Raw genomic sequence first — 209,151 nt, 5'->3', positions numbered from 1 at the left:
TAACAGTCTGATAATAAACTAATAAACACCAAACAGAACTGAAAACAGCAGATTTACAGTGTAATAACACTTTGAATACAAATAGTTTTTAAAAAAAGATATGTAAACATCTTCACTATCATCACCATCACGTCACACTGTTAAAATAATCGCCGAAGTCATTTTTTGTCATCTCCTCATAACGCCGGCCACCTCTGGTATCGCCTACATCCTCAGTTGATCAGATCATGTGATTTTACCCCTTTAAGATAATGGCCTATGTCAAGTGTGTGACTTAAGTGGATTTATTATGCCTAAGTCAAAATAAAATGTGAAGCATGATATGGTAACACTTTATTTTGAAGGTGTCTGCATAAGAGTGACATGAGTGTGTCATAAACATGACATGGGATGTGTCATGAACATTAATGACACTTTGAACTTCAACATGACAAGTATCATGAGCATTAATGTTACTTCAAAGTCTGAAGTAACATTAATGCTAATGTCATGTTTCTGACAGGCTTGTGTGACTCTTATGTAGACACCTTCAAAATAAAGTGTTACCATATCTTGCTTAAGTCACAAAAGCATGTTAAAAAATGGCCTAAATCATTTATTTCTCTTAAATTACATAATTTACACACAGTGTTATTACTATGCCAATAGCCATCCTTCGTTACATCCTTTTTTGAGTGAAATGACCAATAAATGTCATATGTTACACTTTTGTTGAAGTTGTTTGTGTTTCCTGCAAAACTTAGTTAGGCGATTATTTTAACAGGGTGACGATCATCAACAATAACAACAACAACAACAACTACGTCACGTATCGAGGACGCGCTCGAGCCAACACCACGCGACAGGGACTGACAAGATGGCGATCATTTTAGAAACAGAGGAGTTACTGCCGTGAAGGAGAGGCTCGGTATGCTGCTTTTCTTTTTTCTATCACTTAAACGTTCATTATAAATGTGTAACAGTATAGCCGATTGTGCGTTTATTGTTGTTCAAACACGTCCAGCTGGTCGGTTTTCAAGCCGAGGCTGCCGTTAGGAGCTGACCTCCGGCTAACGCATGAACTTGTTAGGATTATCGCAGTTAGCCTGGAAGGCTAATGCTAGTTAGCATGCTAGGCTAAATTTAGCAATGCTAATCTCTTTAATAAATACAAGAAACACGGCAGAGCTGGTCTAAGTGGCGCCTGTTGGTGTCCGTGTGTGCTTTACTAGTATTTTTAGCTATTTTAGACGTGCATTCTGTGCGTTTTTCCCCAGTGGTTTAGCTGTTCTTTAGGTATGATTTCAGTATTTTGTAATAGCTGTATCAATTAGACGCTAGCGGTGGCTAGCTAACCTTAGCCGGAGAGGTAACGTTACTTTAAAATTGGGCTGTTTCAAGTGTACTTTCTACGCGTCTGGTGTTGCTGTTATATCGTACAGTTTGCTTAAAGGTTAAACAAGCTTGTAATGTTTTGTTGTGGCTTGTAACCCGTGTTAAAACAAGGCTGTGAGGTGTTCAGCCACTTAAAACCATGCAGTCACAAGGACAAACCAGGCAAAGCGCGCTAACTTGGTGATAAAACTTCGGTGTCATTAGAAACTCTGCAGCAACTCACCGAGGAGTCTTCGCAATGTTTGTTCTAGTAGATAACATTCCTTTCTACACACAAAGTCTATTAGTTTATTCTTAAAACTCTGTTGATTACTATAACTTACAATGTAGATAATCCTTAGCGAGGTTCAGATGTGGACCTTGTAATTAGTGATTACAGTGACAACCACGTTATTCTGCACCTTTATCACTTCTAATTACACCACCTGGAGAATCGACCTGCGAGGACTGCATGCTCTGTGATTAAGCAATCTTTTACTTTAGGTTGGCTCAACAGGCTCTGTCTTGGATCCCTGACAGCTATGAGATTTTATTTATATCCCAGCGGCTGCACACACTCATGACAACACAATCTGATGAACATTTACTGAATAAATACACCCACTCCCATAATATAACGGGTAAACAAACGCCTACGCTGAATTGAATGCTCTCAATCATGCTTGTTTTGCATTTTTAAAGTCTTTGATGGATTTAAGAGGCAATACAGTAGATGGAGACCACACATATCAGGACTTAACTAAACCTAATTTTCCTTTCCCTCCCATCTTTTCTGTCTCTCTCTATCACTTTCCCACTCAGTCTCTTACGCCATATAATTTCCCCAGCTAAGGTTGTCCTGTACCCAGACAAAGGCTTGGTCCACTTTGCAAGCTCAGTTCCCCCTTTTGTTGGATAATATTACTTCTTTGACCTCAGTGGGGGAGTTGATAGGGCTCAGCCCACTCAAGGATCCCCACTTTCCCAGCTGAGGTACACCAACCCCCAGAGATGTGAAAAGAAGCCGGGAGAGGTTGAGTGGAGACTTGATTGTTGGGTTTTGGTTAGGGCTGAGTAATATGCCCAACATCTTCTGTCCCAATATAAGTTCTTTAATATCTTGATAACTATATATATATATATATATATATATCACAGTTTAGCATGCTTTCTGGTAAGTTAATCAATAAATAGTAAATATGAAATAACCAAATGGTGAAGCCTGATTTTGTAAACTGCATACTCCTTTGATGCGCTCCAGTTTTGCTCCCATGTAGAAGGATCTGATGTAAAGGGCCCTCCAAATCACATAGACTGGCTGCTGTTTTTTTTTTTTTTTGGGCATCGCAATAGAAAAGATATATACAAACATATATATCACAGACATTTTTATATTGTTTGACAGTATAAATCCTCACATTGCCTAGCCCTATTTTTGAGTTGATTGTCTTTACACCACAACATATTGTTCAATCAGTGTTTTTGGACAACTCTCCCACAGTTGAAAGCTGAAAAAAAAAACAGACTTGGATTAAATCTGGACTTTTTTTTACGGTTTATCAGCTCATTAGAAAGTTTGTTGGACAAAAATATGTTCATATCCCTGTGAAGTTACCCCGGCTGCTGTCACTGTGCTGGCTGAGTTTCTATTTCCTTGTCACACTATCTCTGGAAAAGCTCAGACATTTGTCTTGTTGATATTTTCATATCCAGGTTCAAGAGCCCATATTCACACGCACACCTTTCTGTGTTTCAGTGGATGTGCCTGGCTACACTCAGTGCAGTCATGTTTATCACCCAGTTGTTTTACTGTTGGCCCTGTGTTTCTGTTAGGAAATGCTGAAGCCTGCTTGCCACCTGGCAGTTTGCCGCAGTTTACTATGTGTAGCTATTGCCTCATAAAACAGAGTCACTTGAGGTTTGATGAAGTGACTTTGAGATTATAATCTTATTGTGTGTTTTCCAGGAAATGGACCGGATGTCATTATGATATAAACATAAATCAAATGTGTTTTTTTTTTTAATAAACTAAATGTTTGGTCTGCAAGTGTAGATTGTGAAACAATATAGATATTAAAAGAACATAAGTATTTAAAAATTCTAGCTCTAACCTGTTCTAAATTTCCCTGTATCTGCTTTCTTCTTCCTTCTTCCTTCTTCATCCTGACTGAACACATCTGTTCTCTCTTCCCTCTAGAAGCCACCATGCCCTGGGAGGGTCCCTTTTCTCAGCTCACCATGGTCACCATGGTGATATGAAGCCAGTGTGAAACGTCGACACACAGACTCACACACAGACAGTCAGTTATTGACTGACACAGCCAGCCAGCCAGCTCGGCAGGCAGGCGTGTGTAATGGACAGGTGTAAGCATGTGGGACGGCTGCGGCTGGCCCCAGACCACTCCATCCTCAACCCCCAGAAGTGGCACTGCGTGGACTGCAACACCAGCGAGTCGATATGGGCCTGCCTGGGTTGCGCTCATGTGGCGTGCGGGCGCTACATCGAGGAACACGCTCTGCAGCACTTCCAGCAGCAGCACCACCCGTTGGCTATGGAGATTAATGAACTTTACGTTTTTTGTTATTTGTGTGACGACTATGTCCTGAATGATAACACCACCGGAGACCTGAAGCTGCTTCGTAGTACGCTCAGTGCCATCCAGAGCCAGCGATATGAGGTCACCACACGTAGCGGGCGAACCCTCCGCTCTGCAAGCGCCGCCCATGATGCCCTCATGCCATCCGGTGCCCGCGAGCTGCAGCTGAGGGACGAGGACAGGATGTTTACTGCGTTGTGGCACCGCCGCAGGGCGCTTATGGGACGTGTTTTCCGCTTCTGGTTTGCTCTGACTGAATGCGGAAAGAAGAGGGAGGAAGAGGAGAGAAAGAGGGAGGAGGAGGAGGAGCAGAAAAGGGAGGCGAGGGAGAGGAGGCGGGCCGCAAAGAGGCAGCTACAGGAGGAGCTGGAGAATGCCCCTCTCAGGAAGAGTCGCCGGTTACGCGTAAAGAGGCAGAAAGTTGCAGATGCTGCAGCCACAGCGCCGTCTCGGAGTGTACGCAACAAGACGAAAACCCCCGTGACCCCGTCTCTCACCCGCAGGACAAGGACTCAGAGCCCTGCCGCTCCAACCCCCAGGAAAAGCGAACGGATTAAAAAGGTCCAACAAACCCCCAAACCCCCGAGCCGCTCTTCTACCACCAAATCTAAACCCAAAACGCCCTCAGCGACCCCCCGTTCTGCCCAAACACCTGCTCGCCGCAAGCAGAGTACCAAACAGGGTGGCTCACCCTTTAAACGGCGCCCCACGGTTACTCCCGGGGTGACAGGCCTGAGGAATTTAGGCAACACCTGTTATATGAACTCCATCCTGCAAGTGCTGAGCCACCTTCACTTCTTCAGGGAGTGCTTTCTGCGCCTGGATCTGACCCAGGCGCTGGAGCTACTGGCATCTGCCGTCCACGGCCAGCTGACGGGAAAGGCCGTGTCCCAGTCCCCCCTAAGCCAAAGGAAGGGATTCCAGGGCAGTTCTGTCTCTGGGGCGGGGCTGAGCGGCGGGGCCTCACGGGCCCGCAGCATGGAGCTGATACAACCCAAAGAGCCCAGCTCGAAGCACATCTCTCTCTGCCACGAGCTGCACACCTTGTTCCAGGTCATGTGGTCTGGCAAGTGGGCGCTAGTATCGCCTTTTGCCATGCTCCACTCGGTGTGGCAGCTGATCCCGGCGTTCAGGGGCTACGCTCAGCAGGACGCTCAGGAGTTCCTGTGCGAGCTGCTAGACAAGGTGCAGCACGAGCTGGAGAGCACCGGCAAGCACACGACCACTGCAGGAGTCCCGCAGAAGAGACTCATCAAGCAGGTGCTCAGTGTGGTCAACACCATCTTTCATGGCCAGCTCCTTAGCCAGGTACGACACACATACACACGCACACACACACACACACCATTGACTAACAGAGCTTCACCTGACTCACTCGTTGTGATGCCTGCTCTCAGATCTGCCCACACACTCCATTGATAATTCAACAGCCATCATCAGCTCTGACTGAACTGTATGACTTCATTCATTCATAATTCAGATTAAATTGGCCTTTATGGATTAAACCATCACTTTAAATCTTTTAAGTGGAGGTTAAGCTACCAGCTCAAACATTAATCACACAGTATATAGTGTTTAGTATATATTTAAGGTTGAGTTGCTGATATTTTAGTTGTTGTTGTTAAAATAGCAATTTAAATTAGTGCTGTATCCAAATCACAATGCATTATCGTTCAAAACGATTGCAATTAGATATTTTTTTCCAAATCATAGGGCCCTGTTTCCTAATCTGTATTTTGTTAACACAGTATTACACTTTAGTACAACCCTGAGAGCCACTTTTAAATTTGGCAATTACCGGTAGTCAAAAAGCTGGGGCAAATTGCTTGAAAGTGTCTGGTTTCTAGTTCTCGACTGTGAGGACTTACTGCATGTCTTTGTCATTTATTATACCTAACCTTTTAGTTTTGGACTGTCAGTTGGATAAAACAAGACATTTGAAGAAATCATTATGTGCTTCTGAAACTTGTAATAGTAACTTTTAAAAATGTTTTTGACATTTTAAAGACTCATCACTTTATTGGAATTTAATGTAGTTAGTAGTTACCAGCCCTAATCCATTCATGATTATAACAACCATTATTTAAAAAAAATGTAGGACGCTGTGTAAAACTTGAATTCATGAAGTTTAGATTGGGGATTTGTAAGGATTTGCAAATTATTGCATTTTTTCACAGCATCTACATTTTTCTGAATTGTATTAATAATTTTAATGAATTGCTGTTTTTTCATCTATTTTCTGTAATTGATCAGCAAAACAGCCCTCAAAATCTCAACCAACGCATTTTTTAAATAAATATCGCATGAATATTTTCATGAATATCCTTATATTCTAAAGAACAAGTACAAAAGACTTGCTTCTAGATGTAAAAATTCTACCTTGTTGTTTTTTATGTGCTTAGGGTGTGGTTGTGAGACCTGGCTTAGCACTCGCAGACCTGTGAGCAGCTGAGGACAACAGTTGGATATATAAAGTTCAGGATCACTTCAATGGAGGAGAGATGTAGGGAGTGTGAAGAGTTGGTGTGAGGACAAGAGATTAGTGTCTACTTGTGGAGGCTGAGCACACACTGGGACACCTGCTCCTGCTGAATAGAGGGCTGTGTGTCTTTAAAAGGTTTTGGGGTGTCTCGGCGCTGCGGCCATTCACCACTTTTTATGAATTTGAAGTATAAAAAGAAAGAAAAACAGCACTCTTGATGGCCAGGATAGTCTTAAGTAGGGTAATATTAGATTCTATATAAAATACACCACTACATCCACTCATGTCCTCATTTCTCTCCCTCTTGTGTGCCGTCAGGTGACGTGCCTGGCCTGCGACCATCGCTCCAACACTGTGGAGCCTTTCTGGGATCTGTCTCTGGAGTTCCCTGAGCGCTATCACAGTAATAGCAGGGAGTCGGCAGCTCAGGCTTCGTGCCATCTGACGGAAATGCTGGCCAAGTTTACAGAGACTGAAGCGCTGGAGGGAAACATCTACGCCTGTGAGCAGTGTAACTGTGAGTTTAAATAACATAAACACACACACTCTCTCTCTTTATCTGTTGCATCAGTGGCTTGACACGGACATTAACACATTTACACCTTTTAATATGATTCTCAAACTCTGACTGAGGCTCAGTGTGTCTTTTTCTGCTCCTGCCACAATCCCACATGTTTTATTTAACCAGTCCAAACATGTCCAGGATCTGTTTTACCTGCGATGAGAGGTTATCTAAGTCTCTTGACATAACAAACTATGCTGTGTGTACCCAAGATGATAGATGTTAATTTAAGCCATTTAAAGTAAGACTTATTACTAATACTTATCTAGAATCCTGAAAGTGTCCTTATTGAGTTTTGTTGTGACCGTTCTACTTCATTTTTCTACTTAATAGTTTTAAATGTTAAAGATGGAAAAGAAAGATTAGAGCACCAAGGGATAAAATTGTGGCACTAATGTTTTCAAGTTACCAGTCAACTTGCTTTCACCAAATTAATTCCCACTTTTCTTTATCGGTAAGCCTAGATTGATAGGAAGAGTAGAGACATGAAACAAAGGGAGAGAAAGGTTCAATTTGAGGTTTGTGCTGCATGGCAATCAGATCGTATATCAGCAATAGAAGCCGGTGATAAAGTGATTTTAACTGATTTGCTATCAGAACCAAGATGTTCTAAAAATAATGTCTTGTATCTGCACCCTGCTGTGCATTTTAGAGTTGCTCTTTTGTGGAGCGGCATGTCTTCCTGAGCCTCGGTAATCAGCACAAGTGACAAATAATTTTAAATCCTTGATTACAAACCACTTGGCCGTCTCTTACACCAAGCCTCCCTGTCTTCCCAGGCTCTCAGGAGCTGCTGGGAGAAGGCTAAAATGAGCTAAATAAAGCAGCCAACGTCCATAGTGCACTTCCAGTTCACAAAGCCTTAAACACTACAGTCATTTAAGGGTTGTAATGAGACATTGATTTGTAGCAATTTATTGATTCACTTCACATCAATCCAAATTCACTTTATATTCATTTCTTTTAATTAAAAAAAAAATCTATATATATATATTAATTTAAATGTCTGAAAATCTCATTAATAAAAAATGTGACATACTGTTTTAGTTGCTTTTGAAATATTTAACATATGCCTTCCTTATTTTTGAAATCACACTTGAAAAAATGTATTGTAATGTAATTTTTTTTTTCATATTTAAGATATGCCTTTATTTTAAAAATTACCACTTTACATGTATTCTTTTATATACAATTTTTTTTATTTAAATGTATGGAAAAGCTCAGTTATAAAGTTGTGAAATCCTATTTTTGTTTCTTTTAAAAATTATATAATATTTCCAAATAAATATATTTTGTTCATAGGATGGTGAGTGGCTAGCTAGGGAGTAGTTGGTAGGAAATTTAAATTGGTTTTAGCAATTAAAATGAATAGCTTGAAGCCCTGTTAAATAGATTTACATCTAAAGCTGCATTTCTACTGTGCAGCTCGACTCGATTCACTAACTCCACTTTCTGGTATCAGCTCAGCTCGCTTTAAACCTCGATCAAGGTGGTATTAAAAAAGCACTAAGAACTATCAACAGCTTTAGCTCCTAAAGAAAAAAGTGTTGAGTTGGGTGGAGCCGTTCTGTGCCATGCAGTGGAAATAAAGAAAAAAAAACGCCCATATGTACCTAGAATACATACCAATGGCCACAAGAGATGTATGAGGATAATACTGTTGGAAAATCTCCATGTTGGAAACTTACTGCCATAGGAAAATATTTACACAGTCATCCTAAATTAGACTTCACAGCTGTGCAAGTCATAATCTGAACGAGTGGAGCAGAATCAAAGTTATTGCATATTTAGAGATATACCGAGCGTTCATAGATTTCTCTCTGCTGTAATGTTTGTGTTGCAAGTTACCTCTCTGCTCCTGTTTGCAGCTGCTCGACGGCGATCCTCCTCCAAACCAGTCCTCCTGACCGAAGCACAAAAACAGCTGATGGTCCACAAACTGCCTCAGGTGCTGCGGCTTCACCTCAAACGCTTCAGGTAGGAAGATGTGACACCAGAGTTAATCAATCTCTGAAGCATATTCAGTCATCCCTGCCAAGAAATTGTGTGTAACATTGTACTCAGGTCAACAAATACAGACATCTGGAGCCATTTTTTAATGAAACATAATGCTGAGTGAGAAAAGCTTGACTTCCATGTTATGAGCAGAAAAAAACAACATAAATTGTGTGATAATACTTAATATTTTTGTTTTATTTGAGATCTATCTGTCCTACAACTACATCATTGTCAGTAACAGTCAGGATTCAGGAATATAAACAATCAAGAATTATTGCCAAATAGCCAATCAAACAGGAGAAGATTTATTTAAAAATTGGCAAGTTATGCTAGTTAAAGGTTCATATAAATGGTTTAGTGGTACCCCATTAGCTGACTGGCTTCCCGTCCTGTGATTGGTCCTCAGGTGGTCGGGGCGGAACCACCGGGAGAAGATCGGAGTCCACGTCAGCTTCGACCAGCTCCTCAACATGGAGCCGTACTGCTGCAGGGAGCCCTCGCCCAAAGGCGTGTCCTGCTCCAGTCCCAGCAGCCCCAGCTCCACGGGCTCGCCACGGCCCAAGCACTTCCTTTACGACCTCTCCGCTGTGGTGATGCATCATGGGAAGGGCTTCGGCTCCGGCCACTACACCTCATACTGCTACAACACAGAAGGAGGTGAGTGGAGGGCACGGCGAGAATTAACAGCGGCCTGAACTAGTTCAAAACAGCCTAATTAATATGACAACCTGATAATCAGATCTAAGAAGTCAATTCATCCTGAAGGGTATTTTTTGTGCCAAATATAAAAAATATAAAGATAGCAGTAGAAGAAATTATATCAGATCTATACTTGTTGAAAAGCGGTTTTGTGAAATTATTTTATTCATGCAAATATTTTACTGCATTTATATGATTTATAATTTAAACCTGGATAATTGGGCAGGGAAATTTTTTTATTGGAATTGCATAGAAGTTGCAATGTGGTCTTGTGCAGTATCCAAACCACAGGAGGCGCCATATTAGTTGAAGGCAAAATGTGTCAAAATACCAATCAGAAGGAAGTGAGGTTGCTCACCAGGCAGAGCAGCATACCACTAAGACTGAGTCCTCACCGCAGAGACCTGGTCTGAGTCTGGCCAAGGGCCCTTTGCTGCATGTCCTGTCTGCTTCTCTCCTTATCAAATGGAACTGAAATGCCAAAAAAAACTTGGGAAGCTTGAAAAACAGCAACAAATCATTATAAACTTAGTGTTGTGGTAGTGCAGAAATATCCTGGCCTACAAATTGTATTCAACAGACTTTTAAAAAATCTTTGTACAGAATTGGGGAAAAAATCAAATTTAACTTTGTGCTAGACCCATCTCTGTCTCAGCAAGATCTGCGTAAGCGCTACCCAATATCTAACAAGAAAAGTTCCCCAAATTGTGTCAAAATTGTGTCAAAATTGTTTACGAAACATCCTAACTCACTAAAGTTAACAAATTATTCTTGACATTCACAATACTTCCAAACATGTGGCGGGAAGAGGCGACCACACTCGCAAAGGTGGGTAGAGTAACCAAAAACTGTACTCAAGTAAAAGCATTGTTACTTTAGAATAATATGACTCAAGTACAAGTAAAAAGAAGTCAGTCAAGTAGCCAAATAATTGCTTGGGTGAAAATCTGAATGGATATAGTTAAAAAAAACTAAAATACTGAGTAACTTCTGATTTGTTGATTCAATAATAGAGTATGAATGTAATAAAGACAAATCAAATATTTACAAAATAACAGAAATTAAGGCAAATTCAGCCACCAGAAACGAATAAATCCTCAACTTGCTTAATTGATTATAATTCATCAACATTCTCCTTTTGAATCACACAGTTGTTTTCAGCTTCCCACCTCAGAAATAAACAGATTATACATTGAATAAAAAATGGGTAAAAATAAAAGTAAAAAGCAGGACGTAGCATAATGTAAGGGAGTAAAAGTAGCGTTTCTTCTTCACAAATACACTCAAGTAAAAGTAAAAAGTATGTTGCATTGAAACTACTCTTACAAGTACAATTTATCCAAAAAGTTCCTTCAGTAAATGTAACAGAGTAAGGAAGTGTATATGATTTGATACCATTGGCGAAGCTTGTAATGAGCCATCTTCCTTCTATCCAGTATCTTTGGTATGTAAAGTTAATTGTTTGAGCCCTATATGATTAAATAAATATATCTGGCTAATATTTGAGGATTCCCGTTCATTCAGTCTGACTTTTTGCTTCTTTTAATACTCCGACTTCTTTCTTATTAACCAGTGTGTCGTTTGCTCCTGCAGGCTTCTGGGTTCACTGTAATGACTCTAAGCTGAACGTGTGTTCGGTGGAGGAGGTCTGTCGCGCTCAGGCTTACATCCTCTTCTACACACAGCGAGTAACTCAGGACAAAGACCGGCCGCTATAGGACCACAATCCCCCTCTTCATCCTCCTCCTCCTTCCTCCGCTGCAGCCTGACCACTCAGCGAGAAGATATCAGCACAGCCCCACCTATCGCTCTTTCTCTCTTTCTTTGGGCATTTTATATCCTGGGAGGACGGGTCTTTTTAAAGTCTATTTTTCTAAATAAGGAAAAAAAAAAGAGAGGAAGGACTCCTTTTTAAAACCTGGTTCTGCTTTGTGAACTTCTTGTATATGGTGTTTATATGTAGGTATTTTTTTTTTAAAAAGAAATGGTGATTTGTTTGTGATTTTGTGTACAGTTTGTATTTTATAAAGAAGAGTATCAGCCAAGATGTGTCTCAGTAGCAGCCAACAGACTCAAGTGTCCTCTACAGGTGTCTTCACGTACCTGCGTTTGGTGGCTTGTTGATTGTAAATGCTGTTCGTTTTTGTTCAAAATCAACTGAAACGTCTCTCGGTCACTTTAGATAGTCGTCACAGAACTGGATGTTTGATTACAAAATGTCACTCACTCTCTAAAAATGGCCTCCCTGTGTTGTGGACAGGTACATTTTTGATTGATATTAACAAAGACGGATGCCAGAAATGCACTAATTTCTACAAAAAAAAGGCCGTCTTGCATTGTTTTTATCGTTAAAGATCTGTACACAAGCAGGGCAGGAAGTTTGTTTTTCACTCTGAAGTTCTCCTGGGTCTGTCAGGAAACATTGGCAGACCTCAAGCCAAAGCCTTTGGGGGAAGTGTATGGAAAAACCTCTCAGCATTTCCAAAACGGTTCAACATTTGCTGTGTTTTTTTTGTTTTTTCTCTCCTCTTTCACTGCGAGGGGGGAAAAAAGTTTCCAAAGTTGTTTTTCTGGCTAAATGCTGCCACCTCTCTTCTCCAGAATGTAACTAAACCATCTCTGAACCATACTAGTGTACTAGAAAAAGTGCCCTTTTTTTTGATGAGAATATATTTTCATATCAATTCAGCAAAGTGGAACCTGCACAGCTGCAGACCCACACAGACCAGCATTTAGATTATGAATGTATTTTTTTATACAATCCTTCTCAGAGGTTTTAAAAGAGGCCATTGACTGTTTTAAAAAAGTGTTTTATACAACTGCTGATTGTTCAACACCACCAGCAGGTGTGACTGTTCTCAAACTGTGTTTTATTCACCATCTTACCATTCAGTAAAATATCCAATTTAACAGGATTTCTGCAGTGTATACAGATTGTGATATTTATCTCCATACTGGAGAAAATTGTACAAAAAGATAAAATAAGGTATTCTCCACCTCAACCAAGAATTCAAAGCACACTTGATGTTTTTTTCTTCATTGTCAGATGTGACACTTTTTTTTTTTGGTTACTACTCCAAGGACGTGTGTATGTGTGTGTGTAAATTTATGGAAGTTATACTATGCAAATTGTTACCTCAATTTTTTTTCTAGAGAAAATTACCTCAATAAATGAGAATATTTTTTCATTTTTCTACAAAAGATGTCAAGTGTCTTGCTTGTTCTCATTTTGTCAAGTCAACTTGTAGCTCAAAATCCCAAATTTAAAAATATTTTTGGTATCAAACCACAAAAAAAGAAGCTTCAATACAAGGAAAGTGAATCAATTTGTTTCTTTTGAAAATCTAGATTAGTATTTAGGAAATGACTAAAAATCTCACAGGATATGGGCACGACCTGAACATAAACTATATTCATCGTAAACAAACTTTTAATGTTCAAAACTAAAATATTTTCTTAACCTAATATTTTGGTAAAGTTTTACATTCATAAATATACATTTACCAAAGTAAAATCTTACATTCATTTATGGAAAAAAAACAGCTATAAGGAGAATAACTGAAAACTAAAGTTTAAGTATTAAAACAGTTGAACTGTGTCCTTTTGTGGCGCATTTACTCAAGTACTTGAGTATTTTAATGTAATGCTCTTATACTATATTTAAACTTAACTACATCTTACTGACAAATCTTTTTAATACTTTTGCTTTTCCAGATTTAAAAAATCACAGAAAAACAAGTTTAATTGAAATCCATTTTTTCACTTAAATTTCTTATAACTATGGTGTGCCCTGACTTATTTTTTCCAATTTATTTTATTGATTGTGTTTTTTGGTTTCCAATTTTAATGACAAATTGGAGTGGGAATATTGGTACGTTCTTTGCTATTTTCTGACAGTTCAAACACATTATTTCAAGAAAATTAAAAAAAGATTAATCGATAATACAATCACTTGTTGCAGCCCAAATATGCTTAACTATAACAATATACTATCTATACTACTGTCTTTATTAAGTCTAATATAAATATTTAGTCTAAATTCATAAAATAAAGTTTAAGTTTGATTTAACACAAAAGCTGCATTAACACAAATTGTTAGGTTTGTTTAATGGACAGATGTGTAATAAGCTTTGTTATGTAACTCAATGAAGTGAATAACCCCTTTGTTTCTAAAAAAAAGAAAAATGTTAAACTGTTGCTAAAAATTGTGTGTAAATGTATTAAACTAGTCGTTTCAGCTCTACCTTAAATAATAAATCTCAATTTACTCTTCTACCTGTGATGTTAGACACACCAGAAGATGACAGGCCTGCAATGAGCAAAATCATTTTAATCAACTTTTTTTTTCTTACAAAAAACATTTTCAGGGAGTTCAAAATGAAGCATTCTTTAATCAGGGAACATATAGTGGCAGCAACCGTTTCAGCGACATTTTACAAATATCGGAGAAACGACGACTCTAAAAGGGCCAGAGTGCAGAGTTCCCTCCTGATGCGACAGAAGCCAAACGTACAGCTGCAGATGCACGGCGTCGGAATAAAGATTTATTACTGCGACACCCGAGCTTTAAATGAGAAAGGAAGTTGTCTGTTTGCAGAGATTTCTCGGCCATGCATCGGCCTAACCACTTCTTAAACCCGTCAGTAGCGTTTGTGCTTAATTTAACTCGAGCACTAAAGCACTGCAGGCTCAGAGTGGAGCCATAGAAAACTTTGAAAATGAAAGGGAGGCGTGTCCCACGCTCGCCGGCTCTTTGAATACTGGGGGTGCACTAGATTCAGCAGCAGCTTAAATACACTGTTTTTTTTGTAAAATGAGGTCCGCGGGAAACTACGTAGCTTCCTCCGACAGAAACATGATGGGTTCTTTAGCTGTGGTTGATGAGTGGAAACTCAGAAAGCCGGTCCTTCTTCCTTGCAAGCTGTGAGTGGTGCATTGTGGGTAGAATACAGTAGCATTTGGCATCCCTCAAATCCCTCGCCGTCCTTTGGCTGCTCTGAGACGACAACGTCTTGTTTGTAGAAGCTCTTCTCTTGTTTCTAACGGGGTCTGGAGGTGCTGTGTGGTGGAGCTGACGGGGTTGTGTGTGTGTGTGTGTGTGTGTGGTGTCGTTGGGGGGGTTGGGGGTGTCAGTAGTCGTCTCCCCGGCTCACCACCTCCTTGCAGGTGGGCCTGAGCAGGATGGTGTGCTCAAACTGAGCGGTGTAGCAGCCCTTGGTGTCGCAGAGTGGAGGGTAGGGGTCCACGATGCCCAGGTCGCACAGGTTCTTCAGCGCCATCAGGTACTTGCTCTCGCCCAGGCGGTCCAGCCAGCGCCGGCAGAACGCCAACGTGCCGAAGTTCTCGTTGATGACGTTCAGAAGGTGCTTCGCTCGGGGCAGCCTGGAGAGAGGGGGGGCGAGAAACGGGTTATTGTAGAAGAAAATGTAAATATTCACAAAAGGGATGTTAGGCGACTTTGAGTATCTTTTAAAGCGATTGATAAACCTGAACAATTATTAATGATAATAATTAAACATTTAATCAAAATTAATATCAGATCACTTAAAAAAATAAAATAAAAATCCATTAAAAAAATAAGATATATAAAATAAAAATATATATACATTTTTAAAATATGTGTATAGGAACAATATATATATAAACAATTTAAAAAAAACATGTGGTTGCACGTGTTCCGTAAATGATTTGTATTTACTTAATTTATTTATTTTTTTAAAATAAAAAGTATACACATATACACACATATATATATATACACACATATATATATATATACACACATATATATATATACACACACACACATATATATACACACACACATATATATACACACACATATATATACATATACACATATACACACATATATATACATACACACATATATATACACATATATATACATACACACATATATATACATATATATATACATACACACATATATATACATATATATACATAAACACATATATATACATATATATATACATATATATATATACATACACACATATATATACATATATATATACATATATATATATGCATATACACACACACATATATATACACACATATATATATATACACACACACACATATATACATATACACATATATATATATACATACACACATATATATACATATATATACATACACACATATATACATACACATATATATACATATATATATATACACACACATATATATACACAAATATATACACATATATATATACACATATACACATATATATATACATATATATGTATATATACACATATATATATACATATATACATATATATATACATATATACACATATATATACACACACACATATATATATACATATATATACATATGTATGTATATATATGTATATATATATACGTATATATATATACACATATATACACATATATATACACATATATATACATACACATATATATATACATATACACATATATACATACATATATATATACACACATATACACATATATATATATATATATATATATATTTTGCTTTGTAACAATAAAATAACATGAAGACGGACAAACTCTCACCTGATGGGGACGTGGCCGACGTCAAAGTTCTTCATGTAGTGAGAGCACTCCATGTCGTCGTGGACCATTCCTTTACCTGTGCTACCAAACGTCTCGATCGCATAAACTTCTCCCTCCTGCAGAGAGAAAACAATCATCCACAGTGAGTCGACAGCTGAATCAAAACTTAAAGGCCGTAAAAGACTTCATACACATCTCAATTTTTTTTCTATATATACTGTTATCATTAGCACAACTTGTACTTGAACTTTCTGTACTATTTTTAAATATTTATCTGCAATGCCTATTATGTTCTCCTCTATATTTAGTGTATATTTTAGTGTATTCCACATTCTGTTTTTTCTGTAAATTATTGACATTAATATGCATTTTACTGCTTTATTGTACTTCTGGTTGGATGCTAAAATGCATTTGGTTGTCTCAGTACCAACCATTTCTCTGTGCAGTGACTATAAAGTTCAAATCTAATCTCACTCTCACAGACAGAGATCATAAAGATTGTTGATAATGCAAAAATCCAAGCCATAATATTCCAAACAGTGAGAGTCATGGTGAGAATAATGAAGGTAATGATGAACTCGCCTCCATTCTCGTTGCTTCTCCTCCTTTAACGATGGGAACAGTCTTGCCAGCGTGTATTCTGTACTGACCGATTGAATGACCGTTCAGGTTTCGGATTGGCTTCACTGGAGAAACAAGAAACAAGGTTCAGGAATCAACAGGCAACAAGACAGTTATTTCTTTATTGATTTTCATAATTTAATAAACATTCATAGGGCAGAGTACAGAGAAAAAAAAAGAGGTTAGAAGAAATAACGAGTGAAATAAAATACAAAATGAATAGGAGTATATATATATATATATATATATATATATATATTCAGAATCTATTTTTTGGGGTGTCTGCTAGTTCCAGTGCAACAAAATATTTTGAAAAGTATTAAATTATAATGTATGAACTGACCAGTGATTGTCAGTCATGAAAGTCAGATACAATTACCATGACAAAGTAAAATAAAGGAATTTTATCCTGCATAAACCCTACAGTGTGTCTTGGATAGTTTTGGAAAGAGAATAACCTATCACAAGATGAACTAAGCAAGATCCAGGTCTTTTTTTATCTTCTCTCTAGCTGATTGCATCGCTACAACTTTTATCCATATCATATCAATTTTTCAAAGACAAGCTAAATCTCCAAACCACTTTTTCAGCTGAAAACCAATTATATTATATTTAGTAGTGTTGTTGAACGATGAAGGTCTAGATGTTGACATTTTCATGCAAAGTATTTAATTGTAAGTTAGCATTGAGTTAACGGATGAGGCGCTGCTCATTTATTACATGGTTGTAGCAGTATGCAAAATCATGACAAAGTATCATGTTACAATGTGTGGTTGATTGAACATTTGTCTGTAACTTGGGATGTAATTCAAATTGTGTGTGTGTGTGTGTGTGTGTGTCTGAGTGACGTGTTAAACCAGGACCTTCAGTATTTGGATCAATTAGCTTATGAGCTTAATTAAGACCAAAAGAACTTAATCAGGACGTGAATGTGCAGTCAGAAGAACTCACCTTGGTATGTTTTGCCGTCCAGCTCGACCTCGTAGGACTCCATCACTTCCTGAATCGCCTCTCCAACATCACACAGACGCACGTCGATGCCGGCGTTCTGCAACAAACAGACAGACAAGAACTGATGAGCTCCAGGTGGCGTGCGAGATAAAACACATCAGAGTGGGTCGTGTGTGTGTTCGTAGTACTTTGATTCCAGTGTTGGTGGCGTCTCTCACAGCCTCCAGCAGCTTGTCGTACTTTGGATTAAATGTGACAGTGAAGGCACAGTCAATGATTCGCCCTGAAAACAGACAGCAAGAAGAAAATCCTTTAGCTGATGTAGGAAGAGCTCAATTTTGAGGAAACTGTTTGTTGAACGTCCAGCAGCAGAATATCAGAAGAGCAATTTTGTAATCTCTCATATCCTTTTTGCTTTTGCAACCTAGGAAAAAAGTAAGCTCTCTTGATTTACTTTCCTTTATTTTCCAAGGAGTCTTTGTCCTTTTTGTTAAATTATTATTATTACTACATAATTACATTATTTTATTACAACTATTATACAAAGCTATTATTTTTAAAATGTGTATTTTATCTATTAAATTAGTTTATTATTATACAATACTATTATTTTGTTTAAATATTTATTTTATTATTTATTGTTAAATAAAATAAATATTTAAACAAAATAGTAATATAAATATGTGCAGTAATAATAAAAAACAATGTAACAAATTATTATTTATTGTTAAATTATTATTTAACATTGTTTTTATTATTATTACTACACAAAACGATTTTATTTAAATATTTATTTTATTATTGTTAAATAAATATTGTACTGTATTGTGTGTTTGTGTTCTCTCTTGTTCTGTCACAAAAAAAATAATTTAATTAAAAATTTAAAAAATAATCTCTGAAAAAGGTGCCAGAAAATTGATCTAATTTTAAACGGCATGTTTTCTAAAGTTGACATAAGATCAACATTTGCAGAACATTTGATTATTTTTGTTTTCTGCATTTCCTTTTATGTTTGGGCATTTGTTGTTTCCATTTAGATCTGAATAGTAAAAAAAAAAGGTTGTGTCATCAATCACACTTAGCTTCTTAAGGTGTAAAAAGCAGCTCAGACTGGAATCAATCTGCCCTTACAACAAATACGCATCTTCTTTGAAACATTATAAGCGACTCTAACTGTTGTGATGAATTACCTCTCAGCGCCGAGTTTAAAGAGTCTGACGATTGATTTTCATTTCGGACGGTAATGAATGTGAAGCATTAGCTGCCTGAAGTGTAACTCTTCAGAGGCAGCTGCTCCGTCTATCCATTATGGAAACAGAGTGTTCCCTGAACGCATCGCTTCTCAACATCAGCACAAAGAGTAGTTTGAAGCAGCGCTCTGAATTCCTGCCGTACCGTTGATGTGCGTGCCGAAGTCGATCTTGCAGACGTCGTCGTACTGCAGGACGGTGGTGTCTCCGGCGTTGGGAGTGTAGTGGGCAGCACAATGGTTCAGGGAGCAGCCGGTGGGGAAGGCCAGGCCCGCGTTCAGCCGGTCCTCTTTTATCAGCTTACGAGAGCAGTCCTCCAACCGCTCACTGGGGGGGACGGAGGAGAGATGAGATGAGAAGTTAGAATAAGCTGCGACATCCTGATCTGAAAAACAACTCCCAGTACTGAGCACAAAAGCAACTGCAAACAGTCTGTGGAGGCTCCCGTCAGACACCGAGCGTCGACCATTACCGTTTTTCTCATTTCGATTCGGTTGAACTACAGTTGAGGTACTTGTTCTTTACATCGATTAATGTAACTTCATACTTCAATCCACTACATTTTAGAGGCAAATGCTGTACTTTTCATTCCACTACATTTAGCTGCCAGCTTTAGTTACTTTTCAGGTCAAGATTTAAAATGAAAAACATTATTAAATGGAAAAACCTATGCATTTTTTTAAAGAAATTAAACCACAAAATAGTCAAAAAAAGTAGTTTAAATTAGCCCTACCTAACAGGAAAATGCTGCTTGCATGAATGCAACAACAATAATAATACGTCAATAAAATATTTGGTATATAGAAAACAATGAGTGAGCCATTCTGCATAACGAGTACTTTCACTTTTGATAATTTAAGTACATTTTGATGGCGATATCTATATTAAGTAAGTTTTGAATGCAGGACTTTTACTTGTAGTGGAGTAATTTCACAGTGTGGCATTAGTACTTTTACTTAAGTAAAGGATCTGAATACTTCTTCCATCACTGCTTTCGGGGATGTAAACTGGAAGTATAATGAAGACAGTAAGTTAGCTGAAGGGCTACAGCTTGAACCCCATTTTTTTGCATATATTTCTTAATTTTTTTGGAAATTAGCAACACTAAAAGTATGCCGAATTAGCTGTTAGCAGCTCCTGTTGGCAGTGTACCCACGGATGTAAAGATGAATATCACGGGATAAATTTGACGCTGAAGAAAACTAAAAAAAACGTGATGTTTCTTAGGTTCTGCAGCTTTAAGGAGCGTCTTTTTTCTTATGAAGTGTGTCGCAGTGGTAAATGTATCCTCACCAGATTTCAATCATGGTCATGCCGGGCTTCATGAAGCCGCGGACGTGCTGGCGGACCTGTCTGTGGGCCTCGGCAGCCTGTCTGAAGTCATTCCACACCTCCTCGTTGGCTTTATCCATCACACGCTTCTCCTCGCTGGTCGTACGCCAAGCTGCACTGCGACTGGGAGGAGAACACAACAACAACAGCATGCATTTTTGATTAATGATAAGAATACTGGTTTATTAGAGGTGGGGCAAATCTGGAAAGTAAACATGAAAACACTGAAGGAAGTTACTGGTTATACAACATAACAACTACATTCCTGGACTAAGCAGTAGTAGCAGAAGTTAAGCAGAATGAAGAGAAGAGAATTATACATTATTTTTAGTTAACCCTCAGGTTTGAAAGGTGTGATTTATCACAGACGGAACGTGTAAAAGCTGAAATTATTGGCAGATTTTCACATTTCCAACGGTCCTTTAACAGTTCATAAGTAAGGGAAAAACCAAACCAAATCTAAACTAAAAATTGGCAGTTCATCAAAAAGACAGCTTGAGTGAAAAATGCTTTACAGGAGCAAAAAAACAACAATAGAAATCAGCAAGCAGAATTGCGTACAACTGCAAAACAATGTTTCAAAATCATGAAAAATCCAAGACAAAAGAAATGTTTTTAAGAGGCAGATAATTTGGTTCCAGAGTTGAGAAGCTACAGCAGTAGAAGCCCAGTTTTTTTTTAGTTCCAACAGGATTGATGAACCATGCAGGAAACTAGCTTTTCAGAATGGTAACAGATCTGTAGGTGTGTGTGTGCTCTTCTTACCCATCCTGTAAGGTGGGGTATTCACACTCCTGTCCGATGGGGAACACTCCACCTGGATGCAACTCGCAGATTGGCACCGATGGAGGATCGGTCTGAGATTTGGCTGGAAGGGGAGAAAAATAAAACCAAACTGAATTCAGGACAGTGCAGTAAATATGACGCAGTGGAACTCCAGCTGTGAACAGAGATGTTCTCTTTTCAACCGTACTGTGATTATAAAACAGTCAGGATTATTCTTCACAGCACTGCAGCATGAAACAGAGCTTCACTCCAAACACATTTGTTTTTTGCAGAACTGAAGAATTAAATATAAACAACTCACGTCCTTTCTTCTTCTTTTTCTTCTTCTTCTTTTTCCCTGCCGAGTTTTCTCCGTCATCTCCATCTGTGTGAGTGAAGTCATTACTGTTACACCAATTAACAAGTGTGAACTTTACACTTGAAGATGACGTGTGTTTTATCAGGTTTAAAGACAATCACCTTCCTCGCCATCCTCCTCTTTCTCTTTGTCCTCAATCGCCTGCTTCTCCAGCTGTTTGGTCACATCAGCCACTCCGTCAGCCTCTGCCTCAGTGCCTGCAGCAACCAGAAGATCATCAACAACAACGTAAACATAAACAGTCTGATGAACAATCAACTAGCAGCCGTCACAAAGCTGTTGCATCAGCACAAGCAGCAGAAAGCAGAGGGTGATGTGAGAAAACAAACAGTGGGACAAAAAGAAACACAAACATTATATCAGCATCATCCTTTAGAGCAGATCGATTAAATACGTGCTCAGAGTAGAGAACCAGCACTGAATATCAATCCGATACCAGCACTAGGGATGGGTGTTTGGACCGATTCACAGTTGTAGATAAAAGTCAAATGAAAAATTACACAGATTGATTAAAAATTCCACCTGATCGACCAAATTCTTAACGACCATCGATTAATTATTCCAATCCCTAACAGCACTGTGTCTTTCTCAAATTTAAAACTATATGGAACTCATTGGTGTAGTTTTAAAGTTAGTAAGATATTGCTTTTTTTCTCTCAAAACAAAGTCAGCAGCCAGCTCTCGCTTTAAGATATATTATTTAATTTATCAACATTAAATTCTCTAAAATGTTATATATTGTGTTGTGGTGTCTGCTTGCATTAATTCAAATGATTCCAACGATTTTCAAACTGAGAGAAATCTGAAATTTTAATTTGTTTGCCTGTCAATGGCATCATATCTATATCCTCTGTGCATGCATTAGCATTTTAATTGTCTGCCAGAAGCTGTCATAAATTAACTTTTTATCTAGTTTAAAAACACATCTGTATGATAAACCTTTTCAGTCTTATCTACATATTTTAACAGGATGAAAGACTACTGGATCTTTAGTTATCGGAGTCAAAAGCTGAGTAAAATTCAGCTGCAGCTTGATTCGCAGAGTATCCTGTGCTGACCAAACAGCCTACTTGTCTGATTTAAAATGTCTCTAAAAATAAATCATTTGAACAAACAAGATCCTGTAAAACACATTAAATCCTGCACTGCTCAGTGACACTGGGAAGCCATTTATAACTTGACTGAGAATGATAGTCATGTGACAAAAATTCAGTGAAACTTGGACTGCACTGCAGGCTGTTTACACAGAGAACAGAGAGAACAGGAGGGGTTGTAAAAATGCAAATAGCAAAATATGTACAACAAGTCTAGGCTCAGTTTTTTTCTATTATTGGTAACACTTGTGGGCACTTAGAAATATGTTGAAATTATAGATTCTATTTTTTCCAATTTTTGTAAAATAAATTATCAAAGAAACTCAACTCGTTTTGCTTTTTTATTAAAGGACTTATGTCATTATAACTTTTGAGTTCTCCCTACTACTAGCCATGATTGTGCTGTTTCCTTAGAGGTGCAGGCCTTATATGCTGCAGTGAAAAACGAGGCCACAGTGGGTAAATAATGCCCTGAAACTGCTCAGGATTCAGTGCGTAGAAAAGAAAAACCTTTAGGAAAATAAAAAACAAATAAAAAGGGACAACATTGAGCCTATTGTGAAGGATCTGCTCATGTTTGAGAGTTAATTACTGCTTATTCAAAGTGGCAGCTGCTGTAAATAACCATTATTGATGTAAAGTGGGCCTTAAAAAATGAGTCAACATCAGCAAAAATAATGTGAGCGAGTCAGCTGCAGAAAGTGGAGTTTATATAATTAGGTGACACTGCTTGTTTTCCCACAATTCTGCAGAAAACACTTATTATTTCAACCCAAACAGCATGTCTATCTCTGTTTTTTTTTGTTAAGGGCACTCACTTCCTAAAATGGTTTGTTTCTCCACAATAAGCAGGTATTAGGATATGTAACATTTAAAAGTTGCTGTAAAAGCATTTGCATGAATTGATTAAACACTGTTGTCATGAATGCACCTTTTTAAAATGCTGCTGTGTTTGTTCTGTGAGCTATGAACAGCTGACATATTGTAAAATGTTTCTATAAACTGCAGGTAATTAAATGGAGTTTGGTCTGAAAGTTTATGAGGATCAGAGGAGGTTCGTGTTGTTTTTCGTTGTGTATTTATTATAATAAATCATCCTTTGGGTGTTCTTTCCTTACATAACAACTCTGGCAAAGGGGGAATTACGAAACAGGAAAACTTGGCTGAGGCTCAGTGCAGTCGACAAGCAGAACAGTCACTGAAAGGAGCAGTTAGATCAGCAGATTCAGGTGTTTCCTCTCAAAATGAACAGTACATTAGTTTCAGTTTCAGCTGTGTTAAATGTCACAGTTCCTGGATGAGGCTCTGACTGCAGCCCAGCGTGTTTTTTAAGGCCTGACAGGCGCTACACAGCAACACCACCCACACTGCCCTCAGCCCGCATGGCTAATGAGGATCAGCAGAAAGACACACGTGCTGCAGCACAACACTTCCGGCCTGACTTTCAAAATATAAACCAGAATGTCATTAAATGTCTAAAAAATACTCCAAATAAATGTAGGAATTAATTAAATGATAACTTCACTTAAATAATGGAAAGGAAAGGAAATAATTTTATGAATGTATCAAGGAAAATAATCCAACTAAATAAATGTTTAAATACATTTTAAAATGAAGAGAAACGTTAAAAATAAATGAGAAATAAATGTAATAATATATGAATACGTTTAACATTACAAAGTTATTAAATAGGATAATACAAAAGGTAAATAAATTGAGAAGCTAATAACACAAATATTAATGTCAGAATTTATCAATTAATTAATCCTATAATGCTGCTTTTTTTTTGTTTGTTTATCTTATAGTGGGACTGCTTCCTCTGTGTTATGTGTATGCCTTTGTTGTCTTGTTATTTTTTGTAATTGACTCGATGTCATAGTAAATGGGTCAAATTAATACATATAAAGTTGAATGTTATAAGAAAATGAAACTATTTAGCAAATACTCCACATGAAATTAATTATTTTTGAAATGGCATGGTGCTTACAGTTTAAATACTGATCAATAAATTGTTCAAAAGGGAATTCAAACATTTTTCTCCACCTTTATTTTGAAGGCCTCACCCGTCATTTCCGAGTCCGTCGCGGCTAACTGCTGCTAACATTAGCTCTGCTAGCCTGTTAGCAACAAACCGCTCGAGCCGGCCTCACCTGTCGTTGCGGACTTGTTCTTCTTCTTCTTTTTCTTCTTCTTCTTGGCCGTCTCCTCCACAGGGTCTGCCTCCTCTCTGTCCTCCGCCTCTCCGTTCAGCTCCCGGTCCGGGACTGCTGCCTTCTGCTCCGCTACCTGCTCCGCAACCACGTCCGCCATGATCGCAGGCGCTGCTGGAAAAGGAAGCGCGAGGGACTGTGGGAGTGCTGTCTCTGGCGCTGCCTTCAGGGACACTCCGGGTTTTTATTATTGTTATCATAAAACACTTCTTCTTCTTTTTATTATTATTTATTTTATTCGTACTAGTTTTTAGTATTGTTTTTGTACTAGTACTACTACTACTAGTTGTATTATTATTGTTATTACTGTTTTTATAAGAAATAGAAAATGGATGGATGGATAGTTATTATTATTATTAATATTATTATTATTATTATTATTATCAATACTATTATTGTTTTATTAGTACTAATTATAATTATTTTTGTTGTTGTTTTTATAAATACTAGTTATCATAATAATATTAATACTTATAATTACTATCATTATTATCATTATCAATACTATTATTGTTTTATTAGTACTAGTTATAATTATTTATTTTTGTTTGTTGTTTTTATAAGTACTAGTTATTATAATAATATTAATACTTATTATTATTATTGTTATTATATTACTGTTTTTATCAGAACTAGTTATTATTATCATCATCATCATTCTCAATACTATTATTGTTTTATTAGGACTAGTTATAATTATGTATTTTTGTTTGTTGTTTTTATAAGTACTAGTTATTATAATAATATTATGATATTATATATCACTATTACTATTTTTGTTTTTATTAGTACTAATTATTATTATTGTTATAATTATTCTTTTCATCGTTTGTAAAAGTACTAGTTATTCATGTTATTATTCATATTCATGTTATTATTGTTATTATTGTTATTATTATGCACTATTTATAGGAATAGAAAAAATAGAAAAAATGCAACACATTTAAAAACCAGGACCATAAGACAATAAAATTAGATAATAAAATAAAGTAATTATATAGTAGATATAGAAGTTCATATATATATGTTCTGATTCTATTTGTCTATATATTTTAGCCCTTTATTTAAACCTGTATCATTTAATGTCTTAACTTCGGTTGGATTTTTTTAAACTTGTGATTTAAAGTGATTTTCTTTTTTATATCGACATTTTATTAGCCTTCAAAAGATTTTCTATGAACTTTAGCGCAATATAGAAAACGGTAATTAGGCCTCACATTGCTATTAGTGATGCATACAGAATGACTTTCAGACCTCTTGAAGTTTTAAGGTGCAATTTCACAGTTTATAATCTAGCTTTTTTGGGCTGCTATATTTTTCTGTTTAACCATTTGTTTAATAGTTTACTTATGCTGTGTCAAAGTTTGTGTTATCTTCTTCATTCTCCTCTAATTAATAAAATACCATTGATTTTACTTTCCCGCGACCCGAGTGCGGATAAGCGGTTAAGGATAATGAATGAATGAATGAATGAATGAATGATTTTACTTTTGATAACTTCTATAACTGGGTTTTTAAACATGGATTTCAGAATTCTGAGCTTAATTTGAGCACCCTGAAGGCAGCACAAAGTAAAACATGCCGAATCAGCTGAAGTGGAGCTCATGCGGTGAGGAGTGAACCCTAATGAGGAAATGACCCGTGGAGAGGTATAAATACACTGACAAACTGCACTGATTACAATATTATAATTATGAATTATCATTATCATAATTATCATGTACACATCAGAAATGTCACATTAACTATGGGCTGAAATTGCGCAAAAAAATAAAGCTCGGACCTGTAAACAAAATAGATAAAACATTTTCAAATATAAAGTTCATTTTGACGCAAATATATGCTGCAAAAATCCTGCATTTTTTGCTAAAATCACCTGTTGCAGTTACAGAATTGACCACTAGGGGGCAAACCTATAACAGTTAATCTATTAAAATAATAGTGTCATGTGGTGTTTTATATTTAGAGGCATTTATGCCACTTGATGCACATTTGCACAGGAAGAGAGTATGGGTGGCTTTAGCTGGAGTTAGATGTGTTTAATGCCAAACTAAATCAAAAGAGGTAGAGTTACTGAAATATGGTGTTTCCCTTCTTAAGTGTATTAAATCCAAAGACAGGGGCACTTAAATGTTAAGTCTTTAGTCCACTGCATCAGGTCTGTGTGTGAGTCTCCAAAGGCTGGAGCGGCTTTAAAGTGGAGCAGCAGCTGTTGTGGGTGAGACAAATGCAAAATCCCACAAAACATATCGAGTGACTCACCAAACCTGTTTCTCTACCCGGACCGTGAGAGCCTCTGAAACGCGAGCGTCACAAAAGACTTCAGGATACATTGAACACTTCCAGAATGGTATTTTATTTCACGTTGGAAAATGCAGGAGGAGGGAGGGGAGGAGGGAGGGCTCACCCTGAGGGGTTAGGGTGCAGGAGGGGGTCAGGACAAGGCAGACATGGTGACAAGAAAGACAGGGAAGGTGGAGGAGAGGGTGGGGGGCATACACCAGGGCTGTCAGACTCTTATGGCAACTTCATATGAAACATAAAGTTATAGATTGCCCTCACATGAGAGAAAACCAACTTTTTTTTTATTACTATACCCGTACAGGTATTTTAAACCTCACAGAAGCACACAAGTCAGTCCATAAAGTGTCAAGTCATTAACAAGTCTTCCTCCAAGTGTGCCCCTGTAAACACAGACGCTGGGACCGTTTCAGTCTTCATGAATTGTTCTTAAATACAATAGTGTTTTATTCCAAATGTGTGGTTGGCCCTCATTGTGTCCAGTCCAGACAGCAGAGAGAGATGGATCGCAGAAAGGGCCGGACTAAAATAAAACGCTGACAGTAAAAATAGCATCCTGCTTCCTCTTCTTTCAGAGCTCCCCTCTCACACTGTGTGTGTGTGTTCATACAGAACTGTTATTAATTAAAGGGATAGTGTAGATTTTTGTTAAAGTGAGGTTTTATGAGATACTGATGAATGGTCAGTGTATTACCTACAGTAGATGCCAGTCAGCATGCAGGAGTACTGACACAGAAGATAAGTAATGTACTGCTGTGGACGAGGGGCAGCAGCTAAATTAATTTTGTCACCAAATCTGGGATTTTGGTGATTAAAATTGTTTGTTTTGGTTCATTAAAGTCACACAATAACACAAACAAACTAACAGATTGAGGCAGCGGTAGACAAACAAGTCCAGTGTTCTGAGAGGTAAAATTACTGGTTTTGTCAATGGAGTCTGGTGGCCTTTAAGACACACAGAGGGATTCATTTCCACCGCTCAAAACGCCTTCAGGCTGCTCTGCTTAACATAGCTCCATGCTCAACTCATATTTCACCCGGTTCTACTCAAATCCGCTTGCTCCAAAAAAGAAAAATCTTTTTTAACTCCATTATTGAGCTTGCAACAGCCGATTTTTGCTGGAGAACAGCGTGGGAACGCAATACACAGATGCACTCTGGGTGGACATGCTTCACACTAATGGTGTGAGAAGGGACGGAGCTGGAGAGAAGGCGACACTCAAACTTTTTATAAAATCTGCTCTGTGTTCCATCCAAAGTCCTCCAGTTCGCTCAAATGCTCAGATATACACAGCTTTAGTTCTCCAATGGAAAGGGCAGTCCGATGGCAAGGCAAAGCGGTGAAAATATTCCAAATATAGCACTTAAACTGATAACTTTAAAAAAATATATATGTTTAGCTGCTGCCCCCTTCCACAGCAGTACATTGCTTAGCATCTTTTTATTTTTTTTCTCCTGCCTGCTTCTCCAAAGTGGGGAGTGCCAACCACCATCTACTGTACACTGACTATGGACAAGTACCTTAAACAAGCACACTTAAAAAAATCGGAACTGTTCCTTTAAGGCTAATTTAACCTGCTGCTTTAATTTTTTAATTTGGTCACTCCGGGCTTATTTCACTTAGTCTGACTCATTAAAATCCTTTAAATGGGAGCCGTTTGGTGTCCAGATCTATCGTTTGAATTCTATTTGATATTTCTTTGATCTTGCACCCATCCTGTTAGGTCTATCATTTTTATTTTTTGTTTTAATGAAACAGAAAAGTTCCTTTGTATCTCAGGATATTGCTCTGAAACATTCAACTTCTGCAGCCCAAAGCTTCCTGACAGTAACTCAGATTGTAGTGTTTTAAAAACTGAAATGAAAACCATTATCTCTTCAAATAATCTCATTACACATGAATACACTTTTTTCTTCACGTATGGACTGATCACGTTTCCTACAATCTCTCCACACCTACTGAACGACTGTGAACAATATACAGTGTGTGGATGTCACCGAGTAAACTGCAGACATTCTGGTCTTCTGACCCGAACACTGTAAGGTCATGTTTTGTTTTAGTGGTTCTGGTACCTGAGTTTTAAACAGCAAAAGAGCAGTAAGAATTGTGGGTAATGTACAGTAAAATGGACGGACGTGTAATAGGCGTCAATTTGAAAACGCTTCCACAGCAGTAACAGTTGAATGTAACACAGACCCATCGATTGAAGACACCCAGACAATCAGACATAAATACAGTCTCTGCTCAGAGCTCGGTTAAAGCAGCGGGGTTTTAATTTAAGTCCTTCTTGGGGGTTCGTCTGTCGCTCTCCTCTTCTTCATCCTCCTCCTCCTCCTCGTCATCGCCGAACGTCTGCTCCTCCATCTTGATGAGCGACTGTGAGCGCGCCGCCACCTGAGCGGCGAGGGCGGAGCTGAAGCTCAGAGCCTGCGAGCCGTGGATCTCCGTCAGTCTGTCCATCACGGAGACAGCGGGGACTTTCGGCTTGAGGAAGCAGTCCAGCCCGTTTTGACCCTCCCCCTCATCCAGGACACCGTCGTATTGGTGCAGCTCGGCCGCTCCTCCTCCTCCTCTTGCACACACCGAAGTTCCTCCCAAATCCACTTCCTTCTCCTCCTCACCGCAGCTGAACTCCGTCACCGGCTCTGCGGAGGGGTCAGGCCTCACCCTGCCGTCTTTTCCTTCCCCTTCCTCCCCTTCGCTTCCTGCAGAGCCCTCTGAAAGGTGGTTTCCTTCTTCATCGCCACTTTCTACAGATCCCAGAGAGGTGGGAGCGTCTGACGGCTTCGTGGTAGGATCTGAAGAGGCGATGTGAGCTGAAGCAGCTGCAAGGAAGAAGAAGAAATAAATCATAAACTGATCTCCAATTTTTTATCTCAGGGATACATTTTTCACATATTAATGATAATAATAATCATAATATCATAATGATATTCATATTCAATAATCATAATAATGATAAAAATAATCTGCTGATTAACGCATAATAAAATGAATCATTAGTTGCAGTTGTAGTCTAAAGAAGGGAATGAAAATTTACAATCATGTATTAACCTTTTTATCGTTTTATCGTATATATATATATATATATATATATATATATATAAAAAAATACTTCTTCTCGACTTGTTATTTTGAGAATATTCTAGGACACAATCATGACAATAAGCCTTGATAAAATATTTTGTAAAGGTTGCTGTGAAGTTTTGTCTTTGACTTTTACAATTAGCTTTTGTCCATTTTAATTAAATAACAGCTAATGAACAAGATAGACATTGAGATGTTCTTTGACTTAGGTTAGGTAATTAAAAATACTTTTTTTTAATCTGTCGCCAGAGTAGTAAGTTGTCCTGAATAATTTTTCCTTAACCCAAAATCAAAGAAAAAAGTAATTTCCTTCATCATTTAGTGGGATTTCTTAATGTATAAGGATCAAATGAATGTTCGTTGTATACTAATTGTGAATATAATCCTATTAATTCCTATAATAATAATCATATTAATTAATTTCCATATATTTATTTAGTGTATACTCTGCATTAACACCTTATTTTGAAAAGTGGACGTCGTCACGTGTGTATCCTGGGCCGTTTCAATGTATTTACCGTAAGGATCAGAATATGAGGCCACTCCAAGTGTTTGCATTGCCTTGATGCTGTTTGTCTCTTTCAAAGTACTTAAATATATTTGAAAGGTTCTTTGAAGTGCATCTTGTCACAACTCTGAAAAGTAGGCTACAACTGAAGCGACTTAGGTGCCACCTTTGACAGATAAACAACTATGAAAAAATAAACGATCTGATAAAATAATAACACCACAACATTCAGAAACGCAATGATTCCTCATCCATCAGGCCACTCCCCCAATATATATAGGTCAGGGAAACACTGTTAATAATAGCAGCAAAATCACCACCAATCAGTCTCTCATGTCCTCTTCGTCCCAGGACAGAGGTGACATGGATCAGTGCAGACCTTGGTCGTTGAAGAGCAGCTGCTTCCTCTTCATCCTCTCCCCCTCTGACGCACGGAAGCCCAGCACAGCTTTGAGCTCGGACAGGACGCGACGGGACTCCTCCCTCTCCCTGCGCTGACGCTCCCGCTCCTCCGGTGACAAGATGTCTGACCAGGACCCTCTGCCTTCACCATCGGAGTCCGAGTCGGACACATAGGCCTCCCACTCCTGGTGGAATTAAACAGTGGTGGAGGTTGAGAACAGGGAAACATATCAGGAGGACACAAGGGATGCAGAATGCCTGGTTAATGCCAGTTTTAAAGGCCTTGAATCTTGGTGTAAATAGATGCACATAATGTCAGGTTGATCTTACCAGCTCTTCTGGCACAGGGTCTCTGTCCAGGATCAGCGGGAAGGATGGAGGAGGATCAGGAATCTCTGGCACAGGGAGACCACACTGCTCCAGACCCTCAGCGTTACCTGCGGAGATGGTGTGTGGAGTCACTGACGTTATTGGAACGAAAACCAGATGAGCTCAACAGCTTGGTATTGGAGCCTGTTCCTGCTCTGGTTGGTCTGTTTCTTGTCCCACATTGTGAAGGAGCTACTTCCTCCGTGACTGTAAATAGTCTCGAGTCATGGTAAAGGAAGGAGGAAGTATGTGATAAAAATAGGAGCTGCGTAAATATGGAAACTAATATACTACTAAAGGGGGTGTCACCGTTCTGCTTCATATTTAATGTTTGGGCCGGCTCACCTGTGCAGGCATTGACCCGTCTCAGCATGCGCTCCACCTGGCTGATGGTGTCCTCCCAGCAGCCGGTGCTGGCCTGCATGTGAGGCTGCAGCTGGTGCAGCCGGTCGCTGAGGTCCTGGTAGCCCTCGAATGTCAACTCTGAGGGTTCCTTGGACACCATCAGCTTCTCCAGGTCGTCCTCCAGGATGATCATCCTGACGATATCATGAAGAGAAGAAGAGGAGGAGGAATGTTGACAATGCCAGTGAGGGAAGGTGACTTCAGTCATCATTCAGACATCACTTTCATTACATTATGTTGAATCACCATGACATGAATGGGAAAAGAAGCTCAAGCACTCTCACTTTCTGTGTCAGTGCTCGTCTAGAAATGTCACTGTTTTTGTATGTGTGAATAATTTGCACTCAAGGGAGCCAGAGTGTGCAGATGTTTATTCATATTTTCATTCATGTTTATTATCTTGATGAAATTCAGACAGAAATTTCAGACATGTCAAAATGTAAGCTGTCATTTACAAATGCAAATTTGATTACCTATAGTAGAGGGAAGCTGCCATTATTGAAATAAAACAAATAAATGACGCTGAGAAATAAATAAATATGCCATTAAATGTACCAAAAATTATTAAAAACTAAGGGAGGCATTCACTAATTGATGAAATTTGACATAATTTAAAACTTCTGTTTTTATTTGCTTCCTTATTTATTAAAATTTGTATTAATTCCCATATTTGATTTTCCCATTATTTATTTATTATACACATTTTTATATATTTATTTAAGTTTGCATTTATGTTTTAAATGTATTTATCGCATTCATAATAAAAAAATACATATATTTTTAGATAAGTAATGTAAGTATGTAAAAAAAATGTTTTAAATTCAGTGAATAGTAAAGCCTTATTTTCAAATTTCAATGTATGTATTTTTTACCTAAATTTACATTACACTTGTGTACATTATACTCTATATTTACTTTTTCATTTTTTATTATCTTATTACAGTGTAGCACTACTATGCACACTGTGGATATGGTGTAATCCACATTTCTTCCTTTTTTATATATTTCTAGTTCATCCCTGCAACACCACTGTCTTTACCCATATGCTTTTATTTATTTACTCTGTATTATTACTGCCTTGCTGCTGCAATGACCCAGTTTCCTGACACTGATCATTAAACTCTCATCTCCTGTTATGGGAGGTGTAGAATGAGGGCAGTCGGGATTGTGTAAGTTTGTGTGTGTGTGTTTCTCACTCGCTGAGCAGGGCCTTGAGGTGCAGCTGCAGGCTTCGGATGGAGGTGTGCAGGGTGTTGAGCTCTCGGCATTTCTCCCTGGCCCTCCCTGTCCTGTCGGAGGAGCCCGTCGTCCTCAGCTGGGTCTCAAAGTGTCGGTGGAAGTCATAGCTGCGCTGCACCTCGCAGAGGCAGCTGGCCAGAGCGTGATGGAGGGGCTGGGTCACAGCATGGATGGAGCGGTGCAGCAGGGGAGGAGGAGAAGAAGAAGAAGGAGGAGGAGGGGAAGGAAGAAGAGGAGAGGTTTCTCCTTGGGGTCCGCTCTCTTCTGGCTCCTCTATTCTTCGGGGTGACAGGAGAAGAGCCAGTCGACGGAAACATTCAGAGCTTTGTCCCACCCACAGCTGGAAGAGCATCTACAGGAGGATAAAACAACAGTTGAAAAACTTTTTTGCACGTAAGCTACTTCATTATAGAACCAGTACAACTCTTTTTTTTGGCTTTTTTAGTTTAATTTGTTGCTTGCTTCAGCACTTTACTTCAGAGCCAAAATGAGTTAATGAACACACTGGACAGGCTATGTGACAAAACTGCAAGATACTGAGCCTACAAGATAGACAGCAGAAAAGAGGATGAAGTGGATTAAGATTAAGATTTTTCCCTTTCTTGCAGAAAAGTACGATGAGAAGATCATTACCGCTTTCATGTCTGTGCAGTAAGCCGAGGCTACAGCCAGCAGCCGGTTTGCTGGGTTTAGCCTGGAAAAAAAAAGAGGGCAAAACAGCAGTTTTACCTTCAGGGCAGGCAGGCTGTAGTCGTCTGTCAGCTCCTGAGCCTGCTCGTCACCCAGGTGCTCGATCCCCAGGCCGAGGCCCAGCTCCTTCAGAGGCACCGCGGACACATAGTTGGTCACATTATCGATCTCAGAGTTCAGAGGGAACGTAGGGAGGGGTTAAGGACACTTCTATAAAAATGATGTTTTCACCTATTTGTGCATAATAAAAACGATAAAACAACTCCTTTTTGATGTCTTTAAACACATGTATCCTTCTGAAAGTTTAAAACAACAAGTATAAGTCAAAAAAGGGTATTTGTGCAGTCTGCTCTTCACTTATAATGCCAAATCAAGGCCAGTTACCTTCCCAGCCACCCATTAAAATAACACGAAGACACTTATTTGAGTTATTACATTTTTTTTAGGTAAAGGATATGCCTTGAGCATGTGACAGGTGGCCCGTCGCGACGCTCTGAAGGCCGTGCGGAGCGCCCGGTACAGGGCCTTCCTCAGTCCGATCAGCTGCTGGCCCCGCGGCACCGCCCCCGGTCCCGCCCTGCTAAAGGAGCTGGCGGCACTCACCCTGTCGAGCAAACTTGACAAGTGAAATGTGATACAACTGTGGAGACGTCCCAAAGAGGCAGGGGGTACACACAACACTGAACACCACATCACTAAAGACGACACGCGAGACGAAACCAACAAACTGAGACAATGAGAACTACACAGAGAGTGTTAAAAACAAAGACAATGTGACATGCTATTAAAGGAACTGATCAACTTTTGGGGAAAATATGCTTAATCGCTTTCTTACAAGTAGTCACATGAGATCAATAGCACTCTCATATTTTTGAGGTAAATATGATGCTGCAGTTGCAGCTGGTTAGCTTCGCACAAAGACTGGGAACAGGGTCAAAGAGCTGGTCCGGATCTGTCTTATCTCACTATTAACAGGTTATTTCTTGTTTGTTAAATTTGTAAAACTGAAGTGTAAAAAAAATGTGCTGGATGGACTTTAGACAGAACCTGGCTAGTTGTTTCCTAATTTCCTGCCTTTATGCGAAGATAAGCTAAATTAAGCTAAATTAAGCTAATCGGCAGCTGGCTATGGCCTCATATTACCAAACTCGATAGATGCAAGAGGGCACTTAACAAGTTTCTTCACCAATGCTATGAAATTGTATGCACTTCCGGTCTCCTAAGTGGGCTTGGTTGCCTCTCTCGTCAATAATCATTTATTCATATTTACTTTTCTGTTGCTAACAGTAGATATTTACACAGCTAAAAGTCACATTTAGCAGTACCAAAATATTTGTAAACCGATCTAGCACCACTTGGCTTATGCTATCTGTTCTTGCAAGGTTTTGGATAATGCTAACCTTAGACATAAGTTGCCAGATCTGGTGAGAGTGAGTTGCTGAGACAGAGACAGGTCTCAAACAAGGTTAATTTCCTCCTGATATGTCTGTCTAAAAATTGCCTTTTTTGTGTAATCATATTCAGAAAACATGTGGCTTGTAAAAAAATGGTTCCAATATTTTTTTGGTGACTCTGGGACAAAAGACTCGGCCATAATCTGTGCTAACTTTCATTTCACCCATTGGAATCAATAGTATGTTTTATAGACAAAGCTGAAGCTACACACAGAGACAGAGACAGTGTTTAAAACAAGTGCTAACATAAATAATGAAACAGCTACAGACACACTACCCGAGGAGGTAAGTTAACTAAGACACCACTAGCACTAAAAGAGTGAATTAACTGAACAGGTTTGAACCAAGCGGTGACAGTTGGTATCATGACAGGGAATGCACATGAGCATTATGTGATTGGATGATTGGATGTAGGAGGATATAAAATAAACACACTTACAGGGTGAACCCTCTGGAGATGACCTCCGTCTCCTGCACCAGGCGCAGGGCTTTCCGAGACAGCCCGGTCAGAGTCTTGCTGTTGTGGACCAGAGTCTGGAGCTGCGCAACCTGTGTGTGGACGGATCTCTGCATGCGGCCCTGTCTCCATAGCGTGACCCCCCTCAGTCCCACCCAGCCCAGAAGGGCCAGGCCCCACGGGTACGCAGCCAGCGACCACAGACCCTCAGACACGGAGCAGAGACCCAGCAGCACCGCGGCCAGGCCGACCAGCCCCGCCATGTCCCTGAGAGAAGAAGAAGACAACAGGAGGGAAAGGTGTTTAGGGCTGGAGCACACTGACTTTCTTGGAGAAAGAACAGTGACAATTACATATTCTGTATGAAAAACACAAGAGGAGAAAGACAGCCTGATTTATGTTTCTAATTGTTTTTACATTTAATTACAATTAATTTGTGTTTCCCAAGAATTATTTTCTATATTAAACATCGATTTACCTCTGACCCCACAATTTTATATCATAGGAGCACTCCCTAAGGGAAGATGGGGAAAAAAGGAAGCTGTTTCTATTACATGTCCTATTATTAATAGCTAGGAAGATGATAACTGTCTTGTGGTTAAAACCACTCCCTCCTACTATACCCCAGTGGCAGGAGAGAGTGAAGAAGGTATACGTGACGGAGAAGATAACGGCTCACCTTCATCTTAAGATGGACATTTTCACAACAAGATGGGGTCCTGTGAGCAAATACTTAAATCTACCAATGTGAAACCTTGTCAAACTATGCTACCTCAGAACTGTCCAAATGTATGTGTGATGTAGAAGTAAGTCAGAAACAGACCATTGAGCCTAAGTTGTTTGCCAAACTGTTATTTGTTTGACTGTTCAGTCCATACATTTCATGAATAACTTTGTATAGTTGTTTATTTGCATGTATGTAACAGAAAGAAAAATCGGATGTAAACTAAAAGATGTGTAAATGCATATGAACACCAATAAATACTTGGTTCAAAAAAAAATGTGTGTTTCCCACGTTTTTGTTAGGCTATACAACTCATGAAACATTCCTTTCAATAAGAAGGTTGTTGTATAGCAGGGAAAAAGACTATTGAAGTATGTTATTATTATTATTATTATTATTATTTTTTATTTTTTTTATTTGAAAGATTATATTAAAAAGTTTGTCTCATTCATAGATGTGTACAATTTGTGTTCATTCAAAAAAATGTAATGAAATTCTAAATGACTTCAAAACAGTTACGTTTTTTTTAAATATGAAAATGTCTTTGTTTTCGTGGAACAATAACAACAAAAGCATTAAATTAAATGCCCAGAATTTCACATTCAGCACATCCATATTATAATTTATTTTTATCATTTTGTTCCACAACATCTCCAACCTACAAATACAAGTAAAATGTAATTATGTTTTTGCCTTATTAAAAAATGGGCTATTTCTGCAGGTAGTTGATGAAAATGTCATCTTAGATTCAGGGTTAACCTTAATCAATAAAGTTAGTCAAAAATATTTTACATATTAAGAGGGACACCTCACAATATAAAGCAATCTAATACTTTGTCCTTGCAATACATATTTCCTTAGAAATGTTTTTGCTTCTGAAAAAAAGTATTATAAGTTTCACTTTTACTACAGTTTCAGTTTGTGCCTGCTGGTGTTGTATAGGAATGCATTGAAATTCTCTGGTGAACCCATTATGTTTCCCATTCACTGTTTTGTCTTTGAGTGTTTGTTTTCGGACAATGTACCATAGGGAGGGCCTGGCTATGAGGCTTGGTCTGGGCAGGGTGCTCGCTCGGCTGGATGAGCCGGAGGCAGACGAGCTGAGGGTGAGCAGACTCGGGTCCAACAGCTCGATCAGCTCTACATCCTCCTGCAGCAGCACATCTTGGTCCAGAATGCATTTCACTGAGTACTGGCCGAACACACAGTCCTGCAAGAGAAAGAGAAAAAAAAATAATGTAAAAAAAAAAAAAAAAAATACAGCAGAGTGAAGTTGCTGCCAGCATTCCTTTCTGTTTCCCATTCTACCTACCAGCTGCTGGCCCAGCTTACGAGAAGCAGCCGCCTGGTGAAGCGGGCTCCATCTCCACAAGGCTTCAGCCAGTCTCCATAAGCGCCCTCCCTGAAATCACACACAGGGGAAAGGTTATAAATCAGTCAACAAAGAAAGTAACAGCTCCGATCCAGTTTTATGTTTTATGCCCCAGTGGATCAGTAAATTATATTCCAGATTAAAATACTAAATGATTCACCTGCAAGTATTTCAGTCGTTTTTGTTTGATTTCCTTCAGCTCAGACGAATCACACATCCATTAAATAACAAGTGTGTGCACATAAAACACACCCTCACAACGAAAAAGGAGTATCCCAGGAGACAAACTCTTTCAGGCAACAACAATAAGTGCAATGTGTGTTTGTAGAAACACTCACTCCCAGGTCTTATATAGCTCTGCTGTAGGAAGAAAAACCACATAACTGTTTCGGTTTGTTGAATTTCCATTTGGTGTTATAACTGAATGTTTACATTTTCGGCACCAATAAAACTCAAGCTTTTATCCTTTCGAAATGGTTGACAGATGGAAAGGAAGGATTGTTTTAGTCCTAGGAAAGGAGTTTGAGTCTTTCATTGGAGCCACTACAAAGAAAAGCACACACACTTCTGTTTTATTTCATGCTTCCTAGGAGTCTCTGCACCGTGGACTCGCAGTGTAAACAGTCTGAGGCGTCCAATCACAACCAGAGTGACAGAGCGCCTCACATCTTAAAGCGCGTTGATGTTTCGATGCATAACAAACCTCAGGCGGCTCCAAATGGTGCAATTTTTTCTTGCAACAAACTGTGTAATCCCTAATCACAAATAGGATCTAATCACTAATCTCCTTAGCAGCTCTGAGAAATGCTTTGTTTGAAAGTGGGACTCATTTTGAAAGATGCTTTGTTGAAGTTAAAAACCTGTAAAAACTAGCATCATAACTATGTGCGCTCCAGGGGTTATTGATTCAGACTGGACAGACCGCTAGCTGACCCCCCCTCTCTGGGGGGCAAAGCACAATTGTTATTAGTCTAAAGGCCACAGCAGTATTGATTACTGATTTGAGACCGAGTTTCAGGACTGGGCAGTCACACAACACTTCATATCATCGGCCTCAAAGTAGGGCACAACCCTCGTTCCGTCTTCTCTGTAGCAGCAAAGCGGCTAATCCCGCCAGATACTGACACAGAGATGATGTAAACCATGTACAGATTAACTCACAGATGCCTCCACTCACTACTGTAGAACATCCTGTCACAGTCAGTTCCTGCTCATCAGTATTCTCCTGGTGTCACACAGGAAACACTCCAGCTTCCAGACACTGGACTGATCGCTACTACGTGAGCGAATGGACACACAGCACAGACAGCTATATGATAGCAAGTCTGTAGCCTGTTACACACATATCGTGGTTCCGAGTAAATTACTAGAACAACCTTTCAGGCAGTTAGTGATTTTCACAGTTCATATATGCACTAAATTGGTGAACACTTCTTGCTTCCACCTTTTCATGCATGTCACAGCAATGTCAGAATAGATATTCCTATCTGAATAGAGACTTTTTAACTTAAGCATTGGGTCTTCTTCCTCATTATGCCAAACTCACATGAAATACACTACACATATAACACACTATAGCATCTGTATCTATTTCTGAGCAATTTCACCCTGTGTGGACAGAGAGGAGGTCCCTTATTAAAGAATCTGTCCTCTTTCAGAACTTGTATTTCTTGTTAGTTTTCAAATCAACCGCAAAAGCATTATTGTAAAATGCTAAACCATAAACAAGTGACTGAATTGCTTGTTCCACATAAAAGCTTAACCCTTTGCATGCTTTTCCCTGCAGTGTTACTACTTTCATTCACATCACAGACGTACCAACATTTACCTTAAAATGTTACAAGGTCTTGAAGTGGAAATTTGGCAGCACAGATTTCCCTGAATATCGATCACTTCAGATCTTATTCACATTGTAAGAAAATGTTCCTTAACATTTCAGGGAGAGACTGCATGTATAAAAAGGAGCTTATATGTTAGGCGCATAGTGCCTTGAAGATATATTTGGACATTTTTGGGGAAATATGCTTTCTTGGGGGGCTCTCTTCCTGAGCATTATACAAGATTAATACCACTGTCATATCTGTCCATTCAGTATAAAGCTAGAAAATGGAAATGGTTAGCTTACTTTAGTACAAAGTCTTTTCTGAAGCAAACGTTCCCAAAAATAACTGGTTTCAAATCTCAAATGTGAATATTTTTCTAAGTGAGTATCTTTTTAATACTTCCATAATGTTAGAAGCCTTTGCGATTACCAACCCATGTGCAAAATTGTCGGGTTGATCCTGCTTCAACTGCTTCTAATTTATCGCCTCAAAAATATCAGCACATCCCGTCATGGACATTCATACGTACTGCACATACCACAAATTGTGTACGTGAGCTGTGTTCAGTAAGATATTTTACTGGCAACGAACTGATTAACTGTCTATGTGGATGAGGTGTTTTGACTCGGCTCCGACTTTATCTGAGCGGCAGGAAACTGGTCACACAGGGACGAACCGAAAGCTTTCCTGCCTCATCCGAATCCCTCATCCTCCTTAACTCCTTGGAACAACAGCGTACCGGAGAGGAAGCATGACACGTACGGAAAGTTCCTGAATGAAACAAACACAAAACTGTTTCCCGTCGTGAGAGGAGGAGGGGAGGCAGAGGCATGTGATACAGAGCTTCCCAGGACGCATCACTCGCCCGTGTGAATCACGGGTCGACTCAAACCACAGCCATTGAAGGTGAAATTAATGCAAGTGCTATTTCAAGTTCAGGAGTTCCTTTGAATGCAGAGTTGATGTGTGCAGACAGATCCATTAAAAGCAGCCTTACACATGTAAACATCAACAAGACACACACACACTTTGTAAGAGGATGCTCAGAGGCAGGAATGTCAGAGAGACAGAGGAAAGTGCGGTTGCAGTAATCACATTTGGCCAATCTCTTCTAAAATCAGAACAGCAGGAGGAGAGTTGCTGCTGTGTGTGAATACAGAGTAAAGAGCATGCAACCATAATACCTGAATCTGTGTGTAGGAAGCCCTTGTTGCCATGTCTTGTCCGATTGAAGCAAAGAATATAAACCAGCGCATGTCTGTTAGTGACCTATGTGTCGCTGTCCGGAGTCAATAGTCAAATTAATTACTTTCTGTGACAAACACGTGCACAGACACACACTGCCCCAGGTCAGAGATGCAGACAGTTTGAACAGTGATAGTTATTTGACTGATCGTGACTTGATTAATCTCAAGCTGAACCATACCCTAACATTCATTACTGATTAATCTGCAGACCATTTTATTGATTAAAGTACTTGTTGACATCTTGTTTTGTCCAACCAACGGGCCAAAACCAATGAATAATTAGAAACAAAGAGAGCAAATCTTCACATTACAGTATAAGGTTAAAATGGTATAAGATTTTCATGATAACATCTCAGAAAATATCGCAGTATACAGTATTACGACTGAATAAAGACTGATCTAAGCTTTTCGCTTACACAATTATTGTAACTACTATTAGTGTTATTGATATTATTGTCAGTTACAATGACAATAAAAAAAGGAAAACTGAGGGAAACTCGAAACCATTTAAATGAAAGTATGTTGAAAAAGTCTCCATTTTGAGCAAATTGGTCAGTATTTTTTCAATACTGTAAATAAGTAAATGCCTGTGGTATGATGAACCTAAAACCACATGCTTTTCTACATTTTTGCTTTAAAAAAATTAATAATTACTTAAATTAAAAATGAATCAACAAATCAGTTCAGCTGCAGATTAATCAACCAACAGAAGATTTAGCTGCAATAATTTTTTAAAAGTTGACCAATTGTTTAGTCATTTTTAACACAGATATTTCCACAAGTCACCCTGTCCACTGTCTCAGAAGTTCATATTTGCTTGTTTGCTTCCATGTAAATATTATTAGGTTTTATGGGTTTTGTGTTCCCCTTCAGGTCAGTGAAATCAAGATTAAATTAAATCAACTAGTTTATTTTTGGTGGAAATAAGAGGACAGGTATATGATGTTCGATTTTCAGATGGGAAGAACTCACTTTAGTTTTCTGTGCATCTTCGTCGGGTGAGTTGAGGTCTCCCTCTTGTCCGGCATATTCGTCCTCCTGTGTTGCCGTTGGACATGCCTCAAAGTCTGTGTGCCCTAGATCGTGCAGGTACTGGAAAAGAGGGGAGTTCTGCAACGAGAAAGAGGAACACATTGAGCAGTAGTTGAAGTTGTAGTTGAATTATGGATGAAAAGGAGGGTTGGGGTGGAGAGTGAGAGATATAAAATAGAGCCAGATGGAAGAAAATGTGGTGGTTAGGTTATCACTGTGGTACAGTTTGAGCTGATTTTGCCCTAGTTTTCCCCCAGTGGAAATTCAAAGGTGTCCTGACTCTGATAAGCGAGGGAACTGATTCGTCAAGCCAGTCTACTTTCCCTCAGGATTCATCAGCTGAAGTTGAGGCACCACCCTCATCCACCACTGACAGCCCGCATCCCTCCTCCATGCAGCTTACTGTTCTCTTCTGGCAGGAATGCTGTAAACCCTAAATGCCTACACATGTGAATCTGTAAATCACTCATCCAGACATCTTTTGAGCCTCTCTGTGCACCTCGAAAACTGTAAGCACAAGTCATCATGTACATAATCCCGTCTACTCATAGAGGGATAAACACAGGCGATGCTGTTTTCTTCTCACCCTGAACAAAGCAAGCTCAGAATTAAAATCAGCCATGAAATAAGCAGAGGAGAAAAAACATCCCATGCTCGAATGTGGCCAAAAGATGTCTGACCCAGATCTCCTCCAGCTGCTGGGAAAATATCACTCTTAACATGTCTGCTTTGTTTTGGTGCTTCTGGACAGCTGCACAGGAGCATCTCAGTTTAATGTAATTAACCCATGATAACATGCCTAGACAGCAGTCAAACAATTAAATGCTACTCACATGCATTGTCAAACGAAGTCGCAGCTCATGTTGTCACCATGCAGAGGTAGCTGCGTGAGTGTCAGGGTTTTTGTTTTTTTTCCTCCCCCAGAACCGACGCATTGGATCTGGTCATCTCCACCCCACCTCTCAACTACCAGTCTAGTAATGATCAAACACCCACAACAATGCGCACACACACTCCCGCACAGCTCAGCTCCCTCTCATGACCACCAAAGCTCCTTGGCAGAAACAAGATTGGCAGCCAAGCCAAATATGTGGATTTGTTTCGGGTTGTCAATGAATGGCAACAGGGCAAACGGCTGCTTATGTGAAGCTAGCTAGCTACTAGCTTGCCGAGCTAGCTGCCGTTAATGAATCCAACGTCTATTTACCTCAGAACTCGGGAGGTATGACAAAGCATCCGTTACAAGTTTCGATGTTAAAAAGCTGCGGTTGTAATACAAACCTCAAATACCACATCTTCATCAAACTCCTCAGTCATTGCTCTCCGCCATCTATACACAGCCCGTTTTGCATTCTGAAGTTGTAGGCGACAGTAGTCAGGAAACAGCCGTTGAGAAGTTGGTAGTTAGCCGGTTGCTAAACTTCGCATAGAAACTACAACTCCCATAATGCTCTGCCTCTCAACCGCCGCTTGTTCGCGAGCAACGAACGAAATTTGCGCTCGTGCCAGTTTTAGAGCGCCTCAAGTGGGCGCGAGAGGCAGTGGGCCAGTCGTTTGGGAAAGCTCGAGAGGGAGTATAAAGTTAGCGAAGAACAGCCAGTACATAACCGGAAATTGCTTTTAAAATCAAATCTACATTTTTACCATTTATTGTGAATTCTAATCACAGCAAATCAGCAGCTACTTTTAGCTTGTGTATTTGTGATTTAGAAGAATGTCAGAAACAGACCATTGAGCCTAAATTTTTTGCCATACTGTTATTTGTTTGAAAGTTCAGTCTATACATTTCATGAATAACTTTGTTTAGTTGTTTATTTGTGTGTATGTAACAGACAGAAAAATCTGATATAAACTAAAAGATGTGTAAATACATATGAACAGCAATAAATACTTGGTTAAAAATAAATAAATATATAAACAGTTTAACATATTTTCATGCTTACTACTACGATTCTAGTCGCATTAGAGCGACTGCGCCATATTCTCTCCAGTGGTAGTTTTATTTTGAAGGGGATAAGCGGAACTGTGTTTTCTTGTTGTGTCGTACTTGACGTTGTTGGGAAAAGCACCGTGGCTGAAAAACTTCGGGAAAAATGGAAAAACTAACAGACGTAAAGAGTTTATCCGTGCATCCGCTGGCGAGATAAGGAGCAACAGCGATGGATAATATGCATGTTTTCTCCCTGAAGCGGCGTTCAAACTGACAATGGTGTCGAAGGAGGCTAAAACGCAGATTTTCTCGCAATTCCATTGAAAGTAAATTTACTCATGGAGAAAGGAGCAAGTCGGGAGTCATGAGCACAGGTTTGTTTCGTGGGGGAGCTATAACTTAACTTAGCAGAAATCCTGCTGTGCAAGCGCCTTTTGAAAACTAAACACAGATACTTATTTAGTTTTTTGGCAGACAGTAGTTAAACTGTGTGATTTTGAACGTTATAGCGGACGGTAGCATCCACTCTATTTTTACTCAGCCACAGTTAATTACAGTTTTTCTTAATAACAGCTTTCAAAAAGATATAAAAGAAGACAGGCTCGACCTCAGTTTGAGTACTTTCTAAAAGCAACCCATCATAACTCACAATCAAAAATGTCTCGTTCCGTTTGAAATCACAGCTACTGTTGCAGCTGGAGGGGGTTAAATCCTTTGTCTTAAAACATCTGTCCTGCTGTTGATGCAACAAGTCGGACTCAATATTAACCCTCTGGAGTCCATCTATTTATTGAAAATACACGTTTTATTTACAGTAATAACTTTATTTATATATGATATGTAGACAAGCTGAGAAAGCCAGTTGAAACTGCAATCATAGGAGCTTTCGCAGTGTGCCATTTATGTTTCTAGACCATTTTTAAAATGTGAATTTTCTTTCTACAATGGAAACTATTACTATTTTTATTTTACATGTAAATAGACTGTTTTGTAGTTTTTATTTTTTATTTATTTTTCTGCTGTTATAATGGTACATTTCCACAGACCCATGTGTCTTTTGTTTGTATTTTGGGTTCCTGGCAGCTTTATACTTTATTTGAAATAAAAAGAAAAATCTGACTGATAGCGACATATCCAAGTTTGTGTGGAGAAAAAAGGAGCCATACATATGATGTAAGGACAGACTGAAAGATGCTAAACAGAGACAGAAATGAGTGCATAGGAAGTTGACAAATTTGAACCAAAATCTCCTGGACTTCTGAGGTTTAAGCTGCAGTGTTAACATCTCATAAAAAACAGTTAACATTTACCTGGATAAAGAGGAAGTGGCACAGGAAATGTACGTTAGAGTTATTATGATTGTTTGTCTTTCCTTGAGATGAGCAGTTTGAGTCCAGATACCTGGCGTTGCGTTTTATAGTGAAAACATAAGACCAGACTCCGGCCAAAACTCAGACCGTTTATTGTTACTTCGCTTATTCTGAGGTTGATATCGCTTGGGACATATTTTATGAAATGTTATGGTATCATTAGCATGTGCTGGCAAATTCGGCTCATAGATAAAGAGACCAAGTAACTTTTTGGTAAAGTTTTACATTGATTCTCATTGCTTATTAGCGCTATCCATGTGATTTTTTTATATAGATCAGGGTAAACTACTTCATAAAGTTGAACTTTTCTTATACAAGATGTATGCCGAATTGAAAAATGGTTCTCAATTATAATATCCACTGTTAATTACTATCCGATACTCTAAGTACTTTTGTTTTAAAGCCCAATTACTTTATACCTAATGGTTTTTTAACAGAGTTTGGAACCAGGCGCTTTCTGCAACGGCAGAGCAGCATGTATTGGGGGCAGAGCGGTTTTTGGTCGTTGGCCTTTTCGGAAACATCCGCTCGATGACTCCACTTCTCGTGGTGTCTGCCAGCCAAGAGTTTCAGCCAGTAGAGCGGAAAATATCGCCTACAATCTCAATTCACAGCTTTTTATTAGTGTAGAGACTTTTTTTTAATTTAAACTTTATTACACCAGGCTAATCAGGGATATCCTGTCTGTCTAATTAACTTCAAATATTAGGAAAGTATTAGTATTTACAGTAGATAACTAAAAATATTAGTATTTATAGTAGATAACTAGTTCCATGTTGGGAAAGGAAGAATACATACAATACAATCCACTATGTGTGTAACTCAGTTCTGACAACAACACATGGCTCCAAAACAAGAAAGCAAACTGTCAGATGACACAACAGAGATATACCCATTATTTTTCTAACATTGTTTGCTGCTGCTGTAGTTTATACAATTTAATTTAGAGGAGAAGTAAAGCCATGCCAAGCTCTTTCATAAACAGGAAAGAGGGGACAAATTTAATTTTGAACCTGAAGTGAATAATCTTGTTTCACTTTGTTTTTGCCGCCACATGTGAAATGTGAGCTTTCAGTGCTCATTTATCAGATAATTACTTCGTAAAAAAATCAGCATGGTTAAGCAGATGTAACAAGAGTTTCTTCAGTCTGTTTTTAAACAAAGTCATTTTGATCCCTCAATTTATTTCACACGTAACTTCAACCCAACTTCTTCCCCTCTGACCCTAAGAGTGACCCTTTGACCTGAGCTTTAACCGCAGTGTGCAGCTGTCCAGGCTTTTATTCTTGGTGGTGTGGATGAAGCATGCTTTTAAGTGCTGTGCTGATGCTGCATGATTCATTTGAAAGGAAGTGTGAGTAAATGCTGTTTGACTTTTCAGTAAAATTCCTCTCTTTTACGTGCAGGTGTGAAGAAGCCTCCATTAGCTCCCAAACCTAAACTCCCTGCTACCACCAAACCCTCTCCCCCGCCCATCGCCCCCAAACCAGGTCTCCTCTCCCAGTCTTCAGCCGTCTCCCAACCTTCCCCTGCGACTCTGAAGAGGACAAAACCGGCTGTTGCCCCCAAACCATGCATTCCCAAAGCCTCGTCTCCCCCTGTTTCACCCCCGCCACCCAAACCCAGCGACCCCCTTATCCTATCTCAGGAACAGCAGGAAGCTTTGGGCGATAGCCTCTCACTTCTTAACTCCAGGAATGGGATTTTATCAGAGACCAGCAAACGTGACTCGGATTACATCATTCCCACCTGCTCCTGTGGGCTCCAGGACTGTTCCCAGTGCCAGCATCTGGGAAACGGAGATACAACTGAGATTGTGAGCGATTTGCACAAAGAGCTGTTGCAGAATGGGATTTCTACAGATGGACACACAGGGACAGGGCCACAGGGGAAAGCAGAGAACCACCGGGAGGAGGGAGTAGCTGCAGAGAGGGGTGAAGGTGGAGGGATTAGCAAAAAGCCCAGGGATAAACCTCAAAGACAGAGACACCTGGAGAGGGGATTGATTAACAAAGAGGCACAAAGGACTGAGGAGCAGAAAGCTTCAGAGCCTGTAAAACATCAGGAAAGTGCTGTTGCTGAGCCTGATGATTCAAAAGCAGATGTACAGACTGAAAACACAGATTCAACAGACTTCACGTCAGCCTGTGATGTTGCAGGCAGCATCATTTTCTCCCAAAGTATCCTTCCTCACGAGTCCTCTGCTGAATCCTTTCAGTTAGAACCCAGTGAGCCTATCAGCATAGCACCTCCAACCAGGTTACACCCCGATCTACAGGTCCCTGCTGCCCCCAGTAAGCCTCTCCCGGTCCCTCACCCACGCAAATTTAAAAAGCCGGCCCTGGTGAGGCAGGATGGCGTGGAGGGTAGTGCCCAGGATCAGCTGGTGGAGGAACAAAAACAGGGGCTTGAGATGCGAGAGGAGGAGGGGAAACTGAGTCTAGCTGGTCTGTCTCTAAGTTCAGATGGCGAGGAGCTTAAACAGGACACATGTGATGACCTTTTAGCCCAAAAAGACTCAGGTTTGGGAGATGATGAGACTAACGCACCCGTCCCACCGCCTCGGCAGACCTCCCTTTCCCCTCGCCTTCACAGAACAATCCACATGCCTCCCTCTCTTGACAAAAACTACTCCCACTCCTTAGTCCAGCTCTCACATGCTGACTCAATGAGCCACAATAAAGAAGGCGAGTACCACAGAGTGGAGGAGGATGAAGAAGACGGCTACGGCGACTTTGAGCGCTACCCGATCACTCACAGCCTCCCCAAGCAGATAAAACTGGGCTGTCACCCTGCTCTGGCTAACTCGAGGAAATCGTTTTCTGCCGAGGATCAGCAGTCACCGAGAGCACCTCCCAGGAAACCCCAAAGACACAGCCTGCCAGCACCCCCTCCACCCTCCATCTGCCCTCCTGCACCTCCACATGCCAACACCCCGATGAGAGAGCTGCCCGCGCCTCCTCAGGAGAAAACATCCTGGCGCTTCTCCCGACCCTGCGTGACCTTCTTCAGCCGGCAGATGCCCACCAGAAGCAGCGTGCCGCCGAAGAGCCGAGCTCCAGCACTGGGGGGCAAGCAGAGGGCGCAGTCCTTCTCTGCAGCCGACCTGGCGACCCGGGGCGACTCCCACAAGAGGAGCCTCTCTTTCCGGAAGCTGCTGGAGCTCCGGCTGTCTGTCAAGATGCTGCCAAAGCTGCTGGCCAAAGGAGGGCAGTCATTGGACTGTACCAGCGTGGACTCACACCGGGGGGAGAGGAGCCTGGAGCGGCCCACCAGCTGCATAGTGGAGTCTGATCTGTGCGGAGAAAATGAAGAGGAGTCAGTGGAGTACGAGAACGTTCCTCTGTATGAGGAGATCCCAGAGTACATGAACCTGCCGTTTCACAGTGCGAGGCTGGGCTGGTCACATGACTCTGATGGAGCCGATTCAGACATCTATGAAGTGCAGGATCCATATCACAGGTGCAACGAACATGAATATGAGAGGTACAGTATTTTGCATATTTAGAAGTTTGTGAACAAATAATGATTATTTCTATTACTGACGTTGAGATGTCTTTCTGTCAGTCTGAAAAATCAAACCAACTAGAAGAGTACAGACCTTTGCCAAGGCCATGCCCTATATTGCTTTGTGAACAAAAGTGAAAGATAATTTGTGATTGAAATCCATTCTGAATTTTCTTGGGTTCCTCCTTGGCCCATACCTTTTCCTTCCACCAAGTTTCATAAAAATTGCGCCTGTAGTTTTTCTGTAATCCTGCTGACACAAACTTCCCAAAAGGGGCGTGTTTTTTCCCTCCCAAATGACTTAAATCACTCATCAGATAACAAAGGTTGATTTCTTATTGACCAACTTATAGATGAACCAATTGTTATAGCACTTAAATGGTTTATACTCAAGTTGATCCAGTTGAACAGTAGGGATGGGAACTGATCAAATTTTATTGTTACCGAAAATATTATTAATCCTGTTTGTTGGTCAGTTTTTTTTATAGATTCCCTTATTAATTCCTAAACAGTCATAAACAGACATACCATTAGGCAGTCACACTTGTGCATAGAGTGTCAAATACATGGAATCCTGGGAACTTAAGCCCATGTTGAATAGAAAGATCTTTCAGCATATTGCTGCTGATTCCACCCTTACATGAAATTATCATTTTATGGACAATAAGCACGCTTTGAACCATTTCTTCCTCTCCTCTATGGCGGTTGTCATGGTGGTTGTTGCAAGTTGCCAACAGCGTAGAAACAGGAGTTTGATGCAATGCACGACTTTCAGAAGAACATGCCGGTATCAATAATAAGAATTGATGAGCTCTCAGAACAATTGGACAACTTGGAACCAGTTCTCAACCGGAATCGGTTCTTGATTTCCAGATCTTTTATCGAAATAGTATTCAACATCTGAGTCAGAATAATCTCATTATATTTTAAATGTAAAACATCGTTTTAGCAGCAGTTATCAATGAATTTCCCAGTTGAGTTGAAGAAAAGAGCCATTTTTATGCTGTGAACAATGGCAGCTTGTGTTTGTGAGAACAGGAGTTGATGTAGGCCGAGTTCCAGAGCTGCTCTACTACACTTGCTGCCTCCCTGTAATTTCAGGTGACCCGTAGCTTCAGTGTGGGAACCGCTGCGTGCGACAGGTTGAACAGGTGACATTAGCGGTTTGCATTTACAACAGTGTGAAAGTCAGCCTTTGAGCCAGTGGCATTGAATTTGAATGGAGCATTGATGTGCTGCAGGTCGGCCTGTTTTCCTGTGGGTTATTTTCAGTGGCCAGGGCAGGAAATGTCTGAGAATCGCAGAAACGCCACACAGCTCTCTAGAACAGGGAAAATAAACCTCCAGCAACCACCAGCCTCCTCCTCCTCGGCCTGCACGCCCTCGCACTGTGTTTAGCCTCTTCCTAACCTCATCACTCCATTTTTCTCCTCTGTGTCTCTGAAGTGAGTTTTGTTCTCAAGTAAATCATCTCTTAAATCACGTGAGGAAAAGCAGCAGTTTGCAGGGGGTTAGACATAGAGGGCGTTTTTTCATGTAAAACAAAGTATTCCAGTTGAAGATAAAGATGGGGACACAGTCTTGACGTACAATGAACAAAACATTATCTTTTAAAATAAACAGCACATGATTTATCGTGGGAAAATCAGCAACAAACGCATAAAAACAGTTATTACTACAAAACCTCCTCCAGCGATGAACAGCTTTATAACTTGTTGTTTCATGATCCAGTTTGTTTCTTTTCCTGAGACAAAGAGTCTAAGTTCACCAAAGTTCACCAAGAAATGTACTCATTCATTATTTATTATGTTTTTTTTTCCACAGATATTGAAATGGCAGTCACACAATTTGGCAAAAGAATAAGCTCTTTATTAAAGAGAAACTGGGCTCCAACAAGGGCTATGCAATATGCTGTAGATAATATAAATTATATTGATATTGAGATATGAGATTAGATTTTGGATAGTATGGCATAAATGCAAAAAAAATGTAAGTGTGTTTTAAAGGCACCAGTACAGTAAAGTGATGCAATTTTTTGAACTTACAGACTCTTAAGCTGTTCTGTTGTTATCTGCCTTTACTGACATACAGCTTGTTCACACTACCTGACTTTGCCGTCTTGCAGCTAGGGTTGTCACGATACTAAAATTTTCAACTTGATACCGATACTCAGAAAAATATTCGATACTCGATACCATTTTCGATACCACAAGGATAAAAACAAAGACCCCAAAATTTAACAGAAAAATTTTTATTAACAAGAAAAATGTAAACATGTAAAAATGAACAGAACCACTGGTTAAATATTTATAGTAAAATTGTGCAAAAGTTGTGCAAAAAGAAACTGCAACTATGATAACAAGCTTCAGATACTTGATACTTTTGAAAATGAGTATTGTATCCGGATGCAACGTTTTAGTATCGATACTTTTTTGAGTATCGCTACTTTTGACAACCCTACTTGCAGCTCAATTCTGTGAGCAACAATCCCCATTTTAGCTGGGGGCCTCGCAGATTCATCAGTGACATATTCCAGATAACTAGCAGGCAAAATATTTTTATCTGTCATGGAGCTACAGCCAAGGCAATGTAATATTCAACATTGTTTTGGTGTCTTTGGGTGTGTTGGGAGAAAACTGTTTCTCTAGTCATTTTTAATTTATTCACAACTTATTGACCCAATGGCCTGAACAAGTGTTATTTTCTAGTAAGTTTGAACCATAGACAGTATAAAACTTGAATCCAATTAATTTATTCACAACTTATTGACCCAATGGCCTGAACAAGTGTTATTTTCTAGTAAGTTTGAACCATAGACAGTATAAAACTTGAATCCAATTAATTTATTCACAACTTATTGACCCAATGGCCTGAACAAGTGTTATTTTCTCGTAAGTTTGAACCATAGACAGTATAAAACTTGAATCCACCCGACCCACGTCAGATTGACCCGCTCATCAACATAAATACTCATCAGTGATTCCTCCTGGTGAAACATCTTGTAGTGTGACCTCCATCGCTGGTCAGTCATGTGGTGTGAAAACCAAAACCAAAAAGACTCCCATACAAGACAACAAGTTGTGTAGTGTGAAGAGTACAGCCATCGGACCACTTCAGAGTCATGTAATGTGAATAAGGCAGTAGTCATTATATTAACAAGAGGATTATTTATCAAATAAAATAATCCAACAATACCTGCGCAATATTTACATAGCTCAAAATATAGAAAAAAAAAACAAAAGCTTCAGTTTGAGCATTAGATATCTTGTTTTTTCTTATGTATTCAATTGAATGTAGGTAATATTGATACAGATCAAAAATTAACCGCCAACTACTGAAGGTACAACCCAGATAACAAAAAAGTTGGGACACTGTGTTCAATGTGAATAAAAACAGAATGCAACACATTCAGAATGCACATATTATATTATTTACAAAAAAACGAAAGTTTCTCAGTTTGAGCTTTAGATATCTTGGCTTTGTAATGTATCCAACTAATTGTAGGTTGTAAAGGATTTCTGTTTTTTATTATGCTTTTCAAGGAGTCCCGGCTTTTTTTTGGAATAGGGGCTGTAATACATTGTGTATGGATATGTATCTCATACAACGCCTTTAAAAAAAAACTATAATATTATCGCAATATTGACACAGGCCAAAAATCAACCGCCATCCACTGTAAGTAAAACCCAGTTTCTAAAACAGTTGGGACACTGTTAAATGTGAATAAAAACAGAATGCATCAAATTCAGAATGAACATATATATTTACAAAAAAACAAAAGTTTATCTGTTTGAGCATTAGATATCTTGGCTTAGTAATGTATTAAAATTAATGTAGGTGGCAAAGGATATGCAAATTATTGCAATTTTTCCGTGGCATCTAAACTTTTTAGGAATCAGGGTTGTAATACACCCGTTCCTTATAAAAAACCCTACTTGAAAAAAAAATCTGAACTATTCCTTTAAGATCCCATTGAGCCACTGTGTTCTTGATATGAGGCCCAGACTGTTGTGATGAGTAATGATGAGACTGTTGTTTCCTCTGTCAGCCCGTGGCACTACGAGTGATGAAGTCGAGGCCACGTTAGGTGACGATGAGGCACACTGGCGTGAAATCAGCCGTTAAAAACAATTAAGATGTACCCTGCTTCTTAATTCTGTCTGGTATGCGGAGTGGTTAGCAGGCTGTTTCAGTGCCGGAGAGGAGAAAGAGGGAAGCGAGGGAATCTGTAGTGTTTCCCAGGCATCTGAGCCTGTTAAGTTTATGTAAGTAGCCTCAGGCTGTAAACAAGTGGCGCTCTGTGCCTGATCCAGTGTGTTGGAATGCTCCGCTATAGAAAAAGCATAAGGGAGAAAGAAGTTGGGGGGGGAAAGGGGAGGACGAGGGAGTGTGTGTTACGATTTAGGTAAAAGAAACTGTCGGGAGGCACGTAAGAAAAACAAGGAAGTGGAGAGAGTGGGCTATTGCTGATGAGAGTGAAAGGAAATGTGAGAATTTTTGGAGTCCCACAGTCTTTCCTATCTAATATTTATTCTGAGCCATCACTCTTTTTGCCAACATCTACAAGCGTCTTCACAGAGAGTAGTGGAGAAAAGGGAAAGACAAGGCTAAAGGAGGCAAAATGAAAACACATTAACTCCCACTCTTTGAAATCAGACAGCTTAATTGTTGAGAAAAGATCAAAACATTGGTGACACACAAACACATGTTGCTGCTTGTACTAACCTGGCACACAACACTTTCTGTGGGTAGAGCAGAGCCGGCATGTTGTCCCGCTGCCAGCAGCAGCAGCGGGTTTAGAAAGATGCAGGGTTTAGTGCTAAGTAAGGAAAAGTATCGGGGATGTAGGCCCACCTAAAACATAATAACAATATTTAGGACTGGACAGAAGGCTGAAATCAACAGTACAATCAAAACACATCACTATATATCATGAAATGTTCTTTGTTGCATGGCACATCCTGTTTTTCTTTGATAAGTTTGTTTGAAATAGGGCTGTCACAATATTAGATTTTCAGTACATGATTATTGTGGCCAAAAGAATTCACAATAATGATATTATCTTGATTCAATGTTTTAAAATTGCCATCAGTAAAATTAATCTTTGTTTATTGTGCGTTTTGTCTCTTTTTCTTGCAAATGAATTACACCCAAAATATGAGTGAAGCAAGGTAGAGAAATAGTCTGTAACAATAATCGTACAAAAGTATGAAATAAATAGTAAATTATCTGGATTATTTCTACAATAATATGTATTATTACCTGACATTAATTCCAATATTTCATCATATCCCTATTCTGGTATATCTTGACACCCCTAGTTTGAAATGAGTCAAAACAAATTATTGTAAAATTATATTATCATATCAACCTCAGTACGGAAAGTCAGTGTATGATATAATGCTGGATTGCCATAATTCATGTTTTTACAATTAATAGCTTTAATGGTGTGATTTTATGAAAAAAAATGTAATGATAAAAACTGCAGATTGTGGGGTTCAGGGGGCATAATAGTCCCAACTGTTTGAGCTTTATTAGTAATAACAATAGCAAACATCAGATATGTTTTTAGCATATTTAAGGGGGTGTTTGTAACCCAATCCTCTATCTGTGACTAAATCCCTTTATTAATCAGTCAATCTAGTCTTTTCTTTGTTTTATCTCACATCTTAAAATTCTGCTCAACCTGTTTGCATTTTCTTTAAACCCCTGGAGTGAAAATGTTGAAATGATTCCTATTGTCACACTGCAGATGTTGTCATAATGTAATCAATATTTTCCATTATTGTACAAGACCTCTGAAGGCGTCTCGCCCTTCTACTGACTCATATTCTTGTAAGTAAAGATTAAGTGTGCTCAGTTTAACATCAAGTCCACCTCTTGCACAAAATCATAATCTGTATTTGTCCAGGGAGGGTTTTTCTGAACTCACACACTTAAAAACATTCCCTCTAAAGCAAAGGTAAATTCTGTTACGTGTGTCATTTAATCTGTGTTTGTTGTGTTGAATGTGTGGTGTCTGCAGCGGCTGGCTGGGGCAGGACGTCCACTCTGAGGAGGAGGAGATCCACAGTTCGGACGAAGAGGACAACAGCTCCACCTCCAGCAAGGAGCAGCTGGACGTGGCAGACAAACAGGTAATCACCTCGCTCTTTACACAGCACCGGCTATAAAGTGATAAACTAATCAGGTATGAATAAAATTGAAACTGAAACGTTTGCCAGCATCTGATGACGGATCAGTTCTATACTTGTTTAGGCCAGCAGTTAAACCATTGAAATGTAACCCATAAGAACCCAGAGCTAGTAATCCGTAAAAGGGAAAATTAAGGGGGATATACCACACACCAAGTGGACCTTATGATATATCTTATTTTAAAATGAATAAACTGGACACCTTTTCTGCTTACAGAAACACAAATCTGCCTTTTTCTTTGCATCTCCACAACATTCATCAAAATTGTGTCATAAATAGTGCTGTTTAACAATAAATTATTTTTTAGATTTGTTTTTAAGTAACAAAATAATATTAAATCAACAATAAATAAAAACAAATAACCATCTGCCTTTTTTTTGTTTTCATCTCCATAACATATATCCAAATTGTGACTTTAATAGTGCTGTTAGACAACAAAATCCATTTCAGATTTGTTTAAGTAACAAAATAATAATAAATGGAGAATAAATAAATATAAATAACACTGCCTCATTGGACGGCTTCTCAACAAGCTACTGTAGCTGTAGAACACTAAAAAACACACTTATGTACTTGAGAAAACATACATGAACATTACTAGAACATACAATGTTTGTGACACCCGTGTCACCGTGGGTTCTTATGGGTTAAGTTTTCCTGTACCGACAACCTCTAGTTTCCACCAGTGCTTGGATTTTGCATAAAGTGCTTGAAACTGCTTGAAACATAGGTTCTCTATGATGCAAAGTCTACTTGCAGAACAGGTTACACATTTAAAAACATGAGACTGTTGTTTTTTCATTTGTCACACTTCTGTGTGCTGTCAGGAAACATGATTTTGCTTTTTTAAAGCAATTAAAGCATTAATTAATTTTTAATTAAACAATTAATTGTGATCTATTAATTGTGATGAAGAAGTCAAATTCCCCAAGCTTTGTAGAAGACTTAGGTGCATGTATTTGACCAAGAGTGTAGTTTTGGAGTTCTTCCAGGAAAATATTATGTTTTTCAAGAAACAAAAAGAGAGAAAACTACTGAACACTGTCAATTTCTTGCATTACATTTTATTGTTTACGAGGTTTCGGTCATTAGACCATTATCAGGTTAAAAAAAAAGGAGAAAGAAAAGATTTGTACCTGATTTTCTCACACAATAATGCGTTTATATTATCCAAGTGATTCCAGTTAGGGCTGCAAATAATGATTCTTTTTAATGATTGATTAATCTGACCGTTGTGTTGTTGGGGAATCAATTCTTTGCTTTGTTTATGAAATTACATACATATTTTTAAATGTCCATTTTAGTGACCGAACCATATTACATTTGCAATTATATAAAACATTCTTCACAATTATTTGTCTTTTTTGGTCAAAAAGTCACACAAATGTACTCTTAGAAGCAAATGTTTGCTAGGAGTAAAAAAACAAGCAAACTAGAGCTGTACTCTACTAAAGAATTTCTTAGTTGACTTATGATTGGATTGTGTTGACTAATCAATTAGTTAATTTAATAGACAGATGTGTAAAACATACAAAGAATTATGCAAAAGCAGCACTTTAAACCTAGTGTTTACCAGAGATGTGCTGATAAGTTTATTGGAAATAAGTAATTCAGGATGGAAGAAAGCATTAAAAAAACAAGAAATGGACTTAATAAATCTTAGTCGACAAAGAGGAGGCAGCCTTAAAAATAAAGAATTAAAATTCTGCTTGTGTAACAGACATGGTTTGACCCCTCAGATTCATCATGTGACCCCTTTGAGGTTCCTGAACTCCATGTTGGAAACCACTGCTTTAATGTGGCTGCTTTTATCCACACTTTAGAGACGAGGAAAATGCTACAGAAATGTTACTAGTTCCTAAAAAAGTGGAACACCAGAGTAACTTTTATGGAAAAAAAGAGCTGATGCCAGCGTGTGAAACTGGCAGAGCGTTTCACGGATTACAATGAATGTCTCATATCGCCGCCGGTGACTAAACTGTCACTGCAGCCACTGGAGATTGTGTGCATGTTGGCTGCCAAGTGTGTTCGTTACAGCTCTCCAGAAGTGTGTGTGTGTGTGTGTGTGTGTGTGTGTGTGTGTAGAAGGGGGGGGGGGGGGAGCAAACACAGAAGGGCTACAGGTTCAGGAATAGCTCTCTCAATGAGCTTTTTTTTTTTTCTTTCTTTGTCCTGCGTGACCCGCTCTGTGATACTGTCAGCACCTGTGTCTGATGCCCCACAAACCTCCAGGGTATCACAAATACAGGCTCCGATAGGACCAGTAGGACATTTCAGTCAAGCCAGGGGGCCAAGGCCGCTGTCCAAATTAAGTCATTGAAAGACCGCCCCATTACCATTCAACAACACACACCAAGAGAAAGACACAGGGAGAGGAGAAGGAGACGGAGAAGGGAAAGGTTGCTGCTCTACTTTTCGGCCTGATTGAGCTGTTGTTTGGACGGCTGTAAACTCAATCCTGATGGTCTTACAGAGCGAAACAGGATCCGAGTGATCATGGTGATCTGCAGCGAGCCTGTGGGTGACCAGTGATGTGTTTTGGTAAAAGTACAGTCGCTGTTGGCATTTCTGTAGCCTTGCTGAACTGTTTGTGTTCCTCTTCTTGCAGCAGGAGGACGAGATGAAGAGGAAGAAGGTGGTGCACATCGCCCAGGAGATCATGAGCTCCGAGAAAGTGTGAGTGGTTTTATAATGAACCTGAAATGCTGAATATTATCTGTGCTTGAAAAGTGCAAATGTGCTGTATTTTAACGGACATATTTTTGCTTGTGTTTCAGGTTTGTGGATGTCCTGAAGCTTCTTCACATAGTAAGTTATTTACTCAAGAGTTATATTAACTTTCTTATCCCCAGGCAGTTTCAGGGGGTTTTTATGTGTTTTTTTTTGCTCCTGTCACATTTTACTCACTCCAGTCTTGTATTTCACTGCAATATGTAAGTCCTGCACCTCCTACGGAAACAACACAATCATGGCTAAAGTAGGAAGAACTCAAAAATGTATTATTCGCAGCACACCTCAGTTATAATGCTATAGATCATAAAAAAGAAAAATAACTAGTTGAATTTCTTTCAGAATTTAAACAAAATGAATAAAATGTAATCTATATATGCAACATTTTTCCAAGTGCTTGCAAGTTTAAGCAAAATTGTCAAAAATGTGTGCTTCTCATGCTATACATATTGAACTACAAATGTACAACCTCTCTTGTCCTCTCCTCTCTGCTCTGTGTAAACAGCCTGCAGCTAAGTCCAAGTTTCACTGCATTTTTGTCACGTGATTTTTGGTCTCAGCTGAGTGATCCATGGCTTCACAGTTGCACTGAAGAGCATAGGATTTTCTGTTTTAAAAAAAATAATATCCTAGTAGTGCAAACAGTTTATTGTTGGCAACATTTTAAATGAGACCTGTAAAATGAAGTGATTTTCATAAAAAATTAATATTTCAATCTTAAATTGGAAATTTTTCCTGATGAAAACATTCATCACCCATGTACCTTTTAAGGACTGTAGAAACAATCCGGCAACAATGTCTGTTTATGCAGTTTTTGTCTGTGATAAATGCTGAAAGAAAGCATGCTTTTCAAGCCCCCCAGTGGGTCCTAATGACTAATTTCCCTTTAAACTGAAGTTTAAACTTCAGTTTAAACTGAGACTAGTCGACTAGTCTTACAGTAAGAAAACACTCAGCAAACAGTCAAAAATAAGAACAATATGAAGAAAACTTCTCGACTAGTTGACTTATCGCACACATTCGTAGTACAGAGAGTTAAAGAAACAGATATTTCAGCAGCTGAGAAAGGAAGAGTGCCCAACACAATAAATCTCACTGTATGTTTTGTTACCCGCACTGACGCTGTGATGGTTTTGAATGGTGTTCAAAGGTTTTTTCCCGGGGATGGACATGAATTAATGAGGTCTCGGCTGATGTTGTCTTTGCTCAAGTGCCTGTACGGATTTGAATAATGCAGTTATTTCACAGCTGAGGCTTTTAAAGTTGCTGTGTTGGAGGGTTTTGGTTTCCCGTGGGCGGCTGTGGGCAGGTAAACGCACGGCCACAAGCAGGGAGGAGGTGCTTTGATCAGTCCCATTACAGGGGAACACTGTCAGGCAACAGTGCTTGTTTTTGTGAGAGAAAAAGAGAGCGTGAGTGAGTCAGTTAAGGTTTGGTTTGGCTCTATTGAGACGAGCTGCATAGCTTGTCTGGTGAGTTTAGAAGCGAAAAAGTCAGTTTCTCCATCTTTATTTTTATTGATGATTTTTGGTTTGATAAGTGGGTTTAAATAGGCAAAATACAGGGTTCCAATGGGTAATGGAAAATCCTTGAAAACTAATTTTAATGTGGTGTTTTTAAGGCTTCCAAAATTATAGGACAGGAAGTAAACTTACAAACAGGTGACTTATTCTGAAGCATGAAACTTTTGGTTGTTCATAGCACAATATCATCTATGGGATGAAGAAGTGAAATAATCAGTATCCTGTACTATATGTACTGTATATAGATATGTAAATTACCACAGCTGTGATGTGCTTGTAAAGCTTGAAAATGCTTAAAAAAAGTGCTAGAATTTGAACTTGAAAAGGGTGTTGGGAGCCTGAAAACAACACTTTCACGAATGTATGTCTATTGCTGCATTTTATTGTCTCACACACACCTGCCATATCCTTCAAATATTTTACATACTCTTGATATCATAGTTGTCTTCTCTTGACAAGTATATTTTATAGTTTTAGTCCATCCGTTCTTTGTTTCGCAGACATTTCCATGTTTTAATTCTGTGCCAGAAGTTTATCTTGGAGTTTCCTGAGTTGTAATGTAACACAAGCGCCATTTGTTATCAAATGTTATCATTACGTCTTTATTAATCTGAGTATGATAAAAAAGAAGTGGAAACTGTTAGCCATGACAAAGAAATATATTAAACAGGACTTTTACTGCACTGAAAATATATATTGTGTATATCGTCATTGAAAATCATCATTGTGATGTCAACTTGCACAATAAACACATTGTGAAAGTATCAGTAGAAAAGTGCACTTTAAAATGTAACAATCAGTTTTTTATACAGTAGGTGCCTTTTTGTCTTTAGTTCAGTGTTCAATTTGATCAATAAAACAATTTTCAAAATCATTTTTTAAAATTCAACAAGCAATTTGTTGGATCTTAGCAGTATACCGAAACCAGCAGAACTGTTCTGTTTAGTTATTACCAATAATATCCTTATGGCATTATTTAACAATGTAAATATTGCATATTTTTGTCATTGTGCAGCCCTGTCAGCGTCCTAATCACAATCGTGATTGATTATACTTTTCTGAAACAAACTTATTGTTGTCAGGGTTCCCTGAGTCTGCAATATTTGCGCTGCTGAAAGATAAAGTTTCAAAGACATAATGCTAAAATGCTGTTTTGTTGCTCCTCATGTTGCATGTTTCTCTGTTTTGAAAGAAGTGTAACAGGAGCCATGTGACTGCATGACGCCTGGTTGTTGTCGGGATGTTTTAGGGGAACTTTGCAGGTAATGCCCTCAATATATCAGAAAGTTGGTTAGCTGTAACATTTGACAGGGAACATGCCAAGGACAGACAGTGTGTCTGTCCTGAGGGGAATCCCAGGTGAGAGGGGTCAAGCGTCCACCTGTCTGGCCGCCTCAGACTTGGCTTTAGTGAAACCCACCGCAGGATTAGTAGAAAACGCCGTCCTGTGGCTGGTGGGGGAGGGCGAGGCGCGGCGCTCTGTCCAAGAAAAGAGGTCAGAATGCATTCTTCTGTCTCCGTGGACGGCCCGGCCGCGCAGCAGCTGCTTCCTCAGGCCACAGAGACGACCTCCAGACACACACATACCTTAGATAATCCTCTGTGTGTGTGTGTGTGGTGTGTGCAGTGTGTGTGCGCAGGTGGGTGCGTGGGTTGGTGAGTATGCGTGTGCATACTTGTGGCAAGTTGTCCGGCCGATGTGTTTACATTTTTTTTTAAGTTGGTGGTTTATTTGGAGCCAACGTTCAAGTGTGTTTTGTGAATATTAAGATGGCGACTTTGTGTCACAGTTTACATACACAAAAAAACAACACATACGTGTACAAATAAGTGTTTTAGAGAGACTGATAATAGTTAGGGCTCCACAATCTGGAAAAATATCAAAGTTTGAGTTGCAATATGATATCTGCAATATTGGATGGAATTATTATTTTAACATTATTCTCATTTGAATATATTGAAATCATCATGGTTTGATTTGTTGTTGGATTTCTTATGTTGTTGTTTTTTGCGAGGATCTGAAACAAAGATTTTTTTTAGAAGTCTTGTTTTAAAAAAAACCTGATTACAAAAGTTCAGCATGACATGATAAAAACAATCTGCAAAAATGTTCTGTTGTTTGGATCTGCTCCAAATTTTAATGTTTTCATCCTTTACCCTTGCCTTACCTTTACACCAAGTTGAATGAAAATCAGGTCAGTAGTTTTTCTGTAATCCTGCTGACTAACAGAATTTAAAAAAAAAGCCGAAAAAATGACAGTGGTAAAGATTTACTGACACGTGTCATAGTGTGATATTGAGTGTGACTGTTGTCTTTCATCACATGTTTTTTTTACTACTAAATGATCTGTGCTTGCCAAATGAAAGTTAATGTTTCAGTGTTTCAGTGGTTGATATACTTTTACAAGTGTGCGTGCTCGTGTGTGTGTGTGTGTGTGTGTGAGAGAGAGAGAGAGAGAGAGAGAGAGAGAGAGAGAGAGAGCGAGCACATATTAACCAGGACACTGGGATCCTGCGTGGCCTCCCTGCTTCCTTCCAGGTGGATGTATGTTTTGGCTCACTAGACAAAGTCAAGAGTGCTGTGTCAGCTCTGTGTGTATGTGTGTGTGTGTGTGTGTGTGTGTGTGTGTGTGTGTGTGTGTGTGTGTGTGTGTGTGTGTGTGTGTGTGTGAGATACGTGCAGAGTTGTGGCGGTAGGGTGGAGGAGGGTGCCCTTTATGAGGTGATAACCAGGTGTTCCTCTTCAGCTGAATGTTGTCATGTGTCACCCCACCCTGTACAGCTGTGTGTGTATGTGTGTGTGAAACAGTGATAACATTCCCGTCTCCATGTGTCTTTTTCAGGACTTTCGGGATGCTGTTGCCAAAGCAACCCGTCAGAATGGGAAGCCGGTGGTGGATGAGCGGATCCTCAGCCAGATCCTGTACTACCTGCCACAGCTCTACCAGCTCAACAGAGACCTGCTGAGGGAGCTGGAGGACAGAGTGGCGCACTGGTAAACACACAACACACACACACACACACACACACACACACACACACATGTTTTTGGAGCTCCCATAATGCTCAGTTGTGTTTTAAAGGTTAGGAATATGCTTGATTTTGAATATACTCCTTGAAAATATGCTTAATTTTCAACATAATTTGGTGTTTTTATCTACATAATCACTCATACTTTATATGCAAACATGTCAACTGTTTAGGCAACCATTAAAGATTAAATCATCACTCAGCCATTCATAGCTAAATATGTCCTCTTTTGATCCTTTACTCTGGAAATAGGCAACCATTAAAGTTCACCTCCACTCAAAATTATGTTTTTTTCTTCTTCTTCCTACAGTTGCACATTAGCTTTTCTGTGCAGAATGATGTATGTGCACAGTGTGGATTGACAATGAAAGACTGTTTTCACGTTCATCTGCAGAAAGTGGAAGGTTTAAAAGAAAAACACAAAATTTGCATGTTCATAGATTTTGGTATTTTTAATGTGAAAGAAGAAGAAAATATTGTATATATGTCTCAATTGGACTGGAGCTGATCGTTAATCATGATCAAAACATACAATACAAGTTCAAATAAATAAATAAAAGTTAAGAATAAATAAAACAGGAGGTCAGTATACATTGATTGCCGTGGGTGTAAATAAAGTCATTAAACTTTATTTTTCACATTTGCATTTACAGTAACAATTTAGCTTCGAAAGTCTGGAAGGTTTTGGTTTAGGTACCTTGAAAGTGCTTGGAAAGTGATTGATTTTTACTCTTAAATAGCTGTAAAAACCCTGTTAAAGTATGCTCATGTTTGCATTGCACCCACGGATGTACAGACAACTATCTTTGGATTAATTTGACACTGAAGAAAACCTAAAATTGCTATGATTCTCAAGCAGGTCTTGCAGTTATTTGTTTTATGATTTCAGGGCAGATTTATAGATGTGTTTTTGAGATGGATATCTGAGAGAGAGCTGACCTTGAGTCAGGAAATGGAAGTTACTCTAAATCTAAAAGATGTGTTTCATGTCTGTGTTTTCAGAATTGACTGAGGTATGACTCAGGAGTACAATTTAAAAAGAAACCCTTATTACCACTTACCTCTTTTAGAGCAGTTTAAACAAAATGAATGGTAAAGTTATCATTCAAACTGTCTGTTGTCTGAGCCACGTTAGATTTTCCTGTTTCCTGTTTCAATACTGACTTACAGTAATTGCTGTGCTTGTGTAGTTTTAATGGACAGTTTGGGTACTTTCATCATATTTTTTTCTTCCAAATCGGTGTTTTACCTGCTTTGTAAACAAATCTCCAGTTAAACACAGCCTCTCAGATGCATTCAGTCCTCATGCTGCTGCTCTACTTGACTCAGTTTTACCAATGTTACTGTGTCCCAAAGCTCAGCAGTTAAGTATGTGAGTGAAATATCAGGATGTCCAACTACAACAATAATATGCAGGGTTGGGAGGGTTACTTTAAAAATGTATCTTATACAATTACCATTTACCTGTCAAATCAAATCAGTCACCTAAGTCACCTAATCCAGTTATCACAATCCTGAAGCAAAGTTTCCTGATTGTTATTCAGTGTTTCCTCTAGGATTATTTTTCAGCAGCGGAGTTGAAGGGTTATTTGCCCCATGGATGGTGTGTTAATATCAATCAGCAATTTAGAAAGTATGAAAAATGACACTGAACTGCAAGACAAGCTTTAGAACCAGTGTTTCCCACAGGATTTTCTGAAACTATGATGGGGGGTACCCAAACAAAGTAGGGACATGCTCCCTTGTAGAACATTTTGTAAATTTGGTGGCCTCTTGCACATTCTAATACCACTAATCCATCTTATTCATTGCATATTTTAATTAATTATTGTAAAGGAGAATAAGGGTTCTTCTCTGGTTTATTTAAGGCATCATATTATGTCTTCTTGTAAATTCTTGTGGACTGTGCACATCCATGTGCTCTTATTTTGGAAGCTTCATGTGTTCGCTTTTGTTTTGAAGGTGGGTCTAACACTTTCTATCATAATACTAAACAAAATAAATGTAGCAGAAATCCTGTATATTTTATATTACCTAAGGCATTACTTAATTGACTATTAACTATTCACCTATATTTAAGAATTAGGTGCCAGGTTAGAATTACAATAAATTATCAATTAATTTAACACAGTACAGTCACCTTTTTGTATTCTAATTTCCTGGAAATATGATCATTTAGTCCCAAAAATCAAGTTATTTTTCAGTAATGAGTCAGTTACATAAAGCTTTTTAACAAAAGTATGAATAATTTAACACTTGCAATAATCACCCACTGGAATTTTTTCTCGTTTTATCTTTTATTCATAGTCATAATTCATTACCTGTTAATTGACTATTACCTGTTCAGCTGTATTCAAGAATGAGGTGCCAGGTTATAATAATAAAAATAAAAGTAAAGTATCAGTAATTAAACCCATTAAAGTTAACTTTTTTATATCCTAATTAACCTGAAAATATGATCATGAAGTTCCAAAACCAATTTTATTTGAAGGGAGTAAAGTAGCACTTGCAAATATCACCAGCAGCAGTTTTCATTGCCTTTTTACCTATTATTCTCATACTGAATAACTTGTTTTCCACTGACTGACTGAAGGGAACTGTTTACGTCTGTATGTTTCAGGAGCGATCACCAGAGACTGTCGGACATCTTCGTCCAGAAGGGTCCGTACCTGAAGATGTACTCCACCTACATCCGCCAGTTTGACAACAACGTGGCTCTGCTGGACGAGCAGTGCAGGAAAAACACTGCGTTCGCTGCTGTTGTCAGAGAGTTTGAGGTAAAGCTGGAAATACAGTTTGTTTATATTGAGACTTATGTGTTTTCCTACAGTGAGAGCTGGAATATCATTATTCTTGTCATTATTATTGCATTATGTATTAATCAGGGCTCCAGCTAACAAGTGTTTCCTCTGTTGAATCATCTATTTTTTTAACCCTCGTATTTCCATCCCCTTGATCATGCAAATTATGTTTCAGAACTGTTTATAAAGCATAAAATATAAATTATCACAAAATTTTGCCATTGCACCACTGAGTCATTTTTGCCATACATTTGAATAAAACGAAAAGCAGTGATCATTAACTTTTTTCTGTCAAGAGCATGGAAAAGAGCTATCCATCTTATTTCAAGCCAGTAGGATGAGAAGAAACACCTTATTTTTTAAATGAAAACACTTGAAAAATGGTTCAAATTAACCCAAAGACAAAGGAAGGTTAACAGTAATTTATTAATCTATTTAGTAATTTAATAATTTATTACCTTCATTTTATTAATCCATAACAAGCTAATTTGGGGTTTTGGGGGGCTTGAATTTGAGTTATTTTAAATAACTAATCACTTAGTAGACTTTATCACACTACCACTGTTTTTAAGCATGATTTTTTATTTATGTTACATGCTGTGAAAGACACTCTTTAAGATGCGTTTACACCTCCACACTACAGACATTTAAAGATAATGTGGTTTATCTGCCTGCAGCTTCAGTCCGCCATGTCTGTTATCAGTAGCAGCCATGGAAACCCTCTACATGTGTCTAAAACCGTTAACTGGAAGCTTCAGTATCTGTGTTTGTTTTGTCTCAGATGAGTCCAAGATGTGCCAGTCTGGCTCTGAAACACTACCTGCTGAAACCTGTGCAGAGGATCCCTCAGTACCAGCTGCTGCTCACAGGTACACACACACACTCACACACACACACACACACTCACACTCACTCTCTCTCACTCAGTCCCTCCTCTGGTCTGTGCTGCAGTCGTCTGCGAGCTGAAGGTCAAGCGGTTTATTGAATCATGGCGCTCCTTTATTGACAGCACATGAATGAAGTCTGGTCTTCTTCTGTTTTGGTGCAATACTGACACCCAGTGGACCGTAATGGTAATACAGCAAAAACTGCTGATATGCATCAAATACTCACAATAAATCACAGAATCATTCCCGTACAAATGCTGTTCAAAGAATTTGCTTGTATTAATCAAGTGTTCATTTTGTTTGTATTCATACATGACAATAATAATGATAATAATTTATTTATATAGCACCTTTCAAAACTTCTGTTACAAGTGTTTTACAAACAGAAAAAAATAAATACAGGAGAACAAATAAAAACAAGTTCAGAGTACACAATATATAAAATACAAATGCAACATCTTACATCAGGTAATAATAAATAAATAAAAATTGAATAAAAGTGGACTTTAAAGACGCACATAAAATTAATAAGACATGAAATAATTAATAAAAAGGCAGTTGGATACGGATGCATTGTGCAATCAAACCATTAAAAACAGGGTTGATACAAAGTATTTAAAATTTGAAAAAGACTAAATTTTAACCATTATTTTGTCATGGTTAGGAATATGCTTGAATTTGAATATACTCATTGAAAGCCAAACAAGCCGATTTGAAAAAGTCCCTTCGAGATGATTTGACAGTGAATTTTCTCATCTGAGTTTTCCAGGTAAGAGTTGAGCTCTTCGTGTACGGGAAACAAATAAAAACTAGATTAATTCTACTTCTTTGTTACTTAACTCCCATGATACTTTGTGTTGGGGTATTTTCAGGTCTGATAATAATTTAGGAAAGAAAATGTAGCACAATATTGTTTTAGACTTTATCCTAATAACTATTTAAACAGCAGTAAATTATATTTCACATACAGTAGGCCTAATGTACTATATTATTTGGAGTTTTATTTATATAGTACGATATTTTGAGACGTGTATGAAACAGCTGTTGTGTATTTTGCAATGGTCGAAAAAATTAAACTTGTTGCTGGTTTTATTCCTGCTCCAGCTGCTGCACATTATCCACCTTTTGTTAAGAAATAAAACTGAAAAATAGAAATTGATTGAAACCTTTTTTTCCCCAGATTATCTGAAGAACCTCCCAGAGGACTCTGAGGATTATAAAGACACACAAGGTTAGACAATACTCATAATTATTGTATTGTGTACAGAAAGAATGTCTGTTGAAATACTAATGTTTTATCCTTTCTATCCGTGCAGCCGCCCTCAGCATCGTGAAAGAAGTGGCCAATCACGCTAATGATATTATGAAACAAGGGGTGAGGCATTATACCACACAGAGCTTTGAATGTTGCCGACTTTAGCCTCATGTTTCTCTTCAACTCTCTGATTTTGTTGTTTCAGGATAACTTTCAGAAGCTGATGCAGATTCAGTACAGTCTCAACGGTCACCATGAGATCGTTCAGCCGGGCAGGGTGAGTCTCAAAGGTTTTTTGCTAAATCAACAAAACCAAAGTTAAATTTCACACACATGTTGTATTTGTTTTTAAGATAATTTACACCTAACATTCCAATTTTATGATTTTATGCAGTAATTTATTTTTGTCATGCATGAAACAGAACATGCATTTCTTTGATAATTTATTCAACCAAAATAATAATAATAATAATAAAAATAAATCTATTAAATACAAATTAAAAAAGTCATTATTTAGCCACTGGACCTTACATATGGTAGCTGTTTTTTTTAATTTAGCCCATATAAGAAATAGAAAATAAACTCTTGTGTGTGTGTGTGTGTGGCAGAGGATAGATACAGGTTAAGTATTAAAAAAAAAGGGAGTAACAATTAAAAAAAAAAAGTTTTATTTTTTTTAAATTTATATTACTGACTGGAAATGTAGAGATGGATATATGTGTTTTTATTTGTACGTGTTTATATATAGAGACAGACAGAAGTAGACAGAGAGGTAGATTTATATTTATCATCCTTCTTTTGTCATATTTGTTGTTTAAAAAAAGGAAAAGTTATAATAAAATGTGTGTGAATATTTGGTTATATATCGATATATTAGATAATTTTTAAATGTAATTAATCTAGCCTATTTAGACTAAACCTGTCCATATTTGCAGGTGTTTCTGAAGGAGGGCACTCTCATGAAGCTGTCCAGGAAAGTGATGCAGCCTCGGGTGTTCTTTCTGGTGAGTGATAAATAAAAATCATGTGCTTTTACATTTCTCTTTCCCCTTCAAAATGGAGTTAATTTGAATATATGTTTCCATTTGTTGTGCCTCTATGCATCTGTTTTCTGAAGTTTCACTGTTTCTGTTTTTCTTCAGTTTAATGATGCGCTCATGTACACCACTCCGGTCCAGTCTGGCCAGTATAAACTCAACAGTGTCCTCTCTCTGGCTGGGATGAAGGTAAGAGACACAAAGTCATTTTTTTATTCTAATCCTTTACTTTCAATTTGTTTTAGATACTCACTTAGTATTTTCTCCATGTGCATTGGTTATTTCTATTCTTAATCACTATATTTCTTTTGTGTCTCATGTTAGAGGTTGTTCTTTATTTATTTTTAATATTTGAGTCCATATTGCCTTTTTTAATGGTTGTTTTTTGCTGTTTTTTATTCCCACTCCTATACATGTAGAAGTGTTCATCTGCACCAAAACAAGCAGTCCTGTGAATAATTGACTGAGTTTGCAGCAACAGTGTGAACATTGCTCATGCATTTTAAATGGTGCACAGTCTCTGGAGTTAATCTGTTATTTATTGGCTTCTGTGTGTGTTTTTTAGGTGAGTAAACCCAGCCAGGAGGCCTATCAGAATGAGCTGAACATCGAAAGCATTGAACGCTCGTTTATCCTGTCTGCCAGGTTAGCGCTCAGTCTTCATAACTCACAGTTACATTAAATATATTGTATGTTGAGCTGCAGACATTTATGCTTTTATTGTAGTTGGGAGTTTTGATGTATTTTGTGTTTGCAGCTCAGCTACAGAGAGAGACGAGTGGCTGGAGGCCATCGCGAAGGCCATCGACGATTACACAAAGAAGAAAATAACCTTCATATCAAGTCGGAGTCAGGAGGAGGTAAAACTATAAACCTGTGTGGTCGGGCTGCTCGATTGTGGCAAAAATCATAATTATTAATGATTATTTTGGTCAATATTAAGATTAGAATTACTTACTCTTAGAATCATGAATACTTTATTGATCTCTAGATGCAAATTTGGTTTCGCTTTTGGAAACATTGTGAATATTTTTTTTTTTTAAATACATGCAAAAAATAATTGAAAAAATTTAAAAATTTAAAATAAAATAACAATAATTACAATTAATATTAAGTAATTCAAAATAATATATAAAATATGCTTATATTATAAATAATAAAATAATCATAAATAGAATAAAAATAATTAACATCAACTATATTATTAATGTACTACCACAAGCTACTGAAACCTGAAAAAACCTATATAAGAAATATAAAAACATACACTCAACATCTTGGTAAACTATATTCAACATATTCCAGTCAATAACTCAACGAAGATTAGCAAAATTTATAGCCAAAATCTTAATTGAACCTTCAGTTCCCCCAGCTTTACTTTGTGAGTTTTTGGGGATAATTTCACCTTAACCCTCTGAATCTTGGGCTTTTATGTCTGTTAAAAAATCTGTTAAAAAATGTTTACCGTAGCATGTTGGTATCAGTTTTTTCAGTGCAACCTCACCTATATGTCCTGATAATTATTTTTTAACTTTGACTTACTTCATCCAAATTTTGAACCCAAAAGAAACTAAGGAAAACATAAAATCTGATGTTGAAAAATTATGTTTCGCACACAGAAATGTACATGTTGCAAACATGAACACAGGTTGCAAACATAACATATAACAGGTAAAATGAGGATCATATCTATTTATACTAAATATATTTGACATTATCTCTGGTTGTACTTGGCCGAATATCATCAAAAAAAAATCTCATATGGAGTTTCAAGCCAGAAATTTAGAGGGAAACTGATGGCAAGGCTCGACGTTGCTTCATTTTTATGTCTTCACATCATGAAGAAGTCATGTGCAGGTGGTTTCATGGACTCCAGAGGGTTAAATGCATCAATCTTAACCCTCTAATATGTCTCGACTCAGGCGGAGGGAGTTGTCGACACCGGTGCCCCGTTAGGTTCAAAGGCTCCCATCTGGATCCCGGACCTGAGGGCCACCATGTGCATGATCTGCACCTGCGAGTTCACTCTCACCTGGAGGAGGCATCACTGTCGCGCCTGTGGCAGGGTCAGTACCTCTGTGACCACCTCTACCCTACAACAACACACTGTTTAATGATGAAAGCTCTTCTCATCACAGCTATGTGTCTGTGTGTGTCTCTGACAGGTGGTGTGTCAGGCGTGCTCTGCCAATAAGTACTACCTGGAGTACTTGAAGAACCAGCCGGCACGAGTGTGTGATCACTGCTTTGCTAAACTGCAGGAGAACAGTAAGTAAACATTTCAGCCTCAGCATGTTTATAAAAACTAACAATAATTTATCCCACTAACGAGCATTTTCCGTGATATGTTATTTACTCCCGTGACATAGAGCTCAATATTCTAATTGGTATGTTGTGAGCAAGGTTATAGTTAATAGCAGGTTAATAGTGTGGGTTTTCTCATAAGTTTTTATTTTGTTCTGAATTTTTGTTTTCAAATTCAGTTAGTCAGTCAGTTAGTTTTAATTAGTTTTTAGAGTCAGTCTGCTATTTGTTGGGTATGAGATTCAAAAAGGTCACAATAAATTTTTTTCCTTTTATTATCCATCTCAGCCCCAATAAGGTTATTTACTCTTGCAGCTCAGGGTGTTCTGAATTTTGGTTTGAGTGAAGTCTCAATAAACATAATCACCAATGTGTTCCTGCATGTTCACTAACCAGCAATTGTTTGGTCGGAGCTAAAGTAATAGATTTCATATCAACCAAAAAGGATTATGTTTGGAAAAAAGTTGACATCAAGTTTTTATTTTTATTTCAGTTAACAAAAATGTTTTTTCAATTCTAGTTTTCATTATTTCGTTAGTTTTCGTAAATTATAATAACCTTGATTGTGAGCTGCCAATGGACAGAAAAATAATCAAAGCCTCTAAAATTTAGAGATTCACTGCTTTAATATCATATTAAACTGAATATATTTGTGGTTTGGGACTGACAAAACAAGACATTTTGGGACAATTTATAGACCGAGATTAATCGATTTTATCTAGAAAAGAAACTGTTGATGATTCAACAATATAAATAATGATGAGTTGCAGCTGTTACATGTTCATTCATTGCCATAAATACACACAATGCAGTTTATGTATTTATTTTAAGGTCTTTTAATTGCTATTTCAAGTCAAATAATCACACATAAAGTTGGATAGACACAATATAACCTCCAACTGAGCCATATCCTCATTATAGTATTATTGTACCTTTTTGTAATCAACAGAATGTATAAGGTCTTTAATCCATAACTTTAAGATTGGAGGAAACCTTTTCTCCTGGTTAAAAAAGATGCTCATTAGAGCACCAAATGTAGATTAATCCGCCACTGAGAATAGTCCCCAACAAATGCATTATTTCCTCCTATTTAAGAATTGTTTGTTTAAAAGCTTCAACTGTTAAAGCTTTAGTTATTGAGCCTTTTGTAAATAAGAAACAACATATTTGTGACCTGTTTGTAGATTTCAAGACAGAATGTATACAGAGATCGACTAATGCATGGTTGTTTTAACCTTTTTATGGAATTTGTTCAATATACTGACAATAACACAAATACAGAATATAATCAGACCTCTCCTTTAACATGAAATAGAGTATTTACTTGTGGCACAACCATTTGATTTTGGTCTATTTATTGATTTATTTTGTTTTTTTACAGGTGACCGCTGTGCCTCAACGTCAGTTTCTCCAATCAAGTCTGGAGCTTTCTCCTTCACCAGAAAACAGAAGAAGATTCCTGCTGCACTAAAAGAGGCAAGATACTTCATTTCAACACTTTATTTAAGTACATTTTGATGTATTTTTTTTGCAGTGAGTGTTATATTCCTCATGCTGTTTTTCCAGGTGTCCGCCAACACTGAGAACTCCTCCATGAGCGGCTACTTAAACAGGTCAAAGGGCAACAAGAAGCAGTGGAAGAGGCTGTGGTTCGTCATCAAGAATAAAGTCCTGTACACCTATGCTGCCAGCGAGGTACTCACACTGTTTTATTTGGTTGTTTTACTGAACTCTGTGTATCTTCTCATCCTTTTTGTGATTGAGTAATGATTCCTCCCTGCAGGACGTTGCAGCATTGGAGAGTCAGCCCCTGCTGGGTTTCTTCCTGAGGGAGGAGAAGAACGGGCCGGCTCAGAAGCTGCAGTTCAAGCTGTATCACAAAAACACGCTGTTCTACATCTTTAAAGCTGACGACATCCCCACCGCACAGAGGTATCTGCATTGAAAAGGCCTTTAAACGTGCATTATCTAATTTTCTGACACTAGGATTCGAATAACAAAAGACACAGCTTCTCCCGGTTAACATTGTCTTCAGTGTTCATGGTCAGGAGGTTTTTACCAAGAGACAAATTATCTGCAGACATCTCCTCTTCTCCAAAACAAACCGACCAGTTTATTCAAACCAGTAAAAACACCTAATAAAGAATTTTCAAGATAGAAATCATTGTTTCTCTGGTGCGGTTTAGTACACCAGTGGAGGGCTTGGAGCTGAGCTGCCACTAATGTTTACTCAGCTTGTTTCTCTAAAAACTAAAGATTCAGATGTCCATTGACTAAAATCCTTCATACGGTTCAACTTTTTAGTGAAAAAACAACCATGTTCTTTACAGTGTTGCAATGTGGCATAAAACTGGATAAAATGTCAATTTATGAAAACTTTTAGCAGACAACCACAACTCTGACACATGTGCAAAGAAGATAAGCATGTCTTTGATTAAAATTACAGTTTTCTCTGGTTGAAAATGGTTAGAAAAATTACATTTTCAGTTAGTTATTGTTTTTTTAAAAACTCTTGTTTTTATTTTTATTTCAGTTAACAAAAATGTTTTTTCAATTCTAGTTTTCGTTATTTCATTAGTTTTCGTTAACTATAATAATCTTGGTTGCAGTGCATCATCTATTTATGAGTGGTGATTTGCAGCCACAGTTCATTAATAATCATTTATTTGATTTCATGGACCTCATTTTAATGTATTAAGCTAAAAGCTACTTCTCTGTTTGTGTCTTTGTCTTCAGATGGATCGAAGCCTTCCAGGAGGCGATGATTCTCGAGCAGTGATTTGGTTTTGCAGCAGTGAAGTGACATGGCAGCCCCGGAGCCAGTTGATAGACAACTAACGACCGCTGCCTGACGTCAGGTCAGAGGTCACCAGCTCAGGAAGGACTCCGGACGGACTGTTTACTTCAAACGCCACGTTACTGTACGTGGAGGAAAACCAGACCGCTTTCCCCTTGAATAACTGGATTCTGTTTCTCTAAACATATTTTCTGCCGTCAGAAGCTCCTGATGCTCAACTGAGCTCAGAGTTTGTTGCAGCTGAGGGTCAAAGGTCAAGTCCAGAAGCATGTGTGTGGAAGTGAGGCAGAACAGTTGTGGGGAATTTTTAAAGCCCTCGGAAACCCTAGGAAGTCTGGGAATTTTTTTAACCTGCAAACGGATGAAGGAATTTATTTTTACCTGAAACAGACTATAAATAGTTCTCCACCTTCGTTCAAGCATGTCGATATTGGCGACACTTAGTAGTTTAAATCTACGGTGTCGATTTGTCAAAGCAAAATCTAAAGATGGATTTTTTTAAAAACACACACATATTCAAATTTTAAGATGTTTCACCTGAATCATGGATGCAAAGTTTCGCCAACGTCTTGTCCAAGAGTTTAATGATGCAACAAGGTGGGATTTTACTGTGAAAATCCAGCTTCTACAAAGAAACAGGAAGTTGATATTCTGCTCTTTAGGTTTATCTCTCTGGTTAAGAGATTTTACTTTTTGAAATTTAACACAAAACTTATAAACGATGGGTTAAAGAAACAACATCCTGGAGAAAACTGGAAATGTCATGAATAATGTAGATATTTTTCACACAAATGAAAGTGTATTTTTTTGCCTGTTTAGCCACATTAGAAATGGTTAATGGGTAAAACTGTGTATATGGACGTGAAAGAGCAACATTGACCTTTTTTATATCGAAAGCCAAGAGCTAATATTTATAAAAATAGGAAGATTTATTGTTTGAAAAAAGCACAGGCTGCCGCTTATTTTGGGAGTCAGGGTTTGTTATGAAATCAGTTATTCTTTTAAATTAAAAAGATAACTTCTTACAGAAAAGGGGATTTTTTTTATGGGCAAATACTGTGGAAAGTATACATGTACTATATTTCTAAGGAAATGCTCAAAAGAAAGAAGACATTTTTAATTTTGATGCTTGTATTTGCAGACATTGTGCCTTATATCTCCTGTCTTGAGATGAATAGCAATAATATAGGTGCTCTGTTTGATATTATATCATGAAATAAGGACAGATTTAAAGGGATAGTTTGGATTTTTGAAGTGGTGTTGTATGATGTACATATCCACAGTAAATGTGATCTATTTTTCTGTAAAAAAAATGTATTTTTACCGTTTTATACACAGCTCTTTCCAACAGGGAACTGAAGCTGTTATGTCCATCTTTTCTCTCTTCAAAGCCACCATACTCCTTTGACAAAAACACTAATTTTATCTTGTCTAATTATTCATCTAAGTTAATTAAACCACTAAAGTCACACAATTACACAAACAAACTAAATTATCGGTAGACAAGTGGTACGTTCTATTTAAATTTTTGTCTGGAATTTCAGAGTTTCCTATCTGCTGAAGACGAAAAATTTTCAGACAGAAAAATCAGGAGAAAATGAACTTTGTTCGAGGCCTGTCTCTAGCTGTTTTTCAAAAAAAGTAGAAGCAAAATTTTGACGTGTCATAAAAGAAAATGTGATTTAGAAATGCTTCCATCAACTGGTTTAGAGCAAATAAACAAAGCTGCATTAACGTGCTTTGGTCAGAAGATGGCAGTGTGATGTATTGCTAAAGGGCTAATCAGTCAATAAACAGTAGAAGAAGAAGAAGAGAAAAACAACAACAACAAGAAAAGAGGTTGTGATCTGAAAACTTTAGCCACCCACAAGAGAAAATGAAGTCTGTTGGAACAACAGAAACAGCTTTTTCTTCTTCTTTTTGGGATTTTCAAGCAGAACTTATCCGATAAAAAACATTTTTATCTCCAGTTTAGTTTAACCATTTCCCTAAAGGAGGAAAAACACCTCAAGTGAGCGTAAAAACTTTTATACCCTTTTTCTAAAAAGAAAATTCCTGCAAATCTTCAAAATTAGCATAGAAATTTGTTGATGGAAAGACTACTTCTGTCTCAGCAACTCGCTCTCGCCAGATCTCGCGAGAAAACATTGTTATCCAAACTTTGTCTAAAATCTTTAACGAAAGTCCGAGCTAACTGATTTAAATGTGACTTTTAGTTGCGTAATTATCTAATATCTGAAAAGAAAATATAAATAAATATAAATATTTTTGACTTTCACAATACTTTCAAACAAGTGGCAGGAGAAATGACTGCAGCAGTTATTTAATTTATGTTTCAGCTAAACAAAAGTCTGTTTAAATGTGCAGTAGCACTTTAAATATGACATCTACTGTCAGTAAAACACTGACTGTGGATAAGTACCTCATACAACCCTACTTTAAAAAATTCAAACTATCTCTTTAAGCAGCCGGTTTGTAGACTACTCACTTTTTAGCCAGGGAACACGAGGTTTGTAGTTTTAAAAACAGTAATTTTTCAGGTCTTCTCGGTTAGGTTGCCATATGTTGCACTACCCCGTTTCACAGTGGGAGAAACCCCAAATCCTGCTTCTTCTTCTTTTTTTTATTTTAGTGAAGGAATAAAACTGTTAATTCTGTCATAGCTCTTCGGCTGCTGTCGTCGTACAACATTTCATGTGTGCCTCATTCACTTTTGTGTTAGTGAGTTTATAAATCTGCTCGTCAGGAGCGGTCGTTTCTTCATGATTGTACATTAACAGTGTCCATTTGTAAACATTTGCTCTATCAGAGTTAGAGTCTCCTGTAAACAATGATTCTAAACTGTCAGGCAACAGTTTTTAATAAAATATATATAAATATATATCTCGTCCTCCTGTATTAATTTCCTGTTCTGCTTCAAAGGATGAAAAGCAGCGAGCTGCACAATCCACCGTCACAACTTTAATTACAGAGTGCAGACAGATACATGTGGTTAACAAACGTTTAACCCTCTGACCCCAACAAGCCGTTTCAGGGCTTTTTTTTTTGCTCTTTTTACATTTTACTCACTATATTTTTACTCACTTGTATTTTCCTGCAATATATAAGTCCTGCAGCTCTGTGGAAGCAGCACAATCATGTCTAGAAGTGTGAACCACTCAAAAATGTATTTTGTGCAGAATAACACAGTTCTAATGACATATATTATAAAAATGCTAAAAATGAAAGTTGAATTTCTATGATAAATTCTTTTTTTTAAATTGGATTAAAATGGAATTTATATGTACAACACTTTCCCAAGTGCCTACAAGTGTCATGAATATTTAAAAAAAATGGGTCTACACATGCTATAAATATTGAACTATTTTCATTTTTACAGCCTCTCCTGTCCTCTCCTCTCAGCTCTGTGTAAACAGATTTTTTTTTGTGTGAATATTTGTCACATGGTCGTTCGTCTCAGCAGAATCTGTCATGGCTTCACAGTGTTGCTGAGGAGCAGAATTTAATGTTTTCAACAGGATCTAGTTATTCCAAACGTTTTAGTTTTTGCATACATTTTAAATGAGACATGTAGAATAAAGTGATTTTAACAGAAATATCACAATTTTAAGCTTTGTTTTGATTATTTTTCTACCAGAAATCTTAACAACCTAATCATAACCATTAAAGGACATTCGCAAAGTTCCAATTCCGAGGAAAATGCCTGTTTTTACATTTTCTTTCTACTACAAACTGTATTTTTGGCGATCTTTCAAAGAAAATATGTGTTTAAATCTTGCCGGGATTGTGGGGGTTCAGAGGGTCATTTGCATTTGTGTGCATCTACTGTCTGGATCTTTCTTTGAGGAGGTGATTAAAGCTGTGGTTTGAGAGACGAGGCATTTTTAATGACTGACTCATCAAAGCTGGAGCTCTTAAATTTTACTTTATGCTCTATTTCCTCTTGTATCTCCCTGAGCTGCGACACTAGACCATAACATCCAGCCTCTCGGACAGAGGAGGGGTGTAGCCTGTTGACAAACTGTCCTTTAATTAAAAACAGAGTTCAAGTCTGTCCCGGTGGCACATCTGGTAGAGTGTGCACCATAGAGGCATTGTTCTGGTAAGCGGGCGGCCCGGGTTCAAATCCAATGCAGAGCCCTTTCCCATGTCTTCCCCTCTGTCTCCCCTTTCACTCTGCCTCTATCAATAAAGCCGAAAAATGGGGAAAAAAATAAAAAAAGATATTGCATTTAAGTTGCTGCAATCACAAAATTTAGACTTGCTTTTACTTCCAAATGTACTTTAACCAATGAATCAATTTTTAAAATAGTTGGCAATTAATCTAGTAGTTGACAACAGTTAGTTTCAGTTGAAAACTGTAAAATGACAACATATTCAGTGTTCAAACTTAAAAACTTTTGTACATCCTGAATTTTAAACATTCTGTTTCTGCAGGAAAAAATCAACTGAAATTGAGGCAGTCCGAAATATCTCTTCCCCGCACGCTAAAAAATCAATTAAAAAAACATTTTCAAATACATTTCTTTTGCACATTTTTCATATGAAAATCTGTACTTGGCATGAAGAGTAAATGGTCATGTTTAGGACAAAAAATACTAGGTTATGTTGAGAAAATATGTTTTTTTTTTAAAAGTACGTTACGACGGAAGTTATCGTAGTGACGTTGGCGTGGCTTATTTTGAAGTGGGCGTGTCACGTAGCGCGCGAAACTGCAGTTTAACTGTTTTCAGTTAGTCAGACAAACAATATTATATTAGTGACGTAGCTAGCTCTTAACCGTTACATTTTATTTCTGTTTATTTTTTGCATGAGTCAGTGTGTTTAATCCTGTACTGCTGTCTGTTGCTACAACAGTTCAGGGAAACTTATAGACGTTTTGTGTAAAACTTCAACAACCATGTACCTACGTGCCCTACGCCGTACGTGATGCCCTATACAGCCTATGGTGATGCACTCGTTGCCTGGTAACGAGGATAGGAAAGCACCGTGGCTTGTGGCCTTCAGGCTGGAACGTCCTGCTAACGAGTGTTCGATTACAAGAAGCCCACAAAACTGCACCCAGACCCGGAGCTCTCTCTGGGTCTTGACCGGGGAAAACCACCTTTAATGGTCCGTGATACGATGACCGAACCGGCTGATACCAGCAGCCACGTTAACCGTAATGAAGCCGTTAAAGATGGACCTCGTAAGTTAAACCACTTTTTCAGCATTTACCATTATTAGCTTCATGTTAAAACAACCGTAACGTTATCTTTATCATTCATGTGTCTTGTAAAATTCGTTTTACATGTTACTTTTATTAATCTTGCTTGCGTCATAAATATACAATTCATACAGATATTATCCCGTTAAAAATACATATAATACTAACAGAAACTGATATTTTACTTATCTGGAATAGTTCTAATTTCACAATGGATAATCTAATATAATAGCAAAATATTATATCCATAAAATAATTTGGCTAAAAATAGTGCATTCATTTATAATGTTGAAAGATACTGATTTAAAGATGTATTTAAATATTACTGGAAAAGCATGTTAGCATAAACAGCTGGTAAAACAAAAGGAGACAATATGCATTGATTGCTGTGGCTATAAGGGAATACTGTAAACCTTGGTGTTAAAATTGCATTCATAGCAACAATTTAGATGTGATGATAAAGGCTTGAAGAGCCTGGACATTTTTGGTTTAGGTACCTCGAAAAGTGCTTGTATTATACTCTTAAATAGCAGTATGAACCTTGTACAGTGCCATTTTAACCTACAGTCTATACTCTTCTTGTGTGTAACTCTGGCTGTTATGTTTGTCAGACTGCCTGGTGGTCTCCACTGCGACTGTCTCGGACGCAGACGCCACCTCAAGTGTTGCGCGCCCCCCTGACCCACAGCGGGAGCACCCTGTAGCACACGATCACGATTACTGCAGGATGGACGTCAGAATAGCTGTGTGTGAGGAGAAACGGCACTTCACACTTCGGACTGACTCGGACGCTTTGTTCTACACCGGCATGGCTCTAGAAACATTCAACATCCTTGTGTCGACACTGGAAGGACACGGTAGCTGTGCGTTTACTCTGCCTGTGCGTACTCAAGTTCTCATGACGCTCATGAAGCTAAAGACAAACTGTACGATGGGAGATCTCAGCAGACGGTTTATTACACCACGGAGCACGGCGATCAAGATAATCTCATACTGGATCGACAAACTGGAGGAAGTTTTGCGGCCTTTAATCCTGTGGCTTCCAAAAGAAACCATTCATGCAACCATGCCTGGCGCATTTAAAAAGGACTTTCCTAACACGACATGTATGGTAGACTTCAGCGAGAGCCGGTTAGAAAACCCCAAACACTCAGATTCACATCACACGGTGAAGTACCAGGTGGCTGTTGCCCCATGTGGACTCATCATGTTCATCTCTGCAGCATACGGAGGCCGATGTAGTGACAAACTCATAACGGAGGACTCTGGAATATTAGACTACTTAACTCCCAGAGATGAAGTCATGTTAGTTCAAGGCTCCAGCATCAAAGATTTGCTGCTAGAGAGAGACGTTATCCTGGTCATGCCCTCTTTCACAGAAAATCAGCGACAGCTAACGGAGGAACAGGTGACATGCAAGAGAAAAACTACCCAAGTAGGAGTTCATGTTAAAAGAGCAATCAGACGTTTGAAAACGTACAAAATATTATCGCAGGGTGTTTCCGTTACAATGGCTCCGAAAATCAACAAGATTCTGACTATATGTGCGGCTCTCGTCAATTTAAAGGAGGATCTCGTTCGTGATTCTCGTTAATTTATCATGTGATGACCACTGACAAGAACTTTATACAGAAGCATCAAAAGAAATGACATTCAAATCTACAATGGCTGTAAAATGAATGGGAACAAAACAGGTCGGGAGTTGTGGATATTATGTCAACAGTCTTTGTTGTTGATGATTTAATTTATTTTCTTACCTTTTTTTAAGTGATTGAAGTATGATGAAGGCACACCCCAACATTCTGGCTTTATTTATTTTTTCTATTTTGTATTTCAGTTTCTGTTTTTAATACCTCTGTTGTTGTTTTTTACTTTATTGGTCCTTATTTGCTTCTTCATTATCTCAGGTATTTCTACAACTGTGTTTTTTTATACCAGAAGGCTCTGATTGATATGAGAATGAGGACATTGTTTCTATGGACCTTGGTACTCAATAAACTCAATAAAAAGAGAATTAAAAAAAAGAAAATAAATTGTAATCACCTGTCATATTTACACAACATATTTTACATTTCATATACATTTACATTTGGATTTATTTAAACTCTTAAGAAGTTTTGTTGGGTGGATAAAGAAAATTATGTAACTAAACATTGTGAAGGTGTAAACCAACTAATTGTTTAATGGAGAAAATAATTTTAAGTTGCAGTAACTAGCTTGTAGAAATGCTGGGTTTCTACTCTAAATTCTCATGAATCTTTAGCAATAAAGCAATAAAAAAATAGATGTAAATACTTGTGTATTTTTTCTTCTTTTCATTCAGTGCACTGTGAATCTGAACATGAGAAACTACCTAATAGTTGATATAATGATAATTATGAGACCTACTTCAACCATAAAAGGGGTCAATTCAGAAATGAATAAAGTGATGCTTTTTTCAAATATATTATGCAAAATGTCAACAAACTGGGAGGTTGTAAACTAACAATTAAAAACAGAACTACATGTAAGAAAGCAGAAAAATATGAATGTTTTATTTGGGGGTGAACTGTCCCTTCAAGAGTGTCTCAATCACATAAATAACATTGGCTGGTATATATGATCAAGTTTTGAACTTTAAATGTATATGAGCAGTAGTTTAATACTATTTATATCATCCATATTATCAGTAATTCTGATACATACACATTTTTTCTATATCGTCACACTGTTAAAATAATTGCAAGTCATTTTTTGTCAAAATGTTACCGCTTTAAGATAATGGCCTATGTCAAGTATGTGACTTAAGTGGATTTATTATGCCTAAGTCAAAATAAAATGTGACTTAAGCAATTCTTGAACATGCCTTTGTGACTTAAGCAAGATATGGTAACACTTTATTTTGAAGGTGTCTACATAAGAGTGACACGAGCGTGTCATAAACATGACATAGGATGTGCCATGAACATTAATGACACTTTGAAGTAACATTAATGCTCATGATACTTGTCATGTCATGTTTCTGACAGGCTTTTGTGACTCTTATGTAGACACCTTCAAAATAAAGTGTTACCATATCTTGCTAAAGTCATTTATTTCTCTTAAGTTACATAATTTACAAACAGTGTTATTACTTTGCCAATAGCCATCTTTTGTTACGTCCTTTTTGAGTGAAATGATCAATAAATGTCATATGTTACACTTTTGGTAAAGTTTTTTTTTTGTGTGTGTTTCCTGCAAAACTTGAAAAAATGAGTTTGGCGATTATTTTAACAGTGTGACGATATGTGGAACTGAAGGTATACAGGGTGATTTGTGTTACTCGGACCTGTTTTTAAGGCACAACAGTCCGTCCCGGTAAGTCTTCCGTCGAAAGATGGCGGAGTATGTGAACATCGTCCGAAGGGCTTTGGGGCAGTTAGGAGGTCATGGAGGAGTTCGGGGTTTACTTGTGCAGTTTTTCAGGTGAGTTTAATCTCAAATCTTGTTTTGTTAAAGACGAACCACTGTTGATGACTGTGAGAGGTTCAGAAAGACGTTTGACCCGGCATTTATTATCCGGAGCCGAGTTAGCATGTTGACAGCTAACTTTAAAGAGTCTGGATCCAAAGCAAACGTTATGTTATGTCAGTCATGTAAATGAGTGTGATTTAAATGTCACGCCAGACTCCATTAAAAAATATCGTAATTTTAGATTAAGAGTTCAGCGGGCGCAGGTGTGTCGCTTTCAACCGACTGACGAAAACAACAACAAGGACATGCATGTCCGCTTCAGAAAACTGTCATTAAATTATAGATTTTTATAATTTTCCTCTTCACTGAGTTTCAAGCTTTAAACCAACTTCAGTCCTGATCATTGGTAGCAAGTTTTAAGATTTATTTACGCATTAAATGGCAGTTTATTTAAATAATGCTACTGTTGTGTGTTTTTGTATACTAAATGTTAGAGGGATGCCAATGATAAGGATAAACACTGGTTTGAATAAATCATTTAAAAATATATAAAGCTTCGATTATTATTTGAATAAGTAAATGCAGTGTCAGATTAAATATATGAACAACATCCTGAGAGGAAAAATGTAGCTAATAAACAAGCTATATTGAAATTATTTTCCTCTGAACTTATTTCAGTCCTGATCATAGCTACCTACTATTTATTAATTTCTGATTTATTTTCAGAATTTTAGCCCTTTACATACCAGGTTTATTTTTTTTTTAATTTGTTTATTGTTTATTGTCATTTAGCTCACAAGTTAATATAAATTCAGTGACAGCTGAGCTTCTATGATTAGTTCACAGTGTTTGTTTTCATAAAGGGAAACGGTAGAAAAATGGACTGTATGTCTTGGCTCAGACAATCTGACTGTCATGATTTTATTGGCAGAGCGAATGATGTGAAGACCGGAGCCCTGATTGGTGTCGATAAATATGGGAACAAATACTATGAGGACAATAAGCACTACTTCTTTGGTGAGTCATATTTTAAGATTTTAAGTCGCTTGCACAAAAAATATTGATTTCAAGAGGATTTTTCAAAATATGTTCATATTCAGGTACTTTTTTGTACTTGATCTATTGAAGAAAAAAACATGTGATTTTTTTTGGTTAATGAAACTTTTTTTCTATGTCAAAAACGTGTTCAGGACGTCACCGCTGGGTGATCTACACCACAGAGATGAATGGAAAGGACACCATGTGGGAGGTGGACGGCAGCATGGTTCCAGCTGAATGGTACGACCTATATAGTGTCAGCTGATGTTAGCACCACATATTTTGTTTTAAAAGTTGTTTTGAAACTTTATTGGCTGTATTGACTTTATAGTTTTATAACTTTATTTATACAACTCTTAGCTTTATGACTTTATTTATAGTATTTATCTGTGCAATCTGGAATTTCTGTATGAATCGTGTGCAATATTTCAATTTGTTACACTGTTGTTAGATATATACATATTTGTACATATCTATATTTTCATATTTCTATTCTATTCTGTTGTTCATATCTGTATTTTATTTTCCTCCAAATATTCTATTTGTACATATCTTTATTTACATAAGACTGGCATTTGTATTTATATTTATGTGAATTCTGTGTAGAGTAGGCCTGTCACAATAACACATTTTGTTAGGATGATATATTTTACCAGAAACTATCACCATAAACGATAATATCGTTGATGTCATTTTCCGACCATTTTACTGATATAATGATATTAGAGCATAATAATCCTTGTCAAGAGCAATTCATTTTTAAACCTGAAGAATATTAAACATTGGAATTGAATTGTGGAAAAGAAATATTAAAATATCCTAAGTAAATAAAACACATGAACTACAATTAAAACAAATAAAATAGACTTTCAGGTTTCGGTAAACAAAAAGTTTCAGTGAAATAAATATTTTCAATTATTTTATTTTATATTATAAATAACATAAAAAGCTAGAATTGCTGATTGGGAAATATAGTTTTCATTTCGGTCTGCATTACAACAAAAAACACGCATTTAAATGAAAATATACAAGTCCTATCGTGTCAATTTTATAGATTGAACGATAAGTCTATATAGAAATGATCATGACAGGCCTAGTGTAGAGCGTTTTTGAATTTTTTTCTGTATTATTTACAGAAGTACTTCTTTCTATTCCTTTACAGCAACAACTGTAACAAAAAGCAATTTCCCCCCAGGGATAAATTAAGTATTTCTGATTCTGATTTTGAGTGTATAGAATAGATAGATTAAGGCTTTTTTTTTGCATAAATTGCAAAATAGGTGCACAATATGACCAGAGATGTGATTTAAAAGGGTTAGAAGGTAATTTTTCATTTGATCTTAACTTTAATAAACAAGCTACCTTTTCCCTCTTTGCTCCCCAGGCATCGCTGGCTGCACTGTATGACAGACGACCCCCCCACCACACATCCCCCAGAGCCAAAGAAGTTCCTGGCTGAGGTCCACCAGTTCAATGTCAGCGGCAGCTCACAGCAGTACGTGCCGTACTCCACCACCCGCAAGAAGATCGAAGAGTGGGTTCCACCCAAAGCCGGGGCTCAGTGAACTCTGACTGCATATTTTGTAAATTATGGTTTCCTGCCAACATGTCCTGAATAAAATCTCTATACAGATGTTTGTGATGGGAGTGGTGGTCTCTACACTTAACATTTTTCTGACATCAATTTTCCTCACATGTTAAGAATTGATTTTTGGTGGTTTAAGCTCCAATATCTGATATATTTAGTTTCTGCACAGTTTCTAGCCCTGCAGGCAAACTTTTAATTTATCCACTTCATTTTCAAGGTAAAAAATATATATAGAATATATCAGGTTGAATTTGGGGGAAATTTGTCCAAAATGATGTAGAAAACATCTAAAAAATATCTATTTGATGGAATGGAACAACCATAAAAACACTTATTCACTGACAATTTCAATAAAGAACTGGTGTTTTTTTATAGAAGTTACTTTTATAGTTAAAGTATAAACAGATGTATATTATTGTTAATTTTGTCCCGTTCCTATCCATTGAAAACTGTATATCTTTGTGATAAACCACACAAAACAACCACAAAGCGATGCAGCATTTCACACTGAGGTGTGCAGAGATTCTCCAGAGCTGACGGGTCACACTGTGTGAGAATGACTGGACACTAGGGGTGCACCGATTGCAATTTTCTGGCCGATCACCGATTTTTAAAAAGCCTGACCTGCCGATTCCGATTTTGGCCGATACCGATTTTTTTATAACTCACAGCATACACCTTCAATGTTCAATGCATACATGCTTCAATCTTATTATATTGAAAAACAATAACACAGCAGTATTTTTCTTTAACAAATAAAGGAAATCACAATGTCTGAGGTAGTTAATAAAATATTGAACTTAAAATAAATAGCAACAATTTACAGGACAAACTAACAAAAGAACTGCAACCATAAATAAAGTGTTTTTTGTTCTGTACAACATACAGACAACTAGGGAGGGCATCGATTTCAGAATATTCAAATAGCCATTAAATCATAAAAAATCGAATAGTTCATCATATCTGGAAGAAAAAAAAGTTGTATTACTGGTGCCTCCCACACGGAGGCAGCGTAGCTGATGCAGTGAGGCGGCTAGATATCTTTAGCTATTAAATTATTAAGATAAAGCTATTATTTTGACTAATACTGCAACTGTGATATGATTTGAAATATTAGAGGGACTAATATTTTTTGCATAATTTTCATTTTCATAAAAAAAGAATAGCTATAGAATAGAAATAGAATAGCTGGGACATCTCTACAACATGACAATGAAATATTTAGAATTGTATTTCAAAACACATTTCTCCTTTAACAGATATTACAACCTCCGATGAAACATGGACTATGACAGATTTCTATAACATAAACTCACCTCTTCTGCAATCCTTTGACGTTCCTCTGAACTGAGTACCCGACGCCTCTTTGCTGGCAGAGAGCCACTGCTTTGCTCACCCATGGAATGGAGAGAATTTCTGTGAAAGGACAAGGAGAATTCATAATAACAATTAAAAAGGGGGAAGAGAGATTATCATTTTTTAAAAAGTAAATAATGATCATATTAATAACTGGAATCCTTATTACCTGATCTTTTGTATGTCCTGTTCGAACTGCTGGATGCTCCCTTTGATGTGGACTGAGTCTATGTTCTTCTCGAGATTGGCATAGAGAAGGTCCACATGTGGCATAATGTGGTGAAAAAGTTCCAGAAAGAACTTAAAGTCCTGATGATCCAGCAGCATGGCCAAGGCTCCTGCCTCTCTGATGGTATTGGGGTCAAAGTCACCTGAGTCTCCTATGTCCTCAAAACAGTGAATGAGATCCTCCCTGTGCTCAAACACAGTGTTGATGGCTCGGCTGTGAAAGTTCCATCTGATGTTGCTGGATGTTGGCAGTCTACAGGCCACCATTTTATCACGAACACATGTACGCTTGGGTGATTTTGAAAAAAAACTGGCAAATCCACTGTTAGAATAAATTGATTATTTTCTATTTTGTTAACTGATTTGATTGCTTGATTATTCTGCTTCTTTTTGTGACTCCCTGGTGTCTGTCTCTGTTCTCTGTCTCTGTGCGTGACTCAGGTCACGATCAAAGGTCAACCTTGGTACTATTAATCAGGCAACATGATTATGATACAATGATTATGTTTGTGTGTTAATGTTGATTTTGAAACTGTGATTACTTTGATTACATATATTTCATTTGCTTAAACTGATTAAGATTCTATGATCACAAAGAATATATTTTATGTTTCATATTTTTTAGACTTTAGAATCCATGTAAGACAGTATCTCTGTAAGACATAACAAGGCAGAATGTTTGTCCTAACAAGTTTTGATAGCAGGTCAGAACATTGTGAAGGGCAGAAATGATTATTGCCCAGTGACATGATGTTTCCCTGTATTGATTAAAACTGACGAATCAACGGATCAAGGAGGCGGAACTTCCTGGAAGAAATCTACCTTCATGTTTAGTAAACAATTGTTAGGATAAATAATGGGTCTGAGGGCAAGAGACGGGGTTCAGACTTCACGAACTGAAACCCGTTTGTGTGTATCAGGGACATGGAGTTTTGGACCCGGAGATCTCTGTATTGCACATTTTTTGACGTATTGTAATAAAATGATGTTAAACTGAGAACTTGGACGTCCTCCTGCTCATCATTCCCCATCAACGATCTGCGCAGAAAAATGGTGAGGATTTTCAGTTGGTGTCAGATTATTCAATTTTCAAGGTTTCCTCAAGCTTTTTTTCTAACAGTACCTAGGTCAGAAAAAAAAATTCTCACCTTGCATGATCAGGTTGAGCTGATGTGCGTAGCAGTGGATATAGTGGGCATTTGGGTACACATCTTTCATTTTCCTCTGAACACCTGCAGTGGAACCCCTCATCACACTGGCTCCATCATACGCCTAGCAGATGAGCTTGCTTTTCTGATCCTCAGGAACAATGACAGCAAGAGACTCTTTTAATGCAGTAGCAATGGACTCGGATGTAGCTGACCTAAGAGGAATGAACTCAAAAAATCTTTCTTGCACGCTGTGTTTGTCATCAATGTAGCGTAGCACAAGCACAAGTTGGGACTGTGTGGAAATATCTGTTGTCTCATCTGCCTGGATTGATAAAAAATCACTGCTTTGAGCTTCTCTGATTATTTGTTCCCTTGCTACAGACAACATACAGTCCAGGAGCTCATTTTGTACAGTTTTTGAAGTACCCTGAAAATAAATCCAGGAACACTAAACAAACACTTGGTGCAAATTCCATTATGGAAACGTATAGGCTCACGAATGCTACTGAAGAAGTACAGATCAAATCTTTCGGCACATGTGTGTCTTCTAACATACAGATAATTAAATTCTAAATATAATGAAACAGGACAGTGTTCCAGTGAAAAACAGTGGCTGTCAGAAGTCGGATTCAAACCCAGGCTTCCAGTTGAGACTGCGACCTGAATGAAGCACCTTGGACCGCTCGGTCATCCTGACTGAAGACAGCCCATTTTTTTTTTCCCCAATATATTTATTGTCTTTTTCTCATAGTACAATGTCCCATCAATAAAACATTCAATAACAACTTAACAGTTTGGGACTGGAAATACTTATATTGCATAAACACACATACATACATACACACGCGCACACACACACGACTTGCACCAATATCAGACAAGATTAACATAAAATAAAAATAAAACTGTTCACCCCTTCATTGTTCACAGTCGCCTCTCAGGTAAAGCCTACTATTCCAGCTTTCATGATAATCATGTATGGTTCCCAAAGCTGATCAAAGTCTTTCTGTTTGCCCTTAGCAATGTAAGTTAGTCTTTCGAGTCCAATGCAGTCCAAAAGCTCCCTCATCCACATTCTCAATGATGGAGCGTCCATACTCTTCCAACATAATGCAATAGCCCTCCTGGCTTGAAGTAGTCCAAAGTCCAGAAGTTTAGTCTGTTTCCGTGTTTGTATGAAGTCCTTCGGATATATTCCGAGCACGTAAAGTTTAACATTTAAAGGAATCGTGGTATTAAACATCTTTGACAAAAAATGTATAACAGTCTTCCAGAAGTTATGGATCTTTGGACATTCCCATAGACAGTGGAGTAAAGTACCTTTCTCATTTAAACATTTAGTACAGACATCTGGAGTATTAGCAGACATATGATGGAGCTTGACAGGAGTTATGTACATTCTCATTAACCACTTATATTGAAGTAATTTAAACCTTGTGTTTATTGTCTGTTTTTGCGCTTTTAAATAAGCATCGTTCCAATCCGTCTCATCTATGTCTTCTTGTATATCTGATTTCCAGGCGTTTAACTTATCTAATGTTGATTCAGTGCTATATGTAACCAATAAGTTGTAATATAGATACATGTCCCCTCCCTTCTAAATTCACCAATGTTGTTTGTTCAAGTTTTGATAAAGGTGTTGATGCGTGTTTTCTGTTTATATTTCGATGACATATAGCTTTTTAATTGTAAATATTTGAACAGGTGCTTTTTGGGGATTTGGTATCTCTGGCATAGTTGATCAAAAGAAAGCAAAACTCCGTCTTTGTAAAGATCCATCATTTTCTGAATACCCTTCATGTTCCATGACCGAAACCCTCCATCCTTTTTACCAGGTGCAAACTGTTCATTACCCCAAATAGGAGTATATTGAGACAATGCAGGCATATCACCTATATGTTTATGTGCAGCATGCCAGACCAAAATCGTGTTTTTGAGAAAGGGATTTTTCATATGCTTTTTTAACTTCTTAATATCCGAAGAGTAAAAATACAGATTTAATGGTAGATCTGGTATAGACTCCTGTTCAATGCTTACCCAGGCTGGGGGGGCTGCTGTACATAAATAGTATGACGCTGAGGTCAGTTGGATAGCCATATAATACCACTTAAGATTGGGGAGTCGAAGCCCCCCTCTCTCATAAGGCAGATATAAAAGCTTGAGGCGGAGCCTGGCCTTCCTGTCGTTCCATATGAATCGTGAAAACAGTTTATCAATTTTATTGCAAAACAAGCTTGGTAATGGTAATGGGAGTGTTTGGAAATAATATAAACATTTTGGTAAAATAGTCGTTTTTATTAAATTTATTCGTCCGACCATAGATATAGGTAAGGTGGACCAGCGATTCAGTGTTTCAGTTATTCCGTCTAACAAGGGATCATAATTTGCTGGGATTATTTTACTGAGTTCAGGAGTAATTTTAACGCCCAAGTACTTAAATCCTTCAGTGGTTGTTACAAATTGAGTATTTATGATGGGATTATGTCTTTCATCCTCATTAAGAAACATTAATACTGATTTAGAAATATTAATTTTATAACCAGAGAACCCTCCAAAATTTTCAATTAATCTCATCAAGTTGGGAATACTATTTTCTAACTTTGTCAAAAAAAATATGATGTCATCCGCATATAAAGAGATGCAATGGTCTATCCCCCCAATTGTAATGCCTGTTATACCCGTATGTTCTCTCACAGCTATGGCTAGAGGTTCAATTGCCAGCGTGAATAACTGTGGAGACAAAGGGCAGCCCTGTCGTGTGGATCTCTGTAAACTAAAGGGTTTTGAAATGGTATTATTGGTTAGGATCTCAACAGTTGGACTTGTGTACAATAGTTGAATCCATTTGAGAAAAGTTCCGCCCAGCCCAAATCTTGGAAGTATTTCAAAAAGGTAGCCCCATTCTATCCTATCAAATGCTTGAGATGCATCTACTGACAGCATTGCCGTGTCTTTTGCATTATGTTTCTCATGTAGTATATTCAAGACTCTTCTAATATTATGATAATCTTGCCTTTTTTGCACAAAACCTTGTTGGTCATCAACAACCAGCTGAGGGAGATATTCATCTAATCTTCTAGAAAGTGCCTTACAAAGTATCTTTGTGTCACAACCCATTAAACTAATTGGTCTGTAAGACGAGCATTCAGCTGGGGGTTTATTTGGTTTTAATATTAGGGTTATTATTGCTAATCTTAGTGAATCTGGAAGCACTCCTACAGTAAGTGATTCTTCATACATGTCTAAAAGTGGCTTTATTAGTTGTTTTTTAAATATTTTATAAAACTCTATTGGTAACCCGTCCGGTCCAGGTGCCTTACCGATATTCTTTTGTTGTTAATGGAAGATCTAGCGTTATCTTTTAATTGTCTGATATAGTCCGAAATGGCAACTGATTAAGAAATGCATTCTGAGCCTTTTTATTTTCTGTATATTCTGATTTGTATAGCAATTTGTAAAAGTCCCTAAAATTATTATTTATCTCTAATGGATCCATGGTCATGTCACCAGATACTGACTTTATACAGTTAATCGTTCTTTCAGCTTGCATTTTCTTGATTCTCCAGGCCAATAATTTACCTGCTTTTTCCCCTTGGTCATAATACTTTTGTTTAGTCCACATTAAACTTTTAGCCACTCTATCAGTTGTTAATTTGTCATAATTAGCTCTCAAAATGGATAGATTATGTAATTTTTCATGGTCATTATTCTTATAAATCTCAGTCTCTGCTTCTTTAATTTGGTTTTCTAGTGTTCATAATTCTTGGTTTTGCTGTTTGGTTTTAGAACTTGTGTAACTAATAATTTCTCCCCTTATATAGGCTTTGAATGCCTCCCATCTAATACTGGCCGTAGTTTCATCTGTATTAAGTTCAAAATAATTAGTAATACATCTTTCCACATATTTAACAAAAGCTGGATCCTGTAGTAGATGGACTTGTAACCTCCATCTTGGGCAATGCTCAAACCTCCCTAGGTAGATCTCCATAGATACTGCTGCATGGTCACTGATTACGATACTATTGTACCAACATTTTTTAACCTTAGACAATAGTTCCACTGAAATTAAAAAGTAATCGATGCGTGAGTGAGTTTTATATGTGCTTGAGTAGCAAGAATATTCCCTTTTGTCTGGGTTTTGTGACCTCCAAATTTCGACTAATCTTAAATCGTTCATATGATTAATCAGTGTTTTTCTAGTTTGTACATGTGTTGTGTCAGTTTGGGTGGATCTATCCAACACTGGGTCGAGTGCACAGTTAAAATCTCCTCCAATAATATAAAATCCCTCCAAGGCAGACACAGTAAGAAATAATCTTTCAAAAAATGATGAATTGCCCTCGTTTGGCCCATAGATATTTATGAGATTTAGTTTTTGTGACAAAATATTGCCTTGAATAATAATGTATCTTCCAGATGCATCTTGGGTCGTTTTTGTAACTTGAAATGGTATTGATCTGTGTATGAGAATAACTACACCCCTAGCATGACTATTATAGGGAGCGTGAAACACTTGACCTGACCACCGTTTGTTCAGGTAGTGTATGTCTGAGGCAGTCAAGTGTGATTCTTGTAGGAAGACTATTTCAGATTTAAGATATTTTATCCTGCTCAGTACTTGTTTCAATTTGGCCAGTTTTGTCATTCCCCGAACATTCCAGCTTGTGATTTTAATATCCAAATTATTTACTTGTTTTGTTCTCTCCATATATGATTATCTCGGCATAGTGTATGCTAATGAAAATGTAAAATCCCAAATAGAAATAAAAATGATGCAAGCACGCATGCACACATACACACACCCCACCTCCCTCCCGTCCACCCCCCCATCCACACGCACAACACACACGCACACACACAGTAGTTCGAACAGTCCCACCCTCAACCCCAGCATTTCCCCAACTGAAATGCAACCTTCCCCTTGAGTAGAAATGTTGAGAGACGCTGATCCTCAATACTTGAGGAGCAACAAATCAGCGTAAGGTAACCTAAGTCCTCGACAAAAACAATCAATGCCCCTAAACCGTGCACTTTAAACTTGGAATAGTAATTTTCCCTTTTTGGTATGTAAGATTCGACCATGTTAAAAAAATATCTATTGGTCCAGAACAATATCCACTGGTCTTATAAAACATAAACTGCAAAAAAAAAAAAAAAAAGTAGGTAGTCAACCCAAAATAAGTGTGTACACACTGAACAAAATTACATTTCAATTTTAAAGATGAAAATCATGTAACGTTATTCATAACTTAACTCACAATAACAACAGCTTACTTCAGAATTATTTGGGCTCTCTTCTGTTGTATATCCTGATGATCAGCTGTAGCCTACGGCTGATCAGCTGTTTTCTCCGGTGGAGTCCCAGGTTTGTGTGGCTGTGGAAACACCTGTCAGCAGCTCGTCATGTGTAAATTACTTGATGCTTTCGTAAAATTGTTCAGCTTTTTCTTCCCTGGTTCTCTAAGTCATCCACTTTGGATTCCAGGTAAGTGATCCGCTTGGTGGCAGAGTGTAGTGTGGCGCCTGTTTTGTCAAGTGTATCTTCTGCATCACGTATGCGGCGTTCAGATTCGTCGATACGCGATGCATTGGAGGAAACATCTGGCGTCACTTCTGTCACCCTGCACTCCAATGCTGCCATTGAGTTCGCCATGCCAGTCAGACGGGTGTCAATATTGTCCAACTTTGCACCGAAGTCTGCCCGGAGCGCTTTTAGCTCGCTCAAAACTTCAGCTATATTAGCCATATGGCTAGCTTTAGCTTCTGTGTCGCTCGTTGGATCTGGCGGAGTTGTTTTAGTACCAGTTTTGCGTCCCCGAGTGAAAATATCACACTGTGCAGTTGCAGTAGTTTTTGACATGTCAACGAGGTTCTATTTTAAGAAGTTAGCAGTTTATATTAGGGTTTTAAACTAAACCGTGCACGGTTGTTTGGAGCGTTCTTGCTAAGCTGCCATTTTGGTTCCACCCACGTGACCTCTCCCCAGACAGCCCATATTTATTGAAAATTTTGAAAATATATGACTTTCTAAATTGGGCATGCTGGTATGTGCTTTGACTATAAGCACAGTTGAAAAAAACAACAGGATGACACCTCAATGTAATCTGAAAAGTCTGTAAATACTAGGCAGTTCTCCCTAAGACTAACTGGAACACTGCCCTCTTCAGGTGATTTGAACAATGTTGACAAGGTTAAGACCATAGTTGGGGATAACCAAGTAAGGTTCCACCGAGATTTGAACTCGGATCACTGGATTCAGAGTCCAGAGTGCTCACCATTACACCATGGAACCTCAAAAGTTAAAAAAAACCTCTTCCTGACGGAATCGAATCCATCAACAGATAAGCCTACTGCATTCAAAGACTTGGTGCAAATTCAAAAATGGAAATGTGTAGGCTCACAAATGCTACTGAAGAAGTACAAATCAAATATTTCGTCACATGTGTGTCTTCTAACATACAGATAATTCAATTCTAAATATCTTGAAAAAGCAAAGAGTTCCAGTATACAAAGGCTGTCAGAAGTGGGATTCGAACCCACGCCTCCAGTGGAGACTGCGACCTGAACGCAGCGCCTTGGACCGCTCGGCCATCCTGACTGAAAACAGCCCATTTTTATTAAAAATTTTAAAAAAATATCATGATATACTAAATTCAGCAAGATGGTATATCTGCATACAGATAATTCAATTCTAAATATCTTGAAACAGCAAAGAGTTCCAGTATACAAAGGTTGTCAGAAGTGGGGTTCGAACCCATGCCTCCAGTGGAGTCTGCGACCTGAATGCAGCGCCTTGGACCACTCAGCCATCCTGACTGAAAACAGCCCATTTTTATTGAAAATGTTGAAAAAATATCATGATATACTAAATTCGGCATGATGGTGTGTGATTTGACTATGAGGACAGTTGAAAAAGTTTAACAGGATGACACCGCAAGGTAATCTGACATGTCTGTAAATACTGGGTCGTTCCCTCTAACACGACTTGAAAAGCTGCACGTTGTTTGGGATAACGATACAGAATGCAGCACCTTGGACCGCTCGGTCATCCTGACTGAAGACAGCCCATATTTATTGAAAATGTTGAAAAAATATCATGATTTTCTAAATTGGGCATGCTGGTATGTGCTTTGACTATAAGCACAGTTGAAAAAGCTTAACAGGATGACACCTCAAGGTAATCTGACATGTCTGTAAATACTGGGTAGTTCCCTCTAACACGACTTGAAAAGCTGCACGTTGTTTGGGATAACCATACAGAATGCAGCACCTTGGACCGCTCGGTCATCCTGACTGAAGACAGCCCATATTTATTGAAAATGTTGAAAAAATATCATGATTTTCTAAATTGGGCATGCTGGTATGTGCTTTGACTATAAGCACAGTTGAAAAAAAACAACAGGATGACACCTCAATGTAATCTGACAAGTCTGTAAATACTGGGCAGTTCTCCCTAAGACAAATTGGAACACTGCCCTCTTCAGGTGATTTGAACAATGTTAGCAGGGTTAAGACCATAGTTTGGGATAGCCACGTGAGGTTCCACCGAGATTTGAACTCGGATCACTGGATTCAAAGTCCAGAGTGCTCACCATTACACCATGGAACCGCAAAAGTAAAAAAAAAACCTCTTCCTGACGGAATCGAATCCATCAACAGATAAGCCTACTGCATTCAAAGACTTGGTGCAAATTCAAAAATGGAAATGTGTAGGCTCACGAATGCTACTGAAGAAGTACAAATAAAATATTTCGTCACGTGTGTCTTCTAACATACAGATAATTCAATTCTAAATATCTTGAAACAGCAAAGAGTTCCAGTATACGAAGGCTGTCAGAAGTGGGATTCGAACCCACGCCTCCAGTGGAGACTGCGACCTGAACGCAGCGCCTTGGACCGCTCGGCCATCCTGACTGAAAACAGCCCATTTTTATTGAAAATTTTGAAAAAATATCATGATATACTAAATTCAGCATGATGGTGTGTGATTTGACTATAAGGACAGTTGAAAAAGTTTAACAGGATGACACCTCAAGGTAATCTGACATGTCTGTAAATACTGGGTAGTTCCATCTAACACGACTTGAAAAGCTGCACGTTGTTTGGGATAACCATACAGATAATTTATTTCCAAATATCTTGAAACAGCAAAGAGTTCCAGTATACAAAGGCTGTCAGAAGTGGGATTCGAACCCACACCTCCAGTGGAGACTGCGACCTGAACGCAGCGCCTTGGACCGCTCGGCCATCCTGACTGAAAACAGCCCATTTTTATTGAAAATTTTGAAAAAATATCATGATATACTAAATTCAGCATGATGGTGTGTGATTTGACTATAAGGACAGTTGAAAAAGCTTAACAGGATGACACCTCAAGGTAATCTGACATGTCTGTAAATACTGGGTAGTTCCCTCTAACACGACTTGAAAAGCTGCACGTTGTTTGGGATAACCATACAGAATGCAGCACCTTGGACCGCTCGGTCATCCTGACTGAAGACAGCCCATATTTATTGAAAATGTTGAAAAAATATCATGATTTTCTAAATTGGGCATGCTGGTATGTGCTTTGAGTATAAGCACAGTTGAAAAAAAACAACAGGATGACACCTCAATGTAATCTGACAAGTCTGTAAATACTGGGCAGTTCTCCCTAAGACAAATTGGAACACTGCCCTCTTCAGGTGATTTGAACAATGTTAGCAGGGTTAAGACCATAGTTTGGGATAGCCACGTGAGGTTCCACCGAGATTTGAACTCGGATCACTGGATTCAAAGTCCAGAGTGCTCACCATTACACCATGGAACCGCAAAAGTAAAAAAAAACCTCTTCCTGACGGAATCGAATCCATCAACAGATAAGCCTACTGCATTCAAAGACTTGGTGCAAATTCAAAAATGGAAATGTGTAGGCTCACGAATGCTACTGAAGAAGTACAAATAAAATATTTCGTCACGTGTGTCTTCTAACATACAGATAATTCAATTCTAAATATCTTGAAACAGCAAAGAGTTCCAGTATACAAAGGCTGTCAGAAGTGGGATTCGAACCCACGCCTCCAGTGGAGACTGCGACCTGAACGCAGCGCCTTGGACCGCTCGGCCATCCTGACTGAAAACAGCCCATTTTTATTGAAAATTTTGAAAAAATATCATGATATACTAAATTCAGCATGATGGTGTGTGATTTGACTATAAGGACAGTTGAAAAAGTTTAACAGGATGACACCTCAAGGTAATCTGACATGTCTGTAAATACTGGGTAGTTCCATCTAACACGACTTGAAAAGCTGCACGTTGTTTGGGATAACCATACAGATAATTTATTTCCAAATATCTTGAAACAGCAAAGAGTTCCAGTATACAAAGGCTGTCAGAAGTGGGATTCGAACCCACACCTCCAGTGGAGACTGCGACCTGAACGCAGCGCCTTGGACCGCTCGGCCATCCTGACTGAAAACAGCCCATTTTTATTGAAAATTTTGAAAAAATATTATGATAAATTCTTGGTGCAAATTCAAAAATGGAAATGTGTAGGCTCACGAATGCTACTGAAGAAGTACAAATCAAATATTTCGTCACATGTGTGTCTTCTAACATACAGATAATTCAATTCTAAATATCTTGAAACAGCAAAGAGTTCCAGTATACAAAGGCTGTCAGAAGTGGGATTTGAACACACGCCTCCATGGGAGACTGCGACCTGAACGCAGCGCCTTGGACCGCTCGGCCATCCTGACTGAAAACAGCCCATTTTTATTGAAAATTTTGAAAAAATATCTTGATATACTAAATTCAGCATGATGGTGTGTGATTTGACTATAAGCACAGTTGAAAAAGTTTAACAGGATGACACCTCAAGGTAATCTGACATGTCTGTAAATACTGGGTAGTTCCCTCTCACACGACTTGAAAAGCTGCACGTTGTTTGGGATAACCATACAGAATGCAGCACCTTGGACCGCTCGGTCATCCTGACTGAAGACAGCCCATATTTATTGAAAATGTTGAAAAAATATCATGATTTTCTAAATTGGGCATGCTGGTATGTGCTTTGACTATAAGCACAGTTGAAAAAAAACCACAGGATGACACCTCAATGTAATCTGACAAGTCTGTAAATACTGGGCAGTTCTCCCTAAGACAAATTGGAACACTGCCCTCTACAGGTGATTTGAACAATGTTAGCAGGGTTAAGACCATAGTTTGGGATAGCCATAGGGCTGCACGATAAATCGTTAAAAAATCGCGATCTCGATTCGCACATACACGTGATCTAATTTCTACACACGTCGATTCTGAAGCATTTTATACCTGGAGCTGCATCAGAAAAAAATGCTCCTATTATCTCCCGGATTTTTTCAAGCGCCCCCAAACGCAGCACTGCTGCTGCCTCCTCCCTCAACCAATGGTAAAGCATCTTTACGTTAACACGTGATTCAGTGGAGGACGCCCGCCTGCAGTTGAGCGTTTTGGAAAGAGTGAGCTAAAGCGGAGGAAAGTCGCCGGTAAGGAGGGTTGAATGGATGCCGAAGAAAACCAAAATTGTAGTGGCGAGAGTCACCCACCGCCCCGAACCGACCTCGTGCCCAAAAAAGGTTCACATTCGGCGGTGTGGAAGTATTTCGGATTACAGCCAGACGATGACAAACAGTGTGAGGTGCATTGTAGCGTGTGTTTTGCCCTCATTGCGGCGCCGCAAGGCAACACTACAAATCTCTACAATCACCTTAAACGTCACCACAAAGTACAGCATGATGAAGTCGTACAAGGCAAGAAACAAACACAGACGTCAATAACCGGAACCTTGTACAATGCGACGGCATACCCACTAAACTCCAGTAGACATAAGGAGATCACAGCAGCTATCACATATCACCTAGACAAAGATATGGCCCCAATAAACACTGTACAACATACTACGCTCTATGTTCTAAAGAAATCAGACTGTTTGATGTGCATATGATGATAGGGGGAAGTTGTTGTCACCTGCATGTCTCAATTTTTATTTTTTATTTTTGTTAAAGTAATTTATCTTCCAATGATTTAACTACTAATATGCCCTTGCCAAACACTGTTTTTTTGTTTTGTCAAAGTTCATCAGTGCAACAAACATTTTGTGAAAAAAATCGTGCCAGAGAATCGTGATCTCAATTCTAAGCAGAAAAATCGTGATTCACATTTTTTCCAGAATCGTGCAGCCCTAGATAGCCACGTAAGGTTCCACCGAGATTTGAACTCGGATCACTGGATTCAAAGTCCAGAGTGCTCACCATTACACCATGGAACCCCAAAAGTTAAAAAAAACCTCTTCCTGACGGAATCGAATCCATCAACTGATAAGCCTACTGCATTCAAAGACTTGGTGCAAATTCAAAAATGGAAATGTGTAGGCTCACGAATGCTACTGAAGAAGTACAAATCAAATATTTCGTCACATGTGTGTCTTCTAACATACAGATAATTCAATTCTAAATATCTTGAAACAGCAAAGAGTTCCAGTATACAAAGGCTGTCAGAAGTGGGATTCGAACCCACGCCTCCAGTGGAGACTGCGACCTGAACGCAGCGCCTTGGACCGCTCGGCCATCCTGACTGAAAACAGCCCATTTTTATTGAAAATTTTGAAAAAATATCATGATATACTAAATTCAGCATGATGGTGTGTGATTTGACTATAAGGACAGTTGAAAAAGTTTAACAGGATGACACCTCAAGGTAATCTGACATGTCTGTAAATACTGGGTAGTTCCATCTAACACGACTTGAAAAGCTGCACGTTGTTTGGGATAACCATACAGATAATTTATTTCCAAATATCTTGAAACAGCAAAGAGTTCCAGTATACAAAGGCTGTCAGAAGTGGGATTCGAACCCACGCCTCCAGTGGAGACTGCGACCTGAACGCAGCGCCTTGGACCGCTCGGCCATCCTGACTGAAAACAGCCCATTTTTATTGAAAATTTTGAAAAAATATCATGATATACTAAATTCAGCATGATGGTGTGTGATTTGACTATAAGGACAGTTGAAAAAGTTTAACAGGATGACACCTCAAGGTAATCTGACATGTCTGTAAATACTGGGTAGTTCCATCTAACACGACTTGAAAAGCTGCACGTTGTTTGGGATAACCATACAGATAATTTATTTCCAAATATCTTGAAACAGCAAAGAGTTCCAGTATACAAAGGCTGTCAGAAGTGGGATTCGAACCCACGCCTCCAGTGGAGACTGCGACCTGAACGCAGCGCCTTGGACCGCTCGGCCATCCTGACTGAAAACAGCCCATTTTTATTGAAAATTTTGAAAAAATATTATGATATATTCTTGGTGCAAATTCAAAAATGGAAATGTGTAGGCTCACGAATGCTACTGAAGAAGTACAAATCAAATATTTCGTCACATGTGTGTCTTCTAACATACAGATAATTCAATTCTAAATATCTTGAAACAGCAAAGAGTTCCAGTATACAAATGTTGTCAGAAGTGGGATTCGAACCCACGCCTCCAGTGGAGACTGCGACCTGAACGCAGCGCCTTGGACCGCTCGGCCATCCTGACTGAAAACAGCCCATTTTTATTGAAAATTTTGAAAAAATATCATGATATACTAAATTCAGCATGATGGTGTGTGATTTGACTATAAGGACAGTTGAAAAAGCTTAACAGGATGACACCTCAAGGTAATCTGACATGTCTGTAAATACTGGGTAGTTCCCTCTAACACGACTTGAAAAGCTGCACGTTGTTTGGGATAACCATACAGAATGCAGCACCTTGGACCGCTCGGTCATCCTGACTGAAGACAGCCCATATTTATTGAAAATGTTGAAAAAATATCATGATTTTCTAAATTGGGCATGCTGGTATGTGCTTTGACTATAAGCACAGTTGAAAAAAAACAACAGGATGACACCTCAATGTAATCTGACAAGTCTGTAAATACTGGGCAGTTCTCCCTAAGACAAATTGGAACACTGCCCTCTTCAGGTGATTTGAACAATGTTAGCAGGGTTAAGACCATAGTTTGGGATAGCCACGTAAGGTTCCACCGAGATTTGAACTCGGATCACTGGATTCAAAGTCCAGAGTGCTCACCATTACACCATGGAACCGCAAAAGTTAAAAAAAACCTCTTCCTGACGGAATCGAATCCATCAACAGATAAGCCTACTGCATTCAAAGACTTGGTGCAAATTCAAAAATGGAAATGTGTAGGCTCACGAATGCTACTGAAGAAGTACAAATCAAATATTTCGTCACATGTGTGTCTTCTAACATACAGATAATTCAATTCTAAATATCTTGAAACAGCAAAGAGTTCCAGTATACAAAGGCTGTCAGAAGTGGGATTCGAACCCACGCCTCCAGTGGAGACTGCGACCTGAACGCAGCGCCTTGGACCGCTCGGCCATCCTGACTGAAAACAGCCCATTTTTATTGAAAATTTTGAAAAAATATCATGATATACTAAATTCAGCATGATGGTGTGTGATTTGACTATAAGGACAGTTGAAAAAGTTTAACAGGATGACACCTCAAGGTAATCTGACATGTCTGTAAATACTGGGTAGTTCCATCTAACACGACTTGAAAAGCTGCACGTTGTTTGGGATAACCATACAGATAATTTATTTCCAAATATCTTGAAACAGCAAAGAGTTCCAGTATACAAAGGCTGTCAGAAGTGGGATTCGAACCCACGCCTCCAGTGGAGACTGCGACCTGAACGCAGCGCCTTGGACCGCTCGGCCATCCTGACTGAAAACAGCCCATTTTTATTGAAAATTTTGAAAAAATATCATGATATACTAAATTCAGCATGATGGTGTGTGATTTGACTATAAGGACAGTTGAAAAAGTTTAACAGGATGACACCTCAAGGTAATCTGACATGTCTGTAAATACTGGGTAGTTCCCTCTCACACGACTTGAAAAGCTGCACGTTGTTTGGGATAACCATACAGAATGCAGCACCTTGGACCGCTCGGTCATCCTGACTGAAGACAGCCCATATTTATTGAAAATGTTGAAAAAATATCATGATTTTCTAAATTGGGCATGCTGGTATGTGCTTTGACTATAAGCACAGTTGAAAAAAAACAACAGGATGACACCTCAATGTAATCTGACAAGTCTGTAAATACTGGGCAGTTCTCCCTAAGACAAATGGGAACACTGCCCTCTTCAGGTGATTTGAACAATGTTAGCAGGGTTAAGACCATAGTTTGGGATAGCCACGTAAGGTTCCACCGAGATTTGAACTCGGATCACTGGATTCAAAGTCCAGAGTGCTCACCATTACACCATGGAACCTCAAAACTTAAAAAAAACCTCTTCCTGACGGAATCGAATCCATCAACAGATAAGCCTACTGCATTCAAAGACTTGGTGCAAATTCAAAAATGGAAATGTGTAGGCTCACGAATGCTACTGAAGAAGTACAAATCAAATATTTCGTCACATGTGTGTCTTCTAACATACAGATAATTCAATTCTAAATATCTTGAAACAGCAAAGAGTTCCAGTATACAAAGGCTGTCAGAAGTGGGATTCGAACCCACGCCTCCAGTGGAGACTGCGACCTGAACGCAGCGCCTTGGACCGCTCGGCCATCCTGACTGAAAACAGCCCATTTTTATTGAAAATTTTGAAAAAATATCATGATATACTAAATTCAGCATGATGGTGTGTGATTTGACTATAAGGACAGTTGAAAAAGTTTAACAGGATGACACCTCAAGGTAATCTGACATGTCTGTAAATACTGGGTAGTTCCATCTAACACGACTTGAAAAGCTGCACGTTGTTTGGGATAACCATATAGATAATTTATTTCCAAATATCTTGAAACAGCAAAGAGTTCCAGTATACAAAGGCTGTCAGAAGTGGGATTCGAACCCACGCCTCCAGTGGAGACTGCGACCTGAACGCTGCGCCTTGGACCGCTCGGCCATCCTGACTGAAAACAGCCCATTTTTATTGAAAATTTTGAAAAAATATCATGATATACTAAATTCAGCATGATGGTGTGTGATTTGACTATAAGGACAGTTGAAAAAGTTTAACAGGATGACACCTCAAGGTAATCTGACATGTCTGTAAATACTGGGTAGTTCCCTCTAACACGACTTGAAAAGCTGCACGTTGTTTGGGATAACCATACAGAATGCAGCACCTTGGACCGCTCGGTCATCCTGACTGAAGACAGCCCATATTTATTGAAAATGTTGAAAAAATATCATGATTTTCTAAATTGGGCATGCTGGTATGTGCTTTGACTATAAGCACAGTTGAAAAAAAACAACAGGATGACACCTCAATGTAATCTGACAAGTCTGTAAATACTGGGCAGTTCTCCCTAAGACAAATGGGAACACTGCCCTCTTCAGGTGATTTGAACAATGTTAGCAGGGTTAAGACCATAGTTTGGGATAGCCACGTAAGGTTCCACCGAGATTTGAACTCGGATCACTGGATTCAAAGTCCAGAGTGCTCACCATTACACCATGGAACCTCAAAACTTAAAAAAAACCTCTTCCTGACGGAATCGAATCCATCAACAGATAAGCCTACTGCATTCAAAGACTTGGTGCAAATTCAAAAATGGAAATGTGTAGGCTCACGAATGCTACTGAAGAAGTACAAATCAAATATTTCGTCACATGTGTGTCTTCTAACATACAGATAATTCAATTCTAAATATCTTGAAACAGCAAAGACTTCCAGTATACAAAGGCTGTCAGAAGTGGGATTTGAACACACGCCTCCATGGGAGACTGCGACCTGAACGCAGCGCCTTGGACCGCTCGGCCATCCTGACTGAAAACAGCCCATTTTTATTGAAAATTTTGAAAAAATATCTTGATATACTAAATTCAGCATGATGGTGTGTGATTTGACTATAAGGACAGTTGAAAAAGTTTAACAGGATGACACCTCAAGGTAATCTGACATGTCTGTAAATACTGGGTAGTTCCCTCTCACACGACTTGAAAAGCTGCACGTTGTTTGGGATAACCATACAGAATGCAGCACCTTGGACCGCTCGGTCATCCTGACTGAAGACAGCCCATATTTATTGAAAATGTTGAAAAAATATCATGATTTTCTAAATTGGGCATGCTGGTATGTGCTTTGACTATAAGCACAGTTGAAAAAAAACCACAGGATGACACCTCAATGTAATCTGACAAGTCTGTAAATACTGGGCAGTTCTCCCTAAGACAAATTGGAACACTGCCCTCTACAGGTGATTTGAACAATGTTAGCAGGGTTAAGACCATAGTTTGGGATAGCCACGTAAGGTTCCACCGAGATTTGAACTCGGATCACTGGATTCAAAGTCCAGAGTGCTCACCATTACACCATGGAACCCCAAAAGTTAAAAAAAACCTCTTCCTGACGGAATCGAATCCATCAACTGATAAGCCTACTGCATTCAAAGACTTGGTGCAAATTCAAAAATGGAAATGTGTAGGCTCACGAATGCTACTGAAGAAGTACAAATCAAATATTTCGTCACATGTGTGTCTTCTAACATACAGATAATTCAATTCTAAATATCTTGAAACAGCAAAGAGTTCCAGTATACAAAGGCTGTCAGAAGTGGGATTCGAACCCACGCCTCCAGTGGAGACTGCGACCTGAACGCAGCGCCTTGGACCGCTCGGCCATCCTGACTGAAAACAGCCCATTTTTATTGAAAATTTTGAAAAAATATCATGATATACTAAATTCAGCATGATGGTGTGTGATTTGACTATAAGGACAGTTGAAAAAGTTTAACAGGATGACACCTCAAGGTAATCTGACATGTCTGTAAATACTGGGTAGTTCCATCTAACACGACTTGAAAAGCTGCACGTTGTTTGGGATAACCATACAGATAATTTATTTCCAAATATCTTGAAACAGCAAAGAGTTCCAGTATACAAAGGCTGTCAGAAGTGGGATTCGAGCCCACGCCTCCAGTGGAGACTGCAACCTGAACGCAGCGCCTTGGACCGCTCGGCCATCCTGACTGAAAACAGCCCATTTTTATTGAAAATTTTGAAAAAATATCATGATATACTAAATTCAGCATGATGGTGTGTGATTTGACTATAAGGACAGTTGAAAAAGTTTAACAGGATGACACCTCAAGGTAATATGACATGTCTGTAAATACTGGGTAGTTCTCCCTAAGACAAATTGGAACACTGCCCTCTACAGGTGATTTGAACAATGTTAGCAGGGTTAAGACCATAGTTTGGGATAGCCACGTAAGGTTCCACCGAGATTTGAACTCGGATCACTGGATTCAAAGTCCAGAGTGCTCACCATTACACCATGGAACCGCAAAAGTAAAAAAAAACCTCTTCCTGACGGAATCGAATCCATTAACAGATAAGCCTACTGCATTCAAAGACTTGGTGCAAATTCAAAAATGGAAATGTGTAGGCTCACAAATGCTACTGAAGAAGTACAAATCAAATATTTCGTCACATGTGTGTCTTCTAACATACAGATAATTCAATTCTAAATATCTTGAAACAGCAAAGAGTTCCAGTGTACAAAGGCTGTCAGAAGTGGGATTCGAACCCACGCCTCCAGTGGAGACTGCGACCTGAACGCAGCGCCTTGGACCGCTCGGCCATCCTGACTGAAAACAGCCCATTTTTATTGAAAATTTTGAAAAAATATCATGATATACTAAATTCAGCATGATGGTGTGTGATTTGACTATAAGGACAGTTGAAAAAGTTTAACAGTATGACACCTCAAGGTAATCTGACATGTCTGTAAATACTGGGTAGTTCCCTCTCACACGACTTGAAAAGCTGCACGTTGTTTGGGATAACCATACAGAATGCAGCACCTTGGACCGCTCGGTCATCCTGACTGAAGACAGCCCATATTTATTGAAAATGTTGAAAAAATATCATGATTTTCTAAATTGGGCATGCTGGTATGTGCTTTGACTATAAGCACAGTTGAAAAAAAACAACAGGATGACACCTCAATGTAATCTGACAAGTCTGTAAATACTGGGCAGTTCTCCCTAAGACAAATTGGAACACTGCCCTCTACAGGTGATTTGAACAATGTTAGCAGGGTTAAGACCATAGTTTGGGATAGCCACGTAAGGTTCCACCGAGATTTGAACTCGGATCACTGGAGTCAAAGTCCAGAGTGCTCACCATTACACCATGGAACCGCAAAAGTTAAAAAAAACCTCTTCCTGACGGAATCGAATCCATCAACAGATAAGCCTACTGCATTCAAAGACTTGGTGTAAATTCAAAAATGGAAATGTGTAGGCTCACAAATGCTACTGAAGAAGTACAAATCAAATATTTTGTCACATGTGTGTCTTCTAACATACAGATAATTCAATTCTAAACATCTTGAAACAGCAAAGAGTTCCAGCATACAAAGGCTGTCAGAAGTGGGATTCGAACCCACGCCTCCAGTGGAGACTGCGACCTGAACGCAGCGCCTTGGACCGCTCGGCCATCCTGACTGAAAACAGCCCATTTTTATTGAAAATTTTGAAAAAATATCATGATATACTAAAGTCAGCATGATGGTGTGTGATTTGACTATAAGGACAGTTGAAAAAGTTTAACAGGATGACACCTCAAGGTAATCTGACATGTCTGTAAATACTGGGTAGTTCCATCTAACACGACTTGAAAAGCTGCACGTTGTTTGGGATAACCATACAGAATGCAGCACCTTGGACCGCTCGGTCATCCTGACTGAAGACAGCCCATATTTATTGAAAATGTTGAAAAAATATCATGATTTTCTAAATTGGGCATGCTGGTATGTGCTTTGACTATAAGCACAGTTGAAAAAAAACAACAGGATGACACCTCAATGTAATTTGACAAGTCTGTAAATACTGGGCAGTTCTCCCTAAGACAAATTGGAACACTGCCCTCTACAGGTGATTTGAACAATGTTAGCAGGGTTAAGACCATAGTTTGGGATAGCCACGTAAGGTTCCACCGAGATTTGAACTCGGATCACTGGATTCAAAGTCCAGAGTGCTCACCATTACACCATGGAACCGCAAAAGTTAAAAAAAACCTCTTCCTGACGGAATCGAATCCATCAACAGATAAGCCTACTGCATTCAAAGACTTGGTGCAAATTCAAAAATCGAAATGTGTAGGCTCACAAATGCTACTGAAGAAGTACAAATCAAATATTTTGTCACATGTGTGTCTTCTAACATACAGATAATTCAATTCTAAACATCTTGAAACAGCAAAGAGTTCCAGCATACAAAGGCTGTCAGAAGTGGGATTCGAACCCACGCCTCCAGTGGAGACTGCGACCTGAACGCAGCGCCTTGGACCGCTCGGCCATCCTGACTGAAAACAGCCCATTTTTATTGAAAATTTTGAAAAAATATCATGATATACTAAAGTCAGCATGATGGTGTGTGATTTGACTATAAGGACAGTTGAAAAAGTTTAACAGGATGACACCTCAAGGTAATCTGACATGTCTGTAAATACTGGGTAGTTCCATCTAACACGACTTGAAAAGCTGCACGTTGTTTGGGATAACCATACAGAATGCAGCACCTTGGACCGCTCGGTCATCCTGACTGAAGACAGCCCATATTTATTGAAAATGTTGAAAAAATATCATGATTTTCTAAATTGGGCATGCTGGTATGTGCTTTGACTATAAGCACAGTTGAAAAAAAACAACAGGATGACACCTCAATGTAATTTGACAAGTCTGTAAATACTGGGCAGTTCTCCCTAATGCTGGGCTTACACCAAACGATTTTCACAGTCCCAGACTAAAAACTAAAAGTCTTTAGTAAATCTAGGAGTCTTACTGGAGTCACAGCGCGCTCCCGTCATCCCGATCGTTAAGTGTAAGGTAGTAATCTGCGCTGTTTTTTATCAGTCTTTTCCTAATCTTGGGTTTGCGATCATATCAAACGTGTTTGATATGATCGCAAGTCGCAGTGACGTAACACAATCAACAACCAATAGATGAGCAGACCGGCCAGTATATGTCTATGAGTAAAACCACTTCAACAGGAAAAAGTTACATCACAATAATGTTAGTAAGCTCAGTCCTAAATACAAATATAGAGATGTAATATATTTACGGCCACAAGCGGGATTTTGGGGGCGCTGTTTCATAGTAAAGAGAATAGTAAGCAGACCCAGTTAAAATGTATAAATAAATGTATACATAAATAAGTAATAAATAATTGATGATGAATGTGTGATTAACTAAATGACAGTTGATAGAGCTGATAAGTATAATTATTCAATTAAACAAATAATTAAATAGGACATAAATGTATATCATGAATTCTTTTCTACAGTTTCCTTTCCTTTATTCTTCCTTATATCTATTTTACTGTAAAATAGTCACTTTTCATGTCAGAAAAACAGAAACCCCTTTTCAGCTTTGTGAGGGGCATTTTGTGGCGTCTTCTCCTCTTCTTTTTGTTGTTTTTTTTCCCAACACAAACCACTGCACACACAAAAATTGCATGGTAGGTAAAAAATGCTAAAGGAAATCTAGTTGTAGTCTTGTAAATAGTGATCCTGCAAGATTCACAGTCTTTGTAGAATCTCAGTCTGAGACTAGGCTGGGACTAAAAACTCTCAACAGTTGTCTTTAGATGTGAGCAGATGTGAGCTGATAGTTTTGCAGGAGTCTTTCCAAATCTTTTCAAAGTCTTCTGGTGTATAGGTAGCATAAGACAAATTGGAACACTGCCCTCTACAGGTGATTTGAACAATGTTAGCAGGGTTAAGACCATAGTTTGGGATAGCCACGTAAGGTTCCACCGAGATTTGAACTCGGATCACTGGATTCAAAGTCCAGAGTGCTCACCATTACACCATGGAACCGCAAAAGTTAAAAAAAACCTCTTCCTGACGGAATCGAATCCATTAACAGATAAGCCTACTGCATTCAAAGACTTGGTGCAAATTCAAAAATGGAAATGTGTAGGCTCACGAATGCTACTGAAGAAGTACAAATCAAATATTTCGTCACATGTGTGTCTTCTAACATACAGATAATTCAATTCTAAATATCTTGAAACAGCAAAGAGTTCCAGTATACAAAGGCTGTCAGAAGTGGGATTCGAACCCACGCCTCCAGTGGAGACTGCGACCTGAACGCAGCGCCTTGGACCGCTCGGCCATCCTGACTGAAAACAGCCCATTTTTATTGAAAATTTTGAAAAAATATCATGATATACTAAATTCAGCATGATGGTGTGTGATTTGACTATAAGGACAGTTGAAAAAGTTTAACAGGATGACACCTCAAGGTAATCTGACATGTCTGTAAATACTGGGTAGTTCCCTCTCACACGACTTGAAAAGCTGCACGTTGTTTGGGATAACCATACAGAATGCAGCACCTTGGACCGCTCGGTCATCCTGACTGAAGACAGCCCATATTTATTGAAAATGTTGAAAAAATAACATGATTTTCTAAATTGGGCATGCTGGTATGTGCTTTGACTATAAGCACAGTTGAAAAAAAACAACAGGATGACACCTCAATGTAATCTGACAAGTCTGTAAATACTGGGCAGTTCTCCCTAAGACAAATTGGAACACTGCCCTCTACAGGTGATTTGAACAATGTTAGCAGGGTTAAGACCATAGTTTGGGAAAGCCACGTAAGGTTCCACCGAGATTTGAACTCGGATCACTGGATTCAAAGTCCAGAGTGCTCACCATTACACCATGGAACCGCAAAAGTTAAAAACAACCTCTTCCTGACGGAATCGAATCCATCAACAGATAAGCCTACTGCATTCAAAGACTTGGTGTAAATTCAAAAATGGAAATGTGTAGGCTCACAAATGCTACTGAAGAAGTACAAATCAAATATTTCGTCACATGTGTGTCTTCTAACATACAGATAATTCAATTCTAAACATCTTGAAACAGCAAAGAGTTCCAGTATACAAAGGCTGTCAGAAGTGGGATTCGAACCCACGCCTCCAGTGGAGACTGCGACCTGAACGCAGCGCCTTGGACCGCTCGGCCATCCTGACTGAAAACAGCCTATTTTTATTGAAAATTTTGAAAAAATATCATGATATACTAAATTCAGCATGATGGTGTGTGATTTGACTATAAGGACAGTTGAAAAAGTTTAACAGGATGACACCTCAAGGTAATCTGACATGTCTGTAAATACTGGGTAGTTCCATCTAACACGACTTGAAAAGCTGCACGTTGTTTGGGATAACCATACAGAATGCAGCACCTTGGACCGCTCGGTCATCCTGACTGAAGACAGCCCATATTTATTGAAAATGTTGAAAAAATATCATGATTTTCTAAATTGGGCATGCTGGTATGTGCTTTGACTATAAGCACAGTTGAAAAAAAACAACAGGATGACACCTCAATGTAATCTGACAAGTCTGTAAATACTGGGCAGTTCTCCCTAAGACAAATGGGAACACTGCCCTCTTCAGGTGATTTGAACAATGTTAGCAGGGTTAAGACCATAGTTTGGGATAGCCACGTAAGGTTCCACCGAGATTTGAACTCGGATCACTGGATTCAAAGTCCAGAGTGCTCACCATTACACCATGGAACCGCAAAAGTTAAAAAAAACCTCTTCCTGACGGAATCGAATCCATCAACAGATAAGCCTACTGCATTCAAAGACTTGGTGCAAATTCAAAAATGGAAATGTGTAGGCTCACGAATGCTACTGAAGAAGTACAAATCAAATATTTCGTCACATGTGTGTCTTCTAACATACAGATAATTCAATTCTAAATATCTTGAAACAGCAAAGAGTTCCAGTATACAAAGGCTGTCAGAAGTGGGATTCGAACCCACGCCTCCAGTGGAGACTGCGACCTGAACGCAGCGCCTTGGACCGCTCGGCCATCCTGACTGAAAACAGCCCATTTTTATTGAAAATTTTGAAAAAATATCATGATATACTAAATTCAGCATGATGGTGTGTGATTTGACTATAAGGACAGTTGAAAAAGTTTAACAGGATGACACCTCAAGGTAATCTGACATGTCTGTAAATACTGGGTAGTTCCATCTAACACGACTTGAAAAGCTGCACGTTGTTTGGGATAACCATACAGATAATTTATTTCCAAATATCTTGAAACAGCAAAGAGTTCCAGTATACAAAGGCTGTCAGAAGTGGGATTCGAACCCACGCCTCCAGTGGAGACTGCGACCTGAACGCTGCGCCTTGGACCGCTCGGCCATCCTGACTGAAAACAGCCCATTTTTATTGAAAATTTTGAAAAAATATCATGATATACTAAATTCAGCATGATGGTGTGTGATTTGACTATAAGGACAGTTGAAAAAGTTTAACAGGATGACACCTCAAGGTAATCTGACATGTCTGTAAATACTGGGTAGTTCCCTCTAACACGACTTGAAAAGCTGCACGTTGTTTGGGATAACCATACAGAATGCAGCACCTTGGACCGCTCGGTCATCCTGACTGAAGACAGCCCATATTTATTGAAAATGTTGAAAAAATATCATGATTTTCTAAATTGGGCATGCTGGTATGTGCTTTGACTATAAGCACAGTTGAAAAAAAACAACAGGATGACACCTCAATGTAATCTGACAAGTCTGTAAATACTGGGCAGTTCTCCCTAAGACAAATGGGAACACTGCCCTCTTCAGGTGATTTGAACAATGTTAGCAGGGTTAAGACCATAGTTTGGGATAGCCACGTAAGGTTCCACCGAGATTTGAACTCGGATCACTGGATTCAAAGTCCAGAGTGCTCACCATTACACCATGGAACCTCAAAACTTAAAAAAAACCTCTTCCTGACGGAATCGAATCCATCAACAGATAAGCCTACTGCATTCAAAGACTTGGTGCAAATTCAAAAATGGAAATGTGTAGGCTCACGAATGCTACTGAAGAAGTACAAATCAAATATTTCGTCACATGTGTGTCTTCTAACATACAGATAATTCAATTCTAAATATCTTGAAACAGCAAAGAGTTCCAGTATACAAAGGCTGTCAGAAGTGGGATTCGAACCCACGCCTCCAGTGGAGACTGCGACCTGAACGCAGCGCCTTGGACCGCTCGGCCATCCTGACTGAAAACAGCCCATTTTTATTGAAAATTTTGAAAAAATATCATGATATACTAAATTCAGCATGATGGTGTGTGATTTGACTATAAGGACAGTTGAAAAAGTTTAACAGGATGACACCTCAAGGTAATCTGACATGTCTGTAAATACTGGGTAGTTCCATCTAACACGACTTGAAAAGCTGCACGTTGTTTGGGATAACCATATAGATAATTTATTTCCAAATATCTTGAAACAGCAAAGAGTTCCAGTATACAAAGGCTGTCAGAAGTGGGATTCGAACCCACGCCTCCAGTGGAGACTGCGACCTGAACGCTGCGCCTTGGACCGCTCGGCCATCCTGACTGAAAACAGCCCATTTTTATTGAAAATTTTGAAAAAATATCATGATATACTAAATTCAGCATGATGGTGTGTGATTTGACTATAAGGACAGTTGAAAAAGTTTAACAGGATGACACCTCAAGGTAATCTGACATGTCTGTAAATACTGGGTAGTTCCCTCTAACACGACTTGAAAAGCTGCACGTTGTTTGGGATAACCATACAGAATGCAGCACCTTGGACCGCTCGGTCATCCTGACTGAAGACAGCCCATATTTATTGAAAATGTTGAAAAAATATCATGATTTTCTAAATTGGGCATGCTGGTATGTGCTTTGACTATAAGCACAGTTGAAAAAAAACAACAGGATGACACCTCAATGTAATCTGACAAGTCTGTAAATACTGGGCAGTTCTCCCTAAGACAAATGGGAACACTGCCCTCTTCAGGTGATTTGAACAATGTTAGCAGGGTTAAGACCATAGTTTGGGATAGCCACGTAAGGTTCCACCGAGATTTGAACTCGGATCACTGGATTCAAAGTCCAGAGTGCTCACCATTACACCATGGAACCTCAAAACTTAAAAAAAACCTCTTCCTGACGGAATCGAATCCATCAACAGATAAGCCTACTGCATTCAAAGACTTGGTGCAAATTCAAAAATGGAAATGTGTAGGCTCACGAATGCTACTGAAGAAGTACAAATCAAATATTTCGTCACATGTGTGTCTTCTAACATACAGATAATTCAATTCTAAATATCTTGAAACAGCAAAGAGTTCCAGTATACAAATGTTGTCAGAAGTGGGATTCGAACCCACGCCTCCAGTGGAGACTGCGACCTGAACGCAGCGCCTTGGACCGCTCGGCCATCCTGACTGAAAACAGCCCATTTTTATTGAAAATTTTGAAAAAATATCATGATATACTAAATTCAGCATGATGGTGTGTGATTTGACTATAAGGACAGTTGAAAAAGCTTAACAGGATGACACCTCAAGGTAATCTGACATGTCTGTAAATACTGGGTAGTTCCCTCTAACACGACTTGAAAAGCTGCACGTTGTTTGGGATAACCATACAGAATGCAGCACCTTGGACCGCTCGGTCATCCTGACTGAAGACAGCCCATATTTATTGAAAATGTTGAAAAAATATCATGATTTTCTAAATTGGGCATGCTGGTATGTGCTTTGACTATAAGCACAGTTGAAAAAAAACAACAGGATGACACCTCAATGTAATCTGACAAGTCTGTAAATACTGGGCAGTTCTCCCTAAGACAAATTGGAACACTGCCCTCTTCAGGTGATTTGAACAATGTTAGCAGGGTTAAGACCATAGTTTGGGATAGCCACGTAAGGTTCCACCGAGATTTGAACTCGGATCACTGGATTCAAAGTCCAGAGTGCTCACCATTACACCATGGAACCTCAAAACTTAAAAAAAACCTCTTCCTGACAGAATCGAATCCATCAACAGATAAGCCTACTGCATTCAAAGACTTGGTGCAAATTCAAAAATGGAAATGTGTAGGCTCACGAATGCTACTGAAGAAGTACAAATCAAATATTTCGTCACATGTGTGTCTTCTAACATACAGATAATTCAATTCTAAATATCTTGAAACAGCAAAGAGTTCCAGTATACAAAGGCTGTCAGAAGTGGGATTCGAACCCACGCCTCCAGTGGAGACTGCGACCTGAACGCAGCGCCTTGGACCGCTCGGCCATCCTGACTGAAAACAGCCCATTTTTATTGAAAATTTTGAAAAAATATCATGATATACTAAATTCAGCATGATGGTGTGTGATTTGACTATAAGGACAGTTGAAAAAGTTTAACAGGATGACACCTCAAGGTAATCTGACATGTCTGTAAATACTGGGTAGTTCCATCTAACACGACTTGAAAAGCTGCACGTTGTTTGGGATAACCATACAGAATGCAGCACCTTGGACCGCTCGGTCATCCTGACTGAAGACAGCCCATATTTATTGAAAATGTTGAAAAAATATCATGATTTTCTAAATTGGGCATGCTGGTATGTGCTTTGACTATAAGCACAGTTGAAAAAAAACAACAGGATGACACCTCAATGTAATCTGACAAGTCTGTAAATACTGGGCAGTTCTCCCTAAGACAAATTGGAACACTGCCCTCTTCAGGTGATTTGAACAATGTTAGCAGGGTTAAGACCATAGTTTGGGATAGCCACGTAAGGTTCCACCGAGATTTGAACTCGGATCACTGGATTCAAAGTCCAGAGTGCTCACCATTACACCATGGAACCTCAAAACTTAAAAAAAACCTCTTCCTGACAGAATCGAATCCATCAACAGATAAGCCTACTGCATTCAAAGACTTGGTGCAAATTCAAAAATGGAAATGTGTAGGCTCACGAATGCTACTGAAGAAGTACAAATCAAATATTTCGTCACATGTGTGTCTTCTAACATACAGATAATTCAATTCTAAATATCTTGAAACAGCAAAGAGTTCCAGTATACAAAGGCTGTCAGAAGTGGGATTCGAACCCACGCCTCCAGTGGAGACTGCGACCTGAACGCAGCGCCTTGGACCGCTCGGCCATCCTGACTGAAAACAGCCCATTTTTATTGAAAATTTTGAAAAAATATCATGATATACTAAATTCAGCATGATGGTGTGTGATTTGACTATAAGGACAGTTGAAAAAGTTTAACAGGATGACACCTCAAGGTAATCTGACATGTCTGTAAATACTGGGTAGTTCCATCTAACACGACTTGAAAAGCTGCACGTTGTTTGGGATAACCATACAGATAATTTATTTCCAAATATCTTGAAACAGCAAAGAGTTCCAGTATACAAAGGCTGTCAGAAGTGGGATTCGAGCCCACGCCTCCAGTGGAGACTGCAACCTGAACGCAGCGCCTTGGACCGCTCGGCCATCCTGACTGAAAACAGCCCATTTTTATTGAAAATTTTGAAAAAATATCATGATATACTAAATTCAGCATGATGGTGTGTGATTTGACTATAAGGACAGTTGAAAAAGTTTAACAGGATGACACCTCAAGGTAATATGACATGTCTGTAAATACTGGGTAGTTCTCCCTAAGACAAATTGGAACACTGCCCTCTACAGGTGATTTGAACAATGTTAGCAGGGTTAAGACCATAGTTTGGGATAGCCACGTAAGGTTCCACCGAGATTTGAACTCGGATCACTGGATTCAAAGTCCAGAGTGCTCACCATTACACCATGGAACCGCAAAAGTTAAAAAAAACCTCTTCCTGACGGAATCGAATCCATTAACAGATAAGCCTACTGCATTCAAAGACTTGGTGCAAATTCAAAAATGGAAATGTGTAGGCTCACGAATGCTACTGAAGAAGTACAAATCAAATATTTCGTCACATGTGTGTCTTCTAACATACAGATAATTCAATTCTAAATATCTTGAAACAGCAAAGAGTTCCAGTATACAAAGGCTGTCAGAAGTGGGATTCGAACCCACGCCTCCAGTGGAGACTGCGACCTGAACGCAGCGCCTTGGACCGCTCGGCCATCCTGACTGAAAACAGCCCATTTTTATTGAAAATTTTGAAAAAATATCATGATATACTAAATTCAGCATGATGGTGTGTGATTTGACTATAAGGACAGTTGAAAAAGTTTAACAGGATGACACCTCAAGGTAATCTGACATGTCTGTAAATACTGGGTAGTTCCCTCTCACACGACTTGAAAAGCTGCACGTTGTTTGGGATAACCATACAGAATGCAGCACCTTGGACCGCTCGGTCATCCTGACTGAAGACAGCCCATATTTATTGAAAATGTTGAAAAAATAACATGATTTTCTAAATTGGGCATGCTGGTATGTGCTTTGACTATAAGCACAGTTGAAAAAAAACAACAGGATGACACCTCAATGTAATCTGACAAGTCTGTAAATACTGGGCAGTTCTCCCTAAGACAAATTGGAACACTGCCCTCTACAGGTGATTTGAACAATGTTAGCAGGGTTAAGACCATAGTTTGGGATAGCCACGTAAGGTTCCACCGAGATTTGAACTCGGATCACTGGATTCAAAGTCCAGAGTGCTCACCATTACACCATGGAACCGCAAAAGTTAAAAAAAACCTCTTCCTGACGGAATCGAATCCATCAACAGATAAGCCTACTGCATTCAAAGACTTGGTGTAAATTCAAAAATGGAAATGTGTAGGCTCACAAATGCTACTGAAGAAGTACAAATCAAATATTTCGTCACATGTGTGTCTTCTAACATACAGATAATTCAATTCTAAACATCTTGAAACAGCAAAGAGTTCCAGTATACAAAGGCTGTCAGAAGTGGGATTCGAACCCACGCCTCCAGTGGAGACTGCGACCTGAACGCAGCGCCTTGGACCGCTCGGCCATCCTGACTGAAAACAGCCCATTTTTATTGAAAATTTTGAAAAAATATCATGATATACTAAATTCAGCATGATGGTGTGTGATTTGACTATAAGGACAGTTGAAAAAGTTTAACAGGATGACACCTCAAGGTAATCTGACATGTCTGTAAATACTGGGTAGTTCCATCTAACACGACTTGAAAAGCTGCACGTTGTTTGGGATAACCATATAGATAATTTATTTCCAAATATCTTGAAACAGCAAAGAGTTCCAGTATACAAAGGCTGTCAGAAGTGGGATTCGAACCCACGCCTCCAGTGGAGACTGCGACCTGAACGCTGCGCCTTGGACCGCTCGGCCATCCTGACTGAAAACAGCCCATTTTTATTGAAAATTTTGAAAAAATATCATGATATACTAAATTCAGCATGATGGTGTGTGATTTTTATTGAAAATTTTGAAAAAATATCATGATATACTAAATTCAGCATGATGGTGTGTGATTTGACTATAAGGACAGTTGAAAAAGTTTAACAGGATGACACCTCAAGGTAATCTGACATGTCTGTAAATACTGGGTAGTTCCATCTAACACGACTTGAAAAGCTGCACGTTGTTTGGGATAACCATACAGATAATTTATTTCCAAATATCTTGAAACAGCAAAGAGTTCCAGTATACAAAGGCTGTCAGAAGTGGGATTCGAACCCACGCCTCCAGTGGAGACTGCGACCTGAACGCTGCGCCTTGGACCGCTCGGCCATCCTGACTGAAAACAGCCCATTTTTATTGAAAATTTTGAAAAAATATCATGATATACTAAATTCAGCATGATGGTGTGTGATTTGACTATAAGGACAGTTGAAAAAGTTTAACAGGATGACACCTCAAGGTAATCTGACATGTCTGTAAATACTGGGTAGTTCCCTCTCACACGACTTGAAAAGCTGCACGTTGTTTGGGATAACCATACAGAATGCAGCACCTTGGACCGCTCGGTCATCCTGACTGAAGACAGCCCATATTTATTGAAAATGTTGAAAAAATATCATGATTTTCTAAATTGGGCATGCTGGTATGTGCTTTGACTATAAGCACAGTTGAAAAAAAACAACAGGATGACACCTCAATGTAATCTGACAAGTCTGTAAATACTGGGCAGTTCTCCCTAAGACAAATGGGAACACTGCCCTCTTCAGGTGATTTGAACAATGTTAGCAGGGTTAAGACCATAGTTTGGGATAGCCACGTAAGGTTCCACCGAGATTTGAACTCGGATCACTGGATTCAAAGTCCAGAGTGCTCACCATTACACCATGGAACCTCAAAACTTAAAAAAAACCTCTTCCTGACGGAATCGAATCCATCAACAGATAAGCCTACTGCATTCAAAGACTTGGTGCAAATTCAAAAATGGAAATGTGTAGGCTCACGAATGCTACTGAAGAAGTACAAATCAAATATTTCGTCACATGTGTGTCTTCTAACATACAGATAATTCAATTCTAAATATCTTGAAACAGCAAAGAGTTCCAGTATACAAAGGCTGTCAGAAGTGGGATTCGAACCCACGCCTCCAGTGGAGACTGCGACCTGAACGCAGCGCCTTGGACCGCTCGGCCATCCTAACTGAAAACAGCCCATTTTTATTGAAAATTTTGAAAAAATATCATGATATACTAAATTCAGCATGATGGTGTGTGATTTGACTATAAGGACAGTTGAAAAAGTTTAACAGGATGACACCTCAAGGTAATCTGACATGTCTGTAAATACTGGGTAGTTCCATCTAACACGACTTGAAAAGCTGCACGTTGTTTGGGATAACCATATAGATAATTTATTTCCAAATATCTTGAAACAGCAAAGAGTTCCAGTATACAAAGGCTGTCAGAAGTGGGATTCGAACCCACGCCTCCAGTGGAGACTGCGACCTGAACGCTGCGCCTTGGACCGCTCGGCCATCCTGACTGAAAACAGCCCATTTTTATTGAAAATTTTGAAAAAATATCATGATATACTAAATTCAGCATGATGGTGTGTGATTTGACTATAAGGACAGTTGAAAAAGTTTAACAGGATGACACCTCAAGGTAATCTGACATGTCTGTAAATACTGGGTAGTTCCCTCTAACACGACTTGAAAAGCTGCACGTTGTTTGGGATAACCATACAGAATGCAGCACCTTGGACCGCTCGGTCATCCTGACTGAAGACAGCCCATATTTATTGAAAATGTTGAAAAAATATCATGATTTTCTAAATTGGGCATGCTGGTATGTGCTTTGACTATAAGCACAGTTGAAAAAAAACAACAGGATGACACCTCAATGTAATCTGACAAGTCTGTAAATACTGGGCAGTTCTCCCTAAGACAAATGGGAACACTGCCCTCTTCAGGTGATTTGAACAATGTTAGCAGGGTTAAGACCATAGTTTGGGATAGCCACGTAAGGTTCCACCGAGATTTGAACTCGGATCACTGGATTCAAAGTCCAGAGTGCTCACCATTACACCATGGAACCTCAAAACTTAAAAAAAACTCTTCCTGACGGAATCGAATCCATCAACAGATAAGCCTACTGCATTCAAAGACTTGGTGCAAATTCAAAAATGGAAATGTGTAGGCTCACGAATGCTACTGAAGAAGTACAAATCAAATATTTCGTCACATGTGTGTCTTCTAACATACAGATAATTCAATTCTAAATATCTTGAAACAGCAAAGAGTTCCAGTATACAAATGTTGTCAGAAGTGGGATTCGAACCCACGCCTCCAGTGGAGACTGCGACCTGAACGCAGCGCCTTGGACCGCTCGGCCATCCTGACTGAAAACAGCCCATTTTTATTGAAAATTTTGAAAAAATATCATGATATACTAAATTCAGCATGATGGTGTGTGATTTGACTATAAGGACAGTTGAAAAAGCTTAACAGGATGACACCTCAAGGTAATCTGACATGTCTGTAAATACTGGGTAGTTCCCTCTAACACGACTTGAAAAGCTGCACGTTGTTTGGGATAACCATACAGAATGCAGCACCTTGGACCGCTCGGTCATCCTGACTGAAGACAGCCCATATTTATTGAAAATGTTGAAAAAATATCATGATTTTCTAAATTGGGCATGCTGGTATGTGCTTTGACTATAAGCACAGTTGAAAAAAAACAACAGGATGACACCTCAATGTAATCTGACAAGTCTGTAAATACTGGGCAGTTCTCCCTAAGACAAATTGGAACACTGCCCTCTTCAGGTGATTTGAACAATGTTAGCAGGGTTAAGACCATAGTTTGGGATAGCCACGTAAGGTTCCACCGAGATTTGAACTCGGATCACTGGATTCAAAGTCCAGAGTGCTCACCATTACACCATGGAACCGCAAAAGTTAAAAAAAACCTCTTCCTGACGGAATCGAATCCATCAACAGATAAGCCTACTGCATTCAAAGACTTGGTGCAAATTCAAAAATGGAAATGTGTAGGCTCACGAATGCTACTGAAGAAGTACAAATCAAATATTTCGTCACATGTGTGTCTTCTAACATACAGATAATTCAATTCTAAATATCTTGAAACAGCAAAGAGTTCCAGTATACAAAGGCTGTCAGAAGTGGGATTCGAACCCACGCCTCCAGTGGAGACTGCGACCTGAACGCAGCGCCTTGGACCGCTCGGCCATCCTGACTGAAAACAGCCCATTTTTATTGAAAATTTTGAAAAAATATCATGATATACTAAATTCAGCATGATGGTGTGTGATTTGACTATAAGGACAGTTGAAAAAGTTTAACAGGATGACACCTCAAGGTAATCTGACATGTCTGTAAATACTGGGTAGTTCCATCTAACACGACTTGAAAAGCTGCACGTTGTTTGGGATAACCATACAGATAATTTATTTCCAAATATCTTGAAACAGCAAAGAGTTCCAGTATACAAAGGCTGTCAGAAGTGGGATTCGAACCCACGCCTCCAGTGGAGACTGCGACCTGAACGCAGCGCCTTGGACCGCTCGGCCATCCTGACTGAAAACAGCCCATTTTTATTGAAAATTTTGAAAAAATATCATGATATACTAAATTCAGCATGATGGTGTGTGATTTGACTATAAGGACAGTTGAAAAAGTTTAACAGGATGACACCTCAAGGTAATCTGACATGTCTGTAAATACTGGGTAGTTCCCTCTCACACGACTTGAAAAGCTGCACGTTGTTTGGGATAACCATACAGAATGCAGCACCTTGGACCGCTCGGTCATCCTGACTGAAGACAGCCCATATTTATTGAAAATGTTGAAAAAATATCATGATTTTCTAAATTGGGCATGCTGGTATGTGCTTTGACTATAAGCACAGTTGAAAAAAAACAACAGGATGACACCTCAATGTAATCTGACAAGTCTGTAAATACTGGGCAGTTCTCCCTAAGACAAATGGGAACACTGCCCTCTTCAGGTGATTTGAACAATGTTAGCAGGGTTAAGACCATAGTTTGGGATAGCCACGTAAGGTTCCACCGAGATTTGAACTCGGATCACTGGATTCAAAGTCCAGAGTGCTCACCATTACACCATGGAACCTCAAAACTTAAAAAAAACCTCTTCCTGACGGAATCGAATCCATCAACAGATAAGCCTACTGCATTCAAAGACTTGGTGCAAATTCAAAAATGGAAATGTGTAGGCTCACGAATGCTACTGAAGAAGTACAAATCAAATATTTCGTCACATGTGTGTCTTCTAACATACAGATAATTCAATTCTAAATATCTTGAAACAGCAAAGAGTTCCAGTATACAAAGGCTGTCAGAAGTGGGATTCGAACCCACGCCTCCAGTGGAGACTGCGACCTGAACGCAGCGCCTTGGACCGCTCGGCCATCCTGACTGAAAACAGCCCATTTTTATTGAAAATTTTGAAAAAATATCATGATATACTAAATTCAGCATGATGGTGTGTGATTTGACTATAAGGACAGTTGAAAAAGTTTAACAGGATGACACCTCAAGGTAATCTGACATGTCTGTAAATACTGGGTAGTTCCATCTAACACGACTTGAAAAGCTGCACGTTGTTTGGGATAACCATATAGATAATTTATTTCCAAATATCTTGAAACAGCAAAGAGTTCCAGTATACAAAGGCTGTCAGAAGTGGGATTCGAACCCACGCCTCCAGTGGAGACTGCGACCTGAACGCTGCGCCTTGGACCGCTCGGCCATCCTGACTGAAAACAGCCCATTTTTATTGAAAATTTTGAAAAAATATCATGATATACTAAATTCAGCATGATGGTGTGTGATTTGACTATAAGGACAGTTGAAAAAGTTTAACAGGATGACACCTCAAGGTAATCTGACATGTCTGTAAATACTGGGTAGTTCCCTCTAACACGACTTGAAAAGCTGCACGTTGTTTGGGATAACCATACAGAATGCAGCACCTTGGACCGCTCGGTCATCCTGACTGAAGACAGCCCATATTTATTGAAAATGTTGAAAAAATATCATGATTTTCTAAATTGGGCATGCTGGTATGTGCTTTGACTATAAGCACAGTTGAAAAAAAACAACAGGATGACACCTCAATGTAATCTGACAAGTCTGTAAATACTGGGCAGTTCTCCCTAAGACAAATGGGAACACTGCCCTCTTCAGGTGATTTGAACAATGTTAGCAGGGTTAAGACCATAGTTTGGGATAGCCACGTAAGGTTCCACCGAGATTTGAACTCGGATCACTGGATTCAAAGTCCAGAGTGCTCACCATTACACCATGGAACCTCAAAACTTAAAAAAAACCTCTTCCTGACGGAATCGAATCCATCAACAGATAAGCCTACTGCATTCAAAGACTTGGTGCAAATTCAAAAATGGAAATGTGTAGGCTCACGAATGCTACTGAAGAAGTACAAATCAAATATTTCGTCACATGTGTGTCTTCTAACATACAGATAATTCAATTCTAAACATCTTGAAACAGCAAAGAGTTCCAGTATACAAAGGCTGTCAGAAGTGGGATTCGAACCCACGCCTCCAGTGGAGACTGCGACTTGAACGCAGCGCCTTGGACCGCTCGGCCATCCTGACTGAAAACAGCCCATTTTTATTGAAAATTTTGAAAAAATATCATGATATACTAAATTCAGCATGATGGTGTGTGATTTGACTATAAGGACAGTTGAAAAAGTTTAACAGGATGACACCTCAAGGTAATCTGACATGTCTGTAAATACTGGGTAGTTCCATCTAACACGACTTGAAAAGCTGCATGTTGTTTGGGATAACCATACAGATAATTTATTTCCAAATATCTTGAAACAGCAAAGAGTTCCAGTATACAAAGGCTGTCAGAAGTGGGATTCGAACCCACGCCTCCAGTGGAGACTGCGACCTGAACGCAGCGCCTTGGACCGCTCGGCCATCCTGACTGAAAACAGCTCATTTTTATTGAAAATTTTGAAAAAATATCATGATATACTAAATTCAGCATGATGGTGTGTGATTTGACTATAAGGACAGTTGAAAAAGCTTAACAGGATGACACCTCAAGGTAATCTGACATGTCTGTAAATACTGGGTAGTTCCCTCTAACACGACTTGAAAAGCTGCACGTTGTTTGGGATAACCATACAGAATGCAGCACCTTGGACCGCTCGGTCATCCTGACTGAAGACAGCCCATATTTATTGAAAATGTTGAAAAAATATCATGATTTTCTAAATTGGGCATGCTGGTATGTGCTTTGACTATAAGCACAGTTGAAAAAAAACAACAGGATGACACCTCAATGTAATCTGACAAGTCTGTAAATACTGGGCAGTTCTCCCTAAGACAAATTGGAACACTGCCCTCTACAGGTGATTTGAACAATGTTAGCAGGGTTAAGACCATAGTTTGGGATAGCCACGTAAGGTTCCACCGAGATTTGAACTCGGATCACTGGATTCAAAGTCCAGAGTGCTCACCATTACACCATGGAACCTCAACAGTTAAAAAAAACCTCTTCCTGACGGAATCGAATCCATTAACAGATAAGCCTACTGCATTCAAAGACTTGGTGCAAATTCAAAAATGGAAATGTGTAGGCTCACAAATGCTACTGAAGAAGTACAAATCAAATATTTAGTCACATGTGTGTCTTCTAACATACAGATAATTCAATTCTAAATATCTTGAAACAGCAAAGAGTTCCAGTATACAAAGGCTGTCAGAAGTGGGATTCGAACCCACGCCTCCAGTGGAGACTGCGACCTGAACGCAGCGCCTTGGACCGCTCGGCCATCCTGACTGAAAACAGCCCATTTTTATTGAAAATTTTGAAAAAATATCATGATATACTAAATTCAGCATGATGGTGTGTGATTTGACTATAAGGACAGTTGAAAAAGTTTAACAGGATGACACCTCAAGGTAATCTGACATGTCTGTAAATACTGGGTAGTTCCATCTAACACGACTTGAAAAGCTGCACGTTGTTTGGGATAACCATACAGATAATTTATTTCCAAATATCTTGAAACAGCAAAGAGTTCCAGTATACAAAGGCTGTCAGAAGTGGGATTCGAACCCACGCCTCCAGTGGAGACTGCGACCTGAACGCTGCGCCTTGGACCGCTCGGCCATCCTGACTGAAAACAGCCCATTTTTATTGAAAATTTTGAAAAAATATCATGATATACTAAATTCAGCATGATGGTGTGTGATTTGACTATAAGGACAGTTGAAAAAGTTTAACAGGATGACACCTCAAGGTAATCTGACATGTCTGTAAATACTGGGTAGTTCCCTCTCACACGACTTGAAAAGCTGCACGTTGTTTGGGATAACCATACAGAATGCAGCACCTTGGACCGCTCGGTCATCCTGACTGAAGACAGCCCATATTTATTGAAAATGTTGAAAAAATATCATGATTTTCTAAATTGGGCATGCTGGTATGTGCTTTGACTATAAGCACAGTTGAAAAAAAACAACAGGATGACACCTCAATGTAATCTGACAAGTCTGTAAATACTGGGCAGTTCTCCCTAAGACAAATGGGAACACTGCCCTCTTCAGGTGATTTGAACAATGTTAGCAGGGTTAAGACCATAGTTTGGGATAGCCACGTAAGGTTCCACCGAGATTTGAACTCGGATCACTGGATTCAAAGTCCAGAGTGCTCACCATTACACCATGGAACCGCAAAACTTAAAAAAAACCTCTTCCTGACGGAATCGAATCCATCAGCAGATAAGCCTACTGCATTCAAAGACTTGGTGCAAATTCAAAAATGGAAATGTGTAGGCTCACGAATGCTACTGAAGAAGTACAAATCGAATATTTCGTCACATGTGTGTCTTCTAACATACAGATAATTCAATTCTAAATATCTTGAAACAGCAAAGAGTTCCAGTATACAAAGGCTGTCAGAAGTGGGATTCGAACCCACGCCTCCAGTGGAGACTGCGACCTGAACACAGCGCCTTGGACCGCTCGGCCATCCTGACTGAAAACAGCCCATTTTTATTGAAAATTTTGAAAAAATATCATGATATACTAAATTCAGCATGATGGTGTGTGATTTGACTATAAGGACAGTTGAAAAAGCTTAACAGGATGACACCTCAAGGTAATCTGACATGTCTGTAAATACTGGGTAGTTCCCTCTAACACGACTTGAAAAGCTGCACGTTGTTTGGGATAACCATACAGAATGCAGCACCTTGGACCGCTCGGTCATCCTGACTGAAGACAGCCCATATTTATTGAAAATGTTGAAAAAATATCATGATTTTCTAAATTGGGCATGCTGGTATGTGCTTTGACTATAAGCACAGTTGAAAAAAAACAACAGGATGACACCTCAATGTAATCTGACAAGTCTGTAAATACTGGGCAGTTCTCCCTAAGACAAATTGGAACACTGCCCTCTACAGGTGATTTGAACAATGTTAGCAGGGTTAAGACCATAGTTTGGGATAGCCACGTAAGGTTCCACCGAGATTTGAACTCGGATCACTGGATTCAAAGTCCAGAGTGCTCACCATTACACCATGGAACCGCAAAAGTTAAAAAAAACCTCTTCCTGACGGAATCGAATCCATTAACAGATAAGCCTACTGCATTCAAAGACTTGGTGCAAATTCAAAAATGGAAATGTGTAGGCTCACAAATGCTACTGAAGAAGTACAAATCAAATATTTAGTCACATGTGTGTCTTCTAACATACAGATAATTCAATTCTAAATATCTTGAAACAGCAAAGAGTTCCAGTATACAAAGGCTGTCAGAAGTGGGATTCGAACCCACGCCTCCAGTGGAGACTGCGACCTGAACGCAGCGCCTTGGACCGCTCGGCCATCCTGACTGAAAACAGCCCATTTTTATTGAAAATTTTGAAAAAATATCATGATATACTAAATTCAGCATGATGGTGTGTGATTTGACTATAAGGACAGTTGAAAAAGCTTAACAGGATGACACCTCAAGGTAATCTGACATGTCTGTAAATACTGGGTAGTTCCCTCTAACACGACTTGAAAAGCTACACGTTGTTTGGGATAACCATACAGAATGCAGCACCTTGGACCGCTCGGTCATCCTGACTGAAGACAGCCCATATTTATTGAAAATGTTGAAAAAATATCATGATTTTCTAAATTGGGCATGCTGGTATGTGCTTTGACTATAAGCACAGTTGAAAAAAAACAACAGGATGACACCTCAATGTAATCTGACAAGTCTGTAAATACTGGGCAGTTCTCCCTAAGACAAATTGGAACACTGCCCTCTACAGGTGATTTGAACAATGTTAGCAGGGTTAAGACCATAGTTTGGGATAGCCACGTAAGGTTCCACCGAGATTTGAACTCGGATCACTGGATTCAAAGTCCAGAGTGCTCACCATTACACCATGGAACCGCAAAAGTTAAAAAAAACCTCTTCCTGACGGAATCGAATCCATTAACAGATAAGCCTACTGCATTCAAAGACTTGGTGCAAATTCAAAAATGGAAATGTGTAGGCTCACAAATGCTACTGAAGAAGTACAAATCAAATATTTAGTCACATGTGTGTCTTCTAACATACAGATAATTCAATTCTAAATATCTTGAAACAGCAAAGAGTTCCAGTATACAAAGGCTGTCAGAAGTGGGATTCGAACCCACGCCTCCAGTGGAGACTGCGACCTGAACGCAGCGCCTTGGACCGCTCGGCCATCCTGACTGAAAACAGCCCATTTTTATTGAAAATTTTGAAAAAATATCATGATATACTAAATTCAGCATGATGGTGTGTGATTTGACTATAAGGACAGTTGAAAAAGTTTAACAGGATGACACCTCAAGGTAATCTGACATGTCTGTAAATACTGGGTAGTTCCCTCTCACACGACTTGAAAAGCTGCACGTTGTTTGGGATAACCATACAGAATGCAGCACCTTGGACCGCTCGGTCATCCTGACTGAAGACAGCCCATATTTATTGAAAATGTTGAAAAAATATCATGATTTTCTAAATTGGGCATGCTGGTATGTGCTTTGACTATAAGCACAGTTGAAAAAAAACAACAGGATGACACCTCAATGTAATCTGACAAGTCTGTAAATACTGGGCAGTTCTCCCTAAGACAAATTGGAACACTGCCCTCTACAGGTGATTTGAACAATGTTAGCAGGGTTAAGACCATAGTTTGGGATAGCCACGTAAGGTTCCACCGAGATTTGAACTCGGATCACTGGATTCAAAGTCCAGAGTGCTCACCATTACACCATGGAACCGCAAAAGTTAAAAAAAACCTCTTCCTGACGGAATCGAATCCATTAACAGATAAGCCTACTGCATTCAAAGACTTGGTGCAAATTCAAAAATGGAAATGTGTAGGCTCACAAATGGTACTGAAGAAGTACAAATCAAATATTTCGTCACATGTGTGTCTTCTAACATACAGATAATTCAATTCTAAATATCTTGAAACAGCAAAGAGTTCCAGTATACAAAGGCTGTCAGAAGTGGGATTCGAACCCACGCCTCCAGTGGAGACTGCGACCTGAACGCAGCGCCTTGGACCGCTCGGCCATCCTGACTGAAAACAGCCCATTTTTATTGAAAATTTTGAAAAAATATCATGATATACTAAATTCAGCATGATGGTGTGTGATTTGACTATAAGGACAGTTGAAAAAGTTTAACAGGATGACACCTCAAGGTAATCTGACATGTCTGTAAATACTGGGTAGTTCCCTCTCACACGACTTGAAAAGCTGCACGTTGTTTGGGATAACCATACAGAATGCAGCACCTTGGACCGCTCGGTCATCCTGACTGAAGACAGCCCATATTTATTGAAAATGTTGAAAAAATATCATGATTTTCTAAATTGGGCATGCTGGTATGTGCTTTGACTATAAGCACAGTTGAAAAAAAACAACAGGATGACACCTCAATGTAATCTGACAAGTCTGTAAATACTGGGCAGTTCTCCCTAAGACAAATTGGAACACTGCCCTCTACAGGTGATTTGAACAATGTTAGCAGGGTTAAGACCATAGTTTGGGATAGCCACGTAAGGTTCCACCGAGATTTGAACTCGGATCACTGGATTCAAAGTCCAGAGTGCTCACCATTACACCATGGAACCGCAAAAGTTAAAAAAAACCTCTTCCTGACGGAATCGAATCCATTAACAGATAAGCCTACTGCATTCAAAGACTTGGTGCAAATTCAAAAATGGAAATGTGTAGGCTCACAAATGGTACTGAAGAAGTACAAATCAAATATTTAGTCACATGTGTGTCTTCTAACATACAGATAATTCAATTCTAAATATCTTGAAACAGCAAAGAGTTCCAGTATACAAAGGCTGTCAGAAGTGGGATTCGAACCCACGCCTCCAGTGGAGACTGCGACCTGAACGCAGCGCCTTGGACCGCTCGGCCATCCTGACTGAAAACAGCCCATTTTTATTGAAAATTTTGAAAAAATATCATGATATACTAAATTCAGCATGATGGTGTGTGATTTGACTATAAGGACAGTTGAAAAAGTTTAACAGGATGACACCTCAAGGTAATCTGACATGTCTGTAAATACTGGGTAGTTCCCTCTCACACGACTTGAAAAGCTGCACGTTGTTTGGGATAACCATACAGAATGCAGCACCTTGGACCGCTCGGTCATCCTGACTGAAGACAGCCCATATTTATTGAAAATGTTGAAAAAATATCATGATTTTCTAAATTGGGCATGCTGGTATGTGCTTTGACTATAAGCACAGTTGAAAAAAAACAACAGGATGACACCTCAATGTAATCTGACAAGTCTGTAAATACTGGGCAGTTCTCCCTAAGACAAATTGGAACACTGCCCTCTACAGGTGATTTGAACAATGTTAGCAGGGTTAAGACCATAGTTTGGGATAGCCACGTAAGGTTCCACCGAGATTTGAACTCGGATCACTGGATTCAAAGTCCAGAGTGCTCACCATTACACCATGGAACCGCAAAAGTTAAAAAAAACCTCTTCCTGACGGAATCGAATCCATCAACAGATAAGCCTACTGCATTCAAAGACTTGGTGTAAATTCAAAAATGGAAATGTGTAGGCTCACGAATGCAACTGAAGAAGTACAAATCAAATATTTCGTCACATGTGTGTCTTCTAACATACAGATAATTCAATTCTAAACATCTTGAAACAGCAAAGAGTTCCAGTATACAAAGGCTGTCAGAAGTGGGATTCGAACCCACGCCTCCAGTGGAGACTGCGACCTGAACGCAGCGCCTTGGACCGCTCGGCCATCCTGACTGAAAACAGCCCATTTTTATTGAAAATTTTGAAAAAATATCATGATATACTAAATTCAGCATGATGGTGTGTGATTTGACTATAAGGACAGTTGAAAAAGTTTAACAGGATGACACCTCAAGGTAATCTGACATGTCTGTAAATACTGGGTAGTTCCATCTAACACGACTTGAAAAGCTGCACGTTGTTTGGGATAACCATACAGATAATTTATTTCCAAATATCTTGAAACAGCAAAGAGTTCCAGTATACAAAGGCTGTCAGAAGTGGGATTCGAACCCACGCCTCCAGTGGAGACTGCGACCTGAACGCAGCGCCTTGGACCGCTCGGCCATCCTGACTGAAAACAGCCCATTTTTATTGAAAATTTTGAAAAAATATCTTGATATACTAAATTCAGCATGATGGTGTGTGATTTGACTATAAGGACAGTTGAAAAAGCTTAACAGGATGACACCTCAAGGTAATCTGACATGTCTGTAAATACTGGGTAGTTCCCTCTCACACGACTTGAAAGGCTGCACGTTGTTTGGGATAACCAAACAGAATGCAGCACCTTGGACCGCTCGGTCATCCTGACTGAAGACAGCCCATATTTATTGAAAATGTTGAAAAAATATCATGATTTTCTAAATTGGGCATGCTGGTATGTGCTTTGACTATAAGCACAGTTGAAAAAAAACAACAGGATGACACCTCAATGTAATCTGACAAGTCTGTAAATACTGGGCAGTTCTCCCTAAGACAAATGGGAACACTGCCCTCTTCAGGTGATTTGAACAATGTTAGCAGGGTTAAGACCATAGTTTGGGATAGCCACGTAAGGTTCCACCGAGATTTGAACTCGGATCACTGGATTCAAAGTCCAGAGTGCTCACCATTACACCATGGAAGCGCAAAACTTAAAAAAAACCTCTTCCTGACGGAATCGAATCCATCAACAGATAAGCCTACTGCATTCAAAGACTTGGTGCAAATTCAAAAATGGAAATGTGTAGGCTCACGAATGCTACTGAAGAAGTACAAATCAAATATTTCGTCACATGTGTGTCTTCTAACATACAGATAATTCAATTCTAAATATCTTGAAACAGCAAAGAGTTCCAGTATACAAAGGCTGTCAGAAGTGGGATTCGAACCCACGCCTCCAGTGGAGACTGCGACCTGAACGCAGCACCTTGGACCGCTCGGCCATCCTGACTGAAAACAGCCCATTTTTATTGAAAATTTTGAAAAAATATCATGATATACTAAATTCAGCATGATGGTGTGTGATTTGACTATAAGGACAGTTGAAAAAGTTTAACAGGATGACACCTCAAGGTAATCTGACATGTCTGTAAATACTGGGTAGTTCCCTCTCACACGACTTGAAAAGCTGCACGTTGTTTGGGATAACCATACAGAATGCAGCACCTTGGACCGCTCGGTCATCCTGACTGAAGACAGCCCATATTTATTGAAAATGTTGAAAAAATATCATGATTTTCTAAATTGGGCATGCTGGTATGTGCTTTGACTATAAGCACAGTTGAAAAAAAACAACAGGATGACACCTCAATGTAATCTGACAAGTCTGTAAATACTGGGCAGTTCTCCCTAAGACAAATTGGAACACTGCCCTCTACAGGTGATTTGAACAATGTTAGCAGGGTTAAGACCATAGTTTGGGATAGCCACGTAAGGTTCCACCGAGATTTGAACTCGGATCACTGGATTCAAAGTCCAGAGTGCTCACCATTACACCATGGAACCGCAAAAGTTAAAAAAAACCTCTTCCTGACGGAATCGAATCCATCAACAGATAAGCCTACTGCATTCAAAGACTTGGTGTAAATTCAAAAATGGAAATGTGTAGGCTCACGAATGCAACTGAAGAAGTACAAATCAAATATTTCGTCACATGTGTGTCTTCTAACATACAGATAATTCAATTCTAAACATCTTGAAACAGCAAAGAGTTCCAGTATACAAAGGCTGTCAGAAGTGGGATTCGAACCCACGCCTCCAGTGGAGACTGCGACCTGAACGCAGCGCCTTGGACCGCTCGGCCATCCTGACTGAAAACAGCCCATTTTTATTGAAAATTTTGAAAAAATATCATGATATACTAAATTCAGCATGATGGTGTGTGATTTGACTATAAGGACAGTTGAAAAAGTTTAACAGGATGACACCTCAAGGTAATCTGACATGTCTGTAAATACTGGGTAGTTCCATCTAACACGACTTGAAAAGCTGCACGTTGTTTGGGATAACCATACAGATAATTTATTTCCAAATATCTTGAAACAGCAAAGAGTTCCAGTATACAAAGGCTGTCAGAAGTGGGATTCGAACCCACGCCTCCAGTGGAGACTGCGACCTGAACGCAGCGCCTTGGACCGCTCGGCCATCCTGACTGAAAACAGCCCATTTTTATTGAAAATTTTGAAAAAATATCTTGATATACTAAATTCAGCATGATGGTGTGTGATTTGACTATAAGGACAGTTGAAAAAGCTTAACAGGATGACACCTCAAGGTAATCTGACATGTCTGTAAATACTGGGTAGTTCCCTCTCACACGACTTGAAAGGCTGCACGTTGTTTGGGATAACCAAACAGAATGCAGCACCTTGGACCGCTCGGTCATCCTGACTGAAGACAGCCCATATTTATTGAAAATGTTGAAAAAATATCATGATTTTCTAAATTGGGCATGCTGGTATGTGCTTTGACTATAAGCACAGTTGAAAAAAAACAACAGGATGACACCTCAATGTAATCTGACAAGTCTGTAAATACTGGGCAGTTCTCCCTAAGACAAATGGGAACACTGCCCTCTTCAGGTGATTTGAACAATGTTAGCAGGGTTAAGACCATAGTTTGGGATAGCCACGTAAGGTTCCACCGAGATTTGAACTCGGATCACTGGATTCAAAGTCCAGAGTGCTCACCATTACACCATGGAAGCGCAAAACTTAAAAAAAACCTCTTCCTGACGGAATCGAATCCATCAACAGATAAGCCTACTGCATTCAAAGACTTGGTGCAAATTCAAAAATGGAAATGTGTAGGCTCACGAATGCTACTGAAGAAGTACAAATCAAATATTTCGTCACATGTGTGTCTTCTAACATACAGATAATTCAATTCTAAATATCTTGAAACAGCAAAGAGTTCCAGTATACAAAGGCTGTCAGAAGTGGGATTCGAACCCACGCCTCCAGTGGAGACTGCGACCTGAACGCAGCACCTTGGACCGCTCGGCCATCCTGACTGAAAACAGCCCATTTTTATTGAAAATTTTGAAAAAATATCATGATATACTAAATTCAGCATGATGGTGTGTGATTTGACTATAAGGACAGTTGAAAAAGTTTAACAGGATGACACCTCAAGGTAATCTGACATGTCTGTAAATACTGGGTAGTTCCATCTAACACGACTTGAAAAGCTGCACGTTGTTTGGGATAACCATACAGATAATTTATTTCCAAATATCTTGAAACAGCAAAGAGTTCCAGTATACAAAGGCTGTCAGAAGTGGGATTCGAACCCACGCCTCCAGTGGAGACTGCGACCTGAACGCAGCGCCTTGGACCGCTCGGCCATCCTGACTGAAAACAGCCCATTTTTATTGAAAATTTTGAAAAAATATCATGATATACTAAATTCAGCATGATGGTGTGTGATTTGACTATAAGGACAGTTGAAAAAGTTTAACAGGATGACACCTCAAGGTAATCTGACATGTCTGTAAATACTGGGTAGTTCCATCTAACACGACTTGAAAAGCTGCACGTTGTTTGGGATAACCATACAGATAATTTATTTCCAAATATCTTGAAACAGCAAAGAGTTCCAGTATACAAAGGCTGTCAGAAGTGGGATTCGAACCCACGCCTCCAGTGGAGACTGCGACCTGAACGCAGCGCCTTGGACCGCTCGGCCATCCTGACTGAAAACAGCCCATTTTTATTGAAAATTTTGAAAAAATATCTTGATATACTAAATTCAGCATGATGGTGTGTGATTTGACTATAAGGACAGTTGAAAAAGCTTAACAGGATGACACCTCAAGGTAATCTGACATGTCTGTAAATACTGGGTAGTTCCCTCTCACACGACTTGAAAGGCTGCACGTTGTTTGGGATAACCAAACAGAATGCAGCACCTTGGACCGCTCGGTCATCCTGACTGAAGACAGCCCATATTTATTGAAAATGTTGAAAAAATATCATGATTTTCTAAATTGGGCATGCTGGTATGTGCTTTGACTATAAGCACAGTTGAAAAAAAACAACAGGATGACACCTCAATGTAATCTGACAAGTCTGTAAATACTGGGCAGTTCTCCCTAAGACAAATGGGAACACTGCCCTCTTCAGGTGATTTGAACAATGTTAGCAGGGTTAAGACCATAGTTTGGGATAGCCACGTAAGGTTCCACCGAGATTTGAACTCGGATCACTGGATTCAAAGTCCAGAGTGCTCACCATTACACCATGGAAGCGCAAAACTTAAAAAAAACCTCTTCCTGACGGAATCGAATCCATCAACAGATAAGCCTACTGCATTCAAAGACTTGGTGCAAATTCAAAAATGGAAATGTGTAGGCTCACGAATGCTACTGAAGAAGTACAAATCAAATATTTCGTCACATGTGTGTCTTCTAACATACAGATAATTCAATTCTAAATATCTTGAAACAGCAAAGAGTTCCAGTATACAAAGGCTGTCAGAAGTGGGATTCGAACCCACGCCTCCAGTGGAGACTGCGACCTGAACGCAGCACCTTGGACCGCTCGGCCATCCTGACTGAAAACAGCCCATTTTTATTGAAAATTTTGAAAAAATATCATGATATACTAAATTCAGCATGATGGTGTGTGATTTGACTATAAGGACAGTTGAAAAAGTTTAACAGGATGACACCTCAAGGTAATCTGACATGTCTGTAAATACTGGGTAGTTCCATCTAACACGACTTGAAAAGCTGCACGTTGTTTGGGATAACCATACAGATAATTTATTTCCAAATATCTTGAAACAGCAAAGAGTTCCAGTATACAAAGGCTGTCAGAAGTGGGATTCGAACCCACGCCTCCAGTGGAGACTGCGACCTGAACGCAGCGCCTTGGACCGCTCGGCCATCCTGACTGAAAACAGCCCATTTTTATTGAAAATTTTGAAAAAATATCATGATATACTAAATTCAGCATGATGGTGTGTGATTTGACTATAAGGACAGTTGAAAAAGTTTAACAGGATGACACCTCAAGGTAATCTGACATGTCTGTAAATACTGGGTAGTTCCCTCTCACACGACTTGAAAAGCTGCACGTTGTTTGGGATAACCATACAGAATGCAGCACCTTGGACCGCTCGGTCATCCTGACTGAAGACAGCCCATATTTATTGAAAATGTTGAAAAAATATCATGATTTTCTAAATTGGGCATGCTGGTATGTGCTTTGACTATAAGCACAGTTGAAAAAAAACAACAGGATGACACCTCAATGTAATCTGACAAGTCTGTAAATACTGGGCAGTTCTCCCTAAGACAAATTGGAACACTGCCCTCTACAGGTGATTTGAACAATGTTAGCAGGGTTAAGACCATAGTTTGGGATAGCCACGTAAGGTTCCACCGAGATTTGAACTCGGATCACTGGATTCAAAGTCCAGAGTGCTCACCATTACACCATGGAACCGCAAAAGTTAAAAAAAACCTCTTCCTGACGGAATCGAATCCATCAACAGATAAGCCTACTGCATTCAAAGACTTGGTGTAAATTCAAAAATGGAAATGTGTAGGCTCACGAATGCAACTGAAGAAGTACAAATCAAATATTTCGTCACATGTGTGTCTTCTAACATACAGATAATTCAATTCTAAACATCTTGAAACAGCAAAGAGTTCCAGTATACAAAGGCTGTCAGAAGTGGGATTCGAACCCACGCCTCCAGTGGAGACTGCGACCTGAACGCAGCGCCTTGGACCGCTCGGCCATCCTGACTGAAAACAGCCCATTTTTATTGAAAATTTTGAAAAAATATCATGATATACTAAATTCAGCATGATGGTGTGTGATTTGACTATAAGGACAGTTGAAAAAGTTTAACAGGATGACACCTCAAGGTAATCTGACATGTCTGTAAATACTGGGTAGTTCCATCTAACACGACTTGAAAAGCTGCACGTTGTTTGGGATAACCATACAGATAATTTATTTCCAAATATCTTGAAACAGCAAAGAGTTCCAGTATACAAAGGCTGTCAGAAGTGGGATTCGAACCCACGCCTCCAGTGGAGACTGCGACCTGAACGCAGCGCCTTGGACCGCTCGGCCATCCTGACTGAAAACAGCCCATTTTTATTGAAAATTTTGAAAAAATATCTTGATATACTAAATTCAGCATGATGGTGTGTGATTTGACTATAAGGACAGTTGAAAAAGCTTAACAGGATGACACCTCAAGGTAATCTGACATGTCTGTAAATACTGGGTAGTTCCCTCTCACACGACTTGAAAGGCTGCACGTTGTTTGGGATAACCAAACAGAATGCAGCACCTTGGACCGCTCGGTCATCCTGACTGAAGACAGCCCATATTTATTGAAAATGTTGAAAAAATATCATGATTTTCTAAATTGGGCATGCTGGTATGTGCTTTGACTATAAGCACAGTTGAAAAAAAACAACAGGATGACACCTCAATGTAATCTGACAAGTCTGTAAATACTGGGCAGTTCTCCCTAAGACAAATGGGAACACTGCCCTCTTCAGGTGATTTGAACAATGTTAGCAGGGTTAAGACCATAGTTTGGGATAGCCACGTAAGGTTCCACCGAGATTTGAACTCGGATCACTGGATTCAAAGTCCAGAGTGCTCACCATTACACCATGGAAGCGCAAAACTTAAAAAAAACCTCTTCCTGACGGAATCGAATCCATCAACAGATAAGCCTACTGCATTCAAAGACTTGGTGCAAATTCAAAAATGGAAATGTGTAGGCTCACGAATGCTACTGAAGAAGTACAAATCAAATATTTCGTCACATGTGTGTCTTCTAACATACAGATAATTCAATTCTAAATATCTTGAAACAGCAAAGAGTTCCAGTATACAAAGGCTGTCAGAAGTGGGATTCGAACCCACGCCTCCAGTGGAGACTGCGACCTGAACGCAGCACCTTGGACCGCTCGGCCATCCTGACTGAAAACAGCCCATTTTTATTGAAAATTTTGAAAAAATATCATGATATACTAAATTCAGCATGATGGTGTGTGATTTGACTATAAGGACAGTTGAAAAAGTTTAACAGGATGACACCTCAAGGTAATCTGACATGTCTGTAAATACTGGGTAGTTCCATCTAACACGACTTGAAAAGCTGCACGTTGTTTGGGATAACCATACAGATAATTTATTTCCAAATATCTTGAAACAGCAAAGAGTTCCAGTATACAAAGGCTGTCAGAAGTGGGATTCGAACCCACGCCTCCAGTGGAGACTGCGACCTGAACGCAGCGCCTTGGACCGCTCGGCCATCCTGACTGAAAACAGCCCATTTTTATTGAAAATTTTGAAAAAATATCATGATATACTAAATTCAGCATGATGGTGTGTGATTTGACTATAAGGACAGTTGAAAAAGTTTAACAGGATGACACCTCAAGGTAATCTGACATGTCTGTAAATACTGGGTAGTTCCCTCTCACACGACTTGAAAAGCTGCACGTTGTTTGGGATAACCATACAGATAATTTATTTCCAAATATCTTGAAACAGCAAAGAGTTCCAGTATACAAAGGCTGTCAGAAGTGGGATTCGAACCCACGCCTCCAGTGGAGACTGCGACCTGAACGCAGCGCCTTGGACCGCTCGGCCATCCTGACTGAAAACAGCCCATTTTTATTGAAAATTTTGAAAAAATATCATGATATACTAAATTCAGCATGATGGTGTGTGATTTGACTATAAGGACAGTTGAAAAAGTTTAACAGGATGACACCTCAAGGTAATCTGACATGTCTGTAAATACTGGGTAGTTCCCTCTCACACGACTTGAAAAGCTGCACGTTGTTTGGGATAACCATACAGAATGCAGCACCTTGGACCGCTCGGTCATCCTGACTGAAGACAGCCCATATTTATTGAAAATGTTGAAAAAATATCATGATTTTCTAAATTGGGCATGCTGGTATGTGCTTTGACTATAAGCACAGTTGAAAAAAAACAACAGGATGACACCTCAATGTAATCTGACAAGTCTGTAAATACTGGGCAGTTCTCCCTAAGACAAATTGGAACACTGCCCTCTACAGGTGATTTGAACAATGTTAGCAGGGTTAAGACCATAGTTTGGGATAGCCACGTAAGGTTCCACCGAGATTTGAACTCGGATCACTGGATTCAAAGTCCAGAGTGCTCACCATTACACCATGGAACCGCAAAAGTTAAAAAAAACCTCTTCCTGACGGAATCGAATCCATCAACAGATAAGCCTACTGCATTCAAAGACTTGGTGTAAATTCAAAAATGGAAATGTGTAGGCTCACGAATGCAACTGAAGAAGTACAAATCAAATATTTCGTCACATGTGTGTCTTCTAACATACAGATAATTCAATTCTAAACATCTTGAAACAGCAAAGAGTTCCAGTATACAAAGGCTGTCAGAAGTGGGATTCGAACCCACGCCTCCAGTGGAGACTGCGACCTGAACGCAGCGCCTTGGACCGCTCGGCCATCCTGACTGAAAACAGCCCATTTTTATTGAAAATTTTGAAAAAATATCATGATATACTAAATTCAGCATGATGGTGTGTGATTTGACTATAAGGACAGTTGAAAAAGTTTAACAGGATGACACCTCAAGGTAATCTGACATGTCTGTAAATACTGGGTAGTTCCATCTAACACGACTTGAAAAGCTGCACGTTGTTTGGGATAACCATACAGATAATTTATTTCCAAATATCTTGAAACAGCAAAGAGTTCCAGTATACAAAGGCTGTCAGAAGTGGGATTCGAACCCACGCCTCCAGTGGAGACTGCGACCTGAACGCAGCGCCTTGGACCGCTCGGCCATCCTGACTGAAAACAGCCCATTTTTATTGAAAATTTTGAAAAAATATCTTGATATACTAAATTCAGCATGATGGTGTGTGATTTGACTATAAGGACAGTTGAAAAAGCTTAACAGGATGACACCTCAAGGTAATCTGACATGTCTGTAAATACTGGGTAGTTCCCTCTCACACGACTTGAAAGGCTGCACGTTGTTTGGGATAACCAAACAGAATGCAGCACCTTGGACCGCTCGGTCATCCTGACTGAAGACAGCCCATATTTATTGAAAATGTTGAAAAAATATCATGATTTTCTAAATTGGGCATGCTGGTATGTGCTTTGACTATAAGCACAGTTGAAAAAAAACAACAGGATGACACCTCAATGTAATCTGACAAGTCTGTAAATACTGGGCAGTTCTCCCTAAGACAAATGGGAACACTGCCCTCTTCAGGTGATTTGAACAATGTTAGCAGGGTTAAGACCATAGTTTGGGATAGCCACGTAAGGTTCCACCGAGATTTGAACTCGGATCACTGGATTCAAAGTCCAGAGTGCTCACCATTACACCATGGAAGCGCAAAACTTAAAAAAAACCTCTTCCTGACGGAATCGAATCCATCAACAGATAAGCCTACTGCATTCAAAGACTTGGTGCAAATTCAAAAATGGAAATGTGTAGGCTCACGAATGCTACTGAAGAAGTACAAATCAAATATTTCGTCACATGTGTGTCTTCTAACATACAGATAATTCAATTCTAAATATCTTGAAACAGCAAAGAGTTCCAGTATACAAAGGCTGTCAGAAGTGGGATTCGAACCCACGCCTCCAGTGGAGACTGCGACCTGAACGCAGCACCTTGGACCGCTCGGCCATCCTGACTGAAAACAGCCCATTTTTATTGAAAATTTTGAAAAAATATCATGATATACTAAATTCAGCATGATGGTGTGTGATTTGACTATAAGGACAGTTGAAAAAGTTTAACAGGATGACACCTCAAGGTAATCTGACATGTCTGTAAATACTGGGTAGTTCCATCTAACACGACTTGAAAAGCTGCACGTTGTTTGGGATAACCATACAGATAATTTATTTCCAAATATCTTGAAACAGCAAAGAGTTCCAGTATACAAAGGCTGTCAGAAGTGGGATTCGAACCCACGCCTCCAGTGGAGACTGCGACCTGAACGCAGCGCCTTGGACCGCTCGGCCATCCTGACTGAAAACAGCCCATTTTTATTGAAAATTTTGAAAAAATATCATGATATACTAAATTCAGCATGATGGTGTGTGATTTGACTATAAGGACAGTTGAAAAAGTTTAACAGGATGACACCTCAAGGTAATCTGACATGTCTGTAAATACTGGGTAGTTCCCTCTCACACGACTTGAAAAGCTGCACGTTGTTTGGGATAACCATACAGAATGCAGCACCTTGGACCGCTCGGTCATCCTGACTGAAGACAGCCCATATTTATTGAAAATGTTGAAAAAATATCATGATTTTCTAAATTGGGCATGCTGGTATGTGCTTTGACTATAAGCACAGTTGAAAAAAAACAACAGGATGACACCTCAATGTAATCTGACAAGTCTGTAAATACTGGGCAGTTCTCCCTAAGACAAATTGGAACACTGCCCTCTACAGGTGATTTGAACAATGTTAGCAGGGTTAAGACCATAGTTTGGGATAGCCACGTAAGGTTCCACCGAGATTTGAACTCGGATCACTGGATTCAAAGTCCAGAGTGCTCACCATTACACCATGGAACCGCAAAAGTTAAAAAAAACCTCTTCCTGACGGAATCGAATCCATCAACAGATAAGCCTACTGCATTCAAAGACTTGGTGTAAATTCAAAAATGGAAATGTGTAGGCTCACGAATGCAACTGAAGAAGTACAAATCAAATATTTCGTCACATGTGTGTCTTCTAACATACAGATAATTCAATTCTAAACATCTTGAAACAGCAAAGAGTTCCAGTATACAAAGGCTGTCAGAAGTGGGATTCGAACCCACGCCTCCAGTGGAGACTGCGACCTGAACGCAGCGCCTTGGACCGCTCGGCCATCCTGACTGAAAACAGCCCATTTTTATTGAAAATTTTGAAAAAATATCATGATATACTAAATTCAGCATGATGGTGTGTGATTTGACTATAAGGACAGTTGAAAAAGTTTAACAGGATGACACCTCAAGGTAATCTGACATGTCTGTAAATACTGGGTAGTTCCATCTAACACGACTTGAAAAGCTGCACGTTGTTTGGGATAACCATACAGATAATTTATTTCCAAATATCTTGAAACAGCAAAGAGTTCCAGTATACAAAGGCTGTCAGAAGTGGGATTCGAACCCACGCCTCCAGTGGAGACTGCGACCTGAACGCAGCGCCTTGGACCGCTCGGCCATCCTGACTGAAAACAGCCCATTTTTATTGAAAATTTTGAAAAAATATCTTGATATACTAAATTCAGCATGATGGTGTGTGATTTGACTATAAGGACAGTTGAAAAAGCTTAACAGGATGACACCTCAAGGTAATCTGACATGTCTGTAAATACTGGGTAGTTCCCTCTCACACGACTTGAAAGGCTGCACGTTGTTTGGGATAACCAAACAGAATGCAGCACCTTGGACCGCTCGGTCATCCTGACTGAAGACAGCCCATATTTATTGAAAATGTTGAAAAAATATCATGATTTTCTAAATTGGGCATGCTGGTATGTGCTTTGACTATAAGCACAGTTGAAAAAAAACAACAGGATGACACCTCAATGTAATCTGACAAGTCTGTAAATACTGGGCAGTTCTCCCTAAGACAAATGGGAACACTGCCCTCTTCAGGTGATTTGAACAATGTTAGCAGGGTTAAGACCATAGTTTGGGATAGCCACGTAAGGTTCCACCGAGATTTGAACTCGGATCACTGGATTCAAAGTCCAGAGTGCTCACCATTACACCATGGAAGCGCAAAACTTAAAAAAAACCTCTTCCTGACGGAATCGAATCCATCAACAGATAAGCCTACTGCATTCAAAGACTTGGTGCAAATTCAAAAATGGAAATGTGTAGGCTCACGAATGCTACTGAAGAAGTACAAATCAAATATTTCGTCACATGTGTGTCTTCTAACATACAGATAATTCAATTCTAAATATCTTGAAACAGCAAAGAGTTCCAGTATACAAAGGCTGTCAGAAGTGGGATTCGAACCCACGCCTCCAGTGGAGACTGCGACCTGAACGCAGCGCCTTGGACCGCTCGGCCATCCTGACTGAAAACAGCCCATTTTTATTGAAAATTTTGAAAAAATATCATGATATACTAAATTCAGCATGATGGTGTGTGATTTGACTATAAGGACAGTTGAAAAAGTTTAACAGGATGACACCTCAAGGTAATCTGACATGTCTGTAAATACTGGGTAGTTCCATCTAACACGACTTGAAAAGCTGCACGTTGTTTGGGATAACCATACAGATAATTTATTTCCAAATATCTTGAAACAGCAAAGAGTTCCAGTATACAAAGGCTGTCAGAAGTGGGATTCGAACCCACGCCTCCAGTGGAGACTGCGACCTGAACGCAGCGCCTTGGACCGCTCGGCCATCCTGACTGAAAACAGCCCATTTTTATTGAAAATTTTGAAAAAATATCATGATATACTAAATTCAGCATGATGGTGTGTGATTTGACTATAAGGACAGTTGAAAAAGTTTAACAGGATGACACCTCAAGGTAATCTGACATGTCTGTAAATACTGGGTAGTTCCCTCTCACACGACTTGAAAAGCTGCACGTTGTTTGGGATAACCATACAGAATGCAGCACCTTGGACCGCTCGGTCATCCTGACTGAAGACAGCCCATATTTATTGAAAATGTTGAAAAAATATCATGATTTTCTAAATTGGGCATGCTGGTACGTGCTTTGACTATAAGCACAGTTGAAAAAAAACAACAGGATGACACCTCAATGTAATCTGACAAGTCTGTAAATACTGGGCAGTTCTCCCTAAGACAAATTGGAACACTGCCCTCTACAGGTGATTTGAACAATGTTAGCAGGGTTAAGACCATAGTTTGGGATAGCCACGTAAGGTTCCACCGAGATTTGAACTCGGATCACCGGATTCAAAGTCCAGAGTGCTCACCATTACACCATGGAACCTCAAAAGTTAAAAAAAAACCTCTTCCTGACGGAATCGAATCCATTAACAGATAAGCCTACTGCATTCAAAGACTTGGTGCAAATTCAAAAATGGAAATGTGTAGGCTCACAAATGCTACTGAAGAAGTACAAATCAAATATTTAGTCACATGTGTGTCTTCTAACATACAGATAATTCAATTCTAAATATCTTGAAACAGCAAAGAGTTCCAGTATACAAAGGCTGTCAGAAGTGGGATTCGAACCCACGCCTCCAGTGGAGACTGCGACCTGAACGCAGCGCCTTGGACCGCTCGGCCATCCTGACTGAAAACAGCCCATTTTTATTGAAAACTTTGAAAAAATATCATGATATACTAAATTCAGCATGATGGTGTGTGATTTGACTATAAGGACAGTTGAAAAAGTTTAACAGGATGACACCTCAAGGTAATCTGACATGTCTGTAAATACTGGGTAGTTCCATCTAACACGACTTGAAAAGCTGCACGTTGTTTGGGATAACCATACAGATAATTTATTTCCAAATATCTTGAAACAGCAAAGAGTTCCAGTATACAAAGGCTGTCAGAAGTGGGATTCGAACCCACGCCTCCAGTGGAGACTGCGACCTGAACGCAGCGCCTTGGACCGCTCGGCCATCCTGACTGAAAACAGCCCATTTTTATTGAAAATTTTGAAAAAATATCATGATATACTAAATTCAGCATGATGGTGTGTGATTTGACTATAAGGACAGTTGAAAAAGTTTAACAGGATGACACCTCAAGGTAATCTGACATGTCTGTAAATACTGGGTAGTTCCATCTAACACGACTTGAAAAGCTGCACGTTGTTTGGGATAACCATACAGATAATTTATTTCCAAATATCTTGAAACAGCAAAGAGTTCCAGTATACAAAGGCTGTCAGAAGTGGGATTCGAACGCACGCCTCCAGTGGAGACTGCGACCTGAACGCAGCGCCTTGGACCGCTTGGCCATCCTGACTGAAACAGCCCATTTTTATTGAAAATTTTGAAAAAATATCATGATATACTAAATTCAGCATGATGGTGTGTGATTTGACTATAAGGACAGTTGAAAAAGTTTAACAGGATGACACCTCAAGGTAATCTGACACGTCTGTAAATACTGGGTAGTTCCCTCTCACACGACTTGAAAAGCTGCACGTTGTTTGGGATAACCATACAGAATGCAGCACCTTGGACCGCTCGGTCATCCTGACTGAAGACAGCCCATATTTATTGAAAATGTTGAAAAAATATCATGATTTTCTAAATTGGGCATGCTTTGACTATAAGCACAGTTGAAAAAAAACAACAGGATGACACCTCAATGTAATCTGACAAGTCTGTAAATACTGGGCAGTTCTCCCTAAGACAAATGGGAACACTGCCCTCTTCAGGTGATTTGAACAATGTTAGCAGGGTTAAGACCATAGTTTGGGATAGCCACGTAAGGTTCCACCGAGATTTGAACTCGGATCACTGGATTCAAAGTCCAGAGTGCTCACCATTACACCATGGAAGCGCAAAACTTAAAAAAAACCTCTTCCTGAGGAATCGAATCCATCAACAGATAAGCCTACTGCATTCAAAGACTTGGTGCAAATTCAAAAATGGAAATGTGTAGGCTCACGAATATTTAGGCTCAAATATTTCGTCACATGTGTGTCTTCTAACATACAGATAATTCAATTCTAAATATCTTGAAACAGCAAAGAGTTCCAGTATACTAAGGCTGTCAGAAGTGGGATTCGAACCCACGCCTCCAGTGGAGACTGCGACCTGAACGCAGCGCCTTGGACCGCTCGGCCATCCTGACTGAAAACAGCCCATTTTTATTGAAAATTTTGAAAAAATATCATGATATACTAAATTCAGCATGATGGTGTGTGATTTGACTATAAGGACAGTTGAAAAAGTTTAACAGGATGACACCTCAAGGTAATCTGACATGTCTGTAAATACTGGGTAGTTCCATCTAACACGACTTGAAAAGCTGCACGTTGTTTGGGATAACCATACAGATAATTTATTTCCAAATATCTTGAAACAGCAAAGAGTTCCAGTATACAAAGGCTGTCAGAAGTGGGATTCGAACGCACGCCTCCAGTGGAGACTGCGACCTGAACGCAGCGCCTTGGACCGCTCGGCCATCCTGACTGAAGACAGCCCATATTTATTGAAAATGTTGAAAAAATATCATGATTTTCTAAATTGGGCATGCTGGTATGTGCTTTGACTATAAGCACAGTTGAAAAAAAACAACAGGATGACACCTCAATGTAATCTGACAAGTCTGTAAATACTGGGCAGTTCTCCCTAAGACAAATTGGAACACTGCCCTCTTCAGGTGATTTGAACAATGTTAGCAGGGTTAAGACCATAGTTTGGGATAACCAAGTAAGGTTAGTAAGTAGTAAGTAAGGTTCCATCGAGATTTGAACTCGGATCACTGTATTCAAAGTCCAGAGTGCTCACCATTACAACATGGAACCCCTAACGTTAAAAAAGAACCTCTTCCTGACGGAATCGAATCCATCAACAGATAAACCTACTGCATTCAAAGACTTGGTGCAAATTCAAAAATGGAAATGTGTAGGCTCACAAATGCTACTGAAGAAGTACAAATCAAATATTTCGTCACATGTGTGTCTTCTAACATACAGATAATTCAATTCTAAATATAATGAAACAGCAAAGAGTTCCAGTATACAAAGTCTGTCAGAAGTGGGATTTGAACCCACGCCTCCAGTGGAGACTGCAACCTGAACGCAGCGCCTTGGACCTCTCGGCCAAGGCACTGTCCTGTTGCAGGTCGTTTCTCAAAACCTCATGGGTTTTGGTGCATAAGTACCCGCCGCACACCCACACAAACACTGGGGGTGAGTTATTTAGTTAACCTGGTTAGGCAGTTAGGGGGAATACTCCTGGGGCTAGTTTTGCCTCCTGTGTGCGTGCTGTGGGCGGCTAACGCTGTGCAGTCTGTTCGGTCCGGGGGTTGTGATTTATTATGGCGTCCGTGTTGGAGTTTTTTGCTGCGCCTTCAGAGTTGTGGTTGAGTAGCTGTACCAAGGAGCAGTTAGTGCAAATAGCTTTTAAATTATGAAATAAGTGTTGCAGACAGAAAACATAAGGATGAGATTAAAAGTGTTGTGTTGTCCGCGTTGTTTGAGAGAGGTGTCTTGGGAAAGGGAGAATGCTGTCGGAAAGAGCTGTGCTGCGGGCTGGTGCGCCGGGCTCAGTGCTGGTGTCTGCGCCAGGGCCAAGTTTAACATTTGAGCAACAAAGAGAATTGATGTTGTTGCAGTTTGAGCAGGAGAAGCACAGGTTGAAAGTGGAGATCGAAGGTAGGATAGAGTTGGAGAAAGTTCGGCAGGAAACGGAAAAAATTAAATTGGAGTTGCGGCACTGTAAATTGGACTTGATTAGGGATGGTAAGCTGTCAGGGGAGTCGGGGGCGGAGGGTGCCTCGGTCTCTGGTGATGTGCCGCGTTCTTTTGATATAGGTGCCAATTTACGTTTAGTGCCGAAATTTAATGAGCGGGATCCTGATACCTTCTTTACGCTGTTCGAGCGCATTGCTGATGTGAGAGGGTGGCCGGAAGTGGACCGGACTCTAATGCTCCAGTGTGTGCTTACAGGTAGGACTCAGGAGGCACACTCTGCGTTAAGTGCGACTGACTGTTTGAATTATGCTGCAGTGAAATCTGGGGTTTTGAAAGCGTACAAGTTAGTCCCTGAGGCTTATCGCCAAAAATTTAGAAAGTGGGTAAAAGGGGATAAGCAGACTAATGTGGAGATGGCTCGTGATTTACTGTGTCATTTTAACCGGTGGTGTACCGCCGCTGATTTGGACAATTTTGATGACCTGCGAGAGTTAATAGTGTTGGAACAGTTTAAAAACTCGATAAGTCAGCGCATAGCCACATATGTCACTGAGCAGAAAGCGACCACTGTTCTTAGAGCAGCCGAGTTGGCGGATGATTTCGCTTTGATGCACAGAGGTGGTGTTGGCGATGTATGCTCTGGAGGGGATGCGAGACGTAGGGCTAGTAGCTTTGGTAACTCGCGTTATGGTAACCAGTCTCCAGCGGCTGGTCCCCCGCTTACATTTAAGAACTCGCGTGGTAGGGATGACAACAGTTAAGTGTGTAACTACTGTCAGGAATCTGGTCATTGGAAGGACCAGTGTCCTGTTTTGAGAGCCAAAGGTAGACATAAATCTTTCTTACCTGCACCGACTCCTGCTCTGTCCTGTTCCGGTGTCCCAGGGCTGCAGCCGGGGTGTGTGGAGCTGGGCTGTGATGCTGGGTTTGAGCCATTTATTACTAGTGCACTAGCGCTGTTGTGTCTTTAGTCGGCAGTGATGAGCATGTGCCGATTAGGCTGTTGAGGGACACGGGTGCGAAACACTCATTCATCTTGCGATCAGTGTTGCCGTTTTCGTCTGTTACGGAAACGGGTGATTACATTGTGATGCGTGGGATGGAGATGGGGCTGGTGCCTGTGCCGCTGCATAATATGGTGTTGGATTGTGGGCTTGTGAAGGGCACTGTTGCGGTGGGGGTGCGTCACGCGTTGCCTGTGGATGATGTGGAGCTGATTTTGGGAAACAATCTGGCTGGTGGTGTTTCATGGGCTAATGTGCCGCCTCCTCCTCTGGTTACTGCTAGAGGTAATGACAGCGAGAGCGCGGGATGACAGTGGCCAGAGGTTGCCAGAGGTTTTCCCTGTTTGCGCTGTGACGCGTGCTCAGGGCAGCGCTGTAGCTTCTCCAGACTCGTGTGAAAGTGGGGGTAATGAGCGTGAGTTTGTGGTCCCCTTGCCTGATCTGCCTCCGTCTGTTTCTCGGGAGGAGTGGGTTAAAAGTCAGCAGTCTGACCCGACGCTATCCGCTCTGTTGGCTGGTGTTCTTCCTGGAGACGGGGTTCGGGATGTTGCGCACGGCTATTTCCTCCAGAAGGGCTTGCTGGTGAGGAAATGGGTGCCGGCTGAAGGTGATTTTGGTGGTGAACCATTATTCCAGGTGGTTGCGCCGGAGAAATTTCGTCATATGGTGTTGAAAATCGCACATGATGACTCGGGTCATCTAGGGGTGAGGAAAACTTATGACCGTGTGTTGCGGTATTTTTTCTGGCCGAAGTTGAAGAGCGATGTTTCCAGGTATATTAAGTCGTGCCATACCTGTCAACTTACTAGTAAGCCGAGTCAGTCCATCAAGCCAGCACCGCTTTGTCCCATCCCGGTGATTAGTCAGCCATTCGAGCATTTAGTTATTGACTGTGTGGGACCGTTGCCTCCATCAAAATCTGGTCAAAATCTTAGATAAGCTGTTTAAAATCTAGGTAGATGCCAGCCAGATGGGGGCGGGGGCAGTGTTGTTACAAAAAAACAGATGGCATTGATAGACCGGTGTGTTACTTCTCAAAAAAGTTTAATTCGTATCAGCGTAATTATTCAACTATTGAGATGGAAGCACTGGCTCTTATTTGGGCGCTTCAACATTTTGAGGTTTACGTGGGTGCTGGGGGTGGTCCCTTGGTCGTTTATACCGACCATAATCCCTTGACGTTTTTGGGTTCTTTGCGGTGTCCGAATCAGCGTCTCACAAGGTGGTCTCTGTTTCTCCAGTCGCACTGTTTGGATGTTCGGCACATTAAAGGCAAAGACAACATTATGGCAGATGCTCTTTCCCATGCTCCTTTGGGCTGAGTAAGAAGGGGAAGTTTAGAAAACGTATTATACGTATAGTTTGTATGTGAATACAGGTTATTGTATGATGTGCTGTGTTTATTGGCAAATAATGGAGATGATAGTCATGCAAAGGTGATTGAGGAAGCAGCAGGTTGTTGCTGCTGCTGCTATTGTTTGTTGTTGCAGTCTCTTATCAAACAAATCACAGATGTTGTAGATCTAGCTCTCTAAGTCTATGTAGAAGCTGTTCCCCAAACGGATTACAGAAGAACACAATAACAAGCGAATGCTGCTCGTGAACAACAGGCACAGGTAACGTGGCTGGTTAAACGCAGCTAGCCTAGCGGCTAAACGCAGCTTGCCTTTTAGGCTACGAACGCCAGCGGCTATGCCCCCCAAGGTGGACTATGGTGAACTGAAGAAAGTCATCGATGCTCTGAGAGATGAGGTGGCTGCTGTGAAGGAGAAGCAGATCGAGATTCACAGACTGCTCGAGAAGTTGACCGCCATCGACACAGAGAACAAGAACAGAGATGAGAAAATCAGAGAGCTGGACGACAGGATGACAGATCTGGAGCAATATTCTCAGATCAATGATGTTATCATCTCTGGGCTTCGCATCCGACCCCGGTCATTTGCACGAGCAGTGGCCACTAACAACGGGTCCCTGACAGAGCCAGAGGAGGAAGATGTGGCTTCTGCGGAGCAACAGGTGGTAGCCTTTCTACAGGCTAAGGACACCCACCTCGACCGCAACCACATAGAAGCTTGTCACCCGCTGCCAATGAGAAAGCGTAAAATGGAGTGCATCAATGACAACAGAGATCAGCGATCGGACACCCCGAGAGTTATCCTGAGATTCACTAACAGAAAGCACAAAATCGCACTGCTGAAGGAGTGGAAGAAGCTGAAGGGGACGGATGTTTACATGAACGAGCACCTGGTCAAACGCAATGCCGACATAGCCAAAGAAGCATGCGATCTGAGAAAAAACTCAACAAACCTGGACGAGGAATTGCAAAGTGTTCATCAAACTCAACGGCGATACTCCAGAGGAGGCCAAAGTGATGGTCATCAGGAGCATCGAGGAGTTGGGCAAGTACTGACATGGCATCTGTCTCACATCACGCTAAAGTGTCCATCTCACCAGGTACTGACGATCTACATTCCAACACGCGCACTGTCAATTCACACCAATCCCAGGATGACATTACCCGTTTATCTGACTTGAATAGTGATTACGAGCATGTACAGCTGAAAACTTCTGAATACACAGATCACCAAACACAGGATACTGATTATGATATAGACCCGGACAATAACTTTTTCTTCAACCTCAATGAGAACTGTCATTATTACACTAGTGAGCAGTTCAATGCAAAAATTGACTGTACTGGTAAACTGTCAATAATTCACTTTAACAGCAGGCATTTGAGCAAAAATTTCCATGCAATCAAGGACTATTTACATACATTTGCCAATCCATTTCATGTAATTGCTATATCTGAATCCTGGATCACTGAGGGGGAGGAGATCAACTATACTCTAGAGGGCTATGACCTGGTTAACATCAACAGACAAAATAAAGGAGGGGGAGGAGTGGGGATTTTCGTGATCAATGCTCTACAATTTCACATAGTTGATGAAATGACAGTAACAATGGACAATGTACTGGAATGCATAATGTTGAGGATTGTGACATCTGATGCTGATTTTTGCCTAATTGACCACTGCAGGGCTTCGGTCAGAAAGCATGCGAGACATCAATTGGTTTATAGCGTTTACTGAGGGACTGTGCGACGTATTCTGGTACAATGCAGTGTCTGAAATTATATCACAAAAATAAAGGATTCAATTATCAATGTACACAGCTCTAAATACATGCAATTGAATAGACTAGGCTAAACAACCACTTCACAATATATAAAATGCATTTAACTCTATAACTTAATATTAATGAATATAACTTTAACTTGACTGTTAACTATGTAGCACACACATATAAACCAGCAGCAGTATGAAGGCTACCAGTCATAACAAGTTCAATTCAGTTCAATTCAGTTAGCATACAGACGCTAACTCGCGATAATGCTAACAAGCAAAAAAACGGACTATTTAACAGTTGTAAATACACATCAGGAACAACAAATCACTATCAAAAAGGTAAGTCATGTTCTCATTCATTCCCCATCACCATAACCACAACTTACATCATCAGTGACTGCCGTACCACTGCAAACAAAATGTAAATCGACAAACGTGGGACAGGAAGGAACTGCGTACACTGCTTTCAAAATAAAACATCCAACTTCAAAATAAAAGCACGAATACAAAACCCCATTCCTAACTTGGAGAATTCTTAACAGCTGCCCCCACATTTGCCTTGTAAATGTTTAAGACATGGAATTATTCAAGTGTCTTTGGTATCATCTTGAAGTACAGGAAGTTCAAGCACAAGAACAAGCCGAGCAACTGGCCTAGTGTAGACTTTGTCTTTGACTTTGACCTCTGCTGCTCTGACACATCCATCCGGGCTAGCAATGGCCTTGGTGACTCTACCGATGAGCCATTGAGCTCTCGGGAGTGATGGATCAATGATTAATACGACAGAGTTCACGGTGATGTTCTTTGATGACTTTTGCCACTTGTGCCGCGTCTGGAGATTCGGCAAGTAGTTCCTTGTGAACTGAAGCGAAAACTGGTCCACTAGAGTCTGACAGTGTCGCCATCTCTGCCGTCCCATACCTGCTGGAGTGTAGACTACTTGAGGCAGAGCCGCATCTCGCCGCCCCAAGATCCCCTCTACTTCCACCAGAGCTGTGTACAGAACATCTTCTGAGACGGATTGGCTACCCACTGCGACTTGGAGGCCAGATTTGATAGAACGTACTTCTCTCTCCCATGTTCCACCGAAGTGGGGAGCGTTCGGCGGATTGAACTTGAAGTCAATCTGATATTCTGTCAGTTGCTCTTTCAATTGTGGTTCCATGGCTGCGAAAGCCTCTCTGAGTTCTCGCTCAGCACCTCGGAAATTGGTACCACGGGCCGAAAGCATTTCCTTTGGTCGACCCCGTCTGGCAATGAAACGACGAAGAGCGAGGAGGAAAGCGTCCACATCCATTGAGTTCAGAAGCTCTATGTGCACCGCTCGGGTCGTGAGGCACTTGAAGATCACACCCCAGCGCTTCTCTGTCCTCCTGCCCATCTTCACCAGGTAAGGCCCGAAACAATCAGTGCCAGTTGAGTAAAAGGGTGGACAGAGAAGTCTGAGGCGTTGCGGGGGCAGATCTGCCATCCGTGGCACCTTTGGTTGAGCCCTCCAGCGCTGACAGGTGGAGCAGTTGAGTTGGTGGTGTCGGACAGCTTGTCGTCCCCTCAAAATCCAATACTGTCTCCGTAATTCAGCATAGACTCGTTCTGTGCCCGGGTGCAGAAGACGTTCATCCATATCTTTGATCAGCAGTTTTACTGCTGGGTGTCTTGGGTCGATTGGGTGGATTTCTCCGACACTTGGGTTCAATCTGCGCAGCCTCCCTCCCACGCGGATGAGACGCGTTGTAGCGTCCCACTCTGGAGCAAGGCTGAGCAGATGACTGTGATTTGTCACAGGTTTCTGTGCTTTAAGGGCAGCGACTTCTCCTGAGAAGCTGTATGCTTGACATCCTCTCAACAACAAGACCTCTGCGTCTCGGTGACTAATGAGCTGGTTGTGCGCCAGGTCTGTTGCTGCCGCCCCATGAGCGTGTCGAGTTGCTTCCACCAGGTCTTTCCATGAGCTGTACTGGGTAGCATCAGGGATGCTATCATTGGGCTCCACGGCTGTGAAGCAGCAGAAGGTGATACCTTTCAATTCAGATGAGCTCACAGTTGAAGTTTGCTCAGGTTTCTTCGGCCAGTGTTCTGGCCTCCGTTTAAGGAGTGGCGGTCCTTGTCCCCAACGACCAGGTCCTGCTAGCTCCAGGAGTGATTTTCCCCTGGTTATATCATCGGCCGGATTGTTGGGACTGTCAATGTATCTCCAAGACTGTCGGTCAGTGAGTTCTTGGATCTTCGACACGCGGGTTCCAACGAAGACTTTATATCGACAAGAGTCTGATTGAAGCCACTCCAATACTGTGGTGGAGTCGGACCACAGCACAGTTTGTCGAATGGGAAGCGTCATCTCATTCTGTATGAGCTTGTACAGTTGAGCTCCAGCTAGTGCTACACAGAGTTCCAGGCGGGGTATGGACTGTTGCCGTTTGGGTGCAACCCTGGACCTAGCCATAATGAAGGAAGTGTGGATGGTGTTTCCTGCATCGACTGTAAGGTAGGCTACTGCTCCGTATGCCCGCTCCGATGCGTCACAGAAGATATGAAGATCATACTTTACATCTGTACCTGCGGCAGGGAGTGGCGAGTAACAGCGGGGAATGGATACATTTTGAAGATGTTTCAGCTCGTTCTCCCAGGTTTCCCAGGCTTCTCGGAGGGCAGGAGGAAGGTCAGGATCATCCCAGCCTCTTTGCTTAGACCAAAGCTGCTGGATCAACACTTTGGCACGGGTTGTGAATGGCACCATGAACCCTAAGGGATCATACTGACTGGCTAACACTTGATAAGCCGTCCTCATTGTCAGTGTAGAGTGCTCAATGATCCGATACTGATAGCTGAGGGTGTCATCAGCACACTTCCATCATCAGCACACTTCCATCTCAGGCCTAATGTGGGTTCAAGTGGGTCTGTCTGGCTCTGGCTCAGCCATTGTTCTGTAGCCGAGGATCTGGCATCGGTGGGAAGATGGGCTACCACTGTTGGTTGATTACTGGCCCACTGCCTGAGGTCGAATCCTCCTTCTGCCAATAAGGTGCGGAGTTGGTCAACTCTTTCCTTGGTGGCAGATATGGTGGGAAAGCTTTCAAGGCAGTTGTCGACATAGAAGCTCTGTTGCACCGACTGTAGCACTTCCGGATAGCTGTCTTGGTAGGCACGAGCATGTTGCTGTACGGCGAAGATTGCACAGCATGGACTGCTGGTTGTGCCGAATGGTAGCACCTGCCATTTGTACACATCTGGTGGTTCTTCACAGCTCAGGTCCCTCCAGATGAACCGAAGGAGTGGTCTGTCTTCTGGTAGCAGGCGGATTTGGTGAAACATTGCACGAATGTCCCCACTCACTGCAATCTGGTGTTGCCTGAACCGGATGAGAACGCCTACCAGCGATGGACCCAGTGTAGGCCCAGGTAAGAGTTGATCGTTCAGGGAGACGTTTTGGTGCAGGAATGAACAATTGAAGACAAGGCGTGATTTGTTGTTGTGACACACAAGATGATGGGGGAGATACCATGCTTCGGCAGATTGTTCCACCTCCTTAGGTTGAAGCTTCTTGACGTACCCAGCGCTGATGAGTTTGTTCATCTCAGCTGAGTAGACTGCCGCTCTCTCTGGCTCTCTCTTAAGCCGCTTCTCTGTGGCCCTCAGATGAGCCATGACTGAATGAGTGGAGCTGATGAGCTTGGGTGCTCCTTGTTTCCTCAGGAGGGGGGTTGCATAGCGGTGGACTCCTTCAACTTCCGTCCGCTGCGTCTTTGTTCCAGAAGGTTCATGGCATCCTGGTCTTCACGAGAGCGGACGACCACTTTCTCATTTCGGAAAGGTAAGACATCGAGTTGCCATAGTCTTTCGACGTTCCGGTACAGGAGATCATCTGGACTGGCGAATGAGGTGAACAGACACTGGGTCACTGATGGTTGCTCTGACATACACCTCTCTGCTCCTTGCAGGGCCCATCCAAGGGCAGTGTGGATGGCTATGGGTCCGCCGTTGGATCCTCTGCGGGTTGGCTCCGTGGCGGTAATGAGGTGCACATGATCCGAGCCGAGCAATACCAGTGGCCGTACTTTGTTGAATGACTTCAGTGGTATTCCGCGCAGGTGGGAATGTCGTTTTTGGAGCATCTGTACAGGGTAGGTTTGCTCCACTAGATCTAGACCTGCTGCGGTAAATGCTCCCTGTACTTTGAACCGTTTCCGTGGGTTGCCACTGGGAGAGATCTCGAAGTTAACCTTAAACCCTTGGAGGTGTGTGACATCTGTCCTTACAGTGCGTAGGGCGAGGGTTTCAGACTCACCGTGCAACCGGAGCTGCTGGACAGCTGTTGGTAAGATCATAGTCTGTCGTGCTCCATCATCTAATACAGCGAAGGTTTCTACTGAATTAGAATCGTTGTGCAGCAGGACGGGAACCACCTTCAGGAGCACTTTGCTGGAGGTTATGCTGGGAGTCAAGTATACTCGGCTCTCTGATGTTCTTGACTGTGGGTCGGAGGAACGGCACTGAGCAATACTGTGGAGCACTTGGAGATGGATGTCGCCACAGTCACTGCAAGGTTTCTTGAGGTTGCACGACTCTTCACACACACTTCAAGCAGCATTTTCCATCTGTTATCCACCTGTCCAGCTCTGTTGTTGATTGCACTTTAATGCTAGGGCAGTGGCTGATATAATTTTCTTTGCTGTCACAGAAGAGGCAGTGCACTTTAAATGGCTTCTTACCACTAGCTGGCATGTACTTGCTTGTAGTGCTCGGTTGGATGGGCTCTGCACCATGGAAGACTGCTATGCTCTGGTCTTTCCTTTTGATGGGATTTTCTCTCTCCCATTACTAGCAGGTTTCTCAAGCTGATAGCGCTGTACTAGTCGGTTTGACAGGCGTTGCTGCTGAGCTTTACCTTGAAGCCAACCATTCAAGTCTTGTAGGTTGTAGGGGTTGAGGCTTGTAGTGTTGAGCTTTCCCTGCAGCTGGAGATATTCAATGAACCCATCCCTGTGATATCTGGGCAGTTTACTGAGGAGTCGGTCGACGTGGGAGCAGCAATTGAGTTCCATCCCCTGGGGCCCTTCCAGAGACAGCAACATACTCACTAAGAGGTGAACTCTGAGAGCCAAGCTTTGGAAGGTGCGTGCGTCCCCAGACTTCACATCAGGTGTATTGAGGATAGCTGCTATTTCACTCTGCGCTAGCTGATGTGGCTGACCATACTGAAGCTGTAATGCATGCATGGCTGCTGAGTATGGGAATGGATCATGTCTGCAGGACTGGCCGATCATCTGTGCCTCTGGGAGCTTGAGGTGTTCGAGTAGCACATGATATTTGTATTTTTCAGTCAGTTCAGCATGGGGTTCGAGCAGGTTATTCAAGGCTAACTTGAGGTTGGCGAACTCCCTTTCACTATCTGTAGTGAAGTCTGGGATTCTGGGTTTGGGCACACCATATACAGTGCGTGGTTGCAGACTGAAGTTGTGAGGGGGTGTAGTCTGGCTTGTTGGGAACTGTGACTGAGCAGCTGGAGAGGGAATCACTACTGGGGCAGGTGGCAGTGATTGAGGGAGCACTACAGGGGATGGCATAAGTGTATATTGAGGTAGACTGTAGATTGAGGGGGATTGATCTGGAGGATAGTTTGCTGCTGCTTGTGGTCTGTGATATGAAGCTGTGGGCTTTTAGGATGGGGCTGTAGTTGTGAATAGCTGCTGTGCTTGAGGTAGGTGACTGGGGGCAAATACGTCCTCTCCGCGATGTAGCCCTGTTACCTGAGGTTGCAAGGGGACTGGCTTTATCAGCCGCTGTGGGCCTGAGATTGGCGTCAATTCACCAGATGAGATGATTGGATAGGCGGATATCGGGTACTTTGGAGAGGCTGAATGTATTGGTGTGAATGCAGATTTTGCTCCGTTAGCTACTACTTCAGGGGTGTAGTCTCTCAGCTCAGCTTCTCTCTCTAATGTTGAAATCATATCTGCTGGTGTGTGTCTTTCAGTGTGAGGCCCTTTGCTGCGCACCTGCTTCTCTGCTGATGGAGAATGGTTTGAAGAGTGGATGTATGAAGGGGGCCGTAATGGTGAATGTGATTGCATGAGGGGGGATGTGGCACCTTTGACATCGTCATTCTCATCATTCTCTTCTTCTTCCTGTAGGAATGATGTAATATGCTCCAACAGCTCTTGGCGACGACGTTGTCGATGTTCATATTCGCGGAGTTTGTTGGTGACACGAGCTATTTCAGCTCTTTCCTCCCTCTCACTCTTGGATATGGATTCCATGAGTTGCTTGAGTGATGTGGTGCTCAGTGGATCACCTGAAATTGAGCTATGTGAGGCTCTGCTGTTACCAAGACGAAGACTTGCATCTGCTTGTCTACCGTCTGCTGTGGCTGCTGCTCCTTTCTGCTCCTCATGTTGTCCGTCGTCGGGTTGGGAGGAAAGGGCAGGTCCACGATGATGGTAGGCAAGGACGTAGTCTTCTAGGTACTTGGGTGTGCGGTGTTGCCTTGCATGTCGCTCTTGTGCATCAACGTGTGGGGAAGATGTTGTATCTCCCTTTGATGTCATGTTCTGCAGCAGTCAGTAATCCGGCTCGAAGGACCTTTGTTGAGGATTGTGACCTCTGATGCTGATTTTTGCCTAATTGACCACTGCAGGGCTTCGGTCAGAAAGCATGCGAGACATCAATTGGTTTATAGCGTTTACTGAGGGACTGTGCGACGTATTCTGGTACAATGCAGTGTCTGAAATTATATCACAAAAATAAAGGATTCAATTATCAATGTACACAGCTCTAAATACATGCAATTGAATAGACTAGGCTAAACAACCACTTCACAATATATAAAATGCATTTAACTCTATAACTTAATATTAATGAATATAACTTTAACTTGACTGTTAACTATGTAGCACACACATATAAACCAGCAGTAGTATGAAGGCTACCAGTCATAACAAAACTCAGTTCAATTCAGTTAGCATACACACGCTAACTCGCGATAATGCTAACGAGCAAAAAAACGGACTATTTAACAGTTGTAAATACACATCAGGAACGACAAATCACTATCAAAAAGGTAAGTCATGTTCTCATTCATTCCCCATCACCAGAACCACAACTTACATCATCAGTGACTGCCGTACCACTGCAAACAAAATGTAAATCGACAAACGTGGGACAGGAAGGAACTGCGTACACTGCTTTCAAAATAAAACATCCAACTTCAAAATAAAAGCACGAATACAAAACCCCATTCCTAACTTGGAGAATTCTTAACACATAACAATAGAAATCTGTAGGGACAAAACAAAAAACATCATAATAAGCTGTATTTACAGAACCCCAGGGACAAGTATTGAAATCTTCACTAACTGGATTGACTCTATGTTCTCAAAGTTATGTAACAAAGTTGTTTTTGTTTGCGGTGATTTTAATATTGACCTCCTAAATCCAAGTAATTACTCAGCCATCGATACTTTTATCGATACAATATACAGTGTGAGCCTGTTTCCCAAAATCACCAGGCCCAGTAGAATTACCTCCTATTCTGCCTAATTGACAACATTTTCACAAATGATATTGAAAACAAAACAGAGAGTGGTTTTCTTAATCAGGGACATCACTGACCACCTACCAGCTTTTGTGGTGTACAATGGTAATTATAAGATAACCAGGACAGATAGGCCAAAACAGTACAAACGCACAAGGACAGAGGAATCCATCAAATTGTTAAATAACGACTTGGGGGAGCTGCAATGGGAGGTGGTTTATGAAAAGGATGATTCAAACAGTGCTTACAACACATTCATGAGGATTGTTAAGACATTGTATGATAAAAATTGTCCTGTAAAGGAGTGGAATTGCAAAAAGAATTACACCAGTTGTCCCTGGATCACAAAGGGATTACAAAATGCCTGCAAAAAGAAAAACACATTCTATAGAGAATTTATAAGACTGAAAACAGTAGAAGCAGAAAATAAATATAAAAAATATAAAAATAAGCTAACTCATATTATAAGGGCAAATAAAAGAGTATTATAAAAAAATTCTGGATGATAATAAAAACAATATCAAAGGAATATGGAATCTTTTAAACAGTATTATAAGAAAGAACTCTACTTCTGACAAGTATCCGCAATACTTTATTGATAAGGACAAAGAGAACTATAACATGGAAGAAGGAGCTAACAGTTTTAATAAATTCTTTGTCAATGTGGGGCCAGACTTGGCAGGAAAAATTCCGGACCCAGGGACAACTGGTAAAAAGATGGAGAAACTGGTAGATAGAAATCCCAGTTCTATGTTCTTGAAGGCAGTGGATGATGCTGAAATTTTGGACATTGTAAAGAACTGCAAAAACAAAAGATCCACTGATTTTCAAGACATAGATATGGCTCTAGTAAAACTGGTAATACCGGCAATTGTAAAACCGCTGACTCATATATTCAATTTATCATTTCAAACCGGGACATTTCCGGATGGAATGAAGACTGCTAAGGTTATACCATTATACAAAGCTGTTACGGCTCCACCCACACCCTCCTCCTCTGCCCCTTCACACCCCTCTGTTCCGGCCTCATCCACTCCCAGCACCTCAGCTCAAACTCCACAGATACAGCTGCAACAGGTTGAGTTGACGAGGTGAATGAGCTTACAGCCGGATCACTGCACACCTGCTGCCACTCTCCAATCAACCCCTCTGCCTACAAGACTCCAGCTCTCCTGCCAGTCATCGCCAGATCTTCCCTGATTAGTACCTGATCTCCCCTCTCCAGCAGTGATCCAGCTTGCCTGCCCGTCAACCAGCCCAGTCACCTCACCTGCTCTTCACCTCCGGCTCCCCTCCAGCTCACCTCCAGCTCACCCAGCCTTTCCCCTCCACATCACCCTGCAAATAAAACCCTGAACTCTACTAAACCCTGCCTCCTGTGTTGTGCGCTCGAGCCTCTCCCCGCTAGCCCTAACACAAAGCTGGGAGCAAACACAACTTCACAAATTACAGACCTGTCTCTTTACTTCCGCAATTCTCCAAGATTCTTGAAAAACTCTTCAACTCCAGGTTAGATGCTTTTTTAGAAAAGCATCAACTACTTTCTGACAGTCAATGTGGATTTAGATCAAACAGATCAACATCATCAGCAATTATAGAATCAATAGAGGAAATCACAACGGCTATAGACAAGAAACAACAGGCAATTGGTGTTTTTATTGATTTTAAAAAAGCATTTGACACAATCAATCATGACATTAATTTGCAAACTAGAAAAGTACGGAGTAAGAGGAGTGGTTCTAGATTGGATTAAAAGTTATCTTAACGGGAGAAAACAGTTTGTGAAGTTGGGTGATTACTGCTCATCATGCTTGGACATTGCTTGTGGCGTACCTCAAGGGTCAGTACTGGGTCCAAAGTTGTTTATACTGTACATTAATGATATATGCAAAGTGTCCACGCTACTGAAATTAGTCCTGTTTGCGGATGATACAAACATCTTCTGCTCAGGAGGCGATCTCGCTGAGCTTCTGAAGGATCTTACTGAGGAAATGATCAAACTAAAAAACTGGTTTGATTACAGCAAATTATCCCTAAACCTGGCCAAGACTAAAATTATGCTGTTTGGATATGGTAAAAGAGATGTGCAGGTTAAGTTTGAAATAGAGGGGGTGGAAATTGAAAGAGTACACAAAATAAAATTTCTTGGAGTTATGATCGATGATGTAATCAGTTGGAAATCACACATAAAATATGTACAAACCAAATTGTCAAAGAGCATTGCAGTAATAAACAAAGCAAAGCAGGCTTTGGATCATAAATCACTCCACACTCTTTACTGTGCACTCGTTTTGCCATATCTAATGTACTGTGTCGAGGTCTGGGGGAACAACTACAAAACCTCATTAGCACCAGTAACTATCCTGCAGAAGAAAGCGGCCAGTCGCGTATAGATGGACTTCAGTGATGATCAGCACCATGGACAGTTTTTTTCCATTTTGACAACGACTATCTAGACGCAAGTTCGAATCCCACTCAGGCCAAAACTTGTAATGCATTATTAAACAGTGTTAGAAAAATTGCATGAGGAAACCTTGAAAATTGATAATCTGTCACCAACAGAAAAAACCTCACCATTTTTCTGCGCAGTTCGTTGATGGGGAAATGAAGAGCTGGAGACGTCCAAGTTTCTCAGTTTAACATAGTTTTATTACAATACGTCAAAAAATGTGCACTTTACAAAGAATCTCTGGGTTCAAAAACTCATGTCCCTGAATACAAACAGACGTGTTTCAGTTCGTGAAGTCTGAACCATGACTCTCTCCGTGAACCCATTAAAATACTAACATTTGTTTACAAAACATGCTGGTCGATTTCCTCCAGGAAGTCCCGCCCTCTTGATCGCTGATTCGCCAGTTTTAATTAATACAACGGCACGTCAATGCCACCTGGGTGCTTGCTGCCCCGGACAAGGCCATCCTGACCTGGCCTCTTCTCCAGAACATTCAACAAAAACATTCTGTCTTGTTATGTATAACAAAGATATTATGTCTACAGAGTCAAATAATTTTCACTGTCTCACATAGATTCTAAAAGTCTAAAAAATATGAAACAGACAATGAAATATATGTAAACAAAGTTTCTATACCAACATTAACACACAAACATAATAATGGTATCAAAATCATATTGCCTGATTTAATATAAATGCACAGAGATATTTATTACACTCAAGGTTTGACCTTTGATAGTGACCTGTGTCACTCACAGAGACAGAGAACAGAGACAGACAACAGAGGAGCAGAAATCAAGCATCAAATCATTTACCAATATAGAAAATAATTAATTATTTTAACAACAGAAATCAATTTCTTGTTCATTCTTTGTTCAAATTATCTTTAAAATGAATGGCAGTAGTAATGTTTTTGTTTTTTTAAGTAATTTAGGACCTTAAAAATAACCTAAAAGGTTCTTAACTTAAAGGCAGTGTAAAGAGACAAAAATACTAAAGCAAATGTCATGAAATGTTATATCAAGTGCTTGACTTACTCATGGCTTTTAACCTACTGTATTACAGTTTTGTTACTCTATTACAATCGGATTGCAATTGTAATGACTTAAAACGTGTGTATTTAATTTAACAACTTTTACTGCTCACTACACATTATTGACTTATTAATGAGACATGTAGACATTAGTGAATGGAATGTATTATTTATTAACAGACAATAAAAAGTAAAACAGAAATAAAAAACTATATACAATGCCTATAAAAATTATTCATACCCCTTGGATGTTTCAACCTTTTTTTGCTTTAACACATGCAACAAAAGGGTGAAACATCCAAGGTGTATGAAAACTTTTGCAAGCCACTGTACAAACAATTCTGTCAGTTATTTGTTCTTTTCGGCCTCCCATCTCTGTTTTTCAGCTTCATAAAAGGCTGACTCCTGGAACTCTTTCCAGGTCATTTCCTTCTCCATGCCCTGGTCTTTGTAAAGGGAGAATACTTTGCTAGGGCAGTAAATGTACTTTCCTACTAATCCAGGAAACCCAGTGTGGACATGGGGACTGTAAGGGCCCTGCTTCAGTTCCATTTTACAAAATCGACACTTGCGACCTGTAGGCTGGGGCTCAGTCCTTTTCCTCTTCTGCTGCCCTTTCTCCTCCACCCTTTTCCTTGTGGCCTCCAGTTCCCGCTGGAAGAAATCTGTTTCCACAAAGTCTTGGAAAGGCATTTTTGCATTTGTCAGACCTTCAGCGCCATAGGTTTTAAACACCTTAGTGGAGCAGTAAAAATATCTGACAGGGCCTTGCTGGTAAAAGAAGTGGATGGAAGAGCCATCATTCTCATACCTTGACTTCGGCTGGCCACAGGAAAGACACGTTTTTGTCAGTTTCTTCTTCTGTGCTGGCTGTTGTTGCTGCTGCTGCTTCTCCAGGATGCTTTTAACTATTTATTCAATTGCATCTTGAGATGGAGGTGTGGCGGGTGGAGCTGGGTTGACTACTGTCAGAGGCATGGGCACTACTGGCACACTGGTGGTGTCACTGCCCTCTGTAAGAGAGTGCCAGAGTTCCTGCCTCTCCTGCAGTTTTTCCGGGCTGGTATTAATAGATGAGCTGGTGTTGAGCATCTTGCAGAGGTGCTTAAGATACTGGGAAATATGCAATTTTGTTGTCGGGTGGAGCATGCTGTTTGGGTCTGTGGAGGAGTCGTGAACGAGAGCTGCATAGTCCTGGTCGACAAGCTTGAGCATGTCCTTCTGTCCACGGTGTTTGTGAAGTAAGCCGTCAATAGCCTTGGTCATAGTGGCTGGCCAGCGCTTGTGGTCCAACACAAACACCCTCCCACCAGTCTTCACAGGTCCAGTACGAGCAGCAGTTGGTGAGGACCGCAGGGGCAAACAAGGTGGATGTATGGTTTCTGAAACAACAAAAGACAGAGTGGAATAAGTGTTTCTGGCCCCTGGAAGGAAAAAAAAATAATTTATACACTTGCATGGTTAGTTTATGTAAAGTCTGATCATTGACAAATTAATTAAGGCCCTAATATTGTCACAGCTCTAATTTTTAAAACAAAGGCACTGCTACTAATGCTGACGTTTTGTCCACTACTTTGTCTGTCTGTGATATGCTTACCTGGCTTTGTCGGAGGCTCGGTAGTTGTATGTGCAGTCACATCTTGAGCAGCAAAATCTGCAGGAGGGCATGCAGGGAACTGAAACAGCTTGGGTGGAGCCATGAAGCTCAGACTGGGTAGTGAGTGGGCTGCTCTGAGGAGGTGGATTTTGGGCATGGGCAGAGTCGGTTTTGCTCCTATGTTTATCCCAGTCTAGAGGTACTGGGCGGCAACCAGGCTCAACATATTCCAGGCCAAACTTCTCTCCGGTGTCTCCACTTGTGAAATGAAACGCAGGATACTTCACGTGACCCAAAACACGTTCAGAGACTGCATTCAGTTCTGCCATCAACACTGGATCAAAGACAACCGGGAGTTGAACACCTGGCTGTTTCAAGTCCACCAGACGCTGGTAATTCCACCGAGCCACACCAGTCATCCCCTGAGCTTGGAACAGCTCTGTTGAAACACGGGTTCCTGTGACCCACTGGGCTTGGTGGAAATGGTAGCCCTCCTGCTGAGATGTGCCTCTGATAGGGATCCACACAGGAACTTTAGCTCCTTCACCCTGCACATGGTTGAGCTGGAGTGTTCCTCCGTGCCTGTACAGGATCCCACCTTCCACCTCTGGATCACTGAGGCAGCCTCGCAGGATGTGTACCCGCTGTATCCGCCATGCCTTCAGCATAGAGGGCTTAAAAAGAGGAGCACCATTGGGGTCAGTCGCAAGATGGAAGTGCTGGAAAACTCCCTCGACTCTCTTGATGAGCTCCTCCGGCCCTGGAATTCTGGTCCTGCAGTGCTCACGAATGTGCACTTTAGTTGGGTTTGCAGGCTGAATTCCACAGAAGGCATAGGTGTCTTTAAGCCTCTGTAGGTCTTCCTGATCCACCACGGAAAAGGCTGCAGACAGGAACTGCGCAAAGGAGCTGTACAGGGGATGGTGCTCTGACACACACTCACGGAGGAATCGCCTCATACAATGGAACAAATCCAGCTTAATGATGATGTTGGTATTGTAGTGTGACCTTGATGCACATGTGTTTAACAGGCTACCAGAGGTGGCATTGGAGGAGGAATGCTGGGGACTGCTGATGGCTTGGGTAAAGGCTGACCTAGTCAGACAAGATTAGACAAAGCAAGTGATTAAGATTTAGTTTGTTAGCTGATTTTATCTCTTTGGCATTCACACAACCAAATTCAAAAATGTATATACTTACTTTGAGCTTGCTGTGCAATTGGTGGTTGCAGTGGCACTTGACTGGGCTCTGTGGATGTCTCAGGAGGCATCTGGGTCTCTGAAACCATATAAGCATAATAAACACTTAATTATTATTCAGAGTAAGATAAATAAACTTGAAAATTTCCTCTGGGGAAATTTTGAAAGGGCCACGGGGGCTACTGCCAGTGTGTGTACACTATGATGAGATTCTTCAGAGATTTCAAACTATGCCCTTTAACCTCAAAGTGTGTGTGTGTGTTTGTTTTTACTCTTCCTGTAAGTCGCTTTGGATAAAAGTGTCTGCTAAATGACTAAATGTAAATGTAAGTGTGTGTGTGTGTGTGTGTGTGTGTGTGTAATTAAAATCACATAAAGTTACTGTGTGTGTGTGTGCGCGTGCGCGCGTGCATGCGTGTGTTTGAAGCATGTGTATGCATGTGTGAGGAGTCTGCGTGCTTACGCGCATGTGTGTGTGTATCTGTAACTGTAATCACATCAAAGATCAAAGGCAATCAGATCAAAGCAATCAACAGAATTAACTGGCACCTGTTCCGGCATAGTGACAGCAGAGGTGGACAGACTGAAATTTCTGGTCTCGAACAGAAAGCATTTTTGGCAAAACCATAATACCTATCATTGATCCGACTTCACTTTGAGCGTCCTGAGTTCTTCCTGAACGTCTACATATGTTTTGTAGAGAAAAATGAGAAAATAGCTTTGTTAGAGCGATCTAAAAAAACAGTTTTTTTTCCCTTTTTCCGAAATCTTCCTGCGTTTTTAATATGGGAGCCAATGCGGCTGTTGGTGCGTGTTGGTGGATCATCTCTGCGTCTTACGCCCAAACTATAACTCTGACAGCTTTACCAGAGGATTGTGAGTGAGAAGACAAATTTTCCTACGTTTCTATGTATAAATTATTTCTGTAGATTGGAATTTGCGGCCTGGAGCGCAGTTTTCAAATTTATTTTTAACAGTTTTACCTCTCCCTCTACACTGAGCGATGACATCACACACTCTGACACGAACATTCCGTGCAATACACACCCATTATAATCTCAGAATTTCTCCAAAAATGATCATGGTCATTGAACAGGGATTGATAAAAAACTATATGACCTATCGAAACGTGGATTAATACACTGATACACAAGACTTGTGTCTACTGTTTAAAGTTTAAATTGAGTCTTTAGGTGAAATTATGCCGGAGAAGTAGACGTTTAAAAATCTCCAATTATTGTTCTTTTTCGCTCATTTTTTGTCGGCTGTCCCATTAATTTCAATGCAAAATTTTTAGCAGTTTTTCGCGACTTATGTCACGAAAAATTCGTATTCTGTAGAGAAAAGTAATAGCACACCGATCCCGATCAAACCGCACGTTTTGATATATAATTTGTCCTGCAACTCTTTAAGTTGTAGGACTAGTAGCGGGACGAAATTGCGTCCGGGGGCTTCGCCCCGAGCACTACTGCATATATATATATTACATAAAAAGGAATACACAGACTATACCGTAAATAACTTTGAATCTTAAGGCAGCAAAAAAACAAACAAATAAAAGAAAACACATATTTACTCACAGCTCTCCACGTGATGCTTGGAAGGAGAGATACTCAGCATCGCTCTCTCCAGCTCCATATCTTCATCCATCACTATAATGCAACACACAAGGATTAGAATAAAGTAATATGTCTTCACAATACTTAGGCTAGTATGACCACCACGGACATGATGGGAGTTTATTCCACTTGGTGTACTAAAATACCATGAAAGCATATACATCTTTTTGACAAAACAAATGGAAAACACGACCTACCCATAGCTTCAGCAGGAGCTTGTGAGGCATGCTTCATCTGAGAAGAGGCAGAGGTTGAGTGTTGCTTCTTCTGCAGGTATTGTTGTCGCTTGTGCATTTTTGTCCCTGGAACACATCTTTTCTTGAGAATAAAAGCTGTGTAACCATCATCCCTACTGTCCCAGATTTCTCGCCACGAGAACCAAAACCCACCAGCTGGTCATCCTCTGATGCTGCCATCACAACTGGTTTGGCTGTCTCATAGTTCAGAAGGGACTGGATCTCTGCAAAGCTAAGGGCATAACTCAGAAATGACAGTAGGCTGTCCTTGCTATGCCCCTCTGCCATGAATAGTCCTGCAGCCTCTTTTTCTTTTTGCTGCCTCTTGAGTAGGTAGATGGTATATCCAATATCATTCTCAAGTAGCCAGCGGAAGGACTTCCCCTTGTACTTTCCAAACTGCAGAATGTATTCTCCGAACACCTCAGTTTTATCTGACACATCCCCTCCTCTCTGACGGACCACAGTGAGGGCATTCTGTCTGACCAAATCTGCCTTTACAGGTGCCGACTTGTCCTGTAGCGAAGGGTTGTCCTTGATGACTCTGGCTGCATCAGTTGGATCCTGACGGAGATATCCAAGTGGTCCTTTGCGGAAAGAAACAGTCATCCTTCAAGGGAAAAAAGACTGTTTGTGCATTGTAACTGTTAAGAAAAAACCCCATATATTATTAGTATATTAATACATAATAGACATGCATTGTTTGAGGCTTAATGAAGAGCAGTAATTAGGAGATATACATCTTAGCCCTAGGCCCTTTCCCTGTCTGGGTTTTGTAGGACAAAAAATGTAATTCACAATAGTTATATTTTTTATTTTATATCTGATGTTATTGATCTTTTGAGTAACTTGATTAAAGGCCTGCCTTTCTGTGTGTCTTGACAATGAGCTCTGTTTGATGAGTCAGACTGCACTTCACTGATAGACCACCTGTGGCTAAAAAGCTTTGAACTACACAAGGAGAAGAACTTGAAGGTGAAGGTTGCCCGGCCTAGTGGGGGAGGGGAGTTAACACTTAAACTGTTGCTGAATCTCACAGCTATTGCCAGGTCATGTGACTTAAGAAACAATGAAGCTTTTGAAGTATTCAGATCTTTTACTTCATTAAAAGTAGCTATACAGCAGTGTAAAACTGACCTGTTACAAGTAAAGTCCTGTATTCTACATTCTGCTTAACCCTTTTTGACCCAAAATCATTTTCATCACACCGTTATTAAAGGTTAACTTTCATAGAATTGACCCTCTACATCCTTTATAGATAAAATACATTTCACACACACTGCTGCACCTGTGTAAGCAGGTGTGTTTGTACTGAACAACTAAACAAAAAACAAAAGTTTAGAAGAAGCATTATGGATACACTTGAGTACAAGCTGCTGAAATTGTACTTAAGTACATTACTTAAGTACAGTAGCCTACTAGTAAATGTACTAAGTTACATTTCACAACTGGATGAATGAACAGCCAGAACACTGTCATAGTTTTTTTTAACGTTATATCTCACGTCCTTAACATGTCTCATTACAACACGAAAGTAACTCTGATGAGGGAAAGCAGTAAAACGCTCGGGCTAGGACCTTAAAAGTCCATCTGTATTTTTACTGTAGGGCTACTGAATTTTATTGTGAAGGACAGAAGTACGATCCGGGTAAACCCGAGGCTAACGTACACGGTGTTAGAAAAATTGCATGAGGAAACCTTGACAATTGATAATCTGTCACCAACAGAAAAAACCTCACTATTTTTCTGCGCAGATCGTTGATGGGGAAATGAAGAGCTGGAGAAGTCCAAGTTCTCAGTTTAGCATAGCTCCCTTTTGTTCATGTTCATCAACACATCTCCGTTTCACCAATGCAGTCTTACTTCCTTTTGTGCCTCGTTGGTGCAGTAGGCAGCGCATCAGTCTCATAATCTGAAGGTCGTGAGTTCAAGCCTCACACGGGGCATGAGCTTTTTTCCCTTTGTGTGTGGGATAAGTCGATTTTCAGTCAAACACTCAACTGTTTGACAGGGTGCTCTTATCCTGGGAGCCTGGTTTCCTGTCTCCTTCTTGTAGTAAATACATGAAAACAACATCAGAAGATGCTTCAGTTGGTGAGATGTGAAACGTCAGACACCACACCACACCACACCACACCAAAGGACCATGTCAGATCTATTGGACCTTTGTGCTTGGTTGTGATTTGGGAGACCTTGGTGTACTAGGACTTTTTACTGTCATGTCAGCATTGGTGGTTCAGTGGTAGAATTCTCGCCGGAGACATGGGTCCCATTCCCGGCCAATGCAACAGATCTTCATTGTTGTTTGAAATCAGTCATGACACAACTACCAGAGTACAATGGGCCTTTAATGGGGTTATTCCTGGTCAACATATCTCCCTTATACCAATGACGTGTAGCTGCATTTTGTGCCTTGTTGGTGCATAGGTTTAGGTGCATCAGTTTCTGAAGGTCGTGGCCCATCCCACTGGTTTCACAGACTTGCAAAAGATTGTGTGGAGATTGTTCCATTCACAGTCCTTGTGGCTCTAATGCATCACTGTTCTAGAATGTTATGTCACAGGCTGCAGTTGCTGAAAACACACCCAGACACATCGTAAGAGGTGAAAGGCAGTGGGGCTGGACAGTTTCTCTTTATTGATAACCAAGTTCTACAAGGATAAGGAGACAAGCTGTATAATGGGACAAGAGTTAACATTAGGAAGGTCCAAATCACTGGCAAGGTTTCCAAGGTAAGTTTATTTTCCTAAATTGCTTTAAAAAGGAATATTTGTCAATAGTGTGAACTAATCCATACTTGAAAAGAAATGTAACCAAGTTTCTTGTGTTTGGCTAGTGTTTGGAGAGAACATCTTTTATTTTTCTGCAGTTTTCTTTTTGAGATTGGTGTTTAATGCATACACATGTATATTTACATGATGCTTGTCAAGGTTGTCATCTTCTTTGTTGCTCTTGGTTCGGAAGTACAGTACAGAATGTGCACTTGTATTTTATGGCCAACGCAGTGCCTCACTCGATGAAACTGCATTGCGGGTAAAGTTGAGCATTGATCTGTCATGCTGCGTCATATGTCATGATGAGCACTGTTGACCTGAACTGCAGCAACATGAGATCAAATCTCAGGGAAGCTCAATTTATGAAGAGCCCTCACTGGTGTCTGAACAACTATGCATAGTACAGTCGTGCACACTATGCCATTTGCAGCTAGCTATGGAGGAATACGATTCAAGTAATTTTCATTGGGTTGGATTTGTAACTATTTAAGAAGTTCCATTCATATTTTGCGGTACTTCCACAATAATCATGCTTCCTCTGACATGTGGGAACTTTGTTTCATCCACCAGCAGGGAGCCACGGCAACTGGCACAAATGACGTCGATTGTAAACACCCTGTCCCTTGTTTAAATAAAGCACGCAGCTCCTGTCAATTTTGGATTACCTGACTGGTAATCGAACTCGGGCCACGGCGGTGAGAGCGCCAAATCCTAGCCACTAGACCATCGGGGAGTCACTCAATAGCAAGCTGCTAACGGTCGTGGTGATGCATTTGCAGTATGCTAGTGTTGGGGGTTTACTGTAATTTGGGACACCTGGGTGTACTAGGACTTTCAGTTGCCATGAGAGCATTGGTGGTTCAGTGGTAGAATTCTCGCCTGCCACGCGGGAGACCCGGGTCCGATTCCTGGCCAATGCAAAAGATCGTCGATCTTGTTTATAATCAGTGGTTACACAACTACCAGAGTGCAATGAGCCTTCAATTAGGTTTTGCCTAGTGAATAGGATACATGAATGGGCCATGTGGCTGCTGGTTGTTGTTTGAAGCTTCAGCACTCCCTTTTGTTCATGTTCATCACACATCTCCGTTTCATCAATGCAGTCTTACTGCTTTTGTGCCTCGTTGGCGCAGTAGGCAGCGCGTCAGTCTCATAATCTGAAGGTCGTGAGTTCAAGCCTCACACGGGGCATGAGCATTTTTCCCTTTGTGTGTGGGATAAGTCGATTTTCAGTCAAACACTGATCAAACTGTCAAACAACTGTTTGACAGGGTGCCTTATCCTGGGAGCCTGGTTTCCTGTCTCCTCCTTCTAGTAAATAGAGACTTGAAAAGCTGCCCATTGTTTGGGATAACCATACAGATAATTAAATTCTAAACATAATGAAACAGCTAAGAGTTCCAGTGAAAAACAAAGGCTGTCAGAAGTGGGATTCAAACCCACGCCTCCCGTGGAGACTGCAACCTTAACGCAACCCCTTGGACCGCTCGGCCTCCTGACTGAAAACAGCCCATATTTCTTAAAAAATTTAAAAAAACATCATAATATAGCGTAGTGTCACTGTTAACTAAGTAGTTCTCATCATGGATGGATTACAAAGACAGACAGAGTGACACAAAACAACAACAAAAAGAGGCGAACAGGCATTAAACACCCATATAGCCACACGAAAAAACAACTATATAAAGACCAAAACAATTACAAAGTGAAACAACAAAACTACAAAAGATGCAAATCAACAACAAATTGAGGCCAGCAGGCAATATACTATAAACTCTGTGAGGTGGTGGGTCGCTTTTCATGCCTTTGCCGAGGGAGCTACTGTTTCAAAATCAATTAATGGTTGAGCTAGCAACAGGATATATTAGGAATGCAGTTAGTTTGGTCTTCTCTATTTGAATCTACTATTTGTTGAACAGTCAGTATGTACTTTCAAAAGCCACTCCTTCGAGCCGGATTTGAACCAGCGACCTAAGGATTTCCACAATTGACACTCCGTGCAGTTTTTCCTCTACAGTCCTCCGCTCTACCAACTGAGCTATCGAAGGGGGACAAGAGGGGACCAGCCACTAGAAGTAACATTTTTACCAGGGGAAATCCAGGTCCAATTCCCAGCCAATGCAAAAGATCGTCAATGTTGTTCATAATCAGTGGTTACACAACTCCAAGCTGCTAACGGTCGTGGTGATGCATTTGCAGTATGCTAGTGTTGGGGGTTTACTGTAATTTGGGACACCTGGGTGTACTAGGACTTTCAGTTGCCATGAGAGCATTGGTGGTTCAGTGGTAGAATTCTCGTCTGCCATGCGGAGGCCAGTCGCGTATAGGTGAACTTCAGTGATGATCAGCACCGTGGACAGTTTTTTTCCATTTTGACAACGACTATCTAAACGCAGGTTCGAATCCCACTCGGGGCAAAACTTGTAATGCATTATTAAACAGAAATCAACTTCTTGTTCATTCTTTGTTCAAATTATCTTTAAAATGAATGGCAGTAGTAATGTTTTTGATTTTTTAGGACCTTAAAAATAACCTAAAAGGTTCTTAACTTAAAGGCAGTGTAAAGAGACAAAAATACTAAAGCAAATGTCATGACATGTTATATCAAGTGCTTGACTTATTCATGGCTTTTAACCTACTGTATTACAGTGTTGTTACTCGATTACAATTGGATTGCAATTGTAATGACTTAATTGTGTATTTAATTTAACAACTTTTACTGCTCACTACACATTATTGACTTATTAATGAGACATGTAGACATTAGTGAATGGAATGTGTTATTTATTAACAGACAGAGCCCACAGTGCAAGGTCATACATACACAGCACATAAAAACATAAAAATAAAAAACTATATACAATGCCTATAAAAGGTTGCTTTTACACATGAAATAATGGTCAATATAATTTGGCCTTTTTAAAAAGAATTTGAAAAAAAACCTCTTTAATATCAAAGTGAAAACAGATTTTTTACAAAATAATGTCAATTAATTAAAAATATATGAGGTAAAATAAATGATTGCATCAGTATTCATACCCTTTAAAGTAACTGACCTAATTCAACAAAGTTCCAGCTAGTTGATGCAGCAGAGTCACAGTTAGTGAAATGGAGATCACCTGAGTATAGTTGATGTGTGTCAAGTGATCGTAGTATAAAAACATGTGTGTCTGGGAGGTCCAGTCTCTAGTTCATCACTACTATTCCTGCTACAATTGTAACATGAAGACTAAAGAACACTCCTAGCAACTCAGAGAAAAGATAATTGAAAAGTAGAAGTCAGGAGATGGCTACAAAAAATGTCAAGCTCACTGATCTCACAGAGTTCAGTTAAACCATTGTAGAGTAAATAATGTGGTGAGAGTTAAGCTAGTATCTCTTTATGAGGGTCTCTAGAGGGACTATGTAGCTATTTGTATGACAAAGTGTGATTAAATAATGTAACCCTGAGTGATCTATATGATGTTATATGTATAATCAATATGCTGCAGAGATTTAACTGAAAGGTGGAGAAGTACTGGAAGAGAGGAGAAGTAGAATAAGGCCTAGATAAGAATGTTAAGTTTGTGCCAGAAAAACACCTGTGATCTTTCACCAGAGATGTTCATTAGAGTGCTGGTAAGAATAAGAGAGAAGCAAGAATAAGAATAAGAAGCAAGGTTGCCCAGCTGGGCAAGAAGCAGCATTAACTAGGACTAAATAAGAAAGACTCTCAGTAAGAAATGAAAGATAGAAAAAGCTGTGTATAACAGACAGAGATGAGTAAGAAGTAAGAATATGGAAAAACTCTGTGGGAACTAACGGATCATTTTAAATCATAGTAAATAAAGCATAGAAAGGCCCTATGAGAACCAATGCGGGATTTTAAATCATGGTAATAGTTTCAACCCCTAAACATATTGATGTCTCTCTGCCAGGGGATGAGGTAATGCCACCTGCACCTAGGGGGGGCGGATTTGGAGCAGCCCCTAGGAGGAGAAATCTACAGAATTAACAAATTTTATTGGAGGAAAGGTCATAATAAATATTAATGATGGGATGGACAGATGTGTGTGATTTCTCTATAAAATCTCATGTAAGTGTCATTTCGAGTTAGAGAGCTTATGGACTGCACCTTGTGTGTATTATATTTGTTCTCTCCACTTTTTATCGATAATAAAGTGTGTCACAAGATCTTGGACTCCTGCTTGAAGATTTTTGAGACTTGTTGGAGAGTTTTTTTGGAGCTGTTTTCCAACGGGGCTTTTGATTAATTGTTAAAGATAAGAGAAGTAATTTTTTCCAATTGGACTCCTTTAAAAACTAATTTATGAGCTATTTGACCTACAACTTGGACCAATAAATTACACAACATTTTGGCGAGCTAGCCAGGAGGGAAAAGGATCCGGGAGGCATCCGTCACCAGCGGCGTCATCTCATCCTGTCATCAGAACCACGGGCCCACTAAAAATCAAGGTAAGCAGAACGTTGTCTCTGCAAATTTGATCAAAGTGGTGTCTGAGTGACAGGTGAGGTCCGCCCAGGTGAGGAACTGCTTTCTAAACTGTGATTCTTCCCTCTTGAACCCAATCTAATTTGAATTAATTAACCCAAGTTAACCATTGCAGGAGATAACAGAGATTTTGTGACAAACCATGTTGTCTGTCTAAACTAACTGTGTGTGCTGTCTATTTTACGTTTGTCCAAATCTGTCTGCATGTCTCAGCAAAACCATGGCGCGGAGAGAGTGAATGCGTGTGATCAGATACTGTTCAATGTTTGCATTGTAATCTGGTTGCTGGCAACAGCCGCGTTTGACGGAGGTCTAATTTGGCAGGTGCTGAGACAGTGATAGTTGAATAGATAAGAAGTAGTAAGTCATAAAAAAAAAGAGAGAGCTGTGTAAGTGAGTGATTGAAGTTCTTAATGTTGAGTCTTAATTAAAATGTAAATGTCTAAATTGTTGACTTAAGAACACCTTTTTTAAAGAAAAAAAAAAGGGGTCTGACGGAGAGCACTAGATACTGTTGTTAATGTTAGGGAAGTGTATTTAATAACGTACTTGTGCTAAAAGAGGTTGAAAAGAATAGAGTGAGAAAGGGAAAGAATTTTGATAGAAGTATAAGGAGTCAAGGCAGGCAAGACTGTTGGTGTTTTATGTTATGAGGAATAAGAAAAGACGTCTCACTACCCAGCGGAGGTAGCTAAATGATTTGAGGAACAAATCATTTAAGGCATGCGACTGTCCAGCGGAGGCAGCTACCGTCAGAGTGTACGGTATTCCTAGGCGCCCCACTTCGTTTACAGTAGGGGCAGTATATAAGAAATGTAGAATAGTGGCAGCAAGCCCAACTAAGTTGTTCTCCTTGCTCTTTTGTAGTTTAGTAATGTGTATATAGACGCTGTTTGAGTGTATATAAACGCTGGTGTGAGTTAATAGCAAGCCTGCTGGAGCCGGCTGGCTGAGAGGGCGAGAGAGGAAAAAGAGAGAGCAGAGAGATAAGACACACACACACACACACACACACACAGGGGAGAGATAAAAACGGCACACACACACACATCCACATCCACCTTAACAACAGACTGCTTAAAATACGCACACACATTTGTATAAATCTGACTTTTTCGTTTGAAGGAGCAGAAAGGATTGAAAATTTACAGCCCATAACGCGTCAGTTGTTACGGAGCAAATAACCTTAGGAATTCTAACTATTCTGAGCTTCATAAATAGGTTCTTAGTGGAGCTATTTGGAGAATAGTTGAGAGTTGGAGTGAAAATTAAATAATAAATTGATTTAAATATAAAAATATACATATAAATAAATATAAATAAATAGGTTCTTAGTGGAGCTATTTGGAGAATAGTTGAGAGTTGGAGTGAAAATTAAATAATAAATTGATTTAAGTATAAATGCATACATATAAATAAATAGAAATAAGTAGGCTCTTAGTGGAGTTATTTGGAGAGTAGTTGAGAGTTGAAGTGAAAATTATATATAAATACATTTAAATATAAATATATACATATAAATAAATAGAAATAAATAGGCTCTTAGTGGAGTTATTTGGAGAGTAATTGAGAGTTGAAGTGAAAATTATATATAGATAAATTTAAATATAAATATATATATATATAAATAAATAGAAATAAATAGGTTAAAGAAGAAAAAATACACAATAGTACAGTAAGAAGGTATAAAATAACCCAAAATAGTGAAATAAGGAGGAGTAAGAGAATATATGGCCAAAGATCGAATGAGTAGTGAGAGTGAAGATGAAAATTAACCCCTGAACATATTACTACTGAGGGAGACATTGAAACCCATGGTATCAGAACTCATTTTTTGTTGGAACGGTCATAAATTGACGTATACGGCATAGAGCAATGGCAGACAGAACAGAAGATCAAAAGTTGTGACACCTCACTCGAATTCTTAATTTAACCCAAACCAAAAAGGAATTTCCTGCAGTGTCGTAGGAATAATACGTAGAATCTGGGCCCCACCCTAGCCACAATATTAGAGAGTTTGTGCCAAAATCCCCTAATTACAGGCACCCTCCCGTTGCGCCCGTGGCTGGGCATTCCTGACGATTTAACCATCGCAGGAGTATACAGGAAAGTTTGAATACATAGTGAAAACCCGAGCCAAGGACAGGACTGAGAATTTGCTTTACAACTCCCCCAATGGTGGAAAAAAAGTTGGGATAACTGTTAGCAAAATAATAGTTCATATCAGAACCAGAGAAGAGGGACAGCCGGAACTTACTAGGCAGGATACGGGAGCTAAACAAGAGATCATGGGCGCTAAAATGATAAAAAGCGGAGGATTGTTAACCCCAGTAGAACTAGTAATAAGACAACACCCGGATGATGCCAAACAGATCCAAAAGTGCATGAAGAGATGGAACAGACGTACAAATGGCAGACTGTGCTGGCCCACTAACGGGACGTTCGAAGCAGCATGCTGTAGAGAGGTGGAGGCCAACATCAAGCACTATAAGGCCAAGGACACAAGTAACAGCAGAGAAGGGAAACGGGCCAGAGAAAGGGAGGTGCTCAGCTGGTTCAGAGAAACTGCCAGACAACATGTGATGGACGTCAAACAGATGCCAGCCATGATGGATAAAGAGGAGACGGAACAACAGACCATGCCTGCAGCACCTGGGGAGATAACTCAGCCTCCACCATATGCGCCCCCTACTGTTCAGCCCATGATCCCACCTGTGACTCTCACCACTGCTCAGTCTCCTACGGCTCCCCCTGCTGGCCCATCCGGGACAGGACAATATCCACTAAGGGCACAGGGAGATACCACTGAAGGACAAATGATGGGAAAATTCACAATTAACTGGAACACACAACCAAATGAAGAAGTATCTGAAGAAGAGGATAAAAAGAGCATGACCTCCAGTGACATTGTCCAAAATAAGGTGAGAAGATCTGGCAAAAAGGCACATCACACTGGAACTGAGCCTGACACAGTGTGCTCCAGTGATGACTCTTCTGACACAGAAAGCAACAGCTCAGAGGGAAGAAGAAATAAAAGAGATTATCAGGCACGTTTCTCCCGTACTAGCCGCAACAAAAAAGAACCTGGCAGTGATCAAAAGCCTGGAAAAGACGACAAGCGCCACCCAAGGGATGAAAACAGGAAAAGCTACAAGGAAGGGAACGCATGTGACTATCCAACGAATGATGAACTACAACAAGAGCGGGAAGAACGTCTAATGTGGGCACTACAGTATCATGCAGAGCAGGATGAAAAGAAAAGATACAGAGAACGGGAAAAATGGAGATCCGCGAGTGAACCACCCCCCAGTAACAGAAGAAAAGATCCACACAGGCCACAAAGCGCACCGCCAGGGTGGGAAAGTGATGACTTGCAAGAAGAAATACGTGAGATACAGACATTGGTCAATGAACAAAGTCAACTGCGCAGTGAAGTGCGCAGGCTGAAGGAAGACTACGAGGAAAGAAAGCGTTGGTTCCAACGCCAGTCGCGGCCCAAATCAACACCTACCCCGCAAAAAGTTAAGTTGGAATTGAGGGGACTCATGGAAATGGGAGACGACATGGAAGAGTACATGCGGACCCACTCCACTGCACCAACAGAGGGCCTCAGAAACCAAGCATGGACCACCGGTTCAGTTGCCAACCATATGACACTGAGAAGTGGAAGACAGGTGGGACAACAGGAGGTTCAATTACCTTCAGATGAAGAGAGTGAAAAATCGATCGATCTAACAAAAATGGCACCGCTGGTGACAAAGGGAGTGGGCAGGGTTCGAGAATACACACCATGGTCCTTCTGTGACATGGTTGGTTTGGCAGGGAGACTGCCAGATCTCCATGAAGGAGCAAACAAATGGATCACAGCCCTGGAAGAAAATACAGCTGGTGTGACCCTAGCACTTGGTGACATTAAAGCACTACTCATGCATGTGGTAGGCAAAGCAACCACCGAAGAAGTCTTTCGAGAGGCAAACCTGACTCAGGTGACCGGGGGAAACATGGCTGACAGCGTGGGATTCAATGGCCATCGCACAAGTGTGTGGAGAGGATTGAGAAAGCAGTTTCCTGAGAAAATGGATCCCTCCAAACTAGAGGGAGAGAAACTACAGGAGGATGAATGCCCAGCCAAGTTTCTAAGAAACTTCCAGAACAGATGGAGAGAGGAGACAGGAGGAGCATGGAATGTCAACAGCACCACCAAGAGTCTGTTCAAGGTGATGGTGAAAAAAGCCGTGCCTCAAGACATACAGAAACGTCTGGACGATGTGGTTGGGCTGATGAAAATGGAATGGCCACTGTTCTCTGAACACATCATACATCATGTTGAGAATGCAAGAAAAGAAAGGAAGAAGGAGGAAGAAGTGAATAAAAACCTGGCAGCTAAACTGACACAGCTACAGCTCAATGAGCTGCGCAGCAAATAGGGGAATGGAAATTCACAACTGACACACATGTGCAGACATCCCTTAATGGACAGTTCATGAAGATATCTGTGCGCACCTATGAAGAAGTACAACCTGTTCAGGTGCTGCTCAGTGAAAGGCCGCCTACTCAAATGCCACTTTCAGAAAAACATAATGAACTGTTAGGTAACATACCATCCGGGTTGTGGTCAAAACATAAAACAGATGTAGGATTAGTAAAATCTGCACAACCAGTAAAAATAAAAATAAAACAGAATGTTACCCTACCGTACAGGAAACAATATCCTTTGAAACCACATCAAGTAACAGGGATAGAAACAACAATCAAGGGCCTGGTAGCAGCAGGTGTGTTAAAACCAACCAAAAGTCCCTGTAACACTCCTATCTTTCCTATAAAGAAACCAAGCTCAGATGACTACAGACTGGTGCATGATCTACGCGCCATCAATGCAGTAGTGGGTGCAGAGATACCTATAGTACCAGATCCACACACTTTACTTTCAAATATCCCTCATGACGCCTGCTGGTACACAGTCATTGATCTATGCTCAGCATTTTTCAGTGTGCCATTACATCCCGCATCACAGTTTCTGTTTGCATTCACATTCAAAGGACAACAATACACATACACAAGCCTCCCACAGGGATATGTCGAGAGCCCATCGATTTTTAACAAAGTATTGTCAGATGATTTACAACACGTAAATGTCACTAGCATCGTTTTGCAGTATGTTGATGACTTGTTAGTTTGTAGCACATCTCAGGCGCAGTGTGAGCATGACTCAGTCCTGGTCCTGCAGGCTTTAGCAAAGGGGGGACACAAAGTAAGTAAAGACAAATTACAATTTTGTCAGCCACAAGTTGAATATCTGGGCAGGCAACTGTGTGGCAGCAAGCGTGCTATTGCACCCTCCCAGATCGAAGCAGTGACAAAAGCCCCTAAACCACAAACGGTGGGGCAAATGCTCTCCTTTCTGGGGATGGCGGGGTTCAGCCGCCTGTGGATCTGCGACTACGCTATTAAAACAGCCCCGTTAAGAGGTTTGATACGAGCCGCGGGTCAGACGGACGGCTCAGCTACGCTACAGTGGCACCCTGAGGCAGAGGGAGCTTTTGAAGCCCTCAAAGCAGACATGCGAACAGCGCCAGCACTAGGTAATCCTAACTATGCTAATGTGTTCCTTTTATATGTTGCAGAAACAGCAGGTTATGCGTGTGCGGTTCTGATGCAGGACACTCCCAGTGGTAAGCAACCATTAGCATATTATAGCACCAAGCTGGATAACATTGAAACAGGTCTTCCTCCATGTTATCAGGGATTGGCAGCGGCAGCTTTTGCCTTTCAGAAAGCGTCAAGCATCACAATGGGACACCCGACTATTTTGTATACATCACATCAATTACATGCACTAATCACAAGTCCCAGATTTGTTTTGACACAGGCTCGACGGACAGGCTATGAGGTAATCCTTGCTGCCCCAGAGCTTACAGTACAAAGATGCACCACAATCAATCCTGCCACCCGGATGGTGACTCCTGTAGACGGGACACCACATGACTGTCTCCAGACAACAAATGAGTTCATGAAACCACGTAAAGATCTAGATAATCAACCAATAACTGCTGAAATAACTCTGTTTGTGGATGTTTCCTGTTTTAGAGATGCAGCAGGAAACCACGCTGGTTACGCCATAATACAGTTGCAGTCTGACGGCTCTTTCTATGAGGTACAAGTCACTAAACTTAACCAGCCTTGTTCAGCGCAGCTCGCAGAAATCAAGGCTTTGACTGCAGCATGCCACTTGGCAGCAGGTAAGACCCTAAATGTATATACAGACTCACAATACGCCTATGGCGTGTGCCATGTTTATGGCGTCACGTGGAAGCAAAGAGGCTTTTTAAGGGCAGATGGCTCTCCAGTAACTCATGGGGAAGCTATTTCAGCTCTGCTAGAGGCCATACACCTCCCTAAAGCACTTGCTATTATCAAATGCCCGGCCCACCAAAAAACTGACTCCCTGATAGCCAAAGGCAACAATTTAGCAGATGAAGCAGCTAAACGTGTAGCTACGCCCACATGCATGGGACCACTTTTAATGGCAGAGAATCTGGAACCTATAACAAACATAACATCTCTTAAAGAAGCACAGGAAAGAGCCGGTCCGTGGTCGCATCAAATATGGATCAAAAGAGGCGCAATTAAAATCCAAAATAATCCAGACCCACATAAAAATGGCCTCTGGCTCAGTGCGCAGGGTCAATTTGTCCTCCCACCGGCATTGGTATCAATTGCCATTCAGGAAGCGCATGGTCAAGACCATGTCGCTAGGGGGGAGATATTGAGACGACTGCAAGCAGTCTGGTGGTCACCAATGTTGGCACACAGAGTTGATAGATGGATAAATGCATGCACGGTATGTAACACGAATAATGTCAGGAGAGCGTTCACAACACCGTTAGCACATGTTCCGGTGCCTGAAGGGCCATTTCACCATCTACAAATGGATTACATAGATATGATAGACAGAAAGAATGGTTACAGGTACATTCTTGTGGTTGTGGACAGGTTTACCAAGTGGGTGGAAGCAGTTCCAACAAAAGGTCCAGATGCGAGGTCAGCAGCTAAGTTTCTGTGTAAAGAAGTTTTTCCACGGTTTGGAATACCAGATGTAATGAGCTCTGACAATGGTCCGCATTTTACAGCTAATGTGATGAAAATTGCCATGAAAATGTTAGGAATTAAGCAGAAATATGGCTGCGTGTATCACCCTCAGTCACAGGGACAAGTAGAACGAGCTAATGGAGTTTTGAAGAGCAAAATCACAAAAATTATGGCTGACAGTGACCATAAGCTAAGCTGGGTGGAGGCATTGCCACTTGCTTTGATGAGCATGAGAACACAGTGTAACAGACTAACCCACCTAACACCGCATGAAGCACTAACAGGGAGACCGATGCCGGTCCCCTTTTACAGAGGACCCTATGAGGGGCCTCCGCTTGAACAATATCAACATGAATTAACCTATTATCTGAAACATCTAACGCAAATATACAAGGCTATCTTCCAACAGGTCAAAACTGTGATAGAGGCTAAGGCCACACAGTTCCCACCACTTCCCTCAGCAGGCGTGGCTCCCAGGTGACCCTTCTGAGCAATGGATGTCTCGGAGGCACGACCCGTCTCCTGCGCAGGGACCGAGCATGCTGCAGGTGCTGTTGGAACAACCCGCACCACCAAAACCAGGGCCAGGGAATCAACAGGTGAGACCATCCAAGTCTACTGCCAAAACTCCCCGGCACATGCAGCAGCCAGTGGCCCAGAAGTCTCTACAGCGCCAGTGGGAGGGGCAGATGATGATTGGAGAAGGAAGGCCGGCGACTGAGGATATTGACGAATCCACCTCATCGGACGAGGAGGAGAAGGAGGCCAACTACGCCCTACTGCAGCCAGGGGGAGGAGCAGAGGCATTGGCAAAAATGTCCATGGCGGCCTTCTACAGGTACCTGAAGGGCCGTACCCCTGAAGAGGTTGCCAACCTCCGGAAGGAAAGGGCCAGAATCAAGGCCCGGATCAACTGGGCAGCAAAGCGTGACCGCCTCAAAGCGGCTGCAGCACAAGAAGAGAGTGTGGGCTAGCAACCGGAAGACGCTGGAGAGAGCATGGGCTGTTGAAAGAGAGGCAATGAAACAGGAGTGGGCCAGCGAGCGGGAGAGATTGCTGGCCAGATGGAGGTACGGGAACTCTCCCCTAATGCGCCATGTCGTGTGGCACTAACTCGGGCATTGGCTGATATGATCGCTGACGAAGACAACCTGCCCACTCACCGCAGCCCAGCACCTTCTCCTCGAAGCCCATCACCCTCATACTCACCCACCACTCGTATCCGCTTACCAAGCCCTGATGAGGGACCCGGGGTCCCTATCCTCTACATCTGAGACCTTCCTGGACCTGAGGAACGCTGAGAACCCCATCACCAGGCATCACATGTAACCTCTCCCTGGTGGTGGCACTCCAATGTGCGTCTGGCACATGGAGCAAAAGATCTTCATCTCAGCAGATTTAATTTCTCTTTACCATGGTATAATCATGTTTACTTTATATGACTCAAAATGTGTGATGTATTGTAGCTCCCTTTTGGAAATTTCATAGTAAAGGTTTAATTGTCACACTACATTTGATAAAGTTAGTCAAACACTAGTAAAGGTTTAATTGTCACACTACATTTGATAAAGTTAGTCAAACACTGGTAAAGGTTTTGATTGTCACATTACATTTATCTACTGTATCACCGCACTAAGATTTGTGTGAATATATACTGGACCAGTGTGCTGGAATTATATATCCTGTGTGACCTCATATATATATACTACTGTAACGCTAAAACGCTTGGGAAACGAGTTTAAGGCTTGCACCTAGTCCTTGTGAGAGCTGGCATAACTCCCACTTAAGCTGTAAAAATGGATCCTTGTCAATAGTGATAAAGTGAACCTAGTAGGGTGGCTACGGCCATCTTTAGACGGCGACATTACTGAGATGTGACTAATTAAGTCACATAGGGGGGATAATGTAGAGTAAATAATGTGGTGAGAGTTAAGCTAGTATCTCTTTATGAGGGTCTCTAGAGGGACTATGTAGCTATTTGTATGACAAAGTGTGATTAAATAATGTAACCCTGAGTGATCTATATGATGTTATATGTATAATCAATATGCTGCAGAGATTTAACTGAAAGGTGGAGAAGTACTGGAAGAGAGGAGAAGTAGAATAAGGCCTAGATAAGAATGTTAAGTTTGTGCCAGAAAAACACCTGTGATCTTTCACCAGAGATGTTCATTAGAGTGCTGGTAAGAATAAGAGAGAAGCAAGAATAAGAATAAGAAGCAAGGTTGCCCAGCTGGGCAAGAAGCAGCATTAACTAGGACTAAATAAGAAAGACTCTCAGTAAGAAATGAAAGATAGAAAAAGCTGTGTATAACAGACAGAGATGAGTAAGAAGTAAGAATATGGAAAAACTCTGTGGGAACTAACGGATCATTTTAAATCATAGTAAATAAAGCATAGAAAGGCCCTATGAGAACCAATGCGGGATTTTAAATCATGGTAATAGTTTCAACCCCTAAACATATTGATGTCTCTCTGCCAGGGGATGAGGTAATGCCACCTGCACCTAGGGGGGGCGGATTTGGAGCAGCCCCTAGGAGGAGAAATCTACAGAATTAACAAATTTTATTGGAGGAAAGGTCATAATAAATATTAATGATGGGATGGACAGATGTGTGTGATTTCTCTATAAAATCTCATGTAAGTGTCATTTCGAGTTAGAGAGCTTATGGACTGCACCTTGTGTGTATTATATTTGTTCTCTCCACTTTTTATCGATAATAAAGTGTGTCACAAGATCTTGGACTCCTGCTTGAAGATTTTTGAGACTTGTTGGAGAGTTTTTTTGGAGCTGTTTTCCAACGGGGCTTTTGATTAATTGTTAAAGATAAGAGAAGTAATTTTTTCCAATTGGACTCCTTTAAAAACTAATTTATGAGCTATTTGACCTACAACTTGGACCAATAAATTACACAACACCATCATTAAGAAATGGAAGCAGTGTGTCACTTGTTTAAATCTGCCTAGAGCTGGCCGTCCTCACAATCTGAGTGACCGGACAAGAAGAAGACTGGGGAGGGAAGTCACCAAGACACCTAGGACCACTCTGCAGGAGTTACAAGCCTCAGTGGCTCAGATAGGAGAGAATGCACATACAACATATGTTGCCCGGGTTCTTCACCAGTCGGAGCCACCAGCTGAATGGGAAAGAAAAAAAGCTCATGAAATTTTTGTCTATCAGACTAGACACTATGTTTGGCAAACACTGCACATCACCTCAAACGTACCATCTCCAGCGTGAAGCATGGTGGTGGCAGCATCATGCTCTGGGGATGCTCCTCAGCAGCAGGGCCAGTCTACTCAGATTGTGAGGACGGCCAGCTGTGGAGGAGGAATGCTGGGGACGGCTGATGGCTTGGGTAAAGGCTGACCTAGTCAGACAAGATTAGACAAAGCAATTGATTAAGATTTAGTTGTTAGCTGATTTTATCTCTTTGACATTCACACAACCAAATTCAAAAATGTATATACTTACTTTGAGCTTGCTGTGCAATTGGTGGTTGCAGTAGCACTTGACTGGGCTCTGTGGATGTCTCAGGAGGCATCAGAAGGGTCTCTGAAACCATATAAGCATAATAAACATTAAATTATTATTCACAGTAAGATAAATAAATAAATGTAATATGACACTTAGAATCTATGCAGTAGTCCTTAAAACGGCTGTACATTGCAGTGCTGTTTACATTTTGTCCTAAAGTTGAGCTAGTATATGAATTACAACGATTAAACTGATTTTCAAGGATTTACAACAGTTTTGGTGGACACTGCATATGGATATTTTTAAGATGCAAACACAGTTAAAATGATACACACCTGGAACCGTGACAGTTGTCTTTGTTGGCAGAGGACATTCTGTTTGTGGTAAGAGGAACATCAGCTCCTTAGACAGGGGCACTGGTCTCTTTACTGCTGCAGAGCTGAGGCTGCATGGAGGGAAGGACCACAACAAGTAATGGTTTATAACGGACAAAAGCAGAGGCATTATAACAGAAGGTTTTAAATGGATGAACAAAAATATGATGCATCTACCATCTCCGTGTGAACCCTTCACTTCAGTCGGTGTGGACAGTCTAGCAGATGACACTACAAAAGGAACTCTTGTCAATTATTTATATTTTGGCAATTATCAAAAAATGGCATTAGTAAAGGCACTCATGATTTGCTTCACCTGCTTCTCTCAGCTTGATATAGTGAAAGACGGTTTCTTACATGAATATGTAAAGAAAACATTCATTAACACACATTCATTTTTTTGTATGGATTAATATTCAGTATTCAGTCATATAATTGAGCCTGAGCAGGGGAAGCAATATGGCACACGGCAAGCACATGCATTCAAGTGTTAGTCAACACAGCAGTTTTAGCATTTTATCCATATAAGGAAATAAGGAATGATACTTAGCCTCATCATGACTGGAATCAATTCATAGTCACTAGGACTCTTAAGTAGAACACCAAAACACAGACACGACCAGAACGTGATCAACCTGAGACACGACCAGAACGTGGTCAACCTGAGACGGAACAATTTAAGACATGCTTCTGTTTGGGATAAGGATTCATGTTCCCACAGTTGTCTATCGACAACAGGACGTTTTTGGTTAAGAACCTCTTTCTGTTCCTGAAGCCTCTTGTGGTCTGGCAGCTGAGGATGTTGCAGGAACGGCTACATAACACAAACAAAACATTATATATATTATATCATGAATATATATATCTTACATAAAAGGAATACACAAACTATACCGTAAATAACTTTGAATCTTAAGGCAGCAGAAAAACAAAACAAATAAAAGACAACAAATATTTACTCACAGCTCTCCATGTGATGCTTGGAAGGAGAGATACTCAGCATCGCTCTCTCCAGCTCCATATCTTCATCCATCACTATAATGCAACACACAAGGATTAGAATAAAGTAATATGTCTTCACAATACTTAGGCTAGTATGACCACCACAGACATGATGGGAGTTTATTCCACTTGGTGTACTAAAATACCATGAAAGTATATACATCTTTTTGACTAAACAAATGGAAAACACGACCCACCCATAGCTTCAGCAGGAGCTTGTGGGGCATGCTTCATCTGAGAAGAGGCAGAGGTTGAGCGTTGCTTCTTCTGCAGGTATTGTTGTCGCTTGTGCATCTTTGTCCCTGGAACACAGCTTAGTGCATAGTGGGAAGTTAACACCTAAACTGATGCTGAATCTCACAGCTATTTCCAGGTCATGTGACTTAAATAACAATGAATTGTGAAGTATTCAGATCTTTTACTTCATTAAAAGTAGCTATACAGCAGTGTAAAACTGGCCTGTTACAAGTTAAGTCCTGTATTCTACATCCTGCTTAACCCTTTTTGACCCAAAATCATTTTCATCACACCGTTATTAAAGGTTAACTTTCATAGAATTGACCCTCTGCATCCTTTATAGATAAAATACATTTCACACACACACTGCTGCACCTGTGTAAGCAGGTGCATTTGTACTGAACAACTAAACAAAAAACAAAAGTTTAGAAGAAGCATTATGGATATACTTGAGTACAAGCTGTACTTAAGTACAGTACTAGTAAATTTACTAGTTACATTTCACAACTGGATGAATGAACAGCCAGAACACTGTCATAGTTTTTTTACGTTATATCTCACATCTACCGGACAGTATTCAGTGTATATGTATCGTCATTTCAATAGATTTATACATATTAAATTATCTGCGTGGGACATTTAATTTATGTACATGTAGATTAACATGTCACATTACAACACGAAAGTAACTCTGATGAGGGAAAGCAGTAAAAACGCTCGGGCTACGATCTTAAATGCCATCTGTATTTTTACTGTAGGCCTACTGTATTTTATTGTGAAGGACAGAAGTACGGTCCGGGTGTGTTGATAACGATGGTTGATAACGGCCTTATTTATTCGGCTTACCCAGAAACATGCAATTTCCCCCAAAAAACTCAGCAGCCCCCATTGTTTTACAGCGAGGGGAAGAAAGTGACAGATGTGGTAGAACGGCTAATTCACCGGCGTTAGCGTCTATTAGACGACTCTGGTAAACCCGAGGCTAACGTACATGGTTAAAACCATATGCGGTTTAATAGTATAAGAATGACTACATGTTTGGTCAATAATCATTTTTTCATTCATCATTAATGTAGGTTAACTTACCGTTTGACGTAATTTCCAGGCAACGAAGGTTAAGGTGATGTCAACTCTTCACTCTCTGACAGCGAGATGCCGGAGGCAACAGGTTTTCTAAACAGCGCCCCCCACAGCGCATAGTAGAGGCCAAAAATATATTACGTCGGTAGTGGTTTAGCACTACCGTAGGAAATGAATGGGATTCGGTTTCGGGACGGGAGATAGGGGTTCGATTCCCCGACGGGGAGTTCTTTTTCGTTTTTAGGCATGGGTTTTTCTAATTTTCAGGCATGGGAAGAAGGATGTACTGGGGTAGTGTGAAGTGGCCAGGGCGACTGTCTAAAAAACTCAACAAGTCTGAGGCCATTGTCTTCAACTCCAGGCAGCATGAATTATGGTCAATACCAACTGACATGAATGAACATTTAGAAATATCCCAATGACTTCTCTCCATTTGTCTCTTGCACATGGGTTAGATGGCCATGGTGACCTTTTAGTTTCCAGTTTGGGTATTTGTCCATTTAAAATAATATTCACATTCGGGTTTTCAGGTGAAGGTTAAAGGATGATGGGGAGATGGGAAGGAGGACACTATCAGCTCCCTTCTTCTTGTGCTTCCTCCATGTCAAATCAGTGCTTTCAAAATCAGCTTTACTTAGAGATGATTCTGAATAAATCTCTCAAATATATTAGGTGTAAATAGTAGTTGCATCATACATTAGCATAAACAATGTAAATATTTCCATCAGGATATCTGTTCAGACTGGGATTGTTTTTAGTAAGCAGTGTATTGCGTTACTCCTGCTCATGCACTGACACAATATTAATGCTTTTTCCCTAGTTCACTTAAGATTACTCAGAATTTTTTAGTCTGATCTTTATGTTTTAGAGTCCCTATCTGTATCAGCAGCAGATGTGTATTATTAGCTCTCGATCTGTAAATACTATAAGCTTAAATGGGATACCACTCAGGGTTTGCGTAGTCATCAGAGATTGTGCAGCAAACAAGGGGCTTATGCTTCTAGATGGGATTCCACCTAGTCATGCTTAAAACACACACACACACACACACACACACACACACACACAATGTATTTTCAGTTTGTGATCCTCTTCAGATATCTTCTAGTAAAAGTACCGCTGTTAAGATTTCCCAAATCCTCCCTCTGCACTAATTTAGAAACCCCGCAATAAACCTCTTAATCCTAAATCAGTATTTTCAAGAGGGTTGCACAACCGCATGTGTCTTATGCAACTTGCAGAGCATCCAATTCAATTACAGAACAGTTGGGAGGAAGAAGAGGATGGATAATGACTGCTGATCCAAAACCCATCAAACACGATGGTTTACTAAACACTAACATGTTATTATTTCAAGAAATGATTAGCTAGGATTTCAGCACAAATTGATTTTCTGTGTATTTTAATAGGAATATTATTATAACTCCATGTCTTGTGCAGTACCTTAGTACTACTGTACTCTACAGTGTGTGATGGTATTTGAAGGGCTATTAAAATGTCAATAATCAGTGGTGGAATGTAACTAAGTACATTTACTCAAGTACTGTAAATTAGTAAAATTTGGAGGTACTTTACTTGAGTATTTCCATTTTATGTAACTTAATACTTCTACTCCACTACATTTAGAGGCAAGTACTGTACGTTTTACTTCACTACATTTACCTGACAGCTTAAGTTACTTTTCAGGTTGAGATTTAGCATAAAAAACATGGAAAATTAAAAGTGATTAGATTTCTTTTTAAATTAAACCTCACAACAGTATATTAAATAGTTAAAATGAGCCCTATCTTTCCAAAAATAAAGCGCTGCTTACATAAATGCATCAATACAAATAATCTAATAATACATCTGGAATAACTGTAACAATCTGAGTGGGTCCATTATGCATAACAAGTACTTGACACTTTTAGTACAATTTAATGCTGATACTTTTGTACTTTTACTTCAGTAAGTTTTGAATGCATGGCTTTTACTTGTAGTGGAGTAATTCCACAGTGTTGTATTTGTACTTTTACTTAAGTAAGGGGTCTGAATACTTTTTCCACTACTGGTAATAGTTTATATTGCTACACTTGAGATACCATTTGAATAACTGTATTTCCAAGGACCTTCCATTTCCTATTTCCCATTGACCTGGAACTACCTTGATACTGTGGAAGTAACATTCAATCTAGGAAGAAATGTAAGGTAGTGATATCACAACTATATTATAGCACTACAGTCATTCCACGGCTGCAATGATGGCGCAGAGGCAGCATGAAAGTAGATGCAGAAGTCCAAGACACACTGGCCAATCAGAGTAGACAGGGCTTTTTTGGGAGGGGGGCTTAAAGAGACAGGAGCTAAAACGGAGCCTTTCAGACAGAAGGTAAACACATGTATATTCAGACAGACAGAATGAGAAAAATAATGTTTTTTGGACATTAAAGGCAAGGCAAGGCAAGGCAAGTTTATTTGTATAGCACAATTCAACACAAGGTAATTCAAAGTGCTTTACATACACATTAAAAACAGCAAGACACAATTGAAAACAATAAAAACAGTCAATTAAAACAGGGAAGATACAGCAGGATAAAAAAAAGAGATAAAATAATAAAAAGCACAAGTCAAACATTGTGTAGTTAAAAAGTAAGGGCAGTAGAGTAGAGCAGATAAGTGTTAAAGTTAAGAGTACGCTTCAGTAAACAATAGTGTTTTTAGTCCTGATTTAAAGGAGCTGACCGTTTGGGCAGACCTCAGATCTACAGGTAGTTTGTTCCACAGGTGAGGAGCATAATAACTGAAAGCTGCCTCACCCCGCTTAGTATTTGTTTTTGGGACACGCAACAAGCCAGTTCCAGATGACCTAAGGGGTCTGGATGTTTCGTAGAGAGGGAGCAGATCAAGCATGTAATTTGGTCCGAGACCATTCAGAGCTTTGTAGACCAGCAGTAAGATTTTAAAATCTATCCTCTGACTCACAGGAAGCCAGTGTAGTGATTTAAGGACCGGTGTAATATGGTCCAGTTTCCTGGTGTTTGTGAGGACTCTGGCGGCAGCGTTCTGGATCAGCTGCAGCTGCCTGATTGATTTTTTGTTAAGACCTGTGAAGATGCCATTGCAGTAATCCAACCTACTAAAAATAAATGCATGGATAAGTTTTTCCATGTCTTGTTTGGACAGAAGACCCTTAATTCTAGCTATGTTTTTCAGGTGGTAATAGGCAGATTTAGTGATAAGCTTTAGATGGCTGTTAAAGTTCAGGTCTGAGTCAATAATTACACCAAGATTTCTGGCTTGATTTGTAGCTGTCAATGACATAGAGCCAAGGTGAGCGCTGATCTTAGATCTTTCATTTTTAGGGCCGAAAATGATCACCTCTGTCTTCTCTGCATTTAGCTGGAGAAAGTTCTGGCACATCCACTCATTGATTTGATGAATACAGTTACTCAATGAGAGTAGGGGACTGTAGTCGTGTGAGGACACTGAAATGTAGAGTTGTGTGTCATCGGCATAAGTATGGTAGGAGATGTTGTGATGTTCCATAATCTGAGCTAGCGGTAGCATATAGATGTTGAATAGAAGCGGTCCGAGAATGGACCCTTGAGGAACCCCACATGTGATGTGTTCGCTCAGACTCATGGTTTCCAATTGACACAAAAAAGTCCCTATCTTGTAAGTAAGATTTGAACCATTGTAGCACAGTGCCAGTGAGCCCCACCCACTGTTCCAGTCTGCTGACTAGTATGTTATGATCAACTGTGTCAAATGCAGCACTGAGATCCAGTAAAACCAGGACAGAGGATTTGCCTGCATCAGTGTTCAGATTAATATCATTTAAGACTTTGATAAGTACAGTCTCAGTGCTGTGGTGTCGCCGAAATCCAGACTGAAATGTGTTAAAAAGATTATTTTGCATCATAAAAGCATGAATTTGCTCAAAAACAACCTTTTCAATGATTTTCCCCAGAAATGGCAGATTTGATATTGGCCTATAGTTACTAATTGTTGTGGAATCCAGATTAGATTTTTTTAGGAGAGGTTTTATTACTGCAGTTTTCAAAGTCTGTGGAAACTGTCCTGCTTGGAGAGAAGAATTTATTATCTGCAGTACATCCGGAGCTATGCAGTTGAAAACAGTTTTAAAAAAGTTTGAAGGCAGAATATCAAGGCAGCAGGTTGTGGGCTTTAATTTTGAAACCGTTTCCGTGAGTGTTGTGTAATCTAGGAGGCTAAAATGTCCTAGCTTGACTAGAGGATGGGAAGGCACCAGTGTTATCATTCCTGAGCTGGAGCTGCACACTGCTTGTCTTATCTGTAATATTTTGTTTGTGAAGAAGGCTGCAAAGTCATTGCATGACTTGTTAGACAGCAGCTCAGGAGGGACTGATGCTGTGGGATTTGTCAGTCTCTCTACTACAGAAAAAAGTGTGCGGGCATTATTACTGTTTCTATTGATAATCTCTGAAAAATATGACTGCCTTGCATTCTTCAGTTCTTGATTATAGTTGCGAAGACCCTCTTTATAAATATCGTAATATACTTGGAGTTTGTTCTTTCGCCACCTGCGTTCAGCTTGTCTACATACTTTTTTCTGCACTTTAACTAGTTTGGCGTTTCTCCAGGGTGACTTTTTCCTCCCCGACAGAACTTTGGTCTTAATTGGGGCGATAGAGTCGATAACAGTCAAAACATTGGAACTAAAACTGTTAACAAGGTCATCAACTAGAGCTGAGGGCAGGGTTGGTGATGGTGTAAAATCCTGGGTGAATAATGCACAAGTGTTTTCATTTATATAGCGCTTCCTGATTACCTCTGCTTCACCTTTTGTTGGATTGGCAAGGGTGGTCATTTTAAACAAAACACAGTAGTGATCAGAAAGAGCAACATCATTGACCACAACCTCAGAGATATTAAGACCTTTGGTAATAATTAGATCTAATATGTGTCCTCTGTTATGTGTTGGATCTGTGACATGCTGAGAAAGCCCAAAGTTATCCAGAATATTTAAAAGTTCTTTAGCACACCCATCTTCAGGATTATCAACATGAATGTTAAAATCACCTACTAAAACAACACAGTCAAAATCTATGCACACAACAGACAGTAGTTTGGCAAAGTCATCAAAAAACCTTGCATCATATTTGGGGGGTCTGTAGATGGTCAAATAGATTGCTCTATAGGGTGATTTTGACTGAATGGCAACATATTCAAAGGAGTCAAACTGACCATAAGACATGTTTTTGCATTGGAAGCTGTCCTTGAACAGGGTGGCAACTCCACCTCCTCTCTTGTGTACTCTTGCTTCACTGAAGAAACTAAAATTTGGGGGGGTTGACTCAATAAGAACTGCTGCACTATTATCCTGACTTAACCAAGTTTCAGTTAAAAACATAAAATCAAGGTTGTGCTTGTGAATAAAATCATTGATTAAGAAAGATTTGCCAACAGAGATCTGATATTTAAAAGAGCTAAATGTAAATCCTTAACAGGAGACTCTGGTGAGTTTGGAGGATGACATGCTATACTCAGTAGATTGGCAGAGTTAATTGAACTCTTTTTATTTCTCACCAGTTTGATCCCTTTTCTGTTACTTATTATCACAGGGATTGAGAAAGCTGACTGAACTCCATGGGGCCCCGACTGCTGCTGGAACAGAGCAATCTTGATATTGATATCAGAGTCTGGACCCGGCACATATCAGTCAGACTCACAGATAGGGTCATTTAGAGATTCACAGGTATGTCGATTCAGAGGGGGTGGGGGAGGGCGGTGACTTTTGGTTGAGCGTTCTTTCCGAGGTGGTGGAGTGGGAGGGGCTGGATGTGGGAGGTTAAGGGGGGTAAATAAAGGATTTTGGCGAGGTGTTAGCTGGATTCCAATCTTGACAAGGCTCTTCATCCTGTCTGTGAAATCCAGAAGTGGGGAGTCCTGGCTGCATGGAGAGAGTTGGAGGCTGGGTGGGGTCTGGGAGGGTGAGGGTTGGGGGCTGGGTGGAGTCTGAGGGGGTGAGGGTTGGGGGCTGGGTGGGATCTGGGGGGGTAAGGGTTGGGTGTCTCCTGCCGTGACTCGGTGAAACTCCCCTCGTTGGGCTGTTGGGGCTGGTGGAGACTCCAATTTTTGGGGAGAGGATGATGATGACGCTGTCGGCTCTCTCAGACTCTGCTGTCCTCCACGGTCAGTCCTTATCATAGCGCCCTCACCAGAGCGACGTCTTATCCGTTGTTTTGGAACGTCTTGCCTCATGTCCTTGACACAGGCTGCTTGTGTGTGACGCAAATGATAAAAAATGTTGGAGCTTAGCAACTGCACTCCTGCCTTGTTAAGGCGAAATCCATCTGCCTTAAAGAGGTGCCTGCGTCCCCAAAAGATGTTGAAATTGTCAATAAAGTTCACTGATTGGGCGGCACACATATCTTTGAGCCATCTGTTTAGCATCATCAGCCTGCTGAATCTCTCATCCCCTTGCCGAACTCCTGGTAGTGGTCCACTGAAAAACACCTCAGTATTTAAACATTGAACTTTGTTAATCAGATCAGTGAAGTCTTGCTTTAATACCTCTGATTGTTGCTTCACAACATCAAGGGCTCCTGTGTGTATGATGAGAGCATTAGCTATTGGATGCTCAGCAGCAATGTTCAGGATCTTCTTTGAGATATCAGACACCATGTCGTTGGTAAAACAGAGTACTTTGGTGTTCTTGCTGCAAGAGCGTTTTATCTCATTCAAAGCTCCATCACCCACTATCAGAGTTTGGGGCCCAGTGGTTAGCTCTTTCTGTAGCCTTTTAGCATATGAATTAGCCTCATACCTTTCTCTGGAGCTGGAAGATGAGCCCACTTTCGGGGAGTCAGGATTCTGGGAGAGTGGAGCAAATCTGTTCTTCCGTAGAAACCCTGTGTCTTGGGGCAATTTGCTCTTCGTTTTTGTTGTAACCTTGGTCCATGGTTGCTTTCTCTTTGGTACTGGGGTTGAAGCAACATTCCTGTATGATGGTAGTGCAGGCCACTCGGTGTCATCGTAAGTCTCCAGGTGCTGGGTTCTGCCTGATAACCGTCTTCCCAAAACTGAGGGAGGTGATTTGTAGTGCTTTGGCTTTGCACCAAGAGAGTTCCAGGGAGGACTTGTTGGTTTATTGCCATTTACACCCAGCTCCTGCTGCGTCTTGGTGGTGCTAGTTAGCTTTCCGTTAGCCTGCTCCCTTTCACTGTTAAGGGAAATCGGCAGAGTAGTTTCATTCCCATTCTGTCCATTTGCCTCCACATTCACTTCGAGCCGGTGAATTTTTGTTTCCAGTACTGCTATCTTCTGGAACAGTTTGTGGTAATCATCTGCGGAAAAGGGAGGCATCTTGCTGCTGTAGTCTGCTGTAGTCTGCTAATCTTATAAGAGCTCACAAATACACGTCTGCACTCCTCTGCTGCCGGAAGCGAAGTCATTAAAGCAAGTAAACAGGTTGTATTAGAAACCAAAATATAAATATGAGCCTAAAAATGTGCTAAAGTCCCATTTAATTTTCTAAAACCAAGTCTGCCAGGGCTTTAAAGGGTGATTATGTATATTTTGATGAACAGTAGACTGTAGACACAAATGATAATTGTGAGGTAAATGCTAGAACACACTTTTACACTATGTACAGTACAGTACAGTACAGTACTTCTGCACATACAGAAGATTCTGCAAATTGACAAATCAGTACAGTCACACAGCAATATCTACCTAAAGCTATCTAATATTAGTGTTAAAATAATTTGTCTGTCTCTGTTGTCTGTCTCTGTGAGTGATGAAGGTCACTATCAAAGGTCACTATCAAATGTGTGTGTGCCCTCTCTCTATGCATTTATTAATCATGCAATAAGAAACTGTAATTACTTTAAATACATATATTCCATTTGCTTAAACTGATTAAGATTCTATCTATTTCATGTAGACATTACATCTGTGTGTCCAAATTATATCTCTGTAAGACATAACAAGGCAGAAGGTTTTGTTGAATGATTTGGAGAACAGGCCAGGTCAAGGACACAGTATGCCGGGCAGAGAAGATTTCTGCCCAGTGACATGACGTGTCTCTAGATTAGAGACACCAAATGAAACCAAAACCTGTTTCCGCCCGGTCTCGAACCGGGGACCTTTCGCGTGTTAGGCGAACGTGATAACCACTACACTACGGAAACTGAAAGTATTAGTATAGAATAATGAATCTTTACAGGTGACAAATCAGTCTCTTTCTTCATTCATAAATGTTCTGGGTGCATTTTATTCTATTTTTAAACCGTAAATGGATGATGTATGATTTGTTGACTAAAGTAAGCAATTATGAGGATAAATAACGTGTTCGAGGGAAAGGCGAGGGGTTCAGACTTCACGACCTGAAACCTGTCTGTGTGTATCAGGGACATGTAGAGTGAACCCAGAGATCTCTGTAACTGTACATTTCTTGACGTATTGTAATAAAATTATGCTAAACTGAGAACTTGGAAGTCTCCTGCTCATCATTCCCCATCAAACGATCTGCGCAGAGAAATAGGTGAGGGTTTTCGGTTGGTGTCAGGTAATTACATTTTAAAGGTTTCCTCAAGCAATTTCTCTAACATTAGCTAACATCAACACCTATGAGTTACTGATCATACCAGAACAAGCAAGGCTGCAGCTGCAGAACCCCTTAGTGAATTGAATTATGCAATTGTGCATTATCTTGCTTATAAGTTCAATGTATTGTTTGTAAAAACAACACACTCTTGCACATACTCTTAGCCTACATATGACTTTCCATTCTTCACCAGTAGATGGCACAATTGGACCAGTCATACCTCCTCCTGCCTGCCTGATCTGTTCAGCATATAAGTTTCTTTAGGATGCCAACTGCAGCTCACATGAGTCTGAATTATTTAGTGTGCCTGGCTGTGATGGAACAGAGATAAAGAAGAGGGCAGAGGGTCACTCTGATGACACTATTTACCTGTGCCTACTCAACTGCTCAAGTTTCAAGTGGAAGATTTAATTCCAAAATGAGATATACACCCTCTGACATAATGAAACCAAACAAACCTGTCTTGACAGATTCAATACTGATATTAAAGTTATTGTAATGTAAAAGTGAGAATATGGAATGCAGACAGGTAGTAAACTTTTTTTAACCACCTGTTATAATTTGACATGCTACCTCTGTTCCAGCTGCTTACTTTATCTTTATGTCACCTGAGAGGTCTAGGGTCTGGCATGAGTTGCCATAACAACTAACCGCCCAATCGGCTTGTGAAACATGACCCTCGCGTCTAACCTTTCACTCTGCATGCTCACAATAATTTACTTGGCAATGCCCAGTGGCAGCAGGCTGTATGTGTCTTTTTTCTGATGGATTGGCACAGTGTCCATTTCCAGATCCTGACCCTCAAAAACACAGTTGCGCCAATAGTACACCTATCTCATCTAAACTTAGACTTGAGGGAAATTGTAGGAATTCCACGCTTTGCAATAATTGTAATTCACCGACTTTTCCCTCCAGTTTAAGCAAAACGATTGTTCATATTCCTATCTGACCTCAGCAGCCTTTTACCTCTCTCCCAGCTCTTTGATCCACCGCCACCTAAGTGCATCTCCACTAATGTGGTACATATGGCTGAAGACCAATTCCTACACTCAAACATTAAAGTGACTTACCTTGGAATGCCAGAGCAAAGTGCCGGGTCTTAAAGTGGGCTGAGCTGTGGAAAAAATGTAAATAATGCAGGGGAAAAGTTCAGTGCAGAGCTTTTACAGTGAAAGTCAATAATTAAGTACAACAAAGTGTCTTTCGTGTCAAGTTTAAGGAAGATTTGTGAAGCACTATGTAAAATATTTTAAAAGTGCTTGTTTGCTTTTTTGAAGCCACAGTACAGTCAGGAGCTGGTTAGCTTAGCTTAGCACAAAGACAGCTGGGAACAGCTGTAGAATCTATTTTCAAAGGGTACAAAATCCAGCACCTCTTAAACTCACTAATCAAATCATTAAATCTAGTTTGTCAACTCTGTGTAATATAATGTAACACTGTAGTTATACAGGTTCACTTGTGATATGTTGATGTACAAACGTTTTCAATGACATTTTGTTAAGGGCACACGATTACGCAGATATAAAGAAACACAAATGAAACCAAAACGTGTTTCCGCCCGGTCTCGAACCGGGGACCTTTCGCGTGTTAGGCGAACGTGATAACCACTACACTACGGAAACTGGATACAGAAGCAGAATGCATGTTTACAGGTGACGCATCAGTCTCTTTCTCCATTTATACACGTTGTGGGTGCATTTTATTCAATTTTGAAACCGTAAATTTATGACATATTTGAATTATTACATGAATATCTCTACTTCACTACGTCACTGTCCCACTTATTTCAAGACGCGCCACATCATATTAAGACACCTTCCTCGTTAGTATAGTGGACAGTATCTCCGCCTGTCACGCGGAAGACCGGGGTTCGATTCCCCGACGGGGAGTTCTTTTTCGTTTTTTTGACCAGCTGTTGATTATTCACATTGAAGGATAGTTTAATATAACCAAATAATGTAAAACATCTGTGGTTCATGTTTGATCATTCTAAACCAGGAGCAGTCACTGTTGGAGTCTCCTCTGTTTTCCTGCTAGCTGTTTCCACCTGTCTTTATGCTAAGTTTCAATAGCTTATTAGCTATTCACCTCCCAAAATAAACAAACCAAAACTAATGCTTTAAAGGTTCTGTAGGTCAACTTGTAAAAATAACTTTTTTATACAAATCTGCTGAGACTGTCACGATATGACACTGCAGATAATGGCAGATAATGAATCCACCATGCAAACCAATCAGAGCCAGGAGGAGTCTCTAACACACTGCTCACCGGCTAGTTAACTAGCTAGCTTGCTAATGCCACCATCACTTATGCTACACACCATTATACCCAGCTCTGCAGCTGACCACCAACCTGCCTTTGAGCTTATTTTCTATAACAATAATGTGGTGGAATTCAACAACTTAATGATTCATGCACAGAAGTTGTCACAGAGTAGAAAAGCACATTGCATAAGTGAAAACCTTGTTTGGCTAATTTTCAGTAACCAGTGTAGCATTAAAGCATGGTGGACTTACCAGACCATGAGGAGTGATCGGCCTTTTTCACAGCAGACATTTTGACTTGTCATAGTAGTTAAAGCACAGGTGAAATTAATAAAAATGATTATCATGCCATTTAGTTTCCCAGAAAGATGTCCCAGTGATCCAGCATACACAATATCCTCTAATATCCCATAAGTGGAATGCAGCCATCATTAAATCATTAATGTAATTCAATAAACCAGAGCTTTTCCTACTGTGACATGTCAAAATCTCTATTGAGACTCCTCCTAAAATATATATATATATATATATATATATATATATATATATATATATATACACAAGCTACCTGTTGAAACATTAAGTTCAACACCTCCCATGTCAATAACCTTTGAATAAATACAAGATTTTTATAGGAAAATGAAGAGGTAGGTCGAATGAAATAGCCTTTAAATATAGAACATTATACAAATGTACAAAAAATCTACTCATATATACTAAGGTACTTCTTCATGAAATAACTAATAGTGAAATTAAATGTATCTTGTGTTTCATTGGAGTTGCAAAATTTGCTCAAAGGGTACATAAAAACACATTATTAAGTGGGATGTTGCTTTTTTGGTCCTTAGAAAATTCTAATAAGCTGAACATGAAAAATGTGTAAAAATGAATTTACTCTGAACGATGGTGTGTATGTGCTTGTGTAATGCAATGATTTCCTTCCATAGACCGTATGTAGACCTGAACGTGTGTGTGCCCTGCAATGGTTGAGATCAAAGAGAGGGGATTTATTAGGACCAGCTGTACCCATTGTTCTATGAGGATTAGCAGTCACTCAGACAGATCTTTAGACCTTCTTTAGACCTCTAACCCACCCACTTTGATACACACACATGCTTCTTATTTTAGTTTTAGGTTCAACTCCACAGCAGAGCAGCCAGCCTTTAACCTGACTTCCTGTCACACAGTAAACTGACTTTTACAGTGCTCAGATAGTCTGATCACTGGGCACGGCACAGTTTTGAGACTCTGCCTGTACATTACCATGTATGGACAACATCTCCACAGCATACACAGCACTTAAGGGTGCACCTCTGTTGTCTCTGTTGGATTCAATCCAAACTTCTTTCTCTTCCACTGTCCCTCCATTCATCTGTTTTATCCACAATATTATTCTTTTCGTGATATGAAAATAGGACGACTTCATCATGTAAAGCTATAGCATAAAAGCCCCTAAAAGCTTGATTCAATTATTGCATCTTTCTTGATAAAATTAAATATTCATGACAATCAAAGTATTGGGGGGGAAAAGCAAAATATTAGCTTGTCTTTGTTTTTTCCCCCAACCTGCCTTAGACCCTGTTTCCATTTAGCAGTAACTTGTGATCTGATTCCACTTCCTGGTTCTGTATGTAAATTAACAAGTACAGTAGTGTTCAAAATAATAGCAGTCCAATGTGACTAACCAGATTAATCCAGGTTTTTAGTATATTTTTTATTGCTACATCGTACTAGCAGGTGCAGTAGATTGTCAGAAAACCAACAAGACCCAGCATTCCTGATATGCAGCTCTTAAGGCTGTGCAATTGGGCAATTAGTTGAAAGGGGTGTGTTCAAAAATATAGCAGTGTGGCATTCAATCAGGAGGTCATCAATTTTGTGAAAAAACAGGTTTGAATCAGGTGGCCCCTATTTAAGGATGAAGCCAGCATTTGTTGAACATCCATATCTCTATGGAAGCCTGAGGAAAATGGGTCGTTCAAGACATTGTTCAGAAGAACAGCAGTTCTTGACAGTTTTTGACATCCGATCTCAATGCGTCCTGACAGTGTTTTCACCTGTATTACAGTTTTTTTCAGTTGCTAAGAAGCGCTTACCCAAACTTCAGATACTTTTTCTAAACTCTTCACACAATTAGCACAGCATGGTATTTTGTAGCCATACCGTTCACACATTTCATGTCGTTTCCTCACAATATGCAGTCGAACACATTTCCTCAACAGACAAGCTATACCTCGCAACAAAATTATGGATTGTTTTTGTATTATTTAAGAATGTTAACACACAACATCCCCCAATAGCAAAAACAGTATTCCAAACCTTAGATACAGTATAAAAACCTCTGCTTCTGCAATTATATCAGTTCAAAAACAATATCAGATGTGATGTTGATGAAAACATTTGGCCTAACTCTGAAGATCGCAGAGATTTGATACAGTAATTTTGCAGTAACAGCAACTTTTTTTTTTAGTTCCCCCCTTTTTATCTTGGCTTTTTGCTGTTGTTTTTTGTTCAGGATGCTCATGTGTGTTTCATGGATATTTTGTTCACTGTAAGCAATTCTGTAAAACTTTTTCTGTTCTATCATATTGTAAACAGTATTTCTAATGTACCTCCTGTAATACAGTTTTTCTCAATTTGTCAACTCTGTGTAATATAACGTAACACTGTAGTTAATCTTCTGTTTCAACTGTGATATGTTGGTCTACAAACGACCAAATGACATTTTGTTAAGGGCACACGACTCCGCAGATAAATAGAAACACAAATGAAACCAAAACCTGTTTCCGCCCGGTCTCGAACCGGGGACCTTTCGCGTGTTAGGCGAACGTGATAACCACTACACTACGGAAACTGAAATAGTAAGTAATAATGCATGTTTACAGCTGCCGCATCAGTCTCTTTCTCCATTTATAAATGTTGTGGGTGCATTTTATTCTATTTTTAAACCGTAAATGTATGACATATTTGAATTCTTCCATGAATATCTCTACTTCACTACGTCACTGTCCCACCTATTTTCTGACACGCCACACTATTTTAGTACACCTTCCTCGTTAGTATAGTGGACAGTATCTCCGCCTGTCACGTGGTTTTTTTGCCAGCTGTTGATTATTCACACGGAAGGATAGTTTAATATAACCAAATAATGTAAAACATCTGTGGTTCATGTTTGATAATTCTTAACCAGTAGCAGTCACTGTTGGAGTCTCCTCTGTTTTCCTGCTAGCTGTTTCCACCAGTCTTTATGCTAAGTTTAGATAGCTTATTAGCTATTCACCTCCCAAAATAAACAAACCAAAACTAATGCTTTAAAGGTTCTGTAGGTCAACTTGTAAAAATAACTTTTTTATACACATCTGCTGAAACTGTGACTATATTCTGACACTGCAGATGGCGAACCGTGAGCACTACAGCTGGGCCTTCATTAGTCCGACCGGCTCCTGTTTTTGCATTTTTCATGTTTTAAAACTAATAAACACAAAGTCTTGCCATCTCCGCTTGTTGCAACTTTAGAAAATATAATCATGTGGGGGGAAATACTTACAAACGTGGACTAAAACGGCTCCATAATACGCACAAAATTAAAAAAAGAAATAAAAAAATGAACTAAACAGCATGAAGTGTTCATAATTGCTGTTATACGCATGCCTCTGTGCGTCTGGCACACACGTGTCAGGCGCGCTATCTATGTATCTAAAACACATACCATGCTTGCGAACTGAACAACTAACCACTTATTATTATTATTATTATCATTATTGTTGCCGTAAGGAGTCAAATCTCTGTCAGCGCTGAAATATGAATGAATGACAGCGTGTCGCTGCCCGAAAGAGAGAGATAGAGAGAGAGAGATAGAGAGAGATAGAGAGAGAGAGATAGAGAGAGAGAGAGAGAGAGAGATAGAGAGAGAGAGAGAGAGAGATAGAGAGAGAGAGAGAGATAGAGAGAGATAGAGAGAGAGATAGAGAGAGAGAGAGAGATTTTTTTTGATTTTTATAACAATACTTTATTCACATAAAGTTTAAACACATGTTCATTTACACATGTTTAGTAAAAACGGATCAGGAGGTTTGTATAAAAAACGACATCACTCTAAAATAGGTGTAAAAAACAGTTGGTCGTTTTCTATAAAACATAAAATCTTATTAAAACACCAGCACTTATTAAAAGAATCGAAGTCACCAAGATGTTTATAAAAGCGGTACTCCAGCCACAGTCTGGCTCTGACGTTGGTTTTAAAAACAGCGATGGCATCGTCTCCATCTCTGTTCTCAACCCTGTTCTTTCGGCTAATGTAAATCGCCATCTTTGCTGCTGCACCGATAAAATTTAAAAGTTGCCACTTGTCTTTTTGTTTTCTGTGGTATCCAGCCCCCATTATAAAAATCCCCCTACTGAATACCACGTTAAAAAAACTAAAAACTGTTTTTAAAAAAGTGAAGAGACTGGTCAGTCTCTTACACTCAGTAAAAACATGATAAATAGTTTCTCTGGTGCAGCAGAAAGGACATTGGTCAGAAACGGTCGGGTTGAGAACAGAGATGAAGGCGTTGCAGGCAATGGCTCCGTGTAAAATCCTCCACTGGAGGTCACCAGTCCTTTTCTTTAGGGGAGGCTTGTATAAAATCCTCCACTGTGGGCCGGGTCCATCCAGTCCCAGTTTCTCTGACCACACAGTGGGGGGTCTGTTGCTCAGTCCGGCCTGGTGGATGCTTTTCACACAGTTCTTGTAAAATGTTTCTTTGTTTGCTCTGTGCAGTGTCATTTTTAGTCCATTTACTGCACAGAGCAAGGGGCCAGAGCTATCGCCCAGGCTGGGGGTGAGGACCAGGTCCGGGAAGGGGTCTGAGGTGTCGGGTACAGTTCTTTTGTCGCAATAATCCTTTAGAAGAACTTTCTCCTTCCCGGACAGTCGGCCCTCCAGCGTGTTCAGGATCTGCTGGGCCACTCTTGTTGATCGTAGTCCCAGCAGAGAGCCCAAGGCCTGGGCGTCTCTGAGGTCCGGCCCCACTGCATCCACCAGCTGCTGTAGTCGAACGGTCCCAGACTGCATCAGCGCGTTGCTTAGTCCAGGTGTCCTCTGGCTGCTGACGTCTAGCCTGGCACCGTTGACCAGCGGTTCTTTCAACAGCCAGTGCAGAGAGTTAGCTGTAGGACTTCTGTTGCAATTAAAAAGAGTCCATGATTTAAAAACGCCTTGATAAAACAGAGGAAGCCCCTTTAAATTTAGAATTTTTGTGTCAGTTAAAAACAGAGCATCATCCAACCCCAGGTTATTAGCACGCCTCAGGATGCAGCTGGTCACATCCCTCCACACCGGATCTGCCACACTAGTTAAGTACTTTTGTATGAACTGCAGTCTAAAAGTGGCAGTCCGGCTGGCCAGGTGGATCAGACCTTGTCCCCCCTCTTCCCTGGCTAAAAACAGCACCCCCTGTGGCACCCAGTGTAGACCGTTCCAAAAGAAGTCCACCATTTTCCTCTGGATGTTGGCGAGGAGTCCTGGTGGAGGGTCTACACAAGTTAAGCGGTGCCACAGTTGGGATGCTACTAAGTTATTTAAAACAAGTGTTCTTCCCCGGAAAGACATCCGGGGAAGTAACCATTTCCATTTTAAAATTTTGCTTTCAATTTTTTCAGTGATGGTCTCCCAGTTCTTCCTAACAATACTGTCTTTCCCTATAAAAATCCCTAAATACTTAAAACCTTCTCTCCCCCACTTCAGATTTTCAGGAAGAACTGGAAGACCACCACACCACTCACCGACAGCGAGGGCTTCACTCTTCCGCCAGTTGACCCTCGCTGCCGATGCTTGATTAAAATCTTTTATAATCTTTACTAAAACGTCTACATCAGCCTGGCCATTAATAAAAACAACTAAATCGTCTGCGTACGCAGATAAAATAATGTTTCCATTAAAACCAGGCAAAAGCAGGCCGTGCAGCTGAGATCTAATTTTTTGGAGGAGCGGTTCCAAGGAGAGTGCATAGAGCATCCCAGACAGAGCACAGCCCTGCCTGACACCTCTACACACTCTGAAGGGAGCACACAGACTGCCGTTAAACTTCAGCACACTCTCAACATCACTGTACAACACTTTGATCTTGGCTATGAAACCAGCGCTGAACCCAAACTTCTCCATGACGTGCCACAAGAAGCTGTGTTCAACGCGGTCAAAAGCCTTTTCCTGGTCTAATGAAAGCAGACCAGTATCTATGCCCAATGAGCTAGAGAGTTCCAAAACATCACGAATGAGGTGGACATTGTCCACCATTGACCTGCTGGGGACGCAGTAGGTCTGATCCCGGTGGATGACCTGCTCCATAGCTTTTCCCAGCCTGGAAGCCAATACTTTGGACAGGATCTTGTAGTCCACACAGAGCAGTGACACAGGGCGCCAGTTCTTGATGTCCTGCAGGTTCCCTTTTTTTGGGAGCAGTGTGACCACCGCTCTCCTGCAGGACGTTGGCATAGAACCAGAGGCCAGACTTTCATTAAATACCTCCAGGACATCGCGGCCCAGGAGGTCCCAGTAGGTCTTATAGAACTCTACAGTCAGGCCGTCGATGCCTGGAGCCCTCCTGCTCTGCATGCTCAGCAACGCTGTCTGCAGTTCCTCGAGCAGGAGGGGGGCGTCGAGCTGTGAGTGGGACTCCTCAGCAACCTGTGGCAGTCCGGAGGTGAAGCTGCTGAGGATTTCCTCCTCCTCTACCACCTCACTCGTATACAGCGCACGATAAAAACTCACAGCTCGACCCCTGATCTGGCATGGTTCTGTCAGCTCCTGCCCTGTGTCTGACAGCAGTGTGTGGACTACTTTCCCCTGTCCGTTCTTTTTTTCCAGACTGAAAAAATAGCTAGAGGGAGCATCCATCTCTTTGATGTTCTGCACCCGGGATCTGACCATTGCGCCCTGGGTTTTACAATCCAGCAGGTCGGCTAAAGCCATTTTTTTGATTTTGAGGCTCTCAATATGTCCTCGATTTCCTGTGGACTCGCTAAGTCGCTCTAAGTCCACTATATCAGTCTCTAGGTCTTTAATAGATCTAGTGATGTCACTTGTGACATTGAGAGTATGCTGTTGACATAGCAATCTTATTTGTACTTTGCCGTGGTCCCACCACTGCCTAAGATTGTTAAAATCACCCTTCCTCTGTCTAAAAACATCCCAGAAATAAAACAGGCTCTGTCTAAAACTCTTATCAAAAGTTAAAACAGAATTAAAATGCCAGTATGCACTTCTAGGTAAAACATTTCTAATAAAAACATGAGATAAAACTAGAGCATGATCAGTAAAAGCGACAGGTAAAATAGTGCACTGTTTAAATATATTAAAATGATGCTTAAAACAATAAATACGGTCTAGTCTAGCTAAGGAGACCCTGCTCTCTCTGATGTGGGACCACGTGTACTGACGGCAGTCTGGGTGCAGCCTCCTCCATACGTCCACCATGCCCTGAGAGCGGACCAGCTGCTTTAAGGCGTGCTGAGAGGCTGGATGAGGCTCTGTATGATTGCGATCAATAATATCGTTCTCAGTGCAGTTAAAATCCCCACCCAAGAATAAAAAATCCTCTGTGGCGCAGTCGTTTAAAACATCATTGAGTTTCTCTAAAAACTGCTTCCTCTCTGCACCAGCTGTTGGAGCATAAATGTTAATAAAAACAGCAGCAAAATGGCCGAACTGAGCTTTGACCATGAGAAGCCTCCCCGGGATAAAATGTTGGACCTCCAGCGAGTTAGGTTTAAAACCCCTGGAGAAGAGGAAGCCCACCCCCCCACTGAGGGAGGTGTTGTGGCTCAGGATGGCTTCCCCTTCCCACTCCATCTTCCATTCACACTCATTGCCTTCATCGCTGTGCGTTTCCTGCATAAAAAGTACTTCAACTTTCTTTGTCTTGGTGACTTCGTATAATAAATGTCTTTTTTTAAAATCCCTCGCACCATTTACATTTAACACACCAATTTTAAAACCATCCATAATAAGTGTTAAAAAGAGGGATAAAGACAAAATAAAAATATGCATAAGATTTTTAAAATAAACTGGTTCCTTTTTCATTCATACATTGTCGTTTAGCTTTCAGAACCAGTTTTTTCAGTCTAAAAACCTCCTGATCCGTGAGGCCAGACTCCTCTCTTTGACTCATGTGGAGCCTGGCCGACAGAATAAAAGCCCCCAGATCATTAAAATGCTCCTCCAGTTTAACCCTGTGCTGATTTTTTGTTTGTTGCAAGAAATTTTTTATCTTTTCGGCAGTGATTATTTTCTTTTTCTGGCTGCCAGTAAAGTGAGTGACGTCACTGCTGTCAGACAGCCAGTCCTCACTGTCTGTGACGTCACTCACTGTCTTATTACTTTCTGTGGTCTTCCTGGCTGACCTCCTGCGTTTTTTGTTTTTTGTGTTGGCTGTTGCATTATTTGTTAGCTCCATTTCCTCCTCCTCCTCCACCTGTTCACTCCACGGTTTATTATTATTATTACAGTTTATGTTATCAGTGTTTTCCTCCCTTTTTTCTTTCTCTGTGTTTGTACTGTCTGTCTTATCCTCCTGTGTCTGTGTGTCCGTCTGTGTGTCTGTGTGTTCCACCACCTCTAAGTGCTCACTGACTTTTTTTGGATTTTTTTCTCCCTCCACCTTTTTTTCCATGTGTTCTTCTCCTCTCCTCTCCCCACATACACTCCTGTCATTCACACAAATATCACCCTGTGTCTTCTCCACATTACTCACCCCCGGTGCCGGCTCGGTCATGGACCTGCGCGTAATGAAGCGTGGAGCGGCGATCGGCCGCTCGGGGGAGGCGACCACACCGGCGATGACCGCGCCGGTGGCCGCCGCCGAAGCAGCCGCCGCGTCAGCGGCGGCCGCCTCAACGGCGACCGGTGTTACCACCGAGGGGCCGGCCGCTGGAACCGTCCGCCATGCGGAGGTTCCGCGCCGGTCCCCCGGCGCCGGCACCGCCCGCGCAGCCGCCCCAGCCGCCGCCTCTCCCTGGCCAGGCGGAGCAGGGCCCCGTGCCGTCGGGCAGTTCTTCACCGTGTGTCCTTCCTCCCCGCAACCAAAGCACTTCATCACAGATGATGTCGCATAAATCACGTAGTCATAATCATCTACTCTGACTTGAAAGCGGAAATCAAAGACTCCGCTTCTGTCATTGAGTATCATAAACAATTGGCGTCTGTGAGACACCACGTGTTTCAGCAGCGGAGACTTACATCCAGACAACATCTTCCTGATGGGGGAAACCACTTTCCCGTGTCTGGACAGCTCCCTACAGAGAAACTCATCTGTGATGAAGGGGGGCACGTTGGACAGGATTACCCTGGTTGCGGGTTTGGACAGGGGCAGAACCTGCAGGAACTGCCCCGACACGGTGAGACCTACCTCGATGACACGGTTCGCCTTCTCCACCTGATCCAGGAAGATGACCACGGCTCCGTTCATCCGAGCGGCCGAGAGCACGCTGCTGTGGCCGACCTTTCCCCCCACAGCGAGGCTGATTTCCTCCACGCTGCAGGGGAAGGTGGCCCCGATCTTAATGCCATGTTTCCTTGTGATGTTTTTTAGGTCCATGCCGGCCATTGTGGCGAACGCCACACACCACGAGGGTGAGGGGAAATGTGGTTAAAATAAACCAACAAAAACACCCAAGCACTGAAAAATAACGTGAGAACAAAATGAAACTTATGAACTAAGTGAAACAAAACCTACGAGAAAAAACAAAAGATAATCAGAAAAAGTAACATAAAACAGTCACTCCTCCAGACGCTCACTCACACACACGCTCTCACTCAGAGAGAGAGAGAGAGAGAGAGAGAGGAGAGAGAGAGAGAGAGAGATAGAGAGAGAGAGAGAGATAGAGAGAGATAGAGAGAGAGATAGAGAGAGATAGAGAGAGAGAGAGAGAGAGAGATAGAGAGAGAGAGAGAGAGAGATAGAGAGAGAGAGAGAGATAGAGAGAGATAGAGAGAGAGATAGAGAGAGAGAGAGAGAGAGAGAGAGAGAGAGATAGAGAGAGAGAGAGAGATAGAGAGAGAGAGATAGAGAGAGAGAGAGAGATAGAGAGAGATAGAGAGAGAGAGAGAGAGAGATAGAGAGAGATAGAGAGAGATAGAGATAGAGAGAGAGATAGAGAGAGATAGAGAGAGATAGAGATAGAGAGAGAGATAGAGAGAGAGAGATAGAGAGAGAGAGAGAGAGAGAGAGAGAGAGAGATAGAGAGAGAGAGATAGAGAGATAGAGAGAGAGAGATAGAGAGAGAGAGAGAGAGAGAGAGAGAGAGATAGAGAGACAGTGAGAGAGATGGCCAGATTATGTCAGATTAATCAGTCCTCTAACACAAAGTTTTCAAACTGACCGTCGCTTGCAGGTGTGCCGCAGAATCTTGATGCCGGTGTGCTGACTTTGTCAGATTTGTAAGGCTGACAAATCCACCGCTGACCCAAGTGGATGACTTGTCAGAAAAGTTATCAACTCCAGCAGTGCAGCCTGTTTGTTTTCTTACAGCCCGTCATCCATGGATATCGCTGATAATTTTCGGTCTTGAAATGCCTTTCCACTTTCTTAACTTTATCTTTTAATTCCAGTTCTGGAGTTGGTCTTTCATTTTTTATTATTTGAAGTTTTTCAGTGAAAGGCCGCCTGATGCTATCAAGCTAGCTACAACTCGCTCTTGTCTTCCGCCATTTAACTGTCTCTCAACCGCTCTCACCACTCTGCCGCTGTTAGGTCTTCACTACGATCTTTTGTTTTTGTCCCGGCCACTTAAAATCAAACCTTGATTGGTCGATTTTCCCATCACTCTCCAAACCAAAACACATAGCTTGGCCTTCCCCGAGATTCATGAAGTCCTAACCAATTAATGAGCTAGCTAACCGGGTTTCCATGGAGACGGACGATTCTGATTGGATAACATGTTTCAGGACAGTAACCCTTTCATTGCTGATGTGAACTTGACAGTAAACTTAACTTTAGAACATAGATGAGAGAAAATGTATTAAATGTATTGTACCAAATTAAATGAGATAGTTTTTAAAAAATATATACATATATTATTTAATACTCATATTTTTTAGTTTAGAATTTTTAAGGCCTTCTATGAAGCTGAGAAGGCCCTGAATGTTCCCCTCTGGCAGATAGTGAATCCACCATGCAAACCAATCAGAGCCAGGAGGAGTCTCTAACACACTGCTCACCGGCTAGTTAACTAGCTAACTTGCTAATGCCACCATCACTTATGCTAGTACACACCATTATACCCAGCTCTGCAGCTGTTGCTAAAACACATTTTTCAAATCCTCCTGTCCTTTTCTCAGAATTCTTATTGCAGAAGAATTGTGTTTAGAGTTTTACAAAAGGAATGACTGAGATCTGCAAATAGTGTTTTACTAGATGAAGATAGTTTATGGTTTTGCCAAAAGGATGTTTGATTTGGGGAATGAGTTTAGACAACCGAGCAATTGATTCACACAACAGGAATTATTGTTTTAGCAATTGAGAAAAACTGTAAACATTAAAGGAAAAAACAAACTGATTTGCTTTTTACTGGAATGCTTTTGAATGTGAACATCACATGTGGACATACAGTTCCCAACCAAGAAATGTAGTGTAAAAACGGTGGAATGCATGTTTTGCATGCAAATACCTGTAAAACTGAAACATAAAAGTCTATGCACTTTTTGTAATGTCAACAACAGCCATTATTTTGAAACCTGGTGTACTTTGATTGACTGCATGTACCTTGTGAAGTGAAAACAAGTGTTATTCTTTGACAGAATAATTTCATTTTGAGTCAGATTTCCAGTGTTTTGGTAAAGTTAGTGGGCCTCATTCATGAAACGTTAGTAGATTTGTGCGTAGATTTGCACATAAAAGCCTACGCTACTAAAAACCTACTCCGGATTCATGAACGCCGCGGGAAACTCAGATCTGATCGTAAACACGTGTGTATGATCATGAATGCCAATCCATGGTAAGGTGGCAGCGCGCTCCCGATAATCAGCAATTAGCATGAACCCCGCCCATGAATTGCTAATGACCACCATATAAGGAGGTGTGTAGAGGCATCCTGTCAACCTGTCAGTCATGGCACAAAGAAAAAAAGAACGAGAAAGAAAAAAGAATTTTTCCGAAGCGGAGATTGAAGTTATTTTGGGAGAAGTGGAGTCCAAAAAAATTTTTTATTTTCATCTGTTAGTAGTGGTGTGACAGGGACAGGCAAAGCGAAAGCGTGGAGGGAGGTGACGGACGCAGTAAATGTGGCTTCTGTAGTGCAAAGAACTACGTCCGAGGTTAAACGTAAATGGTTTGACATTAAACTTGACGCAAAGAAACGCATTAGCGCACACAAAAAAAGTACATCTGCCACAGG

The 209,151-nt window shown here is 40.2% G+C and overlaps 7 protein-coding genes, 1 long non-coding RNA gene and 131 other non-coding genes across 142 annotated transcripts; 9 read left to right on the top strand and 130 right to left on the bottom strand.

The window, feature by feature from the left end:
* The first annotated feature begins 864 nt into the window (after positions 1 to 864).
* Positions 865 to 12,385, top strand: usp44 (ubiquitin specific peptidase 44). 2 transcript variants are annotated; one of them, XM_059325514.1, is made up of 6 exons: positions 865 to 907; positions 3,551 to 5,258; positions 6,751 to 6,949; positions 8,863 to 8,971; positions 9,399 to 9,649; positions 11,285 to 12,385. In XM_059325514.1, exons 2-6 carry the CDS (start codon positions 3,708 to 3,710, stop codon positions 11,407 to 11,409), a joined length of 2,235 nt encoding a protein of 744 aa, XP_059181497.1. In that variant the 5' UTR covers positions 865 to 907; positions 3,551 to 3,707; the 3' UTR covers positions 11,410 to 12,385. The 2 variants fall into 2 exon arrangements, with proteins under 2 accessions (XP_059181497.1, XP_059181498.1); XM_059325515.1 differs by lacking the exon at positions 865 to 907 and adding an exon at positions 1,618 to 1,994.
* A 1,618-nt stretch (positions 12,386 to 14,003) lies between these two features.
* Positions 14,004 to 25,009, bottom strand: LOC131960340 (methionine aminopeptidase 2-like). The gene is made up of 11 exons (XM_059325517.1): positions 24,825 to 25,009; positions 21,682 to 21,777; positions 21,524 to 21,586; positions 21,202 to 21,304; positions 20,398 to 20,559; positions 19,250 to 19,431; positions 18,043 to 18,137; positions 17,855 to 17,951; positions 16,865 to 16,968; positions 16,283 to 16,398; positions 14,004 to 15,073 (listed from the first exon to the last, which is right to left on the bottom strand). Exons 1-11 carry the CDS (start codon positions 24,982 to 24,984, stop codon positions 14,821 to 14,823), a joined length of 1,431 nt encoding a protein of 476 aa, XP_059181500.1. The 5' UTR covers positions 24,985 to 25,009; the 3' UTR covers positions 14,004 to 14,820.
* Positions 25,010 to 27,637: 2,628 nt separating this feature from the next.
* Positions 27,638 to 43,508, bottom strand: vezt (vezatin, adherens junctions transmembrane protein). Of its 3 annotated transcripts, none has more exons than XM_059325908.1 (12): positions 43,277 to 43,508; positions 41,936 to 42,073; positions 37,834 to 37,923; positions 37,547 to 37,731; positions 35,780 to 36,064; positions 34,345 to 34,502; positions 33,926 to 34,074; positions 33,154 to 33,548; positions 31,898 to 32,091; positions 31,514 to 31,620; positions 31,161 to 31,368; positions 27,638 to 30,011 (listed from the first exon to the last, which is right to left on the bottom strand). In XM_059325908.1, the coding sequence occupies exons 1-12, from the start codon at positions 43,310 to 43,312 to the stop codon at positions 29,458 to 29,460; spliced, it is 2,499 nt and encodes an 832-aa protein (XP_059181891.1). In that variant the 5' UTR covers positions 43,313 to 43,508; the 3' UTR covers positions 27,638 to 29,457. The 3 variants fall into 3 exon arrangements, with proteins under 3 accessions (XP_059181891.1, XP_059181892.1, XP_059181893.1); XM_059325909.1 differs by having other exon boundaries at positions 34,345 to 34,490; positions 43,277 to 43,507; XM_059325910.1 differs by lacking the exon at positions 43,277 to 43,508 and adding an exon at positions 42,829 to 42,971.
* A 526-nt stretch (positions 43,509 to 44,034) lies between these two features.
* Positions 44,035 to 76,621, top strand: fgd6 (FYVE, RhoGEF and PH domain containing 6). The gene is made up of 21 exons (XM_059325902.1): positions 44,035 to 44,299; positions 46,702 to 48,781; positions 54,828 to 54,939; positions 57,606 to 57,673; positions 57,775 to 57,805; positions 62,094 to 62,245; positions 64,901 to 65,057; positions 65,863 to 65,950; positions 67,149 to 67,199; positions 67,285 to 67,343; positions 67,429 to 67,500; positions 68,159 to 68,227; positions 68,366 to 68,449; positions 68,826 to 68,905; positions 69,018 to 69,120; positions 70,183 to 70,326; positions 70,426 to 70,528; positions 71,946 to 72,040; positions 72,131 to 72,259; positions 72,348 to 72,496; positions 73,301 to 76,621. The coding sequence occupies exons 1-21, from the start codon at positions 44,290 to 44,292 to the stop codon at positions 73,341 to 73,343; spliced, it is 3,879 nt and encodes a 1,292-aa protein (XP_059181885.1). The 5' UTR covers positions 44,035 to 44,289; the 3' UTR covers positions 73,344 to 76,621.
* Positions 76,622 to 77,994: 1,373 nt separating this feature from the next.
* LOC131960636 (uncharacterized) lies at positions 77,995 to 80,600 on the top strand. Its single transcript, XM_059325896.1, has 2 exons — positions 77,995 to 78,549; positions 79,179 to 80,600. Exons 1-2 carry the CDS (start codon positions 78,471 to 78,473, stop codon positions 80,159 to 80,161), a joined length of 1,062 nt encoding a protein of 353 aa, XP_059181879.1. The 5' UTR covers positions 77,995 to 78,470; the 3' UTR covers positions 80,162 to 80,600.
* A 1,266-nt stretch (positions 80,601 to 81,866) lies between these two features.
* ndufa12 (NADH:ubiquinone oxidoreductase subunit A12) lies at positions 81,867 to 84,674 on the top strand. The gene is made up of 4 exons (XM_059326104.1): positions 81,867 to 82,011; positions 82,931 to 83,016; positions 83,190 to 83,277; positions 84,422 to 84,674. Exons 1-4 carry the CDS (start codon positions 81,923 to 81,925, stop codon positions 84,600 to 84,602), a joined length of 444 nt encoding a protein of 147 aa, XP_059182087.1. The 5' UTR covers positions 81,867 to 81,922; the 3' UTR covers positions 84,603 to 84,674.
* Positions 84,675 to 93,580: 8,906 nt separating this feature from the next.
* On the bottom strand, positions 93,581 to 93,652 carry trnaq-cug (transfer RNA glutamine (anticodon CUG)). The gene has a single exon. It is a non-coding gene; the product is annotated as a tRNA-Gln (tRNA).
* A 223-nt stretch (positions 93,653 to 93,875) lies between these two features.
* Positions 93,876 to 93,958, bottom strand: trnal-cag (transfer RNA leucine (anticodon CAG)). Its single transcript has one exon. It is a non-coding gene; the product is annotated as a tRNA-Leu (tRNA).
* Positions 93,959 to 94,093: 135 nt separating this feature from the next.
* On the bottom strand, positions 94,094 to 94,176 carry trnal-cag (transfer RNA leucine (anticodon CAG)). Its single transcript has one exon. It is a non-coding gene; the product is annotated as a tRNA-Leu (tRNA).
* A 721-nt stretch (positions 94,177 to 94,897) lies between these two features.
* On the bottom strand, positions 94,898 to 94,969 carry trnaq-uug (transfer RNA glutamine (anticodon UUG)). Its single transcript has one exon. It is a non-coding gene; the product is annotated as a tRNA-Gln (tRNA).
* A 222-nt stretch (positions 94,970 to 95,191) lies between these two features.
* On the bottom strand, positions 95,192 to 95,274 carry trnal-cag (transfer RNA leucine (anticodon CAG)). The gene has a single exon. It is a non-coding gene; the product is annotated as a tRNA-Leu (tRNA).
* A 258-nt stretch (positions 95,275 to 95,532) lies between these two features.
* trnal-cag (transfer RNA leucine (anticodon CAG)) lies at positions 95,533 to 95,615 on the bottom strand. Its single transcript has one exon. It is a non-coding gene; the product is annotated as a tRNA-Leu (tRNA).
* A 482-nt stretch (positions 95,616 to 96,097) lies between these two features.
* Positions 96,098 to 96,169, bottom strand: trnaq-uug (transfer RNA glutamine (anticodon UUG)). The gene has a single exon. It is a non-coding gene; the product is annotated as a tRNA-Gln (tRNA).
* A 221-nt stretch (positions 96,170 to 96,390) lies between these two features.
* On the bottom strand, positions 96,391 to 96,473 carry trnal-cag (transfer RNA leucine (anticodon CAG)). The gene has a single exon. It is a non-coding gene; the product is annotated as a tRNA-Leu (tRNA).
* Positions 96,474 to 96,731: 258 nt separating this feature from the next.
* On the bottom strand, positions 96,732 to 96,814 carry trnal-cag (transfer RNA leucine (anticodon CAG)). The gene has a single exon. It is a non-coding gene; the product is annotated as a tRNA-Leu (tRNA).
* Positions 96,815 to 97,017: 203 nt separating this feature from the next.
* On the bottom strand, positions 97,018 to 97,100 carry trnal-cag (transfer RNA leucine (anticodon CAG)). Its single transcript has one exon. It is a non-coding gene; the product is annotated as a tRNA-Leu (tRNA).
* Positions 97,101 to 98,578: 1,478 nt separating this feature from the next.
* Positions 98,579 to 98,650, bottom strand: trnaq-uug (transfer RNA glutamine (anticodon UUG)). Its single transcript has one exon. It is a non-coding gene; the product is annotated as a tRNA-Gln (tRNA).
* Positions 98,651 to 98,873: 223 nt separating this feature from the next.
* On the bottom strand, positions 98,874 to 98,956 carry trnal-cag (transfer RNA leucine (anticodon CAG)). Its single transcript has one exon. It is a non-coding gene; the product is annotated as a tRNA-Leu (tRNA).
* Positions 98,957 to 99,214: 258 nt separating this feature from the next.
* Positions 99,215 to 99,297, bottom strand: trnal-cag (transfer RNA leucine (anticodon CAG)). Its single transcript has one exon. It is a non-coding gene; the product is annotated as a tRNA-Leu (tRNA).
* A 258-nt stretch (positions 99,298 to 99,555) lies between these two features.
* On the bottom strand, positions 99,556 to 99,638 carry trnal-cag (transfer RNA leucine (anticodon CAG)). The gene has a single exon. It is a non-coding gene; the product is annotated as a tRNA-Leu (tRNA).
* Positions 99,639 to 99,841: 203 nt separating this feature from the next.
* On the bottom strand, positions 99,842 to 99,924 carry trnal-cag (transfer RNA leucine (anticodon CAG)). Its single transcript has one exon. It is a non-coding gene; the product is annotated as a tRNA-Leu (tRNA).
* A 482-nt stretch (positions 99,925 to 100,406) lies between these two features.
* Positions 100,407 to 100,478, bottom strand: trnaq-uug (transfer RNA glutamine (anticodon UUG)). The gene has a single exon. It is a non-coding gene; the product is annotated as a tRNA-Gln (tRNA).
* Positions 100,479 to 100,701: 223 nt separating this feature from the next.
* trnal-cag (transfer RNA leucine (anticodon CAG)) lies at positions 100,702 to 100,784 on the bottom strand. The gene has a single exon. It is a non-coding gene; the product is annotated as a tRNA-Leu (tRNA).
* Positions 100,785 to 101,042: 258 nt separating this feature from the next.
* trnal-cag (transfer RNA leucine (anticodon CAG)) lies at positions 101,043 to 101,125 on the bottom strand. Its single transcript has one exon. It is a non-coding gene; the product is annotated as a tRNA-Leu (tRNA).
* Positions 101,126 to 101,607: 482 nt separating this feature from the next.
* On the bottom strand, positions 101,608 to 101,679 carry trnaq-uug (transfer RNA glutamine (anticodon UUG)). Its single transcript has one exon. It is a non-coding gene; the product is annotated as a tRNA-Gln (tRNA).
* Positions 101,680 to 101,902: 223 nt separating this feature from the next.
* Positions 101,903 to 101,985, bottom strand: trnal-cag (transfer RNA leucine (anticodon CAG)). Its single transcript has one exon. It is a non-coding gene; the product is annotated as a tRNA-Leu (tRNA).
* A 258-nt stretch (positions 101,986 to 102,243) lies between these two features.
* Positions 102,244 to 102,326, bottom strand: trnal-cag (transfer RNA leucine (anticodon CAG)). The gene has a single exon. It is a non-coding gene; the product is annotated as a tRNA-Leu (tRNA).
* Positions 102,327 to 102,808: 482 nt separating this feature from the next.
* On the bottom strand, positions 102,809 to 102,880 carry trnaq-uug (transfer RNA glutamine (anticodon UUG)). Its single transcript has one exon. It is a non-coding gene; the product is annotated as a tRNA-Gln (tRNA).
* Positions 102,881 to 103,103: 223 nt separating this feature from the next.
* Positions 103,104 to 103,186, bottom strand: trnal-cag (transfer RNA leucine (anticodon CAG)). The gene has a single exon. It is a non-coding gene; the product is annotated as a tRNA-Leu (tRNA).
* A 482-nt stretch (positions 103,187 to 103,668) lies between these two features.
* On the bottom strand, positions 103,669 to 103,740 carry trnaq-uug (transfer RNA glutamine (anticodon UUG)). Its single transcript has one exon. It is a non-coding gene; the product is annotated as a tRNA-Gln (tRNA).
* Positions 103,741 to 103,963: 223 nt separating this feature from the next.
* On the bottom strand, positions 103,964 to 104,046 carry trnal-cag (transfer RNA leucine (anticodon CAG)). The gene has a single exon. It is a non-coding gene; the product is annotated as a tRNA-Leu (tRNA).
* Positions 104,047 to 104,304: 258 nt separating this feature from the next.
* Positions 104,305 to 104,387, bottom strand: trnal-cag (transfer RNA leucine (anticodon CAG)). The gene has a single exon. It is a non-coding gene; the product is annotated as a tRNA-Leu (tRNA).
* Positions 104,388 to 104,630: 243 nt separating this feature from the next.
* Positions 104,631 to 104,702, bottom strand: trnaq-uug (transfer RNA glutamine (anticodon UUG)). The gene has a single exon. It is a non-coding gene; the product is annotated as a tRNA-Gln (tRNA).
* A 223-nt stretch (positions 104,703 to 104,925) lies between these two features.
* trnal-cag (transfer RNA leucine (anticodon CAG)) lies at positions 104,926 to 105,008 on the bottom strand. Its single transcript has one exon. It is a non-coding gene; the product is annotated as a tRNA-Leu (tRNA).
* A 482-nt stretch (positions 105,009 to 105,490) lies between these two features.
* trnaq-uug (transfer RNA glutamine (anticodon UUG)) lies at positions 105,491 to 105,562 on the bottom strand. The gene has a single exon. It is a non-coding gene; the product is annotated as a tRNA-Gln (tRNA).
* A 223-nt stretch (positions 105,563 to 105,785) lies between these two features.
* trnal-cag (transfer RNA leucine (anticodon CAG)) lies at positions 105,786 to 105,868 on the bottom strand. The gene has a single exon. It is a non-coding gene; the product is annotated as a tRNA-Leu (tRNA).
* A 482-nt stretch (positions 105,869 to 106,350) lies between these two features.
* Positions 106,351 to 106,422, bottom strand: trnaq-uug (transfer RNA glutamine (anticodon UUG)). Its single transcript has one exon. It is a non-coding gene; the product is annotated as a tRNA-Gln (tRNA).
* A 223-nt stretch (positions 106,423 to 106,645) lies between these two features.
* trnal-cag (transfer RNA leucine (anticodon CAG)) lies at positions 106,646 to 106,728 on the bottom strand. Its single transcript has one exon. It is a non-coding gene; the product is annotated as a tRNA-Leu (tRNA).
* A 1,442-nt stretch (positions 106,729 to 108,170) lies between these two features.
* Positions 108,171 to 108,242, bottom strand: trnaq-uug (transfer RNA glutamine (anticodon UUG)). The gene has a single exon. It is a non-coding gene; the product is annotated as a tRNA-Gln (tRNA).
* Positions 108,243 to 108,465: 223 nt separating this feature from the next.
* trnal-cag (transfer RNA leucine (anticodon CAG)) lies at positions 108,466 to 108,548 on the bottom strand. Its single transcript has one exon. It is a non-coding gene; the product is annotated as a tRNA-Leu (tRNA).
* A 482-nt stretch (positions 108,549 to 109,030) lies between these two features.
* trnaq-uug (transfer RNA glutamine (anticodon UUG)) lies at positions 109,031 to 109,102 on the bottom strand. The gene has a single exon. It is a non-coding gene; the product is annotated as a tRNA-Gln (tRNA).
* Positions 109,103 to 109,325: 223 nt separating this feature from the next.
* trnal-cag (transfer RNA leucine (anticodon CAG)) lies at positions 109,326 to 109,408 on the bottom strand. The gene has a single exon. It is a non-coding gene; the product is annotated as a tRNA-Leu (tRNA).
* A 482-nt stretch (positions 109,409 to 109,890) lies between these two features.
* Positions 109,891 to 109,962, bottom strand: trnaq-uug (transfer RNA glutamine (anticodon UUG)). Its single transcript has one exon. It is a non-coding gene; the product is annotated as a tRNA-Gln (tRNA).
* Positions 109,963 to 110,185: 223 nt separating this feature from the next.
* Positions 110,186 to 110,268, bottom strand: trnal-cag (transfer RNA leucine (anticodon CAG)). Its single transcript has one exon. It is a non-coding gene; the product is annotated as a tRNA-Leu (tRNA).
* A 258-nt stretch (positions 110,269 to 110,526) lies between these two features.
* On the bottom strand, positions 110,527 to 110,609 carry trnal-cag (transfer RNA leucine (anticodon CAG)). Its single transcript has one exon. It is a non-coding gene; the product is annotated as a tRNA-Leu (tRNA).
* Positions 110,610 to 111,091: 482 nt separating this feature from the next.
* Positions 111,092 to 111,163, bottom strand: trnaq-uug (transfer RNA glutamine (anticodon UUG)). Its single transcript has one exon. It is a non-coding gene; the product is annotated as a tRNA-Gln (tRNA).
* A 223-nt stretch (positions 111,164 to 111,386) lies between these two features.
* On the bottom strand, positions 111,387 to 111,469 carry trnal-cag (transfer RNA leucine (anticodon CAG)). The gene has a single exon. It is a non-coding gene; the product is annotated as a tRNA-Leu (tRNA).
* Positions 111,470 to 111,727: 258 nt separating this feature from the next.
* Positions 111,728 to 111,810, bottom strand: trnal-cag (transfer RNA leucine (anticodon CAG)). Its single transcript has one exon. It is a non-coding gene; the product is annotated as a tRNA-Leu (tRNA).
* A 482-nt stretch (positions 111,811 to 112,292) lies between these two features.
* On the bottom strand, positions 112,293 to 112,364 carry trnaq-uug (transfer RNA glutamine (anticodon UUG)). The gene has a single exon. It is a non-coding gene; the product is annotated as a tRNA-Gln (tRNA).
* A 223-nt stretch (positions 112,365 to 112,587) lies between these two features.
* On the bottom strand, positions 112,588 to 112,670 carry trnal-cag (transfer RNA leucine (anticodon CAG)). The gene has a single exon. It is a non-coding gene; the product is annotated as a tRNA-Leu (tRNA).
* Positions 112,671 to 113,152: 482 nt separating this feature from the next.
* trnaq-uug (transfer RNA glutamine (anticodon UUG)) lies at positions 113,153 to 113,224 on the bottom strand. The gene has a single exon. It is a non-coding gene; the product is annotated as a tRNA-Gln (tRNA).
* A 223-nt stretch (positions 113,225 to 113,447) lies between these two features.
* trnal-cag (transfer RNA leucine (anticodon CAG)) lies at positions 113,448 to 113,530 on the bottom strand. The gene has a single exon. It is a non-coding gene; the product is annotated as a tRNA-Leu (tRNA).
* Positions 113,531 to 114,012: 482 nt separating this feature from the next.
* On the bottom strand, positions 114,013 to 114,084 carry trnaq-uug (transfer RNA glutamine (anticodon UUG)). The gene has a single exon. It is a non-coding gene; the product is annotated as a tRNA-Gln (tRNA).
* Positions 114,085 to 114,307: 223 nt separating this feature from the next.
* trnal-cag (transfer RNA leucine (anticodon CAG)) lies at positions 114,308 to 114,390 on the bottom strand. The gene has a single exon. It is a non-coding gene; the product is annotated as a tRNA-Leu (tRNA).
* A 258-nt stretch (positions 114,391 to 114,648) lies between these two features.
* trnal-cag (transfer RNA leucine (anticodon CAG)) lies at positions 114,649 to 114,731 on the bottom strand. Its single transcript has one exon. It is a non-coding gene; the product is annotated as a tRNA-Leu (tRNA).
* Positions 114,732 to 114,974: 243 nt separating this feature from the next.
* trnaq-uug (transfer RNA glutamine (anticodon UUG)) lies at positions 114,975 to 115,046 on the bottom strand. The gene has a single exon. It is a non-coding gene; the product is annotated as a tRNA-Gln (tRNA).
* A 223-nt stretch (positions 115,047 to 115,269) lies between these two features.
* On the bottom strand, positions 115,270 to 115,352 carry trnal-cag (transfer RNA leucine (anticodon CAG)). Its single transcript has one exon. It is a non-coding gene; the product is annotated as a tRNA-Leu (tRNA).
* A 482-nt stretch (positions 115,353 to 115,834) lies between these two features.
* trnaq-uug (transfer RNA glutamine (anticodon UUG)) lies at positions 115,835 to 115,906 on the bottom strand. Its single transcript has one exon. It is a non-coding gene; the product is annotated as a tRNA-Gln (tRNA).
* A 223-nt stretch (positions 115,907 to 116,129) lies between these two features.
* Positions 116,130 to 116,212, bottom strand: trnal-cag (transfer RNA leucine (anticodon CAG)). Its single transcript has one exon. It is a non-coding gene; the product is annotated as a tRNA-Leu (tRNA).
* Positions 116,213 to 116,470: 258 nt separating this feature from the next.
* trnal-cag (transfer RNA leucine (anticodon CAG)) lies at positions 116,471 to 116,553 on the bottom strand. Its single transcript has one exon. It is a non-coding gene; the product is annotated as a tRNA-Leu (tRNA).
* A 319-nt stretch (positions 116,554 to 116,872) lies between these two features.
* On the bottom strand, positions 116,873 to 116,955 carry trnal-cag (transfer RNA leucine (anticodon CAG)). Its single transcript has one exon. It is a non-coding gene; the product is annotated as a tRNA-Leu (tRNA).
* Positions 116,956 to 117,437: 482 nt separating this feature from the next.
* On the bottom strand, positions 117,438 to 117,509 carry trnaq-uug (transfer RNA glutamine (anticodon UUG)). Its single transcript has one exon. It is a non-coding gene; the product is annotated as a tRNA-Gln (tRNA).
* Positions 117,510 to 117,732: 223 nt separating this feature from the next.
* On the bottom strand, positions 117,733 to 117,815 carry trnal-cag (transfer RNA leucine (anticodon CAG)). The gene has a single exon. It is a non-coding gene; the product is annotated as a tRNA-Leu (tRNA).
* Positions 117,816 to 118,073: 258 nt separating this feature from the next.
* trnal-cag (transfer RNA leucine (anticodon CAG)) lies at positions 118,074 to 118,156 on the bottom strand. Its single transcript has one exon. It is a non-coding gene; the product is annotated as a tRNA-Leu (tRNA).
* Positions 118,157 to 118,638: 482 nt separating this feature from the next.
* On the bottom strand, positions 118,639 to 118,710 carry trnaq-uug (transfer RNA glutamine (anticodon UUG)). Its single transcript has one exon. It is a non-coding gene; the product is annotated as a tRNA-Gln (tRNA).
* A 222-nt stretch (positions 118,711 to 118,932) lies between these two features.
* trnal-cag (transfer RNA leucine (anticodon CAG)) lies at positions 118,933 to 119,015 on the bottom strand. The gene has a single exon. It is a non-coding gene; the product is annotated as a tRNA-Leu (tRNA).
* A 482-nt stretch (positions 119,016 to 119,497) lies between these two features.
* Positions 119,498 to 119,569, bottom strand: trnaq-uug (transfer RNA glutamine (anticodon UUG)). Its single transcript has one exon. It is a non-coding gene; the product is annotated as a tRNA-Gln (tRNA).
* A 223-nt stretch (positions 119,570 to 119,792) lies between these two features.
* Positions 119,793 to 119,875, bottom strand: trnal-cag (transfer RNA leucine (anticodon CAG)). The gene has a single exon. It is a non-coding gene; the product is annotated as a tRNA-Leu (tRNA).
* Positions 119,876 to 120,133: 258 nt separating this feature from the next.
* Positions 120,134 to 120,216, bottom strand: trnal-cag (transfer RNA leucine (anticodon CAG)). Its single transcript has one exon. It is a non-coding gene; the product is annotated as a tRNA-Leu (tRNA).
* A 482-nt stretch (positions 120,217 to 120,698) lies between these two features.
* trnaq-uug (transfer RNA glutamine (anticodon UUG)) lies at positions 120,699 to 120,770 on the bottom strand. Its single transcript has one exon. It is a non-coding gene; the product is annotated as a tRNA-Gln (tRNA).
* A 223-nt stretch (positions 120,771 to 120,993) lies between these two features.
* On the bottom strand, positions 120,994 to 121,076 carry trnal-cag (transfer RNA leucine (anticodon CAG)). Its single transcript has one exon. It is a non-coding gene; the product is annotated as a tRNA-Leu (tRNA).
* A 258-nt stretch (positions 121,077 to 121,334) lies between these two features.
* On the bottom strand, positions 121,335 to 121,417 carry trnal-cag (transfer RNA leucine (anticodon CAG)). The gene has a single exon. It is a non-coding gene; the product is annotated as a tRNA-Leu (tRNA).
* A 482-nt stretch (positions 121,418 to 121,899) lies between these two features.
* trnaq-uug (transfer RNA glutamine (anticodon UUG)) lies at positions 121,900 to 121,971 on the bottom strand. The gene has a single exon. It is a non-coding gene; the product is annotated as a tRNA-Gln (tRNA).
* A 223-nt stretch (positions 121,972 to 122,194) lies between these two features.
* Positions 122,195 to 122,277, bottom strand: trnal-caa (transfer RNA leucine (anticodon CAA)). The gene has a single exon. It is a non-coding gene; the product is annotated as a tRNA-Leu (tRNA).
* Positions 122,278 to 122,535: 258 nt separating this feature from the next.
* Positions 122,536 to 122,618, bottom strand: trnal-cag (transfer RNA leucine (anticodon CAG)). The gene has a single exon. It is a non-coding gene; the product is annotated as a tRNA-Leu (tRNA).
* Positions 122,619 to 123,100: 482 nt separating this feature from the next.
* Positions 123,101 to 123,172, bottom strand: trnaq-uug (transfer RNA glutamine (anticodon UUG)). The gene has a single exon. It is a non-coding gene; the product is annotated as a tRNA-Gln (tRNA).
* A 223-nt stretch (positions 123,173 to 123,395) lies between these two features.
* On the bottom strand, positions 123,396 to 123,478 carry trnal-cag (transfer RNA leucine (anticodon CAG)). The gene has a single exon. It is a non-coding gene; the product is annotated as a tRNA-Leu (tRNA).
* Positions 123,479 to 123,736: 258 nt separating this feature from the next.
* trnal-cag (transfer RNA leucine (anticodon CAG)) lies at positions 123,737 to 123,819 on the bottom strand. The gene has a single exon. It is a non-coding gene; the product is annotated as a tRNA-Leu (tRNA).
* A 482-nt stretch (positions 123,820 to 124,301) lies between these two features.
* Positions 124,302 to 124,373, bottom strand: trnaq-uug (transfer RNA glutamine (anticodon UUG)). The gene has a single exon. It is a non-coding gene; the product is annotated as a tRNA-Gln (tRNA).
* A 223-nt stretch (positions 124,374 to 124,596) lies between these two features.
* trnal-cag (transfer RNA leucine (anticodon CAG)) lies at positions 124,597 to 124,679 on the bottom strand. Its single transcript has one exon. It is a non-coding gene; the product is annotated as a tRNA-Leu (tRNA).
* Positions 124,680 to 125,161: 482 nt separating this feature from the next.
* Positions 125,162 to 125,233, bottom strand: trnaq-uug (transfer RNA glutamine (anticodon UUG)). Its single transcript has one exon. It is a non-coding gene; the product is annotated as a tRNA-Gln (tRNA).
* Positions 125,234 to 125,456: 223 nt separating this feature from the next.
* Positions 125,457 to 125,539, bottom strand: trnal-cag (transfer RNA leucine (anticodon CAG)). The gene has a single exon. It is a non-coding gene; the product is annotated as a tRNA-Leu (tRNA).
* A 482-nt stretch (positions 125,540 to 126,021) lies between these two features.
* Positions 126,022 to 126,093, bottom strand: trnaq-uug (transfer RNA glutamine (anticodon UUG)). Its single transcript has one exon. It is a non-coding gene; the product is annotated as a tRNA-Gln (tRNA).
* A 223-nt stretch (positions 126,094 to 126,316) lies between these two features.
* Positions 126,317 to 126,399, bottom strand: trnal-cag (transfer RNA leucine (anticodon CAG)). The gene has a single exon. It is a non-coding gene; the product is annotated as a tRNA-Leu (tRNA).
* A 482-nt stretch (positions 126,400 to 126,881) lies between these two features.
* On the bottom strand, positions 126,882 to 126,953 carry trnaq-uug (transfer RNA glutamine (anticodon UUG)). The gene has a single exon. It is a non-coding gene; the product is annotated as a tRNA-Gln (tRNA).
* A 223-nt stretch (positions 126,954 to 127,176) lies between these two features.
* Positions 127,177 to 127,259, bottom strand: trnal-cag (transfer RNA leucine (anticodon CAG)). Its single transcript has one exon. It is a non-coding gene; the product is annotated as a tRNA-Leu (tRNA).
* A 482-nt stretch (positions 127,260 to 127,741) lies between these two features.
* Positions 127,742 to 127,813, bottom strand: trnaq-uug (transfer RNA glutamine (anticodon UUG)). Its single transcript has one exon. It is a non-coding gene; the product is annotated as a tRNA-Gln (tRNA).
* A 223-nt stretch (positions 127,814 to 128,036) lies between these two features.
* Positions 128,037 to 128,119, bottom strand: trnal-cag (transfer RNA leucine (anticodon CAG)). Its single transcript has one exon. It is a non-coding gene; the product is annotated as a tRNA-Leu (tRNA).
* A 482-nt stretch (positions 128,120 to 128,601) lies between these two features.
* On the bottom strand, positions 128,602 to 128,673 carry trnaq-uug (transfer RNA glutamine (anticodon UUG)). Its single transcript has one exon. It is a non-coding gene; the product is annotated as a tRNA-Gln (tRNA).
* Positions 128,674 to 128,896: 223 nt separating this feature from the next.
* Positions 128,897 to 128,979, bottom strand: trnal-cag (transfer RNA leucine (anticodon CAG)). Its single transcript has one exon. It is a non-coding gene; the product is annotated as a tRNA-Leu (tRNA).
* Positions 128,980 to 129,237: 258 nt separating this feature from the next.
* trnal-cag (transfer RNA leucine (anticodon CAG)) lies at positions 129,238 to 129,320 on the bottom strand. The gene has a single exon. It is a non-coding gene; the product is annotated as a tRNA-Leu (tRNA).
* A 482-nt stretch (positions 129,321 to 129,802) lies between these two features.
* trnaq-uug (transfer RNA glutamine (anticodon UUG)) lies at positions 129,803 to 129,874 on the bottom strand. The gene has a single exon. It is a non-coding gene; the product is annotated as a tRNA-Gln (tRNA).
* Positions 129,875 to 130,097: 223 nt separating this feature from the next.
* trnal-cag (transfer RNA leucine (anticodon CAG)) lies at positions 130,098 to 130,180 on the bottom strand. Its single transcript has one exon. It is a non-coding gene; the product is annotated as a tRNA-Leu (tRNA).
* A 482-nt stretch (positions 130,181 to 130,662) lies between these two features.
* trnaq-uug (transfer RNA glutamine (anticodon UUG)) lies at positions 130,663 to 130,734 on the bottom strand. The gene has a single exon. It is a non-coding gene; the product is annotated as a tRNA-Gln (tRNA).
* A 223-nt stretch (positions 130,735 to 130,957) lies between these two features.
* On the bottom strand, positions 130,958 to 131,040 carry trnal-cag (transfer RNA leucine (anticodon CAG)). The gene has a single exon. It is a non-coding gene; the product is annotated as a tRNA-Leu (tRNA).
* Positions 131,041 to 131,298: 258 nt separating this feature from the next.
* On the bottom strand, positions 131,299 to 131,381 carry trnal-cag (transfer RNA leucine (anticodon CAG)). Its single transcript has one exon. It is a non-coding gene; the product is annotated as a tRNA-Leu (tRNA).
* A 482-nt stretch (positions 131,382 to 131,863) lies between these two features.
* Positions 131,864 to 131,935, bottom strand: trnaq-uug (transfer RNA glutamine (anticodon UUG)). The gene has a single exon. It is a non-coding gene; the product is annotated as a tRNA-Gln (tRNA).
* A 223-nt stretch (positions 131,936 to 132,158) lies between these two features.
* On the bottom strand, positions 132,159 to 132,241 carry trnal-cag (transfer RNA leucine (anticodon CAG)). Its single transcript has one exon. It is a non-coding gene; the product is annotated as a tRNA-Leu (tRNA).
* A 258-nt stretch (positions 132,242 to 132,499) lies between these two features.
* trnal-cag (transfer RNA leucine (anticodon CAG)) lies at positions 132,500 to 132,582 on the bottom strand. Its single transcript has one exon. It is a non-coding gene; the product is annotated as a tRNA-Leu (tRNA).
* A 258-nt stretch (positions 132,583 to 132,840) lies between these two features.
* Positions 132,841 to 132,923, bottom strand: trnal-cag (transfer RNA leucine (anticodon CAG)). The gene has a single exon. It is a non-coding gene; the product is annotated as a tRNA-Leu (tRNA).
* Positions 132,924 to 133,405: 482 nt separating this feature from the next.
* Positions 133,406 to 133,477, bottom strand: trnaq-uug (transfer RNA glutamine (anticodon UUG)). The gene has a single exon. It is a non-coding gene; the product is annotated as a tRNA-Gln (tRNA).
* Positions 133,478 to 133,700: 223 nt separating this feature from the next.
* trnal-cag (transfer RNA leucine (anticodon CAG)) lies at positions 133,701 to 133,783 on the bottom strand. Its single transcript has one exon. It is a non-coding gene; the product is annotated as a tRNA-Leu (tRNA).
* A 258-nt stretch (positions 133,784 to 134,041) lies between these two features.
* On the bottom strand, positions 134,042 to 134,124 carry trnal-cag (transfer RNA leucine (anticodon CAG)). Its single transcript has one exon. It is a non-coding gene; the product is annotated as a tRNA-Leu (tRNA).
* A 482-nt stretch (positions 134,125 to 134,606) lies between these two features.
* trnaq-uug (transfer RNA glutamine (anticodon UUG)) lies at positions 134,607 to 134,678 on the bottom strand. The gene has a single exon. It is a non-coding gene; the product is annotated as a tRNA-Gln (tRNA).
* A 223-nt stretch (positions 134,679 to 134,901) lies between these two features.
* trnal-cag (transfer RNA leucine (anticodon CAG)) lies at positions 134,902 to 134,984 on the bottom strand. Its single transcript has one exon. It is a non-coding gene; the product is annotated as a tRNA-Leu (tRNA).
* A 258-nt stretch (positions 134,985 to 135,242) lies between these two features.
* Positions 135,243 to 135,325, bottom strand: trnal-cag (transfer RNA leucine (anticodon CAG)). The gene has a single exon. It is a non-coding gene; the product is annotated as a tRNA-Leu (tRNA).
* Positions 135,326 to 135,807: 482 nt separating this feature from the next.
* Positions 135,808 to 135,879, bottom strand: trnaq-uug (transfer RNA glutamine (anticodon UUG)). The gene has a single exon. It is a non-coding gene; the product is annotated as a tRNA-Gln (tRNA).
* A 223-nt stretch (positions 135,880 to 136,102) lies between these two features.
* On the bottom strand, positions 136,103 to 136,185 carry trnal-cag (transfer RNA leucine (anticodon CAG)). The gene has a single exon. It is a non-coding gene; the product is annotated as a tRNA-Leu (tRNA).
* A 258-nt stretch (positions 136,186 to 136,443) lies between these two features.
* trnal-cag (transfer RNA leucine (anticodon CAG)) lies at positions 136,444 to 136,526 on the bottom strand. Its single transcript has one exon. It is a non-coding gene; the product is annotated as a tRNA-Leu (tRNA).
* Positions 136,527 to 136,784: 258 nt separating this feature from the next.
* Positions 136,785 to 136,867, bottom strand: trnal-cag (transfer RNA leucine (anticodon CAG)). The gene has a single exon. It is a non-coding gene; the product is annotated as a tRNA-Leu (tRNA).
* Positions 136,868 to 137,349: 482 nt separating this feature from the next.
* trnaq-uug (transfer RNA glutamine (anticodon UUG)) lies at positions 137,350 to 137,421 on the bottom strand. The gene has a single exon. It is a non-coding gene; the product is annotated as a tRNA-Gln (tRNA).
* Positions 137,422 to 137,644: 223 nt separating this feature from the next.
* trnal-cag (transfer RNA leucine (anticodon CAG)) lies at positions 137,645 to 137,727 on the bottom strand. Its single transcript has one exon. It is a non-coding gene; the product is annotated as a tRNA-Leu (tRNA).
* A 258-nt stretch (positions 137,728 to 137,985) lies between these two features.
* trnal-cag (transfer RNA leucine (anticodon CAG)) lies at positions 137,986 to 138,068 on the bottom strand. The gene has a single exon. It is a non-coding gene; the product is annotated as a tRNA-Leu (tRNA).
* Positions 138,069 to 138,550: 482 nt separating this feature from the next.
* Positions 138,551 to 138,622, bottom strand: trnaq-uug (transfer RNA glutamine (anticodon UUG)). Its single transcript has one exon. It is a non-coding gene; the product is annotated as a tRNA-Gln (tRNA).
* Positions 138,623 to 138,845: 223 nt separating this feature from the next.
* On the bottom strand, positions 138,846 to 138,928 carry trnal-cag (transfer RNA leucine (anticodon CAG)). The gene has a single exon. It is a non-coding gene; the product is annotated as a tRNA-Leu (tRNA).
* Positions 138,929 to 139,186: 258 nt separating this feature from the next.
* trnal-cag (transfer RNA leucine (anticodon CAG)) lies at positions 139,187 to 139,269 on the bottom strand. Its single transcript has one exon. It is a non-coding gene; the product is annotated as a tRNA-Leu (tRNA).
* Positions 139,270 to 139,751: 482 nt separating this feature from the next.
* Positions 139,752 to 139,823, bottom strand: trnaq-uug (transfer RNA glutamine (anticodon UUG)). Its single transcript has one exon. It is a non-coding gene; the product is annotated as a tRNA-Gln (tRNA).
* A 223-nt stretch (positions 139,824 to 140,046) lies between these two features.
* Positions 140,047 to 140,129, bottom strand: trnal-cag (transfer RNA leucine (anticodon CAG)). Its single transcript has one exon. It is a non-coding gene; the product is annotated as a tRNA-Leu (tRNA).
* A 258-nt stretch (positions 140,130 to 140,387) lies between these two features.
* Positions 140,388 to 140,470, bottom strand: trnal-cag (transfer RNA leucine (anticodon CAG)). The gene has a single exon. It is a non-coding gene; the product is annotated as a tRNA-Leu (tRNA).
* Positions 140,471 to 140,952: 482 nt separating this feature from the next.
* On the bottom strand, positions 140,953 to 141,024 carry trnaq-uug (transfer RNA glutamine (anticodon UUG)). Its single transcript has one exon. It is a non-coding gene; the product is annotated as a tRNA-Gln (tRNA).
* A 223-nt stretch (positions 141,025 to 141,247) lies between these two features.
* trnal-cag (transfer RNA leucine (anticodon CAG)) lies at positions 141,248 to 141,330 on the bottom strand. The gene has a single exon. It is a non-coding gene; the product is annotated as a tRNA-Leu (tRNA).
* A 258-nt stretch (positions 141,331 to 141,588) lies between these two features.
* Positions 141,589 to 141,671, bottom strand: trnal-cag (transfer RNA leucine (anticodon CAG)). The gene has a single exon. It is a non-coding gene; the product is annotated as a tRNA-Leu (tRNA).
* Positions 141,672 to 142,153: 482 nt separating this feature from the next.
* Positions 142,154 to 142,225, bottom strand: trnaq-uug (transfer RNA glutamine (anticodon UUG)). The gene has a single exon. It is a non-coding gene; the product is annotated as a tRNA-Gln (tRNA).
* A 224-nt stretch (positions 142,226 to 142,449) lies between these two features.
* Positions 142,450 to 142,532, bottom strand: trnal-cag (transfer RNA leucine (anticodon CAG)). Its single transcript has one exon. It is a non-coding gene; the product is annotated as a tRNA-Leu (tRNA).
* A 258-nt stretch (positions 142,533 to 142,790) lies between these two features.
* On the bottom strand, positions 142,791 to 142,873 carry trnal-cag (transfer RNA leucine (anticodon CAG)). The gene has a single exon. It is a non-coding gene; the product is annotated as a tRNA-Leu (tRNA).
* Positions 142,874 to 143,131: 258 nt separating this feature from the next.
* On the bottom strand, positions 143,132 to 143,214 carry trnal-cag (transfer RNA leucine (anticodon CAG)). Its single transcript has one exon. It is a non-coding gene; the product is annotated as a tRNA-Leu (tRNA).
* Positions 143,215 to 143,685: 471 nt separating this feature from the next.
* trnaq-uug (transfer RNA glutamine (anticodon UUG)) lies at positions 143,686 to 143,757 on the bottom strand. Its single transcript has one exon. It is a non-coding gene; the product is annotated as a tRNA-Gln (tRNA).
* Positions 143,758 to 143,968: 211 nt separating this feature from the next.
* On the bottom strand, positions 143,969 to 144,051 carry trnal-cag (transfer RNA leucine (anticodon CAG)). The gene has a single exon. It is a non-coding gene; the product is annotated as a tRNA-Leu (tRNA).
* A 258-nt stretch (positions 144,052 to 144,309) lies between these two features.
* On the bottom strand, positions 144,310 to 144,392 carry trnal-cag (transfer RNA leucine (anticodon CAG)). The gene has a single exon. It is a non-coding gene; the product is annotated as a tRNA-Leu (tRNA).
* A 22,898-nt stretch (positions 144,393 to 167,290) lies between these two features.
* On the top strand, positions 167,291 to 167,363 carry trnam-cau (transfer RNA methionine (anticodon CAU)). Its single transcript has one exon. It is a non-coding gene; the product is annotated as a tRNA-Met (tRNA).
* Positions 167,364 to 169,040: 1,677 nt separating this feature from the next.
* trnag-gcc (transfer RNA glycine (anticodon GCC)) lies at positions 169,041 to 169,111 on the top strand. Its single transcript has one exon. It is a non-coding gene; the product is annotated as a tRNA-Gly (tRNA).
* A 198-nt stretch (positions 169,112 to 169,309) lies between these two features.
* On the top strand, positions 169,310 to 169,382 carry trnam-cau (transfer RNA methionine (anticodon CAU)). The gene has a single exon. It is a non-coding gene; the product is annotated as a tRNA-Met (tRNA).
* A 752-nt stretch (positions 169,383 to 170,134) lies between these two features.
* Positions 170,135 to 170,239, bottom strand: trnay-gua (transfer RNA tyrosine (anticodon GUA)). The gene is made up of 2 exons: positions 170,203 to 170,239; positions 170,135 to 170,170 (listed from the first exon to the last, which is right to left on the bottom strand). It is a non-coding gene; the product is annotated as a tRNA-Tyr (tRNA).
* A 6,743-nt stretch (positions 170,240 to 176,982) lies between these two features.
* On the top strand, positions 176,983 to 180,613 carry LOC131960320 (protein NYNRIN-like). The gene has a single exon (XM_059325494.1). The coding sequence runs from the start codon at positions 177,167 to 177,169 to the stop codon at positions 180,251 to 180,253; it is 3,087 nt and encodes a 1,028-aa protein (XP_059181477.1). The 5' UTR covers positions 176,983 to 177,166; the 3' UTR covers positions 180,254 to 180,613.
* A 2,125-nt stretch (positions 180,614 to 182,738) lies between these two features.
* LOC131960936 (uncharacterized) lies at positions 182,739 to 184,868 on the bottom strand. Its single transcript, XR_009389796.1, has 8 exons — positions 184,824 to 184,868; positions 184,588 to 184,659; positions 183,941 to 184,438; positions 183,802 to 183,855; positions 183,586 to 183,695; positions 183,248 to 183,328; positions 183,000 to 183,143; positions 182,739 to 182,909 (listed from the first exon to the last, which is right to left on the bottom strand). It is a non-coding gene; the product is annotated as an uncharacterized LOC131960936 (long non-coding RNA).
* Positions 184,869 to 194,026: 9,158 nt separating this feature from the next.
* On the bottom strand, positions 194,027 to 194,099 carry trnav-aac (transfer RNA valine (anticodon AAC)). The gene has a single exon. It is a non-coding gene; the product is annotated as a tRNA-Val (tRNA).
* A 1,965-nt stretch (positions 194,100 to 196,064) lies between these two features.
* Positions 196,065 to 196,137, bottom strand: trnav-aac (transfer RNA valine (anticodon AAC)). Its single transcript has one exon. It is a non-coding gene; the product is annotated as a tRNA-Val (tRNA).
* A 195-nt stretch (positions 196,138 to 196,332) lies between these two features.
* trnad-guc (transfer RNA aspartic acid (anticodon GUC)) lies at positions 196,333 to 196,404 on the top strand. The gene has a single exon. It is a non-coding gene; the product is annotated as a tRNA-Asp (tRNA).
* A 3,156-nt stretch (positions 196,405 to 199,560) lies between these two features.
* trnav-aac (transfer RNA valine (anticodon AAC)) lies at positions 199,561 to 199,633 on the bottom strand. Its single transcript has one exon. It is a non-coding gene; the product is annotated as a tRNA-Val (tRNA).
* Between the last annotated feature and the right edge of the window lie 9,518 nt (positions 199,634 to 209,151).

Source organism: Centropristis striata, chromosome 22, assembly GCF_030273125.1.
Source record: "Centropristis striata isolate RG_2023a ecotype Rhode Island chromosome 22, C.striata_1.0, whole genome shotgun sequence".
Taxonomy (NCBI): Eukaryota; Metazoa; Chordata; class Actinopteri; order Perciformes; family Serranidae; genus Centropristis; species Centropristis striata.
This window is presented reverse-complemented; position numbering and strand designations above follow the sequence as displayed.

What these genes read in the sequence shown, in the direction of transcription:
- usp44 (XM_059325514.1), top strand. Translation starts at nt 3,708, where the DNA reads ATGGACAGGTGTAAGCATGTGGGACGGCTGCGGCTGGCCCCAGACCAC. An exon ending in ATGGCCAGCTCCTTAGCCAG is followed by an intron (nt 5,259 to 6,750) that starts GTACGACACACA and finishes GTGTGCCGTCAG; the next exon opens with GTGACGTGCCTGGCCTGCGA. An exon ending in CTTCACCTCAAACGCTTCAG is followed by an intron (nt 8,972 to 9,398) that starts GTAGGAAGATGT and finishes ATTGGTCCTCAG; the next exon opens with GTGGTCGGGGCGGAACCACC.
- LOC131960340 (XM_059325517.1), bottom strand. Translation starts at nt 24,984, where the DNA reads ATGGCGGACGTGGTTGCGGAGCAGGTAGCGGAGCAGAAGGCAGCAGTC. An exon ending in CCACCAACACTGGAATCAAA is followed by an intron (nt 17,952 to 18,042) that starts GTACTACGAACA and finishes TGTTTGTTGCAG; the next exon opens with AACGCCGGCATCGACGTGCG. An exon ending in GAGAAGCAACGAGAATGGAG is followed by an intron (nt 16,399 to 16,864) that starts GCGAGTTCATCA and finishes TTCTCTCTGCAG; the next exon opens with GAGGGAGAAGTTTATGCGAT.
- vezt (XM_059325908.1), bottom strand. Translation starts at nt 43,312, where the DNA reads ATGACTGAGGAGTTTGATGAAGATGTGGTATTTGAG. An exon ending in AAGATGCACAGAAAACTAAA is followed by an intron (nt 37,924 to 41,935) that starts GTGAGTTCTTCC and finishes GTGTGATTTCAG; the next exon opens with GGAGGGCGCTTATGGAGACT. An exon ending in ACAGCCTGCCTGCCCTGAAG is followed by an intron (nt 33,549 to 33,925) that starts GTAAAACTGCTG and finishes ATCCTCCTGTAG; the next exon opens with ATGCTCTTCCAGCTGTGGGT.
- fgd6 (XM_059325902.1), top strand. An exon ending in ATCATGAGCTCCGAGAAAGT is followed by an intron (nt 57,674 to 57,774) that starts GTGAGTGGTTTT and finishes CTTGTGTTTCAG; the next exon opens with GTTTGTGGATGTCCTGAAGC. An exon ending in CAAGTCGGAGTCAGGAGGAG is followed by an intron (nt 69,121 to 70,182) that starts GTAAAACTATAA and finishes GTCTCGACTCAG; the next exon opens with GCGGAGGGAGTTGTCGACAC.
- LOC131960636 (XM_059325896.1), top strand. Translation starts at nt 78,471, where the DNA reads ATGGTCCGTGATACGATGACCGAACCGGCTGATACCAGCAGCCACGTT. An exon ending in AGCCGTTAAAGATGGACCTC is followed by an intron (nt 78,550 to 79,178) that starts GTAAGTTAAACC and finishes TATGTTTGTCAG; the next exon opens with ACTGCCTGGTGGTCTCCACT.
- ndufa12 (XM_059326104.1), top strand. Translation starts at nt 81,923, where the DNA reads ATGGCGGAGTATGTGAACATCGTCCGAAGGGCTTTGGGGCAGTTAGGA. An exon ending in TTACTTGTGCAGTTTTTCAG is followed by an intron (nt 82,012 to 82,930) that starts GTGAGTTTAATC and finishes TTTTATTGGCAG; the next exon opens with AGCGAATGATGTGAAGACCG. An exon ending in CAATAAGCACTACTTCTTTG is followed by an intron (nt 83,017 to 83,189) that starts GTGAGTCATATT and finishes AAACGTGTTCAG; the next exon opens with GACGTCACCGCTGGGTGATC.
- LOC131960320 (XM_059325494.1), top strand. Translation starts at nt 177,167, where the DNA reads ATGAAGATATCTGTGCGCACCTATGAAGAAGTACAACCTGTTCAGGTG.